Source organism: Scyliorhinus torazame, chromosome 18, assembly GCF_047496885.1.
Source record: "Scyliorhinus torazame isolate Kashiwa2021f chromosome 18, sScyTor2.1, whole genome shotgun sequence".
NCBI classification, from domain to species: Eukaryota; Metazoa; Chordata; class Chondrichthyes; order Carcharhiniformes; family Scyliorhinidae; genus Scyliorhinus; species Scyliorhinus torazame.
The window spans coordinates 119,932,939-120,141,124 of NC_092724.1; the positions used below are offsets into that span (position 1 = coordinate 119,932,939).

The following is a 208,186-nucleotide window of genomic DNA, read 5'->3' on the forward strand; positions in this document are numbered from 1 at the left end:
AGCAACGCGATAACGACCAGATAATCCGTTATTCTTAATGCTGGGAACGTGGAACTTGCTACCACAGGCAAATAGCAGAGATGCATTGGAGAGGAAGCTAGTGAATGATAAAGCAATAGATGTATGTGCTGATAGGATTAGATATGGAGATACGCTCTTGTGGAGCATAAACCCCAGCATGGGCCGGTGGGGCCAAATTATCTGTTTGTGTATTGAAGCCTCTACATAATATCGGAATACTGGGAAATCAGAGCCCAGCATTAAGTGAGGGTGACAGGGTTTGGCATTCACACTGGACTCGGCAATTGAAATATTCACCTTTTAATTTCTGACATAGCGCTGTAAAGGAATCTGTATTTTAAAATTATTTGTATGTCTTTGAGTGTCAGGAAAAGGGTACGTTTAAGTGATCTACATTTGTATTGCTAAATATTAGAAATAAGATATAGATTTAGGTGTTTAATTTAGTGATTTGTGTAGTAAAGGGTACAACTCTTGTTAGATTCAAGTTAAACAAAGGTGTTTGCATGTATGGGGATTTTTGGTTTCTGTTCAAACTCTTGTTTCTATTGTGAAGGTCTGTGACTGGAAAAGTAAACAAGCACTTGTGAACGAATGGGATGTTGCATAGCAAGACTTTACGGTAGAAAGTATTTTTGTGTGTTAAACTGAAATTACAGGCACATGGAGATAGAGTCTAGACAGAATCGCTCTCAGCTCTGCTAGAAGCAGATAAACAATGGGCATGTAAGCAAGCTCCAGAGAAACTAAAGGACAGTTAGTTCTAGAAACCAGAAGTTTTCAGGAAATGATAAGTCAAGGGGACAAAGGAACTGCCATTGGCACAGGATACTGAAAGCGTAGGCCTGGGTAAAGTTGTCTGGGGAAAAGTCAAGCATATCTGAAGCAATCGTAAGGTTCAGTGCCCTTATTTCCAGTCTTTGAAATAATAGTATTCTGTTGGAGACGGAGTACCTGGGTTTTCAAGAAGAAGTTTGGACACTTGTGGCAAATCAAGACAAGGGAATATGGAAAGAACAATTGTAAAACCTGGAGGCAGATCTTTAATAAAATAGTTGAGAATCTGTTTGAAAGTTAGAAAACCTGGAGGTGGAACCTTGAGGAAACAGCTGATGGATAGCACTGATTGAAGAAAATTTTAAGGCGCGCTTTTTTGAGAGCATAATTTGGAAACATTTGTGCGACAATCATCTGGGGGCAATTGAATGGAAATCCACAGAGGATCGTTTGAATGGCACGTCACTGAGCTTCAGAGTGGGGTGCTTTCTGACCACAGTTAACCAGTTGAATTACAGGGACTGTTGTTTAGCTCAGCTGGCTGGATAGCTGGTTTGTGATGCGAACCCACATGTGGGTTCAGTAACGCACTGGCTGAGGTTATTCATGAAGGCCCCGCCTTCTCAACCTTGCTCTGTGCCTGAGGTGTGGTGACCCTCAGGTTAAATCAGCATCAGTCAGCTCTGAGCAGCCTATGATCCTCTAATACTGTGGTGTCATTTACATTTATTTACCAAGAAAATTATAGCATAAGATATATTGTGTAACCCACGTTATCCTTGAAATCTTTTTTTTTTAAATTTACGGATGTGGGCGTCGCTGGTTAGGCCAACATTTATTGCCATCCCTAAGTTGTCCTTCAGAAGGTGGTGGAGAGTTGCCTTAAACCACTGCAGTCCGTGAGGTGTAGGTATACCCACTGTGCTGTTAGAGAGGGATATTGTCCCAGCGGTGATGAGTATGTACATTTGTGAAGATAAAGGGGAGTGAAGGAGCATTGTATTATAATGAAACTTTTCACGGTTGATAAATGTTTTGTTTTGTTGATAAAAGCTAATTGGCAGTCCAGTGACACTGTTCCTCTTTATTTTCTAAAAAAAAATGAAACGGAAAGGAAAACAGAAAAGGTAAATTTAGAAATGTAACTGAGCTCCCCAATTTAAGGAAACCACATGAAAACTGAATTTTGGAAATCGAAAAAAAAAACCATGTTGAAAGATATAAAAACACACAGTTCTTTGGATCAGTTCAAGCAGTAATAGCAGCTGTTGAGGCCATTAATGCAGTACAGTACAAGCAAGCTGAAGATGAGAGTCCAGATCCAGCGGCTGAGAATAATTTGCTGCAGCTGTTTCTGTTACTGGAAGTTAACATTGCTAGGCCTACCCCAAGTTGAACAGGTCTTGCAGACATATGTCATTTATGGTGAGGGCCATGCTCATGAAACCTAGGTTGGTTGTGCACTGCTGTGGGGTCACACTAGCCCCCTCAAAGGAAAGGAGCTGAACATATACATAGGGAAGGCAGACTTTGAAGGACTTGTGTGACTCTCAGTGATTACTAAAATCTGAATCGACTAATCCAAAGACGTGCAGGTTAGGTGGATTGGCCATGCTAAATTGCCCTTAGTGTCCAAAAAGGTTAGGAGGGGTTATTGGGTTACGGGGATAGGGTGGAAGTGAGGACTTATTGTGGGTCGGTGCAGACTCGATGGGCCGAATGGCCTCCTTCTGCACTGTATGAAATGAATGAAATGAAAATCGCTTATTGTCACAAGTAGGCTTCAAATGAAGTTACTGTGAAAAGCCCCTAGTCGCCACATTCCAGCACCTGTTCGGGGAGGCTGTTACGGGAATTGAACCATGCTGCTGGCCTGCCTTGGTCTGCTTTAAAAGCCAGCGATTTAGCCCTGTGCTAAACAGCCTCTGTATGATCTATGTATTGAAGTAATTCGTAGACCTGCCGTCGTTATATCTGCCATTTAAAATGTTTTGTTTATGTTCAACTGTTAATTCATGTTTAACTCATATTAATTCTAGATATTATGTGATATAGTATTTGGTGTTTGTGTTGACATTTGGTATTGTAAAATATTCTTCTGATTTTAAACCACAGAATCTTGTGCCTTCATAGTTCTAGTGCCTAACTGGGACTTTCTAATGTTGTCTACTTTTCAAATAGTTACTGGTCTCTATTGAGATGGCAACAAAATCGGGGCTCATCCATGATTTTGATCCAGAGACACAGATGCTGCCAATTGCTGTGGTTCGGTCTAACACGATTTTAACATGAATTTTACTGTACTTCTTGAAAGCTTTGTTATTTACTGACACTTTTATGGAAGAGAACATTTACACCTGAGTCATGTACTACAATCAACCATAATTAGGTTAATAGCATTAGCGAAAAAGTTAGTTAAAAGCAGGGGCCAAAAAGCAGACAACGGAGGTAATAGCACAAAATCTGGTACAGTTGGCTAGACTTCAGCGTAAATGAAGCAGGGTGAAAATGATAAAGGATAGATCAAGCAAAAACTCAAACTCAGAAAGTAAATTTAAAAAAAACCTTAAACTTGAAAAAGAAAGAAAGAGAAAGATGAAGGCTTGAACGTGAACTCGAGAGAGAGAGAGAGAGAGGTTAGCAAGGGAGGAAAGAGCTTCAAAGAAGGAAGGAAATCTGACTATGAGCTGGCTAAACAAATACTTTGCTTACAAGATGAAAGAGAGGCCAATCAAGGAGAAACATTGACACAAATTATCTGTGTACCATTATCTGACTTTGTAGAAGTCCCATCTGAAGAATGCTCAGTTGTTTCACTGGAGTTTGTTGCAGCAGCTCAACTTAAAAAGTGAGCATTTTGTTGGGGAGATCAATGTAATTGCTGATGCTCTGTCCAGAGTTTAAACCTGGGCTGGATTCTCCGTCCCGCTGCGCCACATTTCCGTTTCACCCCGCCGGTGGGATGCTCTGTTACGCCAGCCGATCAATGGGGTTTTCCATTGTGGGGCAGCCCCATGCCGTCGGGAAACCCTGAAAATGGAGCATCCCGCCGGCGGAGAATCCAGCCGGCGGAGAATCCAGCCCAGGGCTTAGGCGAAAAGGCAGGCTCTGAGTTATGACAACTCTTTGATTAAATCCTGCTAATTGTACTTATTATATTTGCTTACTTTTGCTTTGATTATGCCCTTACAACATTGCAAATATGATGCATAATAAGAAACGATCAGTACAGTATATTATATTATATATTGGTTAAAATGGTTATGATAAAAAAATATTGTATGACAAAGTTACTGCAAAGGAACCTTCACTACTGTAAAGCTCTCTCCCACCATCCCCCCACCCCCCAGGATCAAAGCGTGCGGGTATCTGTATTGTTAAATTTAATTGAGATGTTTGGAGGCAGGACCGATCATAGAGCAGAAATGTTAAACCTAGAAATTAATCTGAACTTCCCAGTTTCTAAGGAAATCACAAACTAAATTTGGGAAATCAAAACCGAAACCTTATTAAGGATCAGACCAAGCAGCAGTAACTGTTTTTGAAGATACTGATGCAGCATAAGCAAGCTGAAGACGGCAGTCCAGATCCAGAAGCTGAGAATAATTTGGTTTTGACTGTTTCCGTTGCTTGAATATAACACTGGTGGGCCTGCTCCATCCCAGACTAAGTTGAACAAGTGCTGCAGATATATGCCATTTAGCCCATGGAACACAGGCTGGTGCTGTGCTGCTGTCAGCTGGGAATCAGTCCAGCTCCTTGATGGAGGGGACTGAAATTCCTTGTGAGGAAGAAAGAATCTGAAGGACATTGTGACTCAGTGATCACTAAAATCTGAGTGGACTGCTGAGCCAATTCGTAAGGTCTGCCTTGGTCGTAACTGTCATTTAATTTGCAATTTATAGTTTATATTCAATGATTTACTTGTTAATTCATATTCAACTTGTAAATTCTGGAAGATAAGAGAATAGGATGGATCGAATTTAGTGTTTTCTTTGTTGATACTTGTATAGTAAAATACTCTTTAGTTTTTAAATCGTGGAACCTTGTAGCTTCATTCTTTTAGCAAATAACTGGGACTTCCCAATTTCATCTACTTCTCAAAGAAAGTTACTGATTTCTACAGAGATCATAGCAGTGTGTATTTTATTTTTGAAAAAATATGAATTCTAATTTCTCTGTGGGTTTTGAGGGGTAAGGTAAATAAGCAGGATACTGACCTTGACAGCTGAATCAGGGAAGGTGTTTCATTGCATGTTACACTGTGGTAATATGGTCACAAAGCGAAGTAACTATACACTATATACATAACATTTTCTATATTACAGAAACTATACAATGTTCCATTAGATACTGTCCTCATTAAAACAGGTTGGCTAGGTAGTCATGGGTAATAAATTCAGATGGAAGGACTTTTCAATTAATTAGATCTTTCAATGCCAGACTTCGAATCTCTTGGTTTTATAGGTGGAATGGGGGAGCAAGGTCAGCCAGGATGCTGCATTAATACAGGACGCACTATCACATCATCTGTTTCTCAAATGAAAACTATATTTTGTGCCAACTATTCCATAGTGAAAAATATTTGTAAAATGTCTTTCTTTACTGGGGGGCAACACACCTCACCCTCTGATTACAGAAATATACGTCATAAGAGGCGCATTATGCGCTTGATGGCTCCTTTAAGAAGCTATGCAATTTGTCTCACTCCACTTTTCCCTGAAGTCCCACAAATATTTCCTTTTAAAGTATTTATCCAACTTGCATTTGGAAGTTACTGGGGAATCTGGCTCCACCATCTGTCTAAGAGTGCATTTCAGACCTTAACTCACTGAGTAAAGAAACTCCAATCATTGCCAACCCTATTTTTTCATTATTACCTTAAATCTGTGCGTCACAAATTGGTCATTCTTTAACAGCCAAGCCAGTGGGGGTTGACAGTCAATTCAACCACAGAAAATCATGTGATGAATCCAATCCTGTCCTTCCCAGTACAGGTCACTGGTCCATGATTGTGAGCTGTACCGAGCCTCACTACTGCCCCAGCTAACCAGACATTAGTCTGAAATTACTTAGCTTTTTGGAACCATTGCTCACTATTTTTATATTATCCTCTGTTTGCTTATTTCTATTTAGTGAGTCTTAAAAGTGACTGGATTTCAATTGTAATAAAAATGGATATTAAGCTCTTTGTGACATCATGTGGAAGTGATTGGGCCAATTTGAAACAAGATTTGTCCACGTTTGTTCATTCAGCACTACACCGGCAATCTCAGTCAGGTTGGCTTGTAGAAAGTGGAAAACAATCATACACCTACACTAAAATGCACACTTCTGTGTTTGGGGTTGAATTTTATTGTCAGGACACTGTAGAGGGAGCTTTACTCTGTCTAACCTGTGCTGTATCTGCCTTGGACATATTTAATGCAGACACTGGATGCTTTAAATGGAAAGTGCTCAATTCTTCCGTATTGATATCATTTTGCTTGATGAGCAAAAACTGAAGGTAACATTTTTCAACAATGTCTTTATAAAGAGTTCTGAAGTTGGGGCTATCTTAATATGTTTAACATCTCAATTGGTTGTTCTCTTCCTCTAAGGAATGTAGTGATGGCTTTCAAATTATCGGATCATTTCATTTCATTCCACCCAGCAACGGTTTGCTCAAATTGAACTACAAACTAGCCCCTAGAAAAAGTGTGGAGAAACAAAGATTCCAGAGGCATTTGGGTGAAACTGGGAATGTTGAGGCTCACCCTCCACAGTTCAATTGATGGGCATTCAACCGGGGACCACTGTTTGATTCCATTCACAGCCAACATGCGCCAAGGACAGACACCTCAGTTCAACTCCTGCCAAAGATCCAATCACTGCATTGGGCCGACCTTTTGATGCAGGGTATCTGTAGTCCATTGTTTCCCCTTCCTCTTAAACTCTATGCGTTGTATTTTTAACACATTGCTGTAATTCTTCTGTCTACAAGTGACAGGACACTGGATCAATATGCCAGTTCACTGGTAGTTTTATTTCAGCTGGGTTGACTTCTGTGCACTGCCCTCCCCCCAACCCCCATCTCCTGTGCTACCTCAGGCGACCGTCACCTTTGACTGATCCAAGTTCAGATTTGGGGTCATCTGATAGAGAACTCCAGGCGGTCTTGTGACAGGGTGGCAGTAATGGGCATGGTGAAGGTTCGACTGCACAGGTGTTGGTCGCTGACCAGAACTTGCTCACGCTCTCGTATACCCATGATTCCAGAGGATTTCCGACTAGCTGAGCGTTATTTACAGCATCCTTCACAGCAACATCTGGTGGAGGAAGGTTCAGAATCCCACTTAGGTGCTGGAAGCTCTGGTCCATATACTCATTGTTTGGTGGACCAGCGTGTAACCACTGGTCTTGTCCTGTATCACAGAAAGGAGAAAAAAACGTTTATTTTTTATTGGTTGACTGAGAATTGCAGCTTCAAGACACATGAACAATGGTGATCTTTCTTCACCCTTCTCTTGACAGGACAGTTCCTAAGTGGGATAATTGAGCCAGTAATCCTGGCTTGCACTCTAGTACTGAGTGTGCTGCACTGTTAGAACTGCCATCTTTTGAATGAAATGTTCATCTGAGGCCTCATATGCCTCTCAGGTGGACGCAAAAGATCCCATGGCACTATTTTATGAACAGCAGGTCATAATGCCCTGGTCAATATTTATCCCTCAATCACTCATGGAAAAAGGATCAGAAATGGAACTACTTTGGGCGGCACAGTGGTGTAGTGGTTGGCACTGCTGCCTCACGGTGCTGCGGACCTGGGTTCGATCCCGGCCCTGGGTCACAGTCTGTGTCGAGTTCGCACATTCTCCCTGGGACTGCATGGGTTTCACCCCCACAACCCAAAGATGTGCACGGTAGATGGATTGGCCATGCTAAATTGCCCTTAATTGGAAAAAAAGAATTGGGTACTCTAAATTTAAAAAAAATGGAACTGCTTTGTCGCTAGTTCAGGGGTCTAATCCTCAAACCCTCCTCACAAAGCAAGCTAAACTGGGCAGTCCTAATCTGGGTGGCGCATTATTACGCAGAGCTTTCCAGAGTAATGGTGGCGGGTTCTGCAAGCCAGTTGGAACCCAGCAATCCAGCTCTGCCTATGTGCTGTGAAGCATGGAGATTCCCTCAGAGTTTCCACCAATCAGCTCAGCATCTTGGCCATCAGAGCAACACCGGGATTGACAGACTGACCAGATACCCTTTATAACACAAAGCTACCTTTACTCACAAGCAAATCATACAGCACTGTATGAGGCCATTTGACCCAACGTGACTCTTTAACTAATAAACCCCACTCTCCTTTCCTTTTCCTCATAACTCTGCAAAGGTCTCCATTTCAAGTATATATCCAAATCTCTTTATGAAAGTCAGTGACAAATCTGCATCAGCAACCTTTCAAGCAATGCATTCCAGCTCACAACAATTAACTGTGTAAAAATACTCTCATCTCCCCTGATTCTTTTATTATCTTAAATATATGCCTTCTGATAATTGACCCACTTACCATTGGCAACACATTCAACAACAATTTATAGTGTCGTTAATGTCAACAAAAGTCCCAATGTGCTAAGGGGCTGGTTTAGCACAGTGGGATAAACAGCAGGCCTGTAATGCAGAACAAGGCAGCAGCGCGGGTTCAATTCCCGTGCCGACTTCCCCGAACAGGCACTGGAATGTGGCGACTAGGGGCTTTTCACAGTAACTTCATTGAAGCCTACTTGCGACAATAAGCGATTATTAATGGGCCGGTTTAGCTCAGTGGGCTAGACAGCTCATTTGTAATGCTGAACAAGGCCAGCAGCGTGGGTTCAATTCCCGGACCAGCTTAGCCGAACAGGCGCCGGAATGTGGCGACTAGGGGCTTTTCACAGTAACTTCATTGAAGCCTACTTGTGCCAATAAGCGATTATTATTAGAAGCATTATAAAGCAAAATCCTATACCAGCCCAGATAAGGCAATTTGTAAGAAAATGTTCAAAAGCTTGGTCAAAGAGGCAGCTTTCAAGGGGAGTCTTAAAAGAGGAAAGCAAGGTAGGGAGGCAGTGATGTGTAAGTTGGGAATTTCAGAGCTTAGAGCCTCGACAGCTGATGGCACGGTCTGCCGCAGTGCAGTGATTAAAATCGGGTTGCTCAGGAACTGAGATAGAGGCTCACAGATATTTCAAAGGATTGAGGGCCAGATGATGTGACAGAGGAGAGGCGAGGCAATGGAGTGATTTGAAAACAAGAATGAGAATTTTAAAATCAAGATGTTGTGTGATCAGGAGCTCATTTAGGTCAGCGAGCACAGGTGGATAGGTAAACTGGAGTTAATACAAATTAGGGCACAGGTATCAGAGTTTAGATGATCTCAAGTTTGCCGTTATGTGAGAAACCAGCCAGGAATGTAATGGAATGGTCACGATTGTGTCATTTGAGAGTACCCGTTAAGAAATGGGTGTTTAAGAAATGTAACTTTAAGAAATGGAGCTGCTCATGTTACTGGAGTGATGTCAGAGTGTGGGTGGAGCTGAGCTCCACTTCTGTTTTTTAGTTTCAGTTTGAGAAAAGCTTGGGTGTGTCTGTGAGCTGCACTGCTGTTGATCTCTGCTATCCAAAAACTATCTATGGATCATTTGGTGAATTCAGAAGAAGTATAAATGTTTTCAGTCTTGAATGTAAACCCTAATGTGCTCCTGTTTGGAGGTTTGTTAAGTCTTTTGGATGTTAAAAGAACAGCATACAGATTACTTAGTGTTGTATTCTTTGGGGGGGGGTGTATTTGATTTACTGGTTGCTAAAATGTTCACTGTTTGTTTTAGAAAGGTTAACTTGAGTTCATAGAATAAACATTGTTTTGTTTTAAAAAAACACTGGTCCATTTTCTGCTATACCATACCTGTAGAGTGAGCCGTGTGCTCCCCATACCACAATCTATTAAAGTTGTGGGTCAGGTGAACTCCATGATACACTTTGGGATTCTCTAAGCCCTGACCCATAACAATTGGGGGCTCGTCCGGGATAAAAGTCTATCTATTGGATTGGCTTAGTAAACTTAAAGATAGTGAGGGGTGAGCATATTGTGGTTGCTTTTCAGGTGTGGTATTTTAGTTTAAGTGGGGAGTGTGTTGTGGACAATGGCTCTTTCAGAGGCTCAGAAGCTTTTGGGGGTGGAGACTGTCACACGCAGTACCTTACGGGCAGAGACTAAAAGCAGACCGTTAGATTTGGCAAAAACATTGCAGTTAACATTACCTGACAAAATGCGAGAAGATGAGGTAATTATGGTGGTGGTTAAGCATTTAAAGTTGCCTGAGATACAGTTTGATTCATTGGAAATGGCAAAAATTCAGTTGCAAATTAAACAAATGGAACATGAGAAATAATTAAAGCAGCTTGAATACGAAAGAGAGAGAGGAAAAAGAAAGAGAGAGAGAGGAAAAAGAAAAGGAGAAGAAAGGAGAAAAGAAGAGAAAGGGAGATACAGATCAGGGAAAAAGATAGAGAGAGAGTTTGAACTTCAGAAAATGGCCATGAAACATGACAGTCAGTTAAAATTGGCAGACATAAAGGGAAACGTACAGTTGGATGATAGTGATGAGGATAGTGAGAAAGAGCATCAAAGTCGAAGGCTTGGTGGGGATCTATTTAAATATGTCCAAGCATTGCCAAGGTTTGATGAGAAGGAAGTGGAAGCCTTTTTCATTTCATTTGAGAAGGTAGCTAAACAAATGAAATGGCTACAGGACATGTGGGTATTACTGATTCAAACAAAGCTGGTAGGTAGAGCTAGTGAAGTGTTTGCGGCACTACCAGAGGAGGTATCTGGGACGTATGAGGTGAAAAAATCCATCTTAGGTGCATATGAACTAGTGAGATAATAAGGAGAGTGTACCTCAGATTAAAAAAGAAATCCAGGAGGGTGGAAAAGAAATGAAAAGTTTCAAATGTTTTCACTGTAATAAACTAGGCCATGTAAAGTCACAGTGTTGGTGGTTGAAGAAAAGCACTGGGAAGGCTGATGTGGTAAAACAGGGTAAGACAGTAGGGTTTGTTAAAAGTGGTAAAGGAAAGTCAAAGTGAAGCGAAGGAGGTGCAAACGATTGTACAACCTGTTCAAGAAGTAATTGTTCAGAAGGTGCCGGATGCCTTTAAAGAATTTACTTGTGTGGGTAAAGTTTACTCATGTGTATCAGGAGAAGCAGGTAAAGAAGTCACAATTTTAAGAGATACGGAAGCTAGTCAATCTTTAATGGTAAGAGATGAGGAGTTATGTAGGTTGGGAAGAATGTTGCCAGAAAAGGTGGTAATATGTGGAATTCAAGGTGAGAGGAGTAGTGTTCTATTATATAAGGTAAGGTTGGAAAGTCCAGTGAAGAGTGAAGTGGTAGTAGGAGTAATAGAAAAACTATCTTGTCCAGGAACACAGTTTATCTTGGGTAATGATATAGCTGGATCGCAAGTGGGAGTGATGCCTACTGTGGTTGATAAGCCAGTGGAAAATCAGACAACTGAAGTCTTGAAGGATGAATATCCTGGGATTTTTCCGGATTGTGTAGTAACAAGGTCGCAAAGTCACAGGTTAAGACAAGAGGAGAAATCAAAGAGTGAAGATGAAATTGAAGTGCAATTATCAGAAACGATTTTTGATCAGATGGTTGAAAATAAACAAGAACAGGTGGAGGATGAGGCGGATATTTTTAGTTCAGGAAAATTGGCGGAGTTACAACAAAAAGATATAAAAATGAAACGGATGTATCAGAAAGCATACACGGAAGAGGAATCTGCCTGTATACCAGAGTGTTATTACCGTAAAAGTGATGACTTGATGAGAAAATGGGAGACCTTTACATATGCAGGTGGATGAAAAGTGGGCAGAAGTTCATCAAGTAGTATTGCCGGTAGGGTATAGAAAGGAGGTGTTGCGAGTTGCACATGAGGTACCAGTGGGAGGTCATTTGGGGATAAGGAAGACTCAAGCTAAAATCCAGAAACATTTTTATTGGCCTGGACTACATAAAGATGTACTTAAATTTTGTCAATCATGTCACACATGTCAAGTGATAGGGTAACCTCAAGCAGTGATAAAACCAGCGCCCTTAATACCCATTCCAGCATTTGAGGAACCTTTTACAAGGGTCCTAATTGATTGCGTAGGACCGCTTCCTAAAACAAAAAGTGGGAATCAACATCTTTTGACTATAATGGATATGTCTACTAGGTTTCCAGAGGCCATTCCAATACGTAATATTGCAGCTAAAAAGATTGTGGAGGAGTTACTTAAATTCTTTACGAGATATGGACTACCCACAGAAATACAATCGGATCAAGGATCAAATTTTACCTCGAGGTTATTCAAAGAAATAATGGATAGCTTAGGAATAAAACAATTTAAATCAACTGCGTACCATCGCAGGGAGCGTTAGAAAGGTGGCATCAGACATTAAAAACAATGTTGAGGGCATATTGTCAAGATTATCCAGAGGATTGGGATAAAGAACAAAGAACAAAGAAATGTACAGCACAGGAACAGGCCCTTCGGCCCTCCAAGCCCGTGCCGACCATACTGCCCGACTAAACTACAATCTTCTACACTTCCTGGGTCCGTATCCTTCTATTCCCATCCTATTCATATATTTGTCAAGATGCCCCTTAAATGTCCCTATCGTCCCTGCTTCCACTACCTCCTCCGGTAGTGAGTTCCAGGCACCCACTACCCTCTGCGTAAAAAACTTGCCTCGTACATCTACTCTAAACTTTGCCCCTCTCACCTTAAACCTATGCCCCCTAGTAATTGACCCCTCTACCCTGGGGAAAAGCCTCTGACTATCCACTCTGTCTATGCCCCTCATAATTTTGTATACCTCTATCAGGTCGCCCCTCAACCTCCTTCGTTCCAGTGAGAACAAACCGAGTTTATTCAATCGCTCCTCATAGCTTATGCCCTCCATACCAGGCAACATTCTGGTAAATCTCTTCTGCACCCTCTCTAAAGCCTCCACATCCTTCTGGTAGTGTGGCGACCAGAATTGAACACTATACTCCAAATGTGGCCTAACTAAGGTTCTATACAGCTGCAACATGACTTGCCAATTCTTATACTCAATGCCCCGGCCAATGAAGGCAAGCATGCCGTATGCCTTCTTGACTACCTTCTCCACCTGTGTAGCCCCTTTCAGTGATCTGTGGACCTGTACTCCTAGATCTCTTTGACTTTCAATACCCTTGAGGGTTCTACCATTCACTGTATATTCCCTACCTGCATTAGCCCTTCCAAAATGCATTACATCACATTTGTCCAGGTTAAACTCCATCTGCCATCTCTCCGCCCAAGTCTGCAGACAATCTAAATCCTGCTGTATCCTCAGACAGTCCTCATCGCTATCCGCAATTCCACCAACCTTTGTGTCGTCTGCAAACTTACTAATCAGACCAGTTACATTTTCCTCCAAATCATTTATATATACTACAAAGAGCAAAGGTCCCAGCACTGATCCCTGTGGAACACCACTGGTCACAGCCCTCCAATTAGAAAAGCATCCCTCCATTGCTACCCTCTGCCTTCTATGGCCTAGCCAGTTCTGTATCCACCTTGCCAGTTCACCCCTGATCCCGTGTGACTTCACCTTTTGTACTAGTCTACCATGAGGGACCTTATCAAAGGCCTTACTGAAGTCCATATAGACAACATCTACTGCCCTACCTGCATCAATCATCTTAGTGACCTCCTCGAAAAACTCTATCAAGTTAGTGAGACACGACCTCCCCTTCACAAAACCGTGCTGCCTCTCACTAATACGTCCATTTGCTTCCAAATGGGAGTAGATCCTGTCTCGAAGAATTCTCTCCAGTAATTTCCCTACCACTGAAGTAAGGCTCACCGGCCTGTAGTTCCCGGGATTATCCCTGCCACCCTTCTTAAACAGAGGAACAACATTGGCTATTCTCCAGTCCTCCGGGACATCCCCTGAAGACAGCGAGGATCCAAAGATTTCTGTCAAGGGATAAAGGAATTCCATTCGTACTGTTTGCAATTAGGGATGCACTGAATGACTCAACCACATTTAGTCCTTTTGAACTAATTTTTGGTCATGAGGTAAGGGTCCACTTAAATTGATTAAGGAAAAATTGGTGGGTGAGATATCGGAAATTACATTATTGGATTACGTGCCAAATTTTAGGGAACGATTAAATAGAGCAGGTGAATTGGCTAGACAACATTTGAAAGTTGCACAAAATGTGATGAAACGGGTAGTGGACAAGAAATCCAAAGTTCGTAGTTTTGCCAGTGGAGATAAAGTTTTAGTGTTGTTACCAGTGGTAGGTGAACCTTTACAAGCTAGGGTTTTGTGGACTGTATCAGATTGAAAGGAAATTAAGTGAGGTGAATTATGTGGCAAAAACATCAGATAGAAGGAAGAATCACCAAGTGTGTCATGCAAATATGCTTAATAGGTACTTTGAAAGGGAAGGAGAGAAAAAGGAGGAGGTTTTAATGATTCTAAATCAAAGTGACAAACCAAATCCAGATGACTGGATTTGACATACCTCAAATTAAATTGGAAAATTAGGATGTTCTTAAAAATTGGGATAAATTGTTGTTACCTTCCAGAGGAAAAACAAACTGACCTGAAAGAGTTATTGATATCACATGGGCAAGTTTGTGGAGATAAATTGGGAAGTACTAAAATGGCTAGACATGACATAGATGTGGGAAATGCTGTTCCAATCAAACAACATCCATATCGACATAACCCTTTAAAATTGGCATAGGTTAACAAAGAGATTGAGAGTATGCTTAAAAATGGCATAATTGAAGTGGGTTGCAGCCAATGGAGCTCACCCATAGTGATGGTGCCTAAACCAGACGGTACCCAACGGTTGTGTGTGGACTTTCGAAAGGTTAATGCAGTTACAAGAACTGACTCTTATCCTATCCCACGTTTGGAGGATTGCATTGAAAAAGTGGGACAATCAGCTTTTATTTCCAAATTGGATTTACTTAAAAAGGTTATTGGCAGGTACCTTTATCCAAAAGGGCAAAGGAGATTGCAGCTTTTGTGACTCCAGGTGGTATATACCAATTCAAAGCTACGCCATTTGGCATGGAAAACGCACCAGCCACATTTCAACGGTTAACTAACAAAGTTGTTTCAGGATTACCCAGTTGTGCGGTATACATCGACGATCTGGTAATTTTCAGCCAGACATGGACAGAACATTTGAAACATCTGATGGAGTTATTCGATCGACTTCTGGAGGCGGGTTTGGTGATAAACCTAGCCAAAAGTGAATTTGGAAAAGCCAGAATCACTTTCCGTGAGGAGTTTTCGATACCCTCGAGACAAAGGGAAATAATGGGATTTCTTGGCACGAGTGGATTTGATCGAACATTTGTGCAAACGTTTTGTGGCGTTGATTGCTCCACTTATGGACTTGCTTAAGAAACGTCGAACATTTCAATGGACAGCGGAGTTTCAACAGGCATTTGACTGCCTGAAAACTGTGATAACCAATGCTCCTGTGTTGGAGAATTGCAAGGGACTCTGTGGTCAGATTGAACTAAGTTATCTGACTTTAAAAAGAAATGCTGAGGCGTAGAGCAATGGACAGATTGTGCAGAAACCTTCTTGTTCAAAGAGACTGTTAATTGAGAAGGATTTCAGTTGGAGGAAGAACAAAAATGGACTATATTATTATACCTGTTTGCGTGTTGTTTTTTGAAACGAAAAGTATATTTACTGTGTGCATTTCTTAAAGAAGGGGTTATGGCTCGTCGGCGGGGAGGGGGGTGGGTAGCCCCCTGATCCGTCTGATAACCTGGAACGTAAGGGGACTGAACGGGCCGGTCAAGCGGGCCCGGGTGTTCGCACACTTGAAGGGGCTGAAGGCGGATGTGGTCATGCTCCAGGAGACACAGCTGAAGGTGGCAGACCAGGTAAGATTGAGGAAGGGGTGGGTAGGTCAGGTGTTTCATTCGGGGCTGGATGCCAAAAATTGGGGGGGGGGGGGGGGTGGCAATCTTGGTGGGAAAGAGGGTGTCGGTTGAGGCGTCGAGCATTGTGACAGACAATGGCGGCAGGTACGTGATGGTAAGTGGTAAGCTGCAAGGGGAAAGGGTGGTGCTGGCCAACGTGTATGCCCCGAACTGGGACGATGCGGGTTTTATGCGCCGCATGTTGGGTCGGATCCCGGACTTGGAAGTGGGGGGCCTGATAATGGGGCAGGGACTTTAACACGGTGTTTGATCCGGCACTGGACCGCTCCAGGTCTAGGACGGGTAGGAGGCCGGCAGCGGCTAAAGTGCTGAGGGGGTTTATGGACCAATGGTAGGGGTGGACCCTTGGAGATTTGCAAGGCCGGGGGCGAGGGAATTTTCATTCTTCTCGCACGTTCATAAGGCCTATTCCCGGATCGACTTTTTTGTTATGAGCAGGGCGCTGATAGCGAGAGTAGAGGATACCGAGTATTCGGCAACAGCCATTTCGGATCACGCCACGCATTGGGTAGACCTAGAGCTGGGACAGCAGAGGGACCAGCGCCCGTTGTGGCGCTCGGAGGTGGGGCTGTTGGCGGACGTGGTGGTGGGCGAGCGGGTCCGAGGAAGCATAGAGAGATACCTGGAGGCCAACGATAACGGGGAGGTCCGAGTGGGGATGGTCTGGGAGACGCTGAAGGCGGTGGTTAGGGGAGAGCTGATTTCCATTAGGGCCCACAAGGAGAGGAGCGGGCAAAGGGAGAGGGAGAGGCTGGTGGGAGAGATGGTGAGGGTAGACAGGAGGTACGTGGAAGTGCCGGAGGAGGGACTGTTGAGGGAGAGGCGTAGCCTCCAGGCCGAATTCGACCTGTTGACCACCAGGAAGGCGGAGGCGCAGTGGAGGAAGGCCCAGGTGACGATTTATGAATATGGGGAAAAGGCAAGTCGGATGCTGGCGCATCAGCTTCGGAAGCGGGACGCAGCTAGGGAGATCGGGGGAGTTAAGGACAGGAGAGGAAGTGTGGTGCGGAGTGGGGTTGGCACCAATGGGGTCTTCAGGGACTTTTATGAGGAACTGTATCGGTCCGAGCCCCCACTGGAGAGGGGAGGGATGGGCCGCTTTCTGGACCAATTGAGGTTCCCGAAGGTGGAAAAGGGACTGGTGATGGGATTAGGGGCCCCGATTGTGCTGGAGGAGCTGGCCAAAGGGATAGAGAGCATGCAGGCGGGGAAGGCACCGGGGCCAGAAGGTTTCCCGGTCGTATTCTACAACAAATATGTGGACCTGTTGGGCCCGTTGCTGGTTAGGACCTTCAATGAGGCAAGGGGGGGGGGGGGGGGCCTTGCCCCCGACGATGTCCCGGGCACTGATCTCCTTGATCCTGAAGCGGGACAAGGATCCTCTGCAGTGTGGGTCTTACAGGCCGATTGTGTTGTTAAATGTAGATGCCAAGGTGCTGGCGAAGGTCTTAGCCACGAGAATTGAGGATTGGGTGCCGCAGGTTGTCCACGAAGACCAGACGGGGTTTGTGAAGGGGAGGCAGTTGAACGCGAATGTGCGGAGGCTCCTGAACGTTATGATGCCGGCGAGGGAGGGGGAGGCGGAGATAGTGGCGGCGATGGACGCTGAGAAGGCCTTCGATAGGGTAGAGTGGGGGTACTTGTGGGAGGTGCTGAAGAGGTTCGGGTTTGGGGAGGGGTTTGTCAGGTGGGTTAGACTGTTGTACGAGGTCCCGGTGGCGAGTGTGGCCACGAATAAGAGGACCGAGTACTTTCGGTTGCATCGAGGGACGAGGCAGGGGTGTCCCCTGTCCCCCCTGCTCTTCGCACTGGCGATTGAACCCCTGGCTATGGCACTGAGTGAGTCGAGGAACTGGAAGGGGTTGGTGCGGGGTGGGGAGGAGCATAGGGTGTCGCTCTATGCAGACGACTTGCTGCTATATGTGGTGGACCCGGTGGGGGGAATGCCGGAGGTAATGAGGATCCTCAGGGAGTTCGGGGATTTCTCAGGGTACAAGCTCAACATGGGGAAGAGCAAGTTGTTCGTGGTTCACCCGGGGGACCAGGAGAGGGGGATTGACGAGCTCCCACTAAAAAGTGTGGAGAGGAGCTTCAGGTATTTGGGGTTCCAGGTGGCCAGGAGCTGGGGGGCCCTGCATAGACTTAATTTCACGAGGTTGGCGGAGAAAATGGAGGCGTTTAAGAGGTGGGACGCGTTGCCGCTGTCCCTGGCGGGTAGGGTGCAGTCAGTCAAATGACGGTGCTCCCAAGGTTTTTGTTCCTGTTCCAGTGCCTCCCTATTCTTATCCCGAAGGCCTTCTTTAGGCGGGTCAACGGGAGCATAACGGGGCTTGTGTGGGCGCGAGGGACTCCGAGGGTGAGAAGGGTGTTCCTGGAGCGGAGTAGGGATGGGGGGGGGAGCTGGCGCTGCCCAACCTCTGTGGGTACTACTGGGCCGCCAATGCGGCGATAGTGCGCAAGTGGGTGATGGGGGGGGAGGGGGCTGCATGGAAGAGGCTGGAGACGGCGCCCTGTGAGGGTACGAGTCTGGAGGCGCTGGCAACGGCGCCGCTGCCGCTCCGTCCAATGAGGTATACCACGAGCCCGGTGGTGGCGGCTACCTTCAAAATCTGGAGGCAATGGAGGCGGCACAGGGGGGAAGTGGGGGCCTCGGTGTGGACCCCGATACAGGGGAACCAGCGGTTTGTCCCAGGGAAAATAGAGGGGGTTTTCGGGGTGGCACAGGGCAGGGATAAGAAGGTTGGGGGACCAGTTTGTGGATGGGAAGTTCGCGAGCCTGGGTGAGCTGGAGGAGAAGTACGGGCTCCCCCCGGGGAACACCTTTAGGTATCTATAGGTAAGAGCGTTTGCCAGGCGGCAAGTGGTGGAATTCCCGCTGCTGCTGCCATGCACAGTACAGGACAGGGTGCGTTCGGGGGTGTGGGTTGGAGAGGGGAAGATCTCGGCAACATACCAGGTGATGCAGGAGGAGGAGGCGGCCTTGGTGGAAGAGCTGAAAGGTAAGTGGGAGGAGGAGTTGGGGGAGGAGATCGAGGAGGGGACGTGGGCAGATGCCCTTGAGAGGGTGAACTCTTCTTCTTCGTGCGCGAGGCTCAGCCTCATACAGTTTAAGGTGCTGCACAGGGCACACATGACCGGGACAAGGATGAGCCCTTTTTTTTGGGGTGAGGACAGGTGTGTTAGGTGCTCAGGGAGCCCAGCAAACCACACCCATATGTTCTGGGCATGCCCAGCGCTGGAGGAATTTTGGAAGGGCGTAGCGAGGACGGTGTCGAGGGTGGTAGAATCCAGGGTCAAACCGGGCTGGAGCTCGCAATATTTGGGGTTGCAGGGGAGCCAGGAGTGCAGGAGGCGATAGAGGCCGGTATTCTGGAGGGGGGGGGGGGGGGGGGGGTCTATTTTATTTTTGCTTGTTGACACTGGGGGATCTGAGGGGGTGTATATATTTACTCTGTGTTAATTTGGGGTATTAATTTATTATTTATGTATAGGGGGAGGGGGGTACGGGGTTGTTTTGTTTGGTTTTGTACTTAATTTTACTGGGTTCCTTTTACATTTTGTTGTTAATATTTTGTGAATATCAACAACAATTGTGTTCATTAACAGAGGGATTGAATTTAAGAGCCGTGAGGTGATGATGCAGCTGTACAAAACTTTGGTCAGGCCACATTTGGAGTATTGTGTACAGTTCTGGTCGCCTCATTTTAGGAAGGATGTGGAAGCTTTGGAAAAGGTGCAAAGGAGATTTACCAGGATGTTGCCTGGAATGGAGAGTAGGTCTTACGAGGAAAGGTTGAGGGTGCTAGGCCTTTTCTCATTAGAACGGAGAAGGATGAGGGGCGACTTGATAGAGGTTTATAAGATGATCAGGGGAACAGATAGACAGTCAGAGACTTTTTCCCCGGGTGGAACAAACCATTACAAGGGGACATAAATTTAAGGTGAATGGTGGAAGATATAGGGGGGAATGTCAGAGGTAGGTTCTTTACCCAGAGAGTAGTGGGGGCATGGAATGCACTGCCTGTGGAAGTAGTTGAGTCGGAAACATTAGGGACCTTCAAGCAACTATTAGATAGGTACATGGATTACGGTAAAATGATATAGTGTAGATTTATGTGTTCTTAAGGGCAGCACGGTAGCATTGTGGATAGCACAATTGCTTCACAGCTCCAGGGTCCCAGGTTCGATTCCGGCTTGGGTCACTGTCTGTTCCTCCCACAGTCCAAAGAAGTCCAAAGATGTGCAGGTTAGGTGGATTGGCCATGATAAATTGCCCTTAGTGTCCAAAATTGCCCTTAGTGTTGGGTGGAGGTGTTGACTTTGGGTAGGGTGCTCTTTCCAAGAGCCGGTGCAGACTCAATGGGCCAAATGGCCTCCTTCTGCACTGTAAATTCAATGATAATCTAAGTTATCATTGACAAAGGTTCGGCACAACATCGTGGGCCGAAGGGCCTGTTCTGTGCTGTATCTTTCTATGTTCTATTATTACTAAAAGTTATTTTCAAAAAAAAGTTACAAAGTCAATATGTAGAGCGGACAGTGCAAACCCCCAATCCATCTCATGCTTTCTCATAAAACCAATTCAAATTCAAATTGAAGACAATTCATGGTCTCCACAAGAGAGACACGTAAGATCCAAGCTGACAAGAAAATGCATCACCCCTCATCTTGGGCTTAATCTGACGCTTGATCTTAGCCGAAAGGCCGAGAAGCGATGACTTGGCAATTTTCTATATTCTAGGAGGAAACCAAATGTATAAGAAAAAGATTGAACAGCTGCAAAAACAGCTGAATGAAAAAAGAGGCGGCATTGAAAAGAAAAGCCATAAAAGTAAAGGGTGGCACGGTGGCTAGCACTGCTGCCTCACAGCTCCAGGGTCTCGGGTTCAATTCCGGCCTCAGGTGACTGTGTGTGTGGAGTTTGCACATTCTCCTGGTGTCTGCATGGGTTTCCTCCGGGTGCTCCGGTTTCTTTCTACAGTCCAAAGATGTGCCGGTTAGGTGGATTGGTCATGCTAAATTGCCCCTTAGTGTCCAAAAGATTAGGTTGGGTTACATGGATAGGGTGGAGGTGTGGTACTCTTTCCAAGGGCCGGTGCAGACACGATGGACCGAATGGCCTCCTTCTGCACTGTAAATTCTATGATTCTATGAAAACTTTCCAAGCTGTGAGTGGATAATGAAGTTAACGGACAAAGACCTGGCTAACAATAAAACCAATATGAAGGACAAAGCTATGCTGCAGACAGAGAAAGAAAATGCAGAAATAAGATCGGAAAATGTAAACCCAACTCTGAAGATCAAATAACTTGAATTAAAAAGCTCAAATGTACTGATACCTACTGAGTTGCTGCAAAAGAAATGGCTGAAATGAAAGTCATTCATTTAGAATACAAAGAGAAAGTTGAGCAGTTGCAAGAGAAAGTAGAAGTTCTTACAAAGGGATGCGAGGAGTCCCAGAAACAACTAATGGGAGCTTGGTAGCACACAATAATTAGGTTCTGCTCAGGAAAAACAGTTCAATATAAAGAATCAACTATCACGGATAGAAGATGAGTTTGCTAATGAAAATTTGAACTGTGTGAACTTAAAATATCAGTAGTATCTAGTAAGCATCGTGTAAAGAACAATTAAATTCTTGAACATCAATCCAATCTGAAGAACATGAAAGATGCACACTATGGAAGAGGAAATCCAGACTTTAAAAGCAGACGCCTCTTAAACAAGGGCAACTGAATGCACCAGAGTAATTGCTGAGCTGAATGAAAAGATTTGTAAGCTTGAAAAAGATTTGGAAAATAAGAGAGTAAACAGATATTTGACTAAAATTGTGAAACAAGTTTCCCTTGGAAGGAACAGGACAAATCAATTGTGCCCGAACAGAGCAGACCTCTTGTTGATAAAGAGAAATTCGACTCGAAGGTGCAATCAAGTACCAGAAACAATTGTAAAGTCAACACAAAACTACCATTGCTCCAAATGTGGCAGAACAAGATCTGGATGAACTGTCATGCCTCCGGACCGTCTGAATTTATAAAGTCAGAGACTTGGGAGAAGGGGTACAAATTCAAATAAAGAAGATTGTATTGCAACTATATTTTGTAAGGACTTGGGAGAGGCGTAGTATAAGGTGCTCTGACGGAGAAAGAGTTAATTCGGGACTGGAGAACAGTACCAACCACAGTATGATGTAGAGAATCACATGATGGTAGACTGTGCAATAGAGTCTGAAAACAGCCAGCATGGAGACAGTGCCCATGCATGACAGTACTTTAGATATGTATATAGTTATGGGTTACCAATAAACGGTGTCATCAACCATACAAGCCTCCAAGCTTTATAGTGAGGTACTGTACAACATTACAACTATATTTCAAAGTTACTTGAATAGAGTGTCAGAGCATGCATTGAAGGAGACTTTTTTGGGGGAAAGAAGATCCAGTTGTATGGCATCAGTTACAGGATCAGAATGATGATGGCAAGGTTACAGGCCACCATAAAATCCAGACATTTCAGAGGTTTGCTCTTGAGCCCAGTTGAGTGTGTTTCTCCCAATTTCCTCTCTCAAAACTGTGAATGATTTTCCATACCCATCTATTAAATAGTATCACAGAATTCTGGAAAATGTGCAGGATCGAAGAAGGCTATTTGGCCCATCTTCCATGCTGGCTGAGAAGGAACCATCCAACCAAATTCCACTTTCCAGCTATTGGGTGTCAGTCCTGCAAGTTATGGCACTTTAAATATATTTTCAAGTACTTTTTAAATGTTCTAAGGGTTTGTGTCTCTCGCCCTTTCACAAACTGAGATCCAGATTGCCACCATCCTCTTGATTAAAAATTTCCTTCGAATCCCCATTAGGTCAACCAAGTCTTACCCAAAATCTACGCCCCCCGATTACGGACTCTTCAATGAAGGGGATTCCTTCCACTCTATGTAGGTCATTTATAATTTCATATATTTCAATTAAGTTTCCCCTCAGCCTCCTCTGTTCCAAAGAAAACAATCCTAGCCTCTCCAATCTTTCCTCATAACTAAAGATTTCCCAGGTCAGGCAACTGCCACATAATTCTCCCTCAGTGCAATCATATCTTTCCTATAATGTGTGACTAGAACCACGAAGATTGTTTAATACAGTTCCAGTGTAATCTCATAGCTCTTATATTCTAAGCCTCAGGTAAAGGCAAGTGTTCTATATACATTCTTGACTATTTTGTTTTTTTATCCATACACCTTCCGGAATATGTGGGCATGCACTCCAAGAACCCTTTGTTCTTCTGCACTGTTCAATATATTGTGAATTTATTGTGTATTTCCTTGCCTTGTTAGCCTTCTCCAAATGCATTACCTCACACTTCTTCAGATTCTCCATTTGTTACTGTTCTGCCCACCTGGCTGCTCCATTGATATCTTCCTGAAGTCTCCAGCTTTCTTCTTCATTATCAACCACAAGGCCAACTTTTACATTGTCGGCATACTTTTTAATCATACCCCCCACATTCAAGTCTAAATCATTGATGTCCACCACAAAAAGCATGGGAGCTAGTACTAAGCCCTGTGGAACCCCAATGGCAACAGCCTTCAAGTCACAAAAAGGCTCATCGCCCATTACCTTTTGCTTCTTGGCACTGGGCCAATTTTGGATTCAACTTGTCATTTTGCCTTGGATTCCATGAACTTTTACTTTTGTGACCAGATGTTATATGGAACCATGTCAAAACACCCCTTAACCTTCTCTGCTCCAAGGAGAAATCATTTCGTTTCTGCAGGTCCTTCACATTTTTGAGATATGTTGAAACATGGGATAATTTACAAATCAAATTGACTGAGACAGTGCAGCCCAGTATGGAAAAGGGCGAGGCTGTATGTAGTACTGTTGCAGAATTTGTGATGGGTAGGCAGATTCCAGCCTCAATGCCATCTAGGATTTAGCATACCCACCTTTTCTGAATGGTCGCTTCCCACTGAAGACCAGAGGTACTACCAGGAACTTGGTTTCCGCCAGGAGAACCCACAGATGCAGCACCCGCACAGTCCAGCTCCCAGGCCGCAGTGGGTGGTTTAACGGGGGTTTGTACTGTGTGTATTCAGCCTCTGAATCCACTGTTATGTCATAGGATGTTGCAACAATGTAAGTGGGATCAATCCAGACGACTGTGGCAGTCATGTTACTGCCTTTGGCCCATTTCTGCATGGCAATGGGCTCGTCAAAGGGCCCGATCAAGCCACCAAAGTTACGGAACAGTCGCTCCTTGGGATCCCATTCAGTTCCCACCTAAACAAATGGAGGGAAAGGCAGGGATTAGTTTTACCAGCAGCTACAGTCAAAGTCTACGAAAAGACAAAGCAAAGCACTGGATTGTTTTACATAAAGGCTGTCTAGCTGCCTTTGCTCTTTCTCCTCAATACACTCCAGCCCCAATAACAACATCCTATATTCATATGGCACTTGTAAAGTGAAAGAATGGTCCAACTTGCTGCACAAGAGCATAATCAGACAAAGATTTGAAACTGAACCATAGGTATAAGGAGGGATTGGATAAGCTGGGGTTGTTATCTAGAACAGAGAAGCCGAAGAGGTGACCTAATTGAGGTGTATAAATTTATACGGTGCCTAGATAGGGTAGACAGGGAAGACTTGTTTCCTATAGCAGAGGGGTCAATTACCAGGGGGCACAAATTTTAGGTTATTGGTAGGATGAGGAGAGATACAAGGAAAAGCTTTTTCACCCAGAGGGTGGTGGGCATCTGGAATTTAGTGCTTAAGCTGGTGGTTGAGGCTAAAATGATCAACTAATTCAAAAAGTACCTGGATCGGCATCTGTAACCTGCAAGGCTACGGACCAGGTGCTGGAAAGTGGCTCGCTCAGAGACAATGGACTGAATGGCTGCTTTCTGCACCATAACTATTCTATGGTGCTATGGTTCGAAGAAATATCAGGACCATGATAAAAGGGCCGTGGTTAAAAAGGAAGGTTTTAAGTAGTGCCTTAAGACAGGGAACCATGGTGCATTCAGGTTTATGTATTATCTCCAACTAATCCCATTACCCTGCTCTCTCACCCAAGCCCAGTATCAATACAAAACTAATCAACGTACCTTCCTTTTTCAAATATTGTTTCATACTTCCTTTTAAAGATGTAACTGTCTCTGTCACAACCTTTCCCTGTGGCAAACTATTCAATGCTCCAATTATACGTAGCCCCTCCTAAGAAAAAGTGACAATTGTAAACTGCTAGCCCCTGGTCATGGACTCCACATCCAGAAAAAAATATATATTCCTAGTCAACGTATCAATATGTGTGATAAATATAAAATCCTCCACTAAATCTAGCTTTAACTTTCTCTGCCAGTCCCCAGTATCTTTTGGTTGATGTATACTGAATAGACACATTGTCACAGAAATGTTACAGCACAAGAGCCCATTCAGCCCACTGTGTTTGCACTGGCTCTCCAAATAAGCAATTCACTTAGTGACTTTCCCCACACCATTTAAAAAGAAATTTAGAGTACCAATTCATTTGTTCCAATTAAGGGGCAATTTAGCGTGGCCGATCCACCTAGCCTGCACATCTTTTGGGTTGTGGGGGCGAAACCAACGCAAGCATGGGGAGAATGGACAAACTCTACACGGACAGTGACCTGGAGCCGGGATCGAACCTGGGACCTCGGCACCGTGATGCAGCAGTGCTAATCACTGTGTCACCGTGCTGCCCACATTCCCCCACCATTACCCGATAACCGTGCACATTCTTCTTTTTCAGAATAAGGTCTAATTCCCTGTTGTATTGAACCTGCTGCCACCAGCACATTGTCAGGTAGTGCATTCCCAACATTAACCACTTGCTGCGGGAACTTTTTTTCTCATGTCGCTGTTGCTTCTTTTGCCAGTTAGCTTGAATCTGTGCCCTCTTGTTCTCGATCCTTTCACAACTAGAAAGTTTCACATTATCCACTGGGTCCAAACTCATGATTTTGAATCCCTCTATCAAATCTCCCCTCAGCCTTTTCTCCAAGGAAAACAGTTCTAACCTCTCTCCTCCATCGTCATAACCAAATGATTACTGCACTCTTTCCAATACCTTCGCATCCTTCGTTGTAATCGGTTTCTGCCTATCATAATAAAATAAATAGGGCAGCATGGTGGCGCAGTGGTTAGCATTGCTGCCTCATGGCGCCGAGGTCCCAGGTTCGATCACGGCTCTGGGTTACTGTCCGTGTGGAGTTTGCACATTCTCCCAGTGTTTGTGTGGATTTCGCCCCCACAACCCAAAGGTGTGCAGGGTAGATGGATTGGCCATGCTAAATTGGCCCTTAATTGGAAAAAAATTAATTGGGTACTCTAAATTTAAAAAAAAAATTATGCTATGCCTCCAATTATCAGCATCTATGGAGAGAAACAGAGTTAATGTTTCAGGTGGATGATCTTGCATCAGAACGAGGACAATGTCACCAAGCTGACATGTTAACGGTTTCCCTCTCCACAGATGCTGCCTAATCGGTTGTGTACTTCCAGTACTTTCAATTTTTACTTCAGATTTCTAGCATCTGCAGTATTTTATTTTGTACTATACATTTAACATCACCATCTGCAATAAGAGAAAGAGAGATATGGGGGGGGGGAAAAGAGAGATAGAGAGAAGGTGCAGAGCGAGAGAGGGCGAAGGGAAGGAAAGGTTAAAGGTGAGGGGAGAGAGAGAGATAGAGACAAGGGGAAGAAATAGCTGAGGGGTAGCGAGAGAGCGAGGGAGACAAGGGAGGAGCAAGAAAGAAACAAGGGAGGGAGAAAGAGGGGGAAGGACGAGAAATAAGGAGATGAGAAGAGAGAAAGACAAAGGGAAAGAGAGAAGGGGTGAGAGAAAAAAGTGGAGGGAGAGATGAATGGAGAAGAGAGGGACATGGGGAGAGAGAGGTGGAAGGGGAGGAGAGAGAGACAGAGACAATGTAGGAAGAGAGACAAAAGGGAGGGAGAGAGAGATTATGTGATGGAGAGAGAACAGTAAGCCTGAGGATTGGCATGGTTTTAAAAACCAGAAAATAGTAGCCAAGAAATTGATCGAGAGGAAAGTAAACTATGAGAGAATCAGCAAGAAGCTTTTACAAGTATGTAAAAAGAAAGAGATTAGAGAAAGTAAACATTAGAGGCAGAGACGGGAGAAATTATAATGAGGAATAGGGAATTAGCAGATATTAAATAGATCTTCCAGTCTCTTTATCATCAGACCAGAAGATGTGTGTTGGGATCCCTTGGAAATCCTGATAAACTGACTCTGTGGGAACTGCCTGGGAAGTTTAAACTTCTGCAGGGCAATTTCCCTGCTCCCTTGGGCTCTCCAACAGTCTCTAACTCTGAGTAAGAGTAGACTTTGGACAGTTCCGACTTACTTACCTGGAAACTTACCTCGGAAATGTTAGATAGAAAAATCCTTAGTCTAACTCCTGGGTAACTACACAACTGAATACCACCAATCACCCACACTGACCCCTGACCCTCAACTACACCACTGACCTATTGACTCCCCTCCCAAACCCCCGACCCGACTTCACCACCCACCTGCCAACCTATCCAACTGCTACCTTACCCTCTTACCTCAACCACCCCACCCTTTTATCCAGTTACATGTTCACACATCCATTTGTTCAGGTACTCATATACAAACACAACAACGGGCTGTTTAAATGCCCATACAAATTAGGAACACATGGAGGTCAGTCGGCTGCTTGAGCCTACTCCGCCGTTCAATCAGGTCTTGGCTGATCCGATTTTAACCACAAATCCACTTTCTTGTCTACCTCCTATAACCTTTCACTCCCTGATCAAGAATCTACCTCTGCCTTAAAGAAATTCAAAGACTCTGCTTCCACTGCTTTTTGAGAGAGTTCCGAACGCTCTCATGCCTCACTTAAATAGGCAACCTTTTATTTTTAAACTGTGACCCCCTAGTTCTAGATTCTCCCACAAGAGGAACCATCCTTCCCACATCCACCCCAACAAGACCCCTCAGAATCTTATTCGTTTCAACCGAGCCACTTACTCAGCTGATACAAGCTTAGCCTATCCAGCCTTTCCTTATAAGGAGCCTGTCCATTCCATGTATCAGTCGAATAAATCTTCTCTGAACTGCATTTGCATCCTTCCTTAAATAAGGAGCGCAATACTGTACACAATACTTCAGATGTGATCTCACCAATGCCCTGGACAAATGCTATTTTTGTATTTAATTTTGTTTATTCGTTCTTGGGACGTGGGTACCGCTGGCTGGGCCAGCATTTGTTGCCCATCCCAATTGCCCTTCAACTGACGCACTTGTCAGGCCATTTCAGTGGGGACAGTTAAGAGTCAACCACATTGCTGTGGATCTGGAGTCACATGCTGTGGAAGGGAAATTAATGAGTTGCCAACTTAGAGGCATGCTGGGAAATGCTTGACTATATAGTTTAACATTGCTTTTGAACGAAAATAAGTAGGTCAGGTAACATACGAAATACTGCTTAATATTTTGGTCTCGGCCTTATTATGATAACACATTGTCCTCCGAAAGATAACAAAATGTGTACTCGAGCTGTTTTTAGCCAAGGGCAAGAACATACGTACTACGTATTTCATCTTGCGTACTTTCCAAGGTCTACTTAATATAAACATGGCTGTTTACTTCTAGCTGTTATTTCAGACTATAAAGATATGCTTCCTTCAATCGAATCTCAGAGTGCAGTGCCTTGGCTTTGCAGCTGGAACACTCTCTCTCTGCAAGTATATTTGTGCAAATAAATTTCCTTAAATAGAACCTCGAGGAATTTGTCTTTATTATAATTTCCATGACACATATAGACTCGACCGGGTAAGGGCTGCAGATTTCCTTCTCTGAAGGACATTAGTGAACCAGATGAGTTTTTACGACAATCGGCAATAGTTTCATGGTTATCATTAGACTTTTAATTCCAGCTTTTTATTGAATTCAAATTTCACCATCTGCCATGGTGAGATTCGAACCCAGGATCCCAGAGCATTACCCTGGGTCTTTGGATTACTAATCCAGTAACAACACCACTATGCCACTATCTCCCCTCGCAATAATCCATAACATTATATTAGATTTCCTAATTACTTGCTTTACCTGCATTCTAACCCTTTTGTTATTCATACACCAAGATGCCCAGATCCCTCCGAATCTCAGACTTCTGCAATCTCTCACCATTTAGATAATCTGCTTCCTTTTCTTCCTGCCAAAACACACAATTTCACATTTTCCCACATTGTACTCCATTTGCCAAATCTTCACCCATTCACTCAGCCTATCTATATCCTTTTGCAGCCTCTGTATGTCATTTTCACAATTTACTTTCCTACCTCGCTTTCTGCCATCACCAAATTTGGCAACCCTTTGATCCCTTCATCCAAGTCATTTTTATAAATTGTAAAAAGTTGAGGCCCCAGCAGTGAACCCTGCGGTGCACCATTTGTTATATTTTGCCAACCAAAAAAATAACCCATTTATACCTACTCTGCATCCTGTTAACTAACCAATCTTCTACCCATGCCAAATGCGCTTTTACTTTGCCACAATAACCTTTGATATAGCATCTTCTCAAATGCCTTTTGGAAACCTAAGTGCAGTACACCCATAGGTTCCCCTTTTTAAAAAATAAACATTTTATTGAGGTATTTTTTGGTCTTACAAAGGCAACAAAATAAACAATATACATGAATCTATAAACATAGTGCCAAAGCAGTCTTCCTCCCTTACAGGTCCCACCTATTATTAATCCCTACTCTAAGCTAAACTAACCCCCCCCCCCCCCCCCTCCCCTTCTGCTAACGATTAATTTTCTGCAAAGAAGTCGACGAACGGTTGCCACCTCCGGGAGAGCCCTAACATTGACCCTCTCAAGGCGAACTTGATTTTCTCCAAACAGGGAAAGCTAGCCATGTCCGATAGCCAGGTCTCCGACCTCGGGGGCTTTGAGTCCCTCCAAGCGAATACTATCTGTCTCCGGGCTACCAAGGAAGCGAAGGCCAGAACATCTGCCTCTTTCTCCTCCTGGAGTCCCGGATCTTCCGACACCCCGTAAATCGCCACCTCTGGACTCGGTGCCACCCTTGTTTTTAACACCGTGGATATGACATCTGCAAACCCCTGCCAGAATCCCCGAAGCTTTGGACATGTCCAAAACATGTGGACATTGTTCGCTGGTCCTCCCGCACAGTTTGCACACCTATTTTCTACCCCAAAGAACCTGCTCATCCGGGCCACTGTCATGTGAGCCCAGTGAACGACCTTGAATTGTATCAGGCTGAGCCTGGCACATGTTGTGGACGCGTTGACTCTACTCAACGCGTCCACCCATAGATCCTCTTCTATCTCTCCTCCCAACTCCTATTCCCACTTGCGCTTCAGCTTCCCAGTCTGCGTCTCCTCTGACCCCATGAGTTCCTTGTAAATGGCAGAGACCCTCCCTTCTCCCACCCACCCTCTGGAAACTCTCCTATCCTGTATCCCCCTTGGTGGTAGGAGCGGGAAGGTTGAAACCTGCCTGCATAGGAAGTCCTGCACCTGCAGGTATCTGAATTAGTTTCCCCTCGCCAATCCAAATTTCTCCTCCAGCTCCCTCAAGCTAGGAAATCTCCCTCCATAAACATAACCCCCATCCTCTCAATCCCTGCTCTCTGCCATCTCTGGAGCCCCCCACCCCCGTCCATCCTTCCCGGGGCAAACCGGTGATTATTACAAATTGGGAGACCAAACCGATGCTCCCTCAGCTCCCACATGCCTCCTCCATTGCGCCCAGACTCTAAGGGCCACCACGACCACGGGGCTGGTACCGTGCCGGCAGGAACGGCAGAAGCGCTGTTATCAACGCCCCTAAGCTGGTGCCCTTACATGAAGCCGCCTCCATACGCTCCCATGCCGACCCTCCCCCACCACCCACTTCCTGATCATGGCTATCTTCGCCGCCCAATAGTAGTTACTGAAGTTTGGTAGCGCCAGCCCGCCCTCTCCCTGGCTCCGCTCAAGCATCCCCGTCCTTACTCGCGGGGTCCTGCCCGCCCATACAAAGCCAGTGATCACTTTGTTGACCCATTTAAAAAAGGACCGCAGAATAAAGATGGGGAGACAATGGAACACAAACAGGAATCTTGGGAGGACCGTCACCTTCACCGTCTGCACCCTCCCGGTTAGTTACGGCGGGTGCGCGCCCCACCTCCGAAAATCGTCCTTCATTTGGTCTACTAGTCGGGCCAGATTTAGCTTATGTAGCCGTTCCCATTCCCGCGCCACTTGGATGGCTAGATACCTAAAGCTTCCCCCTACCACTCTAAAACGGCAGCTCCCCCAATTGCCTTCTTACATTGGCCACCAACTGCCTTCCCTTAACAAACCCCGTCTGGTCCTCCCCAATAACGTTCCGAACACAATCCTCAATCCGTGAGGGCAAAATTTTGGCCAGCAGTTTGGCGTCCACATTCAATAGGTATATCGGCCTGTAGGACCCACACAGCTCCGGGTTCTTGTCCTGCTTCAAGATAAGCGAAATCGTGGCCTGTGACATTGCCGGGTGAAGCACCCCTCTCGCCCTTGCCTCATTGAACATCCTCATCAACAACAGCCCCAATATCCCAGAGAACTTTTTATAGAACTCCACTGGGTACCCGTCCGGCCCCGGGGCTTTACCCGACTGCATGGCCTTCAGACCCTCCACTATCTCTTCCATCCCAATCGGGGCTCTCCAGCCCTTCTACCAGCTCCCCGTCCACCTTCGGGAAATTTAGCCCCCCTAGGAAGACACTCATCCCCTTCGGCCCTGTTGGGGGTTCCGACCCATAGAGCCTTATTCTTAAGAGTCCTTAAACGCCTTATTCACCCCTGCTGAGTCTCCAACCAGGTTCCCATCTCCATCCTTTACTTTCCCTATCTCCCTGGCTGCCTCATTCTTTCGAAGCTGCTGTGCAAACATTCTGCTGGCCTTCTCTCCATGCTCATAAATCGCCCCCCTCACCTTTCTCAGCTGCTCCACCGCCTCCCTGTGGTTAACAAGCCGAACTCCACCTGTAGCCTCCGCCGTTCCCTTAAAAGTCCTGCCTCTGGGGTCTCCGCGTACCTCCAGTCGACCTGCAGTACCTCCTTTACCAGTCGGTCCGTCTCTGCCCTGTCCACCTTCTCCCTTTGGGCCCATTATTGAGATCAGCTCCCCTCTAAGCACCGCCTTCAATGCTTCCCAGACCACCGCTGCCGAAACTCCCCCCGTGTCGTGTACTTCCAGGTAGTTCTGAATAAGTTTCCTCAGCCGCCTTCACACCTCTTCATCAGCTAGAAGACAACACCTAACCTCCAGTGCGGGCGCTGGTTACTGTCTTTACTAACCTGCAGGTCAACCCAGTGCGGAGCATGGTCTGAGATTGTAATCGCCGAGTACCCAGTGTCCACCACCCCCGTCAGTAAGGTCCTGCTCAGAATAAAGAAATCAATCCGGGAGTACACTTTATGCAAGTGTGAGTAAAAGGAGAACTCCTTCACTCTCAGCTGCCCAAATCTCCATGGATCTCCCCGCCCCCCCCCACTCCATGAACCCTTTTAGATCCTTTGCCATTGCTGGCACCCTGCCCGTTTTCGAGCTTGACCAGTCCAAACTGTGTTGAAGTCCCCTCCCATGACCAACTTATGAGAATCCAGGTCCGGTATCTTCCCCAGCATTCTCTTTATAAACTCCACATCGTCCCAATTTGGCACCCCTCCAATTTACCACTGACCATGATGTACCGGCCTCCCACATCCAAAACTATTCTTCCCGCCTCAAATACCACCCGCTTGTTGATCAGGATCACGACCCCTCTAGTCTTCGAGTCCAGTCACGAGTGAAAAACCTGTCCAACCCAACCTTTCCTTAATCTAATCTGATCAGCTACTCTAAGGTGCGTCTCCTGCAGCATTACCATGTCCGCCTTCAGTCCTCCCAAAAGCGCGAACACGCGTGCCCTCTTGATCGGCCCAAGTAGCCCTCGAACATTCCAGGCGATCAGCCTAATTGGGGGCTCATCGCGCCCCCCCCATCCTCCCCTTCGCCGATCAGCCATCACCTTTCTTGGGCCAGTCTCCAGCCCGCGCTTCCACCGGCCAGTCCCCTGGCAGCCTCCGCCCTCTACCGCCTCTGTCCCTCAGCAACAGTCCCTCCCTCGTCAGCAGGACATTTCCCGCCCCCACAGTAACAGCACAATGTAAATCGACCCCTTTGATAAGCCTAGCATCGGTTCACCCCCCACTACGCTTCCGTGAGCTAGCCCGCCCAGCTAGCTTGGTTGCCCCCACCCTTGGCACCAGGCATTCTCCCACCTATTGTTGCCTCACCACATTCCACCCTGCTCATACACACATATTCAAATGACAAACAATCCCAATACAATTGCCCGACAGAAAAAACTCCCCGCTAAACAAAGAAAAGATCAAGCAAGAGATCCAGCATCTGAACAAACACCTCCATCCCCCAACAGTGCAAATGTAAACTTGAACTCACTCAGCTCTGCAATTGGCCCCAAATTAGTAGAGAAGGCATTACAAATAGCGTCCACAAAACAAAAAAAAACGAGAAACTTTTTTAAACACGAACATTGCAGCAAAGTTCAAAAGTTTTCAGTCCGCCACCAGTCCTTTCCTTTTCACGAAGTCCAGCGCTTCCTCAGGTGACTCGAAATAAAAATGTTGCTCCTCGTACGTAACCCAGAGACGGGCCGGATACAGCAGTCCAAACTTCACCTTTTTCTTGAAAAGGGTCGATCTGATCTGGTTAAACCCTGCTCTTCTCCTGGCCACCTCCGCACTCAGGTCCTGGTAGATCCGCAGGATACTGTTCTTCCATTTGCAGCTCCGTGTTTGCTTGGTCGACTGTAAAATACGCTCCTTATCCAAATATCTGTGGAATCTCACCACCATTGCCCTCCGGGGGGGGGGGGGGGGGGGGGGGGGGGGGTGTGTGTCTCCCATTCGCGGCTTCCTGCGAGCACTCCGTGAGCCCTGTCTACCTCCAAGGGTCGGGAGAATGACCCATCCCCCAGCAGCTTCTCGAACATGTCCGCCATGTATGCCCCAATGTCTGCTCCTTCGGACCCCTCCGGGAGCCCAACGATTCTCAAGTTCTGCCGACGGGACCTGTTCTTTAGGCCCTCCACCTTCTCCAGGAGCCTTTTCTGCTGGTCTCTCAGCATCCCCACCTCCCGCTCCACCGCAGTTTGGTGTTCCTCTTGGTCAGCCAGCGCCATCTCTACTTTCTGGATCGCCCGATCTTGGGCATCCAGTCTAAGCTCCAGCTGCGCAATTGACTCTTTAACCGGGTCCAAGCAGTCCCCGCTTCTGCTTGGCGAAGCCCTCCTGGATAAATTGCATCAGCTGCTCCGTTGACCGCTGGGTCGACAAGCCGTGCTTTCTCCCCCTGCATCTTCAGCCCAAGCCTTCTCTGTCCGTCTGTTTCTGCCTTTGCGAGCACTTCTAGTCCTCCTCTCCATGCACCGATGTGGGAATCCAGTACCCAATTGCCTCTCGTCATCGATTTTTCAAATCAAGGCCAGTAAAAAATAGGGGGAAAAGGTCCAAAAGTCCGACCCGAGCTGGAGCCACCAAATGTGTGACTTGCTCCTTCATAGCCGCGACCGGAAGAACCATAGGTTCCCCTTTATCCACAGCACATATTAGTTCTTCAAAGAATATTAATGAGTTAGTTGAACATGATTTCATTTCAAAAAACCACATTGATTCTGCCCGATTGTCTTGAATTTAAGCGCCGTACTGTCATGGCTTTAATAAAAGTTTCTAACATTTTTCTGATGACAGACTAAGCTAACTGGCCTGTATTTTCCGGCTTTCTGTTTCCCTCCATTTCTGAATCAGTAACTGCTGACAAAAGGGGAATGAATTGTCTGCCCCAACAATCCAGTACTATGAGGAAGCTGGTCCATTGAAGGCATACTTTATACTTCTGAAGAAGCTGGGATCAGAAATCCTGACCAGAAATGTAAAGTTCAGGCGTGGTAAAGACAAGTAGGGGCGGAGCTGCAATCCAATGGGGAGTTCCGCTCCTTTGAAGATTCAGGCCTCCGCGTCATTCTTCCCAGTAGGAAATAAAAAGAGCACATCGAAAAGTGTGGGGAACCAAGAGTCTAATGACTGTGAAAACATAAAGTATTCAATATTCAAAAAGAAAATATAATGGAGAAATTAGTGGCCGCAGAGCTAGTGGGTGCGTTCATTTTGATATTCAAGAATTTCCTAGGCTCCAGGTCAGTAGTTATAGATCGAAAAGAGGCAATGTCACCCTACTGTTCAGCAGGAAAAATAAACAGGCTGATACCAATAGGGTAAATGCTAGTATTAGGAGCTTGGCAACAGAGCACTTTGGAAATCATAATACAATGGGGCATAGTCTATAGGGATCTATGAAAGGGAAATTGTGCTTGCGAAATTTGTTTTTTCCCTGAGGAACTAACTGCTGGACGTGATAAGGGAAACCAGTAGGTATGATGTATTTGGAATGTCAAAAAGCATTCAATGTGTCATTATAGGTAATTACAAAATTTGGAGCTATTGGGATTGGGGGCAATATATTAACATGGATTTTGGATTCATTAATCAACAGAAAGCAAGAAAACACATGATATTTTGGGGCTCACAGGCTAGGCTGTAACTGGAGAAGTATTGTTTATGCAAAGAGATTGCTTTCCAACGATTCAGAGACAGAATCATCATGAAGTTATATCTGTGACATGTACCTTTGCTATAGACAAAGTCCAGTGTATAAAGGAGCATGGTTTGCATTATTTGTTGGAGGGGTCGAAAGATAGAAATACCAAAAAAAACTGCATACAGCGTAGGTTGATCACTCATGCTGTATATGAATAAAGATTGTTGTGTATACTCTATCACTAATATGCTTACTCCAACCATGCTGTTGTGAAACACAACAGTATCAACAATGGATCCTCAACACTGGCACTGGGCGTTGGGAACAGTAAGTTTTCCATTCCCAAGCAGCAACTACCCTGAACTCGAGAGCACAAATTCACACAAAGTGTCTTGATTCAGTCCCATGGCAGTGCAGGCCAGGCCTGGTTACCTCCAGGTTCTGGAGTCGGTCGAGTGTTGGGCCAATATTTGGCAGGCGCAGCATGGAACGAGGTACCACCCAGCTCTCCAGAGTCTCCTTCTGGCCTGAAGTCACATTTTTAACTTGTTGCATCACTAAATAACCTTGGAATCGGTCATCGTAGAAGTAAAGATGGACTGAGATGGTATGTCCCACAGGCTCGTACCTAAATAAATTGAAAAACAAACAAGCCATATAATAAACCATTAGGTGATATACTTATTTTCCTCTGTTAACAAGTATCTCATATCTTTAGCATAACTTAGTAAATTATGCACTAAACTTCATTATCATAGACAGTTACAACACAGAAGGAGGCCATCGGCCTGTTGGTCTGTGCTGGCTGTCTAAAAGAGCAATTGACTTAGTGCCACTCCCCCCTCCTTTTCCCCATTACCCTGCACATTCTTCCTTTTCAGATAATAATCCAATTCCCTCTTGAATGCCTTGATTGACCTGCCTCCACCACACTCTCAGACAGTGCATTCCAGATCTTAACTACTCGCTGTGTGAAAAGCTTTTTCCTCAATTTGCCAATGCTTATTTTGCCAATTACCTTAAATCTGTATTCTTTGATTCTTGATCCTTCCACCAATGGGATAGTTTCTCTCCATCTACCCTTTCACGACCTAAATAATTGACACCTAGCCTGAGATTGTGTTCCCATATAATAGATTCCTCAGCCAAGGGAAGTGACCACTCTGTCCACCCTTTAAGCCTCATTCAATGAAACCACCTCTCATTGTTCGGAACTGTAGAGAGTATGGCTCAATTTACTCAGCCTCTCATTAAAGGATAACCCTCTCATCCGAGGGACCAATCTAGTGAATCTTCACTGCACTGCCTCCTAGGTAAGTATATTCTCCCTTAGGGAAATCAAAACTGCACAGCACTCCAAAATGTCATCTCACCAACGCCCTGTACAAGTGTAGATTTAAAAAAAAACTCTTTTACACCAATTCCTTTGTAATAAAGACCAACACATCATTTGCCTTCTTAATTCCCTGCTGGACCTCCAACTTTCCATGATGGTGGGATAGAAAGCCAAATATCCAAATTTGCTGATAACACAAAAATATGAGGCACTGTAATATACTTACTTAGGAGGCAGTGTAGACAGATGCATAAAATTACGAGATATTGATAGGTTAATTGAATGACGAAAACTGTGACAAATGGATTTCAATGTAAGCAAATGCAAGGTCATCCACTTTGGAGCTAAATCGAACATAACAGGGTCCTTTCTAAATATTGAAAAGCTAAAAACCTTGAAGGACTAAAGACACTTTGCGGTCGAGGTACACAAACAGTTGCAGAAAATAATCAACAAAAGGCAAATGGAATTCTGACGTTGATTTCAGAGGACTAAAATACAAGGTAGTAGAGGTTATGCTTCAGACTGGTTAGACAAGACCTGGAATAATTGGTATAAAGGTATGGAATAAGGCACCATACCTTCGGAAGGTTAAACAGGCCTTGGAGAGTGCCGTGTAGATTAACCAGAATAGCATCTGGACTCCATGGGTTAATTAAAAGGAGACATTATACAAAATAGGATTGTGTTCCCTGGAATTGCTCTGAGGGGAGCAATTGGAGTAGATTTTAAAATATAAACATTTTCTGCTGGTTGCTGAGTTTAGTACTTGAGTCAGCGTCTTAAAGTTGAACTAGGCCTTTCAGTAGTGAAATTAGGAAGCACTTCAATAAAGAAAGGGTGGTAAAAGTTTAGAACTCTTCCGCAAATGGTAACTGGTGCTGATCAATTGTTACTTCTAAAGCAGAGATTAAGGCAGGAATATTGAGTTAGGTTGCACATCAGTCGTGAACAGGCTAATGGGACTAAATGGTGACTCCTGTTTCTATGAACCGAGTTAACTCTGCGGCACAGTGGTTAGCACTGCTACCTCACAGCGCCAGGGACCCAGGTTCGATTCCAACCTCGGGTGACTGTGTGGAGTTTGCACATTCCCCCATGTCTGCGTGGGTTTCCTCCGGGTGCTCTGGTTTCCTCCCACAGTCCAAATATGTGCATATTAGGTGGATTGGAGAAGCTAAATTGCCCTTTAGGGTGAGGTTATAGGGCAGGGGATGGGGCCTAGGTAGGGTGGTCGTTCTAACGGTCGGTGCAGACTCGATGGGCCGAATGGCCTCTTTCTGTACCGTAGGGGGTTTTATGATTCTATGAACTCTGAACAGACTGGAAACTGACCCAGGGCATCTCTCGCAAGATAACAGGACAGTATTTCATTGAAAGCCACCGAGTGTGACTTTGTATATGCTCACTCCTCAACACAATATGCTAACCAACCATATCTGCCCTGTTCCTGCACAAAAATGGCTCCCTCCCTCTCCAAAATAGTGACAACCTCCTTGAAAGTCAAATGGAACACTGCAGCATTGAACATCCTCACACATTTTTATAAAATGGTAAATGCCTGCTGTCAAATATTTCTGAATTTATAGGTACAACAGAAACCTACACACGATGATCTAGGGAGTTCCAGTGGAGCCTTTTTTTAAAAAGCAAACAGCATTAATGGACAATCAGACCAGAAAATTGTCCATTTCTTTTAACTGTGGGGCGTTCACTAACAAAGGGGAAGGACAACCACCCAAATCACTTCTGAACTGGACAGTGTAGATTCAGGAGTTGGTTTTCAATACTTTCTGGAGTGTTAAGAGTAAATAAAGAATCCTCCACGACACATCACAACACGTATACACTAAGGGAAGGTTAGATAAGTACATACTGAGAAAGGAATGAAAGAATACATGGATACATTAGGTGAAGTCGGGTGGGAGGAGGTTAGTGTGCAGTTTAAACGCTAGAAAGGGCTATTGGAACTGTACAGCCTGTCCTGTGTTGTCCAATCTATGTAAATACTGCCACCATCTCATTTTAAACTGGCCCACAGATTGCAACCTAACTGATAAGGTTTCCCAAGAGTGTGGTGAGTAATGAAATGCTGCTGCCTTTGGAGGTGGTCTCTGCATGAAATGTGTTCCCAGCTGTGATTTCCAAATGTTTTGGGCTGCAGAGATGGGCCATGAACCCTCAGGAGTATGGTTTCAATTGTTTCAGTCACTCTCTCTCTAATTGTGGTAAAGTTGCTGATTGTAACAAATCGCTTGAGTCATCCACTAATGAGGCAACAGGAAGAAGAATAAGATTATTCCAAAACTCCTGTCCCTCATTGAACATACAGTGCAGAAGGAGGCCATTCGGCCCATCGAGTCTGCACTGACCCACTTAAGCCCTCACTTCCACTCTATCCCCATAACCTAATAACCCGTCCTAACCTTTTTGGTCACCAAGGGCAATTTATCATGGTCAATCCACCTAACCTGCACGTCTTTGGACTGTGGGAAGAAACCGGAGCACCCAGAGGAAACCCACGCAGACATGGGGAGAACATGCAGACTCCGCACAGACAGCGACCCAGCGGGGTATCGAACCTGGGACCCTGGCGTTGTGAAGCCACAGAGCTAAGCACTTATGCTACCGTGCCGCCCTCATATTGCAAGCAGGACAAAAGCAGCAAATAAAACATCAAAAGAACATTAGTTTCGAACCCAGGATTTAAGTATTACTAATGCTCAGGGCCACAGCCCTGTGTATAGCAACATAAACTGGAATTGGGTTTACTCCTGGAGTTACAAGGCAGTGTGTGTACATCACTGCTCGTGTTCTCACTGACTGAAGAAACAGGGCAGAGAATCATAAGCTGGCATTTATAAAGCACACATACACAAGCAAAATCATTCTTGTTACATCGTCCTGGATACTTTGGAGTTCCAAGTGTGAAGTGAGTCAGTTACTGCCACATCCACAATTCTGGCTGGCCAACGAATGTTCCTGTGAGTCATTCTTGTAGTCTGAGTTACTGAAAATGAAACGTGGAAACCTCGGAAGATTTACAACCCAAGTGGTCAGAATCACATGAACTGCAACAGTTTAAGAAACGATTCACCACCAACTTCCTGAAGGGCAATTAGGGATGGGCAGAAAATGCTACGCCTCGATGGTAGCACCGATATCATAAAGGCAAGTTCAAAAAGATGCTAACAACCTATGTTTATATTGCACATTTAACATAATAAAATGGCCCAAGGCGCTTAACAGAGGCATTACAAAACAAAGTATGACATCAAGCTACATAAAGACATACTAGGACAAATGACCAAATTTTTGGACATAAAGGAGGAAAGTGAGGTAGAGAGGCAATGTAATAAGGCAGGCAATTCCAGAGCTTGGGGTTCAGGCAACTGAAGGCATAGCCACCAATAGTAGAGCAATTATAATGTGAAATGCATAAAAGGCCAGAGTTAGAGGAGCACACATTATCTCAGAGGGCTGAGTTGAAGGAGATTAAGGCTCTGGAGGAATTTGAAAACAAGGATGAAAATCTTAAAATCAAGACATACTTGACCTGGAGCCAATACAGGTCAGTGAAAACAGGGAAGACAGGTGAATGGGGCCAGCTGTGAGTGTGAAGTAGGTCAGGGTCACTGCGAAGCAGACCGGGAGGAGTGTGCAGCAGGCTAGGAGAATGGGGAGGTGATGCCGGGGAGGATAAACGAGGTGTTCAGGGGCATTCCGATAAGTTGTACAAGCCCGAGAAGAGGGGGATATGATTCTTGAGTTGGAGGAAGAGAAGAGGCAGTCATTGGAGGAGCCGCTGGGGCTGAGGGAGGTGATAATTATTTCAGGGTGATGCAGTCAGGGAAGGCCCCGGGGCGGAACGGCTTTCCGACACAGCTTTATAAGCTGTTTGTGACAGAGTTGGTCCCTCACCTGCTGGGATGTTTAGGGAGGCAGCGGAGAGGAGGAGTTGCCAGAGACGCTGACACAGGTGTCAATTACACTGATCCCGAAGGGTCCACTGGAGTGTGGGTCATACAGGCCCATCCCGTTTTTGAATACAGACTTGAAAGTATTAGCGAAGGTGTTGGTGGGTAGGATGGACGGGTGTGTGCCAGGGGTGGTCTCTGAGGATCAAACAGGTTGTGTGAAGGGTAGGCCCCTTTCCAGTAACAGCAGGAGGTTATTAAATGTAGTTATAACTCCGTTTTTATGGATTCAGAGAAGGCCTTTGACCGGGGTGTTGGGAGTGGAGGTACCTGTGGCAGCATGGTAGCGCAATAGTTACCACTGCCTCACAACGCCAGGGACCTGGGTTTGATACCCACCTTTGGTGAATGTCGGTATGGAGTTTGCACTCTCTTCCGTGTCTGCGTGGGTTATCTCCGGGTGTTCCAGTTTCTCCCACAGTCCAAAGATGTGCAGGTTAGGTGCGTTGAACATGCTAAATTGCTCCTTAGGGTGAGGTTACAAGGTGGGGCATTAGGCCTAGGTAGGGTGGTCTTTCAAAGGGTCGATGTAGACTTGATGTGCCAAATGACCTTTTTCTGTACTGTAGGGATTCTATGATTCTACTTGTTTGAAATTTTGGGATGGTCTGGGTTTGGGCCGACGATTGTAACGTGGGTGCATCTTTTGTATGCATCCTGGGTGGCAAGCGTGTATGCTAACAAAATTAGTTCAGGGGACTTTGAGAATGAGACAGAGGTGCCCGCTGTCACCATTGCATGCGTGTTGGCGATTGAACCTTTGGCAGGGAGCACCAGGTGTTGTTGTACGCAGACGATCTGTCGTTCTTTGTGTCGGACCCACTGGAGAGTATGGGCAGGATAATGGGCCTGTTAGAGAGGTTCGGTGCCTTCTCCAGGTATAAGTTGAACATTAGGAAGAGCGAGGTGTTTCTGGTGAATGCGGCAGGACAGGAGCCCAATTTAGGGGTAATACCGTTTTAAGGTAGCAAGAGAGAGATTTAAGTATTTGGGGATTCAGGTAACACGGTACTGGGCCACGAAGCACCGGTGGACATTGAAAGCGTTAGTGGAGGACGTTAAGGGGAATTTTAGAGGTGGCAAACGTTGCACTTGGCACTGGCAAGGAGGGTGCAGTGCCTGTGTTTTTAAGTTTCTCGTAATTTTGTTTTCACCAAATTATTTTTTTTCTCCAAGGAAGGGGAGACTGTTAAGGAATGTTTCTTAACCCATTCCTTAACAGTCTCCCCTTCCTTGGAGAAAAAAATAACTTGTTGAAAACAAAATTACAAGAAACTCAAAAACACATGCAAGCTAACTGTTCTGCTCCTTTTCTCAAACACCTTTACTTTTTTCCTTTGAACACACTCAACGCCAATCACTATCATCATATCACATGCTCCCAAAGCCACCTGTAGTCTCTTTGCATATCAGTGCCAATTATTGGATCAATGAGACATCTAATTGGAATGTTTCTTAACCCATTCCTTAACATGCAGGTGGTGAAGATGAATGTGCTGCCTAGGTTCCTGTCGTTTTTTTCCCAATCTTTCTCCCCAAGGCCTTTTTCCAGAGGGTGGAGGCACTGATCTCGGAGTTTATATGGGCGGGGAAGGCATTGAGGATGAAGAGGGCTTGGTTTCAGAGGCAGACACAGAAAAGAAGATTGGCACTCTCGAACCTGCTGCAGTATTACTGGACAGCGAATGTAGAGAAGGTGGGGTGATGGTGGTGTGGTGGAGTGGGTTAAATTGGGAGAGGTGTCCTGCAGGGGATCCAGTCTGAGGGCCATGGCGACGGCCCCGTTACTGCTAACTCTGGGGAAATATTCAGGGAGCCCAGTCATGCAATCGACGGCCAGGGTGTGGAACTAGTTGAGGAGGCGCTTTAAGTTGGAAAGAACATCAGTGCGGGGACACACTCCTGCTCTCCCTAGTGGGGATGGTGCAGGCGATCAAGATGAACATGCTGCCCAGGTTCCTCTTCAGATCCACACCAATCTACATCCCAAGGCTTTCTTTAACTCGGTTGACAAAATGATTATGGCATTAGTGTGTGGGGGCGGAAGAACCCAAGGATCCCCAAAAAAGGTCCTTCACAGAAAAAGAATCATGGGGGAGTCTGGCCCTCCCAAACCTACAATACTACCACTGGGCAGCCACTGCAGAAAGAGTGTGAGGGGATGGGTGAAAGACCAGAAATGAAATGGGTGAGGATGGAAGAGAACATCTGTACAGGGATGACCCTCCAAGCCCTCACCAAGGCAGCACTCCCATCCCTGCCAGCCAAACACTCAACAAGCCCTGTGGTGATAGCCACACTCCAAACCTGGAATCAAATGAGACAGCACTTCGGCCTAACTGAAATGTCCACTGTGGCCCCCATCTGCTGCAACCACACATTTGCGGCTGCCATGCTAGACGCCATCTTTAAGAGGTGGAGACAGGACAGGGGGACGCTGACTGTTAGGAACTTCTATACAGAGGCCAGGCTAGCGACCTTAGAAGAACTGACAGAAAAACTACAACTACCCAACGGGAACGAACTGCGACACCTACAGGTAAAGTACTTCCTCTGCAAGGAGATGACAACATACCTGCGGACTCCGAGTCACAATGTTAGAGGAACTACTGGACGCGGGCAATCTGGGAGGGGGGGGAACTGGGTGGACAAAGAACAAAGGAAATTACAGCACAGGAACAGGCCCTTCAGCCCTCCAAGCCTGCACTGATCATGCTGCCCGTCTCAACTAAAACCCCCTACCCTTCCCTGTATAGACGACTATTAGAAAGAGTGATGCCAGGTGGCCTGTCTGGTTTTTTTGCAGACTTTGTCACCCTGTCTTGAATTTCTTGTGCCGGGAGCAACAGGAATTCCCTGACCTGTCGCCTCACAAAAGCCCTCACCTGCATATATCTAAAGGCATTTCCCGGGGGTAACTCAAACTTCTCCTCCAGTGCCCCTAGGCTCGCAAATGTCCCGTCAATGAACAGGTCCCCCATTCTTCTAATCCCCGCCCGATGCCAGCTCTGGAACCCCCCGTCCATCTTCCCTGGGACAAACCGGTGGTTACCCCTGATCGGGGACCACACCGAGGCTCCCACTGCACCCCTGTGCCGCCTCCACTGGCCCCAGATCCTTAACGTTGCCGCCACCACCGGGCTCGTGGCATACTTTGACGGCGAGAACGGCAGCGGTGCCGTCACCAACGCCCCCAGGCTCGTTCCTTTACAGTACGCCCTCTCCATCCTCTTCCATGCCGCCCCCTCTCCCTCCATAACCCACTTGCGGATCATCGCCACATTTTTTAATTTAAAAAATATATATATTTTATTAAAGTTTTTCGATCAAACAAAAACAACATTTTCCCATTTTACAACTTTGTAATAATATATACATTGATCGTTTTTTAAATAAATATGCTAATTAACGGCAACTGCCAACAACAAAATAAGAAACAACAGAAATAGTAACTAAAATAGTAACTTCGTAAAATCTAATATAAATAACTAATATATAACCACACACATAAAACCCCCGAGGACCCAAATGAGTCCCCCCCCCCCTCCCCCCTGGGTTGCTGCTGCTACCTTTCCTATTTTCCCTTATCACTCTGCGAGATAGTCGAGGAACGGTTGCCACCGCCTGGTGAACCCTTGAGCCGAACCTCTTACCATACTTTATCTGCTCCAATTTTATGAACCCTGCCATGACGTTTATCCAGGCCTCCACGCCCGGGGGTTTAGCTTCTTTCCACATAAGTAGAATCCTTCGCCGGGCTACTAGGGACGCAAAGGCCAAAACATCGGCCTCTCTCGCCTCCTGCACTCGCGGCTCATCTGCAACCCCAAATATAGCCAACCCCCAGCCTGGTTCGACCCGGACCCCCACCACCTTTGAAATCACTTTTGCCACACCCACCCAGAACCCATGCAATACCGGACATGACCAAAACATGTGGGTGTGGTTCGCCGGGCTTCCCGCGCATCTCCCGCACCTATCCTCCACTCCAGAAAATCTACTCAGCCTTGCTCCAGTCATATGCACCCTGTGTAGAACCTTGAATTGTATCAGGCTGAGCCTGGCACACGAGGACGAAGAGTTTACCCTACTTAGGGCATCTGCCCACAGCCCCATCTCAATCTCTTCCCCCAGCTCCTCCTCCCATTTCCCCTTCAGCTCCTCTACCATCGTCTCCCCCTCGTCTCTCATTTCCCTATATATATCTGACACCCTACCATCACCCACCCATGCCCCCAAACTCACTCTGTCCTGGATCTCTTGCACCGGGAGCTGCGGAAATTCCCTCACCTGTGGCCTCACAAATGCCCTCACTTGCATATAGCAAAATGCATTCCCAGGTGGCAACCCATATTTTTCTGTCAGTGCTCCCAGACGCGCGAACGTCCCGTCTAAGAACAAGTCCTTCAATTTCGCAATTCCTGTTCGCTGCCAAGATTTAAATCCCCCATCTATTTTTCCCGGGACGAACCTATGGTTGGTCCTTATCGGGGACCACACTGAGGCACCCGTCACTCCCTTATGTCGTCTCCACTGCCCCCAAATTTTCAGAGTTGCCACCACCACTGGGTTTGTGGTGTATTTTTTCGGGGAGAACGGTAAAGGCGCCGTCGCCAGTGCTTTTAGGCTAGTTCCCCTACAGGACGCCATCTCCAGTCTTTTCCACGCCGCTCCTTCCCCTTCCCTCATCCACTTACATATCATTGACATTTTGGCGGCCCAATAATAATCACTTAGACTCGGCAGTGCCAGTCCCCCTCTGTCCCTACTGCGCTGCAGGAACCCCCTCTTTACTCTTGGGGTCTTTCCAGCCCACACAACACTCATAATACTCTTGTCCACCTTCTTAAAAAAGGCCTTTGTAATCAGTACAGGGAGGCACTGGAGCACAAAAAGAAACCTCGGAAGGACCACCATTTTAACTGCCTGCACCCTGCCCACCAATGACAGGGGAGCCATGTCCCACCTCCTAAAGTCCTCTTCCATCTGCTCTACCAGTCGTGCCAAGTTAAGCTTATGCAAGGTTCCCCAGTTCCTGGCCACCTGGATCCCTAAATACCAGAAATCCATTGTTACCCTCCTCAACGGTAAATCATCTATTCCCCTGCCCTGTTCCCCGGGGTGCATCACAAACAGTTCACTCTTCCCCATATTCAATTTATATCCTGAAAATTCTCCAAACTCCCTGTCTGCATTATCTCAGGCATCCCCTCCACTGGGTCCGCGACATACAACAACAAATCATCCGCGTATAATGACACCCGATGCTCTTCTCCTCCTCTAAGTACCTCCCTCCACTTCCTAGAGCCCCTCAGCGCTATGGCCAGTGGCTCAATTGCCAACGCAAACAGTAACAGGGACAGGGGACATCCCTGTCTTGTACCCCTATATAGTCGGAAGTGGTCCGATCGTTATAGGAGCTGAACCCATCTAATGAACCCCTCTCCAAATCTCCTCAGTACTTCCCACAGGTAGCCCCACTCCACTCTATCAAATGCTTGCTCTGCATCCATCGCCACCACTATCTCCGCCTCCCACTCCGGTGGGGGCATCATCATCACCCCCAGCGACCTCCGTATATTAGCATTCAATTGTCTCCCTTTAACAAACCCCGTTTGATCATCACGCACCACCCCCGGGACACAGTCCACTATCCTCGTCGCCATCACCTTGGCCAAAAGCTTGGCATCTACCTTCAAGAGGGACATAGGCCTGTATGACCCGCACTGCAGCGGATCTTTGTCTCTTTTCAAGATCAGCGATATCGTCGCCTCCGACATCGTCGGGGGTAGTGTCCCCCTTTCCCTAGCCTCATTAAACGTTCTCGTCAGAAGTGGGGCCAGCAGGTCCACGTATTTCCTATAGAACTCCACCGGGAACCCATCCGGTCCTGGGGCCTTCCCTGCCTGCATGTTCCCAATTCCTTTTACCACCTCCTCCACCTCAATCTGCGCTCCCAGTCCTGTCATCTCCTGTTCCTCAACCTTCGGGAACTCCAGCTGGTCTAGGAAACGCATCATTCCCTCTTTCCCTTCCGGGGGTTGAGCCTTATATAGCCTCTCGTAAAATACCTTAAACACCCCGTTCACCCTCACCGCTCCCCGTTCCATCTTTCCCTCCTCGTCCCTAACCCCTCCGATCTCTCTCGCCGCCCCCCTCTTCCTAAGTTGCCGGGCCAGCAGCCGGCTCGCCTTCTCTCCATATTCATACTGCACTCCCTGTGCCTTCCTCCATTGTGCCTCCGCCTTACCCATGGTCAACAAGTCAAAGTCCGTGTGCAATCTTCGTCTTTCCCTGTATAGCCCTTCATCTGGAGACTCCGCATATTGCCTATCTACCCTCAAAATCTCCCTCAACAATCTCTCCCTTTCTTTACCCTCTTGTTTCCCCTTATGGGCCCTTATGGAGATCAGTTCCCCTCTAACCACCGCCTTCAGCGCCTCCCAGACCACTCCCACCTGGACCTCTCCGTCATCATTAATCTCAAGGTACCTTTCAATACATCCCCTCACCCTTACACATACCCCCTCGTCAGCCAACAGTCCCATATCTAATCTCCAGAGTGGGCGCTGTTCCTTTTCCTCTCCTACTTCCAGATCTACCCAATGTGGGGCATGATCTGAAGTGGCTATAGCCGAATACTCCGTTCCTGCCACCTTCGGGATCAGCGCCCTTCCCAGGACAAAGAAGTCTATCCGGGAGTACACTTTGTGGACAGGGGAGAAGAAGGAAAACTCTTTACTCCTTGGCCTAGTAAATCTCCAGGGATTCACTCCTCCCATCTGCTCCATAAAGCCCTTAAGCACCTTGGCCGCTGCCAGCCTCCTCCCGGTCCTAGATCTGGACCGGTCCAGCCCTGGGTCCAGTACCGTGTTGAAGTTTCCCCCCCCCCCCCCCCCCCCCCCATTACCAACTTTCCCATCTCCAGGTCCGGGATGCGCCCCAACATACGCTTCATAAAGTTTGCGTCATCCCAGTTCGGGGCATATCCATTCACCAGCACCACCGCCTCACCTTGCAATCTGCCACTCACCCTCACGTATCTACCCCCACGGTCCGCCACTATGGTCTTCGCCTCAAACAATACCCGTTTCCCCACCAGTATTGCCACCCCTCTATTTTTCGCATCCAAGCCTGAGTGGTATACCTGTCCCACCCATTCTTTTCTTAATCTGACCTGATCCGCCAGTTTCAGGTGCGTCTCCTGAAGCATGACCACGTCTGCCTTTAGCTTCTTTAGGTGCGCAAGTACCCTTGCCCTCTTAATCGGCCCATTCAACCCTCTCACGTTCCACGTGATCAACCGGGTTGGGGAGCTCTTTACCCCCCCCCCCTCGTCGGCTAACCATCCCCTTTTTTAGACCAGCTCCTCACCCGGTTCCCACGCACCCGCTTATCCCCCCGACGGCGCCCTCCTGTCCCGACCATCCCATCCCGCAACAGCTCCCCCTTCCCCTTAGCAGCAGCAACCCAGTTAAACCGCCCCCCCGCGCTAGATCCCTCTCTAGCTTAGCTGCTCCTCCCATATTGCTTCCGGAAGTCAGCAAACTCTGGCTGACCCCGGCTTCCCCCGTTTATCCTTAGCCTCCCATTATGTGAGGCCCCCTCCTTCCTGCGCCCTCTTTTCCCGCCACAATTTCCATAGCGCGGGAACAAAGCCCACGCTTCCCTCTCGGCCCCACCCGATGGCGCAGCTCCCTCTCTCCTTCCCCCTTCCCTACCGGCGCCCACATTTCTTCGTGTGTCCGCCCCCCCCCCCCCCCCCCTTCGAGGGGAAATTTTTTTTCTCTCCCCCATCTGATTCACAGTCCCTTGCCACCACCTCACTACTTCATTTCAAACACTCTTTCTCCAATCTAGTCCAACTTCTCCTCTTCAATAAATGCCCACGCCTCTTCTGCCGTCTAAAAAGTAGTGGTGTTTACCCTGGTGTGTAACCCAGTCTTGCCGGCTGCAACATTCCGAACTTCACTTTCCTCTTGTGGAGCACCGCCTTGGCCCGATTGAAACTCGCCCTCCTTCTCGCCACCTCCGCACTCCAATCCTGATACACGCGGATCACCACGCTCTCCCACCTGCTGCGATCATTGCCACATTTGCTGCCCAGTAGTAGCTCCCTAGGTTTGGCAGCACCAACCCTCCTCGGTCCCTACTCCGTTCCAGGAACCCTCTCCTTACCCTCGGGGTCTTATTCGCCCACACAAAACCCATAATACTCCTACCTACTCTCTTAAAAAAGCCTTTGGTGATCACGATGGGAAGGCACTGAAACACAAACAGAAACCTCGGAAGGACCACCATTTTGACCGACTGCACTCTACCCGCCAGCGAGAGCGGTAACATGTCCCATCTTTTGAAGTCCTCCTCCATTTGGTCCACCAACCTCGCCAGATTCAGTTTATGTAGGGTCCCCCAAGTCCTGGCTATTTGGATCCCCAGATACCGAAAACTCTCCACCGCCCTCCTCAGCAGTAGGTCCCCTATCCCTCTTTCTTGGTCCCCTGCCTGTAATACAAAGAGCTCACTCTTCCCTACATTGAGCTTATAGCCCGAAAACTCCCCAAGCTCCCTTAGAATCTGCATGACCTCCACCATCCCCTCCATTGGATCCGCCACGTACAGCAACAGGTCGTCCGCATATAGCGACATCCGATGCTCTTCTCCCCCTCGGACCACTCCACTCCATTTATTAGACTCCCTCAATGACATGGCCAAGGGTTTGATCGCCAATGCAAACAACAGGGGGGGACAGGGGGTACCCCTGCCTCGTTCCTCGGTACAGCCGAAAGTACTCCGGCTGATAAACCCTCCCCCGAACCCAAACCTACGCAGCACCTCCCAGAGGTACTCACACTCTACTCGGTCAAAGGCCTTTTCCGCGTCCATAGCTGCCACTATCTCCGCCTCTCCCTCCTCCGATGGCATCAGTATCATGTTTAGGAGCCGCCGCACATTAGTGTTTAATTGCCTGCCCTTTACGAATCCCGTCTGGTCCTCATGGATCACCCCCCGGGACACAGTCCTCAATCCTCGTGGTCAGCACTTTTGCCTACAACTTGGCGTCCACATTGAGGAGCGAGATCGGCCTGTACGATCCACATTGCAGTGGGTCCTTGTCCCGCTTTAGGATCAAAGAAATTGTCGCTTCCGACATTGTCGGGGGCAGGGTCCCCTCCTCTCTTGCCTCGTTAAAGGTCCTCACTAGTAGCGGGGCCAACAGGTCTACATACTTTCTGTAGAACTCCACAGGGAACCCGTCCGGTCCCGGGGCCTTCCCCGCCTGCATGCTCCCCAAACCCTTGCTCAGCTCCTCCAACCCAATTGGTGCCCCCAAACCAGCCACCTCCTGCTCCTCCACCCTCGGGAATCCCAGTTGGTCTAGGAATCGTCTCATCCCCTCTTTCCCCGCTGGGGGCTGGGATCTGTACAGCTCTTCATAGAAGGCCTTGAATACCTCGTTTATTTTCGTCGCACTCCGAACCGTGGCTCCCCTTCCATCTTTGATTCCCCCTATTTCCCTCGCTGCCGTCCTCTTACGGAACTGGTGTGCCAGCATCCAACTAGCCTTTTCCCCATACTCATAGGTCGCCCCCTGCGCCTTCCTCCACTGTGCCTCTGCCTTCCCTATGGTCAACAGGTCAAACTCCGTCTGGACCCATCGTCTTTCCCCAAGTAATCTTTCCTCCGGGGCCTCTGCGTATCTCCTGTCCACTCTCAAAATCTCCCCCACTAACCTCTCCCTTTCCATGCCCTCTGTCTTCTCCCTATGAGCCCTGATGGAGATTAGCTCTCCCCTGATCACCGCCTTCAACGCCTCCCATACCACCCCCACTTGCACCTCCCCGTTGTCGTTGGCCTCCAAGTACCTTTCGATACACCCCCTCACCTTCCCACACACCACCTCATCTGCCAGCAGTCCCACATCCAGCCGCCACAGCAGGCGTTGGTCCCTCTCCTCTCCCAGCCCCATTTCCACCCAGTGCGGGGCGTGGTCCGAAACAGCTATGGCCGAATACTCCGTCCCCTCCACCCTCGGGATGTGCGCCCTGCCCAGAACAAAAAAATCTAGCCGGGAGTAGGCTTTGTGCACGTGGGAGAAGAAAGAAAATTCCCTGGCCTGCGGTCTTGCAAACCTCCATGGGTCCACTCCCCCCATCTGATCCATAAACCCCCTAAGCACCTTGGCCGCCGCAGACCTCTTTCCAGTCCTTGATGTGGAGCGGTCCAGTGCTGGGTCCAGCACTGTATTGAAGTCCCATCCCATTATCAGGCCTCCTACCTCCAGGTCCGGAATGCGCCCCAACATGCGCTTCATGAATCCAGCATCATCCCAGTTCGGGGCGTATACATTTACCAACACCACCCACGTCCCTTGCAACCTACCGCTCACCATCACATATCTCCCTCCCTTATCCACTACGATAGTCTTGGCCTCAAATGACACATGCGTTCCCACCGATATTGCCACCCCTCTATTCTTCGCGTCCAGTCCAGAGTGAAATACCTGTCCTACCCATCCCCTTCTTAACCTGACCTGGTCTCCCCCCCCCCCCCCCCCACCCTGCCGACTAGCCATCTCCTTTTCTGGGCCAGTCCCGTGTCCGCGTCTCTCTCACCCTCCAGTCCCCCAGCCGGGGGACCTCCGTCCCGACCACCTCTTCTGTGCCCCATTCCCTTTCGGGCAGTGCAGCAGCAACCCCTTCCCCCCCCCCCCCCTGCTAGACCCCTGTCTAGCTTTTTTGCTCCCCCCATGTCACTCCCGTAAGTCAGCTGACCCCGGCTTCCCCCGCCATCCCTTTGACCCCCCCCCCCACGAGAGTCTCCCAATCAATGTGCGTTCCTTTGTTCCCCTTCCCGCCTTTCTTCCCGCGCGCGGGGAAAACCCCCGGGCTTTCCAAAGCCTGCCCCGCCCCCTCTGGCGCAGCTCCTGTCGCGGCCTTGTCTCTCTCCCCCAGCCCATGTAACATTTCCTGCGCGTGATTGACCCCCTATATACAACAACCATCACACATCAACCCTCAAACATCAACCCTCAAACATCCCCCCCACCCTCACAAACCTTCAGTTAGAGTCCAACTTTTCAGTTTGTATGAAGGTCCACGCCTCTTCAGGCGTTTCAAAGTAGTAGTGTTGGTCCTTGTATGTGACCCACAATCGTGCTGGCTGCAGCATTCCAAATTTCACTCCTTTCCGGTGCAGCACCGCTTTGGCCCGGTTGAAACCCGCTCTCCGCTTTGCAACCTCCGTGCTCCAGTCCGGGTATATTCGGATCTCTGCATTGTCCCACTTGCTGCTCCGCTCCTTCTTGGCTCATTTCAGGACCCTCTCTCTGTCCGTGAACCGGTGAAATCTCACCACCATCGCCCTTGGCGGCTCATTTGCCTTGGGCTTCCTCGCCAGCACCCGGTGTGCCCCGTCCAGCTCCAGCGACCTCGAAGGGGCATCCCGCGCCCATCATCGCCCTGATCATAGTGCCCGCGTATGCCACGGCATCGGCCCCCTCCACTCCTTCAGGGAGACCCAGGATCCGCAGATTCTTTCTCCTCGACCTGTTCTCCAGGTCTTCGAGTCTTCCCGCCCACCTCTTGTGTAGCGCCTCGTGCCGCTCCACTCTCACCGCCAGGCCCAAGAGCTCGTCCTCATTCTCACCAACTCTTTTCTGTACCTCCTGGATCTTCACCTAGTGGGCCTTCTGGGTTATCCCTAGTCCTTCAATTACCGCCAGCATAGGCGCCAGCATCTCCTTGCGCAGCTCCTCGAAGCAGCGCTTGATGAATTCCTGCAGCTCTGGCCCGCACTCTGCTTTGTCTCCGCCCACTTCCATTTTGATTTTTTTCCCCTCGCTTCTCCAATGCCGCTTTTTTGGCCATTGCACTTCTGGTCCAGTCCATAAAAGTTGGAGGGGGACCTCTCTCTTCACTTCCCCACGGGTTGTCGTCAAAACAAATTCCGTTGGGGCTCCTCCAATGAGCCCGAAAGTCCGTAGTAGCGGGAGCGGCCGAATCGTGCGGCTTAGCTCCGCATAGCCGCAACCGGAAGTCTCCGACAGATATTTTAACAGTCAACCACATTGCTGTGATTCTGGAGTCACATGTAGGTGAAACCAGGTATGGACAGCTGTGAACCAAATTAGTTTTAATTCTAGTCAGTGAACAACTTGTATAGGTTCAATCAAATTAGAGAGTTAAATGTTTATTAAGTGGCTCATAGAATGCAGGAAGAAGGGGTTCATGGGGCACTGGCACCAGTGCTGGGGAAAGATGGAGCTCCTTCGTTGGGGTGGGCTCCATTTAAACCAGGTTAGCACCAGTGGCCTGTGTACGAGGACTGTGGATCAGTTTTGAACTAAAAGAGTGATGGTGGGTTGGGGGTGGGATTGGGTGGGAGGGAGGAAAATGGAGATGAGAAAAAGATGAATGTCTAGGCAATAGAACAAACATTGATAAAAACAAGCAGAATGGGAAAGGAAGGGATAGAGAATTTAATGGTAATAGTGCATCGGTGAATAAAGTCCATGCAAAATAGTGGTAAAAAAGTAAAAGCTCTTTATTTGAATACACAAATCATTCATCACAAGATAGACAATCTAGCAACACCAATAGAGATAATGGGTTTGAGTGAATTGCCATTACAGAGATATAGTTTTTTAAAATAAATTTAGAGTACCCAATTCATTTTTTCCCAATTAAGGGGCAATTTAGCGTGGCCAATCCACCTACCCTGCACATCTTTGGGTTGTGGAGGTGAAATCCACGCAAACACAGGGAGAATGTGCAAATTCCACACGGACAGTGACCCAGAGCCGGGATCGAACCTGGGACCTCGGCGCCGTGAGGCAGCAGGGCTAACCCACTGTGCCACCGTGCTGCCCTCAGAGATATAGTTATGAGGTGACCAAGGTTAGGAAATACATTTTCTGTAGTAAGCCACATTTTGGAAAGGCAAACAGAATGGAACAGGAGAAGAAGTAGCTCTGATAGTAAAGGATGACATGAGAACAGTAATGAGAAAGGATGTTGGAATGAGCAGATATTAGGATTAACAATCTCTGGATATCTCTGGATACTCTGCCTCACTCTCTCCCTATATCTGTTCCACTCTCTTCCAATACTCGTCTCATCCCTCACCCTGTCCCACTACTCTGCCTCACCTACTACCTCTCCTTGTCCCATAACCAATGCCATGTTGAGCCCTCCCCATATATTCTGCCTCAACCTTCCCTAGTCCCAATACCTTGGCCCTGTCCTGATTTGATGGCATGGCACAGCACAAATGTGATATAACGGCACTGCTGATGCGTCGATGTCACTGCATTTGTTATTGAAAACTGTCTTTGTGTTTTCTCTCAACACTATGGGAGCTCAGTTCCATAGCCATCATGACCATATCACACACTTTACAACTGATATAATTGGGTTGGCCAAAAGAAAAAAGAAAACCTGATCTTATTTTCCACCCACTCGCCTCGAGGCACCAAGATCAATTTCAGTGCTGGGACTTGGCTAAGACAAGCTAAGTGTGCACACACCAGTTGCGTAATGGCCTGATTACTGGGTTGATATTTACTATCGTACCTGCAGTGGTTGTCTGTTCCTGGTCGCCACAACGTCTGCACATTGCTCAGGCCTAGCCTGAAGAAAGCCATGTAGCTGGTAATTGCAACATCAGTGAGGCTGCTCAACCCGTCCATCTGATCAAATACATTCTCCCAGTAGGCTTTCAGAGCTGGTGTCCCTGGAGGGTAACTGCCATACAGGTGTGAGTCCAATATATCAATCACTTCCTGGTTAACTGATGATTCAAACTTCCGAGCAAAAAATGTTGGTCTGGTCATTTGCTGTGAATAAAGATGCAGAAAATGGAATCAACACTACAAATCAGGAGAATAAATATGTCAAATACGCATTTTAGAATCATGAACGGTTACAGCACAAAAGGACACCCTTAACTCATCGGGCCATAACTTCCTCGGAATGACAATCAAAGTCAGATGCCAGTCCCGACCTACTTACCTGCACTAAATTTCTTCAGTGCCCGTCTTGCCAGACCTTCCCGATTCTGGCCAAGTGAGATTCAGGCAGCACAGTGCGTCCCTGGATCCAGCGGCAAGAGTCCAAATGAATTGCAGCGGAGGACACACACCTTTTATTTTACAGCACCAGCTGCCGTAAAGCAGGTGAGTTTAAAGGGCCCATTGAGAATAACAGGCCAAGGAGAGGTAAGTGTCAAAGGTAAGTGCTGAGGGGAGTGGGGAGAAATCCCCTGTGGGGTCAGGAGTGTGGGGAGTGGTGGGGCTGTCCCGTGTGGGGACGGTCTGGTATTTAAAATAGTTAGGCTGAGGTTGAACAAGGTTTTATGTCTTCTAACATTTTCAGAAGAACTAATAGCGTAACACTGGGGGAAGCATCCAAAGTTAGCGATTTAAATCACTTTGTCGATGGTCCCAGCATAGCACTGTTGCCCAGGGGAAGTTAGCACTTTTGGACAATTGCCACATCAACCCTTACCTGGGAACTTCAGAGAGGGATTATCTAATGCATCTTTGGAGTACCCCCAAAATCCGATGCTGGGGAGCCAGGAAATTGCCGGCCATCATGTTTGTGCTGGCTCTCTGAAAGTGAAATTCACCCAGTTCCACTCTGCTGTCCATTTTCCCTGTAGCGCTACAAATGGTTTGCTTCTGATACTTCTCCCATTCCCTTTTGAAAGCCATGATTTAATCTGCCTCCACCACCCTGATGCATTCCAGACCCTAACTATTTTCTGCATAACAGAGATGTCGTTGTTGCTACTTTTGCCAATCACTTGGTTCTCAATGTTTCCACCTTGGGATCAGTTTCTCCCAATCCAGTATGTCCAGGCCCTTCAGAATTTTGAATATCTCCATCAAATCCCTTCATAATTTTCTTCTCTATGGAGAACAGCTCCAGATTCTCCAATCTATCCATTTAACTGTTCCTGGGACCATGCTAGTGAATTGTTTCTGCACCCTCTCTAATGTCTTTATATCCTTCCTGCAGTGTGATGTCCAGAGCGAGATATGGCACTCCAATTGAGGCTAAATCATTGTTTTAGACAGGTTTATCATAACTTCTTTGTTTTTGCACTCTTTTGTACAAAGAACAATACAGCACAGGAACAAGCCCTTCGGCCATCCAAGCCTGCGCCGATCACGTGTCCTATCTTGACCAACCGCCTGTATCCTTCAATACCCCATCTGTTCATGTGCCTTTCCAGATAAGTCTTAAAGGTCGCTAACGCATCTGCCTCAACTACCTCACTTGACTGTGCATTCCAGGCCACCACCACCCTCTGTGTAAAAAACATGTCCTGCACATCTCCATTGAACCTTTCCCCCTTCTTAAATAACGGTACAACATTGGCTATCCTCTAACCCTCTGGGATCTCGTCTGAGGTCAACGAGGACACAAAGATTTCTGTTAGAGGCCCAGTGATTTCATCTCTTGTCTCCCTCTGTAATCGGGGATAGATGCCATCTGGCCCTGGGGATTTGTCTACCTTAATTCTTCTTAACACACCTAACACTTCCTCCCTCATAATAACAACCTGTTCTAAAGTGTTTACACATCCCTCTGAGATACCACCAATCAACCTACTTGTAAAGCCTATGATGCCGAATGATTTATCAACCTTTCACATCCTGTCCTGCCACCTTGGAGGGCAGAAGGGGCTGTTCCTGTGCTGTATTGTTCTGCTCCTGCACTCCCTTTGGAACTGTATTCTTCATCCTTTTTACCTTTCCCTGTTCTTGCTACTATAATGTGCATGACTTTACATTTCGCTTAATTAAATTACATCCGTCATTTATCCTTTCCACAAGCTTCTATCCATTTGAGGTTTATCAATATCCTCCTCACAGTTCACAATATTTCCAAGTTTGTGTCACCCGCAATATTTGAAATTGTATCCTGTGCATCAAAGTTTAGGTCATTAATACATATCAGGAAAAGAGCATGGTTGCTAACACTGGACCCATGGGGAACCCCACCATATACCTTCCTCTAGTTTGAGAAACAAACCTCTACCAGTACACTAATTCCCACCTCGACAATTACTTGGATCAGTATATGTCACATGAATGGGGCAATAGGAAGCACATATAAATTCATTATAATGTAATTTGCATACAGGAATCGCTGATAATCAGACTTCCTAATGTTCCACAAATGGCAGGAATGAAATTTTGAGAGTCAGAGCAGGGGAAGTAGAGATATAAACACCCTTTATTCACAGAAAAAAGCATTCAGAACAAAACGTATGAAGTGAACGTTGGTGTCTCAAGGTAAAGTTTTCTTCAAAAACAAATTATTTTGAAAGAATGCCATTTTATTTCAAGTAGTACAGTCCATTGCTACAAGGAATTTTGAGATACTTGGTCTGGGGTGACTATTGTGTCCTTGCTTAAACAGGTTTTAGAAAAAAACAAAAGCAAACAGTCAAAATACATCCCACTTCGGCGTGATTAGGGAGGGGGAAACAGAAAAGACATTTGCATCCCTGTTATTTTTGACGTAAGTGCAAATACATGCATATCCTCTACCATTGTTCCACTTGTCAAATTAAAAACAGACTGAAAGAACAAATGTTCTTTGTGAAAGTCACTACAGGTATTAATAAGGTTATTTTGGAATACAGAAAAATCATCTGGCATCAATTTAAATTTATGCAGCCTGTTTTTATATTTAGTCATTTATGTCAGCTAGGAATGCACAGCACTGGAAATACATGTACACCATACATGGTAAAGTATTTCAAATTTACACTGTTTTTTCTGGGCAAGAGCTATCCAAAAGGAGTGAACTCCGGTTTTCAAGGCTGATTCCTACGGAAACTTGTGATTCACTTAAAGTTGTTTCAATTAAAGTTGCAATTTCAGAGTGAGTAACCATGACATTGAGTGAGGAATTACTATCCTGTTTTCTGTCACTCAGCCAATTCTGTACCCACGCTGCTACGGTCCCTTTTATTCCATGGTAACAAACTTGGTTGCCAAGCCTGTTACGTGGCACTTTATCAAATGCCATTTGGACGTCTATGTACACCACATCAATCTTATTACCCTCTTCAACCCTCGGTTACCTAATTAAAAAACTCAAGTAAGTTCCAAGTGACTGTTAAATTATTGTTTCTAAAATCTTTCCTGCCACCTATAGTTGTGCTTTTTGAACAAAAGTATAACATTTGCAATTCTCCGGTCCCCTGGCACAACCTCTGTATCTAAGGAGGATTGGAATTGCAGTGTCTCTGCAATTTTCACCCTGCGTCCCTCATTACACTTAAATATGTTTTATCCAGTCTTCATAAGGTATTAACTTTAAATACAAATATCCTATCTAATACCATCTCTTTATTAATTTGTAGCCCATCCAGCATCTCAAATCCTCCTTTTTCACTATGACTTGGGCAGCATCTTCGTCCTTGGTAAAGAAACATTTGCAAAGTTTGCATATTGTATCAGCCTGCCCAACTCCTCCACATATAATATCTCTTTTAGGTCCCTAATCATCCCACTCTTCTTTCTACTAACCATTTATTATTCATATGTCGATAAAGAATTTTGGATTCGCTTTTATGTCAGCTGCTAACCAAAAGAGGTCTTCTCATGCTTTCTTTTTGCTTCCTATGTATATTGTTCAATTTCCTACTGAACCTTCTATAGCCAACCTGGTTCTCAACTGTGTTATCCACCATACATCTGGTATGTGCCTCTTTTTCTGTTTCACCTTACTTACGATCTCTTTCGCTATTCACAGAACTTTGGATTTGCTTGCCCTGTTAATGATATGTTAATTATATTGCTAATCTCTTAAGGTAGCCAAATGCCTCGTCATCTAATTAGTCCATTGCTCTTAAGAGATTCACACAGGTGAAGGACATTATTTAATTAAATACCGAGAGCCTAATAGAGGGAGACTGCTGGGACACAGATAATAAGTAAGAATCAGATATATGTAATGCTTCATTCTGTAAATAAACCTATTCTCAAAATCAATATTAGTATTGTTGAAAAAAAAGAGACATGCTGTTGAAGCTTTTCGTCCTGCCCTCATCAGGACAGGTGCAAGAAAGCCAAATTTCAAAGGCAGAAATTTATATTGAAGAGAAAATTGTGCAAATTGATTAGCAAGTTGACTCTGATTTGCCATGTTGCCATGGAGTATGCATCTGGGAACTATTGTTCCCCATACTTTTGTTTAATTCAAAAAACGGATAATGCCTGGAAATGTTGTACTTGCCGGAAGAGGGCAGGTCCTTGCGAATGAATATTCAGTTTCTAGCAAGCATAAGTGGTCCACATTGAGTCCGAGACTAAACTAGTTGTTAGTGTAATTCTTGGCACATTTAGGATTGTTCATTAAGTGCTGTCCAATCGCAAAATCGCATCTCACTTTAGTCATTATATTGATCTCGATCCAGCATTCACATATTGTGGAATACTCCATGATCTGTTCAATTTTCACATACAGCACAAATCTCTGCTGGCATTGCAAGGAGGGCCAACCTAGATATACCTATTTGCAAGACCTGACAACAGGACTGGAATAGTCATCCTTAGCAAAAGTGACTACAATGACAAAATGCATGCCATTCGTAATGACAGATCCACATTTTTATGCATTAGACACACTGCTAAGCATCATCTCATAAGTCCTACTCAAAAGTAAGTTACAAAAATAATAATTATTAGACTTGTGTAAGAGTAAAAAGCTGCCTTGTGACATACATGATAGGATTCATCCTCATGGGTTCACTGGGTCCATGTATATATTGGTCGACCAAAACACACAAACCTTGATTTCTCCTATGCCCTATCTATGACTGGTTCTGCACAACATGAATTGGCCAAATGGTTGAGTGAGTTTTCTATGTATATGGTGAAGGATTCCTTCACCTTTACGAAGATGAGGATTGGTTGATGAATAGAAAACAGAGTGGGAATTGAGCTTTTTCAAGTTGGCAAGCAGTGAATAGCGAGCGCCACAAGGATCAGGGTGGGGACCTCTGCTATTTACAATCTATGTTAATGACTTGGATGAAGAGACAGGGAGTAATGTATCCAAATTTGCTGATGATACCAAACTAGGTGTGGCGAGGACACAGTGAGGATGCAAATAAATATAGACAGGTCAGGCAAGTGGGCAACAAGATGGCAGATGGAGTATAATACAGGGAAATGTGCAGCCTTAAGAATAACAAAGCAGTATCTTTATTAAAAGACGTGATACTTTATCTGGGCATCCAAGTGGCACGGGAATGGGACCGGCTGCATAAATTGAATCTGGCCCGGCTAGTGGACCAAATAAAGGACGATTTCCGGAGATGGGACGCGCTCCGTTGTCTCTGACCGGGAGGGTACAAACGGTGAAAATGGCGGTCCTCCCGAGGTTCCTATTTGTATCTCAATGTATCCCCATTTTTATTCCGCGGTCCTTTTTTAAGCAGGTCAACAGGGTGATCATGGGCTTCGTCTGGGCGGGCAAGGAAGGTAATGCTCGAGCGGAGCCGGGGAGAGGGCGGGCTGGCGTTGCCAAATTTTAGCAATTATTACTGGGCGGCTAATATAGCCATGATCAGGAAGTGGGTGGTGGGGGAGGGGTCGGCGTGGGTGCGTATGGAGGCGGCTTCTTGTAAGGGCACCAGTCTGGGGGCGTCGGTAACTGCACCTCTGCCGCTCCCGCTGGCGCGGTACTCCACCAGCCCCGCCGTGGTGGCAGCCCTGAGAGTTTGGGGGCAATGGAGGAGACATGTAGGAGCATCGGTCTGGGCCCCAATTTGTGATAACCACCGGTTTGCCCTGGGGAGTATGGATGGGAGGTTCTGGGTATGGCGGAGAGCGGGGATTGAGAGGATGGGGGATGTGTTCATAGAGGGGAGCTTTCAGAGTATGAGGGCGCTGGAAGAAAAGTTTGGGCTGGCATGGGGAAATAAATTCAGATATCTGCAGGTGCGGGATTTCCTTCGTAAACAGGTGGCATCCTTCCCGCTCCTACCGCTGAGGGGGATTCAGGATAGGGTAATTTCCAGAGGATGGGTGGGGAGGGGAGCATCTCGGACATTTATAAGGAGCTTATGGGGTCAGAGGAGACGCAGACCGAGAAGCTGAAGCTCAAGTGGGAGGAGGAGCTGGGAGGTGCGATAGTGGATGGTCTATGGGCGGACGCGTTGAGTAGAGTCAACGCGTCCACAACGTGTGCTAGGCTCAGCCTGATACAATTCAAGGTCGTGCACCGGGCTCACATGACAGTGGCCCGGATGAGCAGATTCTTTGGAGTGGAAGACAGGGGATTTTGGCAGGGGTTTGCGGACGTCATGTCCAAGGTTTTAAAAACAAGGGTCGCGCTGGGTCTGGAGGTAGCGATTTTCGGGGTGTTGGAAGATCCGGTAATCCAGGAGGAGAAAGAGGCAGACCTTTTGGCCTTTGCTTCCCTGGTAGCCTGGAGACGGATACTATTGGCATGGAGGGAATCAAAGCCCCCGAAGTCGGAGACCTGGCTATTGGACATGGTTAGCTGTCTCTGTATGGAGAAAATTAAGTTCACCTTGAGAGGTTCACTGTTAGGGTTCACACGGAGGTGGCAACCGTTCGTCGACTTACTTGCGGAAAATTAATCGTCAGCAGTCCGGAGGAGGGGGTAGTTTAGGTTGGGGGGGGGGTGAGTAGTTTAGGTCAGAGTAGGGGGTAATAAGGGTGGGACCTGTATGAAAGGTGTAGCCACTTGAGTTGGCCAGTTCCCGACTTAAAATGGAGAACCGCAAAGGCTGAAGGGAAATTCAGCCAACAAAGGCAAAGACTAGCAAATACAGAAATCATGTATATTGGAACCTGCAAAACAACCAGTCAGCACCGAAGCCAGCAGCCATCCGCATAGTAATGTAGCAGCCATCTACATAGTAATGTGCGATTCCCAGGCACAATGGCAACAGTTAAGGTAAACAAAGCCAAGCCAGACTCCTTGGCGCCAGCAGGAGCCAAGACAAAGGAAGGCCAACGAACATTTAGGGACTGCCGAGCGATCAGGGAACCGCTCCAGCATTGGAGAAATCGATCCAAGTGATCAGAAAGTAGTCCAATCACTTGGAACCCGAAGGGCGGGAAGCCCCTGGGAACTATAAAGTAAAGCCCCCAAGTTCAAATCGTCCTTCTTTGGCAGGGTCACTCAGCAACTTGAACCAACCCTTGACAGTGACATGTCTTGTTGCCTCCAAGCAAGTAAGTCTAAAGTCAACGCTCGCTACGAGATAGGCGTTCCTAGCTACCAGTCCATACCAGCTTTTGAATCCCGCAGACTCAGGTCCTGAACGAAAGGCCATTTGTTCCCCTGACCTGGTGGGCCAGTCCGAAGTTAAGTATAGGCCTGTTAGTGATAGAAATAGCCTAGAAAGTAGAGTTTATGCATGAGTAGTGATTTACTGTGTATAATAAATGTGTTTTGATTTGAATCTTACTAATTGGTGTGTTGAGTTATTGATCATTACTTGAACTTGAACCTCATGGTGGTATCATAAAGATACCTGGCGACTCTAGAGCAAAGGTTATAAAACAGAGCCAATTGAACCAACCAAAAGTTAGCAACAAAGGTAAACGGTTTTTGCACTATGTTTATGGTTTCATGTATATCGTCTATTTTGTTGTTGTTACTAGACCAAAAAGACCTCAATAAAATGTTAATTGAAAAAAAGACGTGAAATGTTTAAGTATTGATGCTCAAAGAGACTTGGGTGTGCTGGCAGAAGGAATGCAGAAAATTAGCATGCACGTAAACTAAATAATTAGGAAGACAAATGGCACATGGCTATTTTTTCAACTGAATTGAAGTACACAAATTAAAGAAGTCTTGTTACAGATATGCAGGGTTTTAGTGAGGTCACATTTGAACTACAGTGTGCGGTTTTGTTCTCCACATTTAACAAAGTATTTGCATTGGAGGCGGTGCAGCGAAGGTTAGTAAATCAGCCCGCAGGGCTAGGAGGCTGGCCTCTGATGAGGGCTTACGGAAATTGGACTTCTATTTCCTGGAGTTTAGAAAAATGAGAGGTGATCTCATTGAAACCTACAAAGTTCCATGGGGACTTGATAAGGTGGACGCTGAGGTACTGTTTTCACTAATCGGGACATCTAAACCACGGGGGCATAATATCAGGATAAGGGCCGTTCGTTAGGATAGAGACGAGGAGGAATGTCTTCGTTCACAGGGTTTCTAACCATTGGAATTCTCTACCCCAGAGGCATGAGGACGCAAGATCGTTGAATACATTTAAGGCTAGGATGGACAGACTTTTGGTCTCTCAGGGAATTAAGAGATATGGAAAGTGGGAGGTGCGGGAAAATGGAATTGAAGCCCAAGATCAGCCATAATTATATTGAATGGTGAAGGCGGCTCAATAGGCCAAATGGTCTACTCCTGTTCCTATTTCTTATTTTCTTGTGTAAGGCTACATACAACATGCATACCAATAGCAAAGCTATAAGAGTTTTTTCAACATTGGAAGTCTATTCACTAATGTGCGATCAAGGAAGTCATAGACATTCGAGCTGCGTCTTGTATCACGGCACCATGCACTGCCAATTTCTGAACCTGTATTCAATGAATTTACAAACTTAGTAACTCGCGCAGTTGAGTTCAGCATTGATTACACCTGCATGCCCAAATTATTGCCATGGGATCCTCTCTTGGCCCAGCACTCCCCAACACTGGTTTCTATGAGAAATATGTCTTGCCAACCAGAAAATTACCCATTTACGCCTACTCTTGTTTGGTGTTAGCTAGCCAATCTTCTATCCATGCCAATGTGTTACATCTAACATCATGAACTTTTATTTTCAATATACTTTGATGTAGCATCTCGTCAAATGAGTTCTGGAAATCTAAGTACAGCACATCCACTGGTTCCTCCTGAACCACAGCAAATGTTATTTCTTCAAACCCACCAATAAAATGGTTGAAAATATGCATTTCACAAAACCATCCTTGTTGGCTCTGCCGGATTATCTTGGATTTTCCAAGCATCCTGCTATAATCGCTTTAATAATAACTTGTAACATTTTCTCGATGACAGATGTTAAGCTAACTGGCCTGTACAGTAAAGACCCACTTTTCATTGGGGTTACGTTGCCGTGAAACCTCACAAACAGTGAAATCACGAACAATGAAAATGTTTTTCAAAGGGACTTAATTAGATATGTTTCAACAAATTGTGATGCAGTTCCTCTATGAGACAACCGGGGGAGCCTCTGAGCAATACACTACATCGCGGAAGATTTCAAAATTGCTCAGGCAGCACTTCAGCTCCCAGATTAATAATAATTTGGTCAAAAGAAAGGCCTCGATTGTCTCTTTCTTTTGTATAGGCAAGAAGGTGAGCTGCCGTGTCACTTCAGTGTCAGGAAGCTTCTTCCCGTCTGGGTCAACACCAGTCAAAATCCCCAGGGAAACACGCGAGAAGGAGAAAAATACGGATGAAAGTTGTTCCCATGATGGACGATGCAGGTGTACAAAGTGCAAAAGTGTGGGTACGTGAAAACACGAACAAGGAAGTTGCAAAAGCGGAATTTAGCTGTAGTTTCCTGCTTTCTGCCCCCCCCCTTTTCAATAAAGGAGTCACATTTATTTCACAAAGATTGGAGATAGGTGGGTAACTGTAAGAGGGACTGGGAAAAAGCAGTCAGTGCAGGGATCCCCTGCGGTCGTTCCCCTGAGAAACAAGTATACCGCTTTGGATACTTGTGGGGGGGGGGGGACTTACCAGGGGTAAGCCATGGGGTACGGGCCTCTGGCACAGAGTCTGTCCCTGTTGCTCAGAAGGGAAGGGGGGAGAGGAGCAGAGCATTAGTAATTGGGGACTCTATAGTCAGGGGCACAGATAGGAGATTTTGTGGGAGCGTGAGAGACTCACGTTTGGTATGTTGCCTCCCAAGTGCAAGGGTACGTGATGTCTCGGATCGTGTTTTCCGGGTCCTTAGGGGGGAGGGGGAGCAGCCCCCAGTCGTGGTCCACATTGGCACTAACGACATAGGTAGGAAAGGGGACAAGGATGTCAGGCAGGCTTTCAGGGAGCTAGGATGGAAGCTCAGAACTAGAACAAACAGAGTTGTTATCTCTGGGTTGTTGCCCGTGCCACGTGATAGTGAGATGAGGAATAGGGAGAGAGAGCAATTAAACACGTGGCTACAGGGATGGTGCAGGCGGGAGGGATTCAGATTTCTGGATAACTGGGGCTCTTTCTGGGGAAGGTGGGACCTCTACAGACAGGATGGTCTACATCTGAACCTGAGGGGCACAAATATCCTGGGGGGGGGGGGGGGAGATTTGTTAGTGCTCTTTGGGGGGGTTTAAACTAATGCAGCAGGGGCATGGGAACCTGGATTGTAGTTTTAGGGTAAGGGAGAATGAGAGTTTAGAGGTCAGGAGCACAGATTTGACGTCGCAGGAGGGGGCCAGTGTTCAGGTAGGTGGTTTGAAGTGTGTCTACTTCAATGCCAGGAGTATACGAAACAAGGTAGGGGAACTGGCAGCATGGGTTGGTACCTGGGACTTCGATGTTGTGGCCATTTCGGAGACATGGATAGAGCAGGGACAGGAATGGATGTTGCAGGTTCCGGGGTTTAGGTGTTTTAGTAAGCTCAGAGAAGGAGGCAAAAGAGGGGGAGGTGTGGCGCTGCTAGTCAAGAGCAGTATTACGGTGGCGGAGAGGATGCTAGATGGGGACTCTTCTTCCGAGGTAGTATGGGCTGAAGTCAGAAACAGGAAAGGAGAGGTCACCCTGTTGGGAGTTTTTTATAGGCCTCCTAATAGTTCTAGGGATGTAGAGGAAAGGATGGCGAAGATGATTCTGGATATGAGCGAAAGTAACAGGGTAGTTATTATGGGAGACTTTAACTTTCCAAATATTGACTGGAAAAGATATAGTTCGAGTACAATAGATGGGTCATTTTTTGTACAGTGTGTGCAGGAGGGTTTCCTGAAACAATATGTTGACAGGCCAACAAGAGGCGAGGCCACTTTGGATTTGGTTTTGGGTAATGAACCAGGCCAGGTGTTGGATTTGGAGGTAGGAGAGCACTTTGGGGACAGTGACCACAATTCGGTGACGTTTACGTTAATGATGGAAAGGGATAAGTATACACCGCAGGGCAAGAGTTATAGCTGGGGGAAGGGCAATTATGATGCCATTAGACGTGACTTGGGGGGGATAAGGTGGAGAAGTAGGCTGCAAGTGTTGGGCACACTGGGTAAGTGGGGCTTGTTCAAGGATCAGCTACTGCGTGTTCTTGATAAGTATGTACCGGTCAGACAGGGAGGAAGGCGTCGAGCGAGGGAACCGTGGTTTACCAAGGAAGTGGAATCTCTTGTTAAGAGGAAGAAGGAGGCCTATGTGAAGATGAAGTGCGAAGTTTCGGTTGGGGCGATGGATAGTTACAAGGTAGCGAGGAAGGATCTAAAGAGAGAGCTAAGACGAGCAAGGAGGGGACATGAGAAGTATTTGGCAGGAAGGATCAAGGAAAACCCAAAAGCTTTCTATAGGTATGTCAGGAATAAGCGAATGACTAGGGAAAGAGTAGGATCAGTCAAGGACAGGGATGGGAAATTGTGTGTGGAGTCTGAAGAGATAGGCGAGATACTAAATGAATATTTTTCGTCAGTATTCACTCAGGAAAAAGATAATGTTGTGGAGGAGAATGCTGAGCCCCAGGCTAATAGAATAGATGGCATTGAGGTACGTAGGGAAGAGGTGTTGGCAATTCTGGACAGGCTGAAAATAGATAAGTCCCCGGGACCTGATGGGAGGCCAGGGAAGAGATTGCTGGACCTTTGGCTTTGATTTTTATGTCATCATTGGCTACAGGAATAGTGCCAGAGGACTGGAGGACAGCAAATGTGGTCCCTTTGTTCAAAAAGGGGAGCAGAGACAACCCCGGCAACTATAGACCGGTGAGCCTCACGTCTGTAGTGGGTAAAGTCTTGGAGGGGATTATAAGAGACAAGATTTATAATCATCTAGATAGGAATAATATGATCAGGGATAGTCAGCATGGCTTTGTGAAGGGTAGGTCATGCCTCACAAACCTTATTGAGTTCTTTGAGAAGGTGACTGAACAGGTAGACGAGGGTAGAGCAGTTGATGTGGTGTATATGGATTTCAGCAAAGCGTTTGATAAGGTTCCCCACGGTCGGCTATTGCAAAAAATACAGAGGCTGGGGATTGAGGGTGATTTAGAGATGTGGATCAGAAATTGGCTAGCTGAAAGAAGACAGAGGGTGGTGGTTGATGGGAAATGTTCAGAATGGAGTACAGTCACAAGTGGAGTACCACAAGGATCTGTTCTGGGGCCGTTGCTGTTTGTCATTTTTATCAATGACCTAGAGGAAGGCGCAGAAGGGTGGGTGAGTAAATTTGCAGACGATACTAAAGTCGGTGGTGTTGTCGATAGTGTGGAAGGATGTAGCAGGTTACAGAGGGATATAGATAAGCTGCAAAGCTGGGCTGAGAGGTGGCAAATGGAGTTTAATGTAGAGAAGTGTGAGGTGATTCACTTTGGAAGGAATAACAGGAATGCGGAATATTTGGCTAATGGTAAAGTTCTTGAAAGTGTGGATGAGCAGAGGGATCTAGGTGTCCATGTACATAGATCCCTGAAAGTTGCCACCCAGGTTGATAGGGTTGTGAAGAAGGCCTATGGAGTGTTGGCCTTTATTGGTAGAGGGATTGAGTTCCGGAGTCGGGAGGTCATGTTGCAGCTGTACAGAACTCTGGTACGGCCGCATTTGGAGTATTGCGTACAGTTCTGGTCACCGCATTATAGGAAGGACGTGGAGGCTTTGGAACGGGTGCAGAGGAGATTTACCAGGATGTTGCCTGGTATGGAGGGAAAATCTTATGAGGAAAGGCTGATGGACTTGAGGTTGTTTTTGTTGGAGAGAAGAAGGTTAAGAGGAGACTTAATAGAGGAATACAAAATGATCAGGGGGTTGGATAGTGTGGACAGTGAGAGCCTTATCCCGTGGATGGATATGGCTGGCACGAGGGGACATAACTTTAAACTGAGGGGTAATAGATATAGGACAGAGGTCAGAGGTAGGTTCTTTACGCAAAGAGTAGTGAGGCCGTGGAATGCCCTACCTGCTACAGTAGTGAACTCGCCAACATTGAGGGCATTTAAAAGTTTATTGGGTAAACATATGGATGATAATGGCATAGTGTAGGTTAGATGGCTTTTGTTTCGGTGCAACATCGTGGGCCGAAGGGCCTGTACTGCGCTGCATTGTTCTATGTTCTATTTACTATTTTCCAATCTAATGGAACCTTCACTGAATCTAGGGAATTTTGGACAATCAAAGCCAATGCATCAACTATCTTCACCAGCCACTCCTTTTGAGGCCTTAGGACCATCAGAACAGTGAGGCTCGTCAGGCTGCATCTCTAACAATTTTCTCAGTTCCACTTCCCTGGTGATTGTGATTTTCTCGAGTTCCTCCCTCCTTCCATTTCCTGATTTACAGCTATTTCTGGGATGTTACTTGTATCCTCTGTAATGAAGATTGATACAAAATACTGTTCAATGCATCCGCTAATGCCTTATTTTTCATTATTAATTCTCCAGACTCACTTTCTACAGGACCAACACTCACTTTGTTAACTTCTTTTTCAAATATCTATAGAAACGGTTACTATTTGTTTTTATGTTATTGGCTAGCTTTCGCTCATACCTAATTTTTCTGTCCAATCTTCTGACCTGCCATTCATCCTTATGGAATTATATACTTTTTCTTTACGTTTGATACTATCTTTAACTTTTTTAGTTAATTACAGTTGGAATTTTAGTTCTCATTGAAATGCAGTTGGTGTATTCTGAAATAACATTTCAATTGTCTGCCACTGTATCTTTATTGATCTATCCCTTAACCAAATTTGCCAGTTCACTTTAGCTAGCTCTGCTTTCATGACCTCATAGTTACCTTTATTCAAGTTGTAATTACTTGTCTTGGGCCCATTCTTCTCTTCCTCAAACTGAATGTAAAATTCAATCATATTAATCCGATTTTGTTGTACAATGCCAATTCTAGTATAGCCTGCTTTCTGGTTGGCTCCAGAGCGTGCCGCTCACAGAAACAATCTTGCAAACATTCTAAAAACTGCTCATTCAGGGCACCTTTGGCGATCTTATTTTTCCAGTTTATATGTAGATTAAAATCCCCAATGCTTATTGCTTTCTGAAAAGCTTCCCATATTTCTTCCTTTATTCTCCATTCTGCCATGTAGGTACTGTTCAGGGCCTATACACCACTCCCACAAATGAGTTATTGCCTTTATCGTTTCTCATCTCTACCCAACTGCTTCTACATCCTGGTTTCCTGAACTTGGGTCATCCATCTCTATTGTGCTAATCTAGTTGGATGTGATTCCACGATTGGGCAGCAGTTGCTGAATTTGTTGCGCTCACAATGTGGCTCATTTACAGCTGTAGCAAGTTACATACATCATTGTCCTCTGTAGCCAGAAAGAACATGCCTAGGTATTGCGCCCATTTTGAAATAAACAAAAGAAAATAATTCCCTCGTGCAATCTCCATGGCAACACCTTGACCAGAGTCAACTTGCTGACCAATCAGCACTTAAAAGTATTTGCATCTAGGGGGAGATTCTCCGAGCCCCGGGCCGGGCCGGAGAATCGCCGCAACCGCGCCCGACGCGATTCTCCAAGGTGTGGAGAATCGGCGCCATTTGCGCCGACGCATTGCTGGCCGCTGGAATTGGCGGCCCCGCCGATTCTCCGGCCCGGATGGGCCGAGCAGCCGCGCCGATACGACAGAGTCCCGCCGGCGGGGGGGGCCTCCGATGGGGTCTGGCCTGCGATCGGGGCCCATTGAATGCCACGTGGACTATGGGATAACGTATATTGGACACAGACTGTGACTGAGAAAAGGTGAAGGATTGAACTTGCTAGTATAAAATGTTAGTGAGAAAAGGGATCTCTAAAATGGTTTGACGCAAGTCATCAATTATCAAACTGTTTTACAAAAAGGAATGTTTGCTTGACATTTTTATTTAAAGAAATGGGAATCTGTTAATGCTATATTGACATTAAGATTCACAGGTGAAGGCACTATTTAATTAAACACCCAGAGCACTAATGAACGATGGGCCAAATGGCCTTCTTCTGGATTGTAAAAATATTATGATTATGAAGAGAGACTGCAGGGACACAGGGCTAGTAGCTACAAAGCAGGCATATGTAATGATGCCAAAGAGAAAATGGTGGAAAATCTCAGCAGGTCTGGCAGCATCTGTAGGGAGAGAAAAGAGCTAACGTTTCGAGTCCAGATGATCCTTTGTCAAAGCATATATGTAATGATGCATTCTGCAAATAAACCTATTATTAAGGAAAGTATAGTGCCAGGTTTCATACTGCACCAAATGGCTTGATATTAATTTAACATGATATACCTTTCCCCCTCATGGGAATGTATCTTGACTGTATCTGAACTTTCTCATCCTCCTCTGTTCTATTATAATTTTGCATGCTACTCTTTGTTTCTAGTTTAGCTGGGTCAGATCTGCTCTCCTCTCATGGAATTTGTCTCTCCTCCAGTTAATTATTCTTGTCTGGATTGCTCTTCGTCCTTTTCCATAACCAACCTAAACTTTATGATACTGTGACCATTCCAAATGTTCCCCTCATTGACACTTGACCCATTCCATTCCCCAGAACCAAATTCAGCAGTGCCTTCTTCTTTGTTGGTCTGGAGACATACTGTGGAAAATTCTTTTGCACAGTCCCTAGAAACTCTTGTTCCTTTCTGCCCTTTACATAATTACTGTCTATGTGTCCATTAAGATAAGTCCCTTATTATGACACTATAATTTTTCCACCTCTCCGTAACTTCATTGCACATTTGCTCCTCTATCTCACTCCCACTAATTGGTGATCTATCTTCTTAGCTCTGACACAATAGCATTTAGTCAAATAGAGAACATTCTCCCTCCCCAGCACTGCAGTGTTCTCCTGAAACAACATTGAGACACCTCTTCTTTTCTTTCCTTCCTTATTTTTACTGAACACCTGGTTTCCTGGACTATTTAGCACCTCCTCCTCCTGCCCTTTGCTAATTGGGTGTGTAATTTTACGTCCTCACTCCAAATCGCTCTCCGGAGGGAAAAGGGGACTTAAAAGCCAGCCAATGTTATTAACAGTTAATAATCAACCACATTAGGATGGAACTGGAGACTGAACAGGTCCCTTCTGCTGTAGAACCAGCTGCGCTTTTAACCACCCTCCCAACAGCTTCATGGACAGTTCACCGTGGTTCTTCCACAGCACCTCGCAAACCTGTAACCTCTACCACCTGAGAGGGCAGACATCAGGAGAATGGAAACACCGCTGCGAGAAAGTTCCCCTCCAAATACACATCATTCTGAAAAGTATTATCACCAAATAAAAAATCCAGGAACTCTTAGTGTGGAGGCACCTTCACCAGATGGAGTTCAAGCACCATCTTCTAAAGAGCAATTAGGGGTGGGCAACAAATGGTGGCCTTGCCAGCCATGCCCACAACTCACAAATGAATAAGAAGTATTTTAACTCATATGAGCTTTCTATTTCCAGAAATATTACACTGAATTCAAGTTCTCAAACTGGGATTTGAACTCATGCTCTCCGGATTACTGGTCCAATTACAGAGCCGCTATATTACTGTATCTATAATATGTTTGCCGTATCTACCCAATGCTTTCACTGAAACTAGTTCCTCCCTACCAAAGGATGTTCAGACAGGCAGAAGAGTCTTCCTTCACCTGAAGTCTTATGAAGTCTTGTGGTTTGAAGTCATTTGGTGAGCAGCCGCACCAATCCACAATGTGTTTGTATTGGCATTTGCAGCCAAGTTTTCGGTTCCAGTTGGTGACTCGCAGGTTGTTGTCCACCAGTGTCTCACACATGTGGCTGTTCTCCAACACTGTGTGAAAGAAGGACTACAGAAGAGAGGAGATAACAAAAAGTTACTGACAAACATGAACACTGAGCTCCAAACTAAGGAAATCATTGAGGCTCGCCTGTTATAGGCTGTGTAACGAGTTGGGCATTCGAGTGCAGTATCAGACCTTGAACAATGTGGGCAAGAAGAAACTATTAATCACTGGACGGTAACAGGGAGTTAAAAATATGAAATGAGTAAAAGAGCAGGTGCTTACACCCTCTACAGTTCATTGTGACAGCCAGGCATCAATAGCTTTTAATTACTGTTAGTGATCAAGAGTTTATAGAAGAATCCATCTTGTACAGAAGTATAAACTCCATTTTATATTGAGCTCTATAATTAAAATATTTGAAGGGAGGAAGACCGTGAAAGCAATTGACAGTGCGTGATGATCTGAGTCAAGATAATTTCTTACTACTGTACTGATTTCATCCTTTACTAACAATGTTACCTAATTTCCTTTTCCACCAGGGGCTGGTTTAGCACAGGGCTAAATCGCTGGCTTTGAAAGCAGACCAAGGCAGGCCAGCAGCATGGTTTAATTCCCGTACCAGCCTCCCCGGACAGGCGCCGGAATGTGGCGACTAGGGGCTTTTCACAGTAACTTCATTTGAAGCCTACTTGTGACAATAAGCGATTTTCATTTCATTTTTCATTTCACCTATCCTTCAGAAATGGCAAGTGCTCTTGGATATTCAGTTTCCAACCTTGTTCACCCTACAAGCAAGGTGGCACAGTGGCTAGCATTGCTGCCTCACAGCTCCAGGGAGCCAGGTTCAATTCCAGCCTCGGGTGACTGCCTGCGTGGAGTTTGCACTTTCTCCCCGTGTCTGCATGGGTTTCCTCCAGGTGCTCCAGTTTCCTCCCACAGTCCAAAGATGTGCCGATTAGGTGGATTGGCCATGCCAAATTGCTCTTTACTGTCCTAAAGGTTAGGGGATAGGGTGGCGCGTGGGCTTAAGCAGGTTGTTCTTTCCCAGCACCAGTGCAGACTCAATGGGCTGAATGGCCTCCTTTTGCACTGTAAACACTATGATTCTATGAACCATGTCTCTGTAATGGTTATCAAATCATATTACTTTTTATTTGTGTCATGAAATATCCATCTTGTTCTGCATACTGTGTGTGCCTGCAAGTGAAGAGTTTTGAATTATTCTTTTTCCTGTGTTTCCCTACTCTGACCCCATTTCCTGGTGCACTCTTGCTTGTCTTCTTTGTCGCTTTCTGGCAAAGTTTGGTTATCATGTGCTGTATTGCCACCTTGTACGATTGCTTTGTCATTCCTCCTAACTTACTAAATATGCCCTCCGCTGACCCAGCACCCCTCATACACAATTTAGAGACAAGAGAGGGAGCAAGAAAACACAGAGAGAAAGAGAGAGACAGACCGATAGACGGCGGGGAGTTAGAGACAAGGAGAGTGAGAGAGGGAGACGGTGGAGAGTGAGAGAGAGAAACAGAGAGAAAGAAAGACCAGCAGACAGATGGAAGGAATACAGTCTGCAGCAAGGAGGAAAGAGGCAGGCTGAGGAATCGAAGTAGGGGAGGGAGAGAAGTGCGGGCAGAGAGTGGCATGGAGGGAGAATGAGAGACACAAAGATAGACTGAGGGAGAGATAGCGAGCAAGAGAAAGCTGCAGGCCTGTGTGTTTTAATACATAAAAAATAATAATGAAACAAAAAACATCCCTCCTGCCTCACACCTCTCCACACACTCCCTATACTCTATAGATGCATACTCATGCCCCCAACACTCACCGTTCCTCTCATTTCCTATGCTCCATGAATGCTAACCCATGCTCCGCAATCCCCCCCCCCCCCCCCCCCCATAACCTATAGCCAAGTGAGTGCCCACCCCCCCTTGTCTACATACCCACATTTGCAACATAGCGTCCTTCTACCGAGCCCCTATTGCTCCAAACCTCCTGTGGCAACTTAGGGCCAGTCAGCCCATTTCCCCCCCCCCCCCCCCCCCCCCCCGCCGCCCCGCCATTTCCCCTTATCCACTCCAAGCCAACTAGTATCCTCAAACTGTTCCTTGACAGCTTTGACGCTGCCTGGATAATTTTGATGCTGCTTGAATAGTTTTCACAGCCAGCGGCTCTTCAACAATTCCCCAAAAGCTGGATAGTTTCTTCATAGCTGGGTAGCTCTTTCGCAGCTCCAATGATTTTGTACATAACAAGTGCATAATCATCTTCACTTTTAACAATCCTAATGGGAACCTTACCTCTCCCAAGTGTCCAAGGGCCCTATCCAAAGGGATACCTTACCTTACTTCACCAAAAAGGTGGCAATCCAAAAGCATCCACCAAGTTCAGACCCCCTCTTACTTGTTTTAATCCACACACTCTGAACTCTTCCAATATCCCACTGTGATGGAGGCAGCTGGTAATTTAAACGGTCAGCTGCCTCCGTGGGTTGCCCGTGTGTGAACGCCAGCCTGACTCCGTTCCCGATCTCAAGGAAATGCTGGGCTCTGCGGTAATACATAAGACAGAATTCTCCATTTTTGGAGACTATGTTCTCCCGCCAGAGCTGAATTGCACCTTATTTGTGCTCTCAGGAAGCATGGCGAGGATTGTGAGGGATTTCCTCGGGATTCCCACCCTCGGGCTGCCATTTTGAGCAGATAGCGAGGTTCTGCAGCTGCCCCCCCCCCTCCCCCCCACCCCGCAATGCAATTCAGCCCCTCCCCCACCCCCTCTGCCCAGTACAGGGGTTACCCGATCCCCCCACCACCCCAGTGACCCCCTAAATAAAGAGACCCCCCCCACAGAGACCTCCTAAATGAAGAGATCCCCACATAGGCCCCCTAAATAAAGAGACACCTTAAATAAAGAGGACCCCCCTCCCCCCACAAACACCCCCTAAATTAAGAGATATCCCAGAGAGAACAACGAATAGATGCCTCCACAAATCCCCAGAAGAGAAACCCCTGTCTGGTAGCTCCCCAGACGATAGACCCCTATCTGGAAGCTAGAGAGTAGTTCAGACAGAGACAGTGAAAAACATCACTGCCTTAAGACTCACCTGGGCAATACACCTGCAGCTCAGGCAGAGGAAGCAGCACCTGTCAACAGAGAACCTCTCCATCATGGCGAAAATTCAGGCCGGAGGGGCACAGAAAGAGAGAAGGAAAAAGCCAGGCACGGAGAGAGAACTGAAAGCAAAATGGTATGATAGATCGCCAGATGTTAATTTAGGCTAAGTGGGGACTCAGACTTGGAGAACATGTTCAGTTCTGATTACGGGATAAAACATATAAATATGCACAGAGAAGGAGCTAGTATAAAAACAAATGATCAAGAAAATTTAGAAATGGAAGTTCAAGAGTCTAGAAAGAAAGTGGTTAAGGGACAGAAAATTTTAAAATGCTTCATTTAAGGATGGGCTTAAATTGGGATGTTAAGATACTAGAAATGGGATTCACAGGAGTGTTAGGCTATTGAAAGATGAGGAGTGTTAGGGCATTGAAGGATGAAGTGTAATTGGAGTTTTAGAGTAGTAAAAGGATTGAGATTTCACAAATGCTAGTGTAGTTTTAGGATCTTAAGAGAGATGATCTTTGATTAGAGTCAGCGTGTACTAACATGACTCCAAAAAGTAACACCCTTTGAATGAAATAAATCCCTTGAGTTCCCTTTTTACTCCCAACTGTCTCAGTTTGCACTTGCGCCCGAGTTTTGAAACCTTCAGTATCACAATGTCAGTCAATTTTTTCAAACCTTGAAGACTTGACTCATGTCACCCTAAAATCTTTCCCCTCCCAGAAATAACATGTCCAACCTCATAAACCTTTCAAGTTAGAAATTAAATATATTTGCTCTCTTGGTACATTGTAGGGTTTAAAGTGCCTGTCCTCGCACTATCCTCCATGTGATGTCAATACCACTGGGTTAGCCTCTTTCTGTACTTCCCCGTATAGGTTTGACAAATGCCTGCCCATGCATCACATTAGTGAAAGATGATTAATTGCATCTATTCAGTCCTGATTTACTTGTGCAATAAAACTCCTAATTGTAGATGAATGCACTCGGTAGAGGATCATCAGATTACACCGATCTGAGCTAAGGCGCAGCAACGTTATAAAAACAAGGTACCCAAAGATTAAGCATTTTTAAAAGGATAAGGGCTTTAGCTGTAAGTAAAGACAAGAAAAAATAGTTTCACTCAGTCCCCAAGCAGGAGTATGAGACTCCTGTCGTTTGCCATTTTAATTCTCCATCTTCCTCCCACTCTGACCTTTCTATCCACCCTCAGAATGTTTAATGGGAAAGTGTGGAGGGAGCTTTACTCTAAATTTAACCCAGCTGTACCTGGTACCTGCCCTGGGAATGTTTGATGCTTATGCTGTGTGCCTGAAATTGGAAGTGCTCCATTCCCAAACACTAACGCCCCCATGTTGATGGGCACAGAATAGAGCATATTTGAAAAGAATAGACCTCTGCCGTTGCCAGCTCTCACCTCAGCTGGAAGTAGTGTGTACCAGTAGAACTGCTTTAGCTGAGTGACCAACTCATCCTGCGTGTGCACCACATAATCAACAAACTTGTGAGTCAGGGCGAACCAGTCAGAACCACCATCCACCACAATGCCTTCGGGAATCTGCCTGTCTCCAAGGCGCCACATGTGATTGTCACATTCATGGAACAGTCGATCTAACCCCTGCTTCTTGATGAACCTGTAAATGACAGCGAGTAGATGTGAATTAATGAACAAAGAAAACATGCACTTTATAGTATTTTCCTTGATCTCAGGACATTCCAAAGTGTCTTGCAGAATATTTTTGAATCGTAGTCACAGTTGTAGTGTAGAAAACATGACAGCCAATGTACACAGAAGCTCCCATGACCAGCAATGAGTCAATTGATCAGATCAGTACTTTCCAAGCTTTTATTATGAGTGACCCCAAATGCCTCAGACTTTGTGTGACCATCAGAGTGAAAATTTGGGAGGCTACAGGATTTGTTGAGCAGAAGGGAAGTGGGGAGGTTTCAGGTGTCGAGCGGCAGAGTGTTTTAATTTGTCAGTGGGTGGAGGGGTGTGGAATAGGAGCTGAACATCCAAGAAAAAGAACACAGGCTTTTATTGCAGTAGCAATCAGACCCCAGAGAGCAATCTGTTACACCATGCCCATCAACAAATATTTAAAGGTACCTTACAACTGTAGCTATTACTGCATCGGAGCTTGTGACTGAAAATCTCTTCTTGTGACAGTTTGGAAGCCCTGGATCAGATGATCGGGTTTAGTGAGGCAAGTTGAAACGTATACATTAGCCAAGAAACTGGGACAAACTTTCCTGCTCTTCTGCAAGTAATTCCCTTGGGATCATTTACACTGACTTGAGGGGGAGTACTTGGTTTAATGTTGCATCTGACAGATGGCACTTCCAACACAGCAGCATGCCCTTAGTACTTCATTGCTTACATGCTTAAATGTCTGGACTGAAACTTGAACTCCCAATCTTCTGAGTAAGGTGCAAGAGTTTTAATATTTGTTTGTCAGAAATACATATTTTGTAGTAAATCCAAACCTGAACAAATCGTGAATTAAAGCTCCCTGCCAGTTTGGCAGATAAAGGCATCATAAAGATCTGGCTGGGAGGCCATCTGCATAAGATATGAAGGGGCAAAGGAACAAACTAACCAGAAAAAGAACAAAAAGCCTCAACCACATTGGATAGGCGGATTGGCCACGTTAAATTGCCCCTTAATTTGAAAAAAAAGAATTGGGTACTTTAAATTTATTTTCAAATAGTGTTGGAAGGTGCAATCAATTAAGGAGAGATGGCAAGAGAGCAAGGTTGTAATAAGGGGAATGATAATAGAGCATGGCAGGAATGGAAAGAGCATATAAACGTTAAGGCTAAGCCAGTAAATGAGACTAGAGGTTGCAAGAATAGTAAAATGACAGAACTAAAGGCTCCGTATCTAAACGCATGTAGCAGTCATGACAAAATTGATGAAATGGAAGCTCAAATAGTACAATGTAAGTCATTACTAAGGCTGCAAGATAACAACTGGGACCTGAATATTCAAGGGTACATTACATTTCGGAAGGAAAGGAAACTGGTAAACGGTGGAGGAGTAGCTCTGTTAATTAAGGATGACATTAGTACATTACAGTACGAAGTCTTACAACACCAGGTTAAAGTCCAACAGGTTTGTTTCGACGTCACTAGCTTTCGGAGCGCTGCTCCTTCCTCAGGTGAATGAAGAGGTATGTTCCAGAAACACATATATAGACAAATTCAAAGATGCCAAACAATGCTTGGAATGCGACCATTAGCAGGTGATTAAATCTTTACAGATCCAGAGATGGGGTAACCCCAGGTTAAAGAGGTGTGAATTACATCAAGCCAGGACAGTTGGTAGGATTTCGCAGGCCAGATGGTGGGGGATGAATGTAATGTGACATGAATCCCAGGTCCCGGTTGAGGCCGCACTCATGTGTGCGGAACTTGGCTATAAGTTTCTGCTCGGCGATTCTGCGTTGTTGCGCGTCCTGAAGGCCGCCTTGGAGAACGCTTACCCGGAGATCAGAGGCTGAATGCCCTTGACTGCTGAAGTGTTCATGTCACATTACATTCATCCCCCACCATCTGGCCTGCGAAATCCTACCAACTGTCCTGGCTTGATGTAATTCACACCTCTTTAACCTGGGGTTACCCCATCTCTGGATCTGTAAAGATTTAATCACCTGCTAATGGTCGCATTCCAAGCATTGTTTGGCATCTTTGAATTTGTCTATATATGTGTTTCTGGAACATACCTCTTCATTCACCTGAGGAAGGAGCAGCGCTCCGAAAGCTAGTGACATCGAAACAAACCTGTTGGACTTTAACCTGGTGTTGTAAGACTTCGTACTGTGCTCACCCCAGTCCAACGCCTGCATCTCCACATCATTAGTACATTAGTGAGTGATGATCTAAGTTCTAAAGATCAAGATTTAGAAGGATCATTAGATCCAAAACATTAAATCTGTTTCTTTCCACATATACTGCCATACCTGCTGAGTTTATCCAGCATTTTGTGTTTTTATTTCAGATTTCCAATACATGCAGTAGTTGCTTTTATTTAAGATGTAGAATCAGTTTGGGTAGAGGTAAAGAATAGGAATGGTAGGAAGTCATTTGTGGGAGTAGTTTATAGCCCCCTTAACAGTAACCACACTGTATGACAGGGTACACAGGGCAAAATAAGGGGCTTGTGACAACGTTATGGCGATAATCATGGGCGATTACAATCTACATACGGATTGAATGAATCAGATTAGCAAGGTAGCCGAGAAGATGTGTTTGTAGAGCACTTTTGAACGGTTTCTTACAGCAACACATTCTACAGCCAGTCAAAGAGGAAGCTATTTTAGATCTGTGAATGTGCAACGAGGATTAATTAATCTTCTCATAGTAAAGATATTGCTAGGTAGATTGAATTTCGCATTCAGTTAGAGGGAGAGAAGAGTGGGTCTAAGACAAACGTTTTAAACTTAATTACAGTAATTATGAGGGTAAGACAGAGCTAGGGAAAGTGAACTGAAAATTTAGGTTATGGTATAGGCTAGTATGGGATAGGCTAGTAGAGATGTAGTGGCAGACATTTAAGAACATACTTCATAACGCTCAGCAAAAGGCACATTTCAATGAGAAAGAAAGACTCTGGGGATGGACGCACTAGCCGTAGCTACCGAAGGAACTTAAAGATAGTATCATCTTGAACAAAAGAGCGTACAATTCTGTGAATGTTAATGGAGGTCAGAAGATCAGACAGAATATTTTATAAAGCAAACAATGATTAAAGGAATAACGAGGAGGGAGAAATTACAGTATGACAGTAAACTAGCCAGAAATATGAAAACAGTAAGAATTTCTACAGTTATTTAAAAGGAAGAATAACTCAAGTGAGTATTGGTTCTTTAGAGAGAGTGAGTCAGGAGAATTAATAATGGAAAATAACGAAAGGGCAGATGAATTGAACGGATATTTTACATCTGTCTTCAGTGTGGAGAATACAAATAACATCCCAGAAATGATTGTGAATTAAGAGGTGAAAGGAGTGAAAACAATTACAATCACCAGATAAGGGTGCTGAGTAAATTATTAGAAATAAAAGCTGACAGATCCTGGTGAGTTTCACCCTATGGTTTTAAAAGAAGCAGTTGCTGAGATATTAGATATATTGGTTTTGATTTATTGGTTTAGATTCTGGAAAGGTCCCATCAGATTGGAAATAGCGAACATCACTCCTCTTCAAGAAAGGAGGTGGGCAGTAAGCACAAAACTACAATCCATTTAGCTTAACATCGGTCATTGGAAAAATTGTGGAGTCTAAGGAGGTTATTGGGTGCTTAGTAAATCTCAGGGCAATAGGCAGAGTGAACATGGTTTTCGGAAAGGGAATTTGTAATGTTGTACGATTTTTCTTCTGCTTTTGTTTGTTTATTTGAAAATACCTTGAATAAAATATATACATTTTTAAAATGGGTTTCTGAAAGGGAAATCGTATTTGACGGATTTACTAGAGTTCTTTGAGGAACTAACAGGCAACTTGGATAAAGGGGAACCTGTGATTGTGGTGTACTTAGAATTCAAGAAGGCTTCTGACAAGATGACACAACAAAGATTACGACACAAAATAAGAGTATGTCATGGTGTAACATATTAGGATGGATAGAAGATTGGCTAACAGGAAAAGAGTAGGCATAAATAGGTCACTTTGGATTGGCAATATGCAACTAATTGAGGTACAGAGGTATCTGGCTGTTCTGGTACATAATTACAAAAAGGTTGTTATGCAGGTACAGCAAGTGATTAGGAAGGCACATGAAATGTTAACATTACAAGGGGCGTGGAATATAAATGTAGGGAAGTTTTTCTACGGTTATACAAGGCACTAATGAGACCACATCTCGAGTATTGCATACAGTTTCCGTCTCCTTATTCAAGGAAGCACATGGTTGCATTAGACACTCAGCGAAGGTTCATTCGTTTAATTATTGGGATGAGGAGGTTATCTTTTGAAAAATGCTCGGACACATTGGACCCGTCTCCATTGGGGTTTAGAGGGTGCAGTTTGTTCTTAAAAGGTACACAGAAAATTCTGAGGGGCCTTGACAGATTGCATGCTGATAAGATGTTTCCCCTTGTGTGACAGACCAAGGCTAAGGGACACAGTTTAAGAATAGGGGTTTCCTATATCAGACGGAGCTGAGGAGAAATCATTCCTCTCAGAGGGTTGAGAATCTGTGGAATACTCTTGCCCAGGGAATAGTAGAGGCATGGTTATTAAATATTTTTAAGGCAGAGGTATCTAGATTCCTGACTAACAACAGAGTCAGAGTGTTGGGGACAGGCAGGAAAGTGGTGTTGAGTCCATTATCAGATTAGCCATGATTTTATTGAACGGTGAAGCAGGTCCGAGTGGCTGAATGGCCTACTACTGCTCCTAATTTGTATCTTCACTTATTTGAGCTTCTAACACTTATCATACCTCAACGTATTGCTGGGTCTTACCTTTTCTATATTATTTCCTAACTTATACTCCTTTATAAGGCGCCAAACTGCCTGACACTGGAGATCACCCTCATGTTCCTCTGCACCAACTCTAGGGCTATGTTGCAGTAATCAGCGCTGGAAACAGGGGCAGTCTGATTAAAGCACCGTGATTTCAGTATAGCATCCAACTTAATCAGCAATACAGTTCAGCATTGCACTTGCTCAGCTAATAACAGCTCTACAGTGAAACACATTTAGGATGGAATTTTCCTAAACAATGGCAAAGTGCCAGGTTCTGACTGCAAATCGGTGCGTTTCTCCTCAGAGGAACAGCCAGGTTCTCTCTCCAGATCTTCTTTCACGTTTTCAAAAACAAAAACAGGGGTGCATGTTTCACGCTATCCCTGTGGCAGGGCAGGGCCTCAAAGCCAGCAAGCTCCAGCTCTACAGGGAAAGGCACCCCAATCTCAAAGCCAGGGTGCTAGGGGGCACCATGTCCCTCCTCACCGGAAGCAATGGTGTTATGCCGTTAAAGCATATTTGAATGAATTCAAATTTATGATCATTGGGTCTTCGCCCTCCGTGTGTGTGAACTTGATTATGTCAGCAAGGAGGGCTGGGATCATCACGTTCAGAGTTCTCACCAGTGCAAATCCAGTTTTTGGCCTCTTGTGAGAATTAGCGGCCATTACAGGGTTTACGCCGCGGTTAATGGGCCCCCAAGGAATCGCAGCCTGAGTTTCAGACCTATAAACAATCTTCATTTACCATAGTCTTTTGGACCCCAGTCAGAGAGCGAAACATGACTCAGCTAAATTCTTCCAATTCCTCCAGGGCAGCACAGTGATCCAGTGGTTACCACTGCTGCCTTACAGCGCCAGAGACCTTGGGTGACTGTGCAGAGTTTGCATGTTCTCCTCGTGTCTGTGTGGGGTTCCTCCGGGTGCTCCGGTTTCCTCCCGCAGTCCAAAGATGCGCAGATTAAGTGGATTGGCATTAAATTGCCCCTTAGGATTGGGGTACAGGAATAGGGCGGGGATTGGGCCTCGATGGGGTGTTCTTTCAAAGGGTCGGTGCAGACAAAAGGCCTCCTTCTGCAAGGTAGGGATTCTATGATTCGATATGCAACAGCAATCATGACCTACATTTTGGGCCTTGGGATTTTATTTGATTTTTTTTTTTAAAAACAGTAGTCTTTGACAGTGCAATAACCACAATTCCTGCCACAGCTGCAGTGTTTCCACTCCATTCCTGACTGAAACCATCCCTTGCAGTACAGTACAGGGGTAAACAGGGTCTATACAACCTGCAACAGTTGGACTAATTTTGGCTCCTACCTGGCATTATCCCGGCCATGAGATTTCAAGAAGTTTTTCTCTCTGTACCTGGAGAGGAATCCTACCAACTCATCATTTGTCCTGTAAAATAAAAGAATTAACGTTGTAAGCAAATGTTTATAATCTTTTACTTTGAAACCCCACTGTTGATAGTGGTTATGCTGTGCTGCTCAATGTGAAGGAGGTTTCACTCTTCACAGTTGCAGTCTGACCTGTTGAGTGTTTCCATTCGCCGTCTTATTTCAGGTTTCCAGTTTCCACACCATTTTGCTTTGAAAGGATGTTAATATTGGGGAATGACTCATTTTACATTTTGATTAGCATAAAACTCACCCAAGGTTGGATACTGCACAGGACAAACTCCCAGGAAAGGTACAGCATGGGTTAGATACAAAGTAAAGCTTCTTCTATGCTTAAACTTAACTCCAATCTCAGAAGTTGTTTTTCAATGTAGGATTTCACTTCCTACACCAGGCATCCTGACTGAGATTGCCAATGTAGTGATGAACGTGCAAATATGGAAGGAACTTGCTAATTGGCCTGATCACTTCCGCAAAATGTTGCAGAGTTTAACATGCATTGTATTGTGTTTCAAATCCATTCACTGGATTGACTCACTGAACAGAAATAATCAAACTTAGGAGGACATAAAATTAGTGAAAAAATATTCTTAAAAAGAGCCAAATTATCTGAGACAAATCTGTGGTTAGCTGGAGCAGCAGTGAGATTCAGTACATCTGGCTTGAGGAAAAGGCCATCTTCCTCGCATCAAAAACTAGTGCCGCCTGCTGGGAAGAGTTCCTTGAGTAAGGGTAAGCTTGGATTCATCGTAAGGCATTCTGTGATTGTACAGCCTGTTGACATTCATGGTCTTGGCCAATAAAGAATGTCCCACTCTGTGAGGTACTTGGAGGGTACCATTACAGCTACAGCATGAGTTAGGAAAAGGGACATGGTGAAATGGAATGGAGGAGAAGGAAAGGATTTGCGGTTGTAGAGGGAGGGCTTGGCAGTTGAGGGGATTTACACAAAAGAAAAAGAAAGGATGGACAGAATGAGGAGAGGTAAAGAAAGGCAGCAGGGTGAGAGAAAGAAAAAGGAAGAAGGGGAAAATGAGAGAGAATGGGGGACTGGAAGAAAAGGAGAAATATTTTCATACCAATGCTTTACTTAAAGTAAGAATGGAGCAGCTAACACAGACTGAGCTCAAGTGGGGTTAGCAGTTTTTGTGGAAAGCAGTGTTTAACAGCTGTAATCCAGGACAAGGTATTGTGCAATAAGATATGATACACACTGGAATGAATGGTGAAAGCATTCATCAAAATGATGCAGGAGAGTTGATCACAAAGAGCATCTGTGCACCTTCAGACACTCGGGTGTTTTGCAGATATTATGAAGTAGTCCAAGCACCACCATTCAGATGTAAGAGTATACTCTAAAGCTATATAATAATAGGCTTGTACCCACCCTTCAGTACACCAACATTTTACATTGACAGACGTAAAAGCCGGGACAGTGCCCCAGTGTTATACAGTGACAACTTGTACCCACCAATCCTGTACCATAGGATTATTATACCCTGCCAAGACTATACCTATACCAAAATATCAGGCATGGGTTTTTCCTTCCCACCATCCAACCACTGACATTGGCTAAGGATAGGATTACAAGTTTCTCACTATCAAAAACGTTGTTTGGGCTTACTGTCTAAACCACACATGATAAACTTGGAGTAACAGACAGAAACCTGTCAGCATATGTGGAACTCGAGAGGAGATCTGGCGGTGAGGGAAGACAATGTTGCAGCTTTGCTACAAATTAGGCTGAAGAAGGATCTGTGTTACCCTCCATGGCTCCAATCATTTAATCCGCCTACTATTCAACGACACTGACCTGGTGGGGTAGTCAGTGGCGCTCAGGTTGATGAAATAGTCCCACTCCCAGTCCTTCATTTCCAGTAGATCTTTCATGCAGTGCAGGTACATCTTCAGCAGACTTGCACCTCCCCAGATTGTAACCATCCGCCAGGGGGTTACCCGGATGTTTGGGTAATGCTGGGCCAGCTTCAATGTCTCTCTGTGCAGGTAATCGGAACGCTGCAGGTTCAGAATGGCAAAAGAAATCACATTTAAGACTGAAATAATCACACTCAATTTCCCAAAGCCCCTCTCTTCATTTTCAACCATACCTTCTCCTTCACTCCTATATCATTAGATACAGTTCAGAAAGAGACTGGAGATATCCAATTAGTCACACTCTCACAACTCCTTACTCATAGCTTTGTAAATTTTACCGTTTCAATTATCTATCCAATTCCATTTTGAACTTTAGAATAAATCTGCTCCCCCTGCCCTTTGAAGGAGTGCATTCCAGTATACAAAAACCCACTGCGTAAAATAAATCTCACCATCCCACTGGTTCTTTTGCCAATAACCTCTTCACCTACAGGGCACTTTGCTACTTGGTTGCAGATCCCACCACATATCCTGTCTACATCATGGAAGAGTGGATCTCATTGCTAGATCAAAGCGCTTCACATCACCATTGGAGAAAAATGACTCATTTCGAGGTCACAGCTTGGTTAACCGCACCCCCCACTCTTCTGGAACCTTCTACTGATTTCACCCTGCTGCCTTCTCTTTAAATGTATTTGCCTGTTGCCTTCCTGGCGATATCTCTGCTTTATTCCGGCTTGCTTAACCTTTGCGTTTAGTAACGCAGTTTAATTTTAGCCTCCAACTGAATTCCCCTCAGCCTCTCTGCTCACCTCCGTTCCCAACAATATCAGGTGTCGTGTTATCCACCCTGGGGTAACACGGACTGCAACGAGATGCAAATGAACGGGAAAGCATACACCAAACGTAGGCGGTGGTTCAATACGATTTATTGAACTTCTGTAACAATGCACACAGCTGGCTGTGGGTTGACACTCTACTACTCTTAAGTGTACTAACTCTAACTAACTGAACCAGGCTATCTCTAATCCACGTGTAGAAGGTGCTGACTAGTATATACACCCTGACTGTCACTACAGTTGTCACCAGTGGAAAGAGGCGGAGTGCTGATGCATCGTGTGTTTTATAGTTGGAAGCCCCCCTCTGGTGTTCTGTCTGGTGATTGGTTGTGTTCTGTCCTGTATGTTGATTGGCTAACCTGGGTGTCTGTCACTGCCTGTTCTTACCTCATGATGTGCATGGATGCATATTATGACATCAGGTACAGCTAGTAAGGAGAGGAAAAAGTAATGAACTTGCATTTAAGTAGTGTCTTCCATGACCAAAGAGTTTTAGAGCCAATGAAGTACTTCTGAAGTGCAGTCACTATTGTAACGCAGGGAACAAAAGCCAATTTGCATACAGCAAGCTCTCACAAACATCAATGAGATAAACGATTAGATACTCTACTTTAATGTTGGCTGAGGGATAAATATTGGTCAGGAGAACAACTATCTTTTATCAGACACTTTAATGTAGTAAAATGTCTCAAGGCACTTCATTGGAGCATTAAAAAGAGTCAGAGCCCAGGATTTCTCCAGCTCTTTATGCTAACGGGATCTTCCAGTCCTGCAAATGGCTTAGAACCTTGGGCCATCGTGTCATATGACACCGACGGAGGTTTTCAGCTCATCTAGTTTGTGACGACTCTCTGCAGAGCAATCCAGTCAGTCTCACTTCTCCACTCAATACCCACAGCCCTGCAAGTTTATCTTCACGTGTCCATCTAATTCCATTTTGAAATAATTGATTGTTTCCATTTCCATCACATTTATGGGCTCCAAGTTCCAGACAATTATCTTTATCGGGTAAAACGGTCACTGAGCCATGTGAATCGATACTAGGACAGATGACCAAAACTTTGATCAGGGAGCTGGTGGTGTGTGGTATTGTTACTGGACTAGCAATCCAGAGACCCAGGGTAAATCTCTGGGGCCCAGGTTCAAATCCCACCACGGCAAATGTTGAACTTTGAATTTGAGAGAAGAAATCTGGAGAGAAAAGCCTACTAATGACCATGAACCATTGTTGATTGTCATAAAATTCCATCTGGTTCACGACTGCTCTTTAGGAAGGAAATATTCCTGGCCTCTGCGGGATTCCAGATCCAAGCAATGTGGTCTAGCAAACCATTCAGTTCAAGGGTAATTAGGGATGGGTAATAAATGCTGGCCCAGCCAGCAATGCCCACATCCCATGAAAGATATATATTTTTTAAAAATAGGCGAGAGTTTTAAGGAGGGAATTCCAAAGTTTAAAGCTTAGGCAGTTAAAGGCACGTCTGCCATTGGTGGAAATAATTGAATTAAGGATGTGCAAGAGGGTAGAACTGGAGGAGTGATCTCCTTCAAGGTGTGCTATGAAATCTTTCAAGTCCACCAGAGGCCAGTTAGGGTTTAAGGTTGCATGAGAAAGAGATGTCTGGATGAGTAGACAGTCCCAGTATTTCACTGAAGCAGTAACAAGGCGTGTGTATGAAGGCAGTGCTGGGATGTTGGCAAATGCACAACATCAAAGACTGATTTGGAAAATAAAACACATGATATTAAAAGGACATTAATAACTTGGATACAAAACTGGGCGACAGTGGCTAGTATTGCTGCCTCACAGCGCCATGGACCCGGGTTCAATTCCGGAGTTGAGCGACTTGTGGAGTTTGTACATTCTCCCAATGTCTGCGTGAATTTCCTCCAGGTGCTCTGGTTTCCTCCCACAGATCAAAGATATGAAGATTATGTGCATTGGCCATGTTAAATTGCCCGAGTGTCCAAAGATGTACAGGTTAGGTTGTGGGTACAGTGTAGGGGAGTGAGCCCAGTACAGCGTTCTTTTAGAGGGTCGGTGCAGACTGGATGGGTTGAATGGCCTCCTGCACTGTAGGGATTCTGTTTCTGAAGCTCCCCTGAGTTCCACCCCTCTGATAAGGTTGCATCTTCTAGTCAGCACACGGGACATGTGCCGCCAAGTGAGCTGGGGCTCCCTGGACCCAGAGGCCTGCCAGGGGCATCGAAGGCCATGGGATGAGGTGAGCAGCTGACCGCCTACACCTCAGATGTGCATCCTGGGGAAATACCAAGACATAGTGGTAGAGCTAGGAAGGCAAAGCATGTTGAAGATCACTGAGGGCATTGTCCTTTTTGCCCAACCATTATGATGCCTCTGTCACTTCCTTCCGCAATGCAGGCTGATCCCTGGCCCTTTGCCCATCTCTCCAGGCATCACCCCCCCCCCCCCCCCCCCCCCCCCACCCCCACCCCTGGTGCTCAGATGTTGCGTGTGTGGTGTTCCCTCCTGCAGTGTTCAAGCACAGTGTCCAGCCATCAGGGTGATTGGGATGCTAGGCAATGACTCTCACAGGCTACATGACCCACCCACCAACTGGAATCCACTTGGAATGTGTGGTGCTCACTTAACCACGATTGGCAATGCTCTATTAGCAATAGCCTTCAACCACGCAGTCAGAGTCCTCAACAGTTGGAGGGGGTAATGGGTGGTCATTGGGGCAGACCAGCAGGTACAGGGGTTGCCCCCAGAACGGGTACACAGGATCCAGGGGTTGGCATGGTGGTGCCGTGAGCAGTTGCCCACCGGTTCTCCGCCCCCCCCCCCACCCAATGGCGGCCCACCCCTGCGGAGATCCCCCACCCACAGCCAAGGGTGCCCCCACCGAGCACTGGGGTGGCAAGCCCAGCACCTCTTTGCCAGCGAGCAAAAATAGTTGCTCACCTCCTCGGCTCCCCAAAGAAGCCCTTCCGCCATGTTCATGTTTTACAAAAGGAATACTGATCGACGCCAGCATGAGCACTTACTGGGGAGGTTGCTGAATGACAATCAGAGGCCATTGGATATGGGGTCGCTCTCATTAATTGAATGGAAATGGGGCTTAAGTGATAATAATTGGTTTCTCGCCACGCTACGGCGAGATCCCGATTCATGGGAGCGGGTCGGTTGCTTCGCAAACTGTTTGGCGCCCGGCGCCTCTCCCGCTATTCACCGGCCTCGTTACGCTTGAGCGAGAAAGCAACGAGGCTGGAGAATTGTGCCCATTAACTCTGTTTCTCTCTCCATAGATGCATAGAGTTCCAGCATCCACGATAGTTTATTCTTGTGGTAAACCACTGTTTTTCCGACTGGAGGATGGGAGAGTGGTGTCACTGCTAGGACCACTGTTTTTTTGATGGGTAAAAATGTCTTGGATGTTGGAATACAGAGTAAAATTTTAAAATTTTCTGCACATACCAAATCTGGAAGTGTGAACAGGGAGAGTGCAACCAATTGACTGCAACATTATTAAAATAGGCCAATAAAATGAGCAGAGAATTAGAAAATAGAATTTAATACAGAGAAATGTGAGGTGCTATATTTTGACAGGAGTGGGAGAGGCAATGTAAACTTAATAGCAGTTTTAAAGCATGTGTTACTCACATCGCCACAATCCAGCCCTTGATCTACTGCATTCTATTCCTCAGAACCTTCATCACAAAACATGAGTATTGAGGTGCAAGGTTACTTCCATCAGTTGCTCTGATACCAAGATTTAGTAATTAATTCCGATTATCTATTTTTTCACACATATCTCTATCTTGTCACTGGCAAATCCCCTCATTACATGACAAAAACACCTAGTGATCAGTATAATTTGTTCAGATACATCATTATCTTCTTTTCCTCAGGATTATCTGAAACGTGTGTCATTTCGAGGACTCTGTTTCTTCATTTTGGACAGTTCACAAAAGAATGACATTTTGAGTGCCTGGAATTCATTCGCCTATTCTAGTTGTTCTAATTTTGTTTTCTGCTGATAGCCACATCTCCTATTGGTGCTTCCATTCTCATTCTACCTGTCTTTAATCTTTCCATTGATGCTTCCTCCAAGTATCTTGACCATTTCACTATCTGGCAATCATCGAGTCTGTTCTTTGGTTCACTGTGGACTTTATTCCAAGACGGTTCCCACATGGAATTTTTTTTAAGGCTGCAGTCATCTGGTCTAAGAGGTTCTCTTTCTCCAAAAACTGAAACATCAATTAGAACCAGAATCCATCTACAGCACAATCTAGCAATTTAAATGCTGGTATTGGTCCAGGGAAGTCCAAATTTAATGTTATCAATGTGTTAAAGTCCATGATGGAGATCAACATCCACACAAGAATCGGCAAAGCATCACAGGTCTTCAGCAGCTCCAGAAGGTGTGGGCATCCAGCACCATCAACACAGCCATGAAGCTGCAACTCTACATGTCCATTGTGGTACCAATCACAACATGGAAGAGAACAGCAAATGTGTCACATAAGCTGGACGCCTTTCACCAGTGCAGTCGACATAAAGAGACTGGGCTCACATGGAAAGATGGCATCACCAATGAGGAAGTGCTACAGAGGACTGGTCAGAGGCACCTAACTGGCATCAGAGACCATAGAACATTACAGCGCAGTACAGGCCCTTCGGCCCTCGATGTTGCGCTGACCTGTGAAACCACTCTAAAGCCCATCTACACTATTCCCTTATCGTCCATATGTCTATCCAATGACCATTTGACTGCCCTTAGTGTTGGCGAGTCCACTACTGTTGCAGGCAGGGCATTCCACGCCCTTACTACTCTCTGGGTAAAGAACCTACCTCTGACATCTGTCCTATATCTATCTCCCCTCAATTTAAAGCTATGTCCCCTCGTGCTAGACATCACCATCCGAGATAAAAGGCTCTCACTGTCCACCCTATCTAATCCTCTGATCATCTTGTATGCCTCAATTAAGTCACCTCTTAACCTTCTTCTCTCTAACAGCCTCAAGTCCCTCAGCCTTCCCTCATAAGGTCTTCCCTCCATACCAGGCAACATTCTGGTAAATCTCCTCTGCACCCTTTCCAATGCTTCCACATCCTTCCTATAATGCGGTGACCAGAATTGCACGCAATACTCCAAATGCGGCCGCACCAGAGTTTTGTACAGCTGCAACATGACCTCATGGCTCCGAAACTCAATCCCTTGTCGCCACATGGCCACTTCCCGACTTTAAAATGGAGATCTGCTAGGAATGCAGGGCAATTCAGCCAACGCAGGAAAAACAAGCAGGTGCAAAGTTTCCTGCAATCAGAACTTGCAGGAACCCAGACAGCACTGAAACTTCAACCATCTACATACTGATGGGCGATCCCCGGGAACAATTAGAAACAGAAGGTAAACAAGGCCGGGCCAGACTCATTGGCGCCAGCAGGAGCCAAGACAAAGGAAGGCCAACGGACACTTAGGAACCGCCCAGCGATCAGGGAACAGCTCCAGTATTGGAGAAATCGATCCAAGTGATCAGAACTTAGCCTAATCACTTGGAACCAGGTACGGGGTCCGCCCAAAAGGGCGCGAAGCCCCTGGGGACTATAAAGTAGAGTCCCCAAGTTCAATTCGTCCTTCTTGGCAGGGTCACTCAGCAGCTCGAAACAACTATTGACCGTGACCCGCCTAGTAGCTGCACCAACCAAGTAAGTCTCCAGTCAACGCACGCTACGAGATAGGCGCTCCTAGCTACAAGTCTATATCAGCTTTGTAGCCTGCAGACTCAGAATCGAACAAAAGGCCATTTGTTCCCCTGACCTGGTGGGCCAGTTCCAAAGCTAAGTATAGGCCTTTTAGTGTTAGAGATAGTCTCGTAAGTAGAGTTTTATACACGGGTAGTGATTAACTGTGTATAATAAATGTGTTTTGATTTGAAACATACTAACTGGTGTATTGAGTTATTGATCAGCACTTGAACTGGAATCTCGTGGTGGTATCATAAAGATACCTGGCGACTCTAGAGCAAAGGTTATAAAACAGAGCAAATTAAGTAAAGACACAACGAGCAACATTTACTAAGAGCCAACCAAAGGTTAGCAACACCCTCTACCAATAAAAGCTAACACATCGCACGCCTTCTTAACAACCCTCTCAACCTGGGTGGCAACTTTCAGGGATCTCTGTACATGGACACCGAGATCTCTCTGCTCATCCACACTACCAAGGATCTTACCATTAGCCCAGTACTCTGTCTTCCTGTTATTCCTTCCAAAATGAATCACCTCACACTTTTCTGCATTAAACTCCATTTGCCACCTCTCTGCCCAGCGCTGCAGCATATCTATGTGCCTCTGTAACTTGTAACATCCTTCCGCACTGTCCACAACGCCACCGACTTTAGTGTCATCTGCACATTTACTCACCCATCCTTCTACGCCCTCGTCCAGGTCATTTATAAAGATGACAAACAGCAGTGACCCCAAAACAGATCCTTGTGGTACACCACTAGTAACTGGACTCCAGTCTGAACATTTCCCATCAACCACCATCCTTTGTCTTCTTCCAGCTAGCCAATTTCTGATCCAAACTGCTAAATCACCCTGAATCCTGTGCCTCTGTATTTTCTGCAATAGCCTACCGTGGGGAACCTCATCAAACTCTTTACTGAAATCCATATACACCACATCAACTGCTTTACCCTCATCCACCTGTTTGGTCACCTTCTCAAAGAACTCAATAAGGTCCGTGAGGCACGACCTACCCTTCACAAAACCGTGTTGACTATGTCTAATCAAATTATTCCTTTCCAGATGATTATACACCCTATCTCTTATAAACCTTTCCAAGACCTTGCCCACAACAGAAGTAAGGCTCACTGGTCTATAGTTACCGGGGTTGTCTCTACTCCCCTTCTTGAACAAGGGGACAATATATGCTATTCTCTAGTCTTCTGGCACTATTCCTGTAGACAAAGATGACTTAAAGATCAAAGCCAATGATATAGAGAGATGACTGATATGGCCAGGCACAGCCTTTGCTCCAACCCCGGAGAGCGGCAGGAGAGCGGATACCACCAAGCGGAAGAACAATATGGGGCCAGCCAAAAACGGCCTGGTGAAGTACACTTAAGTAGTACCTCCAAGATTGGGACATCACATGGGCTGAAGAAAAAGCGATTGCAATGGACTGGGGCTTGTGGCGCAGTCTTGTTGCCCACTGTTCCAATGGGATCAGAGGAGCTAAGTAAGCACTACCATGTCAGTACCACTTAACGTTTTTGTCCAATATGCATAATAGGTGGGTGAAATTCTCAGCACAATACAAACAGTAATCACTGCACTTGTGCCTGTCGGGACTGCAGAGAACCTACCTTGTCCACGTGGATATAGTAAAAGTGATGCCGATGATAGATGGCTTTGATCAGCCGCTTCAGCTGTCTAATGGCTCTGCCATGAACGACAAGGACATAGACAATTCTAACAGGGGTCTGGACTGATGCCACATCCACATTGCCGTCTTCCCACTGGATGATGCTGTTCGGTTTCCCTACAAAGAAACCTTCAGTTAGTACAATAATCACAGCCAAGCTAGGGTCCAAAGCAATCCATCATAGATTATTTTTAATTTATTCCTACAATTTATTTTGCTACAATTCACATAATTTGCTCCTGACCTTACCGATGTGCATGCTCCAATGGAAAGGTTGGGGGAACTGACTGAACAGCTTAGAGTACACACAAGATAGCATATAAAAGCAGGGGAATTACGCAAAATCTTTATAAAACATTGATTCGGCCTCAGCTGGGGTATGGTTTTAATTCTGGGTACCACACTTTAGAAAAGATGTGAAGGGCTTGGGGCGGGTGCAGAAGTGGCTTACTAGAATAATATAAAGGAGAATAAAATTTCAGTTATATGGAGAAATTGGAGAAGCTCAAATGTTTATCCTTATAGCACAGAAAGTTTGAAAGACAAAAAGCTAGGAAAAGGGGGTAGGGTAGCTCCGTTAATTAGGTGCTCTCATGTTAGTTTGAGGTACAGCATGAAATCAAGGCAGCTAATGGAATGAGTCATAGAGCTTTACAGCACAGAAAGAGGCCTTTTGGCCGATCGAGTCTGCGCCAGCCATCAAGCACTCATCTATTCCTTTTTTTAAATATAAATTTAGAGTATCCAATTCTGTTTTTCCAATTAAGGGGCAATTTTGCTTCGCCAATCCACCTACCCGGCACATCTTGGGGTTTTTGGGGGGGGGGGGGGGGGGGGGGGGGGGAGGGGGGGGGGGGGGGGGGGCGGCGAGACCCATGCATGACACAGGAGAATGTGCAAACTCCACACGGACAACGACCCAGGGCCAGGATCGAACCAGAGTCCTCGGCTTTGTGAGGCAGCAGTGCTAACCACTACGCCACCGTGCTGCCGGTAGCACCCATTTATTGTAATCTAATTTTCCAGCACTTGATCTGTAGCCTTGTATGTTATGACATGTCAAGTGCTCACCTCAATGTTTCTTAAAAGGTGGAAAGGTTCCTGCCTCCACCACCCTTTCAAGCAGTGAGTTTCAAATTTCCATTACCCTTTGGGTGAAAACAGTTTTGCTCAAATCCTCTCTAAATCTCCTGCCCCTACCATATCTATGTCCCTCATAATTTTGTACACCTCAATCAGGTCTATAATTAAAGAATGTATATGTACTATAATAAAGATAATACAATATGATGTAAGAATTATATCCTTTATCATGAGAGAATTGAACATCCAAGTATGGATGTTATGCTTCAGTTGCACAGGGCATTGGTGAGGCCATATCTCTGTGTGCAGTTTTGGTCTCCTTACTGAAGGAAGAATGGTTCAGAGGAGATTTATTGTATTGACACCAGGAATTAGCGGGTTGTCTTTCGAGGATAGGTTAGTGAAACTGGGCTTGTTTCCACTGGAGTTTAGAAGAATGGTGACTTGATTGAAGTATATATTTGAATGGTCTTGACAAGGTAGATTTGGAAAGGGCCTTTTTTGTGGGCGAGTCCACAACTAGGGAGCACCATTTTAAAATTAGGGGTCACAATTTTAGGACAGAGAGGAAGAGAATTTTTTTCCTCTCAGGGTTGTGCGATTTTGGAACCCTGCCTCAGACGGCAGTGGAAGTGGAGTCACTGGATATTTTTACGGTAGATCGATTCTGGTTAGGTAAGAGAGTCAAAGGTTATTTAGGGTAGATGTGAATGCAGAACTTGAAATACAAGCAGATCAGCCATGATCTTGTTGAAGCAGGCTCAAGGGGTCGAATGGCCTATTTCAGTTGCTACTTCATGTTTGTATGAATTTTCCTTACGGGAAAATGGACTGTTTAATGGACAAAGTAGCAGCAATGGAGGAGAATGTTACTTGTACAGTATGTAGCAAATCAGTTGTTAAAATGCACAGAATGTTATAAATTGTTATATTTTGCATTGTGTTAGAAAAATACATCACAATGGTGATGTATTTCCTTTTCTTGTGGGGAGCTGTGGGATCTCTTATTTTCTAATAAGAGTCAGGGTCCGGTGGTAGGTTGAGATTGAGTTTATTACGAAACTTGGTTAGTACAATTTGAAATATAAACAAGAGAAACTTGTTTTGGTACCGCCCCTTCCTTGTCCCCTTTGGCTTACATATTCTGATTGGTATTCACACTTGTATCTAACTGACTGGCTGCACTTACATTGTTACAATGTCACATTTGTGCTCTAGATTCTGAAAGCTGATGTGTTCCCACAGTATATTTTCCCACAGACTCAATATTTTAAATTGAGTTTTAATATTTCTCCACAGGAAGCATTACAATGTTGTAAACCTCAATATTGCACGTTTAATTTTAGGTTAAATGGAATACAGGAGGTCATGTGACCGGTTCCAAATGCAGTTTGATAACTTGGATTAGTTGCTAAGGGAATAGCAGGCCCAAATTAAGGAACTTGCTGAAATATATGGAATTCTCACACCCAGGAGAAAGGAGCAAGACAGCTGTGCTAACAAAGTACAGACTCATCAGCTCCAAGCTTTTCAGTCAAAGAGAAAAGCAGGAAAAACAGTTGGTTCTGTGTGGTCAGCAGAGAAAAAGCTGCTTGGCTGTGCAAACTATTGCAGTTGGATGAGGGAGGCAAAGAGACAAATCGTGCAGCTTTCTAGAAATTCTGGGAGATTTATTCTGCCATGGTCGGTGCAAGAGGAATCATCAACCAGGCTTTGGGAGGGAGGAGGAATGTGTGCAAGTGTGCATGTGGAGAGGGCTGGCCTCACGCCCATCCTCAGGTTCTCGCTCTCTTTCCCACTCACTCACTCAGTCCGTCTGGGGCCTGGGATGGTTAGAGATTAATATCATTGAGGAAATTGTGGGACAGTTGTGAAGGTGGCAAGACCCGTTTCCTCACCATCCTGTGTTATATGATAGATGACCCAAGTCTCGCTGTTAATGCAAACAGCACTCCCCCTGCACATACTGACTCATTTGGCCATTTTGGTGTACCTGCGACTCCTGTAAATTGGATTTGATTTGTCACGTGTACTGAGGTACAGTGAAAAGTATTGTTCTGCATACAGTTCAGACAGTTCCATACATGAAAAGAAAACATATGACATATATAAATACATAGGCTCAGACATCGACTGAAGCATATATAGTGTAGTACTACTCAGTCGAGAAAATGTAGTGAAGATGTGTAGAGCTTTAGTGGGCTGGCGCCTGGCGCAGTTGGGCAAGAGCGTAGCCACGGGAAGACTACATCATCCAGAATGCACCTTGGTTGTCAAAACAAAAAGCTGCCGGATTCCCACTCCAGGATATATGGATCTCAAGGGCTGGAACTTTGTCCTGGAGCAGGGAGCCCTTGTGTGCAAGTACATTGAGGCATGTGGTGGCCCCTTAAGAGAGAGCTCATGTTGCCAGTAAAGGCAAAGGCAAAAGTTAATCCCAGACCATCTACACCCTCTTCTCCAGGGCCTTGGAAATACTACCATTAAGAGATATATAGGATAGCATCATAACTAACAATAGAAAGATAGAAGAAAGGGCAGCACGGTGGCATGGTGGGTTAGCACTGCGGCCTCACGGCGCCGAGGTCCCAGGTTCGATCCCGGCTCTGGGCCACTGTCCGTATGGAGTTTGCACACTCTCCCCGTGTTTCCATGGGTTTCGCCCCCACACCCCAAAAATGTGCAAACTAGGTGGATTGCCCCTTAATTGGAAAAAATGAATTGGGTACTAAATTTTTTTAAAAAAGAAAGATGGAAGAAATATTAAACAAGCATTTTGCGTTATAATAATTATTTGGTAGAAAGAACAGGTAAACATGGCAATGAACAATAAAATGAAGAATAAGATTAGTGCATTTAAAATAAGGGATGTATTAAATGAACTAAACAAACTCAAGAGGATAAAATCCCTGGTTTAAATGGGTCACCTCCACATAGCTTAATATAATTCAGTGATGAGATAGCAGAGGAATATTTTTTTTTAATGTATTTGAAAGAGGTGTAGTGCCAGAGAACCGATGGATTGTCATGTAATACCTATATTTATGAAGAGGGACAGAACATGACCAGGGAAATATAGACCAGTCAGCTTATCAGTGGTAGGTAAACATAATGAAATCCTGACTAAAGGAGAGAGTAGAAGAACATCAAGAGTTGAAATATATAATAGTGAGTAGATTTGAAGAGAGAAAATCTTGCTTGAGCAATCTTACTGAATCCTTTAGGAGGAAACAGAAGAGAGCAGACAATGGTACTGCAGTAGACCTGGACAATGGTAGCACCGATGTAATTTAACTAGATTTCAAAAGGCCTTTGATAAGGTTCCTCATAATGAGTAAGTTCAGAGAATGTGGAGTCAGCGGAGAAGTGGCAGAATGGAATGTTAGCTGGCTTCAAGATGGCACACAGTGTGGAAATAAAGGGGAGTTATTTAGAGCAGCAGAAGTTGGGAAGTGTTGTTCCATAACGATCAGTGCTGGAACCAGAGGTTCACAATTTACATTAACAATTTGGGGCTTAATCAAAAATATAAAACTGTGGATGACACCAAGCTTTGGGGGGAGGGGAGGGGGAAAGATAGAGAATAGTCAATACAGAGAACTGCAACAAATTACAGAAAGGGTCTGTATAATCTTGCAGAATGGGTAAATAATTGGCAAATTAAGTTCAGCACAAATAAATGTGATGTAGTATATTTTGGTCAGAAGAAAAGTAGTCGTTTATTACAAGTGCAAGCCTTGGTGGGGTAGAGGAACAAAGGGATCTCAGAATACAAATAAACCAAACACTAAAAATTGCGTCACAGGTTAGCAAAGCCATCAAAAGGCAAACCAAGCACTAGGGTTTTAGTTCTAGAGGGATAGAATTGAAAAAAAAATGGAAATTGTGGTAAACCTGTACCCAACCTTGGTTGGACCACAAATAGAGTACTGCTTGCAGTTCCAATTTTATAAAAAGATGTAGAGGCACTAGAGAGGTGCAGAGAGGATTCGCAAGAAAAAAAAATGAAAATCGCTTATTATCACAAGTAGGCTTCAAATTAAGTTACTGTGAAAAGCCCCGAGTCCCCACATTCTGGCACCTGTTCGGAGAGGCTGGTATGGGAATTGAACCCGTGCTGCTGGCCTGTCTTGATCAGCTTTAAAAGCCAGCTATTTAGCCCTGTGCTAAACCAGCCCCTGATACATAATCAGGAAAGGATTAGTTGAGTCACTTCTTTAAAAAAAATGATTGAGGAGTGACCTAATAAAAGTCTTTAAAATTATGAAATACTTTGATATAGTGGATATAAAGGGAATGTTTTCCTTTTTGGGGGGAAAGAGCATAACTAGAAGCCATGATTATAAGATAGTCATCAAGATATCAAATAGGGGGACTTCCGGTGACGGCGGGTGGGAGGCAGCCGCGCGTTGGAGGGCTCCCGTTCGGGAACGGCATTGTCGGGGAGTAATGCCCGGTCCTAGGGCCAGCGACGGCAGTAAAAGTCGGGAGACAGCGCACAGAGAAGAGGGATGTCAAAAAACAGCAAAAAAACGGCCGTGAAAAAAGTGGCTGAAAGTCCGTTGGGGAGTGGAAAGGTCACTGCGGGGTCAGCAAAGAAAATGGAGGCTGGAGCACCAGGGGAGGCCGCAGTGCTTACGGCTGAAGAAATAACTACGGTGATGGCTGCGGAATTCGAAAAGCAGTTGGTGCAGATTGCGAAATGCATGGAGACGGTGAGGAAGGAGATGAGGGAGGTTTTGTGTGCTGGTGGAGGAGGCGGTTTCCCTGGTGATGACGGCGGTGGCAAGCACAGTGGCGGAGGTGCGAGAGCAAGGGGAGGCGCTGAAGGAAGTGGAGGAGACGTTATTGCAGCACGGTGATCAACTTGCCTCGATGGGGAAGGAGATGCGGAAGGTGATGGGCACTAACAAGGATCTGCGAGGAAAAATGGAAGACCTGGAAAACAGATCCAGGCGACAGAATTTGAGGATTGTGGGGCTGCCCGAAGGAGTTGAAGGACCGAAGCCGACTGAGTATTTTGCCACGATGCTGGCAAAACTATTGGGAATGGGGGGAGGATCCCTCCCGATATGAATTGGATCGGGCTCATCGGTCGTGGAGGCCTGTACCAAAGGCGAGTGAGCCGCCAAGGGCAGTGACTCTGTGCTTCCGCAGGTACAGCGTGAAGGAGAAGGTCCTGAGCTGGGCCAAGCAGAAGCGGGTGGTGCAGTGGGCTGGAGCTGGTATACGTGTATACCAGGACTTTACGGTGGAGCTGGCGAGGATGCGGGCTGCCTTCAACCGGGTGAAGAGGGCACTGTACATTAGCAAGGTGCAGTGCGGCATTGTATATCCAGCGAAGCTGAGGGTGACTTATAAGCTCAGGGACTTTTATTTTGGAACGGCGGAAGCAGCAGAGGAGTTTGCGAAGGCAGAAGGACTGTGGCAGAACTGACAAATTGAGGAATGGCCTTGTGCCGATGTAACCTCATGACTGTATTTTCTTCTTTTTTGTATCACTGCGTGCAGGTGTAGAGGCTAAAGGAGCCACTGTTGTATATATTTGGACAAGGGAAGGGACGAGACCTTCACTCGAAATGAGGTTTCTTTGGGGTGCAGGTGGATATGCGGGGTTTGTGTGTTAAAAGGGGATCTTTGGGCTTTCCTAGGGCCGGCAAGGGGGAAAGGGACCCAGGCGGGGGCCTCCACACTGGCCGGTTTAAGCCGGCCAGTGAACGGGAGTGAGGTGGGGGGAGGGGCTGCGGCCATCGGAGCCTAGCAGAACAGGGTCCGAGTGGTCTAGCCGGGGTGGAAAGTTGGGGGCAAGGAACCGAGGTTGGGAGGAGGAGTTTTACAAGAGGCAGTGGACGGGAGGAGCTGGAGACTGGGGTATCATGTACGGTACTCTCTGAGGCTGGACAGCATTGGTTGGGGGGGAGCTGTGTACATTAAGGGTGACTACGGGTAATCCCTGATTCCTTTTTACCATTTGTTTATGTAAACATGCGGGTTGAGGTTTGGGGGTTTGTGGGCGGATGGGATCGTTGTTATTATGGGGATTGACATATCTTGCTGATTATTGTTTATTGTTGATGGGTGTAAATGTGGGAGAAAATGTGAAAAAGGAGAATTTTTTAAAAAATGTTTTTAAAAAAGATATCAAATAGGGAATTCAGAAGAATGATCTTCACCCCCAGGTAAGAATGAGGAACTCACTAGGAACAGGAGTGGACCATTCAGCCCCTTGAGCCTGTCCCGCCATTCAATGCGATCATGGCTGATCTGTGGCCTAACTCCATATACCTGCCTTTGGCCCATATCCCTCAATATATCTTTGCTCAATAAAAATCTATCTATCTCAGACTTAAAATTTACAACTGTTCTAGCTTCAATTGCTGCTTGTGGAGGAGTTCCAAACCTCTGCAACCCTTTGAGTAAAGAAGTGCTTCCTTCGATCTCTCCTTAACGGTCTAGTCGTAATTTTTAGACTATGCCCCTAGTTTTAGAATCTCCAACTAGTGGAAATAGTTTATCTTTATCTACCCTGTCTTTCCCAGTTAATATCTAGAATACTTCGATCAGATGACCCCTTAACCTACTGAATTCTAGCACAAACAGGTCTGATATGTATAATCTACCATAGGGAGTGATTGAAGTGAATAGTATAGACATAGTTAACGGAGAAGTAGAGAAGCATTTGAGGGAGAAGAGAACAGATGGTTACGATGGTAGTTGTAGACGATAATAGATGGGAGAAGGCTCAAGCGGAGAATAAACACCACATGGACTGATTGTTTCTGTGCCGCATATCCTGTTTCTGTGCCGTACATCCTATTTATTCCTATTCTGCAATGGATGGAATCCAAGCAGCCCAGTTGAGTTCAGGAATTTCTTGCAACTCACTAGTGTATCAGTGAACATTTTCTGATTTTTAAAAAGGCTCAAAATTAATTAACTCGCAATTTTCATGTCAGGTTAAAAATTTACCGTTCCGCATTCACTTTTCATATTTTCTCTCTCCCACTGCTAATGGAACATGTTCTCTTGTGATATATCTTGGTGCATTAATTGTTCTCAGGTTTCTGTATGAATACGGTACAGTACAGACTAATGTTGAGTTTTAAAAGGGAAGAAAGAATTTAGCAGCTATTGAGATTGGGATTCAACCCAAGTTGAGCAAGGTAGGAACATATGACAAATCACAGTTGTGCGTAAAACACATACTGAGTCCATATGGTCAAAATACATTAACAATGAACCAATAGATCTAGGACGACTTATGAGACAATTGCATGTGCGATGCTCTCCCTTATCTCAATGCAATGTTGGCTGAGTTTCACAAATAACCCTTTTTAAAATGTATTCATTCACGAGATGTGGGTGTCGCTGGCTAGGTCAGTATTTGGCCCTAATTGCTCGAGATGGTGTGGGCCACCTTCCTGACCCGCTACAGTCCATTTGTGTTGTTAGGGAGGGAGTTCCAGGATTTTGACTCTTGTTAGTGGAGGAATGGCAATTTAGTCCCAAGTCAGGTTGGTATGTGGCTTGGAGGGAACTTGTAAGTGGTGATCCTCCCGCTTATCTGCTGTCCTTGTTCTTCGAGTGGGGAGAGATCATAGGTTTGGAAGGTGCTGCAGTGCATCTTGGAGATGGTACACACTCCTGCAACTGTAGTGGAGGGAGTGAATGTATAAGGTGGTGAGTGGGGTGTCAATCAAGTGGGCTCTTTGTCCTGGATGGTCAAGTCTCTTCAGTGTTGTTAGAGTAGCACTGCTGCAAACAGGTGGACATAATTCCATCATATTTGTGGCTTGTGCCTTGTTGTTGGTAGACAGGCTTTGAGGAGTCAGCCTCTGACCTGGTAGCCATAGTTCAGTTTCTGGTCAATGGCAACAACCCTGGAAGTTGATATTGGTGATTGAAGGATAATAATGCTGTGGAATATCAATGAGAGATGGTTAGACTCTCTCTTGCTGGAGACAGTCATTGCCTGACACCTCGTGTGATGCAAATGTTACTTGCCACTGATCGGCCCAAGCCTAAATATTTTACAGGTCTTGCTGCACATGGACATGGACTACTTCAGTATCTGAGTCGTTGCGAATGGTGGTGAACATCTATGAACATCCACACTCCTGACCTTATGATGGCGGGAATGTCTTTGATGATGTAGCTGAAGGCAATCAAGCCTAATACACTACCTGCAGATCCAAGAAGGCAGCCAAATGTTGGTTATTTCATGATGCGGATTGTTAGGGAAAAGGTACCCCTTTGGAGCAGTAGTGTTTTGCTTGCGCGGCCAAATAGTTGAAACTGCGCTTGTAAGCATTCTCAAGAACCAGGGGAACAGAATCTCCGACAGCGAGATTGAAACACTACGAGGTAAGCAGTCTTTGAAGTTTCTGTATTAGAGTGACTTTTGGAGAGAATTCCAAGGCAAGATCTTCGTGGGAGAGACCGAGTTTCAGTGAGATTGGTTGGCTCACAGTGTGACTAACGTGAGTGGGTTAGTGACAAATTCATGGAATCTGTTTGGTCACATCTGTCATGTGTGTAGTGTGATGTGCCTGACCACATTACATGTACTTTACTTGGATTGACAAGTGGCAAGCAACATTCGTACCAGACAAGATGGCACTTCCAACAGTGCAGCACTCAATTAGTACTTCAATGAGTGGACAACCTAGATTATGTGGTTGGCCTGATGAATGGGTGACTCAGATGAGAATGATACCTATCCACCATAGACGGTCCATGTTTGATTTCAAAAGAAAGGGGTGTAAGCACAGGTGAGGCGTACCATATTTTATGTCCTGGATTTCATGTTTTAGAATAGGAGACAGTGAGACCAGAGTCAAATTTTAACAGTGAGGATGCAGGGAGGAGCAGCCAAAGACCATCTCCAACAAAAGCAAATCAAGCCATCTCCCCATGGCATTCAACGCATTACCTATACCATCAATATCGAGGAGTTTACCATTGACTAATAACTTAACTGGAGCAGCCATACAAACACTGTGGCTACAACATCAGGTCTCAGCCTCAACTCCACTTTCCTGCCTGTTCTCCATAACCCTTCAACCCATTACCAATTAAAAATCTGTCGATCTCCTCCTTAAATTACTCAATCTCATCCAGCACACTCGAGTAGTGAAGTCCACAGATTCATGACCCTTTAAAAGAAACAATTTCTCCTCATCTCTGCTACCCCTTAACCTAAAACTATGACCTCTCGATCCAGATTGCCCCACAAAAGGAAACATGCACTCTACGTCTACTTTGTCAATATCTTTTATCACCTTATATACCTCAATTAGATCTCCTCTCATTCTTCTAAACTCTAGAGTATAAGCCTCTCCTGGTCAATCTCTCTTCATAAGACAAACCCCTCATCCCTGGAATCAATCTGGTGAACCTCCTCTGAACTGCTTCCAATGTAACTACATCCCTCCTCAGTAAGAGGATCAAAACTGTACACTGTACTCTAGGTGCGGTCTCACCAATGGCTTGTACGGTTGCAGCAACACTTCCCTACTTTTATAATCTATTCCTTTAGCCATAAATGCCAAAATTCCATTAGTCTTCCTTATTATCTGCTGTACCTGCATACTAGTTTTTTGCGATTCATGCACGAGGACACCCAAATCCCTCTGCACCAAAGCACTTTCCACTTAGATAATAAGTCGCCTTTCTATTTTTCCAACCAAAGGAGATAACCTTCCGCTTATCCACATTAAATTCCATCTGCCAAATTTTGGCCCAGACACATAACCTATCAATATCCATCTGTAAGTTTCTTATTTCCTCACTGCAACCTACTACTCCACCTATTTTGATGTAATCCGTAAATTTGGCTATAGTACCTTCTATCCCTGCATCCAAGTCATTAATATAGATTGTAAATAGTTGGGGCCCAAGGGCCTAACTCTGTCGCTCTCCATTAGTTACATCTTACCAACCAGAAAAAGACCCAAGTAACTCAACTCCCAACTCCTGGTCACGATCTACAAGGCACAACTTAGGAGTGTGATGGAATGCTCTCCAAATTGAGTGGAACTCCAACATCACTCAAGAATCTTGAGAATATTCAGACAAAGCAGACTGTTTATCAGCAGCCCTTTCGTCACCGTAAAACATTAATTCCCTCCACTATCGACATACAGTACCAGTTCACCATATGCAAGGTACACTGCCAACTCGCCACGCCTCCTGTTCCAAACCAGCAACCTATACCACCTAGTGCAGCACATGCATGAGAATACCACCACCTGCAATTTAAATCCAAGCCCCACACCCCATCCTGACTTGGAACTTTGTCACTGTTCCTTCATTGCCACTGGGTCAAAATCATGCTAACTGCATTGTGAGTGTACCTACAAGTTCAAGGAAGTGAAAGTGAGGGCTGGGCACTAAACATTGACTTGCCAGCAACACTCGTATCGCATTAAAGAATTTTTAAAATTGGCACCGCCGATGTACATGTGGAAAAGAACGTGGTGCTGTTGTGGTTCCATTCTTATCCATCTAATTATAACCAAGGTATTACTTGCAATGGCTTATTTTCCTGCTGCCACACTTACCTCTGGTGTCCAAGGATCTATCCTTGGTCTCCTCCTATTTATCACCTACATATTGCCCCAATGAGACATCATCCATAGTTAGTTTGCACATGAATGCTGATGATGCCCAGGTCTACCTCACGACTTCTCTATTGGCCCCTCCATTGTTGCTAAATTACCAGACTGTTTATCAGACACCCTGCACTGAATGAACAGAAATTTCCTGCAGTTCAATATTGGGAAGACTAAAGCTACTGTTTTCAGTTCCTGTTCCAAACTCCATTCCCTAACTATGGACCCTATCCCCCTTATCCCCCTTCCCTGGCAACAGTGAGAGATTAGGCCAGTCTGTTCACAGCCCCGGGACATTTGATCCGGAGATGAGTTTCCAATCTCATATACGTGGCTTCAGTATGGCTGCCTATTTCTATCTCCCTTCAACTTCACCCGTGTCCAGCTCAACTTCATTACCGGGGTTATTTTAGGCTACTTTGGGGACTAATTTGTGGTTTTCAGGGGCTCTTTCATTCTCACCAACTTACTAATGTAACATTACCTCCTATATTTGGATTGCACAAAGATGTGCGGGTTAGGTGGATTGATCACGCTAAATTGCTCCTTAAGTGTCCAAGGATGTACAGGTTGGGCGAGGTTGCAGGATGGGGTCAGGGCGTGGGCCTAGGTCGGGTGTTCTTTCGGAGGGTCAGTGCAGATTTGATGGGCCAAATGACCTCCTTCTGCACTGTAGGGATTCTATGATTTAGCGTTTATTTCTTTAGGTCGATGAGGTAGCACAATACCAAAGACTGCACATTATTACATTTTTTAACTTGGAATCTATAAATAAGATGATTGTTACTTTGTTAGAAATAAATCTCCCATACTCCGTTTCTAAAATTAAAATTCTAACTACTGGGCACAACTATTAGGAATGAGTCTCAAATCTACAATCCATTTTTTAAATAATTGCAAGCAATTTGCACTCCCCCAACATCTTTTGTTTTGCCCTGCCAATTTATTTCCCTCACTACCTCTGCTGAAATTAGAGTGCTGACAAACATAACAAGGTATCGACTTCCAGCAGTACAACTGTGATAAATTAATTCTACAACACTAAACTTACCATCAGATAACAAATGATTTAATTCACATATACTTGACATTTCAATGATGTTTTTCCCAAGCTAATGCACCTCCTGGCATGATCATCCACTTTTAATGATACATAGATAGCACAACACATTACATTAAATACATACTCCATTTTATAGAGGCAGTTACCTCATTAAGTATTCCCCAATGTCATACTTGTTACACAACATTGTATGTTTGTAGGCCAAAACATTGTATGTTTTCAAGAAGCAGTTAAATATAGTACTTGGGGCGAAGGGATCAAAGGATATGGAGGGAAAGCGGGATTAAGCTGTTGAATTTGATGATAGCCGTGATCATAATGAATGGCAGAGCAGGCTCAAAGGCCTCCTCCTGCTCCTATTTTCTATGTTTCTATGTAACAGACATGGAAAGACTGTACACAAATATAGAAGCAGACAGGAATGCTGCCCGTCCAAAATCATAGAATGTTACAACACAGGAAGCCATTCAGTCCATTGTGCCTGTAAGACCATAAGACATAGGAGCGGAAGTAAGGCCATTCGGCCCATCGAGTCCACTCCACCATTCAATCATGGCTGATTTCAACTCCATTTACCCGCTCTCTCTCCATAGTCCTTAATTCCTCGAGAAATCAAGAATTTATCAACTTCTGTCTTGAAGACACTGTGATGGCTCTTTTGAGGGTCTTCAAATTAGTCCCCACTCCGTTCTACTCTTCAACATTTTTTTCCTTTCAATATTTATCCAATTCATCATACTTGCTGCAAACTATTTCAGTAATGATGTCAATTCCTGTCACAGGCTGAATGAATAAACTTGTACAATCAATTTAAGTAAAATATTTTTTTAAAATAAAATAAAAACAACATTTTCAAGCAAAAACAAATTCACCTGCAGCTTTGTGGTAAACAAAACCACTATCGATTCACTAACTTCCTTGAGGTTTCCTATTGCTTGAACCACTCATTATTTCCCGCTATTTGATGCAGAAGTCCTTCCAACACCTCTATTTCCAAATGTACTCCTGCTCCACGGTCCAGGTCAAAATCAATATTCCTCCTGAGAGGGTCTCTGCAGACCAAGGTATCAGTGTCTTTAAAGAATTTGAAAGCAAGACAGTAGGATTCACTCAGGTGGCAGACCACCGTTTCTCCATCTCCTTGGCCTGTGCCTGCTCTTCCTGCTGTTGCTACTTCCATCTCCTGAGCCAGGTCCCAACTGGAGCACGAACAGCTGCTGACCTTGGATGTGTATCAATGAGTGAGGTCTCCCGCTGCTTCTTACTATCCTGCTCGCTTTCACCCGGGTTCAAGTTCAGCCTATCAGCCAGATTTAACTGCTTCAACTACTCGAATCATAGATTCCTTCTCTCCTTGAGAAGCAGCAAGAGTGGGAGAGAGGGAATCTGTGATTGGAGTAGCTGGGACAGTGAGCATGGGAGAGACAGAATCAGTGATTGAGGCAGCAGCTCCTCACAGATTCTGTCTCACTTACATACAGAGGTGACCTTTCTCTCATTTACCACTGTGGTCATTGATTTTTCACGGTTGTCGGCAGCGAATTCACCCACTGCCCCCATTAACCTCTGGACTCTAGTAAGCTTACGGACGCCTGGCTGGTCTCCCACATTGTACCCCTTGTAAACTTTTTTTTTAAATAATATTTTATTGAAAATTTTTGGTCAACCAACACAGTACATTGTGCATCCTTTACACAACATTGTAACAATACAGATAATAATGACCTTTTTAAATTTAAACAAAAACAACAAATAAATAAATATTAAATAACAAAAAATAAAAACTAGCCCTAATTGGCAACTGCCTTGTCTCAGGCCACCCCCCCCCCCCCCATCCCCCCCCCCGCCCCCCCCCCCCCCCCCCCCCCCCCCAAGTCCTGGGCCGCTGCTGCTGCCTTCTTTGTTCTCCCCTATCTATCTTTCCGCAAGATATTCGACGAACGGTTGCCACCGCCTAGTAAACCCTTGAGCCGACCCCCTTAGGACGAACTTAATCCGCTCTAACTTTATGAACCCCGCCATATCATTTATCCAGGTCTCCACCCCCGGGGGCTTGGCTTCTTTCCACATTAGCAATATTCTGCGCCGGGCTACTAGGGACGCAAAGGCCAAAACATCGGCCTCTTTCGCCTCCTGCACTCCCGGCTCTTGTGCAACCCCAAATATAGCCAACCCCCAGCTTGGTTCGACCCGGACTCCTACTACTTTCGAAAGCACCTTTGTCACCCCCATCCAAAACCCCTGTAGTGCCGGGCATGACCAAAACATATGGGTATGATTCGCTGGGCTTCTCGAGCACCTCGCACACCTATCCTCCACCCCAAAAAATTTACTGAGCCGTGTTCCAGTCATATGTGCCCTGTGTAATACCTTAAACTCAATCAGGCTTAGCCTGGCGCACGAGGACGACGAGTTTACCCTGTTTAGGGCATCTGCCCACATCCCCTCCTCAATCTCCTCCCCTAGCTCTTCTTCCCATTTCCCTTTTAGTTCGTCCATCATAGTCTCCCCTTCGTCTCTCATTTCCCTATATATATCCGACACCTTACCATCCCCCACCCATTTCTTTGAGATGACTCTGTCCTGCACCTCTTGTGTCGGGAGCTGCGGGAATTCCCTCACCTGTTGCCTCGCAAAAGCCCTCAATTGCATGTACCTGAATGCATTCCCTTGGGGCAACCCATATTTCTCGGTCAGCGCTCCCAGACTCGCAAACTTCCCATCCACAAATAGATCTTTCAATTGCGTTATACCTGCTCTTTGCCACATTCCATATCCCCCATCCATTCCCCCCCGGGGCAAACCTATGGTTGTTTCTTATCGGGGACCCCCCCAGTGCTCCGGTCTTTCCCCTATGTCGTCTCCACTGTCCCCAAATCTTCAGTGTAGCTACCACCACCGGACTCGTGGTATAGTTCCTTGGTGAGAACGGCAATGGGGCTGTCACCATAGCCTGCAGGCTGGTCCCCCTACAGGACGCCCTCTCTAATCTCTTCCACGCCGCTCCTTCCTCCTCTCCCATCCACTTACTCACCATTGAAATATTAGCGGCCCAATAATACTCACTTAGGCTCGGTAGTGCCAGCCCCCCCCTATCCCTACTACGCTGTAAGAATCCCTTCCTCACTCTCGGAGTCTTCCCGGCCCAAACAAAACCCATGATACTCTTTTCTATCCTTTTGAAAAAAGCCTTCGTGATCACCACCGGGAGACACTGAAACACAAAGAGGAATCTCGGGAGGACCACCATCTTAACCGCCTGCACCCTCCCTGCCATTGACAATGCTACCATATCCCATCTCTTGAAATCTTCCTCCATCTGTTCCACCAACCGCGTCAAATTTAGCCTGTGCAATGTGCCCCAATTCTTAGCTATCTGGATCCCCAGGTAACGAAAGTCTCTTGTTACCTTCCTCAACGGTAGGTCTTCTATTTCTCTACTCTGCTCCCCTGGATGCACCACAAACAGCTCACTCTTCCCCATGTTCAATTTATACCCTGAAAAATCCCCAAACTCCCCAAGTATCCGCATTATTTCTGGCATCCCCTCCGCTGGATCCGCCACATATAGTAGCAGATCATCCGCATATAAAGATACCCGGTGTTCTTCTCCTCCCCCAAGTATTCCCCTCCATCCCTTGGAACCTCTCAGCGCTATCGCCAGGGGCTCAATCGCCAGTGCAAACAGTAATGGGGACAGAGGACATCCCTGCCTTGTCCCTCTATGGAGCCGAAAATATGCCGATCCCCGTCCATTCGTGACCACACTCGCCACTGGGGCCCTATACAACAGCTGCACCCATCTAACATACCCCTCTCCGAACCCAAATCTCCTCAACACCTCCCACAGATAATCCCACTCCACTCTATCAAATGCTTTCTCGGCATCCATCGCCACTACTATCTCCGTTTCACCCTCTGGTGGGGCCATCATCATTACCCCTAACAACCTCCGTATGTTCGTGTTCAGCTGTCTCCCCTTCACAAACCCAGTTTGGTCCTCATGAACCACCCCCGGGACACATTCCTCTATTCTCATTGCCATTACCTTGGCCAAGACCTTGGCATCTACATTGAGGAGGGAGATTGGTCTGTAGGACCCGCATTGTAGCGGATCCTTTTCCTTCTTTAAAAGAAGCGATATCGTTGCTTCTGACATAGTCGGGGGCAGTTGTCCCCTTTCCTTTGCCTCGTTAAAGGTCCTCGTCAGTAGCGGGGCGAGCAAGTCCAAATATTTTCTGTAAAATTCAACTGGGAATCCGTCCGGTCCCGGGGCCTTTCCCGTCTGCATGTTCCTAATTCCTTTCACCACTTCTTCTACCGTGATCTGTGCTCCCAATCCCATCCTTTCCTGCTCTTCCACCTTGGGAATTTCCAGCCGATCCAAAAACTCCATCATTCTCTCCCTCCCATCCGGGGGTTGAGCTTCATACAATTTTTTATAAAATGTCTTAAACACTTCATTCACTCTCTCCGCTCCCCGCTCCGTCTCTCCATCTTCGTCTCTCACCCCCCCTATTTCCCTCGCTGCTCCCCTTTTCCTCAATTGGTGTGCCAACAATCTGCTCGCCTTCTCTCCATATTCATACTGTACACCCTGCGCCTTCCTCCATTGTGCCTCTGCAGTGCCTGTGGTCAGCAAGTCAAATTCCACATGCAGCCTTTGCCTTTCCCTATACAGTCCCTCCTCCGGTGCTTCCGCATACTGTCTGTCCACCCTCAAAAGTTCTTGCAACAACCGCTCCCGTTCCTTACTCTCCTGCTTCCCTTTATGTGTCCTTATTGATATCAGCTCCCCCCTAACCACCGCCTTCAACGCCTCCCAGACCACTCCCACCTGAACCTCCCCATTGTCATTGAGTTCCAAGTACTTTTCCCTCACCTCACCCTTAAGCACACCCCCTTATTCGCCATTCGTCCCATGTCCATTCTCCAGGGTGGACGCCCTCTTGTTTCCTCCCCTATCTCCAAGTCTACCCAGTGTGGGGCATGATCCGAAATGGCTATAGCCGTATATTCCGTTCCCCTCACCCTCGGGATCAATGCCCTACCCAACACAAAAAAGTCTATGCGTGAATAGACTTTATGGACATAGGAGAAAAACGAGAACTCCTTACTCCTAGGTCTACTGAATCTCCACAGGTCCACCCCTCCCATCTGCTCCATAAAATCCTTAAGCACCTTGGCTGCTGCCGGCCTCCTACCAGTCCTGGACTTCGACCTATCCAGCCTTGGTTCCAACACCGTGTTAAAGTCTCCCCCCATTATCAGCTATCCGGTCTCTAGGTCTGGGATGCGTCCCAGCATTCGCCTCATAAAATTGGCATCGTCCCAATTCGGGGCATACACATTTACCAACACCACCATCTCTCCCTGTAATTTGCCACTCACCATCACGTATCTGCCCCCGTTATCCGCCACTATAGTCTTTGCCTCGAACATTACCCGCTTCCCCACTAATATAGCCACCCCCCTGTTTTTCGCATCCAGCCCCGAATGGAACACCTGCCCTACCCATCCTTTGCGCAACCTAACCTGATCTATCAGTTTCAGGTGCGTTTCCTGTAACATGACCACATCTGCTTTAAGTTTCTTAAGGTGTGCGAGTACTCGTGCCCTCTTTATCGGCCCGTTAAGCCCCCTCACGTTCCACATGATCAGCCGAGTTGGGGGGCTTCCCACCACCCCCCCCCTTGCCGGTTAGCCATCATCTTTTTCCAGCTTCTCACCCAGTTCCCACGCAGCTGTATTTCTCCCAGACGGTGCCCCCCCGCCCATCCTTTCCCGTACCCACCCCCCCCTTTCCCCAGCAGCAGCAACCCAGTAATTCTCCCCCCCCCCCCCCCCCCCCCCCAGCGTAATTACTCCCCCATGTTGCTCCCAGAAGTCAGCAAACTCTGGCTGACCTCGGCTTCCCCCCGTGATCACGGCTCGCCCCGTGCGGCGCCCCCTCCTTCCTGCTTCTCTATTCCCGCCATAATTATCATAGCGCGGGAACCAAGCCCGCGCCTCTCCCTCGGCCCCGCCTCCCATGGCCAACGCCCCATCTCCTCTCCCTCCCCACCTCCCCCCATCACCACCTGTGGGAGAAAGAAAAGTTACCATACCGCAGGATTAATCATACAATCCCTCTTCGCCCCCCCCCACCCCCCACTCGTCCCACCACTTTGTCCAAACGTTCATTTTCGTAGTCCAATCATTCCAATTTTTCTTCTACGATAAAAGTCCACGCTTCATCCGCCGTCTCAAAGTAGTGGTGCCTCCCTTGATATGTGACCCACAGTCTTGCCGGTTGCAGCATTCCAAACTTTATCTTTTTTTTGTGAAGTACCGCTTTGGCCCGATTAAAGCTCGCCCTCCTTCTCGCCACCTCCGCACTCCAATCTTGATAGACGCGGATCACCGCGTTCTCCCATTTACTACACCGAGTTTTCTTCGCCCATCTAAGGACCATTTCTCTATCCTTAAAACGGAGAAATCTCACCACTATGGCTCTGGGAGCTTCTCCTGCTCTCGATCCTCGCACCATAACTCGGTATGCTCCCTCCACCTCCAACGGACCCGTCGGGGCCTCCACTCCCATTAACGAGTGCAGCATCGTGCTCACATATGCCCCGACGTCCGCCCCCTCCACACCTTCAGGAAGGCCAAGAATCCTCAAGTTGTTCCTCCTTGCGTTATTTTCCAGTGCCTCCAACCTCTCCACAGATCGTTTCTGGTGTGCCTCCTGTATCTCCGACTTCACCACCAGGCCCTGTATATCGTTTTCATTCTCTGCTGCTTTCGCCTTCACGACCCGAAGCTCCTGCTCCTGGGTCTTTTGTTCCTCTTTCAGCCCTTCAATCGCCTGTAATATCGGGGCCAACAACTCTTTCTTCATTTCCTTTTTTATCTCCTCCACGCAGCGTTTCAAAAACTCTTGTTGTTCAGGGCCCCATATGAAACTGCCACCTTCCGACGCCATCTTGGTTTCTGCTTGCCTTCCTTGCCGCTGCTCCAAAGGATCCGCTGCAATCCGGCCACTTTCCTCTCCTTTTTCCATCCGTGTCCAGGGGGAACACCCTTCTGGTTTACCGCACGGTGTTTTCAGCCGTTAAAATTGCCATTGGGGCTCCTATCAAGAGCCCAAAAGTCCGTTTCACAGGGAGCTGCCGAAACGTGCGACTCAGCTGGTCATCGCCGCACCCGGAAGTCCTACCCCTTGTAAACTTGAGGTCATTCAAAACTCTGCTGCCCTAAATTGCCCTCGACTTAACTTGCAGTAAGTCCCAATCCCTTCCAAGAACATAAAAAATAGGAGCATGAGGAGTCCATTCAGCCCCTCAAGTCCAAGATCATAACTGATCTTCTATCTCAACACATTTTCCTGCACTATCTCTGTAATTTAATTTGTAGAAACCTATTGCTCTCAGTCTTGAACACACAAAAGGTTTTGACCCCTATGCTTGTTGACCTACACTGGCTCCCAGTAAAGCAACGTCCTGATTTTTAAATTCTCACCTTTGTTTCCAAATCCTTCCATGGTCTTGCCCATCCCTACCTCTGTAATTTCCTTCAACCCTCCAACATGTCTTGTATTCTTTTAATTCCAGCTTCTTGTGAATTTCCAATTGTAATTACTGCACTACTGGTGGCTGTGCTTTCAGTTACCAAAACCCCAAGGTCTGGAATTCCCTCATTACACCTCTTTGCATCTATAACTCGCTTTCCTTCTTTAAGACACTTTTAAAAACTACCTTTGACCAAGCTTGTGGTCATCTGACCTATTATTTCCTTATGTGGCTCAGAATCATACCTTGTACAGTTCCTGTAAAGTGCCATGGGACATTTTGTTAGGTTTGAGGTACCACATAAATATAAGTTGTTATTGCTCTCACATTGATAGTATCTGACCATGGCTTGTGTTAATTGTATCAGAGGATTTTGATTTCTGACACATTATTCAACTCTGCTGTTTGTACCAATGAGGAGAATGATTCAACGACGAAAGAGGGCTTTAGTTAGGATCAGACAGGATGCCCACTCTAATAAATATTAAAGTGTGCTGGCGCAACCAATTTAGTAATCTGGCAACTGAAGAGTTTAGCCAGTAGCGACATCAGCGTAGGAAAAGTGTTGTAACATCAGAGATTGACCAGATTATGTTGGTCGTACATTATTAATCTACAAAATCTGGGTTTTATTTAAGACAATGAACACCCTCTTGTGCTAAACCTTATCCCATTCCACCTCTAAAAACAGGAGTGTTTAAAGAATAACGGCAAACAAAATGACTTTCCCTTTTAAAAATGGAGGTGAAAAATAGAGCAAACTCAATCAAGGTTAGAGAAAAGGGGTACATTTAAAATGGAGAGGAAATTAATGTAAAAGTAAAGTTGCCATAGTCACAGGTGACCATAGGCTGCTTTCCCCTTTTGAGGGGGAGCGCTGACTGGTGGTGGTTTAACCCGAGGATCGCTACACCTCAGGCGAGGGTCAAGATTGAGAAATAAGAGAAAAATGGAACAACTGTATGATCACAGGAAAAAATAAATTGCTTAATTTTCCTTTAAAATGTTCATTTTATTAGCCCAGGGTTTATGTTATAATAATAAATTTATTCCCAATGTGCAAATTTATTTTTTTGTAAAGTGATTTGTGTCACAGCAAGCCAGCTGAAAATGGATAAAATCATTAGGGCTTTGATGTGGGATTGTTTCTCGGATGGTAATAATATAACTAATACTGAAATTGAGGTTTTCATTGTAACTATCAAATGTATGATAAATTCACGATTAACTAGACAAAAAAAACTAATTGAGAGATTAATTACAATTAATCTTTAAATCACTTAACAGCCCCAGTTGTTAAATTCAATGCACCTTGGAGACTGAACAGGGAACATTTCTTCTGGTCACTTTAGATTTGACTGGTCAGGGAGCACCTGAAAATGTCAGTCAGTTTGTGAAATAGTGCGTTACCTTCCCCAGCTCGAAAATCCCTCATCGTATTGATCGCAAAAACAGTAATGTTTGGATGAAAAAGGGCTTACAGTAACCTCCTACACCCTATTGTGGAAAGAAATTGAATTTTATGCTGCATTGTACCTGAGAGGTGACAGGAGCGAGGAACAGAGTGTGGCATCAGTTTCCCAGCCTGGTGTAAACAGACCACACTGGTGATCTCTTGCTGACATTGCTGAGTGCTTGCCCTGGCCAGTGCAGACAAGGCATCCTTCCCCACGATGTCACAGTTGGGTGAGAAATTGTTGCTGGTGGGCTGAGGAGCACCTCCCACGCTGCCAATGTCCCCATTCTTTGACTCCCCTTTCACATCGCTGGTGTTTCTGCTGCTTGATGGATCACTTTGGATGGTATCGTCTAAATGGATTCTTGGGGGCATTCTGCGCCGCACTGCAGGCTTGCGTCTGACTAAACTAGTCCTTAGTATACTGGTAGTGCTGCCTGGGTGCTCCCTACCCAGTCGTCGACTGGGCCCCAGATGTTGAATGTCAGAACTGTCCACTTCATTGCTATCTGGCAGTTTGGTTCTCTTCTCTCTCCCCTTCTGTGAACAAAAAAAAACTGTTATAAATCCAGTCAGGAATTCAACATTTGAACCCATGATTACATATTTTCATTAGATATCACAACATCAAAAATTCCCACTCTACTAAAGCATTGCTTTTGATCTTTAATGGGGATTTTAAGAAATCTCTCAAATTGCTCAAAAATGAAAACGTCTTGCACAAAATTCTATGGAAGATTACGTATATCACACCAAAATATTCCACGCTTGCCTTTATTCCAAACGTTTTCTTCTTACCTACTCTGTTGGAATCCAGATCTTTCAGTTTGCCCTATCTGAACTTATTCTGGCCCAAGCTCTGCAATCGCAAAGCTCACATCCCCGTGTCTGCCCATCTCACTAGGCCCACTTTCTGACTTTCTTTTTAATCACCCGGTCTAGTATGGGAGGCACTGCGGCATGAGCCCATCCATTAATGATTTCTTCATTCAAAGATAATTTTTCATACTTAAATTACACAAATCTTAACGAAGTTTAAAATTATCAATACACTCTGGCTGGGATATCCCGGTCCCACCAATGGTGGGAAACATCGCTGGCGGAACAGAAAATTTGATAGGCCAGCTGTTGAAGCACAAGGTGTGAGCTGCCAGGCCGTGACCCAGGGGGCAGAGGTTTCCCTTAACCGGGGAAGCTAACCGGACATAAAAACCCTGTCTCGGATGTGGGTCAGGCGGGAGACCCTTTGGGGGGGGGGGGTTATATATTGTTGTTTATCGTGTGATTGAAATGTTTGTTAGCTTTCATCATCGCTTCCTTGTGGTCGCTCTGCATGGATTTAACACTAGCGATGAGGATAAAGTGAGCAGGATAAAGGGTCCCGCATGGTATGTTGCCTGCCCGGTGCTAGGGTGCGGGACATCTCTGACCGGCTTGAAAGGTTACTGGAGAGGGAGGGGGAGGATCCAGTTGTTGTGGTCCATGTCGGTACCAACAACATAGGCAAGTCTAGGAAAGAGGACCTGTTTAGAGATTATAAAGAGCTAGGATTCAAATTAAAAAACAGGTCCTCAAGGGTCATAATCTCCGGATTACTGCCCGAGCCACGTGCAAATTGGCATAGGGAGGCAAGAATCAGGGAAGTTAACACGTGGCTGAAAGAGTGGTGTGGGAAAGAGGGGTTCCTTTTCATGGGACACTGGCATCAGTTTTGGGACAGGGGGGACCTATACCGTTGGGATGGTCTCCACCTGAACCGAGCTGGGACCAGTGTTCTGGCGAAAAGAATAAATAGGGTGGTCAATAGGACTTTAAACTAAAGATTGGGGGGGGGGGGGGGGGGGGGGGGGGGGGGGAGGGAAAGTCAGGGAACCAAGAGGTTAAGTAATCAGTGGGAAGCGTAGCTGCTTAGGAATACAAAAAAGCACGAAAAGACAAAACTCAGGAGAGGTTACGATAGTCCCCATCCCACAAAATATGACACAGTGTATGGAAAGGCTCAGTAAACCAAGGTCCACCACACTAAGAAAACAAAAAGGGACGGTCAATAAGAGAATTAAAGGTGCTATATTTAAATGCGCGCAGTGTACGGAACAAGGTAGATGAGCTTGTGGCCCAGATTGTGACTGGCAGGTATGATGTGGTAGGCATCACAGAGACATGGTTGCAGGGGGTTCAGGACTGGCATTTAAACATCCAGGGATTCACAACCTATCGAAAAGACAGAGAGGTGGGCAGAGGGGGCGGGGTTGCCTTGTTAATTAGGAATGAAATTAAATCAACTGCACTAAATGACATAGGGTCAGATGATGTGGAGTCTGTGTGGGTAGAGTTGAGGAACCACAAAGGCAAAAAAAACCATAATGGGAGTTATGTACAGGCCTCCTAACAGTGGCCAGGACCGGGGGCACAAAATGCACCACGAAATAGAAAGTGCATGTCAGAAAGGCAAGGTCACAGTGATCATGGGGGACTTCAATATGCAGGTGGACTGGGTAAATAATGCTGCCAGTGGACCCAATGAAAGGGAATTCATTGAATGTTTACAGGAGGGCTTTTTGGAACAGCTTGTGATGGAGCCCACGAGGGAACAGGCCATTCTGGACTTAGTGTTATGTAATGAACCAGACTTGATTAAAGATCTTAAAGTAAGGGAGCACTTAGGAGGCAGTGATCATAATATGGTAGAATTCAATCTCCAATTTGAAAGAAAGAAGGTAGAATCAGATGTAAAGGTGTTACAGTTAAATAAAGGTAACTACAGGGATGAGGGAGGAACTGACGAAACTCGACTGGGAGCAGAGCCTAGTGGGAAAGACAGTAGAACAGCAATGGCAGAAGTTTCTGGGAGTAATTGAGGACACAGTACAGAGGTTCATCCCAAAGAAAAGAAAGGTCATCAGAGGGGGGATTAGGCAGCCATGGCTGACAAAGGAAGCTAGGGAATGCATCAAAGCAAAAGAGAAAGCCTATAATGTGGCAAAGAGTAGTGGGAAGTCAGAAGATTGGGAAGGCTACAAAAACAAACAGAGGATAACAAAGAGAGAAATAAGGAAAGAGTGGATCAAATATGAAGGTAGGCTAGCCAGTAACATTAGGAATGATAGTAAAAGTTTCTTTAAATACATTAAAAACAAACGGGAGGCAAAAGTTGACATTGGGCCGCTCCAAAATGACGCTGGTAATTTTGTGATGGGAGACAAGGAAATAGCTGAGGAACTAAATATGTACTTTGCGTCAGTCTTCACAGTAGAAGACATGAGTAATACCCCAACAATTCCGGAGAGTCAGGGGGCAGAGTTGAATATGGTAGCCATCACAAAGGAGAAAGTGCTAGAGAAACTAAGAGGTCTAAAAATTGATAAATCTCTGGGCCCAGATGGACTACATCCTAGAGTTCTAAAGGAGATAGCTGAAGAAATAGTGGAGGCGTTAGTTATGATCTTTCAAAAGTCACTGGAGTCAGGGAAAGTCCCAGAGGATTGGAAAATCGCTGTCGTAACCCCCCTGTTCAAGAAGGGAACAAGGAAAAAGATGGAAAATTATAGGCCAATTAGCCTAACCTCGGTTGTTGGCAAGATTCTAGAATCCATTGTTCAGGATGAGATTTCTAAATTCTTGGAAGTGCAGGGTCAGATTAGGACAAGTCAGCATGGATTTAGTAAGGGGAGGTCGTGCCTGACAAACCTGTTAGAGTTCTTTGAAGCGATAACAAATAGGTTAGACCAAGGAGAGCCAATGGATGTTATCTATTTGGACTTCCAAAAGGCCTTTGATAAGGTGCCTCACGGGAGACTGCTGAGTAAAATAAGGGCCCATGGTATTCGAGGCAAGGTACTAACATGGATTGACGATTGGCTGTCAGGCAGAAGGCAGAGTTGGGATAAAAGGTTCTTTTTCGGAATGGCAACCGGTGACGAGTGGTGTCCCGCAGGGTTGTGTTGGGGCCACAGCTGTTCTCTTTATATATTAACGATCTAGATGACGGGACTGGGGGCATTCTGGCTAAGTTTGCTGATGATACAAAGATAGGTGATGGGGCAGGTAGTATGGAGGAGGTGGGGAGGCTGCAGAAAGATTTAGACAGTTTAGTAGAGTGGTCCCAGAAATGGCTGATGAAATTCAACGTGGGCAAGTGCGAGGTCTTGCACTTTGGAAAAAAGAATAGAGGCATGGACTATTTTCTAAACGGTGACAAAGTTCATAATGCTGAAGTGCAAAGGGACTTGGGAGTCCTAGTCCAGGATTCTCTAAAGGTAAACTTGCAGGTTGAGTCCGTAATTAAGAAAGCAAATGCAATGTTGTCATTCATCTCAAGAGGCTTGGAATATAAAAGCAGGGATGTACTTCTGAAGCTTTATAAAGCATTAGTTACGCCCCATTTAGAATACTGTGAGCAATTTTGGGCCCCACACCTCAGGAAGGACATACTGGCACTGGAGCGGGTCCAGCGGAGATTCACACGGATGATCCCAGGAATGGTAGGCCTAACATACGATGAACGTCTGAGGATCCTGGGATTATATTCATTGGAGTTTAGGAGGTTGAGGGGAGATCTAATAGAAACTTACAAGATAATGAATGGCTTAGATAGGGTGGATGTAGGGAAGTTGTTTCCATTAGCAGGGGAGACTAGGACCCGGGGGCACAGCCTTAGAATAAAAGGGAGTCACTTTAGAACAGAGATGAGGAGAAATTTCTTCAGCCAGCGAGTGGTGGGTCTGTGGAATTCATTGCCACAGAGGGCGGTGGAGGCCAGGACGTTGAGTGTCTTTAAGACAGAAGTTGATAAATTCTTGATTTCTCGAGGAATTAAGGGCTATGAAGAGAGAGCGGGTAAATGGAGTTGAAATCAACCATGATTGAATGGTGGAGTGGACTCGATGGGCCGAATGGCCTTACTTCCGCTCCCATGTCTTATGGTCTTATGGTCTAAAGTGGAGCTGCTAACGGCGCCGATTTCTCAGGGCTCAGTCCGCTTTTTCAGAGGCCTCAGGAGGCCACTTTACCCACGGCAGATATGTCAAGCATAAGGAAGTTGCAGGTTATTGATGCAGGTAAGGGTGAATAGTCATGTGGAAAGAGTACAATATTTTTTTTCACACCAATGTCATGCAACGATCATCCTCCTCATGGCTTGTGGGGCTGCCACATACAGCGTGTTCATGAGCCTGATGCACCAGGCACACGGTCATTCGCGGACTTGGCCGCATTGGTGGGTGAACATTTCATTCGCCGTTACCGTTTCCATAGCGCCGCACAGACCAGTGACAGATTTTTTGGCATGCCTGTGAAAGCTTGCACAGTTGCAAATTCTGGACATCACTGCTCGACAGGCTGGTTTGTGGTATCCACAACATGGCAACTCAGAGAAAACTATTAGCTGAACCACTGATAGACTTGACGAGGGCAATTGAAACAGCTCTATCCCAGGAGTGCGCAGAACAAGCCGTGCAGGGGTTGCAGGGCATGGAGGTTCCCAATCCAGGGCATTCAACCAACCACAGAAAAATGCCTTCTCGGTCAGATGATTCCAATCCCCAACCCTGGGGGTGTAACCGTCGAGAGCCAGGCCGCGTCAGAGGTGACAGGATGGTAGACAGGCGTTTTCCTCCGACAGGCCACAGAGACGGCAACACATATGGCCGTCGGGACCATAGTGAGAGACGCCGGAGAGATGGCCTATTCTCCCGCTGACTTGTCAAGTATGGCTACCCTCCCTGAGCTCAGACATTTATTGTGGACAAGACGGCGACGAATGCAAACAGCTAAATTGCTTTGTTGAACCGAGGGTAGCACCAATACAAGTCACGCTCTGCATAAATGTCTACCCAATCTTGATGGAGTTAGATACAGGAGCTACAATCTCCGTAGTCAGCCGCTGCACTTTCGATCGAATCTGGCCAGGGATCCAAGCCTCACCTTTGCAGGACAAGGACACTTGATTAGCAACCTAAACCAGAGAGCCGTTGGCAATTGCCGAGCCTCGGTGGTTCCCCTTAGAATACGGACAGCAATCCGTCTGTTTGCCGTTCGTCATGGTGCGAGGTAGTGGCCCTAGCTTACTGGGCTGAGACTAGCTGAGACATCTCCCGTCTCGACTGGAAGCGGGTTTGCCAAATGTGTCCAGATGGGCCGGCCACCTTACTGGCAAAGTTCCCTTAGGTTTTCCAGAAGGGGTTGGACACCATCCTGGGAATCACTTCAAAAGATCAGCGTAGACCCATCAGTGCAGTTGCGTTATATCCGTACCCGCCCGGTTCCATATACACTATGGCCGAAGGTGGACGCTAAGCTTGACTGCCTGGAGACTTTGGGCATCATCCGCCCCATACAGTTCGCAGATTGTACAATGCCTGTCATATCACTGCTGAAACCTGATGACAGCGTACACCTTTGCAGGGATTACAGGATGACAGTCAACCGAATTTCCCGGTTGGACAGTAACCCCCGCACCAAGGATAGAGGACCGATACTCGAAACCCAGCAGAGGTCATTCCGTCACGAAGCTCAACATGAGCCACGCTTATTCTCAACTGATTTTGGACCCGTGGTCTAGGAAATACATGACAGCGTATGCACACTGGGGCTGGTATGAATATACCAGATTACCTTTTGGGGTATCATCAGCCTGCGCGATATTCCAGAAAGTGATGGAAAACATACTGCAGGGCTTACCATGTGACTCAGTTTACCTTAACAATAACAGGGACATCAGACCAAGAACATCTGAGGAACTTCAACGAACTGCTCAGCCATTTTGCGGCCACTGGGGTTAGACTCGTAGGAGAAGAGCATGCTCCTTGCCTGGGAGGTTACATACTTTGGATAACTTTTGGACCAAAACAGCCTTCACTCAGTCGAAGACAAGGTAAGAGTAATTCGGCAGGCCCCCGTTCCAGGTGGCCCGACGGAACTCTGTTCATTCCTTTGATTCATAAACTATTATGGGATTTCATCCCGAAGCTCGTGACCCTGTTGGGCCCATTTTGGAGATCTCCATAACAGTTACCCTGGGGTATCAAAAATGAAATTGCTGCCCCGCAGCTACATATGGTGGCTAGGGACCGACATCAAAATCGAGAAACCCGCCCAGGAGTGTAGCCTCTGCCAGAAGCACCAGATGTTTCCACCGGCAGCACCCCTCCGCCCTTGGGAATGACCAGGGCAATCTTGGTTTCGGTTTCACATCGATTTTGCCAGCTGTTTCCAGGGATCGATGTTTCTGATCCTGGTCGACACCCAGTCAAAATTGGATGGATATTCACGGAATGTTTTCGGCGACCTCCGAGGCCACAATCGAAAGGCTCTGACAGAAGTTAAGCATGTTTAGCAGGCATACCTGAAGTCTTCATCTCAGACAATGGGACGGCGTTCACCAGTGCAGAATTCGGGGCCTTTTTACGGACAAACGGGATTCGCCACGTCCGCACCATACCACCCGTTTGGCCGAGGGGCAGTCCAGACATTCAAGTGGGGGATGCGGAAACAGACTACGGGATCCCGCAAGACGCATCGGGCCCATTTCGACTTCTGTTACAGGACTACACCACCACGGAGATGGCGCCATCAGAGTTGCTCATGGGGCAGCGCCTACACACACACCTGAGCCTTATATTGCCGGACATTGGTAGGCAGGTCCGCTGCGGGCAGGAACAGTCAGAATCGGACTCTAGCAGGCAAATGCCACTTTGGCGTTTTTCGCCCGGCAATGCGGTGCATGTCTGAAATTTCGGCGGCTGAGTAATGTGGGTTTCGGGCGTCGTACAAAAACTGACGGGGCCAGTGTCATACGTGGTACGGGCGCAGGGTCAAGAATCGAATAGGCAAGTAGATCACCTCCACAGCCATGCTCCGGCATCGGCTGACCCTTGTTCAGATGAACCGGCATCATTATTGCCATCTCCACCACCTTTGCCACCGGTACAGTCACCACAGGTCCAAGAGCCCCAGGACACTGAGATGTTAGATGTGGAGGACTCCGATTCCGTCTCCGACATGGAGACGGACCATCTGCGGCTGCCGAGGACCAGAGCACGGACACCAGTCCACCGGAGGTTGCGCTGTTTAGGCGCTCAGCTTGAAAATGACCGTTCCCCATGCATTACATGCTGCTGGGACCCACACAAAATATACCCAAGTGCCAACCCAGGGCGAAAGGACCAGGAGTCCTGCCCAACAACCCATCACGGTGAATGCCATTCCGGAATTTTGGAGGGGGGGGGGGTGGCAAAAGAGTGTTGTAGCCCCCATGGGAGTTATGGGATATGGACTGTCAGGTTCTCCGTGACCTCGGAAGAATAAGAGCTTCCCCGTTAAGGATGCGGGGCTTCCCCTTAACAAGGGAAGCCAACTGGACATAGAAACCTGACCTGGATGGGTTGGGCAGGAGACCCTCCGCGGAGTGGAGTTGTAAATTGTAGTTTATCATGTGAGTAAAACTTTTGTTAGCTTTCATTTAAAAAAAAAAAAATTTAGAGTACCCAATTTGTTTTTTCCAAGGGGTAATTTAGCGTGGCCAACCCACCTACCCTGCACATCTTTGGGTTGTGGGGACGAAACCCACGCAAACACAGGGAGAATGTGTAAACTCCACACGGACAGTGACCCAGAGCCGGGATCAGACTTGGGAACTCAGCGCCGTGAGGCAGCAGGGCTAACCCACTGCGCCACCGTGCTGCCATTTGTTAGCTTTCATAATCGCTTCTATGTTGTTGCTCTGTCTGGATCTAACACCAGCCAAAGGTCCATTCACTTCAGGCAGGAATTTCAATGAAAATCCCAGCCTCCGTCTCTGACAACCGCAACGCACAACCCCATCCCTTTCCTGTGCAAGCACATTTACTGCCAGTCAGTGTGTAACTAACAGGTTTTTATGTTTTATGTTTGGAAGTCCTCAGGATAAGAGGTTGTCAATCTGTGCAATTCACTCCCTAGATGGTCTGAATGCTCAGTTGACGGAAATATTTAAGACGGGAGTCAACAGAAGGGGCACTAAATGGGAATCAAGGGCTAAGGTAGTGCAGAAAGTTGGAGTTGAGGTAGAAAATCAGCCACGGTGAGCAATGGCATCGAGGTGTGCAAGATATATGCCTGCTCTTACTGGGCACTTTCTTGTTTTCTTTTGCCATGTTAATTGCCAAATTTTCTGCAATCAGACAAGGAATCTCAGCTGCAAATCAGCAATGAAGATCATCGTGTTCAAAAAGCTATAACTCCTGTTACAGAATGCTCCTACCCTGCTGAGGAGGAGGGGGGGTAAAGGATGTTCTACAAATCACACTGTGATATCACAAGCTCCATTACTGCTCCCTGGGGAATAGTCATAGAATCCCGACAGTGCAAAAGATGGCCTTCTGCCCATCAGGTCTGCACCAGCCCACCAAAAGAACACCCTAACCTGGGCCCACACCCCCACCTGGCATGGTAGCACAGTGGTTAGCACTGTTGCTACACAGCGCCAGGAACCTGGTTGAATTCCCAACTTAGGTCACTGTTTCTGCAGAGTCTGCACATTCTCCCTGTATCTGCATGGGTTTCCTCCGGGTGCTCCGGTTTCCTCCCACAGGTCCCGAAAGACGTGCTTGTTAGGTGAATTGGACATTGAATTCTCCCTCACTGTACCAGAACAGGCACTGTACCTGAACAGGCCCCAGAGTGTGGTGACTAGGGGATTTTCACAGTAACGTCAGTGCAGTGTTAATGTAAGCCTAGTTGTGACACTAATAAAGATTATTATAATAACCTTTTAGACACTCAGGGGTAATTTAGCATGGTCAATCCACCTAACCTGCACATCTTTTGACTGTGGGAGGAAACCGGAAAGCCTGGAGGAAACCCACGCAGACACGGTGAGGATGTGCAAACTCTATACAGATAGTCACCCAAGATCGGAATCGAACCAGATCCCTGGAGCTGTGAGGCATCAGTGCTAACCACTGTGTCACCATGCCACCCTAGAAAACAATAGTTGCACATATCTGCTATCTTTTATGTTCCAGTTATCGTCTCAGGCTGAACCAATCTGTTGACACATTTGGCATACTGTTTGACCTTTAGCTGGGATTCCAACCCAAATCTTGGGTAAGAGTGATAATATTATATTTTTAGACCAGTAATTCAGAAAAGTAGGAACAAATGTAGATGGTCAAAACTGGAATCTAGCTAATTTTAATGGGATGAGATGGGATCTATCCATGGTCAAATGGAACCAAATACTGATAGGAAAATGTGAGATGGGAAAATGGGTGATATAAGGAGATAGGTACATTAGATGGTGACAAAGAGTAGGGGAACCAAACTCGGATCCCTATGATACGTCATGGGAATTCTTCATGTGAGAACCAGGTTAAATACATAGGCTGAGGGGTAAAGTGAAGAGGAAAATAAGACTGACAAAGAGAGACTTTGCAAATATATGGTGGCTAACATGAAAGTAAACCCCAAAATCCTTTATTGGCATGTAAATAGCAGATAGAAAGAGTTGGAATTGGCATGTAAATAGTGGATAGTAAGAGTTGGAGTGAGTCCTACTGGGGGCAAAAAGGGAGACAGTGCTGTAGTGGTAATGCCACTGGACTAGTAATTCAGAGACCCAGGGTAGTGCTCTGGGTCAAGCGTTCAAATCCCATCACAGCGGTGGAATATAAATTCAATTAATAATCTGGAATTGAAAAGCTAGTCTCAGTAATGGTGGCCATTGAAACCATGTGTCAATTTTCGTTAAAAAAAAAATCTAGTTCACTAATGTGCTTTAGGGAAGGAAACTTGCCATCCTTACCTAGCACAAAAATGTTTTCTTGCCATCCTTACCTAGTCTGGCCTACATATGAATCGAAACCCTCAGCAATGCGGTTGACTCGGAATGGTCCTCTGAAATTATTTGATAAGCAATTTGGTTCAAGATCATTTAGGAATGGGCAACAAACCCCAGCCTGGCCATTGCTGCCAACATCACATGAAACAATTTTATAAAAGGCTGCTGCCTCCCCAGGGACCCAGATTCGATTCCGGCCTTGGGAGACAGCCTGTGTTTGCATGTTCTCCCCGTATTTGCGTGAGTTTCCTCCAGGCGTACCGGTTTCCTCCCACAATCCAAAGGTGTGCGGGTTAGGTGGATTGGCCATGATCAATGCATGGGTTACGAGGATAGGATGTGGGAGTGAGCCTAGATAGAGTGCTCTTTCATTTGATAGGTGCTGAATTGATGGACCGAATGGCCTCCTCTGAACTGTCGGGATTCTGTAATCTGAAAGGCACAGTGCAACAATAGAATACTGAATAAATACTTTGTGCAGGATTTAGTGAGGAAGAGGAATCTGACAATATCAATCGAAGCAAAGATGGTAGAAATAATGGATGGGGCGAGAAATGAAAGGCAGGAAGCTACGGTTTAAGAGTGAATAAATCATCTGGCCTAGATGGCTTGCATCACAGATTGCTACAGGAATTGGGGGCGGAGATAGGGGAAGGGCTTGCCATAATCTCCTAACCTTTCCAGGATTTCTTATTCCAGAAAGGCTATAAGCATTGCTAGCAACTTCAGGTTGGTTGCTTTAAAATCAGTGGTGGGCAAAGTTTTAGAAGCGATAAGTGGAAAAAGGTCAACACATACTTGCAAAGGTTAGAGTTAATTAACAACAGCTAGCATGGGTTTGTAAAAAGCAGATCATGCATGACTAATCGCACTGTTTTTTTGATGCAGTAACAGAGAAAGTTAATAAAGGAAAAGCAATAATGTTGTCCATGGATTTTAAGAAAGCATTCAACAAAATACTACATAAAGGCTGGATAACAAAATTGTCGCTCATGGAAAAGGAGGGTCAGCGTCAACTTGAATTTTTAAAAACCAGGTTTAAGGACAGAAAACAGCGGTCACGCCATACAGCATGGCGCCGGCCGTGCATGGATCTGACCTGCCAGATCGTGCCCTCCTGGACATCCTCCCCCCAGTCATCGCCGAAGTCACCCTGGCCAGCAGCATAACATAAGAACATAAGTACTAGGAGCAGGAGTAGGCCATCCGGCCCTTTGAGCCTGCTCCGCCATTCTATGAGGTCATGGCTGATCTTTTGTGGATTCAGCTCCACTTTCCCATCCGAACACCATAACCCTTTATTCTTCAAAAAACTATCTATCTTTATCGTGAAAACATTTAATGAAGGAGCCTCAACTGCTTCACTGGGCAGGGAATTCTATAGATTCACAGCCCTTTGAGTGAAGAAGTTCCTCCTAAACTCAGTCCTAAATCTACTTCCCCTTATTTTGAGGCAATGCCCCCTAGTTGTGCTTTCACCCGCCAGTGGAAACAACCTCCCCTCATCTATCTTATCAATTCCCTTCATAATTTTATATGTTTCTACAAGATCCCCCCACATTCTTCTAAATTCCAACAAGTACAGACCCAGTCTACTCAACCTTTCCTCGTAATCCAACCCCCTCAACTCTGGGATTAACCAAGTGAATCTCCTCTCCACACCCTCCAGCGCCTAACGTCCTTCCATATCATATGGTCATATCATATCATATGGTAAGGAGACCAAAACTGAACACAATACTCCAGGTGTGGTCTCACTAACATCTTAAGCAGTTGCAGCATAACCTCCCGAGTCTTAAACTCCATCCCTCTAGCAATCTTCTGTTGCACCTATAAACCAACGTTTTGCGACTCATGCACTATAACACCCAGGTCCCTCTGCACAGCAGCATGTTTTAATATTTTATCATTTAAATAATAATCCCTTTTGCTGTTATTCCTACCAAAATGGATAACCTCTCATTTGTCAACATTGCATTCCATCTGCCAGACCCTAGCCCATTCACCTAACCTATCCAAATCCCTCTGCAGGCTTCCAGTATCCTCTGCACTTTTTGCTTTACCACTCATCTTAATGTCGTCTGCAAACTTGGACACATTGCCCTTGGTCCTCAACTCCAAATCATCTATGCAATTTGTGAACAATTGTGGGCCCATCACTGATCCCCGAGGGACACCACTAGCTACTAATTGCCAACCAGAACACCCATTAACCCCCACGCTTTGCTTTCTATTAATTAATGAATCCTCTATCCATGCTACTACTTTACCCTTAATGCCATGCATCACTACGTAATGCAGCAACCTTTTGTGTGGCACTTTGTCAAAAACTTTTTGGAAATCGAGATATACCACATCCATTGGCCCTCCATTGTCTACTGCACTGATAATGTCCTCAAAAAATTCCACTAAATTAGTTAGGCACGACCTGCCCTTTATGAACCCATGCTGCGAATCTCCAATGGGACAATTTCCATCCAGCTGCCTCGCTATTTCTTCCTTGATGATAAATTCCAGCATCTTCCCTACTACCAAAGTTAAGTTAACTGGCCTATAATTACCCGTTTTCTGCCTACCTCCTTTTTTAAGCAGTGGAGTCACATTTGCTAATTTCCAATCTGCCAGGACCACCCCAGAGTCTAGTGAATTTTGGTAAAATAAGCATGGCTCCCGCCTAACTATGGCGACGCTGGACACAGTGAATTGTGGTAAATAAAAGCAAAATACTGCGGATGCTGGAAATCGGAAATAAAAACAGAAAATGCCGGATAAACTCAGCAGGTCTGGCAGCATCTGTGTAGAGACAATCGTTAACCGTTTTGAGTCTAAATGGCCCTTCTAAAGGTTATTTTTCAAATGGTGTTCCCCTGGGAAGATTCCTCTTCCTCAGTACTAGGTGTGTACAGTTCTGGTCACCCTATTGTAGAAAGGATATTATTAAACTAGAAAGAGGGAAGAAAAGATTTACTAGGATGCTACCGGGACTCGTTGGTTTGCGTTAGGAGAGGCTGGATAGACTGGGACTTTTTTTCCCTTGAGCGTAGGAGGCTTAGGGGTGATCTTATAGAGGTCTATAAAGTAATGTAGGGCATAGATAAGGTAGATACATCTTTTCCCAATGATAGGCGAGTCTTAAACTAGAGGGCATAGGTTTAAGGTAAGGGGTGGGGGGGAGATACAAAAGGGTCCAGAAGGACAATTTTTTCACACAGAGGGTAGTGAGTGTCTGGAACGAGCTGCTAGAGGCAGTAGTAGAGGCAGGTGCAATTTTGTCTTTTAAAAACAATTTGGTCAGTTAAATGGGAAAGATGGGTGTAGAGGGATATGGACCAAGTGGGGTGGTAAAAATTGGGCGGTTGGGACAAGTTGGGCCGAAGTGCACATTTTCATGCTGTAAACTTCTATGACCAACTTTTTATCTATATTTTATAAATGACTTGGCTTTTGGAGTACAGAGCAAAATTTCAAAACTTGCAAATGATACCAAACCTTTGGAGTGGCAAACAGTGAGGATGATTCTTATTGACTGCAAAGTATCTAGCTGGGCAGAATGGGCAGGTGGATTTTAAAACAGAGAAGTATGAGATGCATTCTGCCAGAAGGGATAGAGAGACAATAGACATAGTGACACTGTTTGTGTGCAAGGACAGGGAGACTTCAGGGTACACATGCATAGATCATTGAAGGCATCAGCACCTATCCCAAAATCTTTACATCACAAGAGGCCATTCAGCCCATCCAGTCTGCACTGGCTCTCTGAACGACCATTCTACCTAGTCCCACTCCCTTGCCGTACCTCCGTAATCTTGCGCATTCTTATTTTTCACATAGCAATCCATTTCCCTCTTGAATGCGACAATCAAACCAGTGTCCATCACCCTCTCAGGAAGTCTATTCCAGATTTCAACCACCCTCTGGATGAAAAATAATTTCCTCACATCACCGCCAAAAAATACAGACCTTCCCGTTGGAAGCTTCTACACCGTTCGTCTATTATTTTGAATCTGTGCCCTCTAGTTCGAGATGTACTCGAGAGGGAACAGTTTCTCACTATTTACCCTGTCCATATCCCAAATATCTCTATGAAGTCTCCTCTCAGCCTTTTTTTCCTCCAGAGAAAATAGACTTAACCGCTCCAAGTATGAAGCGAGCAGTTATCAAAGCACATTGGATCTTGGGGTTTATCTCTATTGAGTACAAAAGCAGGGAGGTTATGTTGAACCTTTATAAAGGTCTGGTTAGGCCTCAATTACAGACTGCATTCTGTTCTGACCAGCACAATGGACGCTCATATCGTTATTGTTTAATGCATAACCCGTTCATCCCAAGGACAACATGTTCAATATTGAACATCTTATGCCATTGTCAGAGACTGGTTATGTATTTAATATTGATGTTTGGCTACTTTCCCAAACCATCTTCCATTATTTACATTTCAGGACGAGTCAAAGGATGGGCACAAACTTGAGCTACTGACAAGACTGAAACCTAATCTTAAACCTTTCAAAAAATTCTCAGTTGGCTGGAGTCAGTCAGAGCAGAAGTGCTAGAATCCATTATTATGGAGGTTATAGCAGGATATCAAAGAATTTTTAAAAAAAATTAAGAGTACCCAATTTTTCTTTTCCAATTCAGGGACAATTTAGCGTGGTCAATCCACCTACCTTGCACATCTTTGGGTTGTGGGGGCGAAACCCACGCAAACACAGGGAGAATGTGCATCGGGAGAATGTGCAAACTCCACATGGACAGTGACCAAGAGCCAGGATCGAACCTGGCTCCTCGGCGCCGTGAGGCAGCAGCCCACTGCACCACTGTGCTGCCCCTAGGATATCAAAGAATTTTTTTTTTCTTTTTTAAAAAATATTTTTATTCTCCTCCTTTTTAACGTTTCCTTCAAACTTTACACCCACCAACAAGCAATCAATGGTAACAAATACAATGTCAATACCCTTATCAAGAACAATCCCATCCTCCCACCTACCCCCAAACAACGACCAAAATGTCAATACAAACATCAAATAAAAAGGAATCAGGAATCACCCATAGTCACCATCAACGTACACAGTCCCTTCCTCCCCTCAATGTTCGATGTCATCCAATTCTTGAAAGTGCATAATGAATAATGCCCATGAATTGTAGAACCCCTCCATCTTTCCCCACAGTTCAAACTTCATCTTCTCAAAGAGTTAAGAATTCCAGCAGGTACCCCTGCCACACCAGGGCACAGGGTGGAGAGGTTGACCTCCACCCCAACAGGATCCGCCTTCAGGCGACCAACGAGGCGAAGGCTACAACATCTGCCTCCGCACCCACTTCCAATCCCGGCTGATCAGATTACCCGAACATGACCTCCAGAGGGCCCTGGTCAAATTTCATGTGCACCACCTTAGACATTACCCTTAAAAAAAAACCTCCAGTAATCCTCCAGCTTTGGACAGGGCCAAACATCAACATGGTTTGCCCAACCCCCCGCAACGTTCACACACAACTTCTACCCCCTCAGGGCCGGCTCATCCTCGTCTTTGTGAGTTGTGCTCTATATACCACCTTCAGCTGTATCAGCCCAACCTCGCACACAAGGTGGAGGCATTCACTCTCCGGAGCACCTCACACCAGAATCCCTCCTCCATACCCTCTCCCAACTCTTCCTCCCAGTTTGCTTTGATCCCTTCCAGCGGTGCCTTCTCCTCTTCCAAAATAACCCCGTAAACCACCGGCACTACCCCTTTCTCCAGTCTCCCTGTCATCAGCACCTCCTCCAGCAATGTGGAGGCTGGCTTCACCAGGAAGCTCTGTAGCTCCTTCTTGGCAAAGTCTCAAACCTGCTTTTATCTAAACATTTCCCTCTGCTCCAGCCCATACTTCGCTCCCAGCACCGTAAATTCTGCAAACCGACCCCCTAGAAACAAATCCTTCAGTGCCCTAACTCCCTTTTTTGCCCATCTCTAAAAATTCCCATCCCACTTCCCTTGCTCAAATCTATGATTCCCCGAATTGGCATTTCCCTTGACCCTGCCCCCAACCTGAAGTTCTGGCGAAACGGCCTCCAGATTCTCAACAATGCTATTGATATCAAAGAAATTTAATAAGGTACCACATCAATGGTTTAGGGGGTAACATATTAGCATGGAGAAAGGATTGGTTGGCTGACAAGAGGCAGAGTAGGGATAAATGGATCTTTTATAGATTGGCAACCTGTAACCAGTGGAGTACCACAGGGATCAGTGCTGGGTCTTCAACGATTTACAATTTCTATCAATGACTTAGATGAAGGCAGCGAATGTATGGCAGCTACATTTGCCGATGACACCAGGATAGGTATGAAAGTATGTTGTCAAGCGGAGGTAGAGTCTGCAAAAGGGACATAGGTCAAGTGAGTGGGCAAATAATTTGGCTGGTGAAGTATAATGTGGGTAAATGTGAATTTGTGCACTTGGCAGGAAGAATAGAAAAGTAGTATACTATTTAAATGAAACAAGACTTCAGAACCCGGTGGTGTAGAAGGATTTAAGCATCTTAGTACATGAATCACAAAACTACTATGCAGGTGCAGCAAGTCTAAAAAAAAAAAAATTGCTTTAGAAGCAGCTCAAAGAAGGTTCACTGGACTCATCCCTGGGATGAAGGGGTCATCTTCTGAAGGAAGGCTGATCAGGTTAGACCCATATCCATTCGGGTTTATAAGGAGGAAAATGTGATTGACTGAAACATACAAGATCCTAATCGGGCTTGATTAGGTGGATTCCTGGACAATATTTTCTCTTGTGGGGTGGTAGACCAAAACTAGCGTACTTTCAAGACAGAGATAAGGTGCTTGGAATTCTCTTCTCCGGATAGCAGTGGAGACAGGGTCTTTGAATTTTTTTTAAGGAAGAGTGAGGTAGATATTTCTTAGGCAAGGGAATCAAGGTTTATGCAGGCAATTGCAGCTGAGACTGCAACTAAATCAGCCACGATCTTATTGAATGGTGAAGGAGGCTCTACAGCCATATGGTTGCCTCCTTTCCTCAAGTTCCTATGAGTCCTTCTTGACCCGCAGTTTGGCAATCAGGACCACCTCTGATCGAATCATATTACCAGTCAGCTTTTCAGTCAGTGTGAATCGCACAACCAAGTCACAGAGATGCTTGTGCTTTGAAATTCTCATTACCAGCCTAAGAAGGGAAGTTAAGCTAGATTGAGGTTGTAGCAAGTAATCTTCCAACTAAAAAGATGGCGAGTGAAACATAGGAAAATGCATATTGTGCCTACAGTTCATCATCTGCTTCAGGCATTGTCAATGGCATTGTCACTGGACTAGTAATCCAGAGACTCAGGGCAAGATGTCAGGTCCCGGGTTCAAATCCCATCAAGACAAAATTTGATTTCAATTAAAAAGAAATCTGGAATTAAAAGTCTAATGATGACCACAAACTCATTGTTGATTGTCGTAAAAACCCATCTGGTTCACTAATGCTCTTTAGGGAAGGAAATCTGCCATCCTTAACTGGTCTGGCTTACGTGTGACTCCAGATCCACAGCACTGTGGTTGAATCCCAAATGCCTTCGGAAATGGAGGACATTTGGGGGTGGGCAATAAATACTGGTCCAGCCAGCATCCCGTAAATATATATATTTTTTAAATCATGCAAATAAAACTGGTTAGTTCAAAACTTGCATCCACATATGTTGAGATGTAAAACCAATTCACATGTCCCCAAGGCAAAAAAGGTGTTGATTAAACTTTTTCTTTTGCTCATTTAAAAATGGACTTTGCTAAACCAAATGATGGCTGCTAAAGGCCACATGATTCACTGGAGAAGATGACTTTGTTAAGTTCCTTCCACTTTCTCGGAAAATGCATTACTTGTTTTCCCTGTCATGGGGTGCGAACATCTTCAGCCAGAAGCAGTGTTCACACAGGGACTGGAACTCCGGATCCTCAGATTTGATGTTCTACCAAATGAGCTACACATGCCCCCCTTTTTTTTTTTTTACATTTTCTTTTTTTGTTTTTCGGTAGTTTCTAGAAATTTCCAACAGAAGTTGCAGGACAAAAGAGCTCCACTTTCACCCTTATGGAATCTCACACCACATTGTAATAACACATTATAAACTAGAAAATCAGAGAACTAGCAGATGATATGGCTCCCCAGCCTGGATTGTAATAAATAGAGACATTGAGGCACTAACATCTACCATCTCGCTCCTAGGGTAAACAATAAATTTTGACCAGAAGTACAGAAGTTGCTTGTTAAGCTACAATTAACTGATTAATGAGCAACATCACATGGCCCATGCATCTCACCTTTAGTTTCTCAATATTACATTTCTAGCCTCCCAAGACTGCTGATTTAACTCCAACCCGCAAACATCAAAAAGCAAACTCCAGGCTGACAAAATAGCCTGTTCAAGTCTGAGCCTCTTTGAAGTCTGTGTTGCTGGAAGTTCACAGTCATCAACTGCCCAGCTGACCAAGTATCTGATTATCAACCTCATCTCATTGCATCACCTTAATCTTTAAAGGAATTTTGCATTTTCATTTGAACTGGAACATTTGTGTGGGGCCCCCTCTGAATTTGGACTTTTAGGATTCTGGAAATCACCTCAACTGATATTCATTTCTCTGGAAATTATGTGAACTGATATTCGTTTCAGTCGTTCTTTTTATTGTTGCTATTCATAGTTGTCAATCCCCTTTTTTCTATCCTCTTACTATACAAGTGTGTGTGTGTGGTGTGTGTGTGGTGCGTGTGTGAAGTTATGATCTTCCACCCCCACAGGGTTTGAATGTGTGAATAAACTATACATCCAATGCAATCCTAACAGAGTTTGCTGTGAGTCACTTTAAAAATTGACCACACAAACAAAAGGGTTTTTTGGAATAAGCCGAACATACAGAAATCTCTGCTTATGGACAGACTGCAAGATAATAAAAGATTTCAGCTTTGCTTCTCTTTCCAGTCCTAGTACAATCGACTTTCAATGAGAAAGAAGAATCTATGTGGCAGCACATGACACAAACAGCAGTTGATTTGAATAGCAAGGGCCTCTTTAAAATCACTGGTCTTTCAGTCTTTTCTTACGATACTGTGGAGGAAAAAGTGCACTCCAGATTGTAGAATACAAAGTGCCCACTATCAACCAATCACATTGCAATTATCTACAACAAAATCCTAAAGATATTGCAGATCAGTCAGGCTGTTACCATGGTACAGGTGGACAGATTAAATACTGATGAAATTGCCCGTCTCCCCCCTCCTTCCTCATCCACACACACACAGCTTAACACCTCACATGAAGTGCTGCATTTCTGAAGGTGTAGCATTCCTTCAGCACTGCACACTGCCATCTGCCTAGATCACAGTCCAGAATTGAAGCTTGAGCCCATAACTTTCTAACTCAAGAGATGCAAGTTCACTCAACTGGGCCGAACAGATACTATGTGGGCTTAGTTTCCATTCGTAACCATAAAAGCTAAGAAAGACTTTAATTTAAATAGCACCTTTCACAACCACCAGGCAAGTGCTTTGTACCCAATAAATACTTCTGAAGTATTATCCAGTACTGGTGGGTCACTATACACACACCCAATGTTATACAGTAATCAACATGGACCCATTAGTAAATGTACCCCAGTTTTATACCGTAGCAGATCTGCTGCCATCTGTACTGCACTCCACTTTTGTACAATTATGTAACACTGGAGTTCAGTATTGGTGATTATTGAAAGATTAATACATTAATCTAGGTGGTTACTCCTACGTTCTCTAAAATTTCTCAAAGGACATATTAAAAAAAGGGAAATGTAATGATTCAAAAATTGTTTATTTTGTTTATATTCTGCTCCCTTGTCCCTTTGCAATGTGATTCCATGTATTACTCCCACATCCCACTCTGAATTATAGCAGTGACATTAATACCATCTGGCATCTTTGTGGAACTTGTGATCACATTGGGAAGAGTGCCAAATAGCACTTCCAGCTGTGAATGTGTTCAACAAAATGAAAATTGTATTTCTGTGCTTGTTGAATTGCTGGGTATGCGCTCCTATAATTCTCAACGGCTCGCAGAATCTTCAGTGATGGGTAAAAGCATAACCCACTCTCCGTCTCACTTCGAGCTGACCTCAGCACCTTTTGAATAGGGAGGAAAAGAATAAAATCAACCAGGTTTCCTGCCATGGCTGGAAAAATCCTTGCATGAGGTCACCGGATGAGAGGCATATAAAATTTGATTCTGAAGTCTCCACAGTCAAACAGCTTGCAGCCACTTGCCATCTGAGCTCACGCATGAACATATAAACAGAAAGAGGCTGAGCATGTTTCATCATTCTCTTACATCATGTTTGGTCTAAATCTGTTTTTCAACTCAATTTACCCACTTTTTCTCCTTATCCTGCCCGGTGCCAGGGTGAGGGACATCTCTGATCGGCTTAAAGGATTTTGGAGAGGGAGGGGGAGGATCCAGTTGTTGTGGTCCACGTTGGGACTAACAACATGGGTAAGACTAGGAAAGAGGACCTGTTTGGGGATTATCAAACACTAGGGACTAAATTAAAGAGCACGTCCTCCAGGGTTATAATCTCTGGATGACTACCCGAGCCACGTGACAATTGGCATAGGGTTGAGAAAATTAGAGACGTTAACACGTGGCTAAAGGAGTGGTGCGGGAAAGAGGGATTCCATTTCATGGGGCATTGGCATCAGTACTGGGGCAGGAGGAACCTGTACCGTTGGGACGGTCTTCACGTGAACCATTCTGGGACCAGTGTTCTAGCGAATAGGATAAATAGGTTGGTCACAAGGACTTTAAACTAGCAAGTTGGGGGGGAAGGGAAGTGTAAAGCTATGGACAGTATAATGGTTAATGGAGATCAAGGCAGCAGGTTACCTGGCAGGTTATTATGTAGAGATATGGGTTCAAAGACAAGGAAAATTAGGAGAAAGGGTAAGAGGAAGAATAAATTGCGAAAAGTTACTGATCAAGGTGTTAGGATTCATAACAAAGACATAAAAAACAGCATAAGTGTACTTTACCTGAATGCTCGTAGTATACGAAATAAGGTAAATGAGTTGATGGCACAAATCATCGTGAATGACTATGATTTAGTGGCCATTACTGAAACATGGTTAAAAGATGGTCACGACTGGGAGTTAAATATCCAAGGGTATCAGACTATACGAAAGGATAGAATGGACGGTAAGGGCGGTGGTGTAGCTTTGTTGTTTAAGGATGGCATCCGGGCAATAGTAAGGGATGATATTGGTGCTATGGAGGACAAGGTTGAATCAATTTGGGTGGAAATCAGGAATAGTAAGGCGAAAAGGTCACTGATAGGAGTAGTCTATAGGCCACCAAATAGTAACTGGATGGTAGGGCAGGCAATAAGCAAAGAATTAACGGATGCATGTAGAAATGGTACAGCGGTTATCATGGGAGATTTTAATCTGCATATCGATTGGTTTAACCAGGTTGGTAAAGGCAGCCTTGAGGAGGAGTTTATAGAATGTGCCCGGGATAATTTCCTGGAACAGTATGTAATGGAACCTACAAGGGAACAAGCAGTCCTAGATCTGGTCCTGTGTAATGAGGCAGGATTGATTAATGATCTCATAGTTCGGGATCCTCTTGGAAGGAGCGACCACAATATGGTGGAATTTAAAATACAGTTGGAGGATGACAAGGTAAAATCAAACACTAGTGTTTTGTGCTTAAACAAAGGCGATTACAATGGGATGAGAGAAGAACTAGCTAAGGTAGACTGGGAGCAAAGACTTCATGGTGAAGCAGTTGAGGAACAGTGGAGAACCTTCCGAGCGATCTTTCACAGTGTTCAGAAAAGGTTCATACCAACAAAAAAGAAAGACGGTAGAAAGGGGAAAAATCGACCGTGGATATCTAAGGAGGTGAGGGAGAGTATCAAATTGAAGGAAAAAACATACAAAGTGGCAAAAATTAGTGGGAGACTAGAGGACTGGGAAGTCTTTAGGGGGCAACAGAAAGCTACTAAAAAAGCCATAAAGAAGAGTAAGGTAGACTATGAAAGTAAACTGGCTCAGAACATAAAAGCAGATAGTAAAAGCTTCTACAAATATATAAGACAAAAAAGAGTGGCTAAGGTAAATATTGGTCCTTTGGAAGATGAGAAGGGAGATTTAATAATAGGAGACGGGGAAATGGCTGAGGAGCTGAACAGGTTTTTTGGGTCAGTCTTCACAGTGGAGGACACAAATAACATGCCAGTGACTGATGGAAATAAGGATATGATAGGTGAGGACCTTGAGATGATTGTAATCACTAAGGAGGCAGTATTGGGCAAGTTAATGGGGCTAAAGGTAGACAAGTCTCCTGGCCCTGATGGGATGCATCCCAGAATGTTAAAAGAGATGGCTAGGGAAATTGTAAACGCACTAGTGATAATTTATCAAAATTCACTAGACTCTGGGGTGGTCCCAGAGGATTGGAAAGTAGCAAACGTGACACCACTGTTTAAAAAAGGAGGTCGGCAGAAAGCGGGTAATTATAGGCCGGTAAGCTTAACTTCGGTTGTAGGGAAAATGCTGGACTCTATCATTAAGGAGGAAATAGCGGGGCACCTGGAGGGAAATTGTCCCATTGGGCAGACGCAGCATGGGTTCACAAAGGGTAGGTCGTGTCTGACTAATTTGGTAGAATTTTGAGAGGACGTTACCAGTGCAGTAGATAACGGGGAGCCAATGGATGTGGTATATCTGGATTTCCAGAAAGTTTTTGACAAGGTGCCACACAAAAGGTTGCTGCATAAACTAAAGATGCATGGCATTGAGGGTAAAGTGGTAGCATGGGTAGAGGATTGGTTAACTAACAGAAAGCAGAGAGTGGGGATAAATGGGTGTTTCTCTGGTTGGCAACCTGTAACTAGTGTGGTCCCTCAAGGATCAGTGTTGGGCCCGCAGTTGTTCACAATTTACATAGACGATTTGGAGTTGGGGACCAAGGGCAATGTGTCAAAGTTTGCAGACGACACTAAGATGAGTGGTAAAGCAAAAAGGGCAGAGGATACCGGAAGTCTGCAGAATGATTTGGATAGGTTAGGTGAATGGGCTAGGGTCCGGCAGATGGAATTCAATGTTGCCAAGTGTGAGGCTATCCATTTTGGGAGGAATAACAGCAGAATGGATTATTATTTAAACAGTAAGATGTGAAAACATGCTGCTGTGCAGAGGGACCTGGGTGTGCTGGTGCCCGAGTCGCAAAAGGTTGGTGTGCAGGTGCAACAGGTGATTAAGGAGGCTAATCGAGTTTTGTCTTTCATTGCTAGAGGGATGGAGTTCAAGACTAGTGAGGTTATGCTGCAATTGTATAGGGTGTTGGTGAGGCCGCACCTGGAGTATTGTGTTCAGTTTTGGTCTCCTTACCTGAGAAAGGACATATTGGCACTGGAGGGAGTGCAGAGGAGATTCACTAGGTTGATCCCAGAGTTGAGGGGATTAAGATTATGACGAGAGGTTGAGTAGACTGGGACTGTACTCATTGGAGTTTAGAAGGATGCGGGGGGATCTTATTGAGACATATAAAATTATGAAGGGAATAGATAGGATAGATGCGGGCAGGTTGTTTCCACTGGTCGGGGAAAGCAGAACTAGGGGGCATAGGCTCGAGGGGCCAGATGGCCTACTCCTGTTCCTAGTTCTTATGTTCTTATATGCTTACCCAACAGAAAGCAGTCAATAGTGGCCTTGAAAGCTTCAATTGAAGTTTGAATACTTGAAGGTGGGCAGTAGTTGTGGAACTGAGCTCCAGCTAGTGGAGCCCTGGAAAACTTGAGAAAATTGAGAGAAAGCTTTCAAAATAGACTGCAACAATGCACAATTTAACTGAAGACTGCAGTTGAGATTCTCCTTTATTTTCTTCTCATTAATTCATTTGATATAGCCATCACTAAAAGGCCAGAATTTATTGTCCATCACTAACTGTACTTGCGTTGGTGAGCATTAAGTTTCTGCAGCCCATTTGGTGAAGATAAAAGCCTTGTCAGCACAGACCAATGGCGAGGTCCATATCGTAACATTTTAAAAATGTTCTCTTAATGCTATTAAATACAAAGTGCCCAGCATCGATGAAGGTACAATTATATATGTCCACACAAATTATGGTATTTGATGTGAACAGGAAATTGGAGATGGTGCTATTCCAATGAAATCGCTGTCATTATCTTTCTAAGAAGTGGGCTGGTTTGTCCTTGACAGAAATCTTTGGATCCTCGCTGTCTTCAGGGGATGTCCCGGAGGACTGGAGAATAGCCAATGTTGTACCTCTGTTTAAGAAGGGTAGCAAGGATAATCCCGGGAACTACAGGCCGGTGAGCCTTACTTCAGTGGTAGGGAAATTACTGGAGAGAATTCTTCGAGACAGGATCTACTCCCATTTGGAAGCAAATGGACGTATTAGTGAGAGGCAGCACGGTTTTGTGAAGGGAAGGTCGTGTCTCACTAACTTGATAGAGTTTTTCGAGGAGGTCACTAAGATGATTGATGCAGGTAGGGCAGTGGATGTTGTCTATATGGACTTCAGTAAGGCCTTTGACAAGGTCCCTCATGGTAGACTAGTACAAAAGGTGAAGTCACACGGGATCAGGGGTGAGCTGGCAAGGTGGATACAGAACTGGCTAGGCCATAGAAGGCAGAGAGTAGCAATGGAAGGATGCTTTTCTAATTGGAGGGCTGTGACCAGTGGTGTTCCACAGGGATCAGTGCTGGGACCTTTGCTCTTTGTAGTATATATAAATGATTTGGAGGAAAATGTAACTGGTCTGATTAGCAAGTTTGCAGACGACACAAAGGTTGGTGGAATTGCGGATAGCGATGAGGACTGTCGGAGGATACAGCAGGATTTAGATTGTTTGGAGACTTGGGCGGAGAGATGGCAGATGGAGTTTAATCCGGACAAATGTGAGGTAATGCATTTTGGAAGGTCTAATGCAGGTAGGGAATATGCAGTGAATGGTAGAACCCTCAAGAGTATTGAAAGTCAAAGAGATCTAGGAGTACAGGTCCACAGGTCATTGAAAGGGGCAACACAGGTGGAGAAGGTAGTCAAGAAGGCATACGGCATGCTTGCCTTCATTGGCCGGGGCATTGAGTATAAGAATTGGCAAGTCATGTTGCAGCTGTATAGAACCTTAGTTAGGCCACACTTGGAGTATAGTGTTCAATTCTGGTCGCCACACTACCAGAAGGATGTGGAGGCTTTAGAGAGGGTGCAGAAGAGATTTACCAGAATGTTGCCTGGTATGGAGGGCATTAGCTATGAGGAGCGGTTGAATAAACTCGGTTTGTTCTCACTGGAACGAAGGAGGTTGAGGGGAGACCTGATAGAGGTATACAAAATTATGAGGGGCATAGACAGAGTGGATAGTCAGAGGCTTTTCCCCAGGGTAGAGGGGTCAATTACTAGGGGGCATAGGTTTAAGGTGAGAGGGGCAAGGTTTAGAGTAGATGTACGAGGCAAGTTTTTACGCAGAGGGTAGTGGGTGCCTGGAACTCGCTACCGGAGGTGGTGGTGGAAGCAGGGACGAGTGACATTTAAGGGGCATCTTGACAAATACATGAATAGGATGGGAATAGAGGGATACGGACCCAGGAAGTGTAGAAGATTGTAGTTTAGTCGGGCAGCATGGTCGGCACGGGCTTGGAGGGCCGAAGGGCCTGTTCCTGTGCTGTACATTTCTTTGTTCTTTGTCCTATGATTTGTTCTATTCCAATCAGGACTTTTTGCCACTCCGCGCTGTGTTGCCAAAGTTGTCCCACACACTTCTTAAGCAAAGCGTTTTAAATTAATTTACCAAGCTAGAAGCTCAGCTGTACAATAAAAGGAAACATTTTCAAACCCGACTCATTTTTGATTACTTTTGCATAAATTCGGGCTTATTTTATTACATACTTTGTTCTCGATCCATTGCTATACACCATTCGCTGACAAACACACTTAGCCAGCCTCCTCCACCAAAATAAATCTTTTAACAGTGTGACCAAAAGGGCAATTTTTGTACTCATTGTCAAATGGCTTTACAATAAAATGGACACAGTGTTCATCCTGAGAAATAGATTATGTATGAACAATCACTCTCACCAGTCACTCTATGCACCAGTAACATCTTGGTTAACTGACAGCCCAGTCACCGAAACATACACTGGAGACTCCACTAGATATTTTCTGTTCAGCCTAAAACAATGACTTGCTTCATGTTGCTCCTTTGATATAGAAACAGATCCCAATAAATTTACATAAGGCAGAAGAGAACAGAAAAAAAGATAAACAAATCAACAGGGTCTGTACTCTGTGGATCTGTAAACATTATACAGATGAAACACAACAATGACTAAAATATAACAAACCTAAGTGCAAATACTGAGCAAGACATGGAAAACGTGTCTGGAGAAGAGCACATTACCAACTGACTCCATCTTGAAGTAAAGTCACCATAGTCCCAGATGAAATTAAATGAAATGAAATGAAAATTGCTTATTGTCACAAGTAGGCTTCAAACGAAGTTACTGTGAAAAGCCCCTAGTCGCCACATTCCGGCGCCTGTTCGGGGAGGCTGGTACAGGAATTGAACTGTGCTGCTGGCCTGCCTTGGACTGCTTTAAAAGCCAGCAATTTAGCCCAGTGTGCTAAACCACCTTATACTTTCAAAAACACTTCATTTTTTATGTGCTTTATACATAAGGAAACCTTCATTGGTGCATTACTCTGACCATGTGCGTATTTACCACTTCTGAGAAAAAACAATATCACAGACATCCCAGTCCAACCTAACTGTTAATCTTAGGCACGGCATCCCCTGCAGCGTGGGTATAAAGGTCTCGATATTACTGACAGTGAGGGTATAAAAGCACAATATCTCAGACAGAATTTGCATAATGGGCTCGAAACAAGAACCCGACAGTCAGGATAAATAGGTAATTTCCAGATTGGCAAGCTGAAACTAGCGAAGAGCGGGGACCTCAACTGTTTACAATCTATATTAACTATTTTGGTGAAGGGACCGAGTGTACCGTAGCCCAATTTGATGGTGATACAATAATAGGTGAGAAAGGAAGTTGTGCAACCTCAGTGCGGTTATTCGCTTTGAAGAGAAGAACAGAAAATCATTTGAATGGAGAGAGGCTGCAGGATGCTGCAGGACAGAAGGATCTGGGATGTCCTGTTACGGAGGGACATAATTGCAACGGAGGCCTTTCAGAGAAAGTTCATTAGATTGATTCCGTGATGACAGTTGTCTTATGAAAGGTTGAGCATCTTGGGTCTCCAACTCATCAGAATTCAGAAGAGCGAAAGGTGATATTGTTGAAACAACTAAGATTCTGAGGGAGCTTGACAGGGCAGATCCTGGATGGAGATTTCCTCATGTGGAAGAATCTCGAACTACGGGTAATGGTTTAAAATTAAGACGCCTCCCATTTAAGACAGAGTTGGAGGAGGAATTTCTTCCCCTAGACGGAGAGCAGTGGAAGCTGGGTCATTGAATACATTAAAGGCTGAGTTAGATAGATTTTTGATCTATAAACAACTATGGAGGCAAGCAGGAAAGGTGGAGTTGAGGCCAAGATCAGATCAGGCATGATCATATTGAATGGTGGAGCAGGCTCAAGGGACCAAATGGCCTATTCCTGCTCCTGTCCCTTATGTACTTAACTAAAGTTGAAGCTCATGGAATGGTGTCTGATCATACCATCATTTTCTAACCATCAGCTAAAAGTAACTTTGTCAAATCCCTTCTAAAAGTCCATACATAAATATGGATATTGGAAGAAACATGGAGAGTTCAAGAGATAGAGAATGCATTCCGGGTCCAGGACTTCAATGTCCATCACCAAGAGTGGCTCAGTACCACCACCATTGCACCATTGGCTGATTCCAGAATGATATATCGACCAGAATGGGTCTGAGACCATTAGAAATAGGAACAGAAGTAGCCAATTCAGCCCTTTGAGCCTGCTCTGCCATTTATTAAGATCATGGCTGACCTAACACTAAGTCCACTTTTCTGACTTCTCTCCATAACCCTTAATACCCCTGATTAAAAACCTATTGATATCAGCCTTGAAAATGATCAAGGACTCGGCCTCCATAGATCCCTATGGTAAAGAATTTCAAAAATTCACCACTCTTAGAGAGAAGAAATTCTCAGATGATGAGAAAACCAACAAGAGGGAAGTATCTATTCGAGCTCGTGCTCACCAAACTAACAGTCACAAATGGTGCTACGTGGCAGATTAGTTAGCAAATTGGAAATGTTTGGGATTGATGGGTCCTTGGCACATGGATTAGCAGTTGGCTAAGAGACAGGAAACAGAGGGTTGGTATAGATGGACATTTCTCAGACTGGAGACAAGTTGTAAGTGGTGTTCCCCAGGGCTCAGTGGAAAAAAAGAAAAAAAAAAGGCTTATAGGAGGCATAGAGTATAAAAGCAAAGACGTGATGCTACACCTCTTCAAATCATTGGTCAGACCACATTTGGAATATTGTGTTCAGTTCTGGGTACCTTACTTAAGGATGTTAAAGCCCCAGAGAGAGTGCAGAGGGGATTTACTAGAATGGTACCAGGAATGAGGAATTTTAGATACAAGGAAAGATGAGCAAAATTGGGCTTGTTCTCCTAAGAGCAGAGAAGACCTTACTGAGGTGTTCAAAATTATGAACAATTTTGACAGGTTAAAGAAGGATATTCTGTTTCCACTAATTGGTAAGTCGTGACTAGGAGTCACAATTTCAAGATGATCAGCAAGAGAGGGTTTTGGAATGCGCTGCCTGGGAGAGTGGTGGAGACGGATTCCATGGGAGGCTTCAAAAGAGAGCTGGATATATATTTGAAACTGATGAATTTAGAGGGCTATGGAGAAAGAGTTGGGGAATGGGACCAGCTAGGCAGCTCTTTCGGGAGCCGGTGTTGACACGATGGGCCGAATGGCTTCCTGTGTTGTAAAATTCTATGATTCTATAATTGATCTATCATCAATTGTCATTTGTGGAAGAGCTATCACCCTGCAGGTACAGAAGTGTTTCCTAACTTCACTCATGCAAGGTCTGGCTCTTTTTTATAGATTATGCCCCCTAATTATAGAATCCCCAACCATTTAGTAATGTAGAAGCCCAGGCTACACACTGGGGATATGGCTTCAAATACCATGATGGCAGCTGGTAAAAGATAAATTAAATTTATATACCTGGAAATGAAAGTTAGTCTCAAGTTAGTAATGGCAGACATGAAACCATCATTGATTGCTGTAAAAATCCATCTGGTTCACTGGTGTTCGAATTTCCTTTAGGAAAGAAATCAGTTGAAACATGCAGGCAACTCCAGACCAACAGTAATGTGGTCGACTCTTAAAGCCCATTGAGATGACCTCGTAAGCCACTCCGTTCAAGAGCAATTAGGGATGGACAACAAATGCTGGCCTTGCCAGTGTTGCCAAAATCTAAATAATGAATGAAGAAAAAGAAAACCCCTTTCTGTTCTCTTTAACTTCAATCAAATCAAAACTTAAACCAAAAAAATTCCAGAAAATACAAACCAAACCTCATTTACATACAAACATGCAAATTAAGACAAGTAGCCCATTTGGTCCCTAGAGTCTGCACCGCCATTGAATAAGAACGCGGCTGATCTAATTGGGGCCTGAACATCACTTTCCTGCCTAACTCTGTAAAGTACTTACAGCACGGGCACATTGTTACAGTTACATTGGGCAGCACGGTAGCACATTGGTTAGCACTGTGGCTTCACAGCGCCAGGGTCCCAGGTTCGATTCCCGGCTGGGTCATTGTTTGTGCGGAGTCTGCACATTCTTCCCATTTCTGCGTGGATTTCCTCCAGGTGCTCAGGTTTCCTCCCACTAGTCCCGAAAGACGTGCTGTTAGGTAATTGGGACACTCTGAATTCTCCCTCCGTGCACCCGAACAGGCGCCGGAATGTGGTGACTGGGGGTTTTTCACAGTAACTTCATTGCAGTGTTAATGTAAGCCTACTTATGACAATAAGGATTATTATTAAAAGTACCTCTGCCTAAAAAAATTTTTTAGGACCATGCTTCTACTACTCTCTGGGGAAAAGCGTTCCAGAGTCACGAGCCACCCGGCGGCATGGTAGCACAGTGGTTAGCACTGTTGCTTCACAGCGCCAGGGTCCCAGGTTCCATTCCCACCTTGGGTCACTGTCTACGCGGAGTCTGGATGTTCTCCTTGTGTTTGCGTGGGTTTCCTCCGCATGCTCCGGTTTCCTCCCGCAAGTCCCGAAAGACGCGCGGTTAGGTAATTTGGGCATTCTGAATTCTCCCTCTGAGTACCCGAACAGGCGGGGGCTTTTCACAGTAACTTCATTGCAGTGTTAATGTAAGCCTACTTGTGACAATAAAGATTATCTTAAATGAGAGACGCCTTATTCTGAAACTGCGTCCCCAGCCTGGCCTCTCCCACATTCTTCCTTAATTCTTTCATGGGCTGTGCACATTTTTGGCACAGCCAGCATTTGCTGCACACCCCTAATAGGCCTTGAATGGAGTGGCTTGTTTGGCCATTTAAGAGGATAGTTAAGAGTCAACCATATGGAATCACATCTAGGCTAGGACAGGAAAGGAGAGTGGTAGGTTTCTTTCCCTAAAGGACATTAGTGAACTAGATGGATTTTTACAATAATTCATGATAGTTTCATGGCCACTATTACTGAGACAAGCTTTACATTCCAGGTTAATTAATTGAATTTTAATTCCAGCAGCTGCCATAGTGGGATTGGTGCTGCTGGAAACCCTAATGGTATATAATAGGGGCACACAAAATTGCTCACACCAACAGAAACACTCTTCTGCACTCTTGTGCCGGTCCCTTAAGAATTTTAGTTTTATTTTAATGTATGTTTACATTCCAAAACGTCATTATTTATCTGATTCCCTGTCTGTCATAAACTGACAGGTTTCCATTGAAACCTTAAAGAGACTAGTTTCAATTCCACCTCTTTTAACCACCCTCCCCCAAAGGATACCTGCAAAATCTGAGACCAAGAAATGTTTGCTGCTTTGCCTCTTGTCCTGCATACATTTCCATATGAACCTTTGCCAAAGTGATCAGACAGCTTTTCTCTCTCTCCTCTTCCCCCACCCTGGCCTTACCATCACTTAAAGCACATCCTCCTCCCCTTTCTTTTTTTCATGAGTTGAAAGCAAAAACCCTGGAATAACTCATGAAAGAAATAAACTATTTCATATTCAGACGGTTATTGGAAGGTTTCTGGGGGCCACTGCAGAAGTGGGAGGAGCAACTATCTGCCACACGTCTGCTGCTTCGCTATCAATTCAACCTTCGGGCAGCTTAATGGTTGACTAGCTTTAGATAAACAAAGCTACCCCGTAGGTTGGAAGCAGCAACACAGCAACCCAGTGAAACTGACCTGAAAGACCGGCTTTTTTAAAAAATTGAACTGTCAAGCTGCAGCAGTCTGCAGCTCTGGTTGGACAAACTTGGTTTACAGCAATGAGTCCAGGCCCTCCTGGACCCTGCAGCCGGTGCTTTGTACTGGGTGCACCCAACTCTCTTGGGTCCCATCTCTAGCTGTGAACTCTATCCTTCTTTCTGGCAAAGTCTGAGATTAGCCAGTCTGCTCGTAACCTTGGTGTCACATTTGATCTCAAGATGAGCTTCCAATCTCATATTCATGTCATCACTAAGACAGCCTATTTCCACCTCCTTAACATCACCCAACTTTACCCCTGCCTCAGTTCATCTGTGTCCACATGCAGCAAGATCTTGACAACATTCAGGCTGGGGTGATAGAAAGCAAGCAACACATGGTATGTAAGTGCCAGGCAATGATCACTTGCAACCCGAGTCTAACATCCCTCATTCATGTTAAAACAGCATTACCATCACTAAAACATCCACCAACATCATCTTGGAGGGGTCATCATTGACCAGAAACCTTGCTGAACTAGGCTCCCTTTCTAACACATTCCTCCTCCTGGTCCAACAGCATGCAAGAAACTCAATAGCACACAGGATATTGCTCATTCCCCATCATAAACATAAACTCCGGGGACTTCCGGGTGCAGCGATGACCAGCTGAGTTGCACGTTTCGGCAGCTCCCGGTGAAACGGACTTTTGGGCTCTTGAAACGAGCCCCAACGGCAATTTTGACGGCTAAAAATACCGTGCGGTTAACCAGAAGGGAATCCCCCATGGATACGGATGAAAAAGGAGGAGAAAGTGGCCGGATTGCAGTGGATCCTTTAGAACAGCGGCAAGGAAGGCAAGCAAAAACCAAGATGGCGTCGGAAGGTGGCAGTTTAACATGGGGCCCTGAACAACAAGAGTTCTTGAAATCGATACTACAGGCGATCGAAGGGCAAAAAGAGGAACAAAAGACCCAGGAGCAGGAGCTTCGGGTCGTGAAGGCAAAGGCAGCCGAAAATGAGGACGACATACAGGGCCTGGTGGTGAAGACGGAGATGCATGAGGCACATCAGAAACGATGTGTGGAAAGGTTGGAGGCACTGGAGAACAACGCAAGGAGGAACAACTTGAGGATTCTTGGTCTTCCTGAAGGTGCGGAGGGAGCGGACGTCGGGGCATATGTGAGCACGATGCTGCACTCGTTAATGGGAGCGGAGGCCCCGGCGGGTCCATTGGAGGTGGAGGGAGCATACCGAGTGATGGCGCGAGGACCGAGAGCAGGAGAAATTCCCAGAGCCATAGTGGTGAGATTCCTCCGTTTTAAGGATAGAGAAATGGTCCTTAGATGGGCAAAGAAAACTCGGAGCAGTAAATGGGAGAACGCGGTGATCCGCGTTTATCAAGACTGGAGTGCGGAGGTGGCGAGAAGGAGGACGAGCTTTAATCGGGCCAAGGCGGTGCTTCATAAAAAGATAAAATTTGGAATGCTGCAACCGGCAAGACTGTGGGTCACATATCGAGGGAGGCACCACTACTTTGAGACGGCGGATGAAGCGTGGACTTTTATTGTGGAAGAAAAACTGGAATGAGCGGGTTATTAAAAAGAACGTTTGAACAAAGTGGTGGGGCGAATGTGGGGGGGCGAAGAGGGGGGTTAAAAAGGGGGGAAAGAGGAGTTTTATGTACTAATCCTGCGATGTGGTAACTTTTCTCTCTTCCACAGGTGGTGATGGGGGGAGGAGGGGAGGGGGAGGAGGGGAGGTGGAGGAGATGGGGCGTTGGCCATTGGGGGCGGGGCCAAGGGAGAAGCGCGGGCTTGGTTCCCGCGCTATGATAATCATGGCGGGAATAGAGAAGCAGGAAGGAGGGGGCGTCGCACGGTGCGAGCCGAGGTCACGGGGGGAAGCCGAGGTCGGCCAGAGTTTGCTGACTTCTGGGAGCAACATGGGGGGAGTAATTACGCTAGCGGGGGGGGGGGGGGGAGGGGGGGGGTGTGGGAGGGGGGAATTACTGGGTTGCTGCTGCTGGGGAGAGGGGGGAGCTGGTATGGGAGGGGATGGGCGGGGGGGCACCGCCTGGGGGAGATACAGCTGCGTGGGAACCAGGTGAGGAGCTGGAAAAAGGGGATGGCTAATCGACAAGGGGGGGGGGGGATTGCCCCCCAACCCGGCTGATCACGTGGAACGTGAGAGGGCTGAACGGGCCGATAAAAGAGGGCACGGGTACTCGCACACCTTAAGAAACTTAAGGCAGATGTGGTTATGTTACAGGAAACGCACCTGAAACTGATAGACCAGGTTAGGCTACGCAAAGGATGGGTGGGGCAGGTGTTCCATTCGGGGCTAGATGCGAAAAATAGGGGGGTGGCTATATTAGTGGGGAAGCGGGTAATGTTCGAGGCAAAGACTATAGTGGCGGATAACGGGGGCAGATACGTGATGGTGAGTGGCAAACTACAGGGGGAGACGGTGGTTTTGGTAAACGTATATGCCCCGAACTGGGATGATGCCAATTTTATGAGGCGGATGCTAGGACGCATTCCGGACCAAGAGATGGGAAAGCTGATAATGGGGGGAGATTTTAATACGGTGTTGGAACCAGGGCTGGATAGGTCGAAGTCCAGGACTGGAAGGAGGCCGGCAGCAGCCAAGGTACTTAAAGATTTTATGGAGCAGATGGGAGGTGTAGACCCGTGGAGATTTAGCAGACCTAGGAGTAAGGAGTTCTCGTTTTTTCTCCTATGTCCATAAAGTCTACTCGCGAATAGACTTTTTTGTGCTGGGAAGGGTGTTGATCCCGAAGGTGAGGGGAACGGAGTATACGGCCATTTCGGATCACGCTCCACACTGGGTAGACTTGGAGATAGGGGAGGAAACAGGAAGGCGCCCACCCTGGAGAATGGACATGGGACTAATGGCAGATGAGGGGGGGTGTCTAAGGGTGAGGGGGTGCATTGAAAAGTGCTTGGAACTCAATGATAATGGGGAGGTCCAGGTGGGAGTGGTCTGGGAGGTGCTGAAGGCGGTGGTTAGAGGGGAGCTGATATCAATAAGGGCACATAAAGGGAAGCAGGAGAGTAAGGAACGGGAGCGGTTGCTGCAAGAACTTTTGAGGGTGGACAGACAATATGCGGAAGCACCGGAGGAGGGACTGTACAGGGAAAGGCAAAGGATACATGTAGAATTTGACTTGCTGACTACGGGCACTGCAGAGGCACAATGGAGGAAGGCACAGGGTGTACAGTACGAATATGGGGAGAAGGCGAGCAGGTTGCTGGCACACCAATTGAGGAAAAGGGGAGCAGCGAGGGAAATAGGGGGAGTGAGGGATGAGAAAGGAGAGATGGAGCAGGGAGCGGAGAGAGTGAATGGAGTGTTCAAGACATTTTATAAAAAATTATATGAAGCTCAACCCCCGGATGGGAGGGAGAGAATGATGGGCTTTTTGGATCGGCTGGAATTTCCCAAGGTGGAAGAGCAGGAAAGGGTGGGACTGGGAGCACAGATTGAGGTAAAAGAAGTGGTGAAAGGAATTAGGAGCATGCAGGCGGGAAAGGCCCCGGGACCGGATGGATTCCCAGTCGAATTCTATAGAAAATATGTGGACTTGCTCGCCCCGGTATTGACGAGGACCTTTAATGAGGCAAAGGAAAGGGGACAACTGCCCCCGAATATGTCTGAAGCAACGATATCGCTTCTCTTAAAGAAGGAAAAGGACCCGCTACAATGCAGGTCCTATAGACCTATTTCCCTCCTAAATGTAGATGCAAAGATCCTGGCCAAGGTAATGGCAATGAGAATAGAGGAATGTGTCCCGGGGGTGGTCCACGAGGACCAAACTGGGTTTGTGAAGGGGAGACAGCTGAACACGAATATACGGAGGCTGTTAGGGGTAATGATGATGCCCCCACCAGAGGGGGAAACGGAGATAGTAGTGGCGATGGATGCCGAGAAAGCATTTGATAGAGTGGAGTGGGATTATTTGTGGGAGGTGTTGAGGAGATTTGGTTTTGGAGAGGAGTATGTTAGATGGGTGCAGCTGTTGTATAGGGCCCCGATGGCGAGCGTGGTCACGAATGGACGGGGATCTGCATATTTTCGGCTCCATAGAGGGACAAGGCAGGGATGTCCTCTGTCCCCATTATTGTTTGCACTGGCGATTGAGCCCCTGGCGATAGCGTTGAGGGGTTCCAAGAAGTGGAGGGGAGTACTTAGAGGAGGAGAAGAACACCGGGTATCTTTGTATGCGGACGATTTGTTACTATATGTGGCAGACCCGGCGGAGGGGATGCCAGAAATAATGCGGATACTTGGGGAGTTTGGGGATTTTTCAGGGTATAAATTGAACATGGGGAAAAGTGAGTTGTTTGTGGTGCATTCAGGGGAGCAGAGTAGAGAAATAGAGGACCTACCGTTGAGGAAGGTAACAAGGGACTTTCGTTACCTGGGGATCCAGATAGCCAAGAATTGGGGCACATTGCATAGGTTAAATTTAACGCGGTTGGTGGAACAAATGGAGGAGGATTTCAAGAGATGGGATATGGTATCCCTGTCACTGGCAGGGAGGGTGCAGGCGGTTAAGATGGTGGTCCTCCCGAGATTCCTCTTTGTGTTTCAGTGCCTCCCGGTGGTGATCACGAAGGCTTTTTTTAAAAGGATTGAAAAGAGCATCATGGGTTTTGTGTGGGCCGGGAAGACCCCGAGAGTGAGGAAAGGATTCTTACAGCGTAGCAGGGATAGGGGGGGGCTGGCACTACCGAGCCTAAGTGAGTATTATTGGGCCGCTAATATTTCAATGTTGAGTAAGTGGATGGGAGAGGAGGAGGGAGCGGCGTGGAAGAGATTAGAGAGGGCGTCCTGTAGGGGGACTAGCCTACAGGCTATGGTGACAGCCCCATTGCCGTTCTCACCGAGGAACTACACCACAAGCCCGGTGGTGGTGGCTACACTGAAGATTTGGGGACAGTGGAGACGGCATAGGGGAAAGACGGAGCCTTGGAAGGGGTCCCCGATAAGAAACAACCATAGGTTTGCCCCGGGGGGAATGGATGGGGGATATGGAATGTGGCAAAGAGCAGAAATAATGCAACTGAAAGATCTGTTTGTGGATGGGAAGTTCGCGAGTCTGGGAGCGCTGACCGAGAAATATGGGTTGCCCCAAGGGAATGCATTCAGGTATATGCAACTGAGGGCTTTTGCGAGGCAACAGGTGAGGGAATTCCCGCAGCTCCCGACACAAGAGGTGCAGGACAGAGTGATCTCAAAGACATGGGTGGGGGATGGTAAGGTGTCAGATATATATAGGGAAATGAGGGACGAAGGGGAGACTATGGTAGATGAACTAAAAGGGAAATGGGAAGAAGAGCTGGGGGAGGAGATCGAGGAGGGGCTGTGGGCAGATGCCCTAAGCAGGGTAAACCCGTCGTCCTCGTGTGCCAGGCTAAGCCTGATTCAGTTTAAGGTATTACACAGGGCGCATATGACTGGAGCACGGCTCAGTAAATTTTTTGGGGTGGAGGATAGGTGTGCGAGGTGCTCGAGAAGCCCAGCGAATCATACCCATATGTTTTGGTCATGCCCGGCACTACAGGGGTTTTGGATGGGGGTGACAAAGGTGCTTTCAAAAGTAGTGGGGGTCCGGGTCGAACCAAGCTGGGGGTTGGCTATATTTGGGGTTGCACAAGAGCCGGGAGTGCAGGAGGCGAGAGAGGCCGATGTTTTGGCCTTTGCGTCCCTAGTAGCCCGGCGCAGGATATCGCTAATGTGGAAAGAAGCCAAGCCCCCGGGGGTGGAGACATGGATAAATGACATGGCAGGGTTTATAAAGCTAGAGCGGGGGGGGGGGACCAGAAGGACTCTCAGGGTTGTTAATATATACTGTATAATATGTATAGGTCGTTGCTACAGATAATTATATATTGGACTGTTAAATTATATTTTTGGAGAGTGTTACTTGTGATAAGGCAGTTGCCAATTAGGGTTAGTTTTCATTTTTGTTAATTATTATTTATTCATTTTCTGTTTATAAAATAGGTCATTGTTATTTGTGTTGTTATAATATTGTGTAAAGGATGCACAATGTACTGTGTTGGTTGACCAAAAATTTTCAATAAAATATTTTATTTAAAAAAAAATAAACATAAACTCCCTCCACCACCGATGAAAAGTGGGCACCACCCACTGTAGCAACTCTGCAAAACTGTCAGCACCTTTCAAACATGACTCCTACGGCCTAGAATGACAAGGACAGCAGTTACATGGAAACACCACCAGCTCCAAGTTCCCCTCCATGCAACACACCACTCTGACTTGGGATTGATATCGCTGTTCCTTCACTATTGCTGGCTTAAAAGGATATAGAGACAATAGAGGGTGTAGAGAAGATTCACAAGGATAATACCAAAAATACATGGGTATATGTGACAGGCTGGGTTTCTTTTCTATTGAAAACAGAAGGTGATGAAAAGTATAACTAGAGGCTAAGAAATTCAAAAGGGAATTCAGAAACAAACTCCTTTGGCCCAGGACTGGTGCGAATGTGAAACTCATTACTACTGCTGAAGGTAGGGGCAGCACAGTGGTGAACACTACTGCCTCACAGAGCCAGGGACCTGGGTTGCACATTCTGCCTGTGTCTGCGTGGGTTTCCTCTGGGTGCTCCGGTTTCCACCCACAGTCCAAAAGTGTGCAGTTTACGTAAATTAGCCATTCTAAATTGTCCCTTTGTGCCCAGTGGGGTTAGGAGATGGAGCAGGGGATTGGGCTGAGGTAGGGCTCTCTTTTAGAGGGTCAGTGCAGACTTGATGGTCCTAATGCTCTCCTTCTGCATTATAGAGATTCTACGTGGCCAGGGTTCTCAATGAGTACTGTGTCTTTATTTTCACCAAGGTGTGGGATGATGAAGATATTCCAGTTAAAGAGGAAGAGTGTGAAATATCAGGTACAATAAACATAGTGAGAGAGGGAGCACGAGAGGAACTGGCGTCCTTGAAGGTGGATAAATCATCAGGTTCAGGTTGTTAAAGGGAGGAAAGAGGAGATGCTCTGATGATCATTTTCCAATTCTCACCTGCTACAGGAGAGGTACCAGAGTACTGGAGGTCTGCAAATGCTGTACCATTATTGAAAAAGGGTGAGGGGCACAGATTTAAGGTCAGTGGTATTAGGTGGGACATGAGGGAAAACATCGTCACCCAGAGGGTGCTGGGTGTTTGGAATTCACTGCCTGGTTTGGTGGCGGAGGCAAAAACCCTCAACTCGTTTAAAAGGTACTTGAATCTGAACCAAAAGTGCTGTAACCTGCAAGGCTGCAGACCAGGAGCTGAAAGGTGGGGTTAGAATGGCAGCCAGTTTATTATTTTTTCCTTTTCACCTGTGCAGACAATGGGCCGAATGGCCTCTTTCTGATCCATAATATACCTATGGCTCTGTAATGGCAATTCTGTATCCATCAGTAAAGTACCTCAGTGTTAAAGTGACACTCCTGTCACCAGCAGAACAGTCCTATTCAGTGACAGTTCTGTACCCATTAGTACTGAACCCTTGTCCAAGAGTACTGTACTCCGATATATTAGTGATAAATCTAGTGTTATCCCATGAAATAATTTTTAAACTCCCTCTCTCCAGACAAACACTAGTTTGAATACACACCTAATTTTATGTGAGTTTCATAATTCAAGAGGACTTAGTATGAAAACTTCACCTGTTTTCACTTCATTGAAAGCCTAGAAACAGCAGAAATATAATTCCATCCGTATGTTGACACCGGACTCCCAATTGACAGCATTCAGTCCATACTCCCAGATCATTTAACTGATTAAAGTTGCAACAAAAGATTCTGGTGGCTGGAGTTGCTGAATAACTGGAATTCGAGACTGTATGAGAATGATACTGTTGCCTGGCCTTACAAGTCGCTTCTGTTCACAAATATCGAAAGATATCAATTGGACCCAATGAGTCCCCACTCAATTTTATCAGTCTATGCGTTTCAAAGCTCTGAACTCTTAAGTATAAATTCCAGGGCTCATAATCTTATTGACACAATTTCAAGTGGCACTGCATCTGAGTAAGTAGATTAAGTAGAAGTTCAAAATGGTGTCTGAATCTACCTCTGATCTAACAGAGTTGGGATGACAAGTGGGTCTGTTCCCCTGGGATAGTGGAGGAATCATCAACTAGGGTTTCCCCTCCTGATCCTCAGTCAGTATTTTCTGCTGGATTCTGGGTGAGAGCAGCATTTAGCTCAACTCAATGGCTGAATAACCAACCCGTCATATATCAATGTCTCGGTTAACAAAAGATGAACATCCCCTGATGGGAGGAAATGCCAGGCTGATGAGAAAACTTAAGAAAAACCTTCTTCACCGCTTATATTTGAATTAGTCGGTCAATGGTTGCGACCATCAGCATAAAGCAAAGAACAAACTTTGCTATGGATCCGTGATTCTCTCAATTAAGCCAGTCTCAATCAGATCCCATTTAACCTCATAATGCAGAATTCCACCAAGATTAATCAAAGTAAAGAAGAAAATTAGTTGGCCCTGTTAGGAAAACAACGGCAGTTTTAAAGAATTTATATCTGTATTGGCAAACATCAAAAAGGTATATTTTTAAGTGGGTTTAATTTAATGTTTCTGCACCTGGAAGGGTAAAACATATAGCTAGATTCACGCTGGACAAAGATATGTGTAGGGGTTGGTTAAGATCCAACTGTGTTTCCATCGTGCTTAGAGAGGGCTACAGCAGGAATAATAAATGAAAGGCATAAGCATATGGGCATTGCTTAGCAACTGGGACCTTGTACGGTAGAGAAGTTTTTAGATATAAGTTTAGCTAATTTGTGGGCAGTTGGACATAGATAGTGAGAGAGACGGCAGCACTCGCAGCTCTGCTAGAAGCGGTGGGTTAAAAAGGATGGAGAGGGAGCATTTCTCTCAGCTTTGCTAGAAGGAAAGCCATACCATGCAGTAATGGTTAAGAAGACAAGTGCAGAGATCTGAAGAGCAGCAGGTTAAAGAAACTTGAGAAATGAAGAAAAGTTTCCAAGAAGTTTGAGGTTAAAGGTACTAGAAAAGAGAAGGTAGCACGGTGGCACAGTGGGTTAGCCCTGCTGCCTCACGGCGCCGAGGTTCCAGGTTCGATCCCGGCTCTGGGTCACTGTCCATGTGGAGTTTGCGCATTCTCCCCGTATTTGAGTGGATTTCGCCCCCACAACCCAAAGATGTGCAAGGTAGGTGGATTGAACACGCTAAATTGCCCCTTAATTGGAAAAAAATGAATTGGGTACACTAGATTTATTTTTAAAAAGGTACTAGAAAAGAGAACAGCTCAGTAAAGTCACAGAGAGTTGAAAAGGCGTTGGATAGGCAGAGACCAGAAAGATATCTGAAGTGATTTTCTGGTTTGTGAGATTTTACTACAGCCGGTGGAACAAGAGTTGAAATAACTATGGAGGTTAGATCTCAGAGTTTGTGTAAAAGCAGATACGGCAAAATAAACCTAAAATGTGGTGGTGTAAAATCCTGGACTGGATTCACTGATAAAAATGGAGTGGAAGCTCTGTATTAAAGTGTCATTTGAAAAACATGGACTGGATTTTGGAATGTAAATCACTAAGGGAATGCATTATTAGGTGAGAAGATTCTGAAGCCTTTTGTGAGTGGAGTTTGGAAACTCTCATGTGATCATCTATATTGAGGATAAATCCATAGGCACTACCTTAGTTTCAAATACACTTGCGTGTATTTGACCACAGTCACCTTGTATACTTAAAAGGGACATTTTGTGTGAATGAGACTATTGTAGCTTAAGATATACTTTATAATGTGTCTTTGTTAAACTAAGGGGGAGTAAATGAGTATTGTATAATAATCCAACTTTACATATTTAATTTTTTTAAACTCTTGTTGTTAAAACTAATTAACAGTCCTGTGACTCTATTCTTCCATGTTTTAGTTTTTAAGATGTCTTTTGAGCCAGGGTTCCATTCTAGGATCTTCCCATTCAGTTACAACATCAACTGAGATCATAACAAACCCAAGTTTCAATTTGATTAGCTTTCAGTTCCTCTTTCCTCCTATGACCAGAGAGGAATTCCACACAAGAGGAACAGGTAAAGAATAAGAGCAAAATAAAATGCAAAATCTTCAATTCAACATTGAGGGAGGAGGAGAGAGCCAGGGTGACAGGGAGAAAGTCGTGCAAAATTAAAATCAGGCAGCCAGTTGGAACAGATCATATAGAATTAATGCAAAAATGGCTAACTGATCAATCAGGAATTTCTGCCTCAGATTTTCCATCCCTCTCACTGTTAATCCCTTGCTGGGGTTCAGTTTCAGAGGTGCTAGCCACCCTCCTGATGAACAGGCCCAAGAAGAGTGAATCTTGCCTGTGAGCTGTGGGAGAACGGGCCACAGCTGACCTTATGCTGAGTCTACATGCATATAGCAAGGGTCAGTGGATTGAAATAGCAGCAAAGATGTCAACGGATTCTCAAAGCACCCAGGCCAACTGTTAACCCTGGTTCAAATCCAAAAACTCATCTCACATTAGGAATAGAATGTGGAACTACAGAGCTACTCACAGGCTGTATTCACGGGGAAGCAATTTAACATGTCAGCTTGGCTCAGTTGACAACACTCCCACTTCTCAGTCAGGGTGTTTTAGGATTGAGTCTCAGTCCAATGAGTCTGTGCATAAGCAAGGTGGACATTCAGTGCTGTTCTGACCAACTTGCAAACTCAATCTGCGCTCTCAGATGGACATAAAATATCCCTGTGCACAACTCGAATGAAGTGTGAAGCTGTTTCCAGTGTCCTAGTTGTGCACAATTTGACTGTTGCATTACCAGAATACACAGTGACTACAGTTCAAAAGTATTTCATGGTTTGCTTTGGGCGTGCTGAAGCTCTGAATGAAGCTTTATGAAGTTCCTTCTTATGTTCACCACACTTTGTGAGGTCATATGCATAAATTGTAAACTTTTCTTTGTATTCCTTGTAGACCTCCTCATTCTGCACCTATCCAAATTGTTCTACAGCCTAAAATGACAAGTACTATCGAACAGTCTCAATACATTTGTTCATAGATTTTTTAAATATCCATCTATATATAGTCATGACCTCCTGTGCATTGCTTCTGTATTTTTTTTATTTATTCTTTTTATTTTTATTTATTTATTTATTTATTTATTTATTTAAAATCGGTTTATTAACTTGTGTTAAGGAACAAGGTAGACTCACGTCTAAGATCAGAACATGGAGTCAGGAAGGAAGCAACAAAATGAATAACAAACTGGCTACAAAATAGAGTAACGGTTAAAGGTGGTTACTAATACAGGGAAACAGTGGGGGTGATGTTCCATTAGAATCCGTGCTGGGATCCTGGGTCTCCCTGAAGGAGCGGAGGGGGCCGATGCCAGGGCATATGCGAGCACGATGCTCGAGTCGATGATTGGAGCTGGATGGGGCACACCGGGTGCTGGCGAGGAGGCCCAAGGTTAATGAGCCGCCAAGGGCGATTGTGGTGAGGTTTCACTGTTTCACGGACAGAGAGGGTCTTGAAATGGGCCAAGAAAGAGCGGAGCAGTAGCTGGGAGAATGCGGAGATCCGAATATACCCGGACTGGAGCACGGAGGTTGCAAAGAGGAGAGCGGGTTTCAACCAGGCCAAGGCGGTGCTGCACCGGAAAGGAGTGAGATTCGGAATGCTGCAGCCAGCGCAATTGTGGGTCACATACAAGGATCAACACCACTATTTTGAAACGCCTGAGGAGGCTTGGATCTTTATTCAAACTGAAAAGTTGGACTCAAACTGAGGGTTTGTGAGGGTGGGGGGGGGGGATGTTTGATGTTTGTTGTACATAGGGTGTTAATCACGCGCAGGAAATGTTCCAGGGGCTGGGGGAGGGATGGGGATGGGGAAAGGGACCGGGTGAGAAGACTGTACGAGACGGTGGGCGCTGGTGCTGGAGGGAGAGGAGGCTCGGGGATGGGGGAAAAAAGACAGGAGCTGCGCCAGAGGGGGCGGGGCAGGCTTAGGAAAGCGCAGGTTTTTCCCGCGCTAGGGAAGAAAGGATGGGGGGGGAACGGAGGAGCGCCCACGGGGGGGGGGGGGGTCAATGGGACGGCAGGGAAAGCCGGGGTCAGCAGGTGTCAGCTGACTTACGGGAGTGCTATGGGGGGGCAAAAAAGCTAGACACGGGTCTAGTGGGGAGGGGGAGGAGAGAAGGGTTGCTGCTGCACTGGCCGAAGGGGACTGGGACACAGAAGAGGTGGTCGGGGCGGGGATCTCCCATCTGTGGGACTGGAGGGCGAGGGCGGCGCGGGCAAGGGACTGGCCTAGAAAAGGAGATGGCTAGTCGCAAAGAGGGGGGGGGGCGGCGGCAATCCGGCTGATAACGTGGAATGTGAGGGGCCTGAATGGGCCAGTAAAGAGGGCCCGAGTGTTCGCGTACTTAAAGGGACTGAAGGCAGACGTGGTCATGCTCCAGGAGACACATTTGAAGGTGGCGGATCAGGTCAGGTTAAGAAAGGGATGGGTAGGACAGGTATTCCATTCGGGGCTGAACGCGAAGAACAGAGGGGTGGCAATATTGGTGGGGAAGCGGGTGTCGTTTGAGGCCAAGAATATCGTAGTGGAGAATGGAGGTCGATACGTGATGGTGAGTGGTAAGTTGCAGTGGGTGGTATTGGTAAATGTATACGCCCCGAACTGGGACGATGCCGGATTCATTGAGCGCATGCTGGGGCGCATTCCGGACCTGGAGGTAGGAAGCTTGATAATGGGTGGGGATTTCAATACGGTTTTGGACCCAGCACTGGATCGCTCCAGATCTAGGACCGGAAAGAGGCCGGCGGCGGCCAAGGTGCTTAGAGGGTTTATGGATCAGATGGGGGGAGTGGACCCGTGGAGGTTTGCCAGGCCGCAGGCCAGGGAATTTTCGTTTTTCTCCCACGTGCACAAAGCCTACTCCCGGATAGAGTTTTTTGTTCTGGGCAGGGCGCTGATCCCGAAAGTGGAGGGAACGGAGTATTCGGCCATAGCCATTTCAGATCACGCCCCGCACTGGGTGGAACTGGAGTTGGGAGAGGAGAGGGACCAACGCCCGTTGTGGCGGTTGGATGTAGGGCTGCTGGCAGATGAGGCGGTGTGTGAGAGGGTGAGGGGGTGTATCGAAAGGTACTTGGAGGCCAAAGACAACGGAGAGGTGCAGGTGGGGGTGGTATGGGAGGCGCTGAAGGCGGTAATTAGGGGAGAGCTAATCTCCATCTGGGCTCATAGGGAGAAGATAGAGGGCATGGAAAGGGAGAGGTTAGTGGGGGAGATTTTAAGAGTGGACAGGAGATACGCAGAGGCCCCTGAAGAGGGATTACTTAGGGAAAGAGGACGTCTCCAGACGGAGTTTGACCTGTTGACTACAGGGAGGGCAGAGGCACAGTGGAGGAAAGCACAGGGGGTGACGTATGAGTATGGGGAGAAGGCGAGTCGGATGCTGGCACACCAGCTCCGTAAGAGGATGGCAAAGTGGGAAATAGGTGGAGTCAAGGATGGAAGGGGAGCTACGGTGCGGAGTGCAACGAACGTAAATGAGGCATTCAAGGCCTTCTATGAGGAGCTGTACAGATCCCAGCCCCCAGCAGGGGAAGAGGGGATGAGACGATTCCTGGACCAACTGAGGTTCCCGAGGGTGGTGGAGCAGGAGGTGGCTGGTTTGGGGGCACCAATTGGGTTGGAGGAGCTGAGCAAAGGTTTGGGGAGTATGCAGGCAAGGAAGGCCCCGGGACCGGACGGGTTCCCGGTTGAGTTCTACAGGAAGTACGTAGACCTGTTGGCCCCGCTGCTAGCGAGGACTTTTAATGAGGCAAGGGAGGGAGGGACCCTGCCCCCGACAATGTCGGAGGCGACGATCTCTTTGATCCTGAAGCGGGACAAGGACCCACTGCAATGTGGGTCGTACAGGCCGATCCCGCTCCTCAACGTGGATGCTAAGTTGCTGGCAAAAGTGCTGGCTACGAGGATCGAGGACTGTCCCGGGGATGATTCACAAGGACCAGACGGGATTTGTAAAGGGCAGGCAGCTAAACACCAATGTGCGGCGGCTCCTAAACGTGATAATGATACCATCGGTGGAGGGAGAGGCGGAGATAGTGGCAGCTATGGACGCGGAGAAGGCCTTTGACCGAGTAGAGTGGGAGTACCTCTGGGAAGTGCTGCATAGGTTTGGGTTCGGGGGAGGGTTTATTAATTGGGTTAAGCTCCTTTACAGAGCCCCGGTGGCGAGTGTGGTTACGAATCGGCGGATGTCGGACTATTTTTGTCTGTACCGTGGGACGAGGCAGGGGTGCCCCCGTCCCCCCTGTTGTTTGCATTAGCAACTGAACCCTTGGCCATGTCATTAAGGGAGTCTAGGAACTGGAGGGGAGTGGTCCGAGGGGAGAGGAGCATCGAGTGTCGCTTTATGCAGACGACCTGTTGTTGTATGTGGCGGGTCCAGTGGAGGGGATGGTGGAGGTCATACAGACTCTAAGGGAGTTTGGGGATTTTTCGGGCTATAAGCTTAATGTAGGGAAGAGTGAGCTCTTTGTAGTACAGGCAGGAGACCAGGAAAGGGGGATAGACAATCTACCGCTGAGGGCGGAAAGGAGCTTTCGGTACCTGGGAATCCAAATAGCTAGGAGTTGGGGGGCCCTACATAAACTGAATTTGGCGAGGCTGGTGGAGCAGATGGAGGAGGACTTCAAAAGATGGGACATGTTGCCGCTCTCGCTAGCGGGTAGAGTACAGTCGGTCAAAATGGTGGTCCTCCCGAGGTTTCTTTTTGTGTTTCAGTGCCTTCCCATCGTGATCACCAAGGCCTTTTTTTTTTAAAGAGGGTAGGCAGGAGCATTATGGGGTTTGTGTGGGCGAATAAGACCCCGAGGGTAAGGAGAGGGTTTCTGGAGCGCAGTAGGGACCGAGGAGGGTTGGCGCTGCTGAATCTGGGGGGCTACTACTGGGCAGCAAATGTGGCGATGATCCGTAAGTGGGTAATGGAGGGAGAGGGGGCGGCATGGAAGAGGCTGAAGATGGCGTCCTGCAAAGGAACGAGCCTGGGGGCGCTGGTGACGGCACCGCTGCCGCTCTCGCCGACAAGGTACACCACGAGTCCGGTGGTGGCGGCAATGCTAAAGATCTGGGGCCAGTGGAGACGGCACAGGGGTGCAATGGGAGCCTCGGTGTGGTCCCCGATCAGGGGTAATCATCGGTTTGTCCCGGGGAGGATGGACGGGGGGTTTCAGAGCTGGCAGCGGGCGGGGATTAGAAGAATGGGGGAAACTGTTCATTGATGGGACGTTTGCGAGCCATGGGGCACTAGAGGAGAAGTTTGGGCCCCCTCCGGGAAATGCTTTCAGATATATGCAGGTGAGGGCGTTTGTGAGGCGGCAGGTGAGGGAATTCCCGTTGCTCCCGGCACAGGAAATTCAAGACAGGGTGATCTCGGGCGTATGGATTGGAGAGGGCAAGGTGTCGGCGATATACCAGGAGATGAAAGAGGGGGAGGCTTTGGTAGAGAAGCTGAAGGGTAAATGGGAAGAGGAGTTGGGGGAAGAGATTGAGGAGGGGCTATGGGCTGATGCCCTAAGTAGGGTTAATTCCTCTTCCTCGTGTGCCAGGCTTAGCCTGATACAATTTAAGGTGGTTCACAGAGCGTACATGACGGGGGCGAGGCTGAGTAGGTTCTTTGGAGTAGAGGACAGATGTGGGAGGTGCTCAGGAAGTCCGGCGAACCATGTCCATATGTTTTGGTCATGCCCGGCACTGGAGGGGTTCTGGAGGGGAGTGACGGGAACAATATCTAAGGTGGTGAAAGCCCGGGTCAAGCCAAGCTGGGGGCTAGCAATATGTCTTGCGAAGGGGGGTGGGGTGGGGGGTCCTGTCTGGGTGTTATTGGAGCAAGACAATACATGAAGGATCTGGAAAACTGGCATGTACAGGAGGAATCCAATGTACAAAGTTCTGTAACATATCGTTTTACCATGTTTATATCTTGCTCAGTGCGTTTTCTTTCTATTTGTTACGAGGGGGGGGGGGTTGTTTGTAAGGGTGAAAAATTGTGTTAAAAATTTAATAAATATATATATATTTTTAAAAAAGAATCAGTGCTGGGGCCACTAATGTCACCACTGACATAAACAATTTGGACTCAAGAATAAGCAAAATTTCAAAATCTGCCCATGACACCCAATTGGTGGCGCAGTTAATGCAGAGCACTGCATGAGGGTTTGCAGCATGGAATTAGAAATAATTATTAGAATTATTGCAGTGCAATACAAGTCATTAGGATAAGGAAGTCACACATTCTTTGGGAAATAGGAGTTTAGATGGACAGAGAAGATGAATCAAAGGATACCCATAAACAAATCACTAAAAATAGCAACACAGGTTAACAAAGCTATAAAAAAAAAAGTCCAAAGAGGTGCAGGTTAGGCGGATTGGCTACTAAATTGCCCCTTACGAGTCCAAAAATGTGCAAATTAGGTGAGATTATGGGTGACGGGGATTGGACAGGTGAGTGGGTCTAGGTAGGGTGCTCTTTCAGAGGGTTGGTGCAGACTGTGGACTGAATGCCTCCTTCAGCACTGTAGGGATTCTATGGTTCTAAAAATACAGAAACAATGCACAGGAGGTCATGGCTATAGATGGAAATCATTAAAAAGCCGATGAACAAATGCATTGAGAGTGTTGGATAGTACTAGTGAAGGATGTAATACTATTTGGATAGGCGCAGAATGAAGAGGACAAGACTACAAGGAGTACAAAGAAGTTTACAATTTATATATGTAACCTCACAAAGTGTGGTGAATAACCATGTGGGAATATTTTACAGTGGTAAAAACAGAAACATGACTTAAAATTGTGCTTAATATTCAAGGATTCGGAAAGAATAGGGAAGGACAAAAATGTAATGTTGGGTTGGAGTACTGATTAGAGAAGACATTGTAGTGTTGGAAAGAGAGGTTGTCTTGAGGCACAAGGAAAGAATCAATTTGATTAGATTTGAACAGCAAAAATGGTAAAGTGACACTGCTGGAGGGATTCTACTGCCTCCAGATAGTGAGACAAAGGAGCAAATCTGCAGGGAAATCAGTGATGTGTATGCACGACAGTGATATGGGCGATTTTAATTACCCAAATATTGACTGGGATAATGTTAGAGAAAAGGGTAAGGAGGAGGAGGAATTTCGGAAACATGCTCAGGAGAATTTCGTTTTTTAATTCTTTTATGGGATGTGGGTATTGCTTCCTGGACCAGCATTTGCTGCCCATCCCAAATTGTTCTCAAGGAGGTGGTGGTGAGTCATCTTCTTGAACCGCTACAATCTATGTGGTGTAGGTACAACCACAGTGCTGTTAGGGAGCGAATTCGAGGATTTTGACCCAGTGACAGTGAAGAACAGCAATATAGTTTCTAAACAGAATGGTATTTGGCTTGGAGGGGAACGTGCAGGTGGTGGTGGTTTTCCCATGCATTTTCTGCACTTGTCCTAGGTGGTAGAGGTTGCAGGGTTTGGAAGGTACCAGAGAAGGAGCCTTGGGTGAATTGCTGCACTTGGGTGAATTGCTGCACCATCTAGTAGATGGTACACATTGCCGCCACAGTGCGCCAATTCTAGAAGCATTGAATTTTTAACGCGATAGAGAAGGGTGCCAATCAAGCAGGCTACTTTGTCCAGGATGGTGCCAAGTTTCTGGAACATTGGTGGAGCTGTATTCATTCATGAAAGTGGAAAGTGTCTTGTAGATTGTGAGAGGCCTTGGGTGTATCAGGTGGTGAATTACTCACTGCAGAATTCCCAGCCTCTTTCCTACTCGTGTAGTCACTGTTATTTGACTGGTCTAATTCAGTTTCTGATGAATGACATCCTAGGATGTTGATAGTAGAGGATTCAGCAATGCTGATGCCATCGAATTTCATGGGGAGATGCATTGTGTGGTATGAATGTTACTTGCCATTCAGCCCAAGCCTGAATGTTGTCCAGGTCTTGCTGTATACGAACACAAACTGCTTCAGTACCTGAAGAGTCGTGAATGGTGCAATTATCAGCGAACAGCCCCACTTCGAATCTTATAAGGTAAGATCAGAAGGGAAGATCACTAATGAAGCAGCTGAATGAATGCAGCTCCAACAACATTTAAGAAATTTAACACCATCCTGGGTAAAACAGCCCACTTGATTGTCAACCTATTCACCAGCCTAGGACTCTACCTGAGGAACTCCTGCAAGCAATGTCTTACAACTGTGATGATTGACCTCCAACAACCACAACATCTTCCTTTGTGCTAGGTATGACTCCAAGCTGTGGAGAGAGTTTTCACCCGATTCCCATTGACGTTTACTCATGCTCTTTGATGTCACTCAGTCAAATGCTGCCTTGATGTCAAGGGCAGTCACTCTCACCTCACCCCTGGAATAAATTATTTTTTTCCATGTTTCGACCAAGAACATAATGAAGTCAGGAGCAGAGTGGCACTGGTGAAACCCAAACATGGGCATCACTGAGCAGGTTATTGCTGTCTTGGTGTTGCTTGACAGCAATGGTGACAGCATCTTCTCAGTCCAACTAGAAAGGAGGCAAACTGGATCTGGTGATGGGGAATGAGGTGGACCAAGTGAACTATTGGCTGTGGGATAACATTCCGACAAGAGTGATCATTGCATCATAAGATTTCGATTAGTAATGGAGAAGAGCAAAAAAAAACTAAAATAGAACATCTAAATTGGGAGGGTCATCTTCAAAGAGATGAAAGAGGACACAGATTGTTTCTGCTGATTGAGGAATCTAAAACATGGAGGCATAGTCTGATGAGGAGAAACCTCATCACTAAATCTGTGGAACATTGGAATTCTTTACCCCAGAGGGTTGTGTTTGTTCCATCATTGAATACATTTAAGGCTGGGACAGACAGATCTTTGGTCTCAGGGAATTCAGGGATATGGAGAGCGGGCAGGAAATGTAGTTGAAGCCCAAGATCACCCATGATTATGTTGAATGGTGGAGCAAGCTTGAGGGTCAGATTGTCCATTCCTGTTCCTATTTATTGTGTTCTTTGTGTCTAGCCAGATGGAACCAAAGAATGACAGGAAAAACTGCAAAGGAATATTGGGTGATCTTTCAGGATATATTTCAGTTAAGGGCTCAGTACATTCTAACAAGGACAAAGAATCGGGGAGGTTAAATCAGGAATGATGACGGAGGTAATGAATATGATGTGTTAATAAAAGGTAAAAGATGCACATCAGGTAAAATCTTCAAGTGAGAACCACACTAAGCACAATAAGTTGGGAGGGAGATGAAGAGGAAAATAAGGCTGGCGAAGAGAGTATGAGAATATAATGGCAGTTAACAAAAAATCTTCCAGTGGCATGTAAATAGATGATCTTTGACCTGGAAGCAGTAATAGTAAGGAAAATTTGTAATGACTTCAAAATGTTTGGGGAATCTGTAATTGTTTTTTTGTAAAGCTTTAAAGGGGACTTTTAGAGTTTGTATCAATTATAAGGAATCAATATAAATTTTGGACAATAAGGTACATGTGCCCTGGTAAATCTTGACCTGCAAGCAGTATCATGTTAATATATGAAGTTTGTGCGATACACAATTAAGAAATAGAAGAGATGGAAAGAGCAGTGCTCCTTTGCAGTCAGAAAGCACATTTAAGATTTCTTGCTGCTGTTTCTTTCACCTTTGAGTGTTTGAATGCCCAGAGTATTTGAATGCCCTTATAGTGCAGAGGTAAGATCTGGGTAAGATCATCCTCCAGGTGCTCCAGTTTCCTCCTACAGACCAAAGATGTGCATGTTAAATGAATTCGCCATGCTAAATTGCCCCTTAGTTTTCAAGGATGCGCAGGCTAGGTTACAGGGATAGGGCAGAGTAGACGGGAGAGTGGACCTGGTTAGTGCGCGCTTTTGGCAGGGCGGTGCAGACTCACTGGGCCAAATAGCCTCTTTCTGCACTGTAGGTGGAAAGGGAGGCAAAAGAGGAGCGGCAGTAATTGGTGGACGAAATTTTAGAAGTGGATGGGAAGTATGCAGAGGATCCCACTCCGGAACTATTGGTCATTTTAAAAGAACTACAGGCATAGTTTGACCTTTTGTCTGCAGAGAAAGTGATGTGTCAGATAAGGCATACAAAGGGTGTGGTGTACGAGTATGGAGAGAAGGCAGTCGCTTGTTAGTGGGACAGCTACGTCGGCAGATTGTTCAGATCCAGGATGGGATGAGGGGGCTGGTGGTTGCACCGGAGCAGGTGAATAGGGCATTTGAGGAGTTTCATTAGAGGTTGTACAGGTCGGAGGAGGATAGGGCATGATTGGAGGGGCCAGTGGAGATTGAGGAGTATACCATGATGGACAGGCTTTGGGGAGTCAGGAGGTGAGTTACTTGGCTCTGAATTTCCAGTCTCTTGTAGCTACAGTATTTATATGATCCAGTTCAGTTTCTAGTCAATGGTAGAGAAGATGCAAACAGGTACAGCACTGTGGCCAGATGAGTTCCCGGTGGAATTTTAGAAGACGTTTTTTAGATAGGTTAGTGCTGGGGGGGGCCGTTCCCGGAAACAATGGGACAGGTATCTATTTTGCTGTTGTTAAAAAAGGATAAGGACCCAGTGGAGTGTGGGTTGTATCGGCCTATATCTCTGTTGAATGAGGATGCCGAGATTCTTGGCGTTTGTCGGCCAATAATAATACATCAAATTCGGCAGACCTAAACCCCCTGACAGTTTCCCTCTCTGAAGCATCGTCTGCCTCAAGGAAAGTTGCTGTTCCTCAGTTCTGGGACTATTGCTTCTTTTGATATTTAAATAATTTAGAATGTAGAGTGTCATGACGATGGATCATAGCCCCGAATTTTGCACGGACATATTGAACTTTTAAATAAGACAGGGGATTTTTAATAATAATCTTTATTAGTGTCGCAAGTAGGCTTACATCAAAAACAGCATACTTGCCAAAATTGGTTGAGACCTTAAAGTAACCATTTGCTGGAATTCCTGTGTGGATTATACTCAGTCCTGAGAGAGACAACGGAATGTTATACCCTTTTTTAGACATGGACCTTCCTTTTTTTAATAAATTTAGAGTACCAGATTATTATTTTCCAATTAAGGGGCAATTTAGCGTGGCCAATCCACCTACCCTGCACATTTTTGGGTTGTGGGGGCGAAACCCACACAAACACAGGGAGAATGTGCAAATTCCACACGGACAGTGACCCAGAGCCGGGATCGAACCTGGAACCTCAGCGCCGTGAGGCAGCAGTGCTAACCCACTGCGACACCGTGCTGCCCTGACATGAACCTTTCTAATGAAACTGAACTGTAATCTCCTGTGGAGATGATGGAAGCTGACTACTAACTCAACAGAAACCAATACCACCTTGTGAGTTATTAGCCAGGGCGGCAAGGTAGCACAGCGGTTAGCACTGTTGCCTCACAGCTCCAGGGTCCCAGGTTTGATTCCCGGTTTGGGTCACGGTCTGTGCGGAGTCTGCACACTCTCCCCGTGTCTGAGCAGGTTTCCTCTGGGAGCTCCGGATTCCTCCCACAATCCAAAGGTGTGCATGTTAGGTGGATTAACCATGCTAAATTGTCCTTAAGTGTCCAAAAAAGGTAAGTGTCCAAAAAAGGTTAGGTGGGGCTATGGAGATAGGGTGGTGTTCTTTACAAGGGTCGGTGCAGACTCGATGGGCCCAATGGCCTCCTTCTGCACTGTGAATTCTCAATTCTATGAAATGTTTGTGAATTTCCCCTTCTAGAAATATATAAGAAAAAGAGTTAAAAACCAACTGCAATTCCGGAATCTATAGGCTAGTCTGGTGTTCCAGTTCCACTGAGCTTGTGTGTGCTGAAGAACACTGACTGGTACCCCTGCTGGTTGCAGGCGAGTCTCACTCTCTCTTATTGCTGAAAATGAACCACAAGACAGCAAAGCCACAGTCGAAAAGGGAGCAGGACAATTTCTTTCAGTTAACCTGCAGAACCAAGGATTTCCAAACCAATTGCTCAACTGCTGAAGTCAGCACTATTAGAATTACACAATTTAACAGCTTCAACGTTTTATCCTCCGTTCCCCATGGGCAAGCCGAAGATTTATTAGTATAGCTGTTACCAGCTTTTATTTTTGGACTCACTTCTCATTTCTAACCAGTGTGTATGTACATTATGTTTTACTATTTTCTCCTCACGCTTTAGTAACTAATAAACTCACTCTTTCTTGAACTCAGTAAAGCCTGTTTAAATTGGCTCCTTTTAAAACATATTTGGATTGAGAAAAGGTATCCACCAGGGAAGGGATGCTATTAAAATTAACCTTGTTGCGACCAATTGAGGGCAGAATAAAGACAGGGAGCCAGTTCATCCCTCCCCACCTGGAGCATAACCATTCGGTGGTATCCCGCCCAGAATCATCACAAATTTGGGGACCTCGCCTGGAAACTGCTTGTAACAGGAGTAAAATTTCAAAATTTGCCAACTTAGAATCATAGAATCCCTACAGTGCAAAAGGAGGCCATTTGGCCCATCGGGTCTGCACTGACCCTGGGCGGCATGGTGGCACAGTGGTTAGCGCTGCTACCTACGGCGCCGAGGATCCGGGTTCAATCCCGGCCCCGGGTCACTGTCCGTGTGGAGTTTGCACATTCTTCCCGTGTCTGCGTGGGTCTCACCCCCACAATCCAAAGATGTGCAAGTTAGGTGGATTGGCCACACTAAATTGCCCCTTAATTGGAAAAGATTATTGGGTACTCTTGTCTGCACTGATCCTTCAAATGAGTGCTCTTCCCATGTCCACACCCCCACCCACCCCACAACCTGACCTTCACATCCCTGGACACTAAGTGGCAATTTATCATGGGCCATTCACCTAACCTGCGCATCTTGGAGGTGTGATAGTGAGCTTGGTACAATGGACTACTAAAGGACACTGGAAGGTTTAGCAGAATGGGCAGACAAGTGGTAAATGGAATTTAACATAGTGCTGGGATGATGCATTTTGGGCAAAGAGATAGGGAGAGGTAATATAGACTAAATGGCACAGTTTCAAAGTGTACGGCAATGGAGGGACCTGAAGGTTCATATTTGTAGATCTTTTTAGTGGCAGGACATGTTGCAAGTGTAGTCAGAAAAGCATACGAGATTATGGATTTGATAGAGGTATTGAGTACAAAAGCAGGAAGGTTATACTGAACCTTTATAACGCTGTGGCACCATCATGCTGGAGCATTGTGTCCTGTTCTAGTCAACACACTTTAGGAAGGATGTTATGTTCCTTGAGAAGGTGCAGAGGAGATTTACCAGAATGGTTCCAGGAATGAAGGATGAGGTTGGAAAGGAAGCAAAGGAGATCGAGTGGAAATTTGATACAGATGTAGAAGATGATAGTTTTAGATAAGTTGTTCCCCTTAGCTGATGGCACCAGAACTAGGGAAACAAATGTAAGGATATGAGCAAGAGGTAGATAGGAGGTGTGAGGTAGAGTCATTTTTACACAGCGTGTGGCAATGACCTTGAACCCACTGCCTACAAGTGGTGGTAGCAGAGACAATAAATTATTTAAAAAAGAAATGGGATATGCACTTGAGGAAGTGAGCAGGGCTATGGGGATAGAGTGGGGAGAATGAGACTGATTTGATTCCTCTACAAAGCTGGCATGCATTTGATGGGCCGAATGGCTTCCTTCCATTCCATGGTGACTCTATGACTCTGTTAATCTTACATAGACCTTGATTAGACCACACTTGCGAAGTACTGTGAACAGTTCTAGTCTCATATTGTAAAAAGGATATAGAAACATTGGGGAAGGTATTGGCGGAGGTGAAAAATCTTTTAAATAGATGAGACCAGAAATAATAGACTGAGAGACGGATAAGTTTGGACAGGGTGAGACTCTTTCCTCTAGAAATTGGAAGACTAAAACTGAAGGGATAGGGTAAAGGTAGAGAAGATATTTCCATTTGTGCAGAAACCAAAACCCAAGATCATAAATAAAAGACAGTCACTGATAAATCCAATAGGAAATTCAGGAAAAAAAACTTATTTACCGAGAGTGGTGAAGATGTGGAACTCGCCACAAAGAGATTGGTTGAGGCGAATAGCACAGATGCATTTAAGTGGAAGCTTGATAAACATAAAGGAGAAATAAACAGAGGGATATGTGGTTGGGTTAAATGAAGAGGAATGCGAGGGGGTTCGTGTGAGCATAAACACTGGCACGGATTGGTTGGGCTAAATGACCTGTTACTGTGCCGTTCATTCAATGTAATTTTGTTACTTAAATGCCACGCAATATCAAATGTTTCAAAAATTCATAGGTATAATTTTGTAGAGTATACCATCTATTTATTCTAAATTCACATCGGCAGTAACAGGGAGGGGAGTATGCCTGTACATTTAATCAAAACTTGTCACACACACCCTTTGCATACCAGTGGTGCTGAGCTGAGCAGGGGTGTTGGTTCAGTCTTTCCTTGAAGCACAAGGTACATTGCCTTGACTAAGATGCACTTCATGTCTGTTGAGACTTATCCAGGAAAATTCCAACCTGATATTCCACCGCAACAGATTAATGTAAATTATGTTCTCCCGAAGGAGTACTGCTCTGACACTGAAAAACCTGCCAGATAAGGAGACTACCTGGCACCGGTCCACAGCAATGTGTGAAAGTTAATGCCGAATGCTGGCCCAAAGGTCTTGAGTGTTCATATGAATCAATTACAAGCATTACGGAGGTTTCTTTCGTTGATGAAATGCTCAACAGACGCTGACTATGAATTTAGTCAAGGATGATGAATGAATGGGAAATTTTATATTCTGTGCACTTGAACTATAGCAAACACAATAGAAGTTATGGATTATGACTGCTCAAACTTGGGATGTGCTATGAGAGAATTTAACAAACAAAACTGGGATATAGCACTGGTGGGTACAGGTCTGTCATTGTATAAAACTGGGATACATTACAATTGGGTAGAGGTCTGTCACTGTAATACTGGGCACTGTTCTGGTGTTACAGGTCTGTCACTGCGTAACACTGGGGTACCACATAACTGATTAAGAACTCTGCCATTGTATAACACTGAAGTTCAGCACTGGTGGTGACAGATCGTTCACTTGGGAAAGATTTGGTGGATACAAGTCTGTTCTCTAAAGCACTTGGGGACAGAATTGGTGGATTTAAGCATGTCATCATATAACACTGGTGAATATTAGTCTGTCCTTGTATAACACTGAGGTACCCAAACTGGTGGGGACAAGTCTGTCACTATATAACACTGTGGTACAGTACTGGTTTCCCTAGGACCGTGTCTATGGGTTCCCTGGTATAGCTCTGTGCAGAGTACCTGTTTGGGCAGTCTGGAGAGAAGCACTTTGACAATATAACGCATCCATCTCAGTTGATGCTAGATTATAGTGGCTAGCACTGCTGCCTCACAGCTCCAGGGGCCCAGGTTAAATTCCGGTCTCAAGTAACTGTGTGGAGTTTCTACGTTTTCCCCTGTGTCTGTGTGAGCTTCCTCCGGTTTCCTCCCACAGTCGCAAAATGTACAGATTAGGTGGATTGGCCATGCTAAATTGCCCCTTAGTGTCCAAAAGGTTAGGTGGGGTTACTATTTATGGGGATAGGGTGAAGGCGTGGGTTTAAGTAGGTTGCTCTTTCAAAGAGCCGGTGCAGACTCGATGGGCCTATACAAAACAGACCCATTGCTTAAAGGATGTCCATGTTTATTCTTTTGCCCTCCTACTTGATTGCAGCATTCAATTGGTCGAGCTTGAAGAGTTTACCATCAATGTGCTAAGTTATGATAATAATAATCTTTATTAGTGTCACAGGTAGGCTAACACCGCAATGATGTTACTGTGAAAATCCCCTAGTCGCCACACTCCGGCACCTGATCAGGTACTGAGAGAGAATTCAGAATGTCCCATTCATCTAACAGCACATCTTTCGGGACTTGTGGGAGGAAACCGGAGCACCCGGAGGAAACCCATGCAGACACGGGGAGAATGTGCAGACTCCACACAGACAGCGACCCAGGCCGGGAATTGAACCGGGTCCCTAGCGCTGTGAAGCAACAGTTCTAACCACTGTGCTACCCATTGTGGAGTCAGGGGCCAAGTAGCAACACAGATAGGAAGCTGGCCACAAACCAGTATTGAGAGGAGAGGTGTAAAAGGTAGCTACTCAAATGGTTAAAGGTGGGAGACATTTTGTTCCACATGGATCAGTGCTGGGACCACTGTTATTCACTATTTACACAAGTGATTTGGACTTTCCAGCTTATTTTTAAATACTTTATATGAATTCCACCTAACATCAGCATTTACAAAATATTCCAATTATTGAACACAAGGCAGACATCCCGAGTGTAAACATGTGTGCAATGCAAATGTAAAGTTGCCATAGTCCCAGATGACCATAGGCTGCTTTCCCCTTTGAGGGAGAGAGATGACATGGGGTGATTTAACCCTAAGGATCACCACACCTCAGGCAAGGGGCAAGGCTGATCATAGATAGGGGAGATCCTGTCAGTAGTACATTTCCGCATTGCTGCAAGAAAAATTGGGATAGTGCTTGTGCAATGACACAACCCTGTTTGATGCCTGCTTTTGATCAGGAAGGGTTCTGTGGTGGAGACATTGCATATTACTGTTATTTGAAAATTGTCATGCAGGAGATAATCTCAAAAGTCTACATTACGATCTGCCCTCTTAACATCAATAGACAGGGAGCAGATGGCCAAATGTCATCAAAATGGTTATTCTTCATCAAAACCACAGAATCAGAGGTTTTACACCATAGGCCATTTGGCCTGACATGTCTGTACTGATTCACATTGCAATAGCATGTTACCTCGTGTCACTCACCCATCTTTTCTCTGTATGCCTGCAAATCTTTCCTCTTCAATTCCCTTTTGAAAGCCATGATTGAATCTGCCTTTGCCTTACTCCCAGGCAATGCATTCCAGATCCTAACCACTGTAAAAAAAAAAAGCTGTTCCTTCTTTTGCCAATTACCATAAATCCGTGCCATCTGGGCTCAATTATTCCACCAATGGGAACAGGTTTTCTCTACCTAATCTATCCGACCCCTCATGATTTTGAATACCTCTATCAAACGTTCTCTCAACCATTTCCTCGCCCAGGAAAACAGCCAGCTTCTCCAATGATTCTACATAACTGAAGTTCCTCATCTCTGGAACCATTGCAATGGATCATCATCTACTGCCTTCATTTCCTTCCAAAAGTATGTTGTCCAGAATTGGACGCAATACTCCAGTTGAGGCCGAACGCCTGTTTACCCCAGTTTATCATAACTTCCTTTCTCTTGTTATTTAAGGTCCACCTGATCTCTCAATCTGCCATGCCATCATGATTTACTTACATGTACACCCAGGTCTTTCTGCTCCTGTACCCCTTTAGAAATGTACCCTTATTTTATACTGTCGCTACACCTTCTTCCCAGCAAAATTAATCACCTCACTCTACACTGAATTGCATCTGTCACTTGTCTACCCATTCCTTCAAAGTTGCTTCGCAGCGCCAGGGTCCCAGGTTCGATTCCCGGCTTGGGTCACTGTTTGTGCGGAGTCTGCACGTTCTCCCCATGTCTGCGTGGGTTTAAGTTATGATAACAATAATCTTTATTAGTATCACAGGTAGGCTTACATTAACACCGCAATGATGTTACTGTGAAAATCCCCTAGTCGCCACACTCCGGCACCTGATCAGGTACTGAGAGAGAAGTCAGAATGTCCCATTCATCTAACAGCACATCTTTCGGGACTTGTGGGAGGAAACTGGAGCACCCGGAGGAAACCCACACAGACACGGGGAGAATGTGCAGACTCCACAGACAGCGACCCAGGCCGGGAATTGAACTGGGTCCCTGGCACTGTGAAGCAACAGTTTTAACCACTGTGCTACTGGGCTACCCATTGTGGAGTCAGGGGCCAAGTAGTAACACAGATAGGAAGCTGGCCACAAACCAGTAGAGAGGAGAGGGGTAAAAGGTAGCTACTCAAGTGGTTAAAGGTGGGAGACATCTTGTTCCACATGGATCAGTGCTGGGACCACGGTTATTCATTATTCACACAAGTGATTTGGACTTTCCAGCTTTTTTTTAAATACTTTATATGAATTCCACCTAACATCAGCATTTACAAAATATTCCAATTATTGAACACAAGGCAGACATCCCGAGTGCAAACATGTGTGCAATGTAAATGTAAATAAAATCCGACCCCTCATGATTTTGAATACCTCTATCAAATGTTCCCTCAACCATTTCCTCGCCCAGGAAAACAGCCAGCTCCTCCAATGATTCTACATAACTGAAGTTCCTCATCTCTGGAACCATTGCAATGGATCATCATCTACTGCCTTCATCTCCTTCCGAAAGTATGTTGTCCAGAATTGGACGCAATACTCCAGTTGAGGCCGAATGCCAGTTTTACCCCAGTTTATCATAACTTCCTTTCTCTTGTTATTTAAGGCCCACCTGATCTCTCAATCTGCCATGCCATCATGATTTACTTACTTGTACATCCAGGTCTTTCTGCTCCTGTACCCCTTTAGAAATGTACCCTTATTTTATACTGTCGCTACACCTTCTTCCCAGAAAAATTAATCACCTCGCTCTACACTGAATTGCACCTGTCACTTGTCTACCCATTCCTTCAAAGTTGCTTCGCAGCGCCAGGGTCCCAGGTTCGATTCCCGGCTTGGGTCACTGTTTGTGCGGAGTCTGCACGTTCTCCCCATGTCTGCGTGGGTTTCCTCCGAGTGCTCCGGTTTCCTCACACAAGTCCTGAAAGACGTGCTATTAGGTAATTTGGACGTTCTGAATTCTCCCTCCGTGTACCCAAACAAGCGCTGGAATGTGGCAACTGGAGGCTTTTCACGGTAACTTCATTGTAGTGCTAATGTAAGCCTACTTGTGACAATAAAGATTAAAATTAATATATTTATGTCATTTTGAAGTTTACACTATCCTCCTCACAATACTTCTAAGTTTTGTGTCATCTGCAAATTTTGAAATTGTGCCCAGTACACCAAAGTCTAGGTCATTAATATGTATCAAGAGCAGGAACTCTACAAGAAACCATTCACCATTGCTGTTTCCCATCATTCAGCCAATTTTGTATCCATGTTGCAATTGTCTTTTATTCCATGAGCTAACTTTGCACCCAAATCTGTTGTCAAAATGATGTCATGACGTTCCAATCAACAAGAGAAGCCAGAGAGAGAACAGCAAGTGAGATGGAAAGAGAGAGCAGCTGCTCAAGCTAATTTCCACCACCACCTCTACTAGCTGACAACTGATGTCCTCACTGTAGGAGAGACTGCAAGGCTAAAGTAGAGTTCATCTAAAGCTACCTGCGAATTCACAGCCAACGATGAGATCTCACTTCCACCCAGCCAGCTGCAAGAAAGAAACATCCTCAAGATGAGGAATTACCATCAGGTAGTACTGGTGGGTATAGATCTGTCATCATATAACACTGGAGTACAATACTGGTGGATACATGGTCTGTCACTCTATAACATGTGGTACAAAACTGATGGATCTAGGTCTATCAATGTATAACACTGGGTTATAGTACTGGTGGGTACAGGTCTGTCACTGTATAATACTGGGATACAGTACTGGTGGGTATAGGACTGTCACTGTATAGCACTGGGGTACAGTACTGGTGGATGCAGGACTGTCACTGTAAATTCAATGATAATCTATGATTAATCTAGGACAAAGGTTCGGCACAACATCGTGGCCCGAAGGGCCTGTTCTGTGCTGTATTTTCTATGTTCTATGTATAACATTGGGGTACAGTATTGGTGGGTACAGGACTGTCATTGTATAACACTGGGATACAGTACTGGTGGGTATAGGACTGTCACTGTATAACACTGGGATACAGTACTGGTGGGTATAGGACTGTCACTGTATAACACTGGGGTACAGTACTGGTGGGCACAGTCCTGTCATTGTATAACACTGGGGTACAGTACTGGTGGGTACAGGACTGTCATTGTACAACACTGGGGTACAGTACTGGTGGGTACAGTCCTGTCACTGTATAACACTGGGGTACAGTACTGGTGGGTACAGGACTGTCATTGTATAACACTGGGGTACAGTACTGGTGGGTACAGGACTGTCATTGTATAACACTGGGGTATAGTACTGGTGAGGGCAGGTCTATCACTGTATAACACTGGGGTACAGTATTGGTGAGGCCAGGTCTGTCACTGTATAACACTGGGATACAGTACTGGTGGGTATAGGACTGTCACTGTATAACATTGGGGTATAGTACTGGTGAGGGCAGGTCTATCACTGTATAACACTGGGGTACAGTACTGGTGAGGCCAGGTCTGTCACTGTATAACATTGGGGTAGATATTGTGATTGGTTACTTTCAAGGTTGGGTTTACGGAGTGTGTTAAAGGTGGAATGTGGAGAGTAGAAAGGGATTAAGGAAAGAATACAAAGTATGTGTGAAAGCATAGCCACCAATGTTGGAACGATTAAAATTGTTGACGGAGACATGACTGGAGATTGTCAGAATGGAGGAGACTACAGAAATAGAGAGGGACAAAGCTTTTGATGGGATACGAACACAAGGATGAGAATTTCGAAAAAGGTGTGCTGTCTCAATGGGAGCTAATGTGTGTCAGAAAGCATAGGGTAATGGGTGAATAGGCTTAGGACATAGGCAACAGAGGTTTGGATTCATTCAGATTATGGAGTATGCAGGATGGGAAGGGTGGCAGTAAAATCAGCATGGATACTGGGCAAGAAAGAGTGCGTTCCTGGTTATGGGTGACACATGGTCCAGTGACAGGAGTGGTCAGCTGATCCTCAGGAATTAATCTAGTGCAAAAATTGTATATTCTGACAAGGCACGTAGTGACTAATGTTTTCAAGATTTTTTTCAAAGCAACTACCAATGACAAAATCCTCAATGCAGTTGGCTTAAGTCACAGAGCCGGTGAAAACTAAACAGATTGTACTGTATACATTATAATTAGTAAAGCAATATTGTGTGAAAATGGTTGGGAGGAAGGTGTTAATCCAGCTCTCTCGCTATGTCACTCAGTAACCCCGCTGCTCCCAGGGCCATGTGTTACTGACTATTTCCATACCGATGTTAAGGTGGCTTCCTCACACCTCACTATGTAACCATGCTCCCTCCTCCAGCACCGTGTTACTGACCATCTCCACTGATTTTACCCCAGTTCCCTCAGTCACTTAACAACTTCTCCCACCCAGCAACTCCATGTTACTGACTGTATCTCTAATTATGTCAATCCAGCTCCCTCAGTCATCCATCCTCAGCATCTGCTGTTATCATAGAATTTACAGTGCAGAAGGAGGCCATTTGGCCCATCGAGTCTGCACCGGCTCTTGGAAAGAGCACCTACCCAAGATCAACACCTCCGCCCTATCCCTATAACCCAGTAACCCCACCCAACACTAAGGGCAATTTTGGACACGGAGGGCAATTTATCATGGCCGATCCACCTAACCTGCACATCTTTGGACTGTGGGAGGAAACCGGAGCACCCGGAGTAAATCCACGCACACACGGGGAGAACGTGCAGACTCCACACAGACAGTGACCCAAGCCGGGAATCGAACCTGGGCCCCTAGAGCTGTGAATCAATTGTGCTACCACAATGCGACCGTGCCGCCCTAAAATAACCTTTTATTGTCACAAGGATGAAGAGACTGTGAAAAGCCCCTAGTCGCCACATTCCGACGCCTGTTGATTTACCAATGCCATTTCTACAAATCAAACAAACACTTTAAAGTTGGCATTTTCACTTAAAAAGGGATGGTGATGGGACTTCCGGTGACGGCGGGCGGGAGGCGGCCGCACAATGGAGAGCCTCAGTTCGGGAACGGCATTTTCGGGGCATTAAGCCCGGTCCCAGGGTCCACGGAGACGGCAAAAGCAGGGAGAAGGCACAGAGGCGGCACAGTAAAAAAACAAAAATGTCGAGGGTGAGCAAAAAAACGGCCGTAAAAAAAAACAGCTGAAGGTCCGTCGGGGGGTGGAAAGGTCACCACGGGGTCACCAAGGAAAATGGAGGCTGGAGCATCAGAGGAGGCCGCATTGCTTACGGCTGAAGAAATAACTACGGTGATGGCTGCGGAGTTCGAAAAGCAGTTGGCGCAGATTGCGAAATGCATGGAGACGGTGAGGAAGCAGATGAGGGAGGTTTTGAGTGTGCTGATGGAGGTGGCGGTTTCCCCGGTGAGGGCGGAGGTGGCGAGCGCAGTGGCAGAGGTGCGAGAGCAAGGGGAGGCGCTGAAGGAAGTGGATGAGTCGTTATTGCAGCACGGTGATCAACTTGCCTCGATGGGGAAGGAGATGCGGAAGGTGATGGGCACTAACAAGGATCTGCGAGGAAAAATGGAAGAGCTGGAAAACAGATCCAGGCGAGAGAATTTGAGGATTGTGGGGCTGCCCGAAGGAGTTGAAGGACCGAAGCCGACTGAGTATTTTGCCGCGATGCTGGCAAAACTATTGGGGAAGGGGGAGGATCCCTCCCGATATGAACTGGATCAGGCGCATCGGTCGTGGAGGCCTGTACCAAAGGCGAGTGAGCCGCCAAGGGTAGTGACTCTGCGCTTCCGTAGGTACAGTGTGAAGGAGAAGGTCCTGAGCTGGGCCAAGCAGAAGCGGGTGGTGCAGTGGGCTGGAGCTGGTATACGTGTATACCAGGACTTTACGGTGGAGCTGGCGAGGAGGCGGGCTGCCTTCAACCGGGTGAAGAGGGCACTGTACATTAGCAAGGTGCGTTGCGGCATTGTATATCCAGCGAAGCTGAGGGTGACTTACAAGCTCAGGGACTTTTATTTTGGAACGGCAGAAGCAGCGGAGGAGTTTGCGAAAGCAGGACTGTGGCAGAACTGACAAATTGAGGAATGGCCATGTGCCGATGTAACCTCATGACTGTATTTTCTTCTTTTTTGTATCACTGCGCGCGGGTATAGAGGCTAAAGGAGCCAATGTTGTATACATTTGGACAAGGGAAGGGACGGGACTTTCACTCGAAATGAGGGCTCTTTGGGGTGTAGATGGATATGCGGGGTTTGTGTGCTAAAAGGGGATCTTTGGGCTTTCCTAGGGCCGGGCAAGGGGGAAGGGGATCTGGGCGGGGGCCTCCACGCTGGCCGGTTTAAGCTGGCCAGTGAACGGGAGTGAGGTGGGGGGAGGGGCTGCGGACCTCGGAGCCTGGCAGAACAGGGTCAGAGTGGTCTAGCCGGGGTGGAAAGTTGGGGGGAAGGAACCGAGGTTGGGAGGAGATGTTTTACAAGAGGCAGTGGACGGGAGGAGCTGGAGACTTTGGGGGGGGGGCCTGTGTAGATTAAGGGTGACTACTGGTAATCCCAGATTCCTTTTTGTCATTTGTTTATGTAAACATGCGGGTTGAGGTTTGGGGGTTGGTGGGCAGATGGGATCGTTGTTATTATGGGGATTGACATATCTTGCTGATTATTGTTATTTGTTGATGGGTGTAAATGTGGGAGAAAATGTGAAAAAGGAGAATTTAAAAAAAATTTAAAAATAAAAAAAGGGATGGTGATAAACCTAATCCATTGTTTTCTTGTTGTCATTCTAGGTCCATCATGTGGTGTTAGTTCAGGACTGATCGCAAGTGTCATGAGCCAGGTGAAAACAACAAGCCCTTATCTTCAGAGAGACCCAGAGATACCGACATTGCTGGGGAGATAGGGGTAGTGGCAATGTATTGAACGATCATCCAGAGGTACACGCGAGTACTACTTTTGGGGGGGGGGGGGGGGGGGGGGGGGGGGGTGTAGGAGAGAGAGAGAGAAAAGAGAGGTTACAATGCTATCATGGCAGCTGGTGGAATTTAAATTCAATGAATAAATTTGGAACATAAAGCTAGTTTCGGTAATGGTGATCATGACACCCATCATTGATGATTGCAAAACCCTATCTGGTTCACGACGATCTTTAAGGAAGGAAATCTGCCATCCTTACTCAATCCGGCCTACATGTGACTCCAGGCGTACAGCAATGCGGTTGCCCTCTGTAATGGTCAAGAAAGCCATTCAGTTCAAATAAATTAGGGGTGGGCGATAAATGCTGGCTTTGCCAGCGACACCATGCAAAAAATATACAAAAACTACCAAGGATTTTGTTAGGGTCAATAATTAGAAAATAATTAGAGGGTGATAACCAGAGAAAAAGATAATTGGCAGAAGAATCGTGGGTGCGGGAAATGAGGAGAAATTTGGATAGCGAGTTATCATGATCTGGAAGGTGCTGCCTGAAAGGTGGTGGCAGCACATTCAATGGGAACTTTCAAAAAGGAATTGGACAAATACTTGAAAAGGAAACATTTGCAGGCAATGGCGAAAAACAAGGAGTGTTGGATTGATTGAACAGTTCTTTCAGAGCTAGCCAAATGGGTGGTAAGATTCTAGAGCAATATCAGGGAGAAAGTGATGGAACAGTTATTTCAATTTGCATTTCATTTCAAACACAACTGTTCTACAGGGCAACCTAAAGAAGGGTTTTTTATTTCTATAGTATCTTTCACATCCTTAGGCTTATCCCAAAGCACTTCATAGTTAATGAATCACTATCAAAGTGCAATTAATATTATTTTGTAAGCAAACATAGGAGCAAAATTTACAGATTATACATGTCCACAAACACCAAATATAACAAATAAGTTTGTAGTTTTTTTTATGTCTTTGGTTATGGGTAAACTCTCCTGTTTATCTTTGAATACTGCCATGGTACCTTTTCCATCCTCCTGAGAGTGCTTAACATACCATCTAAAAGAAATGGTCTGATCATTAGCAGATTGCTGTTTGTGGGAGCTGGCTCTGCACAAATGGCTGTTATTTTCTACATTACAACAGTGACGATTCAAAACTACATTCTAGGTTATGCAGTGTTTTGGAATATGCTGAAATTGTGAAAGTCTTTCTACCGTTCAGCTAAGTGTGGGGCAGCACTTACTCTAAAGTGTCAATCAAATTGTCAGAGTGGGAGGCCACAACCTATTGCTCACAGCATTTACGAAGGCTGAAACTTAAACCAATTTCATATATAAAAAGCTTCGAGTCCACCAGACTTTATAGTGTAGAAAATATAAAAAGGCAATCATTTCACGTTGGTTTCTCCAGGCCTCGAGTTGTAAATTTACAAAGCCTCAGCTATAGCAATTATCCTCCAAGTGCCCTCGGGATTTCTGCTTTGCAGCTTTAGAAGAGGTCACATTAAACACAGCTCCACCTTAGCAGCAGAATAGTCCATCACTCATGGTCGTCTAACTCTCCAGTCGTTAGGAAATAACGCATCATCCAATTTACCTCGAGCAGCACCACAGAAGGGCTAATTGATTTATTTTTAAAACAAACAATATAAAAACTCTAACAGTACATAACGTCAGTTCTCTTCATAGCCCACCGACATCAGCCACCACTTCGTAGACTCTATAGGCAACACAATATCTTAATTTAAAAGCAGGCATCATTCATTTAAAATCCAAAAAGGTGCTTAACACAGTACAGACATCCAGCATGATCACAGCAGGTGCTACACGTGTTGTTTGTTCACTGCAACAGCTCCAATGGAACCCTGTTTAAGATTGATGTTTGTACCCCTCAAATCCCACACACCAGATGTAATTCCCCCATTTGAGAATTGGTTTTTAAAAAAACATTATCCACTCAGGTGAATCCCACTCTTAAAAATGATTAGAGCTCCATGTGATTTGATGAGTTTGGCATCCAGTTTGTATTCATAAGGCTCTCTCCCAACACAGCCCTCTGACCACCTCTATACCCAACATCCACCTCATTCTCCATCTATCCGTTTCTCCCTAACTATCAACAGTTCTGTCAGTTATCTCCGTCACACTCCTTGATCCCCTCCCATTCTGTGCTACCAGTTCAGCTAATATCAGTGTGCAATTGACATCAAACTTGAGCTCTTGAACCCCAATGCCATGCCAATCACCATTTGTCCAACAGGTTATGAATGTGCCAGAACTTTCTGCAGTTTAACATTAAGCCATTAAGTTCAGCTTGTCTTAGAACATTACACCTTTAAGTCTCTGATTCCAATACCCCTTCCCACTTCTCATTCAGGCTGAATCGGGGAGTATGCAATGCTGCAGTCCTATGGCCTCATCCAAGCTCAGGCTCAAATCTGGCCCATCAAGACTGCCACCGTCCATCTCTGTAACATCTTCTGCCCAAGCTTGGATCTCACTCCCAATGCAACCAAACTCCAAAAGTAATTTCTCAAACTATTAAACTCCACTCTACACAAACTGTTACTTACCCAGAAATGGGTCACTTGTATCCTTAACCCATTAACTGCTGCGCACTAACCACCATTATCCTCACCAGCCTTCTAATGGCTGTTCACAAACTTTCACTCCTCTCACAATTTTCAGAATTGTTACAGTGCAGGAGGTGGCCATTCGGCCCATTGTGTCAGCACAGGCTCTCCAAATGAACAATTCACAGTGCCATTTTCCTCTGACCCTGCACATTCGTCCTTTTCAGATCACAGTCTAATTCCCTTCTGAATGCTTCAATTGAACCTGCTGCCACCACCCGTGTAAAAATCATCCGAAAATAATTTGCCTGATCACATTTTTACAGCTCAGTGTCTATGTCTTCACCCACACATTCTACTCGCTAATTCAGCATTATTTACTGCTTTTCCTTCTCCCACTCCCACCACTGGGCTGGACATTGTTCCTCACACAATTCCAAACAAAAATACTAAGAACCAGTGTTTCAAGTATTCCTACAGGGTTTTGAGACATCTTGCTGGTAATATCAGCAGGATTCTTAACACCGACCTCCATTTTATTTTGATCTCTTCCAATTTGTCTCTCGCCTTCCCGTCTTTTTCCTTTCAGACTCTAACATCTCTCCCTCTCGCTCTCCCCTCCATTCCTCTCTCTTCACTCCCTCTCCTTCCCCCATCCCTCCCCCTCACTAGCCCTCCCTTCCGGCACACCCTCCCCTTCACTCACACTCTCTTCACCCCGACCCACTCTTCTCCATTTTCTTCACCCCTGCACTCCTCCTCCTCTCCACCCCAACCCTCCCCTCCTCATACACACCCTGCCCTTCTCATCCCCCCACACTCTCAACCCTTCTCCTCCCCCCACCCTCTTGCCCCTTCTCTGCCCCCCCACCCTCTCGCCCCTTCTCACATCCCCACCCTCTCCCGTTCTCCTGTCCACCCTCTCGCCCCTCATTGCCCCCCTTCTCCCTCACTCCACCTCCCGCGCGGTCTCCTCACCCCCTAGCCCCTCCAACTCCTGTCTCACAATTCTCACTCTCAATGTCCTGCCTCACCCTCACGCTCCCAACCCTCTCACTCCCTACCTACCTCCATTCCTCTCACTCACCTACCTCCATTCCCCTCTCACCCCCTACCCACCTCCATTCTTCCCCACGCAATATAAACTTCAGCCGTATCTTTTGTAATGATGTGCTGGGCCACACTTTCATTAAAGCTGGAGATTTGCGGCGCCTCCTCCAGTGAGTTGTATAATTGCCAGGACATACACAGGGATGGTGATAGGGACATTATCTGTAAGGTATGATTCCATGAGTATGCCTATGTTACGTTGTTGCTTGACCAGTCTGTGATACAGCTCCCCAATGTTTGCATCTTGAACGTTTTTAAGCAATCTGATACAACTGCTGGGCAATTTCAGAGTGCATTTAGGAGTCAACCACGCAGCTGAGAAGCCTGGGGTCGCATGTAGGCCAGGCCAGGCAAGGACAGCAGATTTCCCTCCCGAAAGGATACTGATGAACCATATGGGCGTTCACGATAATGACCAGTGATACGGTCATCATTTGCCTTTAAACTCAATATTTTTAATGAATTCAAATTACATCATCTGCAGCAGTTGGATTTGAAAGCCGGTCCCCAGATCATAGAACATACAGTGCAGAAGGAGGCCATTCGGCCCATCGAGTCTGCACCGACCCACTTAAGCCCTCACTTCCACCCTATCCCCGTAACTCAAATAACCCCTCCTAACCTTTTTGGACACTAAGGGCCATTTAGCACGGCCAATCCACCTAACCTGCATGCCTTTGGACTGTGGGAGGAAACCGGAGCACCTGGAGGAAACCCACGCAGGCTCGGGGAGAATGTACAGACTCCGCACAGACAGTGACCGAGCAGGGAACCGAACCTGGGACCCTGGCTCTGTGAAGCCACAGTGCTATCCACTTGTGCTACCATGCTGCCCTTAACTTGGGTTGCTGGATTACTAGACCAGTGACAATACCATTCTGTCATCTTCCCTCTCTCTCCCCATCCCCTACACCTTGCAGTCCATCCCACCCTGATACCTGTACCTCCCCAACCCAAGGAGCTCACCCTACTCTATGTTAAAAACAAATTACTGCGGATGCTGGAATCTGAAACCAAAAGAGAAAATGCTGGAAAATCTCAGCAGGTCTGACAACATCTGTAAGGAGAGAAAAGAGCTAACGTTTTGAGTCCAGATGAACCTTTGTGGGAGATATTTATACAGTAGGGTGAGGGAATGAAAGATGAGTCATAGCCAGCCACAGAAACCAAGGGAAAGAGTGCTAAGGCCAGGCCCCAGAGTGAATAAAAGGTGTGAAAGGCCTAACAGCAGAGAAACTAAAATTAGAGGATAAGCTGTTACAGATGTAGATGTGTGGGGATGGGGGACATGGGTGGGAGGGAGGTAAAATGAGAAGGAGGACAGAAACGGGGGATAAGATAGGGGAAAGTGTGGTGGAAAATACATATATAAAGAAAGACAAGAAAAAAATAAAAGGTAAAAGACAGTAAAAATGAAATAGAATGAAAACAAAGGGGTCGGTGGGGTAGAGCTTATAGCCTTCCGGTCTCAACATCGAATTCAACAACTTCAGATGATTAGCTCTACCCCACCTCAACCCCATTGTTTTCATTCCATTTCATTTTAACTGTCTCTTACTTTTTATTTCTTTGTCTTTCTTTATATATATTTCCCCCCAATCTAATCCCCCTTTCCTTACCTATTCTCCCCTTTGCTTCCCCCTTCTCCCCTTTTTCTCATTTTACCTCTCTCCTACCCATGTTCCCCTCCCCCTCAACATCTACATCTGTAACAGCTTACCCTCCGAATTTAGTTTCTCTGCAGTTTGGCCTTTCACTCTCTCTGGGGACTGCCATTAGCACTCTTCCCCTTGGTTTCTGTGGCTGGCTTTGATTCATCTTTCATTCCCTCACCCTACCGTGTAAATATCTCCCACTTTTTATTGCCTTTTAGCTGTGACAAAGGGTCATCTGGACTCAAAACGTTAGCTCTTTTCTCTCCTTAGAGATGCTGTCAGACCGGCTGAGATTTACCAGCATTTTCTCTTTTGGTTCCCCTGTGTTCCTCCTGCCTACCCTTATCCCCCCCCCCCACCCCTCCAGCGACCCTCATCCCCCCCCACCCCTTCCACCGACCCTCATCCCCCCCCCACCACTTCCGCCGACCCTCATCCCCCCCACCACTTCCGCCGACCCTCATTCCCCCACTCCTCCCGCCTACCCTCATCCCCCCTACCCTCGCCCCCCCTACCCACCCTCATCCCCCCCACTCCTCCCATCTACCCTCAACCCCCCACCCCTGACGCCTACCCTCAACTCCCCCACCCCTCAACCCCCCCCCACCCCTCCCACCTACCCTCAACCCGGCCCACCCCTCCCACCTACCCTCAAACCCCCCACCCCTCCCGCCTACCCTCAACCCACCCACCCTTCCCGCCTACCCTCAACCTCCCCACCCTTCCCGCCTACCCTCAACCTCCCCACCCTTCCCGCCTACCCTCAACCTCCCCACCCCTCCCGCCTACCCTCAACCACCCCACCCCTCCCGCCTACCCTCAACCCCCCCACCCCTCCCGCCTACCCTCAACCCCCCCACCCCTCCCGCCTACCCTCAACACCCCCACCCCTCCCGCCTACCCTCAACCCCCCCACCCCTCCCGCCTACCCTCAACCCCCCCACCCCTCCCGCCTACCCTCAACCCCCCCACCCCTCCCGCCTACCCTCAACCCCCCCACCCCTCCCGCCTACCCTCAACCCCCCCACCCCTCCCGCCTACCCTCAACCCCCCCCCCTCCCGCCTACCCTCAACACCCCCACCCCTCGCCTGCTCCTACCCACCCTCATCCGTCCACTCGCCCGCCCGCCGCTGCATCGTCCCCCTCCCGGTCTTACCTCCTGCTCACTCTCCAGGCCGCTGAAGCTCCAGACCGCCAGGGTCTGCACGATCAGGATGGCGACGGCAGCGGCCGCGGCCGCCCGGTATCTCCGAGCGACTTTCCGAGGCCTGATCCTGACCACCATCTTCCCCAGACCGGGGCTGTGCGGGTTCCCGAGGGCGCGGGGCCGCGGGACCCCGAGCGGGGGCGCGCGGCGCGCCTCCCAGCCGCCGGCAGTTGGCGGGATCCCGAGCGCGCCGGCAGTTGGCGGGACCCCGGAATGACAACACTGACAACCCTGCAGAAGGGCAGAGATTACATTTGGGGTTGAAAAATAAGGAGATCTGAGGCCATCTGCAAAATCAAAATCAAAATGGAATTTAAAAAAAGAAAATGCTGGAAAAGTTCAGCAGCGTCTGGCCAGAGAGAAACAAGCTTAGCTTTCCGAGCCCAATGTGGCTTCTTTAGAAGCTAAATGAGTTAGATGAGCCTAAAGATCTGTGATTACCAATACATAGCTCACTGAAAGTTAATAACACCGGTTAGGAAGGCCTTAACTAAAGCAGACCAAACGGAAAAGTACCTTATATCGACCCTTGGTTATGCCACACTTGAGCACTGCACAGCTCTGGTCTCCATTAATAATAAAGGAGTGGGGTGGGTGCACACTACAGGGGTGCAAACAAAGGAGACTGGTGAACGTATTGCAGTAACCATTCACCAGGTATATAACTGTATCACGCTGTTGCCCATGTGGGCTCCACCTATGGACCATTGTAAGGTATTATCTGTAATGTATCATGTTGGTACCTTGCAGGCTCCGCCCCTGGCTCAACCCCTTGAGGGGAGGTATAAAGAGCAGTCTCCCTGTAGGCGGCTCTCATTAGCAGACCAGACGCAGGCAGGCACTGGTCTAGTTGATTAAAGCCACAGTTTACTTCTACTATTGGTTTCGCGTGAATTGATGGTCGCATCAGAGACCAAAAGAGATAACAAGTGCCAACTTGCCATAAGATCATAAGAAGTCATAAGAAGTGACAGCAGGAATATCCCACCCAGCCTGACCTTTCAATAACATCAACAGCTGATAATAAAAATCTTTATTGTCACAAGTAGGCTTACACTGCAATGAAGTTATTGTGAAAAGCCCCAAGTTACCACATTCCAGCACCTGTTCAGGTGCACAGGGAAAGAATTTAGAATGCCCAAATTACCTAGCAGCACATCTTTTGGGAGGAAACCGGAACACCCGGAGGAAACCCATTCAGACACAGGAAGACCGTGCAGACACCACACAGACTGTGACCCAGCCGAGAATCGAACCTGGGACTCTGCCGCTGTGAAGCCACAGTGCTAACCACTGTGCTACCATGTTGCCCATTCTGACTGTGGCCTCAATTCTTACCTTCCTGTCTATCCTCTTAAAAACCTTTGACTCCCTTGTTAATCAAAAATCTGCCTATCTCAGCCTTGAATATACTCAATGACCCAGCCTTCACTCCCCACTAGAAGAGAGCATTCCAAAGAGAGAACAATTTAGAACATACAGTGCAGATGAAGGCCATTCGGCCCATCAAGTCTGCACTGACCCACTTCAGCCCTCACTTCCACCCTATCCCCGTAACCCAATAACCCCTCCTAACCTTTTTGGCCACTAAGGACAATTTATCATGGCCAATCCACATAACCTGCACGTCTTTGGACTGTAAGAGGAAACTGGAGCACCCGGAGGAAACTCACGCAGACACGGGGAGAATGTGCAGACGCCTCACAGAAACCACTGTGCTACTGTGTTGCCCTTTCTCATCAATTTCTTCCACGTCTCTATCTTAAATGGGACAACCCTATTTAAACTGTGCCCCCAGTTCTTGATTCGCCCAGGAGACAAAACATCCTCTCCGTATCAAAGCCCCCTCAGAATCTTATATGTTTCAAGAAGAGTACCTCTCCTTCTGAACACCTGCTCAACCTTTCGTGATGAGACAACTCTTTCACCCTGGGGTGTCAGCCTAGTGAACCTTCTTTGACCTGCTTCCAATTAAAGTATATCCTTCCCTAAGTAAGAAGATCAAAAACTGTACACAGTACTCCAGATGTGGTCTCACCAATGCCCTATACAGTTGTAGTAAGACTTCCCTATTTTTCCATACTTTATCCGATTTGTTATGATCCTGGACAAGACACTCAAATTAATGTTACAAACTGGCTAGCGATGAATAACTTTTTTATTTAAAGGAGACAAAGTTTGAGATCCCAGATATAGTATAAGAGAATAAAGCCTCAAGATTCCATGGTTTTTGAACAAAAATAAATAAACACCATACACAATCAAAAGAGTAAAACAATTTGCAATATTTATCTCATACTCTTAACATTGAGAATCAAAATGAGGTACATGTGAATTAACAGGAAAAGTGAGGTGGAACATGCAACACTGCATATTAAAGGCAGATATGACTAAGGCAGATCCCATGGATTTCTCATCTACCTGTTGAAACATCAGTGTTCAATGTGGGTTGCACAATCTCATGGAAGCTATCTCATTTATGATGGGTCACAAATCGTCAGCCTTCCATTTTAAAGATCTAGCCTTGGAATTCCCTTCAAAAGTCTCTCCAACTCAGACTGCCTCAATAACTTCTCACCTCCCAGGTTTTCAATCTCATCTTGCAAGACTACATTCCCTTGAATTGCTGAGTTTATGTTCCTCACAGATACAAGTCGAGCTCTTCAGCCATGCTGAGCAGAACGCCACTACTCTAAAGGATTACCTTTACCTCAGCAGCCAGTAGTACAGAGTCAATAGCCTTCTACTGCCTTTTCAACTCTCCAGGTCTTCCTCTGAGCCCTCACTACTTGGAGCCGATCAGCTGCAGCATCTTTACTGCTTTTAGCCTAATTTTTTGCTCCCCTCCCAAGTGGTTTCTCTCCCTGGTGGTTCCTACCAGTGATATCTTCCCATTGACTCCTTCCTCGGTTTTCTCTCTCTCTCTCTGGAATTTATCCCTTCCCACTCTCTCTGGATTCCTTCTGCCTGGGTTCCCTTTATCTCTCTTCTCTCTGTTCCCTGTCCAGGACTCCATTGTGTTATGGCACCCAACCCCTGGGTCCCATGATCAGGTTTTCATGCCATTTTTTCCCACAAAGGCGCTCAGGGCACTTGTCCCCAACCCAAAGATCTCACAATGTTGAACTGTACATGCACAGCCTGCTCTCAATTCACATATGTGTGCAAATCTCTGGGGGTGTCAGGACTTGTAGTTCTTGACCTCCGCTCGCAAATCAGGTACGTTCCTATTTCTTGACATGAGATCCTTTGGGAGAAAGAAAAGAAAACTAGCACAGGGCTAAATAGCTGACTTTTAAAGCAGACCAAGGCAGGCCAGCAGCATGGTTGAATTCCCGTACCAGCCTCCCCGAACAGGCGCCGGAATGTAGCGACTCGGGGCTTTTCACAGTAACTTCATTTGAAGTCTACTTGTGACAATAAGCGATTTTCATTTCATTTTTTTCCCATTTCAGTGAAGGTTTCTTTCCAATGGCTTTATAATTTATTTTCAAGAATTACTTAATATCATAAATTTCTAACAAATAACGTGTTTCGTACTGTTCCACAATTACACATTTCACACTATAAAGTTATAAAGGCTGATCCCAAACAAAAACAAGTATATGTGACAAATAGGAATAGCAGGATTCAAATATTACAGAATGATCTTAAATCAGAACTGGTCTTTTCTCCTACATGCTTTCTTTAAACTCTGTATTGAACATCAACAATTACTTGTTTTTTTCCCCATAATCTTTTCCTGTCAACCAAAAATAGTGGAAATAGATTAAAGTCTATATTAGCAACATCTTGACCAGTTTGTATTTCTATTGTGTGCCATAGGTTTTCAGCCTTTTTGGTGTAACTGTAAACCAATACTCTGGCAATATCCTCCTCTTCACGTTTGGATGCATATTAGTCACGCTATATGACACAAACAACTTTCACATAGGTTTCTCAACTTTAATACTGAAGAACATAGCGTTTCTCTTACTTTTATCCACTATTAATGGAGTTATGCCTTTAATGTGTCCTCTAAGGTTTCTGTGGAAACCATCGCTATCTGATTGACAACCAGCTTCAAAATGATCTTTTTCACTCACTTCCTCCATAACAGATTTTCTCGTTTCATTGTTTTGATCAAAAGCAGATGAATAAATGTGCACCTAGGGACTCGTTTTCCCTTTGCACAAGTAATTTTCTAGCTTATCCAAGAGATATGCTCCAGCCTTTTGCATATATTCATACTCTTGCTGATGCTTGAAACAAAAACCTTCATCTCCATCTCCTTCACTATTTCATCCAAATATTTGTTTACTCTCTTATCTCCCAATAATTATTACCAAGATTATTACCTTTCCAATCAGCTTAGCAACTGCTCTGGTGAGTTCAGTTGCCTTTGTTTCAGAGTCATCTGTGAAGCCCTTATACATACTTAGCAACTGCATAAGGGCATTTTGTTCATTTCAGAATCTTTCTTCCATGCCTGCTGACTGCTCCATAGACTTTTTCAATTTACTTGATGGATCCTCAATCTGTTTCTTAAAATTTCCCTCAGCTGCTTTTAAAGTCTGGATATGCTCCTCTATGCTGCACATCTCCTTCTTTCTGTTCTCCAGATTGCATTGGAGTTCAAGGGTTTAACTGCTCTTTTCACACCAATTTCTAACGGTTCATCAGTCTTGTTTGGAATTCGGCATTCAGCAACCTGTTCTGATTCATCTTGTTTAAGGGGCATTTCATGATACCTAATACTAAACTGATACATGAAGTTCACCAAGTTATAATTGAAGATCTATCTTTGTTGAATGTGCTTCAAAACGTTTATCGTTTAGATGGCTCAAGTCCTCTTTCAAATGTTCTAATTCCTATAAAGGACACTCCAGTGTTCTCGCCAGTTCTTGTTTTTCACTGGCAAACTCATCTTCCATGCATGAAAGTTGGCTCACTACACTGATCAGCTTTTCTTTAGCAGAACCTAGTTCCTCATGCATCCTTGAACATCCTTGCATCTCTGATACTAGCTTTTATTGTCCTGGGCTAGTTGTTTATCCACGTCATCCTGTCTAGCCTTAGAAACATGGGTTCTAGCTACTATGAAATCTTGCTGCAAAATCTGTTTCTCTTATACCAACTGGCTCTCTCAAAACTCTCAGAGATGCTAAGAATTTCAAATAATAAGGGTGGCATGTGGCGCAGTGGTTAGCACTGGGACTGCGGTGCTGAGGACCCGGGTTTGAATCCCGGCCCTGTGTCACTGTCCGTGTGGAGTTTGCACATTCTCCCCGTGTCTATGTGGATTTCACCCCCACAACCCAAAGATGTGCAGGTTAGGTGGATTGGCCACGCTAAATTGCCCCTGAATTGGCAAAAAAAAATTGAGTACTCTAAATTAAAACAAAAAGAATTTCAAATAATTATCCATCATAAAATCTGTCCCTTCCATCGGTAACCTCAGAACAATTGCCACAGTAACTATTCCATTTCCTAAGCCACTTCTTAAATTTACTTTACACAATGGAACAGGTTCTTGAGTATCATAAAGATGCTCTATTATTACTTACTCATTCATTAAACCATTTGGCCTGGCTTGGGTCACTCTGTGTGGAGTCTGCACGTTCGCCCCGTGTCTGCATGGGTTTCCTCCGGGTGCTCCCGTTTCCTCCCACAAGTCCCGAAAGATGTGCGATTAGGTAATTTGGACATTCTGTGTACCCAAATGTAAGCCTACTTGTGACAATAAAGATCATTATTATTAACTGCCCCAGTGGCTCTCAAGATATTAATTTGTTCACTTGTTTTGTTGGCGGATTAAGAGAAAGCATAAAACATTTATAACCTCCAGTAACATGACCCGCACTATTCAAGGAAGAATTCCCTTGAATACCCTGGGCCATTTCCCCCAGTATAGTCAGTTATGATTAGAATTGCAAATTTGCCACTGTTTTAACATCTGTCTTCTTTTTTACTACTGCCTTTTCTGAAGACTCCTTAAGGATGTAATTCCGCAAAGCTGAGTGGCAGGCCAGAAGCTTGGACAGAATATAAAGAAGCGCAAAGAATGACAAAATTATTAATAAGGGGGGAGTTTGAGAGAAAGCTAAATAGAAATATAAAAACAGAGTACAAGTTTCTACAGGCATTTAAAAACGAAACGTGTAAGGAAAGTTAGTGCTGGTCCTCCAGAGAGTGAGAATGGGGAACTAAGAATGGACAATAAGGAAAATAATTGTAAATCAGGAGGTGAAAGGGAACAAACAAAATCATGAGGGAAAGGGTACTGAGAAAATTATTAGAACTCATAGCTCATCAGTTTTAATATCCTGATGGACTTCATTCTAGGATCTCAAAAAAAGTGGCGACTGAGATTGTAGATGCATTGTAATAGTTTTGTGTGAAGAAATGAATACAGTAAGTAATGCAAAATCGGTCGAGAAAATTAAACCGTCTTTTTGAAGTTTTGACATTTCATTTTTCCATGAGGTTGGAGGTGTGAAGAAAACATTATTTTTAAATATATATTTTTGGGGCTTATTGTGTTATTCTGTGAAACAGGTTTGTGGCTGTGGGTGTGCATGTGAATGTGTGTGAGACTAATTTAATTAAGTTGAGTATTGGGTGTCTAGAAAGTTGAGGACATTAGGTGTCAATGGCATACACTTGAAACTGAGTTTTCTATAAGTAAATATGACATGGGTAGAAATTTGCATTAGGAGATAAAGAAGGTTAAATTTTCCAAAATTCCCTAGATTCTGGAAAGGTGCCATCAGATTGCAAAATAATGAATGTGATACCTATAACCAAGAAATGAGGTAGAAAGGAAACTAGAAGCCAGTTCGCTGCACATCTGTCATTGGGAAATTGCTGGGATTTATTATTAATGAGGTTATAGCGGGGCACTTAAAAAATCTCAATGCTATCAGACAGAATCAATATGTGTTTGAAAGGGAAAGCATATTTGACCAATTTACTGGAGTTCTTTGAGGAAGAAACAAGCAAATAGAATAACAAAGAATCCGTATACGTGCTGTACTTAGATTTCCAGAAGACATTTGACAAGATGCCACGTCAATGGTCTCTACGCAAACTAAGAGCTCATGGTGTTGGGGATATTAACATGAGTAGAAGATTGGTTAACTAACAGGAAAGCAAAGAGTAGAGATAGATTAGTCTTTTTTGGATTGGCAAGATGTGACATAGAGTGTCATTGGGATCAGTGCTAGGACTCAACTATTTACAAATTATATCAATGACTTGGGTCAAGGAACCAAATGTATAGTTACTAAATTTGCTGATGGCACAAAGGTGTAAGCTAATAAGTTGTGAAGTGGACACAATAAGTCTGCAAAGGGACACAGATACGTTAAGTGAGTGGGCACAAATCTGGCAGATGGCGTTTAATGTGGGATAATGTGAACTTGTCCTCTTTGACAGGAAAAATAAATAAGCAGTGTACTATTTAAATGGAGAGAGAATGCAGAGCTCTGAGGTACAGAGGGATCAGAGATTTCTAACGTTGAGTGGATTTTATCAGAGGTTTATGCCACATTTTAGCAGTGTGGTTACTCCATTGATTGAATTATTAAAAGATCACAGCAAATTTCAATGGACACAGGATTGTATTTGACAGATTGAGCACACCATCTTGTACATCGGTTGTAGCAGCACCTAATTATACACAACAGTTTATGTCAGTGATGTCGGTATACGTGCTGTGTTATTACAAGAAGATGAAGTAGGAATTGATAAGCCAGTAGGATATTTCTCACGGAAGCTGAGTGTATATCAGAAGAAATATTCAATCATATTCAATAGAGACACAAAGCCTGGTGTTAGTTTTACAGCATTTCAAAATTTGTGTTGTAAGAAATTCTTTGGACACAATTATTTATGCTGACCACAATCTTTTGAAAGTTCTAGAAAAGTTTGAAACCAGAATGCCAGACAGTTCAGGTGGAATTCATTACTGCAGCCATTGAATTTACTAATTATACACGTGGCTAAATGAGAAAATTTAATTGCAGATGCATTGTCAAGAGTTTTTTTAGTTTGGGCATCATGATCTGCACTGGCTTGGAGGGCCGAAGGGCCTGTCCTGTGCTGTATTTTTCTTTGTTCTTTGTTCTAAAGGAGCTTGGACATTTGAAAAATGGAGAATGGACTGGAATGAGCTTACAAGAGGATGAAGTAGGAATTGAAAAGCCATTAGGATATTTCTCACGGAAGCTGAGGTTGTACAAAATACTTGTGTATATTTTCATGATTGGCAGATTTACCTGATAGTGTAACAGTTTTGTGTGAAGAAATAAACGTTCTTATTTTTAAGTATTTAGGGTCTGCACCGACTCTTTGAAAGAGCACCCTACTAAGCCCACTCACCCGCCATATCCCTGTAACCCCGAAGCCGCACCTTACCTGCACATCTTTGGGAACTATGGGACAATTTAGAATGTCCAATCCTCCTGACTTGCATATCTTTGGACTGTGGGTGGAAACCAGAGCACCCGGAGGAAACCCAAGCAAAAACAGGGAGAACACATTTGTGATAAAATTAATAGCCAAATAGACAAATGTGGGTTAATTAAGGAAAGTCAGCATGGATTTCTTCGGGGAAAATCATGTTTAACTAACGTAGAATCATAAAATACCTACAGTGTAGAAAGAGGCCATTCGGCCCATTGAGTCTACACCGACTCTAAAAAATAGTATCCTACCTATTCTATCCCCATCCTCTCCCCAGAGCCCCCCTAACTGTTGGCACTAATGGGCAATTTAGCATGTCCAATCCACCTCACCTGCATATCTTTGGACTGTGGGAGGAAACCGGAGCACCCGGAAGAAACCCACGCAGATATGGGGAGAACGTGAAAACTCCACACAGACAGTCGCCCAAGGCAGGAATTGAATCCGGGTCCCTGGTGCCGTGAGGCAGCAGTGCTAGCCACTGTGCCACCATGCCGCCCTTACTGGAGTTTATTGAAGAGGTAGCTGAGAAGGTTGATGAGGGAATTGCTATTGATGTGATGTGCATGGAGTACAAGAGCCATTTGATATCTTGCTGCGCAGCAGACATATGAGCTCATGTAAAAAGGACAGTAGCAACATCGATACAAAATTGGCTGAGTGATAACAAACAGAGAGTAGTGGTTAATAAATATTTTTTGGGCTGGAGGAAGGTTTGACATGGAGTTCCCAGGGGTCAGTGTTGGAATCCTTGCTTTTCCTGTTTTTCATTAATCTCCTAGACCTTGGTGTCCATGCCCTCCTAATTCCAGGTGGGAAGTAAGGCCACAACAATGTTCCTCCATTGAGCCCTGTCTTGTGCTGTGGCTTGCCCTCACCCCATGTAAGCGCCATCTCTTCCAGTTCAGTCATCACAGACCTACGTCATGTTACGTTTTGCATGGACATGTCCGAGCCACCTTATGCATTTCTTTATCTCAAGGACAATGTGTGACAATCAATCTTCTTGTACAGCTCTTTACTGGAAATGTTATTTGGCCAGTAGATGCCAGAGGCTCAGTATGTCTGATGTTTTTTTTGATGACTTGCTGAATAGCTTATATGTCGGATATAGTTAAGTGGCTTGGGTTTGCACAGAGGCTCAGCCACTTCTTCATCCAAGCAGCTAATACTATACTTGACCAATGTACAGCACAATATATAAGTGTAGCAGTTGAAAGGATGAATGTTGTTTTTTTTGAATTGTCCTTCCCCTAGATTAGGTGATTTTTGTTTTTTCTCCTTGCTTTGTAACTATTAAATCTTTACAGAGGGGTCTTGCCCTGCTGCAGCTGAGGCTAGAAGGGAGAGAGCTAAATGGTAAGTTGTGGGTAAGGTCTGTAAATCTTCACAACTTTTATCACTTATAGGTTGAAAATACCTTTTGTGGCTTACAATCCAGAAGGACTATAATTGCTAGCAACATGGACAAGGAAAGAAGGGCCGTTGGGAATTGGATACAATCTAAAATCAAGCATCTTCCAAAGTTTTAATTTTAAGGGTTAAGCCATAGCAGGAGAGCTCAAAGCTTTGGTTTGTTCATCTTGCTCCATGTGGGAAGTCGGGAACATTTCCAGTGACAGGCAGAGAAATCAAGGGCCAAATTCAAACAGGGCCACAATGGAATATATTGGGAGCGGGACAAGTAATGTTAAAAAGACAATCCTAAAGGCTTTGTGCCTTGACGCGCAAAGCATTCGCCATAAAATGGATGAACTAATCACGCAAATAGATGTAAACGGGTCTGACATAATTGGAATTACGAAGACACAGCTGCAGGGTGACCAGGGATGGGGACTGAATGTCCAGAGGTATTTAGTATTTAGGTAGGACAGGCAAAAAGGAAAAGGTGGTGAAGTTGGAGTGCTGGTTAAAGAGGGAATTAACGCAATAGTGTGGAAGGATATTAGCTCCGACAAAGTGGAATCTGTATGGGTAGAGCTGAAAAACACCAAGGGGCAAAAAACGTTAGTGGACGTTGTACATAGACCTCCAAACTGCAGTGGTGATTTTGGAATGGCATTAAACAGGAAATTAGTGCACATGCAATAAAGGAACATCTGTAATTATGGGTGAATTTAATCTGCATATAGATTGGGCAAATCAAATTAGCCACGATACATAGAGGAGGGATTCCTGATGTGTATACCGGATGGTTTTCTGGGCCAGTACGTTGAGGAACCAACTAGGGAACAGGCCATCCTAGACTGGGTACTGTGTAATGAGAACAGAATCACTGGCAAGGCTCTATACAACTATTGCAGCAAAACCTCCTGACCCTTATATTCAAATCCCCTTTCAATAAAAGCTAACATACCATTTGCCTTCCTAATTGCTTGTTGTCTCTGCATGTTAGCTTTCAGTGACTTATGAACAAGAACACCCAGGTGCCTTTGGACATCAACACTTCCCAATCTCTCACCATTTGAGAAATATGCTGTATTTCTGATTTTCCTATCAAAGTTCTCACAACACCCTGGGCTAGTGCACGGTCAATTCCAGCCCAATTGACCCAGAGACGTAATGTGGGTGAAATAAGATTTTATATCAATACCCATGGCTTTGGTCACCAGGTTTGTAAAACTTAAACACAAGTAACCTTTTATTATTAACTAATTATAACTACATTCGGCAAAAAATACAACTGGCTATCTATTATCTGATTCACAAACCTTTCCCTTTCTAATTCCCCCACTCTCTACACACACACAAACAAACAACACATAAAGAAAAGGGTGGTTGAGAGATAAATAAATTATAATAAAATAAAAGGATAAAGCTCTTTGATTCAGTTAGTTTCTTTCTCAAGGTTAGGTCATCAGTTGGATACTTTCTTTTCCTTAAGCTTGTAATGGTCTTTACTGCAGACTCACAGAGACAGCAGGCAACCGGCAGCAGAAAGAGGGACAAAACTCAACTCCTCTTCCTTCGAGCATCTGGAGGCTTTTGACAGGTTCGCTCTGAAAACGTCACCTGGCAGGAACCAATCGGTGACTGTTGTCAGGCAGATCCTTCCAATGGGAACGGTTCTTCTACCTACTGTCTAGACCACTCGTGATTTTGAACACCTTTTCAAATCTTCTCTCCACCATCTTTTCTTGACGAACACCCTAACTTTTCCGACATATCCTTGAAATTGTGTTCCTCACCCATGGAATAATTTTCGTAAACCGTTCCTACGAATTAGGGCAGCACGGTAGCATTCTGGATAGCACAATTGCTTCACAGCTCCAGGGTCCCAGGTTCGATTCCCGGCTTGGGTCACTGTCTGTGCGGAGTCTGCACATTCTCCCCGTGTGTGCGTGGGTGTCCTCCGGGTGCTCCGGTTTCCTCCCACAGTCCAAAGATGTGCAGGTTAGGTGGATTGGCCATGCTAAATTGCCCTTAGTGTCCAAAGTTGTCCTTAGTGTTGGGTGGGGTTAGTGGGTTATGGGGATAAGGTGGAGGTGTGGGCTTGGGTAGGGTGCTCTTTCCAAGAGCTGGTGCAGACTCGATGGGCCGAATGGCCTCCTTCTGCACTGTAAATTCTATGATAAAAAAAAAAGAACACTGTTCCTGGCCAACCCACCGGTTGCCAGTTAGCCAATCGAACCGATTTCTTCCAAAACCAGTTCCTAAGAATCACTTGGTGCTGACGGGTCTGGTTTCTCCTCTCCAAAATATAAAACCTAGCAACACACTGTCCTGGCAAGTGCTATTCTGCTTACAGGCACACCCTGATTATGGGCCCACGGATCAAAAATAATAAAATAAGATAATAAAAGAAATGGGAATAAAGGAAATAAACAGGAAGGACTCTTCCAGAAGTGGATAACTACATATTTTTCCACTTATATTCCATCTGCCATGTTCTTGCTCACTCACTTAATCTGTCTGAATCTCTTTGAAACCTCTTTGCACCCTCAATCAGGTTAGGTTGAATTAAGCAACTGTGCAGTGTACCTGGATAACCTGCTGGTTTACAGTGATACCACAAAGACATCTTAGACCATCTGGAGGCAGTGTTGAAGGGCCTACAGAAAGCTAACATAGTGGTAAACATAGCCAAGAATGAATTTGCTAAAGCATAAATAACCTATTTAGAGGATATGGTAGGACAGGGTTGAGTTTTGCCATGGAATATGAATAATAATAATCTTTATTAGTGTCACATGTAGGCTTACATTTCACTGCAATGAGGTTAAGGTATGTGCCCTGGCAAACCTCCCCATTCCAAAAATAAGGAGGCAAATACTGTAATTTCTGTAAATGTGTGGGTTCTTTCGAAAATTGGTTCCAAACTTCAGCACCCTAACTGCTCACTGACAGATATGCTCAGGAAAACTGTGTGTACGTAGGTGTGCCAAACGGTTTAAAAAAAACGAACGGCCATTATGTGAAATGAACTGTGTCAATTGCCCCATTTAGGGTGGCTATTGATGCAGATCATGTGGGAATTGAGCAGTTTTTCTCCAGGAGAACTACTTTTCAAAAAGGTTAAAAGAACAGCAGAGTTAATACTGTACAGTGAAGAGGGGAATGTTCTGACTCTTATTAGCACTCCAACACTTTGAGGTTTATGTCAACAATAGGCACCGAGAGAACCTGATATACTGTTATGGGCCAGGGTTTAGAGAACTCCAAATTAGATCATGGAGATCACCTGACTCATGACTTTTACTAGATTGTGGTATGGGGAGCACATGGCCCACTCTACAGGTATGGTGTAGCAGAAATCTAAATGTATTTTCTAAAGCAAAACAATGTTTATTCTATGAAGTCAGTTAACCTTTTTAAAACATACAGTGAACATCTTAGCAGCCATCAATTCAAATCCAACGTCCAAAGAATGCAACACTCTAAGTAATCCTTAAACATTCCTTTTAACATCCATAAGACAAAAAAAAACTTTTTACAGAAGCACATCAGGTTTAAATTCTCTACTGAGAGCAGTTATCACTCTGAATTCACCAAATGATCTAAAGATAGTCTTTAGATGGCAGAGAGATCAAAATTACACCTTCTTTGGCTGGCTGCAGCTCCAACACTAAAACGAAACTAAAAAACACAGGCACACCCAAGCTTTTCCTCAAAGCGAAACTAAAAAGCAGAGCCAGAGGTCAGCTCCACCCACACTCTGACATCACTGCAGCCACTTGAGCAGACAAACATTTCTTAAAGTGACATTCACTACAGCTCTTTTTATAAACATCCATTTCTTAACGGTACTCTCACATGACAATACATTAAACATAGTCCTTTAAAGTTCCTACGGAAGTTTAATGTGAACAATGCCAGGCTTTTTCGACAGAGCTTGCTCCTTCAAGTATTTCAATTTAATAAGCACCCACATTGCTGAAAAACACAGTGCCATCAACGATGTACTATCTAGTGTAAAGCAGCAGATAACTGTTGCAGACAATGCGAGCCATAGCAATTACAAGATTAATGTGTGGCTCTCTGAGTGAGTGTGTGTGATTAATGTGTGGCTCTCTGAGTGAGTGTGTGTGATTAATGTGTGGCTCTCTGAGTGAGTGTGTGTGATTAATGTGTGGCTCTCTGAGTGAGTGTGTGTGATTAATGTGTGGCTCTCTGAGTGAGTGTGTGTGATTAATGTGTGGCTCTCTGAGTGAGTGTGTGTGATTAATGTGTGGCTCTCTGAGTGAGTGTGTGTGATTAATGTGTGGCTCGCTGAGTGAGTGTGTGTGATTAATGTGTGTCTCTCTGAGTGAGTGTGTGAGATTAATGTGTGGCTCTCTGAGTGAGTGTGTGTGATTAATGTGTGGCTCTCTGAGTGAGTGTGTGTGATTAATGTGTGGCTCTCTGAGTGAGTGTGTGTGATTAATGTGTGGCTCTCTGAGTGCGTGTGTGTGATTAATGTGTGGCTCTCTGAGTGAGTGTGTGTGATTAATGTGTGGCTCTCTGAGTGAGTGTGTGTGATTAATGTGTGGTTCTCTGAGTGAGTGTGTATGTTTAATGTGTGGCTCTCTGAGTGAGTGTGTGTGATTAATGTGTGGCTCTCTGAGTGAGTGTGTGTGATTAATGTGTGGCTCTCTGAGTGAGTGTGTGTGATTAATGTGTGGCTCTCTGAGTGAGTGTGTGTGATTAATGTGTGGCTCTCTGAGTGAGTGTGTGTGATTAATGAGTGGCTCTCTGAGTGAGTGTGTGTGATTAATGTGTGGCTCTCTGCTGAGTGAGTGTGTGTGATTAATGTGTGGCTCTCTGAGTGAGTGTGTATGATTAATGTGTGGCTCTCTGAGTGAGTGTGTGTGATTAATGTGTGGCTCTCTGAGTGAGTGTGTGTGATTAATGTGTGGCTCTCTGAGTGAGTGTGTGTGATTAATGTGTGTGATGCACTTCAATGACTACTAAAGCGAGGTTGTAGTCCATCTGAAGGCTTTAATAAGCTAGATGTTATCCTCAGCAGCTCAGACACAGAATGAAGACTGCTGGGGCGGCACGGGTTCTTATACCTTGCCTTGCAGGGCGGAACTACCATACAGCTTGACCAATGGGAAACATACATTATCTACCAATGGTGTTCCAGCATTACTAGGTACCGTAATACTTCCACACAGACTACCACATTCACCCCCTGTTAAAAAAGAGTCCGGCCGGGAGGGTGGCTTGGTATTACAACATGGTAACATGGTAGAAGTTATAGTTATGGAGGTACCGTAATATCTCCGTACAGCGTTTTGTCTTATTATCGTAACTCCTTACAATTTCACAATTAACTATATACATTTTAAAATGAAGCAATCAGCCGATCGGGGCCCTGGTCGTCCTCTATGATCGTCGAAGCTTTGGTGGTGACTCCAGTGGAAGTTCGGGCGTCTGTGACTCCGGGTGCGTGGTTTTCATCTCTGTGGCAGCTTCAACACCCCTAGACGGCGCTGGGTGGGGAAGCCGATTGACCTAGGAAGGGAGCGTCTGCGGGGTGCGTCGGTGGGCGGGGGGGGCCGTGACGTGGCCAGCGGAAGAACCAATCCTCCTGGGAAGGGGGTGGCTGTAAGGTGCACCGGTGGGAGGGAGGGTGGGACTGGTGGCTGGGGTGTGCGTGGGGATCCGGCGGGCGCCAGGTCTCATAGGGAGACCGTATCTTGTCAGCCGTCGGGGTACGCCACGTAGGCGTACTGGGGGTTAGCATGGAGAAGATGGACCCTCTCGACCAATGGGTCCAACTTGTGCGCCCGCACGTGTTTTCGTAGCAGGATGGGTCCGGGAGCTGCCAGCCAGGTCGGGAGCGAGGTCCCAGAAGGACTTCCTGGGGAAGACAAGGAGACGTTCGTGAGGTGTTTGGTTGGTCGTGGCATACAGCAGTGACCGGATGGAGTGGAGGGCATCCAGGAGGACTTCCTGCCAGCGGGAGACTGGGAGATTCCTGGACCGTAAGGCCAGTAGGACGGACTTCCAGACCGTTCCGTTCTCCCTCTCTTCATGTCCGTTACCCCGGGGGTTGTAACTGGTCATCATGCTCGAGGCAATGCCCTTGCTGAGCAGGAGTTGACGCAGTTCGTCGCTCATAAAGGAGGACCCCCCTGTCACTGTGTATGTAAGCGGGGAACCCGAACAACGTAAAGATGCTATGGAGGGCCTTGATGACGGTGGTTGCGGTCATGTCGGGGCAGGGGATAGCGAATGGGAATCGGGAGTACTCGTCAATCACGTTCAGGATGTACGTGTTGTGGTCGGTGGAGGGGAGGGGCCTTTGAAGTCCAGACTGAGGCGATCAAAGGGACGGGAAGACTTTATCAGGTGCGCTTTCTTTGGCCTGTAGAAGTGCGGTTTGCACTCCGCGCAGATTTGGCAGTCCCTGGTGGCTGTCCTGACCTCCTCGATGGAGTAGGGCAGGTTGCGGGTCTTGATAAAATGCAAGAAGCGAGTGACCCCCGGGTGGGAGAGGTCCTTGTGGAGGGCTCGGAGGCGGTCCACTTGTGCGTTGGCACATGTGCCGCGGGACAGGGCTTAAGGAGGCTCATTTAGCTTCCCGGGACGATACAAGATCTCGTAGTTATAGGTGGAGAGTTCGATCCTCCACCGCAAGATCTTATCATTTTTATCTTGCCCCACTGTGCATTATCGAATATGAAGGCGACCGACCGTTGGTCAGCGAGGAGAGTGAATCTCCTGCCGGCCAGGTAATGCCTCCAAAGTTGCACAGCTCCTACTATGGCCTGGGCCTCCTTTTTGACTGAGGAGTGGCGAATTTCGGAAGCATGGAGGGTACAGGAGAAGAAGGCCACGGGTCTGCTCGCTTGGTTGAGGGTGGCCGCCAGAGCTACGTCGGACACGTTGCTCTCAACCTGGAAGGGGAGGGACTCATCGATGGCCTGCATCGTGGCCTTTGCAATGTCTGCTTTGATGCGGCTGAAGGCCTGGCGGGCCTCTGTCAACAGGAGAAAAACTGTGGATTGGATCAGGGGATGGGCCTGTCCGCATAGTTGGGGGCCCACTGGGCATAGTAAGAAAAAAAGCCGAGGCAGCGCTTCAGGGCCTTGGAGCAGTGATGGAGGGGGAACTCCATAAGGGGGTGCATGCGTTCAGGGTCGGGGCCTATAACTCCATTTCGCACTACGTAGCCGAGGATGGCTAGGCGGTCGGTGCTAAACACGCATTTATCCTTGTTATACGTAAGATTAAGGATTTGCGCGGTCTGGAAGAATTTTCGGAGGTTGGTGTCGTGGTCCTGCTGGTCGTGGCCACAGATGGTGACATTATCGAGATACGGCAATGTTGCCTGCAAACCGTACCGGTCAACCATTCGGTCCATCTCGCGCTGGAAGACCGAGACCCCGTTAGTGACACCGAAGGGAACCCTTAAAAAGTGGTAGAGCCGCCCATCTGCCTCGAAGGCAGTGTATTTGCGGTCACTAGTGCGGATGGGGAGCTGGTGGTAGGCGGACTTGAGATCCACCGTGGAGAAGACCTTGTAATGCGCGATCCTGTTTACCAGGTCGGATATGCGGGGGAGAGGGTACGCGTCCAGCTGCGCAAACCTGTTGATGGTCTGACTGTAGTCGATGACCATCCTATGCTTCTCCCCGGTCTTTACCACCACTACTTGAGCTCTCCAGGGACTGTTGCTAGCTTCAATGACTCCTTCCCTCAGTAGCCGTTGGGCCTCTGACCTAATAAAGATCCGATCCTGGGCACTGTACCGTCTGCTCCTGGTGGCGACGGGTTTGCAATCCGGGGTGAGGTTCGCAAACAGGGAAGGCGGATTGACCTTGAGGGTCGCGAGGCTGCAGACAGTGAGAGGGGGTATAGGGCCGCCGAATTTGAAAGTTAGACTTTGGAGGTTGCACTGGAAGTCTAAACCTAGGAGTGTGGCTGCACAGAGGTGGGAAAGGACATAGAGCCGGTAATTTTTGAACTCCCTTCCCTGGACTGTGAGGTTTGCTACACAAAACCCCTTTATCTCTACTGAGTGGGAACCGGAGGCCAGGGAGATTTATTGATTAACTGGGAGGACGGGGAGAGAACAGCATCTTACCGTGTCGGGGTGTATGAAGCTCACCGTGCTCCCAGAATCAATTAAGCAGGACGTCTCGTGCCCGTTGATTAGTACCGTTGTTGTAGCAGTTGAGAGTGTTCGAGGCCGGGACTGGTCCAGGGTCACCGAGGCTAATCGCGGCAGCAGCTGGGTGTTCTCACCGGGCGGTGTGTGGTCATCGGCACCGAGGTCCTGGGAGTCCATCCAAGATGGCGGCGCCCACTGGTCGCACATGACTGTGGGTGCACAAAATGGCGGCGCCCATCTATCACACGTGGCATCAACGGGACAAGATGGCAGCGCCCGGTGGCCACACATGGCCCTGGGGGAGGAAGATGGCGACGCTCACTGGCTACACGGGGTCCGTGGAGAGGGTTGGGGTGGCGGCCCGCATTCGCTTCCGGAGACCGCAGCGACCGCCCGGGCCTGGCATACCACCACGAAATGGGCCTTTTTGCCGCACCCTTTACATGTGGATGAACGGGCTGGGCAGCGCTGTCGGGGGTGTTTGGCTTACCCGCAAAAATAGCAGTGGGGCCCCCTGGGGTTGCCGGGCCATCATGCAGCGCAAGCTTGTGGGGAGTAGTGGGATGCCTCGGAGTCGGCTGCAGGGGGGTTCCACGCTGTCCAGGGGGCTGCCGCGCGGTCGGGGGCGTAGGCGCGGGCGTTTCGGGAGGCCACATCCAGGGAACCAGCAAGGGCCCATGCCTCCTTGAGGCCTAGAGTCTCTTTCTCCAGCAAACGGCTGGCGGATTTGAGAGGACAGCATACCCGCAACGAATGATTCCCGAATCAACAGTTTAGTGTGTTCGTTTGCTGAATCTTGCAAGCAGCTGCAGTTTCTCCCCAACACCAAGAGCGCACGGTAGAATTGTTTCAGTGGACTTCCGGGTGCGGCGATGACCAGCTGAGTCGCACGTTTCGGCAGCTCCCGGTGAAACGGACTTTTGGGCTCTTGATAGGAGCCCCAACGGCAATTTTGACGGCTAAAAACACTGTGCGGTAAACCAGAAGGGAATCCCCCCTGGATATGGATGAAAAAAGGAGGAGAAAGTGGCCGGATTGCAGTGGATCCTTTAGAACAGCGGCAAGGAAGGCAAGCAAAAACCAAGATGGCGTCGGAAGGTGGCAGTTTAACATGGGGCCCTGAACAACAAGAGTTCTTGAAATGCTGTGTGGAAGAGCTCAAAAAGGAAATGAAGGAAGAGCTGTTGGCCCCGATACTACAGGCGATCGAAGGGCTAAAGGAGGAACAAAAGACCCAGGAGCGGGAGCTTCGGGTCGTGAAGGCAAAGGCAGCCGAGAATGAGGACGACATACAGGGCCTGGTGGTGAAGACGGAGACGCATGACGCACATCAGAAACGATGTGTGGAAAGGTTGGAGGCACTGGAGAACAACGCAAGGAGGAACAACCTGAGGATTCTTGGTCTTCCTGAAGGTGTGGAGGGAGCGGACGTCGGGGCATATGTGAGCACGATGCTGCACTCGTTAATGGGAGCGGAGGCCCTGGCAGGTCCGTTGGAGGTGGAGGGAGCATACCGAGTGATGGCACGAGGGCCGAGAGCAGGAGAAATTCCCAGAGCCATAGTGGTGAGATTCCTCCGTTTTAAGGATAGAGAAATGGTCCTTAGATGGGCAAAGAAAACTCGGAGCAGTAAATGGGAGAACGCGGTGATCCGCGTTTATCAAGACTGGAGTGCGGAGGTGGCGAGAAGGAGGGCGAGCTTTAATCGGGCCAAGGCGGTGCTTCATAAAAAGAAGATAAAATTTGGAATGCTGCAACCGGCAAGACTGTGGGTCACATATCGAGGGAGGCACCACTACTTTGAGACGGCGGATGAAGCGTGGACTTTTATTGTGGAAGAAAAACTGGAATGAGCGGGTTATTAAAAAGAACGTTTGAACAAAGTGGTGGGGCGAATGTGGGGGGCAAAGAGGGAGGTTAAAAAGGGGGGAAAGAGGAGTTTTATGTACTAATCCTGCGATGTGGTAACTTTTCTCACTTCCACAGGTGGTGATGGGGGAGGAGGGGAGGTGGAGGAGATGGGGCGTTGGCCATTGGGGGCGGGGCCAAGGGAGAAGCGCGGGCTTGGTTCCCGCGCTATGATAATCATGGCGGGAATAGAGAAGCAGGAAGGAGGGGGCGTCGCACGGTGCGAGCCGAGGTCACGGGGGGAAGCCGAGGTCGGCCAGAGTTTGCTGACTTCTGGGAGCAACATGGGGGGAGTAATTACGCTAGCGGGGGATCTAGCGGGGGGGGGTGGGAGGGGGGAATTACTGGGTTGCTGCTGCTGGGGAGAGGGGGGAGCTGGTATGGGAGGGGATGGGCGGGGGGGGGGCACCGCCTGGGGGAGATACAGCTGCGTGGGAACCGGGTGAGGAGCTGGAAAAAGGTGATGGCTAATCGACAAGGGGGGGGCGGGGTAGGAAGCCCCCCAACCCGGCTGATCACGTGGAACGTGAGAGGGCTGAACGGGCCGATAAAGAGGGCACGGGTACTCGCACACCTTAAGAAACTTAAGGCAGATGTGGTTATGTTACAGGAAACGCACCTGAAACTGATAGACCAGGTTAGGCTACGCAAAGGATGGGTGGGGCAGGTGTTCCATTCGGGGCTAGATGCGAAAAACAGGGGGGTGGCTATATTAGTGGGGAAGCGGGTAATGTTCGAGGCAAAGACTATAGTGGCGGATAACGGGGGCAGATACGTGATGGTGAGTGGCAAACTACAGGGGGAGACGGTGGTTTTGGTAAACGTATATGCCCCGAACTGGGATGATGCCAATTTTATGAGGCGGATGCTAAGACGCATTCCGGACCTAGAGATGGGAAAGCTGATAATGGGGGGAGATTTTAATACGGTGTTGGAACCAGGGCTGGGTAGGTCGAAGTCCAGGACTGGAAGGAGGCCGGCAGCAGCCAAGGTACTTAAAGATTTTATGGAGCAGATGGGAGGTGTAGACCCGTGGAGATTTAGCAGACCTAGGAGTAAGGAGTTCTCGTTTTTCTTCTATGTCCATAAAGTCTACTCGCGAATAGACTTTTTTGTGCTGGGAAGGGCGTT

General features: G+C 45.9%; 1 protein-coding gene across 1 annotated transcript; it reads right to left on the reverse strand.

Annotated features, from left to right (window-relative positions):
- Window positions 1-4,927: 4,927 nt before the first annotated feature.
- Window positions 4,928-187,373, reverse strand: xylt2 (xylosyltransferase II). Its single transcript, XM_072483241.1, has 11 exons — window positions 187,111-187,373; window positions 114,662-115,121; window positions 92,758-92,933; window positions 84,516-84,718; window positions 82,623-82,703; window positions 76,256-76,472; window positions 71,608-71,784; window positions 54,370-54,632; window positions 35,915-36,110; window positions 23,759-24,092; window positions 4,928-7,202 (listed from the first exon to the last, which is right to left on the reverse strand). Exons 1-11 carry the CDS (start codon window positions 187,237-187,239, stop codon window positions 6,880-6,882), a joined length of 2,559 nt encoding a protein of 852 aa, XP_072339342.1. The 5' UTR covers window positions 187,240-187,373; the 3' UTR covers window positions 4,928-6,879.
- Between the last annotated feature and the right edge of the window lie 20,813 nt (window positions 187,374-208,186).

Excerpts from the sequence above, each read along its gene's own strand:
- xylt2 (XM_072483241.1), bottom strand. The coding sequence starts at position 187,239 with ATGGTGGTCAGGATCAGGCCTCGGAAAGTCGCTCGGAGATACCGGGCG. Across the intron at positions 92,934-114,661 it reads TCGCTCCTGTCACCTCTCAG|GGAAACCGAACAGCATCATC; the intron begins GTACAATGCAGC and ends GTTTCTTTGTAG. Across the intron at positions 36,111-54,369 it reads GGAACAGACAACCACTGCAG|GTACGAGCCTGTGGGACATA; the intron begins GTACGATAGTAA and ends CAATTTATTTAG.